This window comes from Rhinolophus sinicus, linkage group LG15, assembly GCF_036562045.2.
Source record: "Rhinolophus sinicus isolate RSC01 linkage group LG15, ASM3656204v1, whole genome shotgun sequence".
Classification (NCBI taxonomy): domain Eukaryota; kingdom Metazoa; phylum Chordata; class Mammalia; order Chiroptera; family Rhinolophidae; genus Rhinolophus; species Rhinolophus sinicus.
Window position 1 is genome coordinate 15,493,614 of NC_133764.1, and position 243,793 is coordinate 15,737,406.

General features: G+C 48.6%; 4 protein-coding genes across 14 annotated transcripts; 1 reads left to right on the forward strand and 3 right to left on the reverse strand.

Annotated features, from left to right (window-relative positions):
* Positions 1-15,712: 15,712 nt before the first annotated feature.
* Positions 15,713-48,232, reverse strand: DOC2B (double C2 domain beta). Its single transcript, XM_019755457.2, has 9 exons — positions 47,627-48,232; positions 39,200-39,279; positions 36,142-36,216; positions 33,958-34,067; positions 33,664-33,790; positions 30,734-30,891; positions 20,292-20,373; positions 19,406-19,502; positions 15,713-18,787 (listed from the first exon to the last, which is right to left on the reverse strand). The coding sequence occupies exons 1-9, from the start codon at positions 47,997-47,999 to the stop codon at positions 18,651-18,653; spliced, it is 1,239 nt and encodes a 412-aa protein (XP_019611016.2). The 5' UTR covers positions 48,000-48,232; the 3' UTR covers positions 15,713-18,650.
* Positions 48,233-74,694: 26,462 nt separating this feature from the next.
* Positions 74,695-213,394, reverse strand: RPH3AL (rabphilin 3A like (without C2 domains)). 9 transcript variants are annotated; one of them, XM_019739549.2, is made up of 9 exons: positions 189,920-190,056; positions 165,275-165,385; positions 161,361-161,504; positions 158,530-158,659; positions 127,989-128,075; positions 99,965-100,139; positions 79,557-79,670; positions 77,695-77,841; positions 74,695-75,854 (listed from the first exon to the last, which is right to left on the reverse strand). In XM_019739549.2, exons 2-9 carry the CDS (start codon positions 165,349-165,351, stop codon positions 75,820-75,822), a joined length of 909 nt encoding a protein of 302 aa, XP_019595108.2. In that variant the 5' UTR covers positions 165,352-165,385; positions 189,920-190,056; the 3' UTR covers positions 74,695-75,819. The 9 variants fall into 9 exon arrangements, with proteins under 9 accessions (XP_019595108.2, XP_074176171.1, XP_074176175.1 ...); XM_074320070.1 differs by lacking the exon at positions 189,920-190,056 and adding an exon at positions 177,721-177,921; XM_019739550.2 differs by lacking the exon at positions 189,920-190,056 and adding an exon at positions 213,337-213,394 and having other exon boundaries at positions 75,675-75,854.
* Positions 213,395-223,535: 10,141 nt separating this feature from the next.
* Positions 223,536-226,944, forward strand: LIAT1 (ligand of ATE1). 2 transcript variants are annotated; one of them, XM_019739436.2, is made up of 2 exons: positions 223,536-223,984; positions 226,207-226,944. In XM_019739436.2, exons 1-2 carry the CDS (start codon positions 223,792-223,794, stop codon positions 226,698-226,700), a joined length of 687 nt encoding a protein of 228 aa, XP_019594995.2. In that variant the 5' UTR covers positions 223,536-223,791; the 3' UTR covers positions 226,701-226,944. The 2 variants fall into 2 exon arrangements, with proteins under 2 accessions (XP_019594995.2, XP_019594996.2); XM_019739437.2 differs by having other exon boundaries at positions 223,569-223,984; positions 226,210-226,944.
* An 8,531-nt stretch (positions 226,945-235,475) lies between these two features.
* Positions 235,476-243,578, reverse strand: RFLNB (refilin B). 2 transcript variants are annotated; one of them, XM_019739548.2, is made up of 3 exons: positions 243,213-243,578; positions 240,352-240,461; positions 235,476-238,646 (listed from the first exon to the last, which is right to left on the reverse strand). In XM_019739548.2, the coding sequence occupies exons 1-3, from the start codon at positions 243,426-243,428 to the stop codon at positions 238,316-238,318; spliced, it is 657 nt and encodes a 218-aa protein (XP_019595107.2). In that variant the 5' UTR covers positions 243,429-243,578; the 3' UTR covers positions 235,476-238,315. The 2 variants fall into 2 exon arrangements, with proteins under 2 accessions (XP_019595107.2, XP_074175737.1); XM_074319636.1 differs by lacking the exon at positions 243,213-243,578 and adding an exon at positions 242,383-242,577.
* Positions 243,579-243,793: the final 215 nt, after the last annotated feature.

Here is a 243,793-nt window from a genome sequence, read left to right on the forward strand (position 1 = left end):
GCCCTTTTTCATTATCTTGATGTCTGATGAACAGGAATTCTTAATATAGTCCAGTTTATCGATAGTTTCCTTTAAGGTAAGTGCTTTGATATGTCCGATTTAAGAAATATTTGCCTACTCCAAGGTCATTAATCTTTTATGTTATCTTTCTAACATCACTGACCTATCATATTTAGATCTAGAATCATCTAGAATTTTTGTTCATGGTAATAGGGAGATGTTAAAAATAATATTTTTCCATATAAATGCCGATTGACCCAGTACAATTTATTGTTCCATCTGTGTTTGTCCTAGTGCCAGTGCAACAAAAACACTGGGTTTAAAATAATTCAATTCTGGTAGTATGAGTCCTCCAGTATTTTGTTGTTCTTCAAAATTGTATTCATTATTCTTGGCACTTTGCATTTCCATGTATATTTTAGAATCAGCTTGTCAATTTCAATACTAGAACAGCAACAACAAAAACCTGGGATTTTGGTTAGGATTTTATTGAATCTATAAATAAATTTGGAAGAATTAGCATGCTTGTGCCATTATGTCTAATTCATAAACATAGTATACTTACATAGATCTTTAATTTCAATATTTTTTGTAATTTTCTCTGTAGAAGTCTGGTACCTTATGTTGGACTTATTTCTAGGTATTTGAATTTTTGATGTTATTTTAAATAGTATTTAATTTAAAAAAATTTTTGAAATAGTTGCTACTTATGGTAATATTGATTATTGTGTATTGACCTTGTATTCTATGACCTTGCTAAATTATTAATTCCAACAGTTTGATGGAGGTTCTGAGACAGTTTTTGTAGAGGATTATTTGACAATAGAAATGAAAAATTTAAATGCATGTACCCTTTGCTTGTGTGTGTGTGCACACAAATATATGCAAAATATGTTCATTTCAGCATTGTAATAGCAAAGTAGAAATAAACTAAATGCTCATTAATCATGGTACATCCTTAATACTATGTATACTACGTTGCTGTTTTTAAAAAAAAGGTAAACCATTTTTGCTAATATAGAAAGATGTCTGTATTTGTTAAATGAGAAAAGTAAGATACATAACATGCATATTCTTAACGTGTGTAAAACAGGAAAAATTCTGTATGTGTACTTGTCTATCTTTAGAAATTTTGTGAAATATGTACGAAACTTTTTCCTTAAAAATTTATTGAAGATTGACATATAAAGTGCATGTATATAAATTATACAGTTAAGTTTTGGAATATGTATACACCTGTAAAACCATCATGACCAAGATAGGCAATGTAGCATTCACCCTCAAAAGTTTTCTCGTTGTACTTTGTAATTTCTTCCCTCGACCCCAAGCAACCACTAATTAGATTTCTGCTATTTTACCTTAGTTTGTATTTTCTGGAGTTTTATATAAATGGAATCATACAGTAGATACTTTTTTTTGGGGGGGTGGGGTGGGGTGCCTGGCTCCTTTCACTCAATATAATTGTTTGAGACATTTTGTGTGTATTAATACATTCCTTTCATTGCTGAGAAGTATTCCATTGTTATGATATACCACAATTTGTTCATCTGTCCACCTGTTAATGGACATTTGGGTTGTTTCCAGTTTTTGTCTGTTACAAATAAAGCTGCTATGAATGTTTGTGTACAAGTCTTTATGTGGGCTTTTTTTTTTTTTTTTTGGTGTGGTTAAGTAGGAGTGGAATGGTTCAGTAGTATGGTAGGTGTATATTTAGCTATTTAAGAAACTTTTAAATTGCTTTACAAAGTTGATCGTACCACTCTATATATTTCCACCAGCAGTGTCTGAAAGCTCCTGTTTTTCCACATCTTCTCCAGCACTTGGTATGGTCAGCCTTTTACAATTTTCCATTCTAATAGGTGTATAGAGGCATCTCATTGTGATTTTAATTTGTATTTTTCTAATGACTAATGATATTGAGTATCTTTTTATGGGCTTATTGCCATTTGTATATCTTATTTTGTGATGAATTTGTTCCAATATTGAGTCTTCTGATTCATGAACAAGGTATCTAATAGTTTAGGCCTCCTTTAATTTCAGCAATGTTTTGTACTGTCCATTGTACAGGTCTTTCACTTTTTGTCAGATTTATTCCTAATTTTTAAAAATTTATTTCTTAATCTTTGATGTTTGTGTAAGATGTCTGCTTTTTAAAATTCGATTTTTGATTGCTCATTGCTAGTATGTAAAAAGAAAAGTGATATTTGTGTATTGATCTTGTATCCTACAACCTCGCTAAACTCTTTCATTAGTTCTAGTGGTGGTGTTTTGTCTTATCAGATTTTTTTCATAGAAAATCATATTGTCTGTGAATATAAAGTTTTAATTTCTTTTTTTCTTCTGTCTGTTATCTTGTCTGACTGCACTGGCTGGAACCTCCAGTACAATATTGAAGTGGTAAGAGCAGATATTCTTGTATTGTTCCTGATCTTGTGAGGAAAGCATGCTGTCTTTTAACATTAAGTATAATGTTAGCTGTTAAGTTTTTCATAGATGCCTTTTATCAGGTTGAGGAGTTCACTGGTGTTTTTGTTTGTTTGTTTGTTTGTTTTTATTAGTTTCAGGTGCACAAGACAAAGTAATATTTAGACATTTATCTTTTATATCCCTCACATTGTGTGAACCCCCTTCCCCCTATCCAGTAACCCTCTGACATCGCACAGAGCCATTATATTTCCACTGTCTCTATTCCTAATGCTGTACTCCGCTTCTTGTAGTACATACTTCACTGGTGTTTTTAGTTTGCTGAGAGTTTTTGTCAGGAATGGAAGTTGGGTTTGTCAAATGACTTTTCTGCATCTATTGAGATCATCATACAGGATTTTCATTTTTAGTTAATACAATGAATTACATTGATTACCATTCGAATATTAAACCAATTCTGCATTCCTGAGATAAACTCCAGTTGTTATATATTATCCTTTAAAATATTTTTAGATTTGATTTGCTAAAATTCTGTTTATTTATTTATTTAGTATTTATGTTCATGAGCCCATGCCTGAAAGTTCTGGGGTGATGAAATGTTAACACCAAAAGTTTTTCTTCTGTGGCACTAAGGAGAAGATACAACAGTTGGCATTCATCATAGATCTTCAGGAAGGAATGGAAGAACTCTTGAATGGTAAATATGAAGGTAAATGTAAAAGACATTTCTCTAAAAATCTCATAAGTGTTAAAAGCAAAAATTAAAACTGTATTGTGGGTTTAGTAAAATATGTAGGCACATCATATATATGGTAACTATAGCATAAGAGGCAGCCAGGGAGTAGTAAATAGATCTATTTGATTGTAAGTTTCTTAGCTATTACTTGAAGTAAGTAATCAATATTAACTTTAAGAAAACCTTGAGAGATTAAAGATATATGTTAATACTTAGGGCAAGCAAATACATAAAAATAATGCAAAGCGTTATAACTAAAAACCTGTAGATAAACAAGTAGGATCCAAAAAATATTTAATCCAAAAGAAGGCAGGAGAGGACAAGAGCATTTGTGTTGCCAGGTCTTCCAAGAGGAGGTTGAAAACTCTATAAGACCTAATTTTGACAGTTGGGAACTCTTATGTTTTTGATGGCTGGAAACTTTTCTCAGCAGTTCTGACATTTGGAAATGAATCATGTGAGGAATTCACAGAATTGTTCTGCAGATTATACCATGTGCTTTGAAACGTTAAAGTCACCATTTAAAAATATGCCAAATAATTTCATCATTAAAAAATCTCTTTGCTGACTAGCATATTTCAACTGCCATCTATTGCTGATGAGACAGAATTTGCAGTTTGATTGCAGCCAAGTAACTGCCTGATATAAATTAATAGTCTTCAGAGGAACACAACAGAATCTAGAGTCTTATCATGTACAACAACCAGGATACAGTTCCAAACTAGTCATCTGAAGAAACAGTAAAACATGACCGATTCTCAAAAGACAATCAGTGGAGATTGTCCCTGAGATGACCCAGATACGTGAATTAGCAAGCAAAGAGTTTTATTGTTGTTCTCCCACAATAGCATACAAGGATTTTAAACCTGTTGTTATAACTGTGTTAAAGGATGAAAGAAAAATATGTTTATGACAAATGAAAAGAGGAAATTTTAGAGGAGATACTGAAACTATAGTAAAGAACTAATAGGACATTTTGGAACTGAAAAATACAATATCTGAAATGAGAATTCACTGGATGGGTGTAACTATAGAATAAGGAAAGTGATAGAGAATCAGTGAACTTGAAGTTAGCTCAATAGATTTCCAATCTGAAGGAGAGAGAAAAATATTCTTTAAAAAATGAGCACAGTCTCATGGGATCTGTGAGATAATATTAAAAAGTCTGGTATACTTGTAAATGTAGTTTCAGAAAGAGGGAAGAGAAAAACTGGGATGGAAAAAAAATCTGTGATGAATGACTAAAAATTGAACACTTTGGCACATTATAATCAAACTGCTGAAAATCAAAGGAAAAAACACATTCAAAGCAGCATAAGTATATATTGATAAGTTATATACAAGAAGATAACGGTTTAAATTACTGGCTTTTCATTAGAATAACAGAAGCCACAAGACAATGGAACAGCAATATTAAAGTTCTTAAAGGAAAAAAATGTGAACAGAATTCTATATCTAGTGGAAACATCATTCAAGAATGAAAGTGAAATGACATTTTCAGATAAAATAAAACTAAAAATTAGTTGTGAGCAGATTTCACAGTAGGGAATGCTGAAGAAAGTTCTTCAGGCTGAGAGGAAATGATACCTGATAGAAATACAGATACTTAGGAAGGAGTGAAGAGTATTTAAAATGTACTATGGAAGTAAATATTTTCCTTTTAATTTCTTTAAAAGACCATATGACTGTTTAAAGCAAAGATTATGACATAGGGTTAATGGTATGTGGATGTACTAATACACATGACAACTATAGAATAAGTAACTGAAACGCTAGAGGGGTTCAATAGAAGATTTGAGCAGGCAGAAGAAAGGATCAATCAACTTGAAGATAGGACAAATGATCCAGTCTGAGTTGCAGAAAGAAAAAAGAATGAAGAAAAATGAATAGTTCTTGAGGGACCTGTGGAACTATCAAATATACCAACATATGTGTTATTGAAATCTCAGGAGAGGAAAAGGGAAAGGAGCAGAAAAATTATTTGAAGAAATAATGGCCCCATGCTTTCCAAATCTGAGGAAAGATATGAATATACATGTCCAAGAAGCTCAATGAATTCCATGCAAGATAACCTTAGAGATCAATTTGCTGAAATCCAAAGACAATTTGAAACAGCAAGAAAGAACTGATTCATTAGTATAAGGGATCCTCAATAAGATTAACAACTGATTTCTCTTAAGAAACCATAGAGGCCAGAAGGCAGTGGGATGATGTATTTAAAGTTCTGAAAGAAAAAACTGTCAACCAAGAAATCTATCTGGCAAAACTGTCCTTCAAGAATGAAGTTAAGATTCCCAGATAAAAACAGGAGTTTATTACCAGTAGACATGGCCTACAAGAATGGTTAAAAGAAGATCTTCAAGCTGAAATGCAAGGACTGTAACTCAAAGCCACAGAGAAAAGGTAACTATTTTAGGTGAATGTAGAAACCAGTGTTAATTGTACTTTAGGTATGGTTTGTAAATTCTCTTCCTTCTATATGATTTAATAGGCAAATGCATAAAACAATAATTACAGATACACGCAAATGGGCATATAGTGTATAAAGATGTAATCTGTAACAAAAACAGTATAAAGGGGGAGGGACAGGTTTTGAGAGCAAATCTTTGTATATTATTGAAACTACATTGGTATTATTTAAAATTGGTTGTTATAGTTTTAGATGTTAGTTGTAACCCTGCAAGTAACCACTGTGAAAATAACTTTGAAATATACAGGAAAGGAAAGAAGGGAATCAAAAAGGTACACTACAAAAAAATATAAAAAAGTAGTAATTGTGGAATTGAGGAGAAAAAAACATATAAGAGAAAACAGATAGCAGAAGTAAATCCTTTATCAGTAGTCACATTAAAAGGAAATGGATTAAAGCTCCTATTAAAAGGCAGAGATTAGCAGATTGGATTAAAAACAAAAAACAACCCAAACCCCAATTTATATGCTGCCTACAAAATACTCTATTTAAGCGTGTATATTTTAATTTTAATTAATTGACATACAATATTATATTAGTTTCAGGTGTACAACATAGTGATTAGACATTTATACAACCTACAGTGATCGCCCCACTAAATCTAGTACTCATCTGATACCATACATAGTTATTTTAATAATATATATTAAAATATTATTGATTATATTCCCTATGCTGTACTTTACATCCCTGTGACTATTTTTATAACTGGCAATTTGTACATATTAATCCCTTTCACCTTTTCACCCATGCTCCTTACCCCCTTCCCATCTGGCAACCATCAAAATGTTCTCTGTATCTATGAGTTTGTTTCTGTTTTGTTTGTTTGTTTTTATTTCCACATATAAGTGAAATCATGTGATATTTGTCTTTCTCTGTCTGACTTATTACACCTAATGTAATACCCTCTAGGTCCATCTGTGTTGTTGCAGATGGAAAGATTTCATTTTTTTTTAATGGATGAGTAATAATCCATTGTAAATAGGTACCACATCTTCTTTATCCATTCATCTATTGATGGACACTTAGGTTGCTTCCATATCTTGGCTATTGTAAATAATGCTGCAATGAACATATGGATGCATGTGTCTTATCAAATTAGTGTTTTGGATTTCTTTGAATAAATACCAAGAAGTAGAATTACTGGGTCCCTATTTGTCTTTTGTTACAGCCTTTGTTTTAGTCTATTTTGTCTGGTATAAGTATTGCTACTCCTGCGTGTTGTTTTTTCCATTTCCATTTCATGAAATAGTTTTTTCCATCCCTTTACTTTCAGTCGGTGTGTTTTCTCATCTGAAGTGAGTCTCTCATAGGCAGCATATGTAAGGGTCTTGTTTTCTTATCTATTCAGCCACCATATGTCTTTTGATTGTATTTAATTTATATTTAAAATAATTGTTGATAGATATGTAGTTATTGCCATTTTTTTAAAAAAGATTTTATTGGGGAAGGGGAACAGGACTTTATTGGGGGAACAGTGTGTACTTCCAGAACTTTTTTCCAAGTCAAGTTGTTGTCCTTTCAATCTTAGTTGTGGAGGGTGCTGTTCAGCTTCAAGTTGCTGTCCTTTCAGTCTTAGTTGTGAAGGGCGCAGCTCAGCTCCAGGTCTAGTTGCTGTTTTCTAGTTGCAGGGGGCGCAGCCCACCATCCCTTGCTGGAGTCGAACCGGCAACCTTGTGGTTGAGAGGATGTGCTTCAACCAACTGAGCTATTAGGGAGCTCAGCGGCAGCTCAGCTCAAGGTGCTGTGTTTAACCTTAGTTGCAGGGGGCGCTGCCCACCATCCACTCGAGGAATTGAACTGACAACCTTTTGGTTGAGAGCCCACTGGCCCATGTGGGAATCGAACCAGCAGCCTTCAGAGTCAGGAGCATGGAGCTCTAACTGCCTGAGCCACCGGGCCGGCCCGTTATTGCCATTTTATTTTTTTTTATTTTATTTTTTTTAATTTTTATTTTTTTAGAGATTTTATTGGGGGAAGGGGAACAGGACTTTATTGGGGAACAATGGTCAAATTGTTGTCCTTTCAGTCTTAGTTGTGGGGGGTTCTGTTCAGCTTCAAGTTGTTGTTCTTTCAGTCTTAGTTGTGGAGGGCGCAGCTCAGCTCCAGGTCCAGCCGCCGCCGCCAGTTGCAGGGGGTGCAGCCCACCATCCCTTGCGGGAGTCGAACCGGCAACCTTGTGGTTGAGAGGACAGGCTCCAACCAACTGAGCCATCCGGGAGCTCAGCGGCAGCTCAGCTCAAGGTGCCGTGTTCAATTTTAGTTGCAGGGGGCGCTGCCCACCATCCCTTGCGGGAGTCGAGGAATTGAACTGGCAACCTTGTGGTTGAGAGCCCGCGCTCCAACCAACAACTGAGCCATCCGGGAGGCAGCTCAGCTCAAGGTGCCGTGTTCAATCTTAGTTGCAGGGGGCAGAGCCCACCATCCCTTGCGGGACTCAAGGAATTGAACTGGCAACCTTGTGGTTGAGAGCCCACTGGCCCATGTGGGAATTGAACCAGCAGCCTTCGGAGTTAGGAGCACGGAGCTCTAACCGCCTGAGCCACCGGGCCGGCCCCCCATTTTATTTTTTTATCTTTTTTTTTTCTTCTTAAAGAAGTCCCTTTAACATTTTTTTGTAATATTGGTTTGGTGGTGATGAACTCCTTTACTTTTTCTTGTCTGGGATGCTCTTTATCTGTTCTTCAATTCTAAATTACAGCTTTTCAGGGTGGAGTAGTCTTGGTTGTAGGTCCTTTCTTTTCATCACTTTGAATATTTCCTGCCAATCCTTTTTGGCCTGCAAAGTCTTTGTTGAGAAATTATCTGACAGTCCTATGGTAGCTCCCTTGTAGGTAACCAGTTTTTTCTTACTGCTTTTAAGATTCTCTCTGTCTTTAACCTTTGGCATTTTAATTATGATGTATCTTGGTGTGGGCCTGTTTGGGTTCATCTTGTTTGCGACTCTGTGCTTCCTGGACATGTGTATCTATTTCTTTCCAGGTTAGGGAAGTTTTCCATCATTATTTTTTCAAATAGATTTTCAATTCCTTGCTCTATGTCTTCTTCTGGTACCCCTATGATGTGAATGTTGGTATGCTTGATGATGTCCCAGAGGCCCCTTAAACTATCGTCATGTTTTTGGATTCTTTTTTTTGTTGTTCTGACTGGGTGTTATTTGCTACCTTCTCTTCCAAATTGTTGATTCAGTCCTCTGCTTCATCTAATCTACTGTTGATTCCTTCTAATGTATTCTTCTTCATTTCAGTTATTGTAGTCTTCATTTCTGATTGGTTCTTTTTTTTTTTTTTTTTAAGATTTTATTGGGGAAGGGGGACAGGACTTTATTGGGGAACAGTGTGTACTTCCAGGACTTTTTTCCAAGTCAAGTTGTTGTCCTTTCAATCTTAGTTGTGGAGGGTGCCGTTCAGCTTCAAGTTGTTGTCCTTTCAGTCTTAGTTGTGGAGGGCGCAGCTCAGCTCCAGGTCCAGTAGCCGTTGCTAGTTGCAGGGGGTGCTGCCCACCATCCCTTGCGGGACTCGAGGAATTGAACTGGCAACCTTGTGGTTGAGAGGATGCGCTCCAACCAACTGAGCCATCCGGGAGGCAGCTCAGCTCAAGATGCCATGTTCAATCTCAGTTGCAGGGGGCGGAGCCCACCATCCCTTGAGGAACTGAGCTGTCAACCTTGTGGTTGAGAGCCCACTGGCCCATGTGGGAATTGAACCGGCAGCCTTCTGAGTTAGGAGCATGGAGCTCTAACCGCCTGAGCCACCAGGCCAGCCCCCTGACTGGTTCTTTTTTTGTTTCCAGCTCTTTGTTGAAGTTCTTCCTGAGATCACTGAGCATCATTATAAGCAATGTTTTGAACTCTGCAGCTGGTAGATTTCTTGTCTATATTTTGTTTAGTTCTTTTTCTGGAGTTTTTTCTGTTCTTTTATTTGGGACATATTTCTTTGTCTCCCCATTTTGGCTGCCTCACTGTGTTTGTTTCTGTGTATTAGGTAGAGCTGCTATGTCTCCTGGTCTTGGTAGAGTGGCCTTATGTAGTAGGTGTCCTGTGGGATCGAGTGGTGCAGTCTCCCTGGTCACCTGAGCTGGATGCTGCAGGTGTGTCCCTTGTGTAGGTTGTTTGTGCCCTCCTGTTGTAGTTGAGCCTTGATTGCTGTTGGCATGTCAGTGGGAGGGATTGACCCTTAGGCTGATTGGTTGTGAGGACTGGCCGTGACGACAGTGGAGGAGCTGTGATGCAGGGGCTGACCCCATGAATCAGGAATTGCTTTAGTGGGGCTCTGGTGCCTGCCGAGTCTGCCCTTCGGGTGTGTTTTTTCTGGAGGTGGTTGAGTGGTGCTCTGGTGTTGTCTGAGGTTGGCCACTGGGTATGTTTGTTCCAGGGCCTCTTGGGAAGCGCTCTGATGTAGGCCAATATTCATAAGAGATACTCATCAGTAGTTTTTTTTTTAGTTTCTTTGACTGGATTTGGTATGAGTAATACTGTCCTCATAGAATGAGTTAGAAAGTATTCCCTCCTCTTCAATTTTTTGGAAGAGTTTGAAAAGGAGTGGTGTTAATTCTTCTTTAAATCTTTGGTAAAATTTACCAGTGGAGCCATGTGGTCCTGGGCTTTTCTTTATTGGGAAATTTTTGATTACTGATTCAATCTCCTTACTAGTTTTACAGGTCTATTCATGCATTGCTGGTCAGTATGTATAGTGCTGAAGCCGCTGCAGAAAACAGTTTGAAAAAAGTTAAACATAGACTCACTGTATGTCCCAGCAATTCCACTCCTAGTTATATACTCAAAAGAAAACAGGGACTCAGATTCTTATACAACAATGTTCTTAAAAAGCAGCATGATTTGCAGTAGTCAAAAGATGGAAACAACCCAAATGTTCATAAACAAATGAATGGGTCAACAAAATGAGGTATATCCATACAGTGGAATATTGTTCAGCCGTAAAAAGGAACAAAGTTCTGATACATGGGACAACATGAAGGGAACTGGAAAATACTATTCTAAGTGAGGCAAGCCAGACTTAAAGGGACAAATATTATATGATTCCAGTTATATGAGGTACCTGTAATAGGCAAATTCATAGAGACAGAAAATAAAATAGGGGGTATAGGGGCAGGGCTGAGGGGGAGTGGGGAGTTATTGTTTAATGGGTACAGAGTTTCTGTTTGGTATGATAAAGTTCTGGATGGTGGTGATGGTTGCACAACATTGTGAATGTACTTAATGCCACTGAATTGTAAACTTAAAAATGGTTAAGATGATACATTTTATGTATATTTTACCACGGTGAAAATATTGAAAATGAAAAGGATTGTACTCCACACTCAATTTTAATTCTTTTTTCCCTTCACTTTCTATTACCCTTTTCTAGTAGTACCTCGCCATGTTCATAATTAAAAATGGAAATGGCTGCATGCCTTTCTAATCTTCAGATGGATCATAATGGAATTTATTCACTCTTTGTTAACCATTTAGTTTGTTTCCTGATTATTTTAGTTTTTTGTTCTTGGCTGTTCTTTGTTTTTTGTGTTTTTTCCCCCCCCAATTTTTTATTGGGGAACAGTGTGTTTTTCTAGGGCCCATTGAAGTCTTTGTCCTTCAGTCTAATTGTGGAGGGCGCAGCTCAGCTCCAAGTCCAGTCGCCATTTTCAATCTTAGTTGCAGAGGGCACAGCCCACCATCCCATGCGGGAATTGAACTGGCAACCTTGTTAAGAGCCTGTGCTCTAACCAAATGAGCCATCCGGCCGCCCCTATCCTTTGCTTTTTGAATGGTTGCTGCCCTCGCCGACAGCTCTTTGGCCTCTGTCCCTTCTTTCCCTCCTTCCTCCTTTCCCACTGGCTCTGGGACTTCGAGAGACATACTTGTCCCTGTGTGCTTTGCCATCAGCCATGGTTTTACCATGTGACCTCATTCCTGGGCCTTTGACCCAAGGAGGTGAGTCGTAACCTGGAGTGAGCCATTTCTCTCTGGAGAAGCTAAACAAAGAGTCATAAAATGTTCCTAGGTAGCTGTGGGGAGCCAAGCTGAAAGGCACCCAGACTTGGGGCTGAGGCCACCATTTTGGATCATTTATGTTCTGACAGATCAGCTGAGAAAGCGAGTGTGCTGAGAGGCAGGCCGATGGAGGAGGATGCAGAATGGTGAGAGAGAAGAAGAAGAGAACCCAGGAGGCTCTGAGAGATCTTGATTTCTCAGTTTTCTGATTCCCACAATGCAGTAAATTCACACTGGCTCACATTTGGCTCCGGGGAAGCCACACAAATGCTCCCCAGTTCTACATCTTCTCCAGATAAGAGATCTTGCCTGGCCGTAGCCAGGGGACACACAGAAAGGAAATGGGGCTTGTGACAGATGGGAGCCCATTGGGCAAAGATGAGTGCTGCATTCAGTCAAGACTGACAGCTAGGACCCTGGGTGAGCCCTGGGAGATCTTTCCTGGCTAGTTCTGGGAGCTTGGAGGCAAGGGAGACGGAACCTGCAAGGGACCTGGGAGTCTTCTACGAGGCCTGGCAACATCATCTTCATTCAGCTGCATAGTGTAGAAATTAGAGTATGGATTCTGGAGCCATAAGGATTGGGTTTAAACCCCAGCTCAACCCCTTACTTATACTTGAGAATGCTCCTCTGTTCCTCAATTTTCCATCTGTAAAGTGGGAATTAAAACAGTATCTCATAATTATGAGGATTAAATTAGTACAACACGTAGAGCAGTCTGCATGTCTTACTGAGAGCTCTATATGGGTGTTATTGCTTCTAATATTGTAATTCTGGCACTATCTGGTCCCTGTTATTTTCTTAGTCTTTAAGGACTCCCTTCCCTGCTGAAATGGCACAGGAACTAAATAGCACAGGTCTGCTCCCAAATGGTCCTTTTCTTTTTACTCCCTCTGTTCAGGGCTTAGCGGGCAGACCTATGAAGTTGCTGCCTTATTGTGGTGGAATATTTAAGGGGAGAGTGGAGTCTCTGGAGGAGGCTGCCACACCATAGCCTCTGCCGGGACTGTAGCACCCTGGGGCATTGGGGACGGTTCTAGTGTGAACTTGTGAACAAGCAGTGTCCGGGTCAGGTCTTAGTGTCCACAGAGGGCAATGCAGCTCCCAGAAACCATGTATGCCCACGTCCCACCCCTCACTTGTCCCTCTGTCACGCAGCCCAGGCCTTTACAGCCTCAGGATTGAACTCTGAGCCTTCTGTCAGTCTTACCATTAGTGCTCTACCTCTTCACCCACCTTTAGACTCGTTCCATAGTTTTCCTGGCTGGGAGACGGTCCATTTAACTGTCTCATAAAAGAGCCTAGCACAATGCCTATTCATGCCCCAGTGAGTCTTAGCGATCAGGAGTAATACTACTACACTGGCTCCACTGGACAACACATCTGCTTCCTTGTCCCCATTGCTGCTGACCCTGGATGTGGGGACATGCCCCTCATGCTGTGATTTGTTCCTAGACCCCTCTTCAGCCCCTGCCTGGCGCCCTCCCCAGGGAGTGGACACTGTGAAGAGAGACAGCCATGCTGGGCTGCCACTTTCCCTGGTGCCCTGTGTGCAGTGGACCAGTGTGGCTGGCCTCCCTGACTCCTGCCTACCTTTTCAGCTCTTCCCGGGCCCATTCCTGCCACCCCTTTTCTTCCTTTCCTGCTCAGTTCCCCTCGGCCTTCCTTTTCTCTTTCTCCTCCTTTCTCCCCCTCCTGCTCTTATTCCCTCCCTTTCTCTATTCAGGATAACCTTGTGGTACCTGGAGTCCTTTCTTATCTGTACCCCAGGCGTCTTTGGAGCTAACAAGAGTCTTGTGCACACTGGGCTTAGAGCCAACATATAATCTCATGCTCCAGACACATGATTTAGCTCCTTTCAAACAATGTCCATGGTGGCAACTTTTAAGCCATTCATTCAACAAATACTTATTAGAAGCATGCTCTATGCTCAGTCGTAGTCTGGGGTTACTGAGGTAAATAAGACAGATGTGGCCCCAACTCTCATGAAGGTTACTGATGGGAGAAAGGAGTGAACAAAGACACAAGATGGTTTTGTTGATAAGTGCCATGAAGAAAAGAAAGCAGGGTGATGTGGGAGAAAGTGACTGAGGTTGTCAGGGCAGGCCTCACAAAGAGGTGACCTGAGTTGAGACCTAGACGATCAGATTGCATCAGAGCACCAGGCAGTGTTCTTTGTCAGAAATAACAGGATCTGACTCTGGTTAACGTAAGCAGACAAGGAATGCACTGGAAGGATATCAGGTAGTTCAGAGAACGGGCGGGAGGCCTGGAAAATCAGGCCGGTACAGAGGTGGTTGCTAAGGGAGATGGGTGGCCAGAACCTTGACCAAAGTCATGTCTCAGCAGGCTCTGGTTAGGACCCAGCCATCACTGCTCTGGATACTGGACAGAATTTGGACCTTGAACCCTGGACCCACTGGCATGCCACCACAAGAGGGACCTCTGCCCCAGACCACAGGTTTGTTCTCTACTGGGTGGCCTGTTAGAAACGAAGTCAGCTCCCATCTCACACAGAGTGAAAGCCAGTCTTTAACTATAAAGACTTGATCTGGTCTCTGGTATCTCTGTGCCCTCATCTATTGCTTGTCCCTTGCCTCACTCTGCTCCAGCCACATGGGCCTTCTTTTTTTCTTCTTTTTTAAAGATTTTATTGGGGAAGGGGAACAGGACTTTATTGGGGAACAGTGTATACTTCCAGAACTTTTTCCAGGTGAAGTTGCTGTCCTTTCAATCTTGGTTGTGGAGGGCGCAGCTCAGCTCCAGGTCCAGTTGCCGTTGCTAGTTGTAGGGGGTGCCGCGCCCACCATCATTGCGGGAGTTGAACCGGCAACCTTGTGGTTGAGAGGACACGCTCCAACCAACAGCCATTTGGGAGCTCAGTGGCAGCTCAGCTCAAGGTGCCGTGCTCAATCTTAGTTGCAGGGGGTGCAGCCCACCATCCCTTGCAGGAGTCGAGGAGTTGAACTGGCAACCTTGTGGTTGAGAGCCCACTGGCCCATGTGGGAATCGAACCGGCAGCCTTCGGCGTTAGGAGCATGGCGCTCCAACCACCTGAGCCACCGAGCCGGCCTCCACATGGGCCTTCTTGCTATTTGTTACACCAAGCCTGCCCCACCTACAGGGGCACTGGCTGTCTCCATTTGGAACACTCTTCCCCAAGTATCCTCAGAGCTCCTTCCCTCACCCCCTCCAAGTCTTAGCTAGAAGTTACCTTCTCTGGAGGCCCCCCTCATCTCCCTATTTAAGCCCAATCTTCCCGGTTCACATGATTCCTTTATGCCCATCCTTTTTTTTCTTGTCATCTTTTAACATATTATTATATTTACTTTTTACTGACTCTCTTGCTGATGAATCTGCCCTAGGTGCCTTGACTAGTGCCCGGTGTTAAATACCCCACAGGTGTTTGTTGAATGGGTAGTTGATAGCATGGAATGCTGATCCTGGTGTAAAAAGTCTTGGGAGGCATGAGTTGAATTCTGGTTCTATCACGTCCAACTGTGTGATTCTGCACAAATATTTTAACCTCTGTGAATCTCAGTTTCCCCATCTGTAATGGGAATCTACCTGAAATGGGTTCTTGGTGAAGAGTAAATGAGAAAATGTTCTGAGTAAGCCCCAGTTGCCATTCTCTCCTTTCCTGCCCACCCATTCAAATCTATTAAAAGGAGTCTTCCGGCCGGCCTGGTGGCTCAGGTGGTTGGAGTGCCGTGCTCCTAACGCCAAGGTCGCCGGTTCGATTCCCACATGGGCCAGTGAGCTGCGCTCTCTACAGCTAAGATTGTGAACAACAGCTCTCTCTGGAGCTGGGCTACCGTGTGCCGCTAACGAGCGGCCGCCAGCCAGCGTGAGTGGCCGGCAACCATCGTGAGCGGCCGTGAGCTGCTGTGAATGGCCAACTGACGACTAGCGGCCAACTGACGACTAGCGACCAACTGCCCCAGTGTGTGTGGGGTGGGGAGCACAAAGCTCATAACACCAGCATGGGCCAGGGACCTGTGTCCTACACAACTGGACTGAGAAACAACAGCTTGAACTGGAGGGGCCAGGGGAGGCAGAAGAAAGGGAAAAAAAGTCTCCCAAGCCAATATGATCGCAATGAACGTTTCCATTTACTTTGGATTATATGTCATTATAAATATTAACAAATAAGACTTAAAAAGGACACCTTCGGGTAGGTCAGACGAAAATACAAAAATTGTGTGTGGAGCTGCAGTTAAGGTTCGATTTCTGCAGCCATCACGTGGTAGCAAAACGGTATTAAGCAGTGCACGAGAGTCTGCATCGACGACAGCCAGAGTCCATGCATTGGGAGGTTCTCTCGGTTGAGAAGGAACAAAGGCTGGACATGCACGGGCCGGGAGGTGCAGTTCCTCGCTCTCGCCACTAGAGGTCAGGAGGTTACCGCTTCAGGGTTGGAAGACGGGCCCGTTGGGGATTGGCTAGTGGTGGTGATGGGTGGGGCGGGGACCAGGAAGGGAGGTGGGTGCAGCGCATCGGGCGACGCCCTTATTACTGACACCTGACTTTGAAATGACTCTTCTCAAGGAGCTTTTGCTTTTACAAAGATACCATCTGCAAGGGGTCTAAAACAGTGCCAGGGTTCTGGTGAAGGTCCTGTCGCTTCCTGGGAGCCCTCCTGTGCCCCATCCTCCACTTGAGCTGCCTGTCAGGAAGCCCTGCCTCCCTGCCATAGTCCCTGTGGTCAGCTGGGACCATCTTTCAGGGAAGTCTACACTTGCACAGCCTGAGACAGTAGAGGGCCCTGGACTGGGTGCCAGCAGTCCTGGGTTCTTGTCCCCGCTGGGTTTCAGTTTCCCTATGTATCTAATAAGGAAGTTGTACTAGGTGACCCACAGCCCCTTCCAGCTTTGCCATTCAGCATTTCCATGTCTTCACAGAGAGGCTGTGAGGCTTATCTCTGAACGAGGCCCTCGGAAAGGCAAATTTAAGAAGGTACCCAGAGCTCATCCAGCAGCAAGTGTGAAGATTCATTAAGACGACGCACGTAAAACTCTTAACATACACAAAGCCAGAATTCTTAAACATGGGAAAACCAAGGCTCCATGACCAGCGGAAGTTGCCAGGTACTGTGTGGGGCTGGAGTCCCAAGTTCCCTGCAAACGGGGACAGGGCTGATGGGCACTTGGTGGGATTCGAATCATCACCCCAGGCCTCAGATGGTGGTGTGCTTTGTGTTTGCAGCAGAAGGTCCAACTCCTGTGCCCTTGCTGCTAGTGTGGGTGTGGGTGGGCAGCAGGTAGGGGTGAGCCTTACGCAGGCGGCTAGCAGGACCTCTCATTGTGAGCCTGGCACCTTACCTTCCCCTGAAGTGTGGTGTCCAGACCTCTGGGTTGGGGGTGGGGCAGGGGCCATGAAGCCTGATTCACCCCCCTGTGGTAAGGCTGGAAGGCCTTGGGCAGGTCATTTTCCTTATGTGGGCTCTGTTTCCCATCAGTGCAGTGATAGGTTGAACACAGAAATTCCTTGGTTATGCATTTGTCCATCCAGCATTCCTGAAGGCCCTTTGGTAGGCAGAAAAGTTTGGGGCTTCAGACCTGGGCTCCAACCCTTCAACCCTTCCCTGACTCAGGGTGCTGACAAGCCCACCAGGAAGGGTGTCTCCCTCTCCGCTTTCCCCGAAACAAGGCCCTGGACTGCTGCCCAGTATTCCTGAGAGGGACATCGGTGGCCACAGTAGGGCCAGGATGCAGGGGCAACCACCTGGGATCCTGCCACCACCCAGCTCCGAATTGAGAAGGGCCCAAGAGGGAGGCAGGGGAAGGGAAGAGGAGGGCAAGGAGGACATTTGCTTCCTTTCATACAAAACAAAGGACCCTTTCTCTCCTCCTGACTACAGCTGACTTGATGCTTAAGCGGGAAGAATGAGAGGCAGGATCCAGCCTCCAGGTTCCTCCGGAGAAGAAAGACATCCAAGGTGGGGGAACTGGGTCTGAGGACTGAACTTGACCCTGCACCAACCTGTTTCACCATGGTTCTTCCAGTATGTCTGTCACTTCCCCCAAAGCTATGAGTCCAGGCTGGCCTGGCAGCCAGGGGTGGGGAGGGAGAAGGGCTGGGGGCCATTGCCCCTGGCCCCCAGATAAACCCTAGGTTGCTCACAGCACCCCCGGCCTAATCACCGTTCTCTACCCTCCAGGCCTATGCAGACCATTCCCACCGCGGGCACTGCCCTTCCCTTTGTCTGCCTAGAAACTCTACTATCCTTTAAGGCCTTGCTAAAGCATCACCTCCTCTGGGAAGCCCTCCCTGCTCTCCCAGCAGAAAGCACTCACTGTTGGGCCAGGCTGGCCTTGGCATTCCTCAGTCCCTGTTGTAATGGTTTGTTTTCAGTTCCCTGACTAGACGGGAACTCCACCAGGGCAGGCCCTGGAGCTCAGTCATCCCCAGGGGCTTGTGAAATCACCTAGTGAAGCGTTTGCCAATTGAAGCATGTTCACTGGGAGCTTCTGGAAACTTCACCAGACTCCTGGCTCTCAGGTCAACTTTTTTCCACCTGCCCAGTCATGCTAGAGATGAATGGATGTAGTCAGAGTCCTGTCCTGCCCACAGTCTCCTCCCGCCATGTGCCTCTTCCTAATGCTCCTCTCAGGAGTTCTCACTGGCCCTGTGAGGGCACCCCTGTACCGCTGTTCTCTCAGCCTGGGGCCCCCTGTGACCTTCTGCTGACTTTTAGAAGGGTCCTTGTTGTAGGGTCTTTGCCCCTGGACAGCCCCACCCCCTTCCCTGGGGTGGGTGCTAAGGCCAAGCTCCTCTCTTCCCACCTCTGGCCTCATCGGGCCCCAGGAGCTGAAAGAAGGCCCGCTCTGTCCTCGCTGTCCCTCGGAGTGGCTGGGTCCTCCATGGCCTCCAAGGGGGGGCTGCAGTGGTTCTGTGTCTGAGCAGTGTCCTGGATTTCCCCCAACATGGGGGCCAAGGCCCTTGGTGGCAGCTGAGGAAGCCCAGGGCCAGGCCTGGGCTGGGCCAGGTGACACGTAGGGGTGGGTGTGGCAGCAGGTGGGGGCCGGTCAGTCGCTGAGCACAGCCCCAGGGAGTTCATTGGTCAGCGTGTGCCAGCGCTCTATCCGCTTGTCCTTGTTCTTCAGGCAGTCAAACCAGTGCTTCAGGCGCTCGCCCTTGGCGTTGATGCCCAGAACCACACCACCTGCAGGAGGGGAGTTAAGGGGGCAGCCAGGGGCCGGGGGGCAGGTCCTCCCACAGGCCCATTCCCAGGGCGCCCACCACGCCTTCCTAGATTCCATGCTCTAAGGCCAGACCCTCCACCTTACCCACCGGGCTCTGAGGGTGGACAGTGTTCTGACCGCCATCCCACACTCGGTTCCCCAGATCAGGGCCTGGGGATCCTGCTCGTCCTCTACCCAGGACCAGAGCAGTACTGGGGCATGTGTTAGGGGACAAGGGATGGAGGCAAAAAAGAGCAAGAAAGGGCCAGGGCAGTTCTACTGTGCACAGCGCCCAAGTCTACCAGGGTTTCTGGGCCACAAGGGCTCAGAGTCCAGCCTGAGGTACTGACCATCACCACCTCTCACTCCTGCTCCACAGACTGCTGGGTGACCCTCCAGGCCTCTTTCCCTCTCTGGGCCTGTTTCTTCCTCTGTCGTATGGGGTCAGGCTGCTCTCAGGTGTGGGAGCAGGTGGTCTATGGCCCCAGATTTCCCCAGAGGCCAGGAAGGAGAGGCCCTGGCCTGATTTGGGGCTATTGCCGTTCACTGAAATCAGAATGGGCATGTGGCCAAACGACATTCTCGTCATGTCCTCTTACCAATGAAATCGTTGGATTTCCCAATGTCGTAATCCCAAACAGTGACCTCCAGGGTCTTCTTGGCCAGGTCCCCATGCTTAATCTCGTAACAGAACTCCTGGTGGCCAGAAGGGGACAGTCAGGGCCAATCCACATGGCCAGGAGGGCTCTGAGGTATGGTGAGGGCATGAACCAAGGGAGGGGTGGGTAAATGGGAGGGTGGTCAGTGCATGGTGGTGGACAATGGTGGTGTCTCACCCACCTTGTCCATGTCTGCCTGAGAGCCTGGCTGGGGTCCTCAGCGTCCCTTTCACTCTAACCGACCTGCTCCTTAATCACTGAAGCCTCTCTCTCAAGATCCCCCGAGAGCCTCCTTAGTGCCAAAGCAACTCACATTCGGCAACCTTGGCGTGCATGACCTCTCTCGGGTCTGGTTCTGCTGACCACTCCCTTCTTTGTGGAACCTTCTCTCCCTCTGATTTCCATGGTGCTCCAACACCTGGTACCCACCCTCAATCCCTGGAAGCATCTCTTCAGTCTCCTCTGTTTGTCCTTGCGTCACTCAGGCTCTGCCCAAGGCCTCTGTGCTCCTTGCCCTGAGCACGTCCCCCCCAGAGCTTCCCCCGTCTCCCTCACCCCTCCCACTCCTGCTGCTGGGTTCCCCCACTTTCAACTCCACATCCAGTGTGGCCACAATCATCACTTCCATCCATCCTCTGCTCTTTCCAGGCCAGCCTCTCCCCTCCATCTGCACCACCTGGCTCAGGTTGGCCTGTGCCTCTCCCCTGTCCCCATGGCTGGGGGCTCTCCTATCGGCCCCTCCCCACCCTCCAAACTCCCACAGTGACCCTTGAAAACCCAGCCCCGCCCAGGCGCCCTGTCTTGTGGCTTCACCAGCCCCTCGTACCTCATTGAACTCTGGGTTCAGGGTCTTCTTCTTTACTGCTGTCTTATGTTTGGATTTCTTGTCCACATCTGGCTTCAGGTATCTGGAATTATAACCGATGGATGGGCAGAGGGTGGGGAGACGCTGTGGGTACAGATGGAGCCAGCAGGGCTTGGAAGAGCTTTTTGTCCCTGGAGAGATATTCCTGGGTCCCCCCTAATCATCATATTCCCCAGCACTACTTTGTGGCAAAGGTGGATAGTCAGCTACAGAGGGAGAAACAAGCGGTTCCTTCATTACCTGGACAGACTTCCATTCACGTGCCCTTTCCTGAAATTAACCACGGAGCCCCCTCCTTCTCTCTAGGAAAGAGGATATTCCTCGTTTCTGCAAGTCTGATTTTCACAAAGCTCACATTTTTCACCAGAAAAACATTTTTAGCAGAGTTGGTCCCTTGTTAGAGCTTTTTTTTTTTTTTTTTTTTTTTTTTTTTTTTTTGTGGCAGACTTATTGAGATGTAATTCACATACTATAAACTTCTTTTCCTAAAGGGTGAAATACAGCAGTTTTTAGTATATCCCCAGGGTTATGCAGCCATTGCCACTACCTCACTGGAGCTTTGAGGAAGGACAGTGACAATGATGCTTCCCCAAGAGAGGGAAGCCCGGCTTGTGAGCCAGCTCCTTCACAGGCATTAGCTCCTTAGACATTGATGCAGGACAGCTGTCTTTATCGGAGGCTCAGAGAGGTAGAGGGATTGCCCAAGGTCACACGGCTGCTCAGCACAGGGCTGGTGTTCAGATGGCAGGACAGGAGGCCCAGACCCTCTCCTTGGCAGAACCCCTTTCCTCCTGTCCCTGCATAGATAATTGAGTGACCACTGCTCTGCCCCTGCTGAGAGATCTCTAGAGGTGAGGACCGCATCTGTCTCACCCATCACCAGCTTCCTGGGACCCAGCTCAGTGCCTGGCACTGCGTAGGTCAGTAAACATCTGTTGAAGGAATGACTAAATTCCTAGAAGTGAAATTACCCATCCAAAGTCACACACATGTCAAGCTTCTTGCTTCGTTTTGCCAAACCGCCCTCTGGAAAACGCCATACAGTTGATACACAGTGCCCTTGACAAAATTGAGTACCATCACCTTTAAAATCCTTGCTAGGGATGGCAGCATCATGGCAGAGTGAGAAGACTCCTTTGTTTCTCTCTGTACATTTACAAGTTAGGTGACTAGAACAACAAAGGATCCTCTGCTCAACACACAAACATACGGAATATCTGAAGGTGGGCATATTGGATTGAGTAGGGGAGGTGGGTGAGAGGAAGGACAGGGATGGTGGCTGCAGATGCAGTTTGGCACCCACCGCGGCTCCAGCGAGCCTGGCACTGATGTAGAAGTCGGGATGCAGCCCTCACATTACAGCCTCGAGTGTAAGAGGGGCAGAAACAGTGTTCCCCTGGGAAAAGGCCTCACTTCTCCCTATCATGGCAGACCTCCATAGGAGTGGCTGGGAAGTCTTACACAGCACAAGGGTGCCAATAGCCATTGCTGGCAGGGGGGCAAAACTGCGAGATCATGAACTTGCCTCCTTTGCCCTGCCCATCCTAACAGCCCAGGAAAGATAGTAGAGAAGACTCAAACAGCACAGTGGTGCCAACCGCCACTGTTGGCAGGGGCCAGAGCTGCGAAGCATCAATCTGCTCTCCCTACCACACCCATCCCAGCAGAGCCTGGTAGAGGCAGTAGAGATGCCTCCAGAAACACAGTGGGACCAGTGACCATTAGTAAAAAGGAGGGAGTGCTGGGAGCACCCAAAACCGGTTCTCCACACACCCACCCCAGTGGTGGTGCCGCATAACCAAGGTGAGCTGGTCACAGAGGGGACACCCACCATCCCAGTGGGTATGTGGCATTTTCCTTAACTGAAGTGACACTACTATACTGTGATCCCAGAAGCACAAATAGTACAGGTAAGAGAAAACAAAACTTGTGCTATAACACCATCTACTGGAAAACAAAAGAAAGTACCCTACCTATCAATGTGCTGAATTGAGAGCAAAACAGTATCTAAACAACAAATGAGTTCACTACCTCAAATGAGCAGGCAGAGAAACAATCCATCAAATACCATGAACAACCAAGGTAGCATGGCAGCACAAGAAAAAAATGAAAAGTTCCCAGAAACCAAACTCAAAGTCATGGAAGACTGTGACTTAAATGGCAGAGAATTTAAGATTGCAGTTATGAAGCAGCTTAACAAGATACAAGAGAACTCAGGCCGTTCAATGAGCTCAGGAATAAAATTAATGCACAGAAGGAGTACTTTACCAAAGAGATTGAAACTATAAAAAAGAACCAAATTCTGGAGCTGAAGAACTCAATAAATGAGATGAGGAATGCATTAGACAGCACTGGAAATAGAGCAGGCAAGATGGAAGAGAGAATTAGAGAGCTCAAAGATAGAAACTTAGAAATGACCCATGAGGAGGAGAGAGAACTGAGAGTTAAAAAATAATAATAAAAGAACTCTATGAAAACTATCTGACTCTATTAGAAAGAGCAACATAAGGATAATGGGTATACCAGGAAGCGAAGAGAGGGAGAAGGGAACAGAGAGCCAACTCAACGAAATAATTGATAAGAACTTTCCAAGCCTATGGAAAGAACTGGACTTTAGAACAGAAGAAAGTAACAGAGCACCTAATTATATCAATGCACAAAAGACCTCCAAGACACATTTTATTTAAACTGTCAAAAATTAATAAATAACTCTCCAGGCAGCCAGGGAAGAAAAGACTGTAACCTACAAAAGAAACCCTGTTAGATTATCATCAGATTTTTCAGTAGAAACATCATAAGACAGGAGAGAGTGGAAGGAAATATTCAAAATATTGAACGAGGGGCCGGCCCGGTGGCTCAGGCGGTTAGAACTCTGTACTCCGAAGGCTGCCGGTTCGATTCCCACATGGGCCAGTGGGCTCTCAACCACAAGGTTGCCAGTTCAATTCCTCGAGTCCCGCAAGGGATGGTGGGCTCTGCCCCCTGCAACTAAGATTGAACACAGCACCTTGAGCTGAGCTGCCGCTGAGCTCCTGGATGGCTCAGTTGGTTGGAGCGTGTCCTCTCAACCACAAGGTTGCCGGTTTGACTCCCGCAAGGGATGGTGGGCTGTGCCCCCTGCAACTAGCAACGGCAACTGGACTTGGAGCTGAGCTGCGCCCTCCACAACTAAGACTGAAAGAACAACAACTTGAAGCTGAACAGAACCCTCCACAACTAAGATTGAAAGGACAACAATTTGACCATTGTTCCCCAATAAAGTCCTGTTCCCCTTCCCCAATAAAATCTTAAAAAAAAAAAAAAATATTGAACGAGAGGAGCCATCAGCCGAGGATAATATATCCAGCAAATTGTCTTTTAGATACGGAGAAAGAAAGACTTTTCCTGACAAACAAAAGCTGAGAGAATTTACCATAAGACCTGAATTACAAGAAATGTTTAAAGGAGCTCTTCTATCAGAAACAAAAAGACAAAACTATATAGAACTTTGCGTATGATGACTAACAGACAGGAGCAGGAAAATGCAACTCTACTTCAGAATAGGATATTAAACAATTATAAAGGTTTAAGGGGGGAACGGGGGCATTAAAAATAACTATAACTGCGGTGGCCGACGGCTCAGTTGGTTAGAGAGTGAGCTCTTAATGGCAGGGTTGCTGGTTCGATTCCTACATGGGATGGTGGGCTGCGTCCCCTGCTACTGAAGATTGAGGGTGGCGACTGGACTTGGAGCTGAGCTGTGCCCTCTACAACTAGATTGAAGGACAATGATTTGGAGCTGATGGGCCCTGGAGAAACACACTGTTCCCCAATTAAAAACACACACACACACACACACAAAAACAACAAACTATAACTACTGCAATTAGGTAACCAGTGTACAACATAAAAAGATAATTTGTGACAGCAAAATCATAAAAGGGAAGGGAGAAAGGGACTGAATATGTACAGATGAATGAAGATAAGAGGCAGTAAGAATAAAAGGGCTATTGCATGTATGAGACATTGTACACAAACCTAATGGTAACTACAAAACAAAAATCCAGAGCTGAGACATGAAACATAAAAGAAAACAGAGACCAAAAAAATCATAGAAAACTGCCAAATGAAAGTAGCAGACAGAATCACAATGGAAAAGAAACAATGGAGATACAGAGAACTCAGAAAACAAAAGATAAGATGGCTGTAGTAAGTCTTCATATATCAATAATTACCCTAAATGTAAATAGACTGAACTCACCAATCAAAGGGCAAAGAGTAACGGGATGGATTAAAAAACAAAGACCCAGCTATACGTTACCTGCAGGAGACTCATCTCAGCTCCAAAGGTAAACATAAGCTCAAAGTGAAGGGGTGGAAAATGATACGCCAAGCAAATAACATCCAGAGAAAAGTCAGGGTGTAGCAGTACTTAAATCAGACAAAATAGATTTCAAGATAAAAAAGGTAACAAAAAACAAAAATGGACATTTTATAATGATAAAGGGGACAATTCATTAAGAAGACACAACACTTGTCAATATATATGCACTCAACCTGGGAACACCAAAAAATATAAAGCAATTTCTAACAGACCTAATGGGAGAAACTGACAAAAATACAATTATAGTAAGGGACCTGAATACCTCACTTACAGGAATGAATAGATCATCCAGACAGAAAGTCAATAAGGAAATACCAGCATTAAATGACACGAGACCAAATGGACTTAACTGATATTTATAGATCTTCCCATCCTGAAACAACAGAATACTCATTCTTTTCAAGTGCTCATGGAACAATTCTCAAGGATAAACCACACGTTGGGGCACAAAACTAGTCTCAATAAATTTAAGAATGAAATAACATCAACCATGTTTTCCAATCACAATACTGTGAAACTGGAAATTAACAAGGAGAAATCTGGAAAAACCATAAATGTGTGGAGATTAAACAACTTGCTACTGAACAACTATTGGATCAAAGAAGAAATAAATAAAAGAAGAGGTCAAAATACATAGAGAAAAATGAAAATAAAAATAAAACATACCAAAATTTTTGGGATGCAGCAAAAGTGGTACTAAGAGGGAATTTTATAGATTTATAGGCCTACCTCAAGAAACAAAAATCCTAAATAACCTAACATTACACCTTAAAAAATTAGAAAAAGAAGACTAAATGAAGGCCAGAGTCAGTAGAAGGAAGGAAATAATAAAAACCAGAGCGTGAATGAAATAGAGAACAAAAAGACAATAGAAGAAAATTAATGAAACAAAGAGTTGTTTCTTTAAAAAGATAAACAAAATTGACAAACCTCTGGCTAGACTCACTAAGGAGAAAAGACAGAAGAACTCAAATAGAAATGAAAGAGAAGTTACAACGGACACCACAGAAATACAAAGGATTATACAAGAATACTGTGAAAGGTTATCTACTTTTGATAACCTAGAAGAAATGGACAAATTCTTAGGATACAACCTTCCCAGATTTAATCATGAAGTAGAAAACCTAAATAGACTGATCACTAGTAAGGAAATTCAAACAATAATAAAAAAAAAACTCCTCAAAAACAAAAGTCCAGGACCAGAACGATAGGGTTGCCGGTTCAGTACCCGCATGGGATGGTGGGCTGTGTCCCCTGCAACTAAAGATTGAAAACAGCAACTGGACTTGGAGCTGAGCTGCGCCCTCCACAACTAGATTGAAGGACAATGACTTGGAGCTGATGGGCCCTTGAAAAACACACTGTTCCCCAATATTCCCTGATAAAAATTTTAAAAAAAAAGCAAAAATAAATAAATGGGACTATATCAAAGTAAAACGCTTCTGCACAGTAAAATCAACAAAACAAAAAGGCAACCAACTGCATGGAAGAAGATACTTTCAAAATGATACCTCTAATAAGGGGCTAATTTCCAAAATATATAAACAACTCACACGACTCAACAACAACAAAAAAATCAAACAATCCAATTAAAAAATGGCAGAGGACCTGAATAGACACTTTTTCCAAGGAAGACACACAGATATATGAAAAAATGTTCAACATCACTGGCTAAGGGAAATGCAAATCAAAACCACAATGAGCTACCACCTCAGACCCATTAGAATCGCTGTTATCAGTAAGACAAAAAGCAATGTTTTGGAGAGGATATGGAGAAAAGGGAACAATCTTGTACACTGCTGGTGGGAATGTAAATTGGTGCAGCCTTTATGGAGAACAACATGGAGGTTCCTCAAAAAATTAAGCACAGAGTTACCATTTGAGCCAGCAATTCCTTTTTGGGTATCTACCCCCAAAATTTGGAAATACTTATTTGTAAAGATGTTTGCAACACTATGTTATTGCAGCATTATTTGCAATAGCCAAGACATGGAAACAACCTAAGTGCCCTTTCAAAAGAGGAGAAAATCACTGTGAGTAAATTATACCTCAATAAACCTGATTTTTAAAACAAGTTGAGTGGTTCCCTTAAAAACCCTCCACCCAGATATGGTAAGTTTCTTTAGTTCCTTAAAGGTTCCATATGCTTGTTGACCATGTTGCTGTATTTTGTTTTCTGACTTGTCCTTTGCCTATTTTGCTTTGGTGTGAGAGAAGGGACAAGGGAGCCCCACACAGTGGGGACATCCCTCACGCTGCCTTTGGAAGCCTCTAGAAGGAAAGCTGTTCTAGGATCCCCATGCCCTGAGTGCTGCACGGCCGCTGTCTACCTAGTGACCCCAAACCCGGCCACCAGCCTCGGGGCCTTCAGCCACAGATGTTCCCCTAGGATCCTCCTTTGTGCTGCCTCTGGGCCAGCCCTTTGTGTGGTTTGCTCTGACTGGAGCCCCTTGCCTGCCTCACCTCACCACTCCGGTGAGCTCCCTCCCAAGTGTGACCTGGGTAGGCCAGGAGAGCACCCTGGCAGAGCCCGAGGCCTGCCCGGTGGCCTCTCTCCCTCCCTTGCTGTCAGGACCCCCTCTTGGACCCCCAGCAGGGCTCATGGAGCTCCCCCAACAATGTCACCTCTGGTCCCTTCTGTACAGTGACTACTGCTCGCCTAAGGCCCCTAGAAGAAACCAGAGGGCCAGAGAAGGAAGGAGCTGCCCAGGGTGGCACAGCAAGTTGCTTGGGTTTCCTCAGCTCCTCTAGGTGTAACATGGAGGTAGTAATAGGCGTAACTGTGTAGGGTTATGGGGGGCAGGGGGGCTGAAGAAGCCCAGCACAGCCCTTGACGCAGCGATTGCTCAGTACCCGTTAATGATTATTACCATCACGGTCACCTCTGGTTTCTTTCCATCATACTCTGAAGAGCTAGGTTTGGGGTCAACTTTCAGCCTGGGGAAACTGAGGCACATGTCACCTGGGGTGAGGTTTATAAAAAGAAAGGTGCTGACAAAAGGTCTTGGCTCATCTAGCTTTGGCCCTCAGCACCTACCATCTGGAACTTTCCTTGATGGATCTCTTTTTGGGGTCACACAGTTCAGAATCTAACCTGTGCCTTTATTTCTCCTGCTTTTAGTAAGAAGCCCATGGTCCACGAAGGGGCTTCTCAGAGATAGGGAACCATCAGGAGGCCTTGGCAGCAGCCCCGATGTCTCACCCAGGGAGTTTTAACCAAACGTGGGGTTTCCAGGTCGATGTGGGGCCCCCCAGTGGAGTGCCACGTGGCTCTGATACAGGGAGCCACCCACATATCTGTTTGTCTTTGAAAGGCACACTGACCTGCCCTGTGGCTGGGTGGTGGGGCGTGGTGGCCATGTCCTGCCAGCGCCACCTCTGCCTGACCGTGGACCATCTGTTGTACCAGTTGAGACCCTGCTTTCTGGGTGACTCAGCACAGGACCCTGGAGTTCCTGTCAACCTGGCAGGTAGCCGCGGAGCCTGATTTAAAAATTTCACACCATTTTGGCTTCAGACTATATTTCCTGCTGTAAGAGAACTCTAGTATCACAGGTACAGGTAGAGGTACCTTGTTCCCCTCTCCATTCGCTTCACCCTCCGCCCTCCCCAGAGACCACTACAGTGAGATGCTCTGCAGGGTTTAAGAAATGCCCAGAAACAGCATCACCCTGTGTGCAGCGTTTTGCAGTTTGCTTTTGGGCTTAGCGTGTTTTGGATAGCTGTCCATGTTAATTTGTTTAGTCCTAATTTATTAATTTTAATTGAATAGTATACCATTCGATGCATATGCCACATTTTACTAATCTATCCCTCTGCTGATGAATGCTTGGCTATTTTCAGTTTATCTCTATGACAAGCAATGCTGCAATGAACAGCTTTCCACCCAGGCACGGGTTTCTAGGATACAAACCTGGAAGGGAAACAATGCAGCAATGGGGCGCACAATTTCCTACTTACTGGATACTGCGGACTTCCCCTCCAGTGGTTATTAAGGGTCTCCTGATTGTTTTCTGAACTGTAACAGCACTTCCCCTCACAGTGGTCTCTAGCTCATTGAAAATCATTGTTTTGCTAATGGTTGGCATTGGGGCCCAATTCATTGTTTTTTATGTGGAAAATGAGTAGTCCCTGCGCCAATTGTGGGCAACTGCCTTCCCCCAAGGATGCTGGTCACCTTTCCATTACACAGGGGCACTGCTCCTGGGGTCTGGTGGCATTGGATTTAAAAAAAATAACAGCTTTACTGAGATGTAACTCACATGCTGTACAACGGACCCTTTGAAAGTATATAATTCGAGGGGTTTTAGTATTTCACAGAGTTGTAGAACCATCACCATGATCAATTTATAATTTTTTTTTTTTTTTTTAAGGAGGGCGCAGCTCACAGTAGCCCACGTGGGGATTGAACCGGCAACCTTGGTGTTATTAGCAGCACGCTCTAACCAACTGAGCTAACTGGCCACCCCAATGTATAACATTTTTATCACCCCAGAAAGGAATCTGGCACTCATTAGCAGTCACTCCCCATTCCCCCACTTTGCCCCCCCAAACTCCCCCCAGCCCCTGGTAAGTACTAATCTTTTTCTATTTCTATGGTTTTGCTTATTATGGACATTTCATATAAATGGAAGCATATAAGGTATGGCTTCTTTCACTTAGCATAATAGTTTCAAGGTTCATATTCATACATGTAGCATGAATCAGCATTTCACTTTTTATAATACTTCATTGTGTAGCTAGACTATATTTTGTTTCTCTGTTCATCTGTTGATGGGCATTTAGGATGTTTCTCCCTTTTGTTTATTGTGAATATTGCTAGTACCGTGTTTCCCCGAAAATAAGACCAGGTCTTATATGAATTGTTGCTCCAAAAGACGCATTAGGGCTTATGTTCAGGGGATGTCATCCTGAAAAATCATGCTAGGGCTTATTTTCCAGTTAGGTCTCATTTTCGGGGAAACACGGTATCAACATTCATGTACAAGTTTTTGTGTGGGCGTCTGTTTGCAGTTCTCTTGGGTTGTACACCTAGGAGTGGAATTGCTGGGTTATATGGTATCTCCATGCTTAACCTTTTGAGTAACCGCCAACCCGTTTTCCATAGTCTCTGCATCATTTTTGTCATCTGATTCTACAAGTGACAGAAATATGATAGTGGTCAGTGGGAATGGTGGCCCTAGAGTTGTGCCATGTGGCAGCACTGGCTTCCCTATGGTGTCAAGACTTCCCCATGGCCTCTGTCACCTGGGCCTCCCTGTCCCTCAGACCAGGCCCATTCCTGCTTCTGTATCTTAACTCCTCTGTCCTCTGAACAGCAACACTTCCTTTCTGCTGAGCCAAATTCCTCCCCAAGTACCCCCCTTCAAGAGAGTCTCACTGAATGCAGACTAATACCTATCTTTTGTTTGTGGAAGGCCCAAAGCAGTGATGGTTGTCACTGCGACAGCTGTTTCATCCCTATCCAGAGGGCCACCAGCTCCTGCCTGCCCCTCAAAGCTAGGATCACAGCCTATCCTGGCTGGGGTTCACGGCTTGGGGCCCAGGTTGCCTTGCATGGCCTCTGAGTTAGTGTCCCCCCCCCAGTGCCACCATGAGCCCCTGCTGGCAGGGCTGGGTGGACCCTTGTCTGCACCTGTGGCACCAGCACAGGGTTGGGCACGTAGAGAGCACTAAATCCTGGGGGAGTTATTTCACTGGATCTCTCAGCCTCTTGGCACCGGCCTTCCCCCTCCTGCCCCATCCTGCAACGTGCTCGTGGCCCCTCCTGGGCCCCCGTGAATGGGGTGTCAGGAGATATCCACTCTATCTGTGAGGCCTGGGAAGCCACTCTACTTCTATGGGCCTCAGCTTCCTTATCTGTGAAATGGGGCTGGCCAGGCTTAACCCACGGAGTTGCCAAAGGAGCACAGAAGGTAATGTGGCCCATGGGCACAGGTCTCTCTCAGTGCCCGCCACGTGAACTACTGAGCTTGTCACACAGAACTACCATCCCCTGAGGTGAGGGGGAAGCAGGTGGCTGGCCTGGCCGCATACTCACGTTTTCACGTAGGGGTCCGAGTAGCCATTGGCGTCCATGGCAGCCAGGTGTGCACAGCGCACGATGCCGACCAACAGGCCCTGCTTCTGTGAGCTGTACTTGAGGGAGATGAGGATGCGGCCCCGCTCCTCCAGGGACTTGTCTTCCGTCTTGTCTACCTGTGGGCGGGTGGTTACTAGGCTGACTTCACCTGCTCTCGTCCCCTCCACCCCCCGGCCATGGGTCACCCAGGCTGTCCATGGAGACCGTGGCTGGTGAGGAGTCACCCTGGCCCCCACCCCCACTAAAGGCACTTCCTGGAGCCTCTCGGGGTATAGAGGGCAGCCGCTTTGGGGGAAACATGGAACACAGAGCTTTGACACCCCCAAACCCAAGAGGCGCTGGGAGGCAGATAGGGGCTGCCCAGCTCTCTCCTGTGCCCACCTCTGGGATCAGACCTCAACTTTTGGCCTCCCTGTTTGGCTTCCCCACCCCAGCCAGCCTGACATTTCTCTTCCTCACCCTCTTGAGATCACCCATTTCCACATTCTGGCTGCTGCTCATGCGGACCCCTCTCCTTTACGCTCTGTCTACCCAGACTCACCCAGCTGGAGTCCCATCACCCAAGGCCTCTCTGCCACGTTTCTCTCACACAAAGTCTCCACCATGTCCCTTTGCCCATGACTACCCTTGACCTATCGCTAAAGTGATACCCCACATGGCCCCTGGTAGGCAGGGGCCACACCTATACATGGCCCCTGGTAGGCAGGGGCCCCTGGTAGGCAGGGGCCACACCTATACCTCCCTGGAGATGGCACTCCTGCAAAGAGAAGGAAGGACCATCTCCCTCAATCCCCCTGCCCAGAGCAGACATGGCTAATTGATCACAGCATCCACCTTGAGCTCAAATGCAGCCTCAGCACCTTTCTCAACACAGGGCTCAGGCAGCCATCACCAATGGACCAAACTAGGTGTGTGAAAGTTAAATGCCTGCCACTCTGGCCTAGGGCCTCACTAAACCATGGCTCTTGTGCTACTTCGTGTGATGTGTGAAAATTAAACAATATAAATGAGCAGGGATATTTTCAACTGTTTTTTAGAGGGTATAGTGTACTTTGGGCTGTTTCATATACAGACCATTAAACGGGGCATCATTCAGCATTTACTGAGAACGAGTAAGTTCTCAGACTATGTCAAGTCTAAAATGTACCATCAAAATATGTCTTTACTGCCAGAGCCGTCAATCCCAAACTGTACTCCTATGGTCACCCTGTGTCCCTGAAACCAGACCAATGAGCTCCTAGCAAATTCATGCAAAACTCAGCGACACTCCGATCATGCCCTGTGCACAGGCATGTACTCTCTCACCCATCCACGTGCACGAACACACGTGCACACATGCACTCCACACAGGCATACTCGTTCACACGCAGATACACGTCTACTCACGTGTGCAATGCTCTCATACACAATTCACACTCACACACACGCACGCAGGCTCACACCCCCACACAGTTGCTTATTTATGCCAGGGATCAAAACTCAGGAACACAACTACAGTAGGAGTGGATGTTGCCTTTTATAAGTGACATAGATCATTTGGAAAAACTGGGTTACCTGTGGTTAGTGACTAATAATAAAATAAAAGGGCTCATATCCATCACACAAATGTCTATGAGTGGGAGAGAACATGACAAAGGAATAAAATTTGATCAAGTTATGCAAGAAGACAGAGCGGGGATTCTGGCAGGGAGCTCTGGCCTCAGGCTGACTTGTTCCCAGGGCTTGACCAAGGCCAGGCTGCTCTGAGCTTTTGTCCCAGGGCCCAGGCCCTGCCAGGGGGTGGACACATGGGGGAACCTCTGTCCTCGAGCTTTCCCCTTGCCCAGGCCTCTTGGGGAGAAGCGTCCTGGGAAGGGGATTGTGCCCTGAACACTAGGCTGCCAGAGGGTCAAGGGTTCTCAGGACCCTGGGGCCTCCTGGTCAAACCTTCCCCGCCCTTCTGAACGGGGTGAAGGTGAGGCCTCTTTAACTGGATAAAGAACTGAGAGACAAATGGACTGAGATTCTGGGAGGACGCAGCTGCTGCAGAGGGCCAGGGGCAAAATCGGTTTTGACATCATTTTCAAACAATTGCAATTTCTAGGAAAGAATTATTTTCTGTCTCCTCTGGGTATCTCACAAACACCTCCTGCCTAACATGTTCCAGTTGAGCTCCTGCGTCCCCAGCTGCTCCCTCCACATCACAGCTAATGACCCTTTATCCTAAGTGCTCGCCCCCCACCCCCCAGTGCAGATCTGCCAGCACACTCATCCAGGACTCAGCACTTTCTCCGCTCTGCTGCTGCCCGGGCCCAGGCCTGGGTCATGCTCATCTCCTCACTGCTCTCCCCGCCCTCCCCCTCCTCTCTCTCCCATTCTGAGCCCAGAGAGACTGTTAAAATATAATCAGGTGCCCTAGGCCCTGCCTGGCACACTCCCGTGGCCCATCTCAGGGTGAAGGCCCGAGTCCTTCCCAGCTCCCCCATCTCCCAACTTCTGTTCTCAACTCCTAGGACTCCCTCCCCTCTTTCTCTCCACCCCACTCAGTGGGCTTCTTGCCTGTGCCTCCAACAGGCTGGGCGCTTTGCACACGGGGCTTTGCACCTGCTGTTCCCTCTGCCTGGAATATTCCTGCTTGCCTCGTGAGCCCTTCCCTGAGCACCTGTCTAAACCACCCACGCCTCTCATGCGTGGCCTTGATCACTATCTAGCATATGATCCGTTTGGGTGACTTATCCCATTTTTGGGTCTGTCTCCTACCCAAGCTCCATGTGGGCAGGGATTTTTGTCTGTCTCCTAGCACCTGCCACTGTGCCAGGCACACAGTAGGTGCTTAATAAATGCTGCTAGCCCTGCGCTCACAACAGGGAGGGCCCCCGACAGCCTGTAGAGTCCCTTGGCCCACCCACCGGCAGCTGCTTCTCCAGGCAGATGCTGAACGTCTTGGTGTGGTTGGGTTTCAGTTTCTTCAGGGGCACCCTCGTCTCCCCAATGAACTCGTTGTGGCGGAATTTGTCCTCATCACACACGGAGATCCTGGAGGGCAAGGCCAGTTCTTCAGACATACCTGGGTGCTTTCACTTTGCTTCCAAAGAGGCGTTGCAAACAGTGGGTGGGGAGTGGGTAGGCAGGGCCAGCCCGAGGGTAAGGCTGGGGTGGGGCTGGGTGGGGAGGGAGCCTGTGGCCCCGGGGCCCTCACCCACCGCAGGGTCTTTCGAATCATGTCTTCATCTGTGATCCCGTAGTAAGTGAGGGTCTCATTCCACGTGGGGTTCAGAGTATTTCGGAGAGTTTTTGTTCTGAGCTTATTTGCCTGGAGAGCGTAAAAAACAATCCTATGAGCATCAAGGAGTGCAGTGGGCAGGACAATGGCCCCCAAGACGGCCACGCCCTCATTGCCCTGAACCTGTGAATATGTTCTCTTCCTTGGCAAAGGGGAATTAAGGTTGTTAATCAGCTGACTTTAAAATAGAGAGATTATCTGGGTGATCTGAGCGGGCCCTATGTAATCACAGGGTCCTTAAAAGCAGAAGAGGGAGACAAGAGAGTCAGAGGGAGACGTGAGGAGGGAAGATGGGCAGACAGAAGCAACACTGCTGGCTCTGAAGACAGAGGAAGGGGCGGCCTCTAGCAGCTGGAAAGGGATGGGACATGGCTTCTCCCCTAGAGCCTCCAGACGGGGCCACAGCCCTGTGACACATGGTTTTTAGCCCAATGGGACCTATGTCGAACTTCTAACCTGCAGAATTGGAAGATAAGAAATTCGTGCTGTCTGGCCCCCTTCAGCCTCTGAGCCCTGTACTGAGTCCCTTAGATGTCTGCCACACTCGGCCTAGGCTGAGGTCAGATAGGCCTGGGTTCAAATCCCAGCTCCCCCACTTATATAAGCTCTGTGAAGCTCAGTGGGTTATTTACCTTCTGTGACTGTCAAGTTCCCCACTGTAAGAATGGTATAAATAATACCTCTTTTTCAGCATTGCTTCTGGGAACCTTCTTTATTGGGAGACTTCTTTTGCAAACGCTGCCCTGTATGGGGAATCCTATGGAGGGTACTGCTGGTTCTAGGTCCCAGGAGTCTAGGACTATGGTCACTGAGCTCCCAAGTTGAGCACATTCCCCTCAGCCCTGGGAGTCCCACCTGTAGCGTGAGGATGTAGAGGCCTGGAGTGGGGAACCCACTGCCCAGGTGGTGGGCACTGCGGTGTCTCCTGTAGCCCTGCCTTCCCAGAGAGGGAGTGATGGCCCCTCTGGATGGCTCTCCTGGAGGGTGGTGAGCCTCGGCCCTATACGCTGGTCCAGGGGGTGTGGCCTCAGAGTCGACTCAGGCCCCAGCAGCCTGTGGCTACTCAGCTGGGGGCAGGACTCTCTAGTGGGCCTGCAAGCGTCCCACCAGGTGTCAGCCCGGCCCTCTTCCCAGGAGGGCACTCCCATGACTGATTCTTCCTCCCTCTCAGGCCACTAGAGGGCCAGGAAGGGTTCTCCAAGTCTTGGCTTTGGAGAAAGAAGCCAGGACAAGGCCACCGGCCACTGAACTCTGCTGCTCACGCTCCCATGTCCCATGTTCCCCTGACTCCCCTCTGGTCTTCACTTGGAAGCAAAGCTGCTGGTCTCACGACGAGTCCCCCTGGCATGGGGTCTGCACAACCTGCCCCTTGAGACATCAGTGGGGGCCAGGGCAAGACCCAACTAAAAAACTGATGTGACCTTCCCTCCCATGAAATAAAAAAGAAAACAACACTGAACTGTAAGACACGTGTAAGGAAGTCTAACCAAGTTTTGATCTTTCAGTGCTGAGGGTCACCTTGATGCTTTTGTTTCATAGCAAATTTTTGCTAAAAAAATTTTTTTCCTCTTTCTTAGATGCACCACATGCTTGGTCTGCCTGTTGGGTCATCTGGCATGGGAACAAGAGTTCTGTGGTCAAAAAAATTGAGCAGATGTTGCCCCCTCCATCCCTCTTGTGGAGTATCACAGCGCAGCCCATCAACACATTAAAGGCTCTGATAAGTCCTGCAGTAAAGAAACCTGTTTAACAATGTTTCCAAATGTTATTTGAACACAAACTTTTTTCTTTTTCTTTTTTTTTTTGCACATTAATATTAACCTCCAACTAAGACTGCTTCTTATAAAATTCTGCCCTGGAAATTCTCTGGAAGGTTTCCTCTAGTCAGCAGGCAGGTAGTGCTGACTTGAGGTTCCTGGGAGGTCTGGAGGGTATGGGGCTGACCGGGTACTCTGGGTAGAGGTGCATGGCTGAGGTTCCCATTAGCCTATTGGGCTCCGAGAGGGTGTGAGAGCTATGGGCCTCCCCAGGTGCCCCACGCCCAGCCTGGGCCCCTGTCTCAGCATGCAGAGCTGGTAGGCAGGCCGAGGGCAGACCCCCTCACCTTACTGGCTCCTGGCAACAGGTGCAGCTTGACATAGGGGTCCGCCAGCCCATTGTGGTCCATCGGCTTCAGGCCCTGAGCAGAGAACAGCAAAGGGTGTGAATTGGGGGTTGGGAGCATAGAGTAGTCAGGGCCTCCAGGCGCCTGGGGCAGCCCTTGTCTCCTGGGCTTCCTGGCTGGGTCCACTCATAACCCTCTTCACAGAAGCACCGTGGCCCCACACTCCAAGAATGGGAGAGTGAGGAGGGCTCAGCGCTGGTGCCATCTCCCCTCCTCCAAATGCCTTGGCCCAGGGCAGGTGTGATGGGTGTCCTTATCCGAGCAGCCTTCCTCTTTCTATTCTCCTTATGGAGGCCAGGTGACTCACCTCTCTCTGCAGAGGCCCTCATCATCCTGCTTTGGTCAGGCCCTTCCTTCTTCCTGATTCCGCTCCCCTACTCTCCAAACATGGGACTTCCCTCTCTGACCCTAAATCCACATGACCGTCTGTCTATTCATCCAAAAGCTTTCCTCTGTGGCTGTGGAAAAATGTTCTACGACCTGCAGCCCAGGTTCAATTTCTCTCTGGATTTGCCACAGCTCCCAGGTTGGCTGCGTCCATGGAGGACACCCAGCTGGCCGGCCACGGAGGGTTCCTCCACAAGATGGCACCCCTCACTCATTCTGAACGATCGGTCAAGTGTGCACCGCCAGGGAAGCAGTGGAACTGTAAACAGACAGGGCTTAGCCGACCTCATGCCTGCAGCTATTTCTGAAAATAGTACGTTTTTCTTCTGGGATGGTGCACAGAGATGTAGACAGGCAGCTGTGGCATGTGTGGGCAGAGCTGGCAACCCCATGATATCATTCAGCGATGACTTAAGAGTCAGCTGCTCATGGCCACGCCCACCTCCAAGGGTTGCTGAGGCTCTTCTCCCACCCGATCCCCCACCTTGGTTTAAAGGACCTCCCAGGTGAAGGTTTCCAACTACCCACTGTTCTGCTTCTGGGAAGGGGCACACAGGTTTCAGAGCCAGGCTGGCCTGGGTTCAGATGTCAGCTCTTGCACTTATAGTCGGGGAAGAGGAGGACTTCCTTTGCTGCCTGAGCCTCAGCTTTGTCATCTGTAAAAGGGGTTAATAGTTCCCACTTCCCGGGGTTAATGCTGACAAGGATAATGCTGACCAAAGGCCTGGACAGCTGGGGGTTTGCTCCCCTTTCCCTACATGCTAGCCCCTTGGGCAGATGCCAGAGAAGTGGCTGAGGGCCAGAGTGGGCTATCTGAGCTCTGCCCTGCCCGTGAGGCCGGCTCTGGGACGAGGCCCAGCTCGGACGCCCTGTATGCGCCACGGCAATGAGACGGCCCTTCCGAATGCAAGTCCCTCATCCTGGCCTCTCATCTGTTCCCACAAAGCGCCCAGGACTGGTAGTCTGCCAGTTTTCTTAGTTCCTCTGTGAATGCGAGTGCCCGCGTGTCCATGTGCATGTAGGTAGGGGTGGGCACCTGCCACTGCCCTCCAGGATATATTAGGTACTGAGCACTTCATCATTTAATGCTCTGATTAACCCTATTTTCAGATGAGTAAACTGAGGCTGCTCTGCTAATGCAGGCGGAGGGTGGCCAAGCTAGGGTGCAGCATCGGGGCATCTGGCCTCCTCCTAAACTCCTCTGAGGGGCTCTGCTTATCAGCCCTGCCTCAGTCTCCTCACTCCCTGGACCTCCTCCCCACCCCCCAGCCCAGACCCCCAGCTGCTCCCATGCCTGTGCCACCTCCTCCTCTTAGAACTGGATCTAAGCAGAGAACAACCTAGAGAATCAGGGAGTTGCCATGGCTTGGGGTCCTCCCACCCCCCACCTCCAATGCGTTGAGTGACACTCCTAACTGAACACACACATGTGTTTGCACACAGGTGACCACAGAGACCTGTGCACGCACACACATGTACATACTCCAGTATACGCTTACAGCCTCTCTGGGGCCCAGGTAGGGCAAGTGGGGCACACAGTACAGGGGGGCCCGGTGTGCCATCGGGAGGAGAAGGGATGGCTCTGGCCAGAGTGCCCTGGCAGCCAGTGCCCAGTGCCAGTCCCCAAGCCTGGACAACCTCTATAAAGCTGGGTGGAGGGAGAGGGGAAGGGATCTAACTGGGATTTGCAGCCTGCCCTCCCCTTGGCATAGCTGGGGGGTCACAAGATTCTCAGCTTTGTACGTAGGGGTCGGTGTGAAGCCCCTGCTACGTGAGGTGGAGTGTGCCCGCATCACCACCGGAGCAGCTCCCAGCGGAAAGGGCAGGGCATGGAGGGCATGGGCTTCTAGGTGCCCAGCTAGGGCCCTGGGCTCAACCTGGATGTTATTCACCCCTGCCATGGCAGTCCAGGTATGGTGGCCCAAGTTGGGTGGGGCAGCAGCAGGTGGCCTGTCCCTCTGCGTGGGCAGAGCCACAGGCAGGGTAGGAGGAAGGGACAGGAAAGCTCACAGGTTGAGGGGCTGGAGAGGAGTCTGGGCCCAGGGAGCTCTGCTGGAAGCTCGTGGCCCTGAGCTGGGCCCAGGCCCTTCCACGACTCTACTGGGAGGTTCTATTAGGCTGCATTGCCGCCCTTACCTTCCGAGAGAACATCAACTTTGGCACCTTCCTCCCAGGGGGAGCGATGTGTGGGGAGACGAAGGGAACAACGTGGCTGAGAACACAGAGCTGACGTGTGCCAGCCCGAGGGCTCAGGCCGAGTCCAGGAGACGAATCCCCTGCCTAGAGTGGTCTCAGCGTCCAGAGTGGGACAGTGGTGCCTGCCCACCCTTCAGCCCCTCCCCAGCTCTGGGGGCCCTCTGTCCCCTGAAAGCCCCACCCAGACCTTCATCCTCCCATTCTCCTCCCCTTCCTTTGTTCTCCTCCTTCCCCAAATGCCTCTCTCTGCAGACATTTTAGGGCAGCTGAGATGACTGAGGCAAGAATCCTCTCCCTGCTCTGCACCCACACAGTACAGACACCGCCAAGGACAGGAAACAGGGAGACTGGCCTTCCGACCTCAGCGCCTGCTGCAGGACCCTGGGCCTGGGGCAGTGGGAGCCCGGGGGCCTACCTTGGCCTTGCTGATGGTGCAGTGGAGGGCATTGTTCTCTTGGTCATAGAGGAGGCTGAAGTCCAGCGTGCCCAGGGCGGCTGTGGACAAAGGACGGCTCAGGTCACTCAGCAGCCGCATGGTGAATTGTCACCCACCCCTGCGAGGTCATATGAGGAGCCAGTGCCCATGGTGACTGCCACCAACTGGGCACCTACTACACGTCAATCCCCCCAGCCAGTCTCCCAGCCCCACCAACCCTGGGAAGTGAGCAATATTCTCTCCACTTTCCAGCTGAGGCTCAGAGAGGCTGGGTCAGTTACCCCCAGTCACGGTAAGTGGAGGCCCAAGAGTTAAACCCAGGTGGTCCGCCCCACAGCCCAGGCCCCTAACCCCTGTGCTGTGGTGCCCAGCCCATAGCTGGTCCAGAATGGTGCCCATGTGTACTGGGCACTCAGCTAAAGGAGTTCCTGTTCTCCTGCCCTCCTTGTGCAATTGCCTGTCTGGGCTCTAGCCTCAGTCACCCATTAAATGCCACAAAGATTATGTGAGAAGGCAGTGGAGACAGAGCTTTGCAAGGCTGCAGGCCCTGGCTGGGCTGACTAGCTGATCCACTCACCCACCCCCCAGCAGTACTCAGGGTACAGCTCCCTGGTCTCTCTGGTCCGCTGGGGGCCTGGGCAGGCTTCAAGAGGCCAGCTGGCTCCGCAGGGTGCTACTCCCAAGCCTCTTAAAGGCAGTGGGCTATTCCCAAGGGCTGGGCAGAGAGTGCAGCAATAATTGGGTGCAGCTGCCACCCTGGGGGCAATCACATATGGCAGCTGTGGCCTCCCTTGTCAACGTGGCTCCTGGCATGAAGGCAGGAGTGGTAGTGGGGGCAGAGCTCAGGGAAAGTCTCCGGACAGCAAGGGGAACATTCACAGGATGTCTTTACCTCTAAAGACAGGCTGCGGGGCTGGTGCACTGGCATCTCCTTCATTTCTTACCAAGTGTTTACAATACGCCAGACTCTAGGGATGAAGACAAGGCAGGGTCCCTGCCCCAAGGAGAGCGCGGCTTAATGAGAGGAAGAGATGAAAAGAATTTGCCGCAACAGTGTGGTGGGGCAGGAGCAATGGGAGATGCCTGTTGTTGTTTTTTTTTTTAAGTGGTGAAAGAGTAGTTTATGAGGAGAAATAGTACACCTCAAAGACATAGAAGCGGACCTGAGCAGAAGAGAATGGCTCAAGGGCCCAAGGTGACATTATTAGGAGCAAAAAAGTACACTCCAAAGAGTTTGGAGAGGGCCGAGCAAAAGAAGAGGCTCAAACGGCAAAAAGGCCCAAAGGGCCAAGGGCCCGGGCTCAGAAAGGGCCTGAATGGAGAGGACTTGGAATTTTTACCTTTTTCTCTCAAAGGGGCTCTTCTTTTCCGGGTGTGAGACCACTTGATTGACACCTACGACTGACAAGAGGCTATTACCTCATCTTGTTAGACTGCGTAGTTGTGAGTGGCCGGTTTGAGCTAGTTGGGTATCTTGTACCCATTTGTTTATAATGAAAAGGGGAAGTTTTGGACAGAGAGGGGAAGTCTTTTGGACGGTAATGCAGAGATGCCAGGTCTTGATGTGAACTGGGGCCATCAGGGAAGCCTTCCTGGAGGTGATGCTTTACCTTAACCATGAAGGATGAGGAGTTGGCCAGTGCACAATGGGGCTGGGGAAGGGGCATTCCAACCACAGGCCAACCAGAGGGTGGGGGGCTGAGTGGCTGATGTTGTGGGAGGGCGGGGCTCTATTCTTCTGGCCAGGGGCACCCAACATGGGTCTAGATCAAACTATGGACTGCTGGCCAAGTCGGGCCACACCTATCCATTTGCACCTGAACCACAGATGCTTTTGCACTGTAACAATGGCAGAGCTGAGTCGATGCCACAGGGACCATGCAGCCTACAGATCCCTGGGCTCATACAAGGGCCCAGACCTGGCAAAGTTTTGGGGCTGCTGAGAATTGGGCAAATGAAGGCCTGTGCGTGTGGAGCTGACCTTTATTCTGAGGTGCTGGCGCTGAGTCAGGTGTGTCTTGCTCCCCAGCTCTTAACACAAGGTAAGGCACACAGGTCCTTGCCTGGAGGCACAACTGGGGAGTGAGACCAGCCCTCTGACATCTGACCCCAGGTTCAAATCCTAGCTCTGCACTTCCTCGCTGTGTGACCACAGGCAGCTTATCTAGCCTCTCTGTGCCTCAGTTTCCTCATCTGCAATATGGAGATGAAATAGTAAGCACCTCACAGCATCGTGCTTTAACACAGCACCTGGGATATAGAAAGTGCTCAATAGATAATTATAGAAGGAGCAGATCCATTTAGGTGACTTTTCTAGGTAATTGTACTGGCCCCTCTGAGACACTTTCTGGAATGAACTTGTTCCAAACTGGATCACTCCTCTCCTAGGCTTTGTGAGTAGAACATATAACTGGTCACTTATACTTTTCTGAATAACCTGAGTCATTGCTGTGATGACCATTACTGCTCTGTCACAGCCCAGACACGGAAGAGGGTGTGAGACAATTCCTCCACCAAGTGACCCCAGGTGGTGACTATTTTTGAGGTTTTCCTCATTTTTCTGCCTCCTGCTTTGCCATCAGCTTGAAACTCCTGTTAAAATACTTGCCTCAGCCGGGGGGAGCGCAAGGCTCATAACACCAGCATGGGCCAGGGAGCTGTGTCCTACACAATTAGACTGGGAAACAATGGCTTGAACCGGAGTGGGCGTGGGGCAGGCAGAAGAAGGGGAGAAATAAAAAACAAAACTTGCATCTGGTAGCAACAAACAACTCTCCCTTCTATTCAACAGTTGTTTCTTCTATGAAACCAGGTGGGAATTCTTGTTAGAATTGTGTCCAAACTACCACGTTTCCCCCAAAATAAGACCTAACCAGAAAATAAGCCCTAGCATGATTTTTCAGGATGACATCCCCTGAACATAAGCCCTAATGCATCTTTTGGAGCAAAAATTAATATGACCCGGTCTTATTTTCGGGGAAACACAGTACAAGTCAATAGGCGTTGCGTGGAACCGAAGGGACTTTTTCCTGAGTAGACTATGTGTGCTTTTGGGCTAACTGTATCTGGCCTTTTGCTGCCTGTATCCTAGGTAACTCCCATCTCTGCAGGTGGGCAGGGGAAGGTGACGTAAATGAGGTATACATCACCATGCTTCTAACTAACACAGCCGTGGGCCCAACATTCTCCGGGTCCATGCTTTTGTAATAATATTCTCCAAACCTGTTGACTTTACATAACAGTCAATCAGCCTGCTGCTCAGTTCAAGCCCACCTGTGGTTTGTTCCCCCCAGACATTAGCCTCCTGAAGGCAGAAACCATGCCTCGGCCACGCCTGGGGCACCAGCAAAGAACAGATGTTAAAGCCACATGGCTGTCCGTTCAAACCAGCTCGCTGTCCAGCTGCTCTGTGCTGTGAGGCCTGTGTGTTAAATGCACACTCCACGATCTCTGCCTGTTTCCCAGTCCCAAAGAAGGACCAGCCAGTGAGATGAAGGGGCCACCTGCTCTCCACTGGTAAACAGCAGCAGGAGGAGACAGGAGCCCCTTCCACTGGCTCTCCAGACATCCCAGTTTAAGGAGGACCCCATACTGCTCAATGGAACCGACACCTGTTATCATTTCCCAGGAAGGAAGTGCCGCCCCAGGATGAGATTGATCAATTTCTTTGAAATCCAAGGGAAGTTTTGTAAGAAATAACAGTTTATAAATAGAAGTTCAGTCACCATTTTTTGAGACTTGCCAGTGGTGGTGCTCTCTTAGGGGCTTATAGTCCAAAGTCTTCATTTCCCATTTGGAGAAATGAGGCACAGAGAGGGGAGGTGACCTGGTCAGGGTAGCACAGCAGAGCTGGACACAGAATCTAGGCCTCTTCACTTCCATCCTGATAGTTCCTGCTTTTAAGCCTAGTGGCTTCCCCACCCCCCACCCCCTTTTTTTTGTCTGCCACTTAGTTTAGCTGAAATCTCAGGAGAATGCAATGGAGGAAAAAGAGAAAAGCAGAGTTGCTCTTGGGGACCAGAAAGGGCTTGGCTGTGCCCTGGAGGGGCCTCTGAATTGGAAATGCACCCTGGGCATGAGGTGTAGGTGAGGAGGGCCCTCAGGGCAGGTGAGGGTGCTTGTTTGTGTAAACTACAGGGTCCTGCCCTTGAGCCACTCAAATCACATGTCCTGGCTAAAGTTTACATCCTTGGAAAAATAATGAGGGTTGGTCACTAATGGGCTTTTGAGAGTTGTCACCCGGTTGTTGATAATTATAGAGCTTTAATGGGGCTAATTCAGAGAAAATCAAGCTCAAGCCCCCGTTGGTTCCTCTAAGGCTGATGGGGACTGACGGCAGCATTTTGACCTTGGTTTGCACCTGGACTTTCCTCACCCGTGTACACCCTTGAGAATAGGAAATCTGCCCTGGTTTTTTTTCTTTTCTTTTAAAGAAAAATGACAAGTCTCTCAAATCATTTTTAAAAACTATGGCAAGAACCACAGAAAATGACCAAGGCTGAGTTGAAAGCATTTCATAGGTGGAGAAACTGAGGCACTGAGCTGGGTGCTGCAGAGGATACAAAGAGGAATGAGCCATACATCCCTGCTTCCCAGGAGCACAGAGGCAGAGAGTTAGGATTTTTATAAATCTATTCATCCCCCTGCTTTATATTGTTCAAAGGTCCTCCACTGCCTCCTGCACACAGTTCAACCTCCTTGGAATGGCATTCGGGGCCCTTTGTGATACGACCACTTGGGCCTTATCGTTGGTCTCTTCCCTTGCTTCAGCCCCTTGGCTGTATTGTTGTGCCTCCACTGGGCTGTGTTTCCTACACCTCTCTACCTGTGCACGTGGTAGTCCCTCTGCCAGGAGCACCTCCCTTCGTACTTCCACTTTACCAGCCTTCTTCCTTCCTCCCCACAAACCCCAAGCAGAGTCCTCTCTATGGGTGAACTCTGTGCAAACCAGTGCTTCCTGTTGGGCTCCTGCCTCCCTGTCATCACTCCCGGGCTCTGTGTGTTTTGATTTCCGTGAACTCTGTGACGTCAGAGTGTATGTCTCAGGCATTCTTGAATCTCCATGCCCAGCACAGAGCCTGATACAAAGTTGGTGTCGTAATGTGGAATGCATAAAAATATGGTCCGGGCAGACCATGACTGGGCTCAAGGAAAGGGGAATCACTGCCCGTGGGACCCAGGAAATGGCCCCAGCTGAGGGCCTTTGGGGCGGGCCTCACAGTGATTCCTCCACTCCGTCCTTGCTGCAGGTCTCCATGACATCAGCTACCCCTACCCAGGCTGAATCCTGCAGGGCAGGTGTAAGCGTGGGCATGTGATGCCATTCTGGCCAATGACGCAGGACAGGTCTCCTGGGAACTCTGCTGGAGAGGTTCCCTCGCTCTTAATCTGAGACATGGGAGAGGAAACTGATCTTTATCAAAGTTAGGATCTTATTGTTATATGTGACGCCCAGACCTGCCAGCAGCCACCTTGGACCATGAGAGAGGTCATCCTAGGAGGAAAAGAGCATGGCCAAGTAGAAAGACAAACAGAACCTCCATCACTGATGTTGCTGATGAGTTGAATGAATCGACCCCCATGCCACCGGCCTCAACAATCCTCAGTGTTTCAGGCACTTTGAATTTTCTGTTACTTGCAACCCAAAGCATTTCAGTCATTACAGCTTTGAAAAATGGATTGGGATTCCACAGGTGGAGAGTGAGTGGGCAGGGGAGTGGTACATGCAGAGGGTGGGCCATAGGGCCTGTCTGGAGGGCATGAGCCAGGCCGCACGGTGGACCATTGGGAGGAAAGACACAAGTGGGGGGGCACTTCTAACTTCGGCATTCACTGTGTTTCTCCCCACCATTACTCCTCTATTAGATCAGTCTGGAACATGTCGATTTTGTGTTTATGCCTTGAGGTGACTTAATAAGGATGAGCTTTAACGAGAAGGGAGAAAAGCCTGAATAAATAAACAGCACTTCACTCTCGGCTGTGGACAACAGAGCAACCGCCCTCATTTCTTTTTGTTAGAAGAGAGATAATCCAATAATTAGGGCAGCAAATAGTATAACCCTGGCTAAAGCCATAATGAACCATCTGGCTTGAATCATTTAGGCTTATTTTAGGGATCTGGTTTTGTCAGAGCTGAGAAGGGGGCGTGGCCTGGGGTACTGGATGGAGAGCAGTTCTGCCCCAGAACCTGGTCCCACTATGGGCAGGAGCCAAGATTTCTGTGCTCCCATGCCTGGGATGTTTGCTCAGCCACGGACGGGATCCAAGCCCAGGGTGGGCTGCCTCTTGAAGGGGGTGAGAGGGCCCAAGCTGGCCCTGGCTCAGCCACACTCTCTCCTCGTTAGCTCTTTTCACCAGAGTGCCCTGGTGACAGAGGTGTGGTGAGCCCACAGTTCAGGCTGGCAAGGCTGTGTCTAGGACTGCCTTGTACTGCTGACTCCAAGTGAGTCTGTCCCCTGCTAGGACATGTGAGCTCTCTGGGTCCAGAGCCCCCGCCCTGTTCCCTCTCTACTGCTAGGACAGTGCTCCATCAAGGACTGTGAGTTGATGCACTGGAGGTGTGGCAGCTGGCCTGAGTTTTGGACTTTCTGGACCCTTCCTTGCTGTGGGCTCAGGGATCGCCAAAAGAAACAACCAAGTTTCTCACCTCTGTGCTGTCATCCTGAGGGCCCTTGGAGGAACTTGGAGGACTGCCTGACACTCAGGCAGCGCCCAGCCCTTTTCCCTCACTCCCTTGCTGAAGCAGGGTAGGGGCTGGAAGTGGGGACGAGTTCCCCACTCTTTCTTCTGGAGGAGGCTTTGGATTCAGGGCATCCAAAGGGGTGACTTGGGTCCCAGGTAGGGCCTGCCCAGAGGTAGAGCAAGTGAGGGGGTGCACTTTGCCCAGGGTGCCAGGAACTGGGGGTAGGGAAGATCCAGGGAACAGCCCTGAGGCCAGTAAACTCTCCAGACCCAATTTCCCCAAGCAAGTGGAGGGAGAGGACTGCTCCCCACCTCTATGCCCAGGGGGTAGGGACTCAATATGCCAGCCTCTGGCCACCGGGCTGTGGGTCAGGCCCAGAGAAAGTGCATAGCAGGCATTTTCCCCACACAGGCGGGGCTCTGACCCCCGGCGCCTAAAGGGCCTCCTTCGGCTCATTCCTCCTGGGCTTCGAGGCGCTGAGAAGTCTGACCCCTCCTCCTTTCCCTCCACCCCAGCAGTGCTAATAACACCCACCGTCAGCTTCCAGAGGTACATTTTATGCTGGGGGGTACTCCAGACCCCCCGCCCGAGGTCCTTGTGAGTACCCAAGCCAGGTGCAGCCACCCTCGCGCGACGCGGGTATGGGGCCGGGCAGGCCTTGGCGTCACCGGTGAGTGACCCCTGCTCCAAAAGGTCCACATCCCGGGCAGGGTTGGCGTTTGAGTCTGGTTTTCCAGGTCTGGGAGTGACGTGGCTGGGGCCACAACTGGGCAGGGGACCTTGAAAGCAGCGCTTTCCTCTCCCCACTCCCATCCCGTGCAAACCCATTCCGCAATGGGTAGGGACCTCTTCAGCCTCGGTTTCCCCTCCAGTCCCAGGTCGGGCAGGGCAGGCACCCTCAGAGGCCGGAAAGGCACCAGGAGAGCCCACCGGCGGGGCCTCGGCCCTGGGCGACTCCAGCTCTCGCCTGCTCACTCCCTGGGGCTCGGGCTCAGCCCCGGGAGAAGGAGGCGCGGGCTGGGGGCGCTTCCTGGCGGAGGAAGCAGGCGTAACAGGTGGGCGAAGGTCGGCAGTCCGGGAGAGCGCAGTGGCGGGGTACACAGACGTGGTAGGAGGAACCGCCAAGGGTTTTTCAAAGGACAATCGGCCACACAGTCCGCTGATCTTCGGCCCGTGCGCCAGCAAAGCCGCAGCGCTCTGCGGGCAGCTGGGCCCATCCAGAAGGGCCGCCCGGCTCCCGGCCCCGCCCCTGGCGCGGGCCCACTGCCCGCCAGTCAGACCCTGGGCCGCGGAGCGGGCCCGCAGCGGGCTCCCGGGCAGGGTGAGACCTAGCGGCCGACAGCAACTGGTGTCTCCCCAGGGCGCAGCTCCGCCCTTCCCGGGAACAAAAGCCGCCGCCCGCGCTGGAGCTCCCGGTGGCGGGCCGAGAGGGGGCGCGGCGCGGTTTCTGGGAAGCCGGACCTCGGAAATGGGACACCCTCAGAGGGCGCCCCCAAACTTCCCACCTCCCACCTTCCCATCTCCCACCGGGTGGAGATGTCGGGGCTGGGTCTGCAGGGCAAACGCAGAGCGCACAGACCTGGCGAGGGGGCCGCGACCCAGCGAGGGTGTATTCCTAGGGTGGACGAGAGACCTCAGAGGGACCGAGGGGCCAGCGAGGTCAGGGAGCGCGCGAGAAGCCGAGCCAGGGGAGGGGGCGCAAAGTCGGCGAGTTGGAAACTTACTGCAGTCGTCGGACTCATAGCCGTCGGCGTCCGGCTCCTCTTCGGGTGGCTTGGCGGGCGGCCGCGCCGGGCTGGGGCCAGGGCTGGGGCCCGGGCTCGCACCGTAGGCTCCGAAGAGCTGGTCGACATCCTCGTCGTCGTCGCGGGCGCCGTCGGAGGGGCTGCGGCGGCCCGCGCTGGCCGCGGCCGGGGGCGCGGGGGCGTCCCGGGGAGCAGCCGCGCGGGGCCCCGCGGCCGGGGGTAGGCCCCGCGGGAAGCGAGGAAAGTAGTCGGAGATCTGCTTGATGGGCCGGATGGGGCCCGGGCACACGTCGATGGCCATATGCTCCTGGATGCTTATGGTCGCCTTCTCCCCGCGTCGCCGGAGGGTCATGCAGGCAGCGCTGCCCCGCTCGGGCGCGGCTCGGCCTGGCCCGGCGCGGCCCCGGCCCGGGGGCGTCTCGGCAGGCCGGGGAGCAGCGGGGGCTGCGGGCAGCGCCAGCGGCGCCCCCCCGGACGTCCCTGACGCGGCTGCTACCTGCTCGGCAGCGGCTGGCGCGAGTGAGTGCCAGGGGCGGGCAGGCAGGGGGCGGGCCCAGCCCGCGTCACCCGGTAGCAACCAAGCCGTGTGAGGGTGCGGGCTGCGCGGGCGGCGCGGAGCCGAGCGAGCTGAGCAGCGCCGCACTCACTCGCACTAACACCCGCGCGCACGCGGGCCTGGGACCCCGCACGCGCACACATGGGCGGGCAGGGCCACCCGGGCGCCCTCCACTCACGCACGCTTGCAGGACGTGCCGGGAGTTGAGAAGGGACCCGCAGGACGCACACTCCTCACTTTCCTGCGGGTGCCAGCTCTTTCTGGGTTCTGTTTACTCTCACAGGACACACGCATGTATGCAAGGACACTCCAACACACACAAACGTGTGTAGACACTTGGCAGAAGTGGCCTCTAGCTCATACCTGCAGGACACAAACACAAACATATGCATCCACACAGAGTTGGTTGAGGTTGCTGTGGCAGTACATCCCCGAACAGGACACACAAACACGCAGGCTTAGCGGTGGTCCGGGGACTCAGGGCACAGTCTTCCATGCCCCTAAACATGCCTCACAGGGCACACAAACACACCATAGAAGTGATCAGGGGATTTGGCCCAGACACACCCCCACACTCACACAGAGACACACTCCTAGGATTGCTACTCACACTAGCAGGAAATCTACATCCTGAGCTAGCCAAGGTCATTGCTGAGCACAGTCTGTTCACACTTCCTCTCAGGTCACATACACATATGCACTCCGTAAGCTCAACTTCGCCCCTCACTTGGCCAGTGAGTAGCTTGAAGGGACCCATGGGGACAGGGTGGGTGAGACTCTTGATCACAAGCTGTGGTCAGGAGGTGGGGGTGAGGGCAGGCAGGGCCTGGGCAGAGGAAACCTTCCCAAAGAGTGATGGATGAGGCACAGGTGGAAAGGCAAGGCGTGGTCTGCCCACCCACTCCGGCCTCCCACATGGTCAGATAAGGAAGCAAATCCCAGACAGCCCAACCCCAGCTGCTGTCTTGCTTTCCGGGAACAGAGCCCTGTCGGGAATTGCTGCTGCCTATACAGGTGTGTCTCTGGAAAGCCCTGGGCATGGACGTAATCCTGTTTACTGTCTGGTTTCTGTACTGACAGATCAGAAATGCTTATCTTCTTGGCTGGGTCCCTGCCGTAAGTCTGAATGATGGGCCCTAACCCTGTGCCCTTCCCTCCACCATAACCCCTGTGGAAGGGTAGGGAGCAGAGAGAAGGGAGAGGAGGCCTTGCCCTCATCACTTCCAGCTGCATTATTCTGGCACATCATTTATCTCTATGAACCTCAGTTTTCTTATCTGTGAAATGGGGCTAATTCAAACCTCACAGCCTTATGGTGAGGACCCATCAATCGTAGAGCATGACAGATAAAAGGTGCTCAGCAGGGTAGGCTTTCTCTCACTTCCTGTGAGAGATGAGAGTCACTGTGAGGAATGATGGAGATGCCTAGACCCCCAACAATCATTCTTCATGGTAAGTTCTGCATTGGGTGGTGATGGTCACCACCCATCGTTGAAAACTATGGTATATTGTGTCAAGAATGTTCAAAGCTATAATCTCATTGATTCCTTATACTACCCCATGATGTAGGCAGGGTTTACTGTTCCCATTTTGCAGTGAAGAAACTGAAGCTCAATGACTTGCCAAGGGCAACTGCTGGCTGGTAGCAGAGCTGGCATTAGAACTGACTTTTTTTTTTTAATTTTTATTGGGGAATAGCGTATTTCTCCAAGGCCCGTCAGCTCCAAGTCGTTGTCCTTCAATTTAGTTGTGGAGGGCGCAGTTCAGCTCCAAGTCCAGTCGCCATTTTCAATCTTTGGTTGGAGAGGGCATAGCCCACCATCCCATGCAGCAACCCTGTGTTGTTGAGAGCTCAGGCTCTAACCAATGGAGCCATCTGGCTGCTCCTCTGGAAGCTCAGCGGCAGCTCATTGCCTTCAGTCTAGTTGTGGATGGCGCAGCTCACTGACCCATGTGGGAATCGAACTGGCAACTCTGTTGGTCAGAGCTCACGCTCTAACCAACTGAGCCATCTGGCCACCCCAGAACTGACTTTTTGAGGCTTCCACTCTCCCCTCCCTGGGCTCCCCCTCCTCATCCCTACAGAAGTCCAGGGGTCAGAGCAGAGGTGGAAACATAAGCAAAACCTTGTTCCCTAAACCTTCTCTTGAGGCTTCTTGGATGGGGACGGCCCAAACTGAGGAGGAAGAGGGGAAGAGAGAGAGGGCCAAGAGCCCTCAGGGGTTACAGTAGGAATGAACTCACCTGGGGACTCCCTAAGGACAATCTGGGATCCTGATGGGAGAAAAAAATCAGCCTTCCAAGAGTCAAGGGCCAAGGGAAGGACAGGAGAGCCTGAAAGCCTAACGCAGTGGGTTTCTCATTTCCAGGAATGCTTACGGGGATTAATCCTTTAATAGGCACAGAATGACTTCTGTGCCAGAGGTGGCTGCATCACTAAGTGATTATGTAATGATACAGGGTATTAAAACATGGACACTGAACCATCATTTCATAATTCTTTCACTTGAAGAGCAAGGGAATGTTGTCATCATCCTACAGATGGGGAAACTGAGGCTTCAGGAGGTCAAGTGACTGGGAATGATTCCTGGATATCCTGACCCCTGACCCTGTGCCCTTTTGATATCAAAGTGTTCACTGGGGGTGAGGACAGAGGGGGGCTGATAGCTCCCTCCTGACCTCTGGAACTTCTGTGGGTCTGACATTTTAGAAGATCAGCTCACAGCTCTTGGCTCTGCAGGTGTTGGCTCTTGGGAGGCTCTAGAAGATATGGGGTAGAGGGCCAAGATTCCAAAGCACAGAACTGGGGGACCCTAGGATGCACGCTGGAGAAACACGGGGCATATATGGGGCCAACCTCTGGCAGGTGGTGGAGTGAAAGCCACTCTGAGGGGCCGGCCCAGTGGCTCAGGTGGTTAGAGCTCCATGCTCCTAACTCCGAAGGCTGCCGGTTCGATTCTCACATGGGCCAGTGGGCTCTCAACCACAAGGTTGCCAGTTCGATTCCTCGAGTCCCACAAGGGATGGTGGGCAGTGCCCCCTGCAACTAAGATTGAACATGGCACCTTGAGCTGAGCTGCCTCCCAGATGGCTCAGTTGGTTGGAGCGCATCCTCTCAACCTCAAGGTTGCCAGTTCGACTCCCGCAAGGGATGGTGGGCTGCGCCCCCTGCAACTAGCAACGGCAACTGGACCTGGAGCTGAGCTGCGCCCTCCACAACTAAGACTGAAAGGACAACAACTTAAAGCTGAACGGCATCCTCCACAACTAAGATGGAAAGGACAACTTGACTTGGAAAAAAGGCCTGGAAGTACACACTGTTCCCCAATAAAGTCCTGTTCTCCTCCCCAATAAAATCTTAAAAAAAAAAAAAAAAAAGCCACTCTGAGGTGTGAGTTCTTCCAGCCGAGATGGGGTAGGGACGCTGGGGGGTAGAATTGGTGTTCTCTGGGCAGGTGTGCAGTTTCTAGAAAGAGTATGGGCTGTGGAGTCAGGCAGAACTAGATTCAAAAGCCAGTGTCTCCCTCCTTCTAATTGCCTGACTCGGGCAAGTCGCTTAACGTAGACCCTCAGCCTCACCTGTGGAATGGGGGAGGCCAGCAACAACCTCGTGAGAACTGAAGGTGGGGACAGACAGTGCATAGCGCAGTGCCTGGCATGCAACAGGCACTCAGTGAATTGTAATTCTCTTGCTCCTGCCTTCCTGGTGCAAACCATCATCATATGCTCTGTGCCTGCCTCAGTTTCTCTACCAGTGAAGTGCAGTTGGCTGCCCTCTTTGTCTACTGCAAGGACCAGGCGAGAACACTGGGGGAAAGTGCAATGAAAAGTGAACGTACTTGCCAAGGTGGGGGCACCAGCTGGTATGTGTGGGGATCTTTAAGCAGCTGGACGTGTCCAGACCCCATCAATCATGTCACCTCTAGTCTCCATGCTGGGTGGGCAGCTCAGCAGCTGGACCAGCTCTTGGCAAAGTTCAATGGGTAGAATCTGCCCTTACAACCCCAGGAACCCTGTGCCCTCATTCCCCCCCCGACCCCCACATGCTTTTCCCAAAGGCTTCTGAGCTCCCACCCGCACTAACACACAAAGCCCCTTGCCCAATGAGGTAGAAGTGGGTTCTGGAAGGGTGGTCCTGGTATCTGTACCTCCGGGAAGCCTATTAATAATACAGATCCCAGCCCCTGCCTCACACGCGCTGACTAAGAGTGAAGAGTCTGGATGCATCAGATCAAGCACCCCTGGGTTATTTTTCTGCACAATTATTTTTACGAGACTTGCTGGGTTAGAAGGTGCTAATGGTTTAAGACAGTGATTCTCACCTGCTTGGCTGCCTCTGCAATGTTCAATGTGCAACACCTGGGGCTGTGCATCAGCCTCTCTAGAGCACTTTGGCGAAGTCCCAATGGGGAGTCTGATACATCCCGCTTTGCGCATTGTGACCTGCTTCCTGGCTGAGAATCACCAGTTACAGCCTCTCCTTCCACTGGGCCACAGGCATTTTACAGGAAATGACTTTTACCCTGCACTTGGCTGGATGTCCTCGGTTGGCACCTCTGGCTGGTGTCCATGTGCTCTGGGAGGAAAGGCTCTCCCTGACCCCACCCTAACGTGCACCCCTATTTTCCACACTTTCCTGATTACTGGAGGAGCTCTTGGCATACTGTGCTGATAGAACCTTCTCTATATTAATAGCAATTTTTAACGCAAAGGTGGGCAGCTGAGGGAGGAATTCCAAGCACTTGCTAGTTGATGGAGAAGGGGTCCCTCTCCATTCACCTATTTATGATCCACATTTTAACAAATACTGAGCACTTACCCTGTGACAGGCCCAGTGCTGCTTTCTGCAGGGGGCCCGGTGATGAATGAGGCCCCATTTTCCTTTAGATTCTGGATGACAAAGGGTATATCAGGACAGGACATGGAAGCCATCCGCTCTGGCTGATGGCTGCCTCTTCCTTGGCCCAGACCATGGCCTTGGCACGGAAAGCATGGTGGAGTGCCGACATAAGCAAGTCAATGTAAAACTTTGCAATATAGCTTGTGGCAGCTGAGAGGCAAACTTGATATATTAAGCAATATTAAAAATGCAGCTCTTTCTGGTAATTTATTATGCACACTCTCATAAACACATTACACTCGTCACAGTACATTTACTAGCACTAGTGCTACCAGTGGGAAAAAGTTAACACTTACCTAATGATGCTATTTTACAGATGGCAAATTCTCCGAGAGGGGCTGTGATGGGCTAAATGACTCTAAGAGAAGTTTGTCTTCTTTCCTCTCCAGGACACCTGTCCAGTGGTTTGCAGACCACAGGTCTATGAGCTCCTCACCTCACCCACTCCTCTCACTTTCCACGCGAGGAAACTGAGGTCTATGGGCCTGGCTCAAGGTCACATGAAGGACACCTGGCACTCACATGCAGGCGCTGAGTGGAAGGACTACAGCTCTCTCTCCCGCCACACAGGCCGTGGTCTGGGCTGCTGGATTGGAACAAGGTCAAGATGAGAGGCTCACCTGCCAGGAGGGGCTTAGCCCAGGATCAGGGTGCCTCTGGCTGGAGATCAGATGCCAGAGAGGGATAATGCTGAGTCCTTAGGAGAAGCTCCAGAAATAACCTGGTAGAGGACGGGGGTAGCCCGAGGCTTAGGTGACGGCACAGATGAGGCAGTGCCCATACTCCCTGCTCCATGAGACCCAGGGACCCCTGCAGCTCGGGGTCTTGTTCGAGTGTCTTCTGGACTGGGATGGACATCTCAGCCTAATGAACAGGTTAGAATGGGCAGGCGCTCTAGCTGCCAATTTTGAAACCCAGGGCCAACAGCCAAAAATGGTCCCTCAAATAGCTTTTAATTACTGACCCAATTCAGAAGGTATTAACAATGCAAATGGTGGCTTCCAATTTCAACTCTTTTTTAAAAACAAATTTTATTGGGGAATATTGGGAAACAGTGTGTTTCTCCAGGGCCCATCAGCTCCAAGTTGTTGTCCTTCAATCTAGTAGTGGAGGGCACAGCTCAGCTCCAAGTCCAGTTGCTGTTTTCAATCTTTGGTTGTAGGGGGCGCAGCCCACCATCCCATGTGGGAATTGAACCAGCAACCTTGTTGTTGAGAGCTCACACTCTAACCAACTGAGCCATCAGTTCGCCCCTCTGGAAGCTCAGCAGCAGCTCATTGTCTTCAATCTAGTTGTGGAGGGCGCAGCTCACTGGCCCATGTGGGGATCGAACCGGCAACCCTATAGTTCAGAGCTTGCGCTCTAACCAACTGAGCCATCCGGCCGCCCCCAATTTCAACTCTTTTCACTTTCTAAATTTACGAAATATTTCAGTCATACAAAAAAGGCCGAGGGTAAAATATAAAGACTGCCCAACCCACCAGCCAGCTTAAAAAGAAAACATTACAGGTTCCTCAAAAAGCTAAACACAGAATTAGCATGTTACTCAGCAATTCCACTCCCAAGAATATACCCAAAAGAATTGAAAGCAGGGACTCAGATACTAGTATACCCATGTTCATTGCAGCACTATTCACGACAACCCAAAGGGAAACGAAACAACCCAAGTGTCCATCAACAGATGACTGAAGAAACAAATGTGGCAGAGCCATACGATGGAATATTATTCAGCTCTAAAAAGGAATGATGCTCTGATCTATGCTACAATCTAGATGAATCTTGAAAACATGTTAAGTGAAATAAGACAGACACCAAAGCACAAATATTGAATGATTTCACTTATATGAAATATCCAGAATAGGCAAATTTATAGACACTGAAAATAGATGAGAGGTTACCAGGGGTTGGGGGGAGGAGAAAATGGGGAGTTATTGCTTAATGGGGACACAGTTTCTATTTGAGGTGATGAAGAAAAAGTTTTGGAAATAGTGGTTAGAGTTATAGTTGCACAATATTGTAAATATGATTCATGCCACTGAATTGTACACTTAAAAATGATTAAAATGGCAAATTTTGTATATATTTCACCACAATTAAAAAAAATTACAAATGCATTTGAAATCCCACATTCTTCTTCCATTCCTTACTCTCTCCAGAGTCAACCACTAGCTTGAATTTAATAACTATCACTCCATGCATTCATTTTTACACTTACTACATATGTATGCATCTACAAATGATACATGGTATTGTTTGGCATGTTTTTAAACTTCATATAAATGGTAACATACTGTACAGATTCTCACTCAACTGATTTTTTTCACTTGTCACTGTTTGTGAGAGTCATTCCTACTGGTGCATGTAACTATAGTTTGTTTTCATTACTGTATGATACCCCACTCTGAATACACCACAGTTTATTTCTTCTTTCTCCTGTTGTACATTTAGGCTGATTCCCACGTGTTGCTATTATAAACCTGTTGCAATGGGTATTCTTGTCTCCTGGCCCACATATGGGAGTGTTTCTTTATAGTTTCCTGGACAGAGAATTGCTGGATCGAAAGACATGTGTGTTTTCAGTTTGACCAGATCATGTCAAACTGCTCTTCGAAGTGGTTCTGACCATTTTCATTCCTCCTCGGCCATGTATGAGAGTTTCAGTTCCTCCATGTCCTCATCCACACTTGGTATCGCCAGACTTTGAATTTTTGCTGGTCTGATAGGTGTGAAACTGCATCTCATTGTGTTTAATTTGTTCTTGCTAACTAGGTGCTGTTGCATTTTTTTTCTACTAAGGGCAGGCATGCACTGTCAATAGATACATGTAGCAAATTGAAAATTGAAAAGTTTCTAGCAATAAAGGATAGGTTACATACAGCATGATTCACCTGTACAGTGGAATATTATTCAGCCATTAAAAAGGACAAGGCAGCTCTGTGTGTTATGGAAGACATATTGATATTCTGATGCACTAAAGATCTTTTCATCTCAGACGTACTGTTAAATAAAAAAGCAAGAGGCATAAGACATTGTGTTCTCTGTATATAAATAAAAAGATATATACATATGTATCTATGTATATATTTACATATGCATATATATATACACATATTTATATGAATAAGATACCTCTAAAAGAATAAACAGAAAACTGATGAAAAAAGAGTTCATCTGGGAAGGGAACTGAGCAACAGGGAAACTTTTCTACTCTGTTCATTTTTACCACAAACATGTATTACACATGAAAAAGAACTAAGCTGGGAATAGGCAAATTCATAAAGACAGGAAGTAGAATAGAGGTTACCAGAGGCTTGGGGTGGGGTTATTATTTAATGAGTACAGAGTTTCCCTTTGGGATGATGTTCTGGAAATGGGTAGCAGTGATGGTTGCACAGCGTTGTGAATGTACTTAACCCATTGAATCATACACTTAAAAATGGTTAAAATGGTAAATTTTATGTTATGTATATTTTACCACAATAAAAAAAGTAGGAAAAAACATAAGCCCCACAATGAAAATTTTTTTAAATTGCATTATTAAAAAAACAATAATTCAAAGAGAGTAGACCTTCAAGTTCTCATTATAAGACAAAAGTTTTTCGTAACTGTGCGGTGACAACGTTAACTAGACTTATCGTGGTGACCATCTCACAATATATACTAGTCTCGAATCATTATGTTGTACACCTAAAGCTAATACATGTCAGTTATACTTCAATAAACAAATTATAAATATTTAAAACGTCACTGTCTGAATCTCTGGCCTGAGACAACTCCTAATCCTGGCTCCACGGTGAGGATGGTGGGAGCTGGGAGGCAGGACCTGGGTCTACTACGCAGGACTCCCCACGGGAGGGGTGCTGTGATTTCCACAAGGCAGAGTCCTCCACTTGGCTGAGCACTGCCTAACTCCCTACAAGGACTTTCGTCCCCATTGAGCTGGTGGCCTGAGGGTCCCATGCAGCGCTGAGCTACCCAAGCTTCCTTTCCCAGCCCTCGCTCCCAGCCCTCTCCCTGTGCCTTGGAGATCCCTGCTTCTCTGTAAGCAAGGCCTCTGGTGACTTGGGCCTCTCCCACCATTTCACCCAGTCTGGCCCACTTCCGTCCCTTGGCAGTGGAGTCCCCCCACATCCTGTTAAGGCTCCTACCAACATGCTGTGCCCCAGCCCCCACAGACACACCCACCATCCCATCCCCATATTCTGGTGGCTACTGGTGCCTTTTCCAGTCAACACGATGGCCCCACCCCTGGACCCCTCAGCCACCAACCACCTCCCGATGGCTTCATTTCCACCACCATCTCCCACGGCTACCCCTGGGCCGCGCCATGTCCTGTGGCCATGTTACTTCTTAAGTCACAGCTGCAGCTCAGGCAAGGTGGGGGGATCAGATGCCAGAGAGGGGGCACCTAGTCCATGGGACAAAACATCCTTCACATTCCCCTGCTGCTGCTCCCCCCTCCTCACCCGCCATGGCATTTGTCTCCGCCTGCCTCAAACCCTCTGAGGAACCATTTGAAAACCTTTGATGCCCATTGAAAGCCCAAAGCACAGCCAAACAGGCCCCCAAACTGGCATTCCCTAAGCTTTGTCACTTATGAACCAGCTTCTCAGCTGGGACCTGCATTATTTATTTAATGTTTCTCTTTAAAAATCAACTCGCTTAAAAAATGCTTTAAATATTCAGGTTAGCTTTGTCCTAACAATAATATCTATGATGGAAATTGATGTGTTGGTAATATTTCTCCACTGCATGTTGAAAAAAAACCATAATTATTACAATAAAATATTTTTCTTTAAGTAAATGAGGTTAAGTCAATTGCCAATGGTCTCATAAGTAGAAAGAGGCAGAGCCAACACTTGAGCCCAGGTAGTTTGGCTCCAGAATCCACATCCTTGACAATCACCAGCCCTGATATGTTCAGCCCTGTCATGCCTGGGCTGTGAGAGTTACTGTCCCCCCAACTCCCATTGACAGACCACGTTTGCCATGCATAGTTAAGCTGAAGATGGCAGAGCACAACTCTTTGCAGGTGTGTGAGGGAGAGGGGTAATCGAGCCTGGCTGAGGTTTGCTTAACCTCGTCCATTGCATCTGTCAGCTCTGGGCCAATCATCCCCACCATAGGACAGGGCCCACACTCCTGCAGGATCAGGCCTTCACCTCACCTCCAGGCCTCCTCAGAGAGCCTAGGGTCAGGATAGCAGTGGCAGCCCCCCTCCCCTGCACCACCGCAGGGTTCCTGAGCTCCCAGCTCGAGGTCCTCAGTGGCCCGGACAGTGCCAACGCCTCAGTCCTGAAACCCAGAAGGCTCAGAAGGAGGCCAGTAAAGCGGGTGGAGAAAGGACGAATGTTTCCACACAGAGGGAACAGCATATGCTAAGACCCAGTGTGAGAGAATGTGGTGTGTTTGCAGAACTGCTTGTGGTTGAGCTGGCTGGAGCTTGGGTGGGAAGGGTGCGCCCTTCAGGGGTGGAGGGTGGAGGTCTGATGCCCCTGCTGAGCGGCACACTCCTTAGGATACTGTCCCCCCATCCCCATGGGGGCAGGCTCCTCCTGCCTTCTGGACAAGTGTGTGGAGGGCTTCACTGTGTCTGCATTTCAAGTCAAGGACTCCAGGACAATGAAGGGTCCTCACAGCTCAGGCAAATCCTCTCCCACTGTGCAGCCCGGTGCCCACACACGCCTGTTAGCTCGGCCCCATGCTCTGCCTGCTGCCCTCACCTGCCCTGCCCACCTGGCACTCCTGTGCTGCCCTGCTCAGGCGTTGTTCCTTTCTGAAGCCAACTCAGGCATTCTTCCCACAATGCCCCTCATGGCTGTGTCTGTCTGTGCTCTGTTAGAGGGCTTACCACATTTCTGTCTGTTTCCCTAGCAGTGCAAATTTCTGGAGGACCTGGAGGGGACTGCTCCATTCATGGCCCTAGAGCTGTGGGGTCAATCTCAATGAGCCTCCGAAGCCCCTGGGAAATTCCCAGAATGCATCCTCGGGGAGCCCAGGCTGCAGGCTCAGAGTAGGGCCTGGGAATCCATCATGCTTTCAGGGTTCTGAAACACAAGCACAGAATGTCTTTGTTAATATGGAAACCTAAGCCCAGAGAGGTGAGCTGACCAGTCCAAGGCCCACACTAACTTTGAGGCAGAGCCAGGAGCTCAGGCCCTGGGTGCAGGGAAGGTGACTCTACCATCTCCGGCCATCTGGGAGTCTTTGGGAACAGCCTTTGGCTCAGGGCTTGAAGTCCTGCCCAGTTAGGCCAGCGGGGTTTTCCTGGGATTGCTCCCTGGGCTCTGCCTGGGTTCTGGTGGCCTTGGTGGTGACTGCACCACAGCCCCCTCCCACAGGGCCTTGGCAGACGATACTTAGTCCTGAAGAAGAATGCATTTCCTTTCCTTCTTCTAACCCTCTCCTGCCCAGGCCCAGTGATGTAAGCCTGCGCCTGCCTCTGGGCCTTTGCACTGGCTAGCTCCTTCTCCAAAATATCCTTGCACCAAATCATCTCATGGGGGCTCATTCTCACTTTTTCAGCTCAGTTCAAAGTCATTTCCTAGAGAGCAGCTGTGTTCAGGTCAATGGTACCAAAGCAGCTGTGTTCAGGTCCTGTTTATTGTTTATGTCTATGAACTCTGTGGGGGTAGTGGTAGCACAGTGCCTGGCCCATAGCTGGCAGGCACTCAATTCGCAGTGGTTGAAGGGAGGAATCTGAGCACATAGGCAGCCCAGGCCAGCCAGGCCCAGCCGTAGCGGTGGGGGAGACCTTGGGGTTCCAGGCAGGGCAGCTGGGAAGAAGGAGGGAGGGAATGCCAGTGGAGGCCCCGCCAGCCAGCCGCTCTTCACTGCCTTTGGAGGCTCCCACTCCAGGCGGGTGGGTGGCCTTGGAGACAGCAGCCTTTAGAGGGAGGAGGGAGGGAGAAAGGAGGGTCATCTATCAGCCGGAGACGTGGAGAGCCTGGCAAATCAGGGCTGCTGTCTGAGGCTTCATTGCCAAGTGTCTGCCTGGTACCCCAGGTGTCTGGGAGCCTGGGGGGCAGGCTGAGGGGCTGCTTCAGCTCAGGGGCCCCCATGGGGACTGGGGACAGCCAAGGCAACTCCAGGGCCACTCTGATTGAGGAGGGAGGACCAAAGCGATCCCGCTGCCTTCCTTTACCCCAAGCATTTCAGTGTGTTATCCCAGAGGCAGCCAATTACTCTCTACAACCCTCATCCCATCCTGCAAGGAGGTCACCCTTTTGTTTTAATTATTTTAAATTTCAATATGCAAGAATAGAGAGATGAACATAAACCCCAAAACAGACCCATCAAAATGAACATTTTCATCTTTTTTTTAGAGGTGATTTAAACCTAAAAAAATGTGAATTATAACATAGAAAATTGCATAGAACGCAGATGCACAGTGTAATGGAGAGTTATAAAGCAAACACCAGAACAATCACCACCATATCCTCACAGAAGTCATGAAGTAGGAAGTTACCAACCCCCAACCCTGCGCTGCCTGTGATGTATCTCTCTCACTCACACTCTTCCCTTGCCCCTGCATATTCTGATTTTCATGACACCATTGCCTCAGTTTCCTGGTCTTTTAAAAATGCAAATATAATAAAACATTACAGATGAAAATTTCCCTTCCTGAATCCCGTATTCACCCCAAGCATAATTATGAAACTAAGGTCTATTATTCCAGGTTCTGTTTTATATTTTTACTATGCATATTGGTATCAGAGAAGAATTGTTTTATAGAGTATAAAACTTCTCCTAAATGGCATCAATACTGTACGTAATAATCTGCAACTTAGTTTTCACTTAACTCTAAATGCTTTATAAAGAAAAGCTTTACTGAGGTATAATTTATACACCATAAAATTCAACCATTTAAAGTGTATGATTTAATGATTTTTCAGTCAATCCATTTTATAGAGTTGTGCAACTATCAGCACAATCCAATTTTAGAACATTTCCATCCTTCCTACCTAAAACATCTAAATGCTTTTTTGTTTTCTCTCTTTTCCTCTAAATGCTTTTTGATACACATTTTAATAATTGCCCCTTATAAAGCTCTTACTTTGTGCCAAGCACTGTTCTGAGAGCATTCCATATATCACTCATTTAACCCACGTCTGTAAGGAGAGTTCTCTTAGAGACAGGGACTTGGGCACAGAGAGGGTGAGAAACCTCCCAAGGTCACAATGCTAGACACCGACAGAACAGGCTACGAACCCAGCCATGGACTCCAGGGCGTACAACCGAACAGCCCCACAGCTGCTCTGAATCCACGTGTTATTCCTTTCTATGGTATGTCAGGCAAACACTTTTATCCCCCAGATGAGAAACTGAGGCCCAGAGAGGCCAAGTGACTTGCTCCTTGTCCCTGGGATGGGAAACAGCAGAACTGAGATTTGGATCCGGTCTGAGCGACTCCCAGGCCTGCTGGCTCTTTCTAGTCCCCTCTGCTGCTTTCCTTTTGCATTACAGAAATAGGAAAAAGGGAGAGAAAGGAGGACGGGTGGAAAGGGACAGAGCAATGTCAGACCAACTTTTCAATCCTTTTCTCTTCATGCATGGATGCACAAACACATTGCTAGACCTGCACACGTGCATTCACTGGGCACACACATCTGCACGTACCTGTACAGGTACACACCACACAGGTGCACACGTTCACACACACACGCACAGTAACACACGCATAGCTGTACACACACTCAATTGAAACTCACCAGAGTCAGTGTACAGAGGTCCTTTGTGGCTCAGATTGAAGAGCTTGTGAGTGTGTGTGTGTGTGTGTGTGTGTGTGTGTGTGTGTGTGTTGGGAAGTCAGGGGCTCAGCTTGTGCGGTCCCCTGGTGGCCCTTGTGTCAGGGTCCAGGCCTGGGAAATACCCTGGCAGGGGCAGGGCTCCTCCCTGCTGCGAGAGCTTGGTCTCAGTATCCACAGCCTCTCTTCTGCTCAGGTGCCTACTGAGGGCCTTTGCTAAATAAAGTTTCGGCGCCAGGGAAACAGAGCTGGGCATGATCTCCAAGGACCTCACTGAGTTGCTGGGGCTCCAAGGCCAGCCCATCCCGGCATTGCCAGCCGGGGGTTGAATCCATCATGTCTCCGCTCACTGATCTGGATGCTTCCAGGCCCCAATGATCATTCCTGTACCTGCAGTCATGTGAACTCACATATGTAAACCTCTGAGCGGCTGTCGAAGCTTCATCGAAAAAGCAACAGCAAACAAGGAGCGAGCACGCACTGTATGCCAGGCACATGCCCTCACCACAGGTCCATGAGGTGTGGATGGCAACAACTGCCATTTTAAAGGTGGGGAAACTGAGGCACTGGGGCCTTCTGCAGGATCCGATAGCTAATAAGAGGTGGGTTCCAGATTCAAACCCAGGCTATGTGTCTGGCTACCTAGTGAGGAAAATACCCAGCTCTGGCCCATGCACCAGCACAGCAGCCGCCCTGAGCCTGCAACCCAGGAGTCTGGCATCCAGCCCCAAGATTTCGTCCTGCCCGGTGGTGGTTGGCAAAAGCTGGTGAACAGACAGGTTGGTGATGAATTTGTACCCAGCCGTGGCAAAATGGGAAAAGCAGAGGACAACGCTGAATGTTTTTCACAAAGTGAAATTCCCTTAATTTAAAAAAGATGACCTTTTTCTTGCTTCTTTTTCCTTTCTTTTCTGAAATGATGGTGATATTATATAATGGTTATGATTTTTCTATTCTTCCGGCAAGATAAAAACGTGAACAACTGCATACCAGCCCCCACAGCTGGGGGAGGCTTATGGATCCCCTAAAGTCCAGGCCTCTTTAGGGTGCCCACCAGTTGGCCCAGCTCAGCCTGGAACTGGGACTTCTTCTTTCGTACCTGTCCTTCCCAGTTTCATATTTGTATTTCCAAAACAATGTAGTTGAGGAAATCCTAGCCAGGATGTTTGAAATCTTTATGTCGCCAGCTCAAACGTTGGATTGAATTAACAAGGAGGAAGGGAACACTTTTTTTTTTTTTCAGCAGTCAAACTTCAAGACAACTCAACCCGGGAATTCAGCCAGTTCCTGGGAAGTGAAGGAATCAAAGGCCTTTGAACAGTATGAAAATGTCTTTAGAACAGAGTTCCAGCCTGAGATTGGGCCTCGCCGCAAATTAAGAACAGTGATTTGGTAAAGTTTATCTCCTTCCACCAGCAAACACAGTCTCCCCAGGGGCAGTGGGCAGCAGATGGGAAAGGAGGCTGAGAGCACTGTCTGAGGCTGGTTTGCTAACAAAAGCATTTAGGGGAGCAGGCAGCAGCTCCAACACCCCAAGGCTATTTAGTATGAATGCAGAGAGGTCTCCTCATTCCCAGAGCACCCTGAGTTGTCCCGCCAAGTTAACAAAGCACTTAGATGTTGATCTGGAAAAAAGGGGAGCTCCTACCACATCTCAGAAAGATTTTAATAAAACTGGCTAAAAGCCAATCATAAAACCCAAACAAAATCCAAGCAACCAAGGGAAAGGATACATTTCACAGATCTGGAAGTTTCAGAGAGTGGAGAGCAGCACAGGATGAGTACCTTGTCTGGGCGGGAGGCCTCTGCTTGGGCCCCCCCACCCCCACCCCAGGTACACAGGCAGGAGCTTACCTCTGGGAGCTGCCCCTTGGGATGGGCCTGTAACCCAGATGGTCCCAGGGTTATGTGTCCAATGGCAGTTTCCACTGTCCCCAGAGCCTGGTAGCTATTCCATGTCCCCTCTGATCGTGGGAGTGGGTACAGCCAGAGAGGGTGGATGAGTCAGGGAGTTTACCGTCGTAATCATGAAAGACGCACTGTTTGGAGCATAAGCCATAAATCATTTCATGTAATCATCACTATTGTTATCTCTAGGACATTGAGTCTCAGAGAGGTTAAGTTACTTGCTTAAGGTCACACAGCCAGCTGGTGCCAGAGCTGGGAAGAGAACACAATTTTATCTGACTGCAGAGCCTGGACTTTCTGCCCTTGACTCTCCAGCTTCTTTAGCCAGCTAGTGGCAGGTCCTGCTGCCTGGGCCTTCCAGGGAGGTCACGTCTGCTCTGGGCCAACTCTGTGTCCAGCCTGGGATTGACCTCACACTTTCTCACCGCCCCCCCCCGTCCCCCCCCCCCAACCCCAGACAGCAGCAAGAAGAATGCTTTCGTTTCTCTTTCCCCTGATAGCAGCTCCGACACCTCCAATTTCTACGGTGATCACAGTGTCTTCTGAGTCAAGCAAGGTATAAGGAAAATTGCTCTTTCCCTGGAATAATTTATCATCTTGTTACTTCCATTAGCTGACTCTGTTTGAGCCTATTTTGTGATGAGCTGTTTGAATTCCCAACTTGGAAATCCCTGGGCTGGGGGGGGCGGCGGGGTGGGGAATGCTCCGGATAAGGGAGGTGCTTCTAGCAGGTGGGGGGGAGGGGGCAGGCATGGAACACAGCGGGGAGGTGGCTGAGGATAAAAACAAGGGCAGAAAGCCGGGACATTTTTGTTTTTTCTGACTCCAGAGATGGGTGTATGGTGGAGTTCCACAGGGCTCTGCTGGGTTGATGGGTGGGGGTGGCAGAGGCCTGGTGGGACCCACAGCCAGGGATCCCAAGGAAGGCAGAGCCATTGGCAGGAATGAGGGAAGTTCCAGGAAACTAGAAGACTCCTAGGCCCTGGATTGGGGCACAGAGAACAACTGCTTGAGGATGCTGATTTCCACTTTGGACAAGTTGAGCATCCCCAGGAGAAGATGGGGATGAGCACACAGCTTAAGAGCAGGGGCCTTGGGTTCAAATCCTCACTGTGCCAGTTACTAGTTGTGTTATCTTGCACAAGTTGCTAAACCTCTCCCCGCCTCAGTTTTCTCATCTGCAAAGTGGGGAGAATAATGTCTACCTCCCAGTGCTGTGAGGACTGACTGAGGTGAAGTGTGTGAAAAGCCTCGTCCAGCATCCAACCGTGGCACATGTGACTCAGATGTCAACTCCGCCCAGTCTGACTGGAAACTTTCCTGGTGTGGACACTGAAAGTCCTGCTTCCTGGGAAACCCCTTAGTTGTGGGAAACTGGGATGGTTTGTCACCCTGGCTGCAGACTCCATGCTCCTCCATCTAGGAGAGGAGACTTCAACGTCCCCCCTCGGGAGGTGTCCCAGGGGAGGCCAAAGCCTTTGCTGAGGTTTCTGTGAAATCCTGGAGCGTTTGCATCACCTCTGGCTCTGAGGTCTTGCTTTGGTTGAGTTAACTCCATGTTGGGGGGTGGATCTAAGTTTCCAGATACAAGATTTGGAACCACAGAGATTCAGATGTGACATTGAGGCCCTTCTTTCCCCAGATTCCCCTCCACAAGGCATCTGTGTGTGCAGGTGACATCGGGGACAGTTGGGGGGGTGAGGAGTGGCTTATATCACTGCAGTGCAAACAGTACCACATGGCACGTGACACATTGGTCCTTGAGCCACCCCCACGTGGGCTGTGGCCATGTGGGGGGCCATCGGGGTTTCATTCAGGGATTCCTTGCCTCAATGGATCTCCCTGGCCTCACCCTCTGACCAGTCTTCCTTCCTCTAAATTCCTGTTAGTTTTTAATTCGTTTTTCGTGACCTTGGCCCCGGGTTGAAGGGTGTTCTCAGGATCATTCCCAGTCAGCTTTAAAAAGTGTTTTCCTAACAAAGACAGTTCCCTTCCCAAGAGGAATTGTAGGGCCAACCCTTCAGGTAATAGCTGGTATGTTTCACATGAACCTATGCTGAATGGTCTGTTTAGACCTGAAAGGCCCTAAGAGATGGGAAAGGTCCCATTTGGGATCGTTCCAGGTTGGGCAGACCACCCATCTCTCTGGCTGTGCTGGGGTTGAGTGATGGCCTCCTTCCCAGCTTACCCCTTTGAGAGGCCTGCTGCTCCAGGCCTGGTCTCACCTCACAGCCTTGAGGAGAGATGCTACAACGGCACAGAGCTTCAGGGCCAGGAGACCCCGAGCACAGCTGGTTCAACCTTTTAACAGGGAAACCAAGGCTCATGTGGCAAGGCAACTTGCCCATGCTCACACACTCAGGAGGCAGCAGAGTTGAGGAGAACAAGGAGAGAGGTGCCATCGTGTATTTGAATGATTTATTTAAAAATACTTCTGTGTGAATGAATTTAAATTCTGATCTGCATACATATTTAGGGCTGGCTAATTAACATGTGAAATAAACCAGTTAATCCTCATCTGCAAAACCTCTTCAGGGTTGCTTTATTAGCACAAGCAATGATGCAGTGGTTTTGATGGGTAGAATTTGTGAGCTTTAAGTTGGGGGGGTTGGGGGCAGGAGATGCTGTGCAAACTCTCGTGAGGGGGTTGCTGAGGCGGGCTGGAGGCCCTTGGAGCTAGGATCCTGACATGAACCCTCACACCTTCCACAGGAGGCTGAGCAAGGCTAGATAGGCTCTGGCACCCGGGAAGTGGGTGGGCAGCCAGAGGGCAGGCTGGACGGATTTGTTACTCTCTTCCCACAAGCAGCAGTTGCTTTGGGGCCTGTAGGCCTGGCCTGGTGCCCAGGCAGGGTACTGAGGCCCAAAAGACTGGGCCCTCAGCAACCAGGGCTTGCTGCAACATCCAGTCTTCCCAGGGGGAGGTTGGGGGGGCTATCAGCTGCTTTGAATAGAGTGAGTCCTAGGCAGGGGACCCCATAGCTTGTGGGAAGCGTGGGCGACAGATCTGCTGGCTTTTCCCTAGGGATGGAGAGCAGGTGGCTCCACCCAACCATCCATCCATTCATCCTCCCTTAGGACAGCAGTTCATCCTTTTGTCCATCCTCTCAGCTGTCTTTCAGTACACTGGTCCACACATGATATCCATCCACCTATCTCTCCATCCCTTCCTCCCTCCCTCTCACCCCCCCTCCCTCCAACTCTTCATCCACCCACGTCCCCACCCCATTCCCCAACTCATCCATCTACCCATCTACCCATCTATCCATCCAGCAATAGTTCTTTTTTTTAAAAAAGATTTTATTGGGGAAGGGGGCAGGACTTTATTGGGGAACAGTGTGTACTTCCAGGTCTTTTTCCAAGTCAAGTTGTTGTCCTTTCAATCTTAGTTGTGGAGGGCGCAGCTTAACTACAGGTCCAGTTGCCATTGTTAGTTGCAGGGGGTGCAGCCCACCATCCCTTGAGGGAGTCGAGGAATCAAACCTGCAACCTTGTGGTTGAGAGCCCACTGGCCCATGTGGGAATCGAACCGGCAGCCTTCGGAGTTAGGAGCATGGCGCTCCCACCGCCTGAGCCACCCACCGGGCCGGCCCACCCGCAATAGTTCTTGACAGTTAACCAGGGACACAAAGATGAATAAGACATGGCTCCTGCCTTTAAGGAGCCAGTGGGTACGGTGTACTCGAGGGAACCCAGCTCTGCCATACCTCAGCTAGAAGCAGAGCCAGGCAGTGGGTGCAGGGGACTAATCTGAACAGGCTCCTGCACTGGGGACAGGGATGATGCCGTCCAGCTTTAGGTTCCCTTTTCCCCATTAAAGAGCCTGGTAGAAAAGTGGTGTGGATGGCAGTGGCGAAGGAGGGAGGGAGAGGCTTCACTTGTCAGCTGCTCAGCAGGTACAGTCAGACTTAAAATGTCCCCCAAGAGCATCTGCTGAGAGGCAGGGGGTGAGCACGCTGAATTATTTCTCCAGTAATTGGCACTGAAGGCGCTGCAGACATCCTGTGGTCTGCATCAAAGCCCTCCAAGCCGCCGCTTGTCTCAGTGAAGACTCAGGGGCAGCTTGTCTGGGCTCCGGGTTTTCCAGCTCCCCCTTCCTCCTCTTCAGGGTACCGATGGGATGGCCAGGCTCTCCTTGGCTTTCTGCACGCGGCAGCTTGGGGGGTGGGGCTGGGCGTGTGCAGGTCAGAGCCCTGCCTGTTTGTAGCGCCTCGTGCCAGCTGCTGGGGAAGGGACAGGGATGCGGCAACTGGAGCCCTTCCCTGCAGGGGACAGACGTGGCAGAAGCTCTGCCACTGTTCTGAGTACAGGGTCCTTCTCCTCAAATGGTCTGGGCAAGGCCAGTGCCAGGTTTTCCTTTGGTCTCATCCTTTCCTGTGCCGAAGAGCCTTTTCTAGCACTTGGATGAACAATTTGAACTGACTGGTCACATACATTTTGTAAACAGTTGACTCTTTCTGCGTGTGCACTAGTGTGTGTGGGTCCATCTCCCCTTCCAGTGCATTTCTGGCTGGTACCTGGCACTTCTCCCATCGCTGGGCTACCACCTTGTGACCTTATGCTGGAGGCTTCTTCTCCTTTCCCAGAGGCAAAGTGTAGGGGTGGGGCAGCCAGGGGTGGGGGATGAAGACAGGTAGGGTTTCCAGGTGGTCTTGGCCTCCTTCCTGCTGTGGATCCCAGTAGAGAGAGAGAGAGAAAGGTTCAAAGGGGAGCCTCTATGTTGGCAGTGGGGGTGGGGATGGGTCCCAAACGACCGCCTGGGATTTTCCCCACACCCCAAGGAGTCCTGGGGAACACAACTGGAAAACTCTATTTCGTTTAGTTCTTCCATCTCATAGATGGGGAGTGACACATGCAGAGAGCTGACAGCAGGGCCAGGATGAGGACCTGTGTCCCCCGCTGCCCAGTCAGGGGCTCTGGCCTCCAGGCAGCCTTCCCATCAGCAGAGCGTTTGAGGGCTCTCTTCATCAGATTGAGGGTGGATCAGGCCATACTTACAGAGTCTGCACCCAGAAGGAACAGCCAGGCCAGCCAGAACCAGTTACATTGCACCATGTTCAGCGGCAGCTCCCAAAACCCGGGCTCCAAAGGCCCTGAGAGGCCATCTGAGTAATGGAAGCTCCTGGAAACCCTCTAAGCCAAATCCACTCCTGCACTTGCCTCTATGTGGCCTGAAAAGACAGCTGCTTCACTGAACCTACCCCGGTGTCCCGATGAAGGAAAATTCACGAGAGCATCTGGTCTTATCAGCCGCGCTGGGCCACAGGCACCAGACAGTGTCCAACTTGGGGGCAAAATCTCTGTGCAGCGACTGAGCTTTAATCTCATTTGTTACGTTAGCAGCAGGAAAATGTTCCAATGGGACAAGGGCTGACGTTACCCTATTCATCTAGAAGTTTCCAACTGTGCCGCCAACAAAGCCTGGCTGCCCTTCTTCTGTGTGCTCCTGGCTCCCTCCACCCTCAGAATCCTGACTCATTCTCACCAACTTCCAGCTTCCCCTCACCCTGCACTGAGCAATCTTTGGCATCTGACTGCCCTGCATTCAAATACGGGCTCTCTTGACCTCTCTGGGCCTCAGTTTCCTCTTCTGTAAAATGGGAACAACAGGAGTGTCTGCCTCGTAGGGGGATGAGGATCACTAAAGCTTGTAGCGGGTGATTTGCTCCACAAAACCTGGCCATGATGGTGATTACACAGCAAAATGCTGCATCTCTCCCTGACCGGCTCAGTGGCATTGAGGGCTCTGTTTGTTGTCAGCGAACAAAGGGGTGTGAGGAGGCGGGCAGCGAGGGAGGGTGTTGCTACAAGGACTCAGGAGGGTGTTGCTACGAGTCCTTGAGGGGACTTCCTCCAAGCAGCAGCGTCCCTCTCCATGGCCTGCTGCATCCTACACTTGAGAACGCTCTGTGACAGACAGTTCCCTGGGGAGGCAGAAACAGGGATTGCCAACTTCGGGAGACCTTGAGGTGCAAAGCCAGAGAGTGGGCATTTTCTCCTCTGGAAAAAAACGCCAGCCCCCACCTTTGTGGGAGGAAATGGCTCTCACGTGCTGGACACGTGGGAGCTCTTTGCTCCAGGACTACGGGACAGGTGGGGGCAGTGCGGCTGTCCAGGGGTGACTCACAGTAGCAGTGCTCCGTCAGAGGGTGGTCCCCTTGGCTTGTGGGGGCTGCGTTTCCTTTGCCAGCCTGGACCTCATCACCTGCCCATCGCTCCTCTGACTGGGGATGGCAGCCCGAGGAAATGCAGGTAGACTGCTTCCGCTGGATCAGTGGTTCTCAGAGTTTGGTCTCCCAACTGGGAACATCCACATTCACTGGGAGCTTAAAAATGTACATCCTCCGCCCCACCTCAGAATTCTGAGCCAGAAGCTCTGGGGTGGAGCCCCGTGACCTGTGTCTTAACACTGGGGGGAGGCAGAGGCCACGTCTGTTTGGTCCAGTACTGAACTTCAGCCTCTAACACTGCACTTGGCACCCGGCAGCTGCCCCATAAATACTGAATGGATTGAGCACCATTATTCCCCAAAGGGAAGACTGAGAACATCACCTCCGTGCAGCCACAGCACCCATGTCCTTACGTCATCTAACAACTCCTGAGATAGGCGTCACATCTGAATTCTGTGGGAGGAATAACTAATAGCAGTGGTAGGAGCATTTTTAGGTTTTTGGTTTCCACAATAAACCTGTGAAGGAAGTGTTATCCCCATTTTACAGATGAGGAGACTGAGGCACAGAGCAGTACCATAACTTCAGGTACTAAGTAGCAAAGCTGGGATTTAAAATCAGGTGTCCCAAGTTCATGAGCTTCCCACCTGCCACCTCTCTTAGGGACTACTTGGGTTATCTAGTATTTTGGACAAAACAAGTCATTTTTGTACTCCCCGATTTTCACAGATGACACAGAACACCCTCCACTCCACCCCCACCATGAAAGGCTCAGTTCCAAAAGTTAATTTATAAGTTGGTTGCTTGAGATTCAGCATTTTTGTAAAAAAAAAAAAAAAAAAAAAAAGATTTCTTGGTTCCCAGATCAGCCAGCCCACAAAGAGCTCTTGACTCCCAGCAGCTCCCAGACTCCATGGGACAATCTGTATTCCCTCTCCTTCCTGCAGCTGAGGGCTTCGGAGATTAACTCATGATGACACTGCTTCAGAACCCCATCGACCCTGTGACAAATCCCTAGGAAATGCATTTGGGATCCACCTTGGGGGCTTATGGGATTGGGCCCCTCTCCTGGACGGGGTCTGACCCAGGCACAGGGTTCTGGTGGGAGCTGAATATGGGGGCTTGTGCCACATCAGGTCTGAGAGGTCCAGAGGGGCTTTGATCCCAGCACAGAGGTAGCTTAGAGCTGGGAGGACACCAGCCCCTTCCAGGCTGCATATTTGGATACAGGGACCTCTGGGGCTATATTTCCTCTGCCAGGCAGGTCCTCATGGCCTCCCTTCCTCACTCACCTGCTATGGCCTCAGAGCTCTCACTCCCACCCTAGGGACTTATCCTGAGTTTGATATGTATTTTCTATTAAAAAATCTCATTGTTAGAAATGTGGTATAATATGTAGTTTAAAAAGGGCCACTGTCCTACAAAGTTTATAACCTAGGGCAGCAATCCCCTGTATCCCCCTCAAACCCCCCTTAGAACTCTTCGCCACTTCTGCTGGTGTTTACCTTCATTTCAAAATCTCATGCTGATTTTAGTTCTTGCTGTTTCAGTTTTATCTATTATATACCATGCCATAGTATAAAATACCGTGGTATCACGTACAATCTCCCCAATACACGTATGCTTCTTCTTATCCTTTTGTACATACTTATCTATCTCTGTCCAATCTGGGCTGGCTGGCCTCGGCCTCCAGCCCGGGCACACAGCCAGTGCCATCATCCTGGGGACTCTGTCCTCCTTTGACAGATCTCCAGGATCCTGTGTCCCTGCTATTCTCTTTCCTGGTTTTCACCCTTGTTTGGTTGGAGCATATCCTCTAGCAGCTGCCTGAGAAAGACTGTATGGGAGGTATATTAAAAAAAAAAAAAAGGTCTGAAAATATCTTCATTCTACTGTCATTGAGGTTTGGCTGCATATAAACCTGGATTAGAAATCATTTCCTATCAGAATTCAGAAGACGCTGCTTCATTGTGTTTTGGCTTCAAAATCTGTTTTGAGAATTTCAATGCCATTTTAATCTCTGATCCTTGGTATGGGACCTGTTTTTTTTGTGTGTTTTTTTTCTCTTTGGAAGGTTTTAGAATTTTTTTTTTCTTTAGGATTTTTATCCTGATGTCCCTGAAGTTCCATAATAAGAAGCCTTGTTACAGTTCCTTCAATTTTTTATTTTGAAAGATTTCAGACATATAAAAATAATACATAATGAGACATAAATATTACAAACCTATCTGTCACAGAGATTAATAAAACATTACCAATAAAGTTGAAACCCCTCCTTAATTTCATGCCTCCTCTTCTCAAGATGTATCTTGAAATCTGTTGTTTATCCTTCCTATGTGTTTCTTTATTCTTTCACTGCATAAAATATATGTTAATATATAACACTGTGCATGTCTTAAAATCTCTATATAGACAGCGTTCTAGTGCATTTGTTTTTGCCATCTGTTTCTTTGCTCAGAGTTGTTTGTGAGAGTAACCCATGCTGAGTGTGGCCCCTCATTTTCATCACTGCATGACAGTTCCATCGTCTGACTATATCACAGTTGTAAGTATCTATTCTCCTGTCCATGGTATTTAGTCTGTTTCCAATTTTTGCTAATAAATACGTACTGCTGTGCACGTCTCCTGGAGCCCACGGAGAAGAATTTCTATAGGGAAGTGGTTCTGGGTTCTGTGGGCACATTGGAGGCATCTAGGGAACTTTACAAAACACGGATGTCAAGGCTGTGCCCCAAGTTGATTAAACCAGACTCTCTGGGGGTGAGTCCAGCAGGAGGGCTTGTAAAGCTCCCCGAGTAATTCCAGTGAGCAGCCAGTGGTGACAACCTCTGCGCTAGACCAGTGCTACACAAAGTGTGGTCCTCCCGCTGGCAGCACAGGCGTCACCTGGGAGCTTGTTAGATGTACACTCTCAGCTCCTGGCCCAGACCTAGTGAGTGTGAGAATCTGCTTTATTAAGACCTCAGGTGATGGGTGTTACACTGCGGCTCAGGCCATGTGCGTCTTCATCTACAGGTATTGCCACATGGCTACTAGTGATGGCGGGTCATCCACATGGCGATGGCTTTACGGCACTGTGCTGGGTACTTGGTGGGTTCTTTCTCTATGGAAGCTTGTTTCCTTCAGTCCTAGCAAATATTCTTGTATTATTTCATCAACAATTTCCTCTATTTTCCGTTTTTGGTGTGAAGCTCCTGTTAGTTGGACATGGGGCCTTATGCATGGATCCTAACTTCTGGTTGTTCAGTTTTCTAGACTTTTTCCTCCTCCTTTCACATCTTTGTGTTTTTTTTTTATTTTTTTAATTTTATTGGGGAATATTAGGGCACAGTGTGTTTCTCCAGGACCCATCAGCTCCAAGTCAAGTCGTTGTCCTTCAATCTCGTTGTGGAAGGCACAGCTCAGCTCCAAGTCCAGTCGCCGTTTTCAATCTTTAGTTGCAGAGGGCGCAGCCCACCATCCCATGCGGGAATTGAACCAGCAACCTTAAGAGCTTGCGCTCTAACCAGCTGAGCCATCCGGCTGCCCTCACATCTTTGTTTTTGTGTTTTACTTTCTGGGAGATTTTCTCTCATTTTCCACCCCTTCTAATGCATTTTAAAATTTCTGCTATTATATTTTAATTTTGAAGAGCTTTAACACTTCCTTTTAAAAAATAACATTTCTTTCCTGTTTCGTGGGTGAATATCGTTAGACGGTTGTGCTCTGACCCCTTTCTTGTGTGTGTTGGAGTCTCTGTATTTCAGTTGTTGGTTTTGGTCAACTCTTGGTGCCCTTGGCTATTCCTGCTATGAGGGCAATACACCAAAGCTAACAGGAAGCTTTGTACATGTGGCCAGGGTTTGTGGACTGGGGGCCTCACGGTGGTGACTGGGCAGAGACAGGGGAATTACCAACGTTAGGATCTGTCGATTTTTTTCCTTTGGTCAGTTTCCCAGAGACATTCAATAATGTCCTGCTTTGGGGAGGAGGGTGGATGGAGAATAGGCCCAGCTGTTAGCAGGGGAAGAGGGCTGAGGGGCTCCCCATTAACCATTGCCTCACCCCAGCCTTTGGCTGGGCTTAGGGTCCTCAATCCAGAATTTTTCTAGTTCAACCCTGTCTTCTACCAGGGTCAGGGAAAGGCAGGGCAATCACAGGCGAACCAATACTATTTTCACACCCATCCTGAACGTCCCTCCAAGTTCTGAGCGTTCTGCAGAGCAAATGGGCGTGTTCACCGTTGGCTTTCTCTCTTACAGACATTTTGGGGAGTAGTGAAAGCTGGCACTACACAAGTTATATTCTTCCATTTTTCAAAGTTTTCAGACCTCTCTTATCTGCTGCCATCTCCTCTCCTATCTTGTTGTCTTTGTGGTTAATGCTATTTTCATTCCTTTATGTCATTTTAGCGAGGTTTTGGGGGCAGAGGAAATACAAATGTATTCAGTTCACCATATTTAATCAGAAGTCCTTGTTCATTTCATAAACATTTTTTACACATGTACAGATGTTTGTATCACTCATTTGGATTATTTGTATGTATACTTAATTTTTTTTTTTTTTTACATAGATGGCCTTGCTTTTTCCATTCAATGTTAGATTTGTGAGTTGTTTTTTTTTTTTTAGATTTGTGAGCTCTTAACACACACAGACCCAGCTCATTCCTTTCACTGCAGCTTAGGAAATGTTCCAGCAATCAGTGTATCACATTTGTTTCCATCCATTTCTTTACTGATCCATCTCAGAAACACAAGTGATTGTGGTCTTTTTATCAACACACTGGCTCAATGCAAATCCTAATCTTTATTTTTATTCTGAAACATAACTTGTCCTAGGGAAGCAGGGAGCTTTTTTTCACCGTCTGCCAGTAGCAAGGGCAAAAAAAGCTAATGGTGGGGGCCCGAGAGCCTGGAGAAAGGAAGGCCCTTTGAGGACAGGGTGGTGGGGGCAGTGGGAGAACAAGAAGGATGGGAGGGTGCAGACACAGACACACACACACACACACACAGACACACACACACACACACACACACGCGTGTTCTCTCTTCAGGGAAGGGTATTCCAGAAGCATTTGCCCATGCTTTGAATTAAGTATTTTTCATGCCAACAACGAACCTATTGAAGAGAAATGAATTAATGGCTTAGGGGAGCCTCGTGCCCCAGCTGGGGACTTGGCGGAAGGCTGATATTCAATGAGTGAATTTACAGTCTTCACCAGACCCCTTCTCAGCTCCACAAGCAGGGGAGAGGCTGAACAAAACCCCGGGAGGCCAATAGAGGGGTTTCAAGAAACAACAAAGAGCCAGGTTTCAACAGCAGCTCCTGGGCCAGCCCTGAGTGAGGGGAGGGTGCTGCCCCCACTCCCAGGAGTTGCAGGCAGAGGGTGAGGGAGTCAGTCTCTCACCCCACCTGCTCTGGGCTCCACCACGCTCTCTTGGGGCCAAGCTCGGCTTTGAAGAATAATGCTCCTGGTTGGATTTCTACTTCCATTAATACAAACATGGAGAACGCCTGCCTGGTGCTCTCTGAAACTTCAGTGCACATGGGTGGGGGGCCCACAGGGTGGGTCTGAAGGCCCTTCCTGCCCAACCTCAGACAAGAGCCAACTTACATACAGGGTAGGGGAGGACAATAAATAAAGGTCATGGCTGAGTGGAATGGCTGGGGACGGCGATGAGGATGGCTCCCAAGGGAGAAGGGGTTCAGAAAGGCACTGGGTGAGGGAATGCAGCCCTCCAAACACTGGTTTGTTGAATCAGAGGTCACATCTGTCAGGGTTGTATGTCAGGGCTCTGGCTCCAGCGCCTGCGTTCCCTCTCTCTCCCTCTAACTCTTCCACGGAGAAATCTGCTCCGCGCACCAAACGGGTCTCTGCTCAGGGCAGGCAGAGGGGATCCTCAGAGGCCACATCAGCAGTGGGGACTCCCCCAGCTGTGCCCTTTGCCTTTGGGGGAGAGAAAAAAAAGGTCATTATAGGGTGCACAGAGGCAGGGTCCCTCCCTGGCGACAGCTTGACCTCTGGGAGTGAAATGGAGGCGATGGCAGGGAAGGCAGTTTCGCTTTCTGAAACTAACCAGGGGATGCCGGGGAGAGCTGGGGGCTGGCGCCCTGGGCAGAGGGCTGCTCCCCTTTGCTGCGTCATCGTAGGTAAGTCATCTGCTCACCGTGCTTCAGGGTGTCCAGTGAAACCTGGGATAATCAACACAGCTGACCTTCGATGCCAGAAGGAAAACACGGACACGGGAATATAAAGCTTTCCTTTGGGCCAATCTTTTTAAAGTTATTTCTTAAGTGCTGGAATCCTTTCTATGTACTGGCCACACAGCCTCCCCCTTCATTACTGGACATTTCCTAAGACTTAGTACTCAGGTAGGCAGTCCACAGTGTGCTGCATCTTATTTTACCCTCCCTGCAATCCCGTGAGGGGCGTGATGGGGTCTACAGTTTAGCGACCATGGAACTGGGCGCAGAGAGATCAATTATTAGGTTGAATCATATTGAATGGCCAACGTTCGATTATTTTTGACCTATAAAAATGCAATTTCGTATTGAGTGAAATGGTGTGCCCCAGTTCGCATGGCTATGGGTGGCAGGGCTGGGACTAAAATTCAGGCCTGCTTGATTCTAAACTGTCCCCTGCGGAGGATTTCAGGAGGCTAGAGGGAGGGGAGAGGGACCCCCCTCTCCCTGAGACCTGCCCACTTGCTGTGTCTCTTTATGCCCTGCCCTGCAGCTTCTGAGGAACACTTAGATGGGGAAGGGGGAGGAGGTGAGGTGGAGGGGAAGGGAAAGGAGGGAGGGTGGGGAGTGGGGAGCGGGCCAGAGCTCCCGCGTGGATTTCTGGGGGGTGGCTGCCAGTGCACCCAGGCTCCTGCAACTAACGCACTGGAGACCAGCGGCTGTGCAGACCCACACGTGCACCAGGCGTGCTGTGGGTCCTATGGCCCTGGAGGCACCAATTCCAGCTGGGGCTTCTTTCTTGAAGGAGACCAGGGGCTGAACATCATTTGCACAATGTTCCCTGGTTTGACTGTGAAGAGGCCTCCGCATCCCCACCCCCACCCCCATTGTGACTCCCAAGCTGGCCGAGCACGGACAGTGGGCTTGGGGGGGCAATGGGAGCTTGGATTTTTGCCCTTGGTTTCCACAGCCATCAAATGGGGCTAATAAGCCTCCTGCCTACTCCTCCGATAGAATAAAAGTTGACCTTGGCAGTATAAGGGCAGGCTGGGCTCTAATGCCACGAGCTCCAGTGGTCTCGAATTCTCCCTCTGATTTGGGCCTGGCCTAGCCTGGGCTGTTTCGGGTATAGACTCAGCTTCCTCAGCCACATGGTAGGATTCTGGAGGTCAAGGACTGCTCTCCACCATCCCCAGCCCAAGTACGTGATGGGGCTTGGTGAGGACTGGATTGCCTCGCTCATTGTGGGTGCTCTTGAAACGGGAGTTACTGGGACTGTTATTGAGATGGGGAAAGGCTTTGAAAGATTACACATTTTATAAAGCTGAGGATGGTAACAAGCATTGTTACAATTACTGAGAAGGAATAGGGATGGTTTCCATTATTATTTTGGGTTCCCCTCTGTTCATTGCAGGCAGGGGTGGGGTCTGGCTCACCTCTGTTCCTTCACTGCCTGCACAGCACTCAGTTAACATAGAGAATTGAAAGCTTCATCTATCACTTTCCAGTTTGGGAGGGTCGAGTGAGAGAGAAGGGCCCTGGGAGAGGGGGAGCAGAAGAGGGAGAGGAGGTCAAGGGGTAGGAAGCAGCCGCTGGGTACTCACTGGGGCCCTTTGGGTCCGGCCAGGGTGGGGTACCTCTCTGTGGGTCTGTAGGGCCTGTCCCGATCTCACTGGCCAGGCTGCTCTGGCTCCCTGAGAGGTGGCTGGGTGGGCGAGTGAGTGCCATCTTGGGGGACTCCACACTGCCACCTGCAAGAGACCATGTGTAGGCCTGAATGATTCAATGCTGGGCCCTTAGGACCTTAAACTGAGACAGGATGATCTCAGCCTGTCAAGGAGCTGATGTAAAGCCTTCTCATTTGGATTTGTGATGGGTGTCTATGGGACTGTCTGCTCAGAGCCCCTTATCCTGGGAACCGCCACTTCCTGCCCCCAAGTGGCTGTCATGTTCTAGCATGACCCTACCCTCTGGCCACCGCTGACTGGTCCACGATATGTAAAGGCCACCAAGTGGGACTTCACGTCGTTTCACTAAGGAACAAGTAAAGTCACCAACATGAAAATCAGCAGTGAGGAGGAATTTTTCTTGCCCTCACAGAATGAGGGTGTGTGTCAGGGGAGGGTATATATTTTGGTAAACTCAATGGGATTATTCATTGATGCCTTTCCTAACTAAAGGATCCTCACTCAAATATGGCTGTTAGTCCTTGCCTGGCCAAGAGGGCGGACGTGGGGCCTGCACTCCATCTTTTCCTATCCTCTAGACCCACGTGGTCATAGCTGAGAGTTGGTGTGAAGGGAAGATTCAAGAGCTATGGTGATAACGGAAAGGAGGGGAATGTAGAACCTGCCCTGGAAACCAAAGCTGGCAGGTAAGTTTCCTTTACACTTTCTTAAGACAACCTCTTTAACCTGAGGGGCCTAAGAGATCATGTAGTCCAGGGACAGTTTTCATCTCTTACATCATCTTCACCTATTGATATTGACCACCTGGAAAACTGCACTGATGAACATTCATTCTGAGGCTGCATCAGGCTCTGTGGGAAAGCATATCATGATCAACTAGTAATGTCTGCCACGGACACAGGAGTGGGCGTGGAAGTACGTGTGCCAGGCATGTGCCATTTCTGATCCAGCCAAAACTGCCATCCCCTGCAGGAATTCCTTTCCTATCAGCTCTGGCAGGAGATTGCCCAGCCTTGGTCCCAGGACAGCACCCTGAGGCATTTCATTCCAGTTTGGGGCAGTTATTATAAAGCTTTCTATGTACTGAAATCAGCCTCCCTAAAATGTCTTTCAAATATCCCATTGCTAACCTCTGGAGTAACTCTGAAAGAAGCTGGTGTTTTCAATAACTGAATGGAGCTGGTCCTTTCATCTGGGAAGGCCCTTCATGTGTTTAAAGGAGAGGAACATATGCCGGTGCCTTCTCTGCACCAGCCTCAAGGCCCCAGTTAACTCTCTTTCAAACGACAGAGTCACAGAGCTGAGCTCAGAGATGTTAAATTCAGAAGGAGCTTTGGAGAACATCTGTTTCACCCCATTTGTGCTACATAGAAGGAAACCGAGGCCCAAGAGGTCACAGTATGTATTTGGGCTCCCACTGCAGTTTCATGGCAGAGCTGAGCTAGTCCGGAGAACTTTGTACCTGACTTTCCCAGTCTCATTATTCACGAAGCAAACATTTCATCCGGGCGCTCATAGTGAGCTGAGGAAGAAGCCCAGCTGTGCAGGCTGAGGGCCAGGGAGGCTGCTGGACCTCCCCTCCTCCCCGCCTGCGCACACACCACAGCCTCCTTTCCGCCTGCTCCTCAGCGGTGCTAAGACTTTAGCTTATAGTCATCCCAGCCCCAGGCCCACTTCTCCTCCCTGGTCTAGAACAACTCCGCAGACACTGGCCCAAGGAAGCAGCAAAGCCACCTGCACTGGGCTCTGGAAAGCAGCTGTGTGCTTCTCATGCTTACCTGATTCCCCCCAGATTTTGTCGCCTTTCAGGTCTCTGACCCCAGTGGGTGGGAGTCTATCCTCCAGGCTGCATGAGCTGAGATCTGAGTCGCTGTCACTATCGCTGGAAACCACTGGAAAGAACAGACACCAACACAGGAGGTCACTCCTACCAGCCACCAGCAGTAGGCATTTGGACAGAGAGGGCCAGGGCAGGCTTCCCCTCTTGCCAAGCCAAAGGGGCATAAACCTCAGCTGGCCCTGTGTCCGGGGCATGGGAACAATGGCCTCGGGGTGGGGACAGCAGGGTACTCCTCTCTGCCAGAAAGGTGAGTCCCAGTGTGAGAAGGCTGGGACTCGGGCCCAGGGTGATCAGCACCAGTAGGGAGGACTCACCCCTAGGCCAGTCATCTCCATATGTTACCCCCAACCTGTGGCAGAATGAGAAGCCTCTCATTGTGGTGAGAGTCCACCATCCCCATTGCTGCAGGTGCAAATGCTGAGGCTTGTAGGTGGCCACATGGAAAGGCACAGGTAATGCTCTGTAGTCATGGCAATTCCGGTCCTCACTGACCCTTATGGAATGCTCCAGGCAAACGTGCTAACTCACTGATGCTTCAGAACACCGTCAGATAGGAAACAGTATTGTCCCCATTTTATAGGCAAGGAAACTGAGGCACTTTTCCAAGGTAGCAAGTGGAGGAGCCAGGATTCTAACCGTGGCAGAAGCCAGGATGCTAATCCACCGCCTGTGTTCCTAACCACTCCAATTCCACTGGAAGAACTGAACTGGGGTCCAGCAGGCTTGGGCTATCATCCCAGCTCATCCAGTAGCTCACAGTGGGGTCTGGTGGATACAAAAGGGAGCCAGGCTGATGAGGTGGGAATCCCAGGAGACAGGAGAGGAGCGCAAGCCCTCACAGTAAACACCCACGATGATAGAAATCCTTTTTTCTGGACTAAATGGAACCATATTTGGCTGGTTCATCACCAGTGGGTGTCATAATACAGGATATATTCACATGTTGAACATTCTATTTTAATTTTAAGCACAGAAATGTACATCCATTCCCCAATCTTTTCATGCAGGGCTTGGGTGTTTCTTTGAGATTGGGCCCACACGGGCTTTCCTGCCTACACTGTATCACGTTGTGCTGTCTGTGATTCAGAGGTTCAGGGTCTTCACACTGGAGCAGAGTTCAAAGCCAAGGGCAAAGCGAGATGAGGGCGGAACTCTCTATTTTTCCATTTTTTCTCTCTCATTTTTTTTTTTTTTTACAGTTGCTCTGCCCATACCTAATTCAATAGCTTTTAAAGCAAATGGCTTCTATCAAGACTTTTAATGAGACAACTCTGTGTCTTTTCTGACTCTTTTCATCAATTGACATCACACTGAGTTACGTGATATAATTATAATAACAAGTGCAACTGCACAGAAAGGTTTCGAGTGACAGGTAAGCAGCTCTCACAGGTGACTAAGTCAGAGGATGGGATAAGCGTCAGTGCGTTTTGTCCAGGGAATGCAAAATGCTGACACGGAGGGAGATTAGAAGGCATTGAACACTTTCTGCCAGGTACTGTGCTAGGCAGCTACTGAGTATTATCTTATTCAGTCTGTCGAACGATGCTGTGCCATAGGGACCCATTTGGTGGGAGATGAGATAGGAAAGAAAATCAATCTCTACGTACCAAGGGTGTTAAGAGGTTTCATATGATCCCCTAGGCCCCTTCTGGAGCAGCATGCAGAGGAGAATCCAGAGATCGCATTAAGGCCCAGCAGGAAGAAGAGCCTGCTCAGGTAGGGAAATCCACTGTGGGTATTGGAGGGGAAATGGCAGGACCTATGCCATGTAGTTTCCACCCGAATCTAGAGCCTTCTGGAAAGCCTTCATGTATTCAGCCAGTGTCACCTTCCGGCTAAAGGAGTCAACAAGTCACAGACCAAGCAACCAGAGCTGGTTGCTATTTCAGTTCTAAGATATTCTCGACCCTGTACTTCCACAGCAGAGTGGCTGGCACACAGTAGGTGCTTCATGAAGCTCTGATGACTAACTGGCTCTACCCTCTCCTTTATCCCTATGTCCTGCCAGTTTCACCTCCTAAATGGTTCCTGAATCAATGCTGAGCTCTAGGCCTCATTATCTCCAGCCTGGATTCCTATGACAACCTCCCACTCGGCCCCACCTGCAGGCAACGCCCCCGCACCCCACTGCTGCCCTGCACAGGGGACGCTCCAGCTAACACATGAGTCCCAGTTACCTGTCTTCAAAGGCTCCCCGTAACCTACAGGATCAAACCCTTTGTCTACTTGTCCTACCTCATCTCACGCTACCTGCTCTCCTATTCCAGGCTCCTCTCGTCCCACCGGCTTGGAGCTGCTGCCAAACTAGCAGTCAGCACCTCCTGCAATGACTCACTTCCCTCTGCCCAGAATGCCCTACCCATCGCTCTTCTCCTGGCTCAGGCAAACACCACCTCCTCCAGGAAGCCCTCCCCATTGCCTGTGCTCGGCTGGCTGAATGCCCTGTGCGTTCTGCTATGACTGCACCACTTTGTGCTTCCTGGTCTATGTGTGTTTCCTCCAGCAGGACACAAAGCTCCTGGAGGGCAGGGGCCAAACTGCACCTGGAACGAGGCTGGTGTGCTTCTCCTTCTGCAGGGCCTGACCCCCGTGGGTGGGGCAAGAGTGATGTAATGTGATTGTTCCCAAGCTTTTCCTTCTCTGTCTCTCAAGGATTCTGCCTTTTCTGTTCTGTTGCCTTCCTTCTCCTGCCCTCAGGAAGAGTCCTGCCTTGGCTTCTTGGGCTTTTGTGATGTTGAATCAAAAGGAGACTGGGATGAAGACAGGTGGTCCATATGCCCCCTTCATAGTATTTCAGAAATGCAAGTAAAGGTCTGACTACTTTGCAATTGTTTTTCAGGTCCCTGACTGGATTTCTTTGATCATGATTCCACTGAGACAGGACCTCATTGGCGTCAGTTTTATAAGCATTTACATATTTTTTGACTCACTGACTAAACACCAACCCCGTGGGTCCCCAGACAGAGGGAGTGGGAGGTGGGCAGAAGGCAGCAAGTGGCTCCCCGTGTCTCCCTTGGGCAGCTAAAAAGGAATCAGGGAGGATTCTGCCCTCCCTGCCCACTCCCGGCAGTGGGGGCAGGTGTGTGTGTGTGTGTGTGTGTGTGTGTGTGTGTCCAGCAGCCTGTTAAACAGTGGAGAGTGGTGACTGATCTGCACACCGGTTTCCCCATCTCTTTGGCAGAGATGATTAAGGATAATCTATGCATCCTTCCTCACTTGGAATGTTCTATCTCCCCCATGCTTGATATGCAAGACCTTTGTGATTCTGGGGCTGGGGGGACATGAGGCCAGGGCAGCAGGGGGGACATGGGGCTCTATGGTTAAAATAATGCCTGGATCCTTTGGTGCTAATGGGCAGGTGCCACAGGGCACAAAATACCAAGAACTCAATAGGAGACAATGAGAAAGGATGTCCTAGGTCAGTTCTTCACCCTCGCCCTCTTCTTGTCATCTGTCATACCTGGTCACCGCATTAGGTTGGGAATGGGCGTGGGCTTAAAGTGAAAGGAGATTGTGTTGTGCTACATTGGGAGAGCACTTTCTGGTGTGAGAGGTATGTCTTGTCCAAAACACCAACCCTGGAGGCGGGCTCGGGTGCCACGTTGCTTAGATCCTATGTGGTACTTATGCTGTGCAAGGTTTAGAATAAAAACAAAATCTCCCAGTTATGGTCAATTGTCTTGTTCTTTGTCTCCTTTTATGGGCCCCAAAGGGCTACAGCTGTGAAAGGGGAGAGTAGCCCCGGATGACAATGAGCTCACAAAGGCATCAGAGAGCAGAGAACCAGCCAGCTGACAAGACCCATTCCTTTCGGATGCGTCCTCCTCGGCTCAAGCATCTTTGCTCATCGTGTCTGGGATTCTGAGCTAGGGCCAGGCCCTCAGCATAGAGGGCTTTGTGGGGGCAAACCCATTTCCATTTCTAATCTGCTCTAAGAAACCCCACTCAAAAGAAACAACCAAAGGAAGTCAGCCGCACACCAAGAAAACACTGCTGAGCATGTCCCTGGATACAGCGCAACACAAACGTTGTTTACCCAGATATTCCTCCCGCAGCAAAGGAAGAAGTTTATCTTCTTCCTCCCTCTCCAAATGTACAACCCAAACCTTGGCTAATTTGCCATTCGATTGCCGTCGCTACCTTTCTCCCTGCACAGCAGCTGTGATCATAAATCTTCCAGGTCTATTAACAAAGCTTTTAGGCTCATAAATCTTTTGGCCCTTGCTCTTCCATCCTCAAAAAAAAAAAAAACAACCACTCTGTGTATCTGAACGCTGATTCTACCCTCTCTCATTCCCCAACGGTTGAGGCTAGGATGGCTCGGTGATGAGTGCTTGTATTCTGCCCACGCCTAATTTTTCAGATTGAAGACGGGAAAACACCAGGGGAAGACTGGTCCCAAGAGCCTCCCCAAGAAGGCAGCATCATCAAATGAATTCACCTGAGCTTTGCCATGATGCAGGGAGGATGGAGAGCCTCCCCCTCCAGTGGCCTGAGCCCATGGACCATTTGCTTGAGGACCTGGCATCCCTGAGATTTTGCCATCAGGCCCCAGAAGGGCTGCCCGACTCTGTTCAGCTTTCATCCTCAGCAGTGGACAGCCCCAGTGCCAGCCATGCCCACTTCTCTGGGGATAGGCCAACTTTTTTTTCTTTTTTTCTTCCCCTGGCTCGCTCTTGGATGGATTTGCGATTTGACTGTCACCATGGAAACTCAGATTTTTGGCACATAAAGGTGGGGGGAAGTCATCCCTTTCAGAAAGTCTTTCCTGACTGCCTGAAAGGACAGGTGTGGCAGTTGCTGTCCTATGGAGACACCTTGCCTGGGCCGGCACCGGGGACTGGCATGATGCTGGCCACTTGACCTCACAGTCCTGCACTGGGATTTGGGGGATCTGCTTCCTGGCTCTGCTGTCACTACCTCTCTTTGTGGCTCTGGGCATCTCAGGGTTTTATCACACACAAAAAGAGGCCAACCTGGACAGCTACACTGGGTCTAAATTCTAGGATTCAACTTCAGGTCAGCTTCGTTCTGTCAGTGCAGAGACCCCAATGCCCCTCTCTGGTTGAAAGGTGGGGAGATGTGACTTCTGGGCCACACAACATCTGCCTGCCTGGCACAGGACAGCCGGCAGTCTGTGAACTTGGGAGGCACTTGTGAGCTGCTGCTGCTCTGCTTGGAGGCTCCCAAAGCCCCCAGAAATTATGGGAATTAGAGAGGAAGAGAGATATTTTCAGCAAACATTCTGCCAAAGCAAAGCAGATGGTGGAAAATTTTGCATACTAAAAACAATTTTTTTTAAATGTAAAGGAAAGAGGATAAGGCCCTGGGGAATGCATAGACATCCCCAATTAGCCTTACCCAGCCCACCAACCTGGCTCGGCTGCGCAGAAGAGTCACAGAGCTGTCCCCATTGGGACAGGTGAGGGGCGGGCCGGCAGACTGAAATCCTACTGAGATGCCTTGCTAGTCTGGGGCTCCATTTGGTGGCAGCAAAAGGGAAATGTGGGGTGGTGAAGAGGCACTGGCTCTGAGTCAGACAGCCTCAGGTTGTGTCCTGGCCCTGCTACTTTCCAGCTCTGTGACTCTAGGCCAGTTTCTTCACCTCTCTGTGCTCAGCAGGTCCACCCACGAAATGGGGGATGATGGGTGCTTTTCTGGGTTGTTGTGAACATTACAAGAGGTAACACAGGCAGTATCTGGAACATGGTAGGTGCTTGGTAAACAGGAGCTATTTTACTTGAGGGGGTGTCCTGAACTCATAGCCCACATTCTGGCCCAGGGCTGACCTCTGGGGTCACGGTGTTCGGTGCTTGGGCCAATCTCACAGGGTGGACTCACCTTTCCCAAGGGAGCTTAGATTCCCAAATTGTGCTTCATAGGATGTTGAGGGCACTAGATGCTTTCAGAGGCCGTTTGAAGGCCAAGCTGGGATCTGAACCCAGGCCTGTCCGTTCTTTCCTCCTCACCTGGTATGCAGGGGACCCATGGTCTAGGCTCACCCTAACAGCTCTGCTCCCTCAGAAGTCCTCCCGTCCAGGCAGACCAGTTCTTGCTGTGTCTCCCCTCCATACCCTTTCTGGGGTTCTCTCTGGGCCCTTTTTCCTGTCAGAAGCAGGGGTCTCAGTGTGGGAGAGAAAGATTTCTGTTCACTCCCAGTATCTAGGGTTGAGTTATGGCTCTGCCCTGGATGCTCCTTCATCTTTCTGAACCTCAATCTTCTCATGTGTAAAATGGGGACATTAGTAACTACCAATCCAGTAAGATCAGGCAGGACAAAACGCATTGCAAGTTTATAAAGCTATACAGCCTTTAAGTATTTTTAAAAATTCGAATCCAATTCCTCTTCCAGGAACCCATCTGAATTGTGCCTCTACTGAAAAGTCTCTCCCACCCCGGGAAGGATGGGAGACAGGTTGTCATTCAATCTCCCCACGACTGCCCGGGCAGCTCTTCTGGCACCTCTCAGACACATCTGGCATTGCATTTCTTTTCCTACAATTGCCTTCACTTCCCCAACTGTTTCCAGAACTACCTGAGGGCAGGGCCCCATCTTAACCAGCATCTGGCTCCTTCCCTCAGCCCCCAACTGGGCCTTGGGCCAAGCCGCCACTCAGTACATACATGTTGACTGCTTTCTGAAAACCTATCCCCAGGAGAGGACACAGCACTGTGCAGAGACAAGAAGCCTGGACGGTGGTCAGCCCGCTCCAGAAGCGTAGGGCTTTCCACCAAGCAGGCGCCTCCTCACAACCTCCCCCTGAAGGACACTCGAGTGGGAGGAGCCAGGCTGCCGGTGGCCTCAGCCTGAGCCAGGGACAGACTCATGGGGGGAGGGGTTGTCAGAGGCTGGTTGCCATGGACACAGGATGAGTGGGCCCTGGTGTGGGGAGCACTGTTCACACAGAACCTGCTCTTCTTCCAAACCCAAGCTGAGGCACGGCCAGAGGAACAGGTTCTTCCTTTGTTTTGGAAACTCTTCTGGGCCCTGGGGAGTCAGGGCCTGGACAAGTAGAAAAGTGGCCCCAAAGCCAGGGAGCCTGTCCTTATAGAGATGGGCCCAGTGGCGGCCAGAGAGGCTCAGAGCCTCCCTCCGTCCTGGGCCCTGGTGTTGGGAGAACTAGGTGACCTCTACTTGCCAGCTGCCTGACCACCCTGAGCCTCATCTCCTTATCTGTGAGGTAGGGACAGTCAGAGGACCACCTAAGAGGGCAGGGTGAGGGTGTGGCACCTGGGGAGCCCTCTTTCCTTGGTCCCCCTTCCAGGCTGCCACAGGGACATCAGCAGGGATAGCCCAGAGCAGGCTGGGAACTGAGAGCTGGGGAGTGGAGGGTTTCCTGTACTTGTTTTTTCATTCACCATTGATTTTAATTAACTCCCTGCTTTAGGCTCACAGACAGGAGGCACCGGATAATGAAGACAAATCCTCAAATCAATAGCGCTATGGTCACCAGCACCGAAATCCTGTGGTCCTGCCCTTGCTTGAGGAGCTCCAGAGAGAACAGGAAATAGATGGATGGAAGATAAGAATAGGTCCCCTCAGAGAGAACATGATACTCTGAAGGAGAGCCCACGAGTGTTCAGGGAGAGGGCAAGTCAGGGAGGGCTTCCTGGAAGAGATGGAATTTAAAGATGGGCAGGATTTATAGATAGAAATGCTGGGGTGGGCTTGGTATCCCTGACAGAGAACAGGAATAGCAAAAGCCAGGCAGCGGGCTTCTCTGGGCCCAGAACAGCCCTGCTGGCTCTGGAGAAAGGCTCCAGGCTCAGGCACTTAGTGGGGGACGAGAGGCTGGTGTGGCTTGGGTGTGCTCTGCACTGTTTCTCTCTGGCAGATTGTTGTTTCTGACTTATAGCAGAGATGAAACCAAGCGAGTGCATATCTCCTGCCCACCTCTTTGCTGGGATGCAAAATGTGCCCTCGTTAGTTCCTTGACTTTAGCTCTCTCTCTTTCCTTCTCTGTCTCTGTGTCCCAAGGTCCTTGTCTTTCGTCACTTTGTGCTTCTGTTGCTGATGTTTTTTTTTTTTTTTTTTTTTTTAAATCTCTGCCTTTGCTTCTCTATCGTTCCCTCTTTCGTGTGTGTGTGTATTTGTGTGTGTGTGTGTCTGTGTGTTCTGAGTCTTCTTGGGTTCATCTCTGGGTTCCTCTTTGTTTTTGTCAGTTTCTCTCATTTACCTGTCTTGTCTTTCTACATCTCTGTCTGTCTGTCTCTGGGCCTCTGTCTCCTTTCCTGTAGGCTTCTCTGTCACATGCCCTCAGGGTCCAGCTTTCTTGGCCTCTAGGTTTGTCCATCAGGTTCCCTCACTTGGGCTGGAATCTCAGCCCAGTTCAGGCAGGTGGGGTCTGTGCTCAGAGCTGGGGTGTGGGGATGGGCTGCTGGCTTTGCCTGGACCCCATACAGACGCGGGGGGGCAACCAAGGCAGGGGAAGCCTGGCCCCTCCCTCCTGTGTGGAAATCACCAAGCACACAGACCTTCCCAGCCTCTGCTGACGCTCCTGGACCAGCAGTGGGAAATCAATTTGCTCCCCCCCATCTGCACAGCTGGCCTTTACCCCATGATGGACAGGAGGCCCCTGGAGGGAGCGGCTGAGCTGAGTGGAGCACTGTTATCTCTGAGGGCTTTACTAGCATCAGACAGGGCAGGCAGGCCCAGATTTATTCACTGTACCCAGGTCCCCAAAGGCCGAAAAATCTAAAGTAGGGGAAATTAAGTTGTAGATTTACTTGCTGAGACACGTTAGCGGCCGGTGAGGGTGTACTTTTCTGTACAAGGCAGAGCCCAGTGCAGGCCTAGCACTTGGCAGGAGCTTTGCACACGTTGGCTAAACCAAAGCCAGAGGCTGGTTGGGCCCTGCTTTCTTATTTCAGCTCAGACCAGGGACAAGGAGCCCCCAGACCTCACCTTACAGCTAGAATCAACCAATCAGCTAAGGCTGTGAGCAGGTGTGGGCAAATTCGAAGCCACAGCCATGCCCCTGACTTCCGTGGTGTGGCTAATGAGGGCCTCCTGCTCAGGGGAAGTCAATCCCTGAGCAGCGAGGACAATCAGGACAGGCAGGAGGGCTCTGGGGCACGGACAGTTCCCTAAAGCTCAGATCTTCTGTTTTGGGGGTGGCCCCTCCATTCACACCCATTGGCATCAGGCTAGTGTTTGGCTTCACCAAGGACTCCGAAGGTCAAGACAAATTAGCATGCATGGGCTTCTCCTTCACAATGCAGCCACACAAGATGCTACTAGGCCTCTATTTCCCTGGGATTTAGGGGAAGGGCCGAGTGTCCCAAATGCCGCGAGGTTTCTCTTTCTGTCTGCACCAAGATTCCAGTATACGTTATTTGACCTCTTCATGCCTTAGTTTCCATTTCTATAAAATGGGACAAGAGTTGTGGACCCCCCATTACAGGTTGTTGGGAGATGACCCGAAATAACGGCGGCACAGCACCTGGCACAGCCTGCAACGAGCAACCATGCAGTCTACGGCAGCTACCTACCAATGTTGCTGTTTTTCCTTGCCCATTCAGCACTGAGGCCTGAGGCCGGCTTCTTTACCCGCGCAGACCAAAAGGCAAACAGTTGGCCCTCAGCTGCGCCAGGCAGAACGACGGCCACACAAGAAGACCAACAACTGACTGACAGTCGTTGGGGCTCAGGCATCTCCAACCCATTCTCCTGCCTCTGGCGGGATGGACAGCATTCAGTTTCTCAAATGGCGGGCAGGAGCCATGACAGGGCTGCCTGTCTATGACTTTTCTCTTCATTTATTTTCTGGACCCGAGCAGCGCTATGAAGACCTGAATCAATGGGTTTACCCATTGGTTCCACGCTGGACACATAGCCCCTTTTCACATGGTTCAGACAGCCTCTCCCTCCCCTCTAAACAGTCCTTTCTGACTCACATGTCTGTGTGTATATTTGGTAGTTCTCCTATCTTTACATATATATATATATATATCTCCCAGGTACTTCCAGCTCCCCAAGACTCTAGAACCCACACAGGGAGTAAAAGGATCGGAGACAAAGAAGGTGATAGTTAAACATAAGAGATAATCTCAGGGATAGGACTTTGAAAGCAATGTTCAGTTCATAAGCACTTAGTGTTCGCTAAGTAGCAAACACCACAAGCACAATGGGCAGGGGTGGGGGTGGAGGGTGTGCTGGGGGGGTTTGATGGGATTTCATTGGTAGCACGTACCAGGACTGAGTGTGTGTGTGTGTGTGTGTGTGTGTGTGTGTGTGCGCGCGTGTGTGTGCGCGGAGGGCGGGGCCAATGCTCAAATGCAGCTGCTTTTCCCAGTAGAGTCAGCCTCAGAGTATGATCTGGGAGCTGCTTTGCTGCCTGCCTGAAATTCCTCCCTCAAGTTTCATCCCCTTGGCTATGGGACTGTAAGATATGAAAGCCGCCAGGTAACAGACTCTCTGTCCCAGCCCCCTATCCCCATCCTACTCATGGGGGAAACCAAGGCCCAGAGAAGAAGAAGGACTTTCAAAAACTGAAGTTTTCCTGCCCGGGGCTTCTCTGTTAAAATACACGAGATCTCCAGGCCCTAGAGGTGATGGTGATGGGTCACCTCCACAGAAGGCACAGAGCCACTATGGGCAAGATTTGTGGGGTCAAAATCAGGAGTAGGGACACACAGATGGGACATGGTTAGGCTTCTGTCTTCCACTGGTCAGGTGGAAGGGTCAGCGAGTGAGGTGGGCGGGATATGGGCATCGTTTACTTTCACAGAGAAGTGTGCCCACTCTTTTTGCAACAAGTATCCCTGTTGGTCGAACTTTTATTCTCTCTCTTTTCAAGGGATGTGGAAACAAGAATTATTTTACTTTCTTCTTAATAGGCCTGGAAGGGTATGATCAATGAGTGTCACTGACACTAGGGAGGGGTGGGGACTGTGGCAAACCAGAGACCGCAAGCCCTGTGGGAAAGGGGGAAGCTGCTATTTAGTCAGTCTGATTTTTCCAGGGAGGGGTGGTATACTGGCAGACCTTCTGCTTTTCACAAAGGAAGCCAGAACCCCCATATTCTTTTAAATGCCAATTCTCCACATTTTAAAAAGTTGTCAATTAATTGAAAGCAGTGAGCAGATCAAGTCACTGCTCTCGCAGTTTGTGGCCTATAATACCGACAAATGTCCAACCCTCCAAGGACAGATGGCATCCCACCTCCCAACATGGAAGCCCTCCCGCTCTGCTCTGATTTCTCCAAGCCTCAGCCAGCCTGGCCACCCTGCACACAACACACACTCCCAGCTGCTCCTAAGGCTGCAGGAAGTTTGTGTACTCTCTGCAGGCTGATGTGACAGAAATGGCAAGTCCAGAGTCTGCTGGGGAAACACTGGGGGTGAGTGGGGGTGGGTGGGAGAGGGCAGCTGAGGGCTTTGCAGAGCTTCAGAAAGGCTAATTTCTCAGGAACAGGGAAAGAAGGAAGGCAGCACAGCAACAGCTGGCTCTGGGCAGTGAGCAATCCTGTCTGAAAATAAAACATTTTACAATCCACAACTGTGGCTCATTAAGAATGAATGGATCTACTGGTATAAATAGCATGCTGCGTTAAGAAGTCAGGAAACAGCATATGCGTTTGATGGAAAAACGGCTGCCACGGAACTGCTTATTAGCCCAGTCGGCTACAGCTCTGTGCTAACTAGACAGAGGTCTTGGCTTCAAAGCTTTCGTGGGCCATGTGGCTTTCTCCATCTTGGGCCACAGAATATATTCCCATCCCCCCAATCCTGGTTACAACATGGAGGCAGATACACACTAACAAGCCGATAGTGAGTTTCTCAGCCATAGTATCCCACTATAATATCTAGCCTCTGCTTAAATGCTCCCAGTGACAGGAAGCTCACTACCCTGCCAGATACAAAACACCCAATTCTGTGGTTCAGTGGCTATTGAGCAAGGGGCACAAATTTCCCCCTGCTCTGTCTGAGCTCTGCTTTGGGGGAAAGCAGCCCTAACTGGCCATGCCGCCTATTATGTCTGATGGGATACAGGCTAGATGCCAAAAGGGCAGCATAAGCAGGCACAAGTCAGGCCAATCACCTCCTTCCTGAGTGGGGTCCTCAGAGGGCAGGCAGATGCTCCGACTGAAGGGCAAGCAGACTTGCTGAGAACAAGTTGCTGAGCAGGCAGAGATTGGAGAATGGAGCTGATCCGAGAGTTCCCTAAGAAGCAGAAGAAACTGCTACCATACTCCTCCACCCCCAGAGGCCTCACAAACCTTCATCTCTGTCTCTGCTTCTGGGAGACCTTCCTCAGCAGCCTGGCAGCAACCCCCTTACTTGAGCCAGCCTCGGTGGCTCTGCTCCTGGCAACCAAAAACCTGCCCCCCAAGTCCGAAAGAAGAAAGCCAGCGTGTGTGGCGATTTGGGTGATAGCTTCACTGCACTACACTCAGAGGGGAGGGGTGTGGGCTGGGATTCAGAAGCCTGGGTACCAGGCCCTCTTGGCCCCAGCCTACGTGACCTTGGACAGACTTTCCCCTCCTCATCCATCACCAAGAGTCCATTTCGCTGTCTGCAGCTGCCCCACGGGCTGTTCTGAACATCAGAGGAGATAATGACCATGAGTCACGGAGCTCTGGCTGTAGCTCTGGCTGAGGCCAGCCCAGCACCCAGTCGCTCGACTTCTCCAGGGGGGACAGGAGATGGTCGCGTGGGTGATGGGCAGGTTGTGGGGGATGGGCAGGTTAGCTGAGGGGTCATTTGGAAGCGGAACCAGCCTGCTCAACCCAAACAACTCCAAAGCTTGCTTTCACTGGATGGCAAACAGAACCACAGTTTTTGATTAAAAAAAGAAAAATTGTTTAAAACCTAGTGAATCAACGAAGTGATAATGAAACTCCTATTTTTCTTAAAACTACTCAGCTGGAACAAATCTGAAACCTAAGTACTTTTTCAGAACAGCCCTTGAAGTAAACCAGTGTGTAATTCTGTTCAAATCCATCCAGGAAGCTGGTGCTCTCCTCAGGGGGATGGCCCAGGGCAGGAGCGGGGAGGCTCCCAGGAAGGGTCCTGGGGAAGGATTGTCACTCAGGCTTCAAAGGAGACCGGAAAGTGGATTTGCCTCATGATTACAGGGAGCTCAAAGCACCCCCTCAGCTGGGGGCTTTTGGGGGTGTAGGGTGGAGGGTAAAGTGGAAAGGCCTCCCTCATCAGGCCAGGCCACCGGGCAGGGCAGCAACAAATGCTTTAGACAATGCTCCCCCCGACCGCCTGGCCCCAGGCTCCCTGGGAGAGGTGAACACCCCAAAACCTCACTGATCCAGGGGTCAGCATCCTAGGAACCTCAGCTCTCTGTTCCCATCTGAGAAAAAAACACACATCCTAGAAAGCCCTCTGAACACTGTGGGCTCTAAGCTTCAGTTCCCTTCCTCCCGCCTTGGTTTAGGGGCTCAGCCACAGCTGGGAAAGCCAGGGCAGGCCAGCCACAGAGCAGACCCAGGCAGCGCTGCTTCCTGCGGCTGAAGAAAAGAAGAAGCCCCATCTTGTTAAGTATTCTCAGCCCTGGAGTGTCCTATCGGAGACTAATTTCCACATGTAACGATTACGGTCAGATAAATTCAGCTCTCCAGCTCTCATAGGAAATCAGGTTCTTCTAGTACTACCGTGTTCCCCCGAAAATAAGACCTAGCCAGACCATCAACTCTAATGCATCTTTTGGAGCAAACATTAATATAAGACCTGGTCTTATATTATGTTAGATAAGAACAGGTCTTATAGTAAAATAAGACACATTAGAGCTGATGGTCGGCTAGGTCTTATTTTGGGGAAACAGAGTAGTAGTACCAGCCCCACCTCTCTTGCCTGCTTCTATTACAAGGAAAGGCTGCAGAAGCTACAGGCTTGATTTTTCCAGCCTCCCCTTTGATCTTCCTTTCTTTATAGTGATGGCTGGAACTCCAGCAACCATGATGTGACCATGAGGGAAAGAGCAAGACATCTGTCCTGATGTCACTGAGCTGCTGAACCAAAGCTGCAGATACCTTCCTCTAAGCTTTCTAGTATATGAGAAAGAAAAGGTAATCTCTTATTACCCAAATATGCAAGGTCAATAGGTATCCCCCTACCCCTCCTCCTAGCAAATACCTCTGTACACAGCTCAAGGGTAGGAATCCAGCTCAAAGGAAAAGAAGACTGCAGAAGAGGTGGGCCCAGCTCTAACGGGATTAAGACCCAACACCCCGAAGTACTGGTTCCACCATTTACACCTTATATTTCATAGGGGAACAAAGAGACCTGGGAGTGCGCAAAAGCTGACTTTATTCATTGCTGCCATAAACTTGGAGCAATGATCTGCCATGGAAAAGTCGTGTGGAGCACACACTCCATTGGGATTGATTGGGTGGGAGGGTGGAGACCTCTCCCCAGAGGTAGCCAGGCCAGGCCTGGGGCCAGTCACCAGCAGAAACTCAGGTCATACTATTCTCCACCCCATCCTGAAGAAAGAACAAATGGTCTGCGATGAGCAAGCTTATAGGGGGCTCACCAAGGGGTCTGCAGGCAAATGCTTGGCCAAAATCAATATCCAGTGTCCAGAGGGAGTGAGTAGCAAATTCAGGTAGCCAGCCCACCTGCCCTGTAGGTGCCAGAGTGTCACCAGCTGTCGCTAAGATAACACAGAGGGAAAAAAAAACCCAACCACTTCTGATCTTTCTCTAATACATTCATTATGTTATTTTTAACATTTAGAAATTTAATCTATCTGCAATGTGTTTCTGGATACACACGGAATGGGATGGAAATCTAATTATGCTAGCTCCAGTTGTTAAATAAACCTGTTATTTTCCCATTCAATTGAAAAGCTACCAATGTTCAGCTTCCGTAGGTCTTAGGTCTATTATTTCTTGAGTCTGTTCCACTTATCTGTTTATTTATTCTATAAATAAACATTCTATTTATTTTGGGGCCAATATTATACTTTTTCTATTGATTACAGTAACTTTATAGTATGCTTTCATATTTGGTCAGGCAACTCCTCCCTTGCTATTGTTTTTAGAAAAACATTTTGTTAAAACATTCTTTAACTTCTTTATGAAGTTTTTTATTGAACTATAATTCATGCAGCAGAAAATCTACCCCTTGAAAGTACACAATTCAGTGGTTTTTAGTATATTTATAGTGCAACCATCGCCACTAATTCCAGAACATTTTCTCACTTTTAAAAACCCTGTACCCATTAGTAAATAGTTCCTATCCATCTTCCCACATCCTCCCTAGCCCCTGTCAATCACTAATCTACTTTCTGTCTCCATGGATTTTCCTGTTCTGGACATTTCACATAAATGGAATCATACATGACTTGGCCTTTTGTGTGTGGCTTCTTTCACTTAGTATAATGTTTTCAAGGTTCATCCATGTGGTAGCATGTGTCAGTACCTCATTCTTTTTAAGGTGGAATAATATTCTATTGCATGATTATTGCACCTTTTGTTTATCCAATGGATAATGAAAACATTTGAGTCCATTCCTCCCTAAAAACTCTACTGGGACTCAAAGGTTGTTACACTTATGAATTTGGAGGAACCACGATTCTTATCTGCCTCTGTTCATATCTTACTTTTTGTCCTGTGATAAGATCCTACAATTTTTTTCATGTTGGACCTATAATTCTCTACAAAAATTTGTTTGTAGAATTTCATAATTTTTGTTGCAATTATGAATGGATTTTCCTATTTCTATTTCTAATAGTTAGTATGGTTATAATAAAACTATTGATTTACTTTGTTCTGTCACTTCCCAAATTCTCTTATTAATCCTAGTGGGCTGTTTTAGTAAACTCTCTTGGATTTTCTTCGTCACATCATCTGCAAAGAAGAGAATTTCTTCTCTTTTCCAATAGTAACAGATTATTTTCTTGCCTTATTACATTAAATACTTTAAAGTACTGTTGAATGATGGTGACTTGTATTTTGACAGAACATGACTTCAGTGCTTTATCAGTTAATATGATATTTGGTGTTCGATTTTTCTAATTTTGGGTAATTTTATCATATTTAAGTAATTCCCTTTTTTCCTTATATTACTTAAACTTTTTCTTTAGCAGACTTTTTTTAACCTTGGAGAAGAAGACATTTCAAAGCAAGATAGGAAACCTAGATACCACAAGGCAAAAGAAAGACACACCCGACTTCACGAAAATTAAGAAAAATTTGTTTTTGAATGGCAAAATAGATTTTGAATGGCAAAATACTATAGGACTAAAGTCAAACAAGATGTAAAGTCAAGGAGAAAAATATTTGCAACCCATTTAATAACCCTAACATATATAAGGAGCACCTACAAATCAATAAGAGAAAATAACTTAATAAAATATGAGCAATGGACTTAAACAGGCAATTTTTAAAAGAGGAAACCTAAATTATCCATAAATAATAAAGATATGAAGATACTCAAATGTGCAAATTAAAATAATGAAATATCCTTTTCCATCTAGTATACTTGCCAAAATTATAAATATCAATAATATTCATGGCAGGCAAGGATGCGAGAATAAATGAGTATAAGAGACTGTAACATTTCTGGCATATAGTTTGGCAATGTCTATTAAAATTTAAAACACAGAACCCCATTTTTGGAAACCTACCCCATGGAAATAAAAGCATCATGTACATATAAGGACGTCTCACTATCGCTTGCAGTGACAAAAAGCTAGAGACAATTTGAATGTCCATCAATAGGTGAATAATTTAATAACAATAAACAATATGATGGGGATTTTATCCAGCCATTGAAAAGAATAAAGTAAAATCTATAGCTATTGACCTGGAGGGATGCCCATGATATTCTTTCAAGTGAAAAAAGCAACATGCAGAGTTATGGGAAAGAGCCTATTTTTGTTGTTAAAATCAGAGCAAAAAACAAACCAAACCAAAAATAACCCGATATCAACGTTTGTAGGAACAGGGAGAAAGGAGTTTGGAGATGACGGCAAGAGAAGAGATTTTAATTTTTCATAGACTTCTGAATTAATTTGTTAAAAATACGATGTATTCTTATGTAATTAAAAATTAACAAAGAAAATTTAAAGGAGGAAGAAAAGGAATCTGCCTCAGAAACATCAATACACTTCATTTGATGTCTCTGTGGACTGAAGAATTCAAGGCTTGTATCTATTGATTACCGTTCTTACAATAGGGCAGGAAAAAGAAAGCAGGGTGGGCTGGAATGGGGGGGAGAATCTGGGCCCCAAGTGTACCAGCCCCAAGCGCAGGAGGAGAGAAAGAGAGAGAGGAATGGGGGTGAGGAAGAGGGTCAGAGAGAATGCGCCGCTGTCAGGATCAGTTTCCACGCCAGGGACTGCAGGGCAGGTGGGGGATGATGGCCCTGGCGTCCCCGGAGGCAGGGGCCTGCGAACAGAGCCCCTCATGACAGTGGGTGGTTTTAACATCCTCTGAGAGTCTCCTGGGTCTGTCCAACAGACCTCTGGCCTATGGGAGCCTGCAGGCCCTAATGAAACACCTCCAGAGGCCTTTCAAATATCCTGGGGCAGGTGGGTGGTTCATTCATTCATCTAATAAGCATTTATCCCGTGCCTCTCCCATGCTCCATGCTGAGAAACCGACCTGTTTCGGCCATACACAGCCCTGCCAGCATGCAGCTTCCAGTGTGAGGGTGCTGGTCACTGTTTCCCCCTGGCCCGAAACTCAGTGTCAGCTGAATGGGGGCACTGTGAAGGCCAGGCTTACCAGGCAGGCACTGATCTAGACCACACACTGCAGCTCTGACCCAGTCAGCTGCATAGCACCTTGGGACCACAGATGGTGAGGCTGGGGGAGGAGGGGAGAAGCCACCCTCAAAGCTGGGAAAAGAGCAACTGGTTTCCCAGTCAGCAGGGGTTTGGAGAGGCCTGGGGATGTCCCTGGGCCAGACTCCCAGGGCTGCCTGCTGGGGTCTGTCTACTGCCAGGAGCCTGAGAGTCTCAATCCAGACGAAGGTAGCAGCCCCTGGCAGCTTGAGGGGCTTCCCAGAGGCAGGCATGGCCACGAGGCCATGTGGACCTCCAAGAAGCCACAGAAGGGCTAGCCTCCTTCCCTCCAGGCTCAGGACCAGCTGTAAGGATAGTTCCAGCTGGCCTGGGCTTCTGGTCTCTCACAGTATCTGGTTGCTACAAAGTGCCTCTGTGAGTGCATGGCCAGGTCTGGGTCAGGAACAGTTGGCCTATTGGTAGCTTTCCAGCACCCCTCCTTGCAAACCCCTCGCACTGTGGCTTCCATGGCATGGAATCTCTATGCTTTCGTCCTGCTTCTCCCGCAATGCCACTTCCACCAGCTCCTACCCCTCCCTCTCCCTCAGTGGTGGGTTTCCTCAAGTTCAGTCCTGCCCACCACATGCATCCCCCCAACATTCTCGGTGCACCCCTCTGGGTGGGCGCAGACACCAACCTGCGCAGGGTCATCAGCCCTCACCGTCTTGCTGCCCCTGGGCGAGACACGTAGGTCACTTGTCTGGGCCACCTCCTGCTCAGCACGACAATGGGGATTGTCACAGGGCTGCGAAGCATCTGGCACGGGGCCTGGAGTGGAGGAAGCACTGCCTGTGCCCTGGGAGCCTGGGGGGCTTCCAATCAGGTCTGCGCAGGGAGACCAAGTTCACACAAGGGGGCCTCCACATAGCCTGGCCTGGCTTTAGTACAAATTTGGTTAATAAACGGTGCCAACTCCAAGCGTGTGGACCGCTGGCCTCTTTGCCCACATAATTAAAAGGCCATCTGTGTCTGTGTGGCTGAGGAGGAGACAGAGGCTCTGCCCTTCCCCAGGGGTGCGCGCATGTGTGTGTGTGGTGGGGGCCTCGGGGCCTCCTCTCCCCAACCCACTCGAAGCAACATTCTAAACCTGACAGTGTCCACCAGCTTGTTTCCATGGCTGCAACTCTTTGTTTGGTCTGAGGGACATGGACGCACTGTGACAGGGCTGGGACAGGAGAAAGGCCCAGCTCTGAGGGCGGAAACCAGACAGAAGGGAAGAGAGACCCACTTCCCTAACAAATTCCCTCAGGCTCCCTCAGGGGGCTGGCAGGGCGGCACAGGGCTGGCGGTACAGGGCTAGCGCCCCCCTCAGGCCAGTCCCAGCTGGGCCACTCCCCTCTCTGCCTGCCCAGTTTCCACCTGCACTGGCCCGGTGATCCAAGCAAGGGCTTGTCTGTGGCAGTGATGGCAGGGAAGGTGAATTCATGGGAATTAGAAGTGCCAACAGCATCCAGGAGAATTAGCAAGAATTAGAAGGCCTGCTGCAGAAAGAGCCGAGTGATGCCGAAGGAAAGATATCTGGAGACTAGATGCCAGCTGGTAATGCCAGTTATGTCTGGAAGGGCCAACCTACAGGGCATTTTTAACTTCTAAATTATATCTTTTGACAACCTTCACAATTTTATAATAAGCACGCCTTGTTTTTGTAACAAGAAAAAAAAAAGCCCAAGTAATATAAAGATAATTGGATACCAGGTCATAACCCGGACAGGGAGCTGTCGCAGAGCCCCTCTGAAGCAGCTGCGTATCTATTATTTTGGGTCCATTGCCCCGGCATCGGGATGAGCCCATCCCTCTGGCTGCCTTCTCTCATTTAGGATCCTCAGACCTGAGTCTTGGGCTGAAACTCAGGGCAGAAGGAGCCAGAGGCTTTTGGTCCCAGCTTTGCCACACACCAGTTGGGTAAGTCCCTCTTTTTTTCTGGGCCTCAAGCTACTCATCTATAAGATGGGGCTGCTGAATACCTGCTCTGTCCACTTTTGGAGCCTGTTATGAGACCAGGAACTTTGAAAATAAAACCACGACCATTAAAGTCATGTAAGCTGTGGAGAGCTACGTGTATCAGCCATACCAGGTACTATTCTCAACAGTGGAGCGGAGCTCCCCTTCTGATGGGGGGGGGCCTGGGAAGCACCCACAACAGTGCAACCACCACAAATACCAAGAGCCCCTGGGCACAAAGTCACTTTGCTCATTAGGACCAGGGAAACCAGGAGATGCCCCCTTACTCAGACATAAGAAATGAGCTGAGAAGAGATGCTACAGGCCTGCTTTGGAAAGATGCATTTTTGTACTTTGCAAAAAGACCTCAATGACATCCCATTTCTGCAAAGACCCATAGCTCTATTCATGGCATCCCTGCCCCCAAATGTGTGCTTGTTTGTGAAACAGCCTCCTCAGTGCAGCTACAAGCAATCACTGCACTGAGGTCCAGCCACCCACAGGGGTGCAGGTGGGGACCGAGGGCACAGAGAGGGATGAAACACTAGTATGAACCATGTGGAGAAAGTGGCGGGCATCGCCCTGGTGCGCATGGCACAGGCTGCTGGCCTACAGCTTGAACATCACTATTGCAGGAAGAGGGGGCAACGGGGACTTACCTCTCCCTCGGGCCCACGTGTAGACTCGACTGGTCTCAGTGTTCCTGGGCTTTTGCTCAGCAGGCTCCACAGGCAAAGGTCGTAAGTGGGGGTCATCCGTCCGGCCTGGGGTCTTCAGGGGCAGGATGTACTTGGGGAGCCCTTTGAAGAACCAGGCCCCCGATCTTTTCCAGACCTGGGCGAGAGAGACACCTGCTTAGAGAACAGAATGCAGAGCAGCCCTCCCTGTATGGAGCTCCCATGGAAGCCCACCCTCCCCTCCTGGTGCAAAGTTGCATGCTCAAAAGATGCCACCTGCATCCTTCCAGTCCGACCATTCCCCTGGGGACTCGGGCAGTGACAAGAGGCTGGAAGAAGAGGTGGGGTGGGCCACGCAGCATACTGGCAGCTGTGTGGGGAGCTCTGGGGATGAGACAATCTGCAGTGGCCACTGAAAGGGCCCGAATCTCAGAGGAGAATTCAGAGCAGCAACTGAGATAAGGCCTCTGAACTCAACGCCTACTTCCAACACCACCCAGTGCTTTCTCTTCTCTTTTCTGATGAAGGAAATACATTCGAGGTATTTAGTAAGAGGAGTGAGAGTGTGTGAAGGAAGGATGTGACCTTTTCAAAAAAGAGGGAGGCTTGGCAGTTCAGAGCGGATGTGCTGGGTTTCAATCCTAAGTGTGTCACCCAGCAGCTGTGAGTTTGGACACATCTTGACCCTCAGCTTCATTACTAGTAGGTGGATGTAAGAACAGTGTCCGCCTCACAGGGTAGCCATGAGGAACAGACTTACAGATGCACGTAAGGCTCAGACTTATAAAAGAATGTAAGGCCCACGGCCCAGCGCTGGGCAGAGCAGCCACTCGACAGAGCAGGTGCTCACCATCATCATCGTCCTCCTCCTCTCCTCTGACAAATGTGGACAATCAGTGGACCAAGTCCCCTCCTCAAAAGGGAGACGATCAGAAGGCCAGAGTCTGCCCTGATTCTCTCCAGAACAGTGTTTCCCACTCCCCAAAGCTTCCTCTGCACAGTATCAGTTCTGTGGGATAGTAACAGGGGCTATGCCAAAAAATAATAATAAAAATAAAAATAAAAAGGAAAGAAAAAATAAAAGTAATGGCTCCTGATTATGTACACTGGGAAGTGCTAGGTTAAGCCACGCTCTGTGACTGCAGGACTTCTCAGAGCCTTTAATATGTCAATGTGCACAGGGTTTTCCAACAGGGCGAAAGAATACACAGTGCTTCCCACATAGACCCTACCCGGCAAGTTTTCCTAGAGGAACTCAACCCTGGTCGTGGGTCTGCATAAACTCAGCACTTAGCTGTACAGCACTGGCTGTTCACTTGTTGAGCGATGTGCGTGTATTTATCCACGTAGACAGCAGCTGTCTCTTTATGCGCCAGAGTGCCAGGACCACAGAGTCCAAACCCTGTTCCTGGCCCAAATCATTCATCCTTCCCTCCCAGGTACCCTGTGCGGAAGGGCCTGCTTTTGTGTGGCTCTTGCAAAACACAGAACCCTTCTGGTGGGATGAATGCTACGTGGAGTCCCCTTTGAAAATCCCTTTCTGATCCTCTCACAGCGCTCCTGCAATAAATAATTATTTATCTGAATTGGTAACACATGCACATGATCTAAAATTCACAAAGTGCACAATTAAAAAGTCTCCTCCCCCATTCCCAGAGGCATCTGGTGATAACAGTTCTTTGAGGAAGCTCTATTTTTATCCCCACTTTCCAGATGGGAGAACTGAGGCTCCGACAAGTTAAGTGACTTGCCCAAGGCCAGCCCACCACTCTAATGGCCTCTACCACACAATGGAGGCCGTAGAGTCTCGTCCCAGCAGTTTACAGATACAAAGTAGATGCTCACTAAATTGTGGTTGGGTGGTGAGTAACCCTCTGGTGGGATGAACTCTTCAGTGGGTCATCATCATGAACACTAAGTGTCCTACAGGCTGGACACCTAGAGGGCAAGGAAGTACCGTATAGGGAGAGGAAACTAGTACAAGCAGCAGTCGCCCAGGCCACCCTGGCACTGCAGAGCTGCTGCGTGGCTTCTGAGAACAGATACTCAAGCCTAAGAGGCCATGGGGAGCCAGCAAAGGGTTCCCTCAGCCTCCCTCTGCTAAGTGAAGGCCTGTGCTTAGTGCTGGCCTTGCCTGCCTCCCCTACGCACGCCAACTCCTGCCCCCCAACATGGGCTGGGCCTCTGGGGGACCACATGAAGCAAACCCTCAAGAGCCAAGTGTGAATGGTGGGGACTGGGTGGGCTTAGGACCTGCACCTCACTGCCTCCCCCCCCCCACCAAGGAAATTGCTTTGTCTTTTTTTTTTTTTTTTTTAACCTGAGAAGAGACAGACATATGAGATCTCACAATTAAGTTACTGAACTTGTTGCAATGATGTTGCTAACCTTTTTTGATATCAGAGGGATTATTCATTATGAATTTATACCAACTGGACAAACAGTAAACCAAGGTTACTATTTGGAAGGCCTGAAAGGCTGTGTGAAAAAGTTAGACGACCTGTACTTTTCGCCAACAATTCATGGCTCTTGCATCACGACTGTGGGGACAGAGTCCCACAGAGCAGTTTCCAGGCTCTCGGCCGCACGTGAAAAGGTGCTGGCTCACGTGGTAGATGGCTATCAGCTGTGGCTAATTGACCATCAGCTGTAACCAGTTAGACAATTAGCCACTGATATAACTGCTGTGGCTGCACTGGTTGGTCAGTTGGTTGGTTGGCAGGCAGAAAAGCAGACAGCAGGTTGCAGGTCGTGTGGATCCAGCCTCCAGTGAGACTATAGTGGTATATAATTCCATATCTATGGCCCCGTGGATGTTCCTTTTTGGCCTAGCCATATCCTGCATTCTTATGTGGGGAGCGGGACTAGAGGACCCGCAACCGCTCCGCATGACAAATGGCGCAGCAAGCAGGGTCTCTCTCCTTCACAACAACGACAATGCACCAGCTCACATGGCACTGTCGGTGAGGGAGTTTTTAGCCAGTAAACAAATAACTGTATTGGAACACCCTTCCTACTCACCTGATCTGGCCCCCAGTGATTTCTTTCTTTACCTGAAGATAAAGGAAATACTGAAAGGAAGACATTTTGATGACAGTCAGGACATCAAGGGTAATAGAACGATAGCTCTGATGGCCATTCCAGAAAAAGAGTTCCAAAATTGCTTTGCAGGGTGGACTAGGTGCTGGTGTTGGTGCATAGCTTCCCAAGGGGAATACTTCGAAGGTGACTGTAGTGATATTCAGCAGAGGTGCGTAGCATTTTTTTTTAAAAATTTTACTGGGGAACAGTGTGTATTTTCCAGGGCCTATCAGCTCCAAGTCAAGTCGTTGTCCTTCAATCTAGTTGTGGAGGGAGCAGCTCAGCTCCAAGTCCAATCTAGTTGCAGGGGGCACAGCCCACCATCCCATGCAGGAATTGAACTGGCAACCTTGTTGGTAAGAGCATGTGCTCTAACCAACTGAGCCATCTGGCCGCCCTGTAGCATTTTTCTTAGGGTGAGTCCCTGAACTTAACTGTCAGACCTCCTACATACTTAGCATACAAAATTAGGACAAAAACAAAAAAGTGACATAAAGAAATTTTGGGCCACTCATAACATTACCACAAAAAGGGAGCCCGGTTTAACACTGTGCTGTGAATTCTTCACACTTCTTTCTGGGTATATACACAATTTTTTTGTTTGTTTAAGAACAGGACCACGCAGATGCAACCTGTTTTTGCCCCCACTTAACTACATATTATAGCAGCTGTTCTGTGTTAATAAGTAATGGTCTTCTCCATCATGTTTTAATGGCTTGCTTGGATTTATTAAAGTTAATTAAAGCAGCCCACCACTGATGGACATGTAAATTGCTTACAGTTTTTCACTCCTATGAGCAGTGCTGTGACCGTCACCTTGCACACCTATCATCAGACAGGTGTCAGTGATTGCCTTAGGAAACATCCCGGGGAGCAGCAGATCAAGGGACGTGTGTTCACTTAGATGATGACATATGTTTTCTTCTCCAGGAAGAAAAGTCGAATTCCCAGTGGGGCACTAAGTGTCTTCCGGCGAGGACCCCATGCTACACTTCCTGGTGGGGTCTGGTCTAGGGACCCTGCTTAGGAGCAGTGACCATGGGGGGTGGTGGGCTTGAGGGAGGTCTTGTCATGTCCCGAGGTCACCAGAATTAAGTGCCACGGGAGGAAGGATGGGGACCTGCTGTGGGCCCGGGGCACACCGTCTGGGGTAGAGGGCACACTCCCCTCGTGCCCGGCCAGCTGAGGCCCTTTTTGAAGGGGGTTGGATGGGACAACGCTGAGGGTGGTTCGGAGATGTGGCTCACACTTCACTGTTGTGTGGCTTTGATCAGGACAGACCACGAAACACTGCAGAGCAGTGTTTGGGGACATCACAGGGCCAAGCCTATCCCTGACGCCCAGGGAGCCCTCATCTTACAGCCTCCATGTTTTTCCTGTGGAGCTGGGACCATGGTGCCAGCTCGTGAGTGTGCGTGTTCCTTTCTTTTTTTCTTTTTTAATTAAAAGTTTGTGTTAAAATACACATAACATAAAGTTACCATCTTAACCATTTCTAAATGTATACAGTTCAGTCATATTAAGTACATCTACATTATTGGGTAGCCAATTTCTAGAAGTCTTTTTACCTTATAAAACTTAAACTTGTACCCATTAAATTGCTCCCGTTCTCCTCTCCCCCCAACCCCCGGTAACCACTGTTCTACTTTCTGTATAAGAAGCTGACTAGTCTAGGTACGTCAATTAAGTAGAATCATACAGTATTGGACATACCTACAGTATTTGGCTTATTTCACTGAGCATAATGTCTTCAACGTTCATCCTTGCTGCAACATGTGTCAGAATTTCCCTCCTTTTTGAGAATGAATAAGATTCCATTGTAGGCAAACACCACATGTCCTTTATCCATTCAACCATCACTTGGATTGCTTCCACCTTTTGGCTGGTCCTTTCATTTTGATCTGTCTCTCCCTCTAGGTTCCACCATCAGGAGGAAGGGGCAGGGCGCTTTGCTTACCACTGTATCTGCAGGCTTCTAGCACCACTGACACATAGTAGGTGCTTGGTAAACACTGTAGAATGGCTGAATTGGCAGCTGTGGGTTGTTTTTTGGAATGTGTACCAATCCATAAAGTCTGAGCCTTCCTGGGGAAGTGGCTTGAGGGTTTCATCCAAGTTCTTATAATTAACCAAATGGATTTGCTGTTTCAGATTAAAAGAAGGATAAACAGGAAGTTCCCAGCAGGGCGTGCCGGTGCAGAGCAGGCTCCAGTGACCCTCCCGAACCATGAACTGCAGAGCACAAGGCAGCTGCATGCTCCCAGCCCTTCCTGGAGCACCAGTGAGACCCACAGCCCTGGCCGCCCGTGCCCAGCCTGACATATCACAGCCAGTGGGCCCCATGCCATCAGCCGCACCTCCCATTGCAATAATCCATTTCTACTCCTACCTCCCACTTAAAAAACACTGATCTGTCAAGTGCTTTTGGAAAACTGGATAAAGAGCACAGGATTTAAAGTATTAGGTTGAAATGCATGAACATGCTGATATTCGACATTTTTAAACAGTATTCAACCACTTGTGACCTATACACCCCCCTATCAGTTTCATACAATTCACCCCGATATTTATGCTCAGCAGAGGCAATGATCCATGGATCTGCCAGGCCTGCAGTACCTCCCCAGGGTCCACTGGGCAGGTCAGTCATTCCCTGTGGGTCCACTGGAAGGGGGCCTGGGTTCTGTCTGCTTCTTTCTGGTTAGCACTGTACTCCATGTGGAGGCTGATGCCATCACGGTGGGCAGAGACCAGACAGACTGGCCGGTGATCCTGGACCAGCCTGAGGAGCAGCACTTTCTGAGTCCTTCAGGCAGGGGACACAGGTGTATCACCCGATATGGAGGTGCATACGACACAATGTCAGTATTTTGGGAAATGCCTTCCACGTGGGAGAACAGGGCTGGCATGAGGGATCCCAGCTGGGCTGAGTCCTGACCAGCCACCCCTCCTGCCCGATGCCAATCCACGCACATCCCCAGACCTTCTCTCGCTTCCCTGCTCACCCCCACCCAGCAAAACCTACCACAGTAGCTTTTAATCACCTGATTTCTGCTCAGCGCCTCCAGGCCCATAACCCGTTGCCTGGCATTGCCTGGCCCCTGCCCCCAGTACGGTGGCACGAAAAACCCTCTGTGGGAATTAACCCCCATCCCACCCTGTCTAGGGCCACAAATCAGACAAGGTTCACTATCTGGAGCTGTGCGATTCTGCAAAACCCCACTCTGCTCCCCATGTGTGGTTTGCTGTGATAAGGCCAGCAAAGCAGCCAGCCTTGAAAATGCCATTTAATGAGACCCGCACAGCCGCCATGGCACTTGCCTGGGGTGGCCAACGGCATTAAATCATTAAATTCTCCCCATAGCACCGCTTTGTGCTCTGCTTCCAGGTTTTCATTACAATTTCAGCTCACAGACAACCTGACTGCAGATACTGATGGATATTAGCCAAGCTGTTCCCAGGGAATTTTAATTACTGTGATAACAATCGCTAATCACTGGCATTTCCTAAATAGCTGTGGCTGGAGAAGGTGGTAATTGCCAGGCCCTGTTGGCAGGAAGGGGAGGCCTAGGAGGACCAGCCCCTCGGGAGGATGGAGAGGGGGCAGTGAAGACCTCTGTCCCTGTCCAGTGCTCTGCCCCTTCCATGTGTTACTGCCTCTCTCCGCCTCCATGCAATCAGGAGTGCACCTGTGTGAACTCAGGTAAGGGGTCCAGGCTCTCCACCCCTCACCCCACAGGTCAGAGCAGGGGGATAGTCTGTGGCCTTTGCACATGCTGTTCCTTCTACCTGGAGTGCCCTCACCCTTGTCTCCAGCGATACTTCCCCCAGGAAGCCTTCTATGCCACCTTGAGCAGAATCAGAGCACCTCTGCTGGGCTCCCGGAGGCCATGTGGTACTGCTGGTACAGCACTTCACCCAGCTAGAAAGCTGTGAGCTCTTCAAGGGCAGGGCTGTGCCTGAGCCATTCCCGTATTCCCAGGACCCAGCAAGGAGCGTGTATATGGCAGGAATGCTACTGATTGACTGACTGACTGAATGAATTGAATGAACAAATGAAAAAGGCAAAGGAACTGTCCCCAGAGGACAGAACATGGGACTCTTGTCTTCAAAGAGACCATGTTCTGCCTGCTTAACAAGTTCCAGGCTGGCCCAGTGCTGAAAAGCCATGGGAAATGGCTTGTTATAGAGAGGTCTTCTTGCTTATACTTTGGTCACTTTAAAAAAGGGTCTCTTAAAGGGTCAACCCACCTTGGCAGAGAGGCAGCACAGCCCTTTATACCCTGTTACCTGAAAACTCTCTCTCTCCCTCTCTCTCTGCCTCCACCCCCGGCCTCCCAGGGACTCTAACAGGAAGCTAAACTCCACAGCATGGCCAACAAGACCCCAGAACTGCCTCCCACCCCAGCCTCTTCTCATGCCTCCTTCAGCCTCCACACTCTGGACCAGCCAGACACAGCCCCTTTCATTCCCTGAGCACGCGAGGCTGTCGCTTGCCTCCAGGCCTTTGCACATGCTGTTCTTTCTTCTCTGGTTGGGATAAGGAAATCCAGCCTTTAGGAAATTACTTTAATCCAGAAGCGTCCACAAAAACCATGCAGGTCTCCCACTGCAACACACACACACACACACACACACACACACACACACACACACAGAGATAGGATCGCCTATTTATTATGTATCTGTTTCCTGCACCAGATCAGAAGCTCTGTGACGGCAGGAGCCTCCCAGGGCACCCAGTACGTGTTAGCACTTGCTAGATACCTAACACATATCTGTCAGCTGAGACCACTGAATACATGTGCAAATTTCAAGGCTTCATGTAACTCAGGTTACTTAAGAGCAACACTGGCTCTTAGAGGGGGCTATGGACTGAGTTGTGCCCTACCCCCAAATTCATATGTTGATGTCCTAATCCCCAGTGTGATGGTACTTGGGAATAAGGCCTTTGGGAGGTAATTAGGGTTAGATGAGGTCATGAGGGTGGGGCCCCCACGATGGGATCAGTGTCTTTATGAGAAGAGGCACTAAAGAGCTTGCTTCTCTCCCCTCTGTGCGAGGACACAGCAAGAGGGCAGCCATCTGCGAGGCAGGAAGAGGGCTGTCACCAGGAATCAAATCTGCCAGCACCTTGATATTGGACGTCCAGCCTCCAGAACTGTGAGAAATAAACTCCTGTTATTCAAGCCCACCCGTCTATGGCATTTTGTTATGGCAGAGGGAGAAGCTGCCTGGGAGGTTGTAGTAGATTAAACATGGCCACCAATTATTTTCCTCTCCTCCCATCACGAGGTGGAGTCTTTTTCCCCATCCCTGTAATCTGGTCTAGGTTTGTGACTTGCTTTGACCCACAGAATGAGGCAGAAGTAACATGTGACTTCTGTGCAGGCCTCAAGAGTTCTCAGCAGCTTCCTTTTTCACCACTTAGAACACAGCTGCCATCATGTGAGAAAGCCTACCGCTAGTCCAGTGTGCCGGACGAGAGGCCAGAAAGAGGAGAACCGAGATACCCCAGCCAACAGCCAGCACCGACGGCAGAGTAGTGAACCTGCTTGGGCCTCCACCCCAGTCAAACTGTCAAATGACTACAGACCATGAAATGACCCCAGGAAAGATGAGCAAAAGAACCACCCTACTGAGCCCAGCCCAAACTGCAGAGTTGTGAGCAAATCAAAGATTGTTCTTTTAAGCCACTTAAGCCTCCACACTTAAATAATTAGATATGTTGCTAATTAATTGAATAAAATAGGCAAGTTAAATTCAGAGTCTTAAAATATATAGGCTCATTCCTCAAATAAGAGTAACATGCTATGAAAAAGGAATGACTGCAGAATAACAAAAGGCTCTGGGAAATTAAAAATACCAGGCAGAAATATAAAAATAGTGGTTGGAAGATAAAAATGAGGAAATCTGGAATGTGGGACACAAAGATGAAGAAACAGAAAATTATGAAAGAAATGATAAGGGACAAAACTGCTCAATTTGAGGGCTCAAACTCCTAATAATGGACTCCCCAGAAGGAGAGAGCAATAGAAAAAAAATTCCTGGAGCTGAAGAAAACATGAGTCTTCAGATTAAAAGATTTTTATTGACTATAAGGCAGGAAAAGCGAAAAGTAAAAAAGCAGGAGACATAGTCATAAAATCACTTAGTTACAAATATAAAAAGAAGATCCTAGAAGATTCCAGAAAGAAAAATATAGGTCTCCTATAAGGAGACCAGAATAAGAATGGCATCAGACTTACCATTGGCAACACTGGATGCTAAAAACTATGCATCTAGAATCTATCAGTTAAACTGTCAATCACACAGGGCAGAATAGAGACATTTTCAGGTTTGCAAGACTGCAAGTTTCCCTTGCACGTTCCCTTTTTTAAGAAGTTACTTAAGGATGCGCTCCAGCAAAACACAGGTAAAAAACAAGAAAGAAGAAGACAGAGGATCCTGGAAATAGTGTCTCCAACTCAGGAGGGGAGTTGAAGGAAAATCCCATGAAGACTGCTTTCAGGAACTCATGCAGGTTAGAGCTGGAAAAGGGTCTGACAGAAGAAGAGAAGGCTCTATGCAATAGAAGGCAAAATCAAGAAGCTACATAAAAAGACATAGGTTTCATTATTCTTTTGTTAGTGAGAAGAAAGGACAATAAGAAACTCCATGGAAAACTAAAAATCATGCCAGAAAGTCATGGTCCAAATATCAGGTAAATTAAAATGCGACATGCTTTTAAGAAATGAACATTTAAAAAGGAATCCATTTGATCATGATACTAGGTATATTTTCCTTTGCATGGTCCAGAGGTCAAGGTAATGATAAAAAATGTGATCCTCGTATACCATTTGACACTGAGGTGTCCAATGTTTACAAAATAATAAAAAATTAAATCCCTAATAATTATTGATTACTTTGTATGTGTCAGGCACCATTCCAAGAATTGTATACATAATAACTTACTTAACTCTCACAAAAATCCTATGAGGCAGGTATTATCATCATCTCTGTCTCACAGAGGAGGAAACAGCGCAGAGAGAACATGTGACACAAACAGGGAAGAACAGAACAAACATTGGAACCCAGGCTGCATGGCTCCAGAAACTGCCCTCTTAACCCTCTTACAAAATCATAGACAGGTTTGATAAATTAAATGCTATTTATTGATATTCAGCTCTTAGAACTGACCCAGACACAAAGTGCTGTAATTGTGTTTTCTGAGATTAGGTGTTTGCCTATTTGGCACCGATAAATCACTGGGCCGAACTAATGGCCAGAGTTGTTTACATCTCCCCAGCGATGCAGCTGTTTTGGGTATGGGAAAGTCATGTTACAAAGCCCCCAACCAATGGTGAGTCCACACCCCCAAACACCTTTTTATCACACACACAGACAAAGCCAATATTCCCCTTGCCCCAAATCAACCCAGGGCCAAGTACCAGACAACTAGGGATAGCTCCTATGCCCTCACATCTGCCAGAACTATTCAAACTAGCCAATCCTAAGATACTTACCCTGTCCCGCATTGCCTTTTCTGTAGAAACCCCAATAGAGGCTGTGCCCAAGCTTTCCCTTCCCTCCTTTCTGCCTCCTGACTGAATCTGGTGCTTCCCCACGTGACCCTGGGTGACATGGCATGCTCCCTTCTCTTGGGAACTATAATCAATAAATTCTTTCAGGGGCAGTAGCTTCTCTGTGTTGTCACCCAGTCACCTTTGTAAATTAAGATCCAGGCACAAATCGCAAAGCATGGAAGAATTAATTACGGCTACAGAACAATCTACATGTATAATTCTGACAATCTATTAGTAAAGGTATACTCTAGAAAAGGAGGGAGGTGAGAATAGGAGAGGGAAGAACAGGAGCATCCATACCCAAAACTCACAGAGAAGGAGCCAAGGTGTTACCGCTAACGTTGATGGAAGAAGAAAGAGGCACAGATTGTATAAAGTTACAAATTTAATCAGAGAGCTAAAAATAATAAAAGTACCAAAAATTAGGAGATGAGGGAAAGCGGAGTAGTCCAAGCTTGCCAGCTCCTCACCTTTCAGAGCATGGAGTCAATAGAGAGTATCTCAACTTGATAAATCATGAAGGTCATGGCAGGAACCAGCTTGTGAAATAAAACAAGTGGTCTGTGCATGATGGGCTGAGTGAGGAAAGGGCCGGGCAGGCAACTGCCAATCTCCAGCATAAGTTCTTCAGAACAACTGGATTTTTTCTATCCATGTGCGTGTTATTATTTTGGTTACAATGAAAGTATAACGGACTCATCATTGGATGTCAATATCATTAAATCCCTGGGCTTCATAACAGATTGACACGTAGGGAGTTGGGACAGTCTATGGCTGGTAGTATACTGAATCTGGATATGACTTAAGGGAGAAAAGCTGTGCCAACCAGAGAACGTCTAAACCTACAGAAAAGTTTTATAAGAGTTTATTGGAGCCGTTTTTTGAGGACATGCCCGGAAGCAAGATCTCAATGGATTGAGCAAATGGTCCAGAGAATGGCAGTTTTACAGTTCTTTTTGCAGTTAGAATCAAAGGAGGAGACGTAAGGAAGGTACTTCTCGTGAAGTCCATTGGTGGTAGATTAAAGAGGCGGGGAAAAAGCAAAGCGGGCAAATCTCTAGGATTAGATAAAAAGCAAAATGGAGAAACACATACTTCTTTTACTTTGGTGGGTACAGGACAGTTAATAATTAACATTTACAGTACATATAGATGATATTTAGGGAACAAGATAACAATGAGAGGTTCTGTGGTCTCATGCTAGGGTGCCTATGTTGTGCCTTCGTGGGGTCTAGAAAAGAAAATTACTCTGACATTTCAAAGGTGTGTTATATTAGATGTGTAAGAACTAGGTAAAGACTGACCTTTGCTAAGGAAGCTATAGGCTTGGGATGTGACTACCCACCATGACCTACCCAGTTAGGAATTTACGATCAGACCATCCTGTGGGGTTACTTTTGGTCACCCAGTTTGTAAGGACGGCCATGCAGGTGCCCCCCCTGAGCTTGTCAGGTTTAGTAGATGGCCCCTTTTTCGTTCACGGCTAGTAGCTCAGGAAAGGAAATCAGTAATTAAATTTTTTTGTAGTGGAGCAATATAGGAGATGACGTAGTCAAGTTATGGTTAATTTGAAAACACCCACACGAGTTCTGTCCCTGAAGAAAACATAGAAATTTCTGTCCCTGAAGAAAAACAAGCTCCCGCATGGATGTCACTGTACCCACCTAACCTCCAGAAGTCAGAATTTTGACAATGGGGGAAACCTGGACAGTTTCTCAAAGGGAACTGGGGCTCCCCAGCAATAAAGGCAGGCAGAAATGGATCCCTTGGAAAACAGGAAGGGTCCTTCCTGTCGTGCTGTTTGTTGGAAGGAATGTTGCTCTCAAAGACAGCTGGGAAGTAAGTACCGTCTGACCAGGTTTCCGTGGTGACAAGTATGAAAAGCCATGATTACAGCCAAGGGCGACAAGCTGATATTGAACAAGCCAAGTTGACATGACATGTGCTAACACGCCGTACACATCTGATTTTAGTATTATTTTATGCCAGAAATACTATCTGCTGTTCAAACCAGATTGGGACCATCCTACCTTAAAGTTCTGAGAAACAGCTAGGTTACCTGCTGTCCTAATCAAGTAGGATGGAGACTCAGAATTAATAGTGTGTGTGACTGACTGTGTATGTTTGTTCAGAGGGGCAGGAAGCAGGTGGCAAGGCCTGTTTCAGGCATCTGTAACCACACAGAGGCAACCCAAGAAAGACCCTGACATCTGCCATCCTGAATGCCTAAGAGGGCACCTCCAGCTGCCTCTGTAATCCGGGAAATGGTTGTGATTTTTGTCTCAAAAAAGTACTGCAGATCAGTAAAAACAGAAAACAGAGATGCAGCCAGTCTTCCTTCAAAAATGGTTAAAAAATATGTATCAGTTGACCAACAGATGAATCGAAATAAAAAGCTCTGGAATGGGGGACTCATAGTATCAGAAAATTCAGTGATCAATGAAGACAGAATTCAGTCTAAATAACTAATGTCAATGTAACTACAAAATAATAAAAATGTGAAAGAAATGATGCTTAAAAAGCAGATATAAAATAATCAGTTAACAGTAATCTGACCCCAAATTCCAGATTCTCTCAAGGAAAAGCAAGACGTGGCTGGGAAAAAAGCCCTGGGTTCCTCATTCTTCATGGCAAGAGGCTGGGCTGTCCCCTCGGTTACAGTTAATAGACTTTCTATTACGATGTAAACACTTAGACAAATATTGGTTTGAAAATGTAAAAAGTTATATATGCACATATATACCTTTCTAACACAACTAGCAGAATTAAAACTAGGGAAAAATGTCTGTCATACTGAAATACTTGATTTTCTGACAGTTTTCTTTTCCTTCCGCTTTCCCTCCCCCCTTCTTGTTTTGTTTTGTTTTAAAATATTTTCCATGTTCTTGCCATTTTCGTTTGTTTTGGTGGAACTGAGTTTAGAGCAGCCATCTTCCTCATTGCTTGCTTCTCCTCCCTCAGAAAGATGAAGGTTACAACTTCCGAAGAGGGAATTAGTAGATATTCATTCATTCAAATGACATTTATCCAGCACCTCCTACTGTGTTTCCTCAAAAATAAGACCGGGTCTTATTTGAATTTTTGCTCCAAAAGACACATTAGGGCTTCTGTTCAGGGGATATCATCCTGAAAATCATGCTAGGGCTTATTTTCCGGTTAGGTCTTATTTTGGGGGAAACATGGTATGTGTTAGGGAAAGGAAAGATCAAATGTTCTTGTAGTCGGGCGACCTTTGTAGCATAAATCCACAAAGGGCTGAAGTCCGGGGCTCTGTTTTTCTCTACCGCCTGAGAGCTCTGCCTTCAGGAGCTATTCTGGTCTGGGATGTTTTCCTGATCTGTGGTGTAGAGAGCACCAGTAAGCAATCGGGAGTCCACCAGGGGCTTTGAGAAGTGCTGGGAGAGCTCCCTCTCAGCCCATCGGTTCTGACTCTCCACTAATCCTTCTAAATGCCAACTCAGAATCCAGGTGTTATAGGATAGCTGAGTGAGACCTCTCCCAGATTTGCATTTTAATAGATATCACTTTAAAACCTGCGTGCACGCACGTGTGTGTGTGTGTGTGTGTGTGTGTGTGTGTGAGAGAGAGAGAGAGAGAGAGAGAGAGAGAGAGTCCGTCCTGCCTGACACCCCGCCCCTCCCCACCCTCCCCACACACACCAGGAGACAGGCTGGAAATGAAGCCCCAGCAAAGACAGTGCACGTCTGCCCCTTGCTCAGCCCAACAGCATGGGCCCTTGCTAGGGCTTGAACGAATTTCCTCTTCATTTCAAGTGGGTTTTGGAACAAGCAGGTCAGTCTGCAAGGCTGGCAATTGCCAGCACAGTGGAAAGGAAAAAATGCAGTCAGAAAAAAAATAATCTGAGGGTGCTGTTTTCTTGACAGATAATTTAAACACTTTGGCTAGATTGTTTCAGAACCAGAGAAAATGCTTGGCTTCCATTAACCCCTGTTGAGGGGCGGGATCGTATGAGGCTTCTGCACAATTACGGCTGAGCGGCGTTTACCAGCTTCCCAGAGAGGTGACGCCCAACCGTGGCTCTCCATGGCCGGGAGCTGTGTGCTCTGGGTCAGGGAGAACCTCTGGGGGTGGGCAGGCCAGCCTCCAACTCTGGCCTCACGCCCTCCTCACTGCCCACGCTCAAGGTCTGTGTCCAGAGGGGTACGCCCTCCCCCCACATGACCTATAAGCCACTGAGAACAGGGATCTCTATCTTTCTTCTCTATCTGGTCCCACATGCTGTCTTCTCCTTTTGTCCAGAATGGTCTTGCAAGTTCCACAAACCCATGCAGGCTAAGGACGCTTTCGCTACTGGTCTTAATTACTTGCTTTGTCTACATGGGATGTATGCCTCCTCTCACTCTGCATTTGCATGCAGCATGAAATCCCTTTGAATCCCAAATATTTAACGATCTTCCTTGTTCCAACACAGATCTAAGAGAGGGCAAATGCATTACAGCGGTGTTTGGTTGCAGAGCCAGCCTGTGTTCCCAGATGGAGTGGGCCGCCCACAGGAAATGAATAGGGCTGGATCAGAAAATTGGACAGGCCAATTATACCCAGCCAGGTCTTTTCAGAAGAGCTTTGTGATTTTGATTCAATTCCCAGAACAACAAACATCCTATGTTTGAACACAGTCTCAGAAATATATTCCAAAGCCAACGTGAAACCATTTCTGGGCTGACCCCTACCCTCAGGGCTCACGGGCCGAGCTGGGGAGAGTCTCAAATCGGGGACACTTTCTTCAGTTATGGATTTGATTATTGCTTCATTTCCAATTGGTCTTGTTCTTTCTTGGGGAAAACCTACTGTATTTCCCTGAAAATAAGACCAGGTCTCATATTAAGTTGTGCTCCAAAAGACGCATTAGGGCTTACATTCAGGGGATGTCATCCTGAAAAATCATGCTAGGGCTTATTTTCTGATTAGGTCTTATTTTCGGGGAAACACGTGTAATTCTGAGGTTTCATTGCCTTCTCTGTCTTCCACATTCATCACTGTCTCCCTTACTGTTTTCAGCTCTTTGGTTTTTTTATTTTTTTCCTGCATTCTGAGAGATGGTAAAGGTTTTTCTCCACTTCACTGATTTCAGCTTTTTTGGATCTGATTTTAGTGGTCTCCTGTTGTCTTTTGGGCGTGCACCTGTGAAATTTAGCATACACACAAAAGTATACGACAACACAGTACATTTCAAAGAACCATGTTCAAGTAAACATCTGTGAACTCATCAGGAAATTAAGTATTGGGGGCGGCTGGATAGCTCAGTTGGTTAGAGCGAGAACTCTCAACAAGGTTGTTGGTTCAATTCCCGCATGGGATGGTGGGCTGCGCCCCCTGCAACTAAAGATTGAAAACTGAGACTGGACTTGGAGCTGAGCTGTGCCCTCCACAACTAGATTGATGGACAACGACCGATGGGTTCTGGAAAAACACACTGTTCCCCAGTATTCCCCAATAAAAATTAAAAAAACAAAACAAAAGAAATTATTACCAGATCCGAGATATCCCTGTAAGCCCTTCTTGCCTTCCAGAAGTAGCCATCATCTGGAATTTTGTGTTAAGAAATCCCGTGGTTTTCTTTCTATTTTAGAAAACCATTTGTGTGTACATGTCTAAGTAAAATATTTACTATTAATATTACTGTTTTTGACCATCATATTTTTCAATCGTGTATTCTTTGGTGTTCTTTTGCTCACTGTATTTTTAATTTATCCTTTGATGAGTTTGGCTGAAGTTCTTTTTTCACTACTGTATATTATTTCCTAGCCACAATTTATCGATCCGTTCCATGATGAAAGGACATTTGGGTTGTTCCCAGTTTTTTGCTATAAGAAAAAAATACTGTTCTGTGCACTCCTGGTTTCCTGGGGAGCCCGTGTGCGAGTTTCTCTAGGTCGTACAGCCAGGAGGGGGGTGCAAGGTTGAGCAACATGCATAGGAGGTAACAGCGACATGCAGAGGTGAAACGCCAGGCGCAACGTGGAGATGAACCAGCCGGGAGCATCTGAACGAGTTGCTCCGATTTAATTTGCAAACAGCCTCAGGAGCTGGCCCCTGACTCTGACATGACCCTCATGTTGATGCAAGGTTGGGAGCAGCAGGTGAAGTTCAAGGGTCAAGGGGACAACCAGGTGCTGAGACCCAAAACCAGGTTCAGAGATGCAAGTAGGAAACGGTCGGGGCCAGGCTGGGCTTCAGTTGTGGGTGTGTTAACCCAGTCTGGGCTGTAACAACATACAAAGTCGGGGCAAGAAGAAGTGGGGCAGGGACCCAGGAGTCACCCAAAAAGTTGGGAATCACTGTTTTGGCAACTGAAGAGAGAGAGAGGCTGAAGGGCCATCTCCATTCATTCGTCCTGTCTTTCTGGAATAGGAAGGGCTGAGGGCTTATTCCTGAAGGCAGTGGTTGTTGGCTGGTAGAAATCAGGAGGAGGAAGCTGGTCTAATGGAACAGTCAGACAGCCCAGGTTCACATCCCGGCTCTGCATGTCCCTGCTGTACCACCTGGGATTTGTCGCTTCAGGTCCCATTTGGCTGGAAAATGGGGACACGGAGCCCCATGCCTAGCCCAGGGGAGGATCCCAACAAAGGCTGGTTCTCTTCTGCCTCCTTGTTTCACAGAAGGATTTGCTGGCACCCGAGTAGGACGGGCTTCTTATTTCCTTAGGAGAGGCGATGGGTGTGTTTTTCCCAGGCTGGACACCACTTAGGAGCATAACTACTTCCTGAAAGATGGAGCTACACTCTACTCCCCAGTCTCCATCTTTGAGACAGCTGGCTAGGGGGAGGGGCACAATCGTGCCAGCCAATGTCATTGGGCATCTGAAAAATGGGCAGGAAAGTCTGAGGATCCAAAACTTTATTCAAATTAATGCCAGTAAATGACCCAACTCAGATGTTTTCTCCCTAGATTTTTGCCCACCTCCCCAGGGTTACACACAGGAGGGTATCATAGCAGGGCATAACAGGTTGTGGAGGACTAATGAAGAGGGGTGGGGATGGGGGCGGTGAGCTGGGTTGTGGTGTCAGGATGCTGTCTCACCAGCACATCCACGGGGATAGTGAACCTGCTTCTCACCTTGTTATTCTCAATGTTGATCACACAGACCACAGGGTTCCCAACCCCATGACGGCCGAGCACCCCGGGATGGCTGAGTGAGTGATGGGGATGCCCGGGGCTGTGACAGAGCCAAACACTAGGAGCTATGGGCCATGCTCCTGATGGGCCAAGGGGCTTCCTATGGGACCACAGCAACCCACCTCCCTGCTCAGCCTGGCCAAAGAGCCTCCTGGGACCAACCCCTCCCACGCCCGCCTCAGGGGAACCCAGGACGCGACATGTGGAAGGCAGCAGCCTTGTTGGCTCCCTGCTGGCTCAGCATGGTGTGTCCCCATCGGGCCACTCCTTCCCCAGGGAGCTGCTGGCCTTTCTGCTACTCCTCCTTCAGCTCTTTGCTTACATTTCATCTTCTCACAGACGCCCACCCTGGCCGGTCTCCTGTTTTTTTGTGTGTGTGTTTTTTTTTTTTTTACTGTGATAATATATACATAACATAAAATTTACCATTCTAACCATTTTTAAGTGTACAGTCCAAGGGCATTAAGTATATCTGCACTGATGTGCTGCCATCTCCACAATTTTGAGACCTTTTTCATCTTCCCAAATGGAAACTTTGTGCCCATTAAACAAAAACTCCTCATTCCCCCTCCCCCCAGCCCCTGGCAACCACCACTCTACTTTCTGTCTCTATGAATCGGACTACTCTAGGGACCTCATATAAGTGGAATCCTACAACATTTGTCCCCTCGTGTCTGGCTTATTTCATTTGCCATAATGTCCTCAAGGTTCTTCCATGTTGTAATATGTGTCAGAATTCCATTCTTTAAGGCTGAATAATGTGGGCAATAATAGGTATAGACCACATTTTGTTTATCCAGTCGTCCGATGGTAGATTCTTCGGTAGCTTCCACCTTGGGGGTATTTTGAATAATGCTGTAATGAACATGGGTGTGCAAATATCTGTTTCATTCCATTTTCAATTCTTTAGGGTATATGCCCAGAAGTAGAATTGCTACATCATTCCTTTTTTGAGGAACTGCTGTACTGTTTTCTGTAGCAGCTGCATTATTTCATATTCCCACCAGCAACACACAAGGCTTCACATTTGTCCACATCCGCGCCAACACTTGTTATTGTCTGCTTTTTAAGTATTAGCCATCTTCATGGGTGGGACGTGGTGGCCGGTCTACTTTTAACACTGCAGTGCCCCTGCCCACCCTGCACCCACCACTCCTCATCCCTCTGCCCTGTTTTACTCTTTCTTCTTCCCATTGAACATCTAACATATTTGATATTTGGCTGTTTTGATCATTGCTGTTTTCCAAAGGTCTAAAACAGTACCCAGCACATAGTAAATATTCAATGACTATTATATGAACGCATGAACGAAGGAACAAATGAATAGAAAGTAAAGTTGTTAGAAGGAGTTTTGGAGGCAGACACACTTGGCTTCAGCCTCTGGCTCCATCAGTTACTACCTGGTGTCTTTGGACAGTGATCTCCTTTCTTTAATCCTCGGTTTCCCCATCTGTTGCATCCCTCACTGGGCTCCTGTGAGGATGAAGCTAGATATTTACTGTCTGGCCTGTAGTGGGTACTCAGTTAATGTCCACTCCCCAATGCCAGACTGGATCCCTTCGGCATGCACAGGTAGGACAGTTGGCTCGGGGACTGGAGCACAGCAGTGAGGAAGTTACTTCTCTCTTGGATTGGGCAGCATCTCAGAGAGGAAAGTTCTTTCTCCAGTACACAGGCTCAGGTGGGCATCCCAACCAAGGGGCAGGGACAGGGTGGGAGACAGCTCCATATCAAGGGAGGAAGGGGACTGGCGGGTGCCAGGAGCCTCCTCCTGCCACTTCCACATGTGTGGGAGGCCAGGAGCCTGCACTGATAGTGGGTCTGCTTGGCAGAGCTGTGGCGCGTGGGAGGTGACCAACACATTGAGGAAGTGTGACCATCTGGGTCCCCTGGGGACGTCCCGACAGCAGCCCAGAGTGACTTAGATGCAGATGGCAGAGAGCCCAGGCAGCCACCCAGCCGCCCACCCGAGCGCCAGCTACCCACTCCTGATTGCACTCACAGGCCTCTGGAGGGGCCCTTTGGCCAAGCTGTTTGCAGCAAAAATCCAAACTGCAAGTAATATAGCAGGAGCAGGAGAGAACCAGCGTGGGGAAACAGATGGCAGCCTGCAGTGAGCACAGGCTGCCTGCCCGAGAGGCAGGTGCCCCAAGGATGCTGGGCTCGGCCGGCGTGGCTGCTCCCCACGGGAGCTGCCTGGGAGCGAGGGAGCCTCGCTTCTCCCAGCCTTCTGCAGCCCTGAGTCAAGGTGGACTCTCCCCAGGGGTCCTACGTGGGTTACTGGTCACCTTGCAGGCTGGGCGGGTTGGAGATGATTTAAAGACCACCCTGTGAAACCACTTTCCTACTTCACAAATTCCTCTTTCAGTCAATCAACAAGCAAGAGGGGCCAGGGGGAGGAAATACAGACCAAGTATCCAAGGGCATTATAGGACCCCAGCCAGGGCCCTCTGTAATAACATTTCAGCAAACTCAAAAGCACCCTGCTGGGAAAAGGTTCTAAAGTAATCCGAACAACGAAACAGCTTTCCTTTTTTTTTGCAAATGTCTCTTTCAATCAACAAACATTTTCTGAGCACCTTTTATATGCAAAACACTGAGGGAAGCACAGTAGGTGTTGGTACTGCCCTGCCTCCCACTGAGCTATAACCAGGATGCCTGTGGACCTGGGAAGCACAGAGAATGCTGAACAGAGAAAAGCACTCTAATTGTATTAATCAGCTTTCAATTACTTAACAAATTGGCCTTCACCCCTTCCTAGCTCACCCCCTTCAGAGAATGCCTGCATCCTTAAAGAAGACTTCTTACTCCAAAGGGAACTTTCAGAAGCTGGAGGAATGCTTTCTAGAATCCTGGTGAATCCAGATTCCAATTAACTTTTCCACTGATTACAGTATAACTTTGAGTGAGTCACTTTGTTTTTTCAAATGAATGGGATTAAAGGCTATACAGTATATGAAATTAATTTCCGGCTTGCCACGTCATATGTTTAGAAGCCCCTGATGCAATCCGTCTCAACCTCACACTAACATACCTGTGAAAGCACGTGAGGAAAGGGCACGCAAACCCCAGCACAGGAGGGATGTGACGTCAACCCACAGCCAGTCTCCCCTTGGACAGCAGGCAAGTGGGCTGGATTGAAAGTGTGTTACTGCCCACCGGGGCCCTGCCTGCCTGGCAGGGTCAGGGTGCAGGGCTCAAGTCGTCTGGGCAGTGTTCCTGGCATGGCACGCCTGTGGGTTTTGGTGCCACACAGGGGCTTGTTGTTCCTCCTCCAACCCTATCTTTATCCTTGGGAGACACTGACAGAAAATAACCAGGCAGGCGTGGGAAGGAGCTGAACGGGGAGCTGCATCTGGGAAGGTGCGTTTCTTTTAGTAAAGCTCAGTAGTGGGAAAGCAGGGAGAGGAAGGAAGAGACAAGTAAACAGCATAAAGCAGCACCTGCAGATTTCCATGTCCTCCCTAGTTCCAATGGCCAGAGGGCCAGGTCACGGGAGGGTCACAGGTGCCTCCTCACAGGTGGAGAAGAGCATCACAGGTAAAATCCTGGACAAAGGAAGGAGCTGGGAGGGGTGTGTGTACTGCCTCTTGTAAACCCTGGGTCTGCGAAGATGGATAAAGGCACCATGCACCTGCACAAGGCACAGGTAACCACCAATATCAGGCCAAAAAAAAAAAAAAAGAGGAATTAGTGACATGGAAGAAAAGCTTTAAGATTTTTGAGAATGGAGGAAACAAATTAAAGGAGTTGAAACTGACTTGGTAGAAGATGATGAATACAGAAGACAGAAGGGAAATGCAACCTTCCAATTAAAAGTGCTCCTGAGACGAAGCAAGAATAGTTGCGAACAAAGTAATAAGCAAAAAGATAATTGAAAAGCTTCCCTGAACCAAAGACCCAAATATGTATGTTCTAGGCGAAAACCAATGAAAATGACATAGGCATATCCAGATGAAAATTATAATTTCCAAATGTACACACACACACACACACCACCACTACAGGTTATTTAAAGGAGAATAAAAGCGTAAGTCTGGCTTCAGACTTTCCCCCCATATCTCTGTTCTTGCCTTGAAAACTACTTTATGTTGTGTATTAGATCTTGTCACCCTGCTTCCTCTTCTCTCAACTTTGACATCAAAGGCATCACTTAACTGTCACCTATGCTGCATCCTTGGAACCGTCTTCTGGTTCCCAAGGTCCTTCTTGGGGCTCTTCCGGTGTGCCTGATGTGCTATATAACCAGGACACTGAGGATGGTTTCATTCCCTTTCCTGTTTCTTTATGTCTTGAACACATCAGGGTTTATTAATTTACCAGCATGGAAACCAGGAAAGTGACTGAAGAATGCACCTATTCACAGAGGGAATGAAAATAGGGTGCGGCAGGGAGTTGAGAAAACAAATATATTAGCAGCTAGTTTAAAAAGGCAAGCAGTAAATTAGATAGAGTACAGTTTGGTGTGGTAACAAAAATATCCTATTCATGATCGTTGGTTTAAGACTCGGTACTCCCGGTTGTTGGGAGTGCCAGCCAGGGAGCAAACATAACAAACCATCGCTAAGAGGCAAATGCTAAGAAAATATCTGTGGCTGTTAATGGGAATGACAAGATTTATTGCTCTAAAAAATTACTGAAGTATATAGTTCAATTGAGTTTTTAAATTCATTAATGCCATCCATTTTCAGAAGTGAAAATGGTTCATTTGATTCTGTTTTCAAATTTGCTCATTCTTTTTTTAAAGTTCCTCTTTATTCAGTTTGGTTCTATTCCTTCTCTTACCTCTTTTAGTTAATTCTAAAACCTTATTTATATCTTTTTCAAAGTTTCACTATGATCTCTAGGTCTCTGGGCACCAATTCTGCTAGCTGTTCTATTTGCTGCCTCTCCCTCATGGTGGCTCTTTTCGCATGTGGTTGGTAGACAACAGGGGAAAATCCGTAGAATTCTGAGTGGGAAAGATTCTGGTCAATTGTATTATCCGTCAAGTTGTCTTTTTTGTAGAAAGGCAATAGCTGTTATCAGATAGCAAAAGACTCAGCAAACACTCCATCCACATGTCCTTATTTTAAAAGATTACATAAAATTATACACCAGCTAATTATGAAATAAATCAACAGTAATAACTCAAAGGTCTATAAGAAAAGGAATATAGACACTGATGTTTATTTTTACCTTCTAAGAATGCATTCTGAGGATATAATCTAAAATGTAGTCCAAGACCTACGTACAGATATATATGGCAGTTATTAATAAGAAGGAAAAAAGGAAAATACTTAGATGTCCTGAATTAACAGAATATCTGTATGACAGAATGTTTACAGAGTTACTAATTACACTAAGAATTCCTTATGATATAACGTTAATTTGAAAACATGGGTTCAACAATATTAAAAAAAAAGACACACACACAAAAAGAGATCAGAAGTAAACATGCCAAAATGTTAATAGTGATTGAATAGAAAGAGTATGGATTTTTTGGGAGTGTGTATTACTTTGTTTTTTCTATACATCGTAAATGTCAATGATCCATATTATAATTTTATAATCAGAAAAGAGTAAAATGCATATTATATATATATTTAAAACTATTGCCTTTTTATTATTTTATTTATTTATTTAAGAAGGGCGCAGCTCACAGCGGCCCATGCACTGATCACACCGGCAACCTTGGTGCTACCAGCACCATGCTCTAACCAACGGAGCCAACCGGCCGCCCACAGAAAATATTTTTTAAAATGAAAACTTCTAAAGGTAACAACAGTCAAGAACTTGAATATATTGGGGCCATGATACTGATTCTGACATTGTAGTCTACAATTTATTCCCAACAAAGCAGCCAGAGTATCTTGTAAAAAGAGGGGGATGATTCAGATCATGTCTCTCCTCCACTCCAGACCCTTCCAAGGCCCCCCATTTCACTCAGAGTAAAAGCCAAAGTCCCTACAATGTTCTATAAGGACCAACATGATCTGACTCCCTGCTTGTCTCTGACCTCCTCTCCTGACCCTGACGGAAGCCAGTCTCACTGGTCTCCTTACTATTCCTTAAAACTACCAAGCACATGCCAGCCTCAGGGCCTTGGAATACTTTCTGTACACACAGTCACATAGTGTGCTTCAGAACTCTGCTCACTGTTATTTTATCAGGGAACCCTTTCCTGACCCCCATATAAAATACCATGTTTCCCCGAAAATAAGACCTAACTGGACAATCGGCTCTAATGCGTCTTTTGGAGCAAAAAGTAATATAAGACCCAGTCTTATTTTACTATAATATAAGACCAGGTCTTATCTAACGTAATATAAGACCAGGTCTTATATTAATTTTTGCTCCAAAAGACACATTAGAGCTGATTGTCCAGCTAGGTCTTATTTTCAGGGAAACACGGTAGCAGCTACCCCCACTGTTTGCAGCACCCCTCCCCCCTTTACCCTGAGCACTTTATCACCATCTGCAACATGGCAGCATTTATTTTGCTGTGGGTTTGTGGTCTCCCTCCCACGAGAAGAGCTATTTTGCTTGGCACATAGAAGATGCTCAATAAACACGTGCTGAGGGTCTGAATGAACTAGATTGTTAAGCCCTCAAGACAAGGGTTGAAACACACTGATCCGCTGAGAAGTGCACAAAACAGGCAGCAACACCAACCTGATATCCCACAGACCTTTAACCAGCGTTCATCCCACTCCAGAAAAAAATACTTAACAATTAATTACAGCAAGAGATGATGGATGTGAAGCATCCAAAGGAAAGAAAGATAAAAGTGTTTGGGCAGACTGGAGTAAGAGTTTCCATCAGAAAGTTCAAGTTCTATCAGCACATGGCTTCTTCCGCAGGGAAGAATTCCTAATTTTTATCACAGACTCAGAACCAGCTATATGCGGCGCTTAAAATGACATTTTAAATGCTCTTTCTATTTAGCTATCTCTTTGTTGTGATTAGACAGTTTTCTAATTGACAAAAAAGCCAATTAGGAAACCAATTACCCTGTCACTCTCCCACCCCAAAAGCAGGCAGGAAAATGCAACACCTGGGAATGGTACCCACAGGCACCCAGACTCACAGACACGCACACTTTCAGGCCCATCCCTGCCGACTGAATGTCCACAGTAGGCCTGGCGCTGCGGGGAGGGAATGCAGCACTCTTCGTCTTGCTACATTTTATCGGCCTCTAGGAAGTCAAGGACAAACCGATAGCATAATGTACAGCCTCAAATGCTTTGCCTTAGGAAAGATAAGAAAACGTATCCTAAGCTATTTTGGATTTTCTGGGCACCGCAGTGCTGTGGAGATGAGGAAGGGCTGGTGGTGGGCCCCGCACGTGGTAGCTCAGGACGATCAAGGATGTGACGGTAACTGGTGGTGGGGCTGCCTCTGCGGTGCTCCACTAAATTATTACGCTTGCTGCCTTCGTCTTTCCTTTCATCCATCTTCTTTTCTGTGACCGCTCTTCACCTCTGTCCTCCAACGGCTCAGCTCTGGCCGTCATTTTATCCTGCTCAGGTGTCTCCCACAAGATACTGTTTTAAGGAATTTCCTCTCTCGTGGATATCTGCATCTTAAGAGGGACCCCTTGAAGACCAGGAGGATCTCTAGATGGGTACTAGGCTTATTGGGGGGATAACTTCTTAAATGATATAAATGCCTAACCACTGTAATGTATACCTGAAACTAATATAAAATACTATTGACTGTCAACAATAATTAAATACACATATATATATATATATATATATGGTCACGTGATGTAAAGTACGGTCTAGGGAATATAACCAACGGTATTGTAATAGCTATATACGACGTCAGAGGGGTAGTAGACTTGTTGGGTTATCAGTCTGTGAGGAGTGTAAATGTCTAATCCTTACGTTGTTTTTGTACACCTGAAACTAATAATAAAAAAAGGTCTATTCTCTCTTCTGCATCTCAGTAATTTTCCCTTTTATTTGATTTCTTTAGTTTTTGTCCTCAATTTTCTGTATCTTTCTCTTACTGATTGTTAGCAAATCTTGATTTTTGCCCTGCTGTCTATTTCCATTAATTTTTCCTGTAGAAATTCTTCCAGGGACTGTATCTTCATTTTTTTATTGTAAGAAAGCAATTTTTTTTATCTTGGTTGTAATGGAAACATGAATGTGAATGAAAATAAGAGATTTTAATCTCCTTACCAAAAGGAAAAAAAAGACCAGAAAGATCTCAGGTTCAAAGGGGGAATTTCTGGCTGGGTGTAAGAGGGACGCCTCTAATATTTACAGAGTACTTAGCCTACACCAGACATGTTGTACACTTTGTACATTTTAATGATCTTGCTGAATTCTCACAGCATCTCTATGAAATGGAGATTATTTTGGGATGAGAAAACAGGGACCTCCGGGCAAGACAGAATGTTAGTTAGTTCATACTTTGAATACCTTCCTTGTTCCAAAGACACAGTGATGACAGATAAAAATATTCTAAAAACAACAAGTAAACTTATTTGTGTTCCAAAACAAGATACATATATATCAATGGATGAGAAACTCCAAATATTTACTATTTTGAGGGGCAGAAGGCCCTGCTGAGTTCTAGGTCAAAAGGCAGGTGGAGGCAGCTGGGAGCTTGGTTTTCCGGGGCACAGGGACTAAAAGTGCCCCATGGGAGGTGGGGGACCAGAGCCAGAATCACTGAAAATGGGGGCCAGTGAAGGGATTTCCCACCTGAGAAAAGAGGCTGAAAAAAGCCACAGCCTCCCACCCTACCCCAGGCTAGAGCTTATCTAAGAACTAGAGCTTATCTAATACCTAGAGGTTATCTAAGAACTGAAGGGAGCTAGAAGCAGCATGCACACAGCCAGAGCCTGGCTAGGCTGCCAGCAGCTTTGATGACTGGCTCTGGGAAAAAATCCCATTATCACCATGGACACACAGCTCATCACTAAGCCAAGACACCTGGCTCTGCACTGGGGCATCCAGGACCTGGGTGGAGGCTGCTGCAAAATCAGTCAGCAAGGAGAGCTGGGTGGGGGTGATGAGCGGGGAGAGAAAGAGGGAGAAACTGACTCCCACTCAAGATGAGAACGCAAGCCCCACTTCCAGAACACCCGAGGAAAGCTGACGCTAAGAAAGATAACCAACACCACCGACAGGAGGGACAAGGTCTTAAAGATTTAGTGTGAACTAGAAGGCAGTACTGAAGAATTTACCCCGAAAGATAAAGAAATAAACAAGAAAGAGCAGTTGGGACCTATGGAGGATGGGAAGTTCTACAACGTATCCAACAGGATTTCCAGAAGATGAGACATGGGATGGCAGGACAGCAATAATCAAGGAGAGCATGGCTGAGAATTTTCCACAACAGAAGACATTTTATGGCTCCTCAGAGTAAAAGCACATACCAAGTGCCAAGAAAAAAAAAAAAAGAAAAAAAAAAAATCCACATCTGGAAAACGAGGGGGACGCTCCCTTTGCCCAGCTCATTCTGTTCCCACGATCCCCAGCCCATGACCCTCCTCAGAAGCTGCCTGCCAATGTCCTGCTCGGGTTTGGCCCTACTTCCAATCCTGATACAGTGAGAAAAGCCCTGGATTTGGGGTTAAGAGATGCAGGTTCGAGTCCCTCATCTGTTTTTGCCTCACTGAGCCTTGATTTCTTCCCCTAAACTGGGGTCAGAACTAGAATTATAGAACCTTAGCACCAGAAGGGACTTCAGGGGTGGCACCATCACAGCAGACCATGGCTGCATGTATTTCCAGCACCTCCACTGACTAGCTCAGTGCTCAAGAGTTGCTTAACCTCCGGTGTCTCCATTTCCCCATCAGTAGAAGGGGATACTAATAGCACCCACCTAGGGGGTTGTGAAACGATGAAATGAATTCATACTTGTAAAGAATTTAGTGCAGTACCAGGCACATAGCAAACATTCCACCTGGGGTGGCCATTACTATTACTATAATAACAGCCCTCCACAAAATGCCACCTGCACCTACACTAGTGTGAGGGGCTTCCCACTGAAACCACGGACTCCAGGCACAGCAGAAGCAGGGCCTACTGCCACCTCTGCATGTGGAAACGGGCAAGCCAGCAGCCTGCCCCACCCCACCTTTCTCCCTGGCCACCCCTGGTTGGCCCTCCACCTCCAGAGAAACCCCTCCCAGTGACCCACCAAAAACTTCCCCAAATGCAACGTGCCCAGACCCTGCCCCAGCACCCCCCCTCCCTTCCCCCTCGTTGCGCTAGGTACCCTACCTCTCTCTGCTCACTGCAGATCTTACACAGCCACAGGGGCCGCTTCTGGCCAGGGGAGGCCTCGATCCCACATTTGGTGCAGACTTTCTACAAGAGAGAGGACATGGGAACGTAAACACTTCAGCTGCTTTGTCCTCAGCTGAGGGGCTGGGAGAACGGCAACCAAGGAACGCTTTGCCATCTTCCAAGGGGATGGCTTTTGCTTCAGGGCAGAGACGTAGGTAACCCAAAGGGCACAGATCATCGAAAACCTGTGGGTGGCTTTGGGGCACAATGGATGTGCGGTCCATGGATCTCTATGATACAGCTTCACCCCCACGATTACATTCTGTTAGGAACACATCAAAAATAAGCTTGCTGATATTCACAGCTGCATCATGTTCAATAGCAAAGAACTGGAAACAACCCAAACGCCTAACACCCGAGGAAGATCCAGGCACCGTAACAGAATATGACAAGGCCTGTACCAGCAAATTGTGTCCATCCCTGCAAATGAGGGCAGGGTGGGCAGGAAATGATCTTACTCAACAGAGAAAACATACTGGTGTATAACCACACAAAAAACTCACCAGTAACAGCTTGAGCACTTACTTTATGCCAAATCTCTTCACGGAACCATCCCAAGAACCCTATTGTGTAAGCATTAGGCCCATTTTACAGGTGAGGGATCTGAGGCTCGCGGTAGTTGGAGAATTTGCCAAGTTCACCCAGCAAGTAAGTAACAGGCTCGGGTCTCACTCTAGAGTCATATAATTTTCTCCAGACACGTAAGTAAGCAGAACCCAGTTTCTGCAGTGTTTTTCCTTCTAAAGTGTTGCTTAAGCTCATAACGTCTAAATACATATTTTGCTTTTCCTAAAAGCACAGTAACATGCAGGGGTGGGAAAGGCCAGATGAGACGTGCCGGGAGGCAGAGGGGTCTTGGTGGGGCTGAGACTTATTCCCGGCTAACCAGCCAAAGTCTGACTTGGTGGCAGCAGGTTCTCTGAAAACTGTCATACGGGGCTAATCAACCTAAGCTGCCACGTGGAAGCTGCCTGGTCCCTGCAGAGCTGAGGGTTCTCCTGCCCCCACTAAGTCCCCCCCACACACACACACTGAGGAAAGGCTGGATCTGTTGCTTGGCCTTTTCTGCAGATTACCAACTGAGCAAGAAGCACACCTCTCCACAGAGAGGAAAATGTCACCAACTTGGCTTCTCAGAGCATGTCGTCACTGCCTGATTGGGCAGCTGAGCCCAGCACTGCAGGAGGCGGGGAGCCAGCTCTCTGATACGTTCTTGGGGGGTATGCATTTGCTCTCATCCAATACTTATATATGAGAAATGTCACTTTTCTTTAATTGCTCCAAATAAAATGTCATGTGTTCCAAGCTCCCATCTCTCTGGGTTAGCAAGAAAGTCCATCCCACTCACAACTGGGGTCCCTCCCCAGCTCTCTTGAAGATCCTGGGCTTGGGGTCTTCCGAGGTGCGGCCCCTCTGGGGAGGGTACCCTGTATGCGGTGTTCACTGCTGTGCTGCTCTCTCTCTGAGTTCCCACAGTCCTTCGGAAGGGGAAGGGACCTGGCCACTTCTGTGCCAGCCTGGGTTTGGGATCTGTGCCCTGCCGGGGCCAGCAGCCTGTTCCCCTGAAGCTGCCATCCCTTCTCCCTTCTCCCTTCAAGGCTGCCTCTTGCTACCCCTCCCAATGCTTGCTCCAACCCTTCTACTTCTAGGACAGGGTCCCCCATAAGCCCACAAGGTGGGCCTCAAGAAACACACGCGGGCCTCTCCTCCTAGGATAGAGAGGAAGGAGATGCTGAGACTGTTTTCCTTGCTAATTCCCACTATCTGGTATAAATAAATGGTGCACATGTGAAAATAAGTGTGGCCCTCCCTGAGAGACGATATTTTCCTACTGAATTTCTATAGGCTTATAGGGTTCAACGTCAGCTTGCCGTCCAAACACACAGAGTGCTCTGTCCCCTCCCAGTTAGATGACGGTGCTGGGAATAAGGAAAGAATAGAAGACCAGCTTCTACCATTTACTGAGCAATTGTGTGTGCCAGGCAACAACGTATGAAGGAGGTGGGTGTTATGATGTCCATTATACAGATGAGGAGACTGAGGCTCAGAGATGTTAAAGACTGCTGGAGGTCCCGCAGCTAGTTAGGGACGATCAGGATTTGGGAGGCTCCCTTCTTCCAGACCTCAGGAGAGCTGGATAACACCCTCCCCTGCCCGGTGCCAGGGAGCTGGTTCATGTACCCGGCAGTGTGGCTGAGGACTTTCAAATGAATGGGCAGAGAAGCGACATGACATTGGTTCTTGAAGCAAAGACTCAGGCTGGGGCATCTGGCTTTGCCTCCTCAGTATCTCTCAGGACGGAGGGTGGCTGCTCTTCACAGGAGAGAGGTTTCCAGCCGCAGGCAGGGAGCCAAGGCCCAGCAACCTCCCCAGAGACACCCCTTGGGTTTCCCCACAGCCTCCCTCTCTTTGTGGCCGCTCTGCCCCACACATTCGGCAAAGGATGGGGGAGTGTGCCCTCTGCCCGTCTTAGTCAGCTCTGGCTGCTGTAACAAAAATACCATAGACAGTTTAAGTCACCGGACTTAAACAACAGACACTTATTTCAGTTCTGGAGGCTGCAAGTCCCAGATGGGGGTACCAGTATGGTTGGGTTCTTGATGAGGGACCCTTACATATGGCCACCTTTTTACTGTGTCCTCACATAGTAGAGAGAGAACTTTGGTCTCTTTCTCTTCTTAGAGGGGTACAAATCCCATCATGGGGGCCCCACCCTCACGGTCTCATCTAAACCCAATCACCTCCCAAAGGCCTCACCTCCAAATACCATCACACCGGAGTCAAGGCTTTAACATACGGATTTGGGGGGAACACAGCCCCCAACCAGGACTGGCCCCTTCCTTTGCTTCTGTACATTGGGAGCCCTAGAAATGGACTCACCATCTCTCTCAACTCTGGATCACGTAGAGCCCCCCATCCTCCTGGGCTCTCCACCTCACGCTAATCCTGTACTGTCACCAACTTCATGTTCCAGAAACACTGTCTGAGCCCATTCAGAGGCCTCTCAGCTTGCTGCTCTGGGTACAGACTTTGGATTGAGGCAGGCATGATTGGGTCCTTGGGCAAACTACTCAAAGCCTCTCTAAGCCTGAGATGTTCTCATCTGTAAAATGGGATCATATCTATCCCCTAGGCTTGTCTTGAGGGTTAACTGAGATACACGTCGAAATCGACCGTCACAGTATAAGCACTTAATAAATGCTGGGCGTTATTATTAGGGACACCCCCTCGTGCCCTGTTGTAAAACTTGCACGATTTCCTTTTAGACCTGCACCATCTAAGATGGTAGCCACCAGCCACGTGTGGCTAAATTGAAATGAATTAAAATTAAATAAAATGAAAAACCCAGTTCCTCAGTCATAGTAACCACATTTCAAGTGCTCAATAGTCACACGTGGTTGGTGGCTAGCATATCAGATGGCCCAGAAATGGAACATTTCCATCATTGCAGGAATTTCTATCGGGTAGTGCTGGGCCAGAGGGCCCAGCCTTTAGTCTTGGCATCTTAAGACTCACCATCGGCCCCAACGGCCTGTTTCCACTGCTCCCCCACAAGGCCTCACTTCCAATCAGACTACTGTGCTCGCGTGTTTGCCCTCGTCAGCTTGTCTTGTCTCCACCCCACCCCACCCCTGTCTCCTGACTCCTACCCACCCTCCAATTTACTGATTCCTGTAACCATCACCTGCTGAGCACTCATGTGGAGCATGGCCCTGTGTTGGGGGTGGGTGGGTGGGGCAGGGCCCTGGCCTCATGTGCTCCCGGGGAGTCACCCAACCCTTGGTCCCGGGTCAGCCTGCCAAGTACAAGGGGCGTGCCCAGCTGCATTGCAGGAGTGACATTTAAGCAGGTTTGAAGGATAGGGGTGCATATGCCCTCAGCAAATAGCATCTGATGGATTGAACAGCTATGCTGTTTGGGGGCAGGAAAAGAAACCATTAGAGAGTGCACAAAGCTGTGTCCTATTTTCTACCCAAAGACCATGGCACATGGAACCACTTGACCTGGGGGCAGGAGTGGCGTGGGCCAGTTGCCCTCCAGAGGCTGGATCAAAGGCTAATGGTCAGCTCCCATTCTGAGGGGTTTTGGTGGGGGGTGGATGGGTGGCATGTCCCAAATGTTCTGTCTTCTCCTTGCCCTGTGGGGTGCTGTGGGAGGGTGGGGGGTAGCATGACAAGGCACAGCCTCCCTGCCCATGCACAGTCCTGTTTTCAGGATACCAGCCATCACTGGTGGGACCCATGGTCAGATCCCGCCATCTCTTGGTTGTACAGTGCCTCTGGCTGGGGAATCCAGGCCAGCAAAAAAATAAATAAATAAATTGCTCCAGCTCAAATAATATAAAATTGCTGCTCTATTAAATCTTGGACCAATAAGAGAATAATAAGCCCTTTCCCCTATAGGCTTGGTCTTTATTCCCAGGTTCCAAGAAAGAAAATTAAGCAGGTAGTATTTTAAAAAGCGAGTGAGAAAGAGTGTGAGCCAGCTGTGACATTAAGTCAGTGCAAAGGAAACACTGCACAGCCATGTCAAGGACAGCCCTGGGGACCGGGGGTGGTCACTTGCTTCCCTGCCTGAGATGGGCTTCCATTGAGCAGAAGTGCCCTGGGCGAGCAAGCACTGGCTTCCCGGGCTTGGCTGCCTCGTGCTTCTTGTAGCCTGGAACTGTGTCTGAGTGTTAAACAAACCAAGTCCAGCTCAGAGCAGCAGTGACAGAAGCACAGGCCTTCAGCCTGCACATGCTCTCTCCTCAGGCCTGCCTTGGGCACTCCATGCATTCCTTTTGCAAATAAATATCCCAGTCGAGAACACCCATGGGGAAGGGGATGCTTCAGGGTACAGCCCACAGGACACAGCCTTTGGGGCAGGAGAGCACAGAGTCTGCCATTTAGACATAACCTTGGACTTGTTACTAACTTTCTCTGAGCCTCTTCTATAACATGGCGGCAACAGGCAGACTCATGACACAATTGGGAGGACCAAGGGAGATGATTCATAAAAGTGCTTAGCACAGTACACAGTAAAGAGAGGCAATAACCATGGTCCTTTCCCACGCGCATGAATCAATGAAGGATGGCAGCACCCAGCAGTCAGCACCCAGCAGTCACACAAGCCAAAGTCCAGAATCATCCCTGATCCTCACTCTCCCTTGCTCCCACCCAAATAATCCATCACCAAGAACTCTGAATCTTGCTCGCACTGTCAGTTTCCCTCTAGCACCCTCCCTGATCCACGCTGCCACCTCCAGTGCCTGGCCTACACCAGGGCCTCCCCGCACATCGCCTCACCCTCTTTGGCGGGGCTCCAGTTGGTTCCCAACACGGCAGCCGGAGTGATCTTTTCAAGATGCAAATCTAATCATGTTTTTTTTCTCCCATCCCTGCCAGCCTAAAAGCCTCCAAAGACTTCCTGTTGCTCTCCGGATGAAGACCACCCCTTTCACATGGTGTATGATGCCTGCTCAGGCTAGGCCCTACTTCCTTGCCCAGCCCTCCACCTGCTCCACCACCTCGCTCTTCACACTCCGAGCCCCAAGCCAGTCCCCTAGTCCTCGCCGTGCTTCTCCTGCCACAGGACCTTGGCATGCGCTGCTCCCTGTGTCTGGGATGCACTTGGTTACGCCCTTTCCTCATTACCCTATGCACCCTTTAGACCTCAGCAAAAGCACCACTTCTTCAAGGAAGCCTTCCCTGACTTCTTACCTGGTTCGAGCTTCCATAATATGCTCCTGCCTCTTCTCCTCCATTGTCAGGAATTTCACCCTCATTCATGTGGCTATGTGACTACCATCACTTCCCCTACCAGGCTGCCAGCTCCTGAGGGCAGAGGCCATGTCTGTTTCTGTTCACCTTTCTGTTTCCAGTGATTGGCACGATGAATATTTGTGGAATAAATGAATGAACAAACAGGAGCTACTTTTAGTGTTACAATTGAGAAGGTAAGAGATGGTCCCTCCTAGAATTGGGCCTGTTGCTTGGAAGAAAAGACACACAGAGATGTGAAACACTCACTGGGCAGCACAGGGCAGGGTGCTCTCCCAGCCACACTGAGTGACGCCCACCAGTACGGTGACGGGGTAGAGTGTCCAGGGGTAGGGGGGCTGCTGGCCAGGCAGGCCTCACTCTCAGGAGATGGGGTGTCAGTCCAGGCTGGCCCAACCACAGGGGAAATGATGCCAAGGGTCCTTTGTTAAAGGTGGGGGCAGGGATGTGTACCACCCCGGCCCCCCCTGACCCCCCCCCACCCGCTCTACACGACCGCTCCTGCCGACAAGAAGTGTACGTTCTCTGCAAGGTGCGTCAGAGCCCAGGCCCCTTGCTCCCAGGCTGCGGCTTGACATCCTCGCTCTGAGTTTCCCACCCATTTCATCCAGAACTCCCAGCTCCACGGCGGGGTTCCCGCACTGACACTGATCAGAAGAAGGGAGGGGGTGCCGTGCCAGTGCAGGGGGGACAACAAAACTGCTCAGCATGCAGACACCAACGCCTCTCTGAAACAGTGGTCTGAGAGCGTTCAGTCACCAGGACGCAGCCGTGCCCCTTTGACAGGCCCTGAGGGCTTTGAGGAATTATCATCTATCACACAGACAGCGAGGTTCATCATGCTCAGTCAACCAAAGAAAGATGAAATTGTGCTCCAATGTTCTGTACAAGGAGGCCAGGAAAATGTACGCTGCGCCGCAGACATGAATAATGAAAATGGTTAATTTGAAAATACTTGGTGCTTCAAGTTAACAAACATTTATTCGATGCCAGATGTAAGGCATTGTTCGAGGAGTGACGAGGCTGAACAGGGCACAACCCTTTGTCCTCAACGCGTGCCCCCTCAAACGGAGCAGCTGAAGAACTAGCAAGACTCATGGAAGAGGACTTCCCCAAGAGTGCCAACCAGCTGACGTTTGTAGTGAGACGGTGTCTCACGGGAACTAGGTTGCAAACGAGGCTCACAGCACAGCCGTCCCCCATCCCAATAACGTAGAGAAGAAACGGCTACGTACAAATGATGGCAGCAGTGTGAAGACGTGAACCCACAAATGTGCATTTCACATCACACGTGTTCCCAAGGCTAGACATCAACTCTTCAACAAGGAAAAATCCGATGTGTTTTAGGGAAAGCTATGCAGCAAAAAATATATATATATAATAATAATAAAATTAAAAAAATAAAAAGAATGATATAAATAGAAAAAGTGAAAACAATCACGACAAAGCTGTATAGGTACTGAAATGGAGCAATATTCACAATAAATGAAGTTTAAAAAAAAGCATGTTATAAACAGTATGCAGTGTGATTTTCTACCGTATAAATATGCATACATGCCTGTAGCTATTTAGACATCGATACATGCACAGAAAGATAACTGGAAGGGTACCGGCCAAAATGTAAATCAAATTGTGCTAAGTCAAAATCTATTTTAAATGGATAAGCAGAATTCCTATTTAAGGGAAGCTTATGTTAAATGTTTTGGGAAATCACTTGCCCCAACTCCTGTTTTTGACCAGATCTAGATACTTGTGTGTCAGGATGGATGAAGGAAGCTGAAACATATGCACGGGTAGGTGGGAGACAGAACTTCTTGGCTCAAAAGTAGAGCCAGCCCTGCCCCCCACACCCCCAAGGGTTTCTGGGCCACTGACCCCTCTGATCACAGGCTCAGTCCTGCTCATCATCCAGGCTTGGAGGTATCTCACCAGCCCTGGGGGACCCGGACTACAGGGGCCAGGAAACGGCCTTGTTTGCCATAGATTCAATATCTGGAACCCAGAGCAACGTATAGTTCACCAGGTACCAAGCAAGGTGTTTTATATAGAATCTCATTTCATTTTCATAACCACCCTAGGAGGTGGGTATTATTGTCCCTGTTTTATAAACGAGGGATCCGAGGCTTGAGGCTAAGTCACTGGACCACAGGAAGCTGGGATGTGAACGCTGTGCTGTTTGAGCCCCAGGCAGCTGCCCTGACAAGAGACTTCTCCACGTCCTCAATCTCCCCAGAGCCCCAAGTGAAGGCAGCACTGGCCCTTCCTCCAGAACTACAGACCAGATCAAGCGTCAGGTGGGAGAGGGCACAGGTAGCCCCTCCTCCATTCATTAGGACACAGCCTGGGGGCCAGCGGGGCTGAGGGCATGCTGACCTTAGCCTTGACCCCTTGGTCTGAGACAGAAGCCAGGAGGTGACCAGAGCAGAACTTCAGAAGGAAGACAAGTCTCTCTGTGCTTCCTACTCTAATGCCCCACCAGGGAAACACCAGCCTTCCTCCATCACGGCTGCAGGTGGCAGATGTAGTACCAAGTCTCGGCCGGGCCCTCTCCGTTCGCCCAGGCTTCCAGAAGGCTGCATCGCGCTTCCCCTCCATCAGATGAGCCACTGGTACTGCTTGGGGACCACCCACAACCCTCAGGCCTGTGCAGCCCCAGCTCCCAGCCCCCCAGCCACCTCTCCCAGGGGAAAGGAAGCACTGCAGGTTTCAGGACTAGCTTCCAAAATACCTCCTCCCTCCACCTGCCACGGACCAGTCAGTCAGCACCATGTCCTGGGTGGAGAAGAGGGTTAAAAAAGGATCACTCACGAGCACATAAGAAATCACGCGCTGCATGTGGCTTTGGAGCATGTCTGTACTCGTGCCCCACTGAGTGTGTCACGGGGGGAGGGGGACTTCGGGCAGGATGGAGCCACCAGGATGGCTGAGGTGAGGATAATGGCTGCCTGCCGGCCACCCACCTGCCCCTGCCACCCCCGCCGGCCACCCGTCCAGCCCTGTTAACGTTCCTGGTCCTGGCTCTCAGCATCACCTCTCAGACCACAGACTGTGTGCCTGGTTTTTGCCTCTTTTCCAGGAGAACATGGAAAACAAAGGAGGTTTGAGCTGTCTCAGTGAGGCCCAAGGGGCGTGTGGTGTGGGTGACAGAAACACAAGGAGAGGCCGTCGTAGTTTCAAACAAGAGCTGGGCAAAGGACTGGAGAGGGGTTATTCAATCTGAAACTAAGAGGAAGGTTTTAAAAAACCAGCCAATCCCTAATGTATTATACAATCAAAGGGGGACCACAAGAGCCATGGCTCTTCGTCTTGTGGAAGTCACTCATTCATTCAACAGGCACCTGCCGAGGACACGCTAGGCGCCGGGTATGCACTCAGCATGAGGTGTTAAGAAGTGCCCACAACTAAAACAAGGAAATAGTCATGGGGATGTGCAGGGCAGCGTGGGGCACATAGCCAATAATATTCTAATACCTATGCACAGTGTCGGGTGGGTAGTAGACTTCCGGGGCTATCGCTTTGTGAGTTTTATAAATGTTTGATTACTATGTTGTTCTGTATGTCTGAAACTAATTTAAAAAAACAGGGGGGGTCCATGACAGCGTCTAGGGGGCAAGAGACGTACCAACGCTGGCCTGCGTGCACAGAGCATTAAGTGTGACCCAAACTGAAGAGCGCTGACGCAGAACTGTGTACGCACAAGGGAATTATGCACATAAACATGGAAGGGACAAAGGACGGGAGGAGACAGCCAGGGACAGTTCCCAGATCCAACTCCACCTCAGGCAAGGACCAGATGTCCACCCCAGAGGCTGGGGTGAGCCCCTCACGTGTGTTTCCATGGACGTCCCACTGTGGCCAGCAATCTGCAACTCCATCTGGAGTCCCTCTCCTCTGAGGGGGGGGGTCAGAACCTCTGGGGCCTGAGGATGGGGCGTATGTAGCAGGAAAAAACCACAGTCAATATTATATTCACTTTTCTCAAACATAGGATATTATTTTGAATATAATGACAGTGTTAAATAGTGTTAAAAATAGTGGAAGGTTTCCCCGTTTATCAAAAGGCAGCCTTGGTTTTGAGTGGCTAAACGACGCTGCTCTAAAGTCTTGACAGAGAAGAAGGAACACCACGAGTTCCTGGTCAGAAGACCGTGTGGGGACGCCACACTTGTCCTCTCAAACACGTAAGGGGGCCTTTGGGGTGCCATGGGGCTTGTGTGGGGATGGGCAACGGCACTGACTCTTCCCAGGTTACGTGAGAACTAGAAAACAACGTGCATAAGATCTTGCCACTCCTCCGAGAGGGGTTCTATCAGGGGTTCTCGAACACAACCCTCCTAAAATCTCCCGAGCCTGGCGTGTACGTCAGGGCCCACCCCTGCCCCTGGGCCAGCCTCCTGAGAGGAACACTATACGGTAGATGGAGTTCCACCATATGCGAGGGCTCCCTGACCCTCATGAAGCTTTCCATAAGCTCTGAACACCGCCTGCTCCACCCTACTTGGCTCCCACAAGTCCTGGGACTATACACCTGGAGACTTCCTTAGCTCCTTCCAGCCCTCAAGGTGGAAGAAATCCCTTGCTTCTGCGCCCACCCGCCAGCCTGGGCTCCTGGAACTGACAGGACCTGAGCTCATCCTGTCCCCCAGACTCCCAGACGCAGGTCCACGTTGCTCTATCTGAATGACTGGGGGCTGACGGGAGGTGGTCTCCATAGGATGGCCCCATCACACAGTGACCTGCAGCTCTCCAGCTCCACTCTGGCTGGGAGGGAATCCGGGCAAGGGAAGGCCCAGGAGGTGGAGGACGCCAGTTTACATCCATCTTGCTCCTTGCTGCATGGTTACTTAGAGTCACAACTCAAAATAATGATAATAGCCACCATTTATTGAGCACCTATTCTCCGCCTGGCACCAAGCTCAGTGCTCAGCACACATAATCATTATCACATTTAATCTCGTTTATGTTCATAATGGCCCCTTGAAGAAGGTTTTATGATCTGAACGTCATGGATGAGGAATCGGAGGCCCAGAAATGTTCAGTAGCTTGGCTTAGCCCATGTAATGAGGAGGCGGCAGAGCCAGGATGGGGACCCAGTCCATAATAATAAAAGCAAGAGTTCATATAACACGTACCGTGTGCTGGGCACAGCATGAGTGCTTTACACAGATTATTCATTTAACAACAATGGGCCTGGGGCAGACAGGTTGGGTAATTTGTCCAGGGTCATACAAGGATAGTCAGCGGAGGGTGCACTGAGGTCCTATTCCCGATCTTGCCTCTCACCCATGTTCTCTATGACCCCCACACTTGCTGAGAAGGATGCTTATGGGGCTTAGGAAACGGTCGTCACTGGGAGAGAGCAAGTGGATGGAGGTATCCTATGGACAACGGCAACCCACTTTCTGAAACAGACATTAGCCATGCCGGGAAGGTGAATGCAGGGAATTGAAAGCTAGACAAAGCCAGCTCCAGTCTACCAGACCAGTCCTGGTTGCACAACCAACCTCTGTTTCCCGAAGCCCTGAGGCTGGGACTTCCACTATTTCTCACCCAGGGGCATGCCTGCCCCATCTGGCAGTAACCAGACCCAAGCCCTGATAAAGGAGCCTACTTCTCACAGCCACAGCCAAGGAAGAGGGTGGATCTTTTTTTTTTTTTTTTTTTTTGTCCTCATGTCCAGAGTCCTGAAATTGCCGAGTCCATCTCAGGAGCCCCTGAGTTAATGGCTACAAGTGAGCCTGGCTCCTTGGGGGCTATCAGAAAGCCACACCTTGGAGGGAGGCATTCACTGCAGTCAGCAGTGGCTATGCAAGGAACCTCTGGCCAGGTCTGCTGAGAAGATCCTCGCTCTGAATTTCTACAATTCTGGGGCATGTGACCAGTCTGGGGAGGGCTGACCTCAAAGACACAGACGTCACTGCCCTGCTTGTGGAAGCTTGAAATCTCTGTGGGAAGGTGAGGCAGGGGGCTCCGGTTAACCTTACACGATCCCTTCCCCTGGAATTTGGTGGGCAGCAACATTAGTTGCAAGACAGGGCCAGTGATAGCAGGAACATTCAGCCAACACTTCCCAAGGCCCTGCTGCTATCAGGCCCTGGACTAGGCCGAGAACATGTGAGGCTCACAGGCGGAGGGGCAGGGAGACAAGAAAACGGATGCACCTGTATACCAGAACCTTCCTCCCGGGCCCCCACCTAACTCTCCAGCCTCACCAAGCCCACCATGCACGTCCCCCGTGCTTTACTGTCTTCTCCTGACACTCAACGTATTTCCACCCCTCCATGCTTTTGCCTAGGCTGTGCCTCATGGCTAGTGACCTTCTACGTTTCCTTCAGATACAACTCACCTGTGACCTCCCACCCCACCCCACCCCAAGCACTCGTCACTCCCTCCTGTGTACTCCCACAGTGAAATGTCAGGAGAGGAGAGCTGATGCATCATATGGAAATTGTCTCTCCAGGGATGGAGCTGGTCTAGAAAAAGGACATTGTTACCGGTATCTAAATCCCCAAGTTTAGCAGGTGCCTGGCGTGTGATTGGCTAGGAATGAAGGGAGGGGCTGAGTGACAAGCACAATGTGCCAATGGGGTTGGGATTCTATAAAGATCTGGGGCCTAGGGTGGCTAGAGACAAAGTGCCTCTGCTGAGAATATGGATTCAATCACTCTCTCCGGATCAATTTGTCCTGTGTATTCTCAGCAGAAGCTCTTTTTCTGGAACATTCTGAGATGCCTGTGGAATTCCAGCTCCTAGCTGGGTATGGGAGGTGAGGAAAAGGAAGGACTCTGGGTTATTCTGAGGCTGCCAGCCAGACAACAGGATGAACGGTGGTGATGTTAACAGAGTGGGGACGAGCAGCAGGTGAAATATTCGGCTTTGGCCACACTGATATTTGCAGTGTGAGTGGACTCCCTTGGAAGAGCTACAGCAGCAGTTGTTACCCAGGCCAGAGCTTGGGGGGAGAGCCAGGTGACAGAGAAGAGGGAGGGCCAGCCTATGGTGCTGGCTGAAGCTTGGGAACTCAAGGGGAGGCACTGTAGATCAATGAACTTTTTACATTGATCTGTGGGCTGTCTGTTATCGATTCACCAGTGCCAGAACGGCACTTTAGAGGCCCAACACTTTGCCTACCCCTGAGGTAGCTCCAGACCTGAACTGGTCTTGGCGCACGGTAGGTGTTTAATAAATGTGTGTTTAAGCTGAAGGAGACTTGAGCATTTCGGTTCTTAGGGATGGAGCTGGTGGAGGGGGAGAACATAAGAAAGGAAAGGGGCCTGCACGGGGGCCAGGACCTGGGGGAGGCGGGAGGGGACCCAGCACATAACCACGGGCCTGAAGCTGGATGCAGCCAGCCAACCATCCAACTTGAACTGCCGGGCCAAAGAGAATGGAGTGACAAGTGGGAAAGTCTTGGGGAGACTGGAGAGGGCCAGTCAGGGTCCACCAAAAGCCAAGGTAGCATAGGTCCCCCACCCCACCCCGGCCAAAGTCAGGAGACCCTCTACACATCCCAGCTCACTCCCCCCACCAACTCAGAAAGGGACATTTCAGCCCTTTGGCAGCCCCACCCATTCCAGAGGTCAGCACTGTCCTCTCTGACTTTCCAGGATCATCAAAACTCTCAAAACGTCAGTTTATGTGAAAATATCCTCTCTCTTCTCTGTGCCCCCTCCAGTGCCTGGGACATAGTAAATATCCCTGAAGCCAGAAAATACCTGTCGTGGGCCTGATTTTTTTTTTTTTTTTTTTTGATTTTTTATTGAAAAATACAGTAGACTAGACAAACAGCCTCAGGTTTCTTAACATTCTAGTAGCAGCAGCACTAGTGATTAATTAGGGACCCCGGTGATGTGCAGGAACAGAACTCCAAGGAGAGCGGTGACAGGTCGGGGCCAGGTGCAGTCAGGCCAGACCCTCAGGCCTCAGAGCTCCCAGCCCGGGCTTTTCACTGATGCTGCTCAAGTCAGCAGCTTATACCTAGGGAACAGACTGAGGGCCCTGGACACCAGGTAGAGGCGATTAGACTTCATTATGTAGGCAGTAGGGAGCCACTGAAGACTTCAGGGGGAGGGCAGAGCACACTGGTCAGAGCTGCACCTGAGCAAGATGAACAAGCAGAGGAGCAGAGAATGAGCTGGAAAGCAAATGAGACTCCACCACAGGCAGCAAGCTGCCGGGTGGGGAGGCGCTGCAGGGGCATCCACGTGCTCAGGCCTCACTCCCTGGTGGGCGCAAACTACACTCCAGTCTGTGTCTGGAAACTCAGCATGGCAGATATGGTTCCTGAGCAGAGGGGTCTCTGGAAAGGCCTGATTTCTTTCCTGGTTGGGAGACCCGCGCTAAAGGGAGCCTCAGGAGAAAAGCTGGCTCCCTCTCCTCCCCCTCACTTCTAGCTGCCCCCACCAGCAGGACAGGGGCTCTGATGCCCTTCTGAGGGGGAACAGAAGGACTGGCTAAATCCACCTTCAGTTAAGGTCGCTGAACAGCAAACAGGCACGTGGGAAAGGCTGCAGCAGGAAGCACGGGTGATTGGAGAGCAAGGAAGATTCGCAGGCCTTCCCCAGCGTGGCAGCTTGCGGGGCGCAGCCGGTGAGGTGAGACCCGTGTGTGCGCGGCCCGGCCACACCACCAACTGGAAATGTCATTATCTGTTATTTACCACAACCGAGGACAAGAGGCTGCACAAAATTACCGTTCCTGGTAACAGCTGCTAAATAGATTTGCCAACACTGCTTCCTGCTGCCTGAGTTCTCTCAAATGTACATTGACCAGACGCAGGGGGAAAAGCCACTGAGCTCTGGTGGCAAGGAGCCTGAGGGGGTGCCAGACACGTGTCTCTGGGAAGAAGCCCGACTAGCGTCTCCAACCCCTAATCAAGCACACAGACAATTTAGCCATTCAACAAGGGGCTGGCCTCACAGTGTCTGTGGTTCACGACTCAACACCAAAACTCAATCCCCTGCAGACCCCCACATGTGTCCAGCTACTGCCCAGCCACTCCTGGAGATGTGACAAACCAGGGCAAGGCCCTGGGCCTGCTCTGTGGGGGGTCTGCCTTAGGGGGGCCTAGGATGCCACACCCTACTGTGGATGGCTATTGGCTCTAAGGGCTTTAATCCGCTCTATTGGGGGACAATTAGTCAAGGACCTTGGAACCCAACTGGCAAGCTGGCACTAGACATCATCTCCCTTTGGGGTCTCCTATGTATTTAGCTCTCTTTACTCCCCAAAGGGTATGTGGGCAAAGTTCTGAACTGAGCCATAGGCGTAATTACAAGGCCTTGGCTGTGCCACCAGGAGCAAGTCACGGTCTTGAGCCTCAGAGTCTCCTTCTGAAACATGCGTATAGTAGCTGCTTTTCACCTGCCTAGCTCTGGGGCAACAGGAGGGGCATGTGGTATCACAGAAACATCAGAGGCAGAGGGGTGGGGGGCGTCTCAGAAGCACATGCCAGCTTCAACACTGGCGTCCCTGCTAAGAGGGCACAGACTCCATCACAGCCTGAGCCAAGGAGATTTAGGAAGCAAACCTGCCACAGCCTTTAAAACAATAAACCAAGCTGTGTTCGGAAGCACAGAGAAAGGAGTTTTAGCTCACAGCTGCGGCTGCTGCCACTATACTCTGTGGGGGCCTGTGGGGGCCCCTGAGGAGCAGGTTCTGGGGCAGTAACGCTGCAAGGGCTGGACGGAGCCTGCCCTTCACGGGAGGACACTGATGGCAGGGCCTCTCCTCCCACTGTTCCCTTTTACAGGAGAGGACAAGAGCCGCGAGAGATAAAGGGATTTTTATCCAAGGTCACATGGGGAGTTCAGAACAGAGCTGCGACTGTGGCCAGGTGTGCTGACGCCTGGTCCACGCACTGCAACTGCAGGCACAGCAGGCAGGTCCAGCGGAGCTGCAGATGTTTCATTTAGGGATTTAGGCAGAACTGCCCCCCATCTCATTCCACCAGCTATGTCCCTCCTCTGATTTACACAGGGACCAAAAAGACTTTTAAGAAATAAGCTCAACCCACACCCTCATCTAGATTTCAGACACGGGTGGGGATGAGGGGCAGGGAAAGCACTGAGCAGAGGAAGGCAGCAGAAGCCAAATTGCAAAGAGGGCTATGACCCTGGGAGAGACTGGAACACTGGGAAGAGGCCAGACACAGCAGGGAGCAGGAGGAAGGGTGTTTGGAGTGAAAGAGGGTGGGCCTGGCCCAGCACCCCCATCCGGTCCTGCCCCCCACAGGGTGTGTGAGCAGCCTAGAAAAGAAGGGGCTTCAGTAAAATGCGAAAAACTCCCTTATATCATACAGCAACTAAAGACCGTGTTAGATTTCCATGTTTAGAGTTGGGGGGATGTCTTTAATATGCTATTAAATGCAAAAAGGAAATTACAGAGCAAGGGTAGTCTATGATGGTCCCATTCAAAAAATATATATGCATATATACCAGTGAATGTCTGTATGTGTGTGGAGAGAGAAAGACAAACGCCCAGGCTGCTAAGATTGGAGGTAAGGCAGGGCCGTGGTAACAGTTTATACATTCTGTATTGTTTGATTTTATAATTATTGAGTGGTTACTATGTGCCAGGCACTGTTTCTAAGAGCTTATCATGTACTTCACTCATTTCAATCCTCACACCACCTTAGGAGGGACGTACTATTATTAGTCCCAATTTCCAGGTGAGAAAACTGAGGCAGAGAGGCAAGGTTAACTGCCCAAGTCAAGAGGAGAACCCACGCAGTCCGAATTCAGGGCTCTTAACCTCTATGCAAGAGTGTCAATTACTCTTTTAAATTCCAGGAAAAGAAAACCAATCACAAAGTAAAGGGTCTACATCTCACTAAATCCTTCAGTACTTTGAAGCCCAAGCAACCAACCCTGGCACCATCCACCTGAACCCCACCAACACATGACAGGGAGGGAAAGGAAATCATACTCTTTCTCACTTCTGAGTGGCCTGGCACCCTGGGTGAGGGGCAAATGGGCTGGGACACGGGTCAGCACACTTTTTATGTAAAAGGCCAGAAAGTAAATATTCTAGGCTCTCTGTCACAGACTCCTAAACCTTGCCAATATAGCACTGAAGCAGCCATAGATGATATGTAAATGAATGGGTGTGGCCTGTTCTAACCGAATGTTATAGACATTGAAATTGAAATTTCATATAATTTTCACGTCACAGATATTCTTCTTCCTTTGATTTTTCCCCCCCAACCATTTACAAATGTAAAAACCATCTAGCTCATGGATTGTACAAAAGCAGGTGCTGACCCACCCAGCTCTTGGGTCCCTGGTGCAGCAGTGGAACGGGGGAAAGGGGCGGAGTCACCAGGATGGCTGGAGTGCGTTGGGGGGGGGCACAGCCCAGGACGGGGCAGGAGTTGTCAAATCTGGAAACATAGTCAGAAGTCAAGCTGGGGGTCTAGTAACTGGCAGTGGTGACTCAGGGTAAAGCCCAAGTTGGGGCTCGGTGGAGATGGACCACAGAAGCCCTGTGTTCTTGGTGGTCACACTGAAGACAGCCCCACCAGGGCCAATCTGGAGGACGGAGATGCCTCACAGCTGAGGGGCTAAGCGGGGAGAAGCACCCCTCCGCGGAGGCCCAGCTCTCACCAACCTCTCTGCCCCCCGCACCCCAGTGAGCAGCTTCCCCAGCATTTACAGGGGTTGTTCCTTCTCAATGTGATGCCCCTTGACCGCATACAGCAGGTGTCTAATGACCAGTCCTGGCTCATCTAGTAACAGAGAGGCTCTGACATGTCAACAGCATGACATCCATGTGGGGACAACAGGTCACAGAAATGTCTCCAGACAGGTCATTTAGGCAGGTTCAAAGGGAGAAGACAGCTGACCCCAAGCAATGCTTCCACCATGCTCTCCTGGTGGCCGTCTTCTCCTCGACCTGGACCTCTGTGCTCTCCTAGTGCTTCAGTCACCCCCACGTCTACCTCTGGGCTGCTGATCTCCCGCCAGGGCCCCTCTTCAGACCATCAGCCTGGGGTCCAGCCCACAGACTACATGACCACATGGCTTCCCCAGGACTCTCAGCCCTACCTGCACCCCCAGCCCCTCCCCACGCCTGCTCCTGCACCAGCCCAGCCTTGCACACTGGGCCCCAAGCATACGTGCGGCACACTGGACAAGGCCATTGAACCTTGCCACTGACCGTGCCCACAAACCCCCTGTGGCCAGGCAAGGGACTTAACCTCCACACTCTTGCTTCTTCAGGGCAAAGTGTGGATCAGGGTGGCTGATAATTAAGTGGGGGAGGGGCCTGGCCTGGAATGAGCTATCAATCACCGGTAGCTTTGGTTATTTCTAACTCTTAACTGTCTTTTGAGTCTCCATTCTAGTGGTTCCTGCCTGAATTCATGCCCGTGTTATTGCTAATTGGATAATTCAGCATCCAACAGGCTCTCTCCAATGTACCACATGGTCCCCACCCCAAATCTGCCTCTGGACTTAGCCTCCCCAGAGACCCACATGATTGTCATGCCTGCTTAGCGCCCTTTGACGGCCCTGCTGCCTGCAGGACACTTCTCAGCCTGGCACCCAGGGCCCTTCACGATCCTTACTTCATTCTCTCCCCTCCCCCTCAGCCTGCCTCCCTCCCCCCCGCTTCTTCATACCCCAAATTACTAGCTATGCCAAATGTCCACCAGTCCCTGCACTTCCTACTCACCCTGCCTCTACAGAGCTGTGCCTCCTCTTGAAATGCCCTCCCCTGGCACCCCAGTTTCCACCCTTTCAGGCCCTGCTCAAATATAAGCTCTACTCTGCAGCCTCTCACACCTCTTCAGGGGGCAGCCTTGCCACCCTTCTGCTCCGAGATCACTCCATGCCTTTTGCTCCTATAGCACTTCTCACACTGTGTTGCATTATACATCACCAGCGGTGGGCTCCTGGAGGGCAGGGCTTTCATGAAGGTGAGCTAAGTGGGCAGGGTCTCTAGAGGGCTGCAGGAACTGACTCAATGACCATAAGGCTCATCTCTCTCCAGGAAGCTCTGGGCCTTGCCACCAGGGGTCGAGCGGTTCCCTGAGCACACCCTGGTTCTTGGCAACGGCTTAGCTGCTTTTGACCTTGAGCTGAAGGTCAGTGCTCAATGGGGTGGACACAATGGTCACTGGCCTGCACAAAGCAGCAAGAAACAAGCTACTCTGGGGGGAAGAAAAGCCATGCCACAGGCACCAGAACAACAAGAAATAAGTGTGTCTTAATGGAGTTGTTCTGTCAGACTGGCGGGCTAATGTTCCAGGATGCTGCGTGGTGACTCCAGTCTGGCAACAGTGGCCAACTCAATTCCTGCCAAGCAGCCTGGGCGATGAAGCAGCAGCCAGAGCGAGCCCTCAGGGCAGGCGAATTAAGTGACTTTTTCTGGGAATTTAGGAAACATCAGTCGCTGAGTGAAAAAAAATCCATCTTTGTAATGAGACACAAACACATGTTCTTCTACATCTGAATTAAGTCGAGGAGGAGAAAGGGCAGTGCGAGGCCAATATGGAGGCAGCTCAGATGAAATGGCTAATGCTCCAGGAGGCTGATGCTTCTGTGGCTGCACCCGAGGGACAGAGGTGCTGAGGGCTGGGTTTGGAGAGGGAGTGGGGGACATGGATGAGTTTCATCACACCCCCATTCAGGAAGGAGGCTCTGCGGAAAAACTGCCCCTTCTTATCCTTGTGTACTGTTGGTGGGAAGGGAAAATAGTGCAGCTGTCATGGAAAGCTGGATGACAACTCCTCCAAAAATTAAAAAGAATTACTACATGAGCCAACAACTCCACTTCTGGGTATATGAGGTCTGACAATTAAGTTTGTGAACTAACCCTAGAAAAAGTGCTACATACCTCACTGCTGAATATCACTACAGTCACCTTCGACGTGCCCCCCTTGGGAAGCTATGCACTGACGGCAGGACCTCGTCCACCCTTCAAAGCAATTTTGGAACTTTCTGGAATGGCCATCAGAGCTGTCATCGTATTACCCTTGATGTCCTGAATGTCATCAAAATGTCTTCCTTTCAATATTTCCTTTATCTTCGAGTAAAGAAAGAAGTCACTGGGGGCCAGATCAGGTGAGTAGGGAGTATGTTCCAATACAGTTATTTGTTTACTGGCTAAAAACTCCCTCATGGACAGTGCCATGTGGGCTGGTGCATCGTCGTGATGCAAGAGCCATGAATTGGTGAAAAGTTCAGGCGGTTTTAGTCTAACTTTTTCATGCAGGCTTTGCAGCACTTCCAAATAGTAAACTTGGTTAACTGTTTGTGCAGTTGGTGCAAATTCATGATGAATAATCCCTCCAATATCAAAAAAGGTTAGCAACATTGTTTTGACTCTTGATTTGGACTGATGGAACTTTTTTGGTTGTGGAGAATTGGCTGACTTCCATTGTGCACTTGGATGCTTTGTTTCAGGGTTGTATTGGTACACACATGTTTCGTCACCAGTGATAACACGGCCCAAAACATCATCTTGCCTCTCCCAAAGGTCTTGGCAAACTTCGACTCTCCTTTGCTTTTATTCATCGGTGAGCTCCTTTGGGACCATTTTTACACACACCTTTCTCATGTTAAGATTTTCCTGTTTCTCTATCAATGTTTACTTGGTCTGCTATGCTTCTCACAGTCAGTCGACAATTTTGATGCACAATTTGATGAATTTTTGGAATGTTTTTATCAGTTCTGCTCATTATTGGCCACCTGCCTTCTCTTCATCACTGAGGCGTTCTCTCCCCTCAGAAAAAAGGTTTAATCCATTTGTACACTGCCGTTTTCTTCCTGGCATTATCCCCATAAACTTGGACTAACATGTCTCTGATTTCACTTCCACTCTTGCCAAGTTTAACAAGAAATTTAATGTTTGTTCGTTGCTCGAATTCAAACTCAGACATTCTCGCAATGGCACACAAAAACACGCAACAATAATATACTCCACTCAGCAAGACACCACCACACATCAAGAACACAGATGTGAGACCCTGATATACCAAGGTTATGAAACCTTATCGAGCTGTTTGTACAGGGCTGCCACTATAAGCGCACGGTGGCAAGTTTGCGAACTTAATTGTCATACCACATGCCCAAAAGAATTCAAAGGAAGGCCTCTGAGAAATATGTGCATTCCATATTCATAGGAATACTACTCACAATAGCTAAGCTGTGAAGCAACCCAAGTGTCAGTGGACAGATGAGTGGATCAACAAAATGTGATACCTTTATACAGTAAAATATTAGCTTTAAAAAGGAAGGAAATTCTGACACATGCTACAACATGAATGAACCCTGAAGACATTATGCTCAGTGAAATAAGCCAAACACAAAAGGACACATATTATATTATTCTGCTTACATGAGATAACTAGTCATCAAATTCACAAAAACAGAGCGGCCGGATTTCTCAGTTGGTTAGAGCGCGAGCTCTTAACAGCAGGGTTGCTGGTTCAATTCCCGCATGGGATGGTGGGCTGCACCCCCTGCAACTAAGATTGAAAATGGCGACTGGACTTGGAGCTGAGCTGCGCCCTCCACAACTAGATTGAAGGACAACAACTTGGAGCTGATGGGCCCTGGAGAAACACACTGTTCCCCAATTAAAAAAAAAATTTCACAAAAACAGAAAGTAGAATGGTGGACGCCAGGGGTTGGGGTGGGTGGGAATGGGTAGTTAATGTTTAATGGGTATAGAGTTTCAGTTTTGCAAGATGAGAAAGTTCTGGAGATGATGGTGGTGATGGAACACAACAACGTGAGGGAATTTAATGCCCTTGAACCATACACTTAAAATGGTAAATTTTATGTTATGTACATTTTACCATAAAGTTCAAAATATGTAATTTAAAAAACTGCCTCCTCCTATTTTGGGGGACTCAAGTTAATCCAAGGCATAGGGTGGAGCAGCCCCCAATCCGCAGGCCCAGCGAAGGCCAGGCCACAAAGCTTGAAAAGTCATTTGTGGGGTCCTCTCCCCACCATGCCTCCCTGGCTTTCTTTCTGTTCTTGTTTATGCCACATTCTTTCCCACCCAGTCCCTCATCCATGCTGCTCTCTCTGCCTGGGACACTTTCTGCCAGATCTGATTTTTTCTCGTCATGGTCTCAGCTCAAATCTCACCTCCTCATAGAGGCCCATGCTGTGCATCCAAAATAAAATAGCTGCCTTCTCACTCCCTCCCCACTGGCTCTTAGAGTGTCCTATACCCCTCCCCCACTTTTTATGTTTTTGTCACTTTCTGGAATTATTGTATTTACTTGTTCTTGTCCATCTTGCCTTTCTAGGTCATAAACTCTATGGGGTTGATGTAGCACAGTGGTTAATGGCAAGGACGCTCAGAACCAGACTGCTTGGGTTCAAATCCTGGCTCTACAACTAACTAGCGGAGAGACCTTGGGCAAGGTACTTATCCACTCTGTGCCTCAGTTTGCCCATCTGTAAAAGGGGATGATAATAGCGCCAATCCCATACGGTTTGTTAGGAGGACTGAATGAGTTAACATGTGACGAGCCCTTAGAACAATGTCTGGCAGAGTGAAAGAGGGAAGTACTAGCTCTTATTACTACCTACCAGTGGTTAGGAGGGTGAGGCTACCTCCTGCCTTGTTCATCACAGCACCTTCAGGGCCTGGCAGGTAGTCAGTACCCAATAAAACATTGTAGAAAGAATGAATGAAAAAAATTCTGCAGAGACAAGCCCTTCATAAAATTCAACTTCATTCACAAGGATGGGCCTAGGGTGCTGAGCTGGCTCCCAAGAAGGTCAAAGTCTCCCAAAGGGGCTGCCTGTCCTCCCACCCGCACAGACCGTGGCCCCATGAGCTCAGTCATCCCTATGTGTTGAGCTTTTGCAGTGGGAACATCCTGAGAACATTTGGCTGCTTCTGAAGGTTGGGAAAGGGGCTGGAAAAGCTGTTTTCCTTAGTGGTGGTGAGGGCAGCCAGCTGGCCACTGCTGGCTCCGGCTGGAATACAGGCAGAGGGCGGCCTCTAGACTGGGCCTTCTGGGTGCTCCCGGCGTCCCCAAAGGCATCGTCCATGCTGACACAGGCACCCACTCCTCCACCTTAGAGTGATGTCTCCTGTGTTCACTCGCTCTTTCTTTTTTTCCTTCTTTCTTTATTCTCCGAAATAGTGATTATTTTACCTTTCACATTTAAATCTAAAATCATTCTGGAATTGACTTTTGTGCCTAGTGTGAGGTAAAGGTCAAGATACATTTTTTTCCATATGAACACGCAAATGACCTCACATTATTTATCCAAAAGACCATTCTTTTCCCCACCACATACCAGGTGCCCTTTGTCATGAGTTATATTTTTCACTTTCTCTCATTTTTGTCTCAGGTATATAGAAATACCGATTTTCTTGTATGTATATGGAACTTGTATACAACCACCTTGCTCAATTCACCAACTGATGTTAGTTCAGCCATTTGTATTTAGATTCTTTCAGAGTTTCTAGTGACATAATCACGTTACTCACGCACAATGACAGTTTTAGCTATTGTTTTCCAACGCTTTGCCATACTTTCTTTTTTTTTGCCTGATTGTACTGGCAAGCCCTCCAGTACAACGCTGGATAGAAGTGGTGATAAGGATACAAATAACTTGTCTTGTTCCTGATTTTCTGAGAAAAGTTTTCAATATTTAACCACTGAGTATGTTTCTTCTCCTGTGCTCTTAAGAAAGCTATCCCTGCTTCTCCAAGGATGGGAAAGCACACGAGAGGGAATGCTTTGGTCTGAAGGAATAGAGGGTAGCATGACACAACAAACGCCCCTGGGGGACCTAGCTCCCCACTATCCAGCTGGGTGACCCGAGCAGGCCACACTGCCTCCACTGAGCCTCTGTCTTCTACCTGTGACTGGGGAACAGCCTCACTTCCCCTGTAGCCCTTACAGCTTTGTCCTGAGGACCAAATAGGATGACTGTTGTGAAAGCATTTTATAGACTCACAAGGTGAAAATAATGGTCTCAGTGTTCACTGTTGGCAAGAGCAAGGACGGCCTGAAGGAAGGCACTGGGGATCCTGAGTGAGTGAGTGTGTGTTTGTGTGTGTGTGTGTTTGTGTGCGTGTGCAATGTGGTGTGGGTATGAGGGGGTATGGGGGCATGTGGGAGTGTGGGGGTGTGGTGTGTGTGGGGTATGGGCTGGTGTGCTATATGAAGATGGAGGGGAGGTGTGAGGGGGGTGGGGGCTGTGTGGTTCGGGGGGAAGATATGGGGGGGAGGGCAAAGGGAGTAAGACAAGCAGAGGGAAGGCTAGCCACTGAGGTCCTTCACCACTGCCCTGAGCCAGGTCTGGGGCTGGGACCTTAGAGCAAGGTTTTCAAACATAAGGAGAATCAGAATCCGCTGGAGGGCTTCATAAATACAGATTGCACCTCCCCATCTGTTCAGTAGGTGTAATGGACCAAATGGTCGTGTCCCCTCAAATTCACATGGTGAAGCCCTAACTGCCAATGTGATGGTGTTTGAAGGTGGAGACTAAAGGAGGTGATTAGCGCCCCATGAGCTCATCAGGGTGGGCTCCTGTGATGGGATTAGTGGTCCCTGGGTTACTGCCAGCTCCCCTGCTGGGGGTCTGGAATGACCCCCCTCAAACAGCTCCTCAGAGCCTTGAGCAGGGTAGGGGGCAGGGATCAAGCTTGGGCTTGGCGCCTTCCCTCCAGTGCCCCCCATCCTGGATAGGGGATGCCTGACTCCCCCCATGGCCCCCCCCCACACACACACCTGGACTTCTCCGAAAGGCTTTGAGCAGAGCGCAGAGCACAGGGCTAGCGGGTTGCCTCATCCTCTTTCACAGGGACTTAGCACACATTCCTGAGACCATCGTTTTGAGACACGGGCAGGCTTATCTGCACCCACACATTTTGGCTGAGACCAGACAAATTCCTACTGCCTCCCTTGCGTGACGATAACGCCTCAGGTGGTTCTTCTCCTGCAGCCCCACCCAACCTCCCATCGCTGGTGAGGCCCGACTCTCAATTAAACTGAAAGCTGGCTGACTCAGACCTTAGGCAATTAGGAGTGCCAGGCCTCTCTAATTCACCAGCCAGCCCCTCTCCTTTCCTACCGCAGCCCTCCTGTAATGAGGGCAGGCAGGCTGGGCATGCCGGCCCAATTATGGAGGGGATGCTGCGGCAAGGGCTGGCATCATGGATTCCACCCGCACGCTTGTTAGCTTGTGGCTGCTGAACGCTGCCAGGGCTTTTGCAGGGGACAGCTCCATGGGGCGGGGAGCACCTGAAGCCTGGAGGTGGACATTTCCCACGTCAGAGTTCTCTCCAGCATCTCTTCTCAGCAGCCTGCCCAGGCCCACACTCCTCCCAGGACCCACTGAAGAAGGTGAAGAGGTGGAAAGCGGAGATAGAAATACACAGCGAGGTGCCCCAGAAATTGGTGAGCCTAGAGTGGAGGACTCCTGATGCCCCTAGTTAGGCCAGTACCCTGTTCGAGCTCTCTCAGGCTCCCAGGGCTGCCTCCATAACCCCAAACATAACTGTAATTAATTATCCACGGACATTTAACACCTCCCTCCTGAGCCGCAGGGATCTGTGTGTCTTTACACTGCATCCCTCTGTGCCGGTACCAGTTGACATACAATAAATACTTGCCGCTGAGTGAATAGGCTGAGTGAATAGATGACAATGTCCTCCCCTCCCAAACACCAGAGAGCCCCTGCAGGGACTAAAGCTTTTCAGAAGGATCTGAGGCTCAGTCTGGGCCTCCTGATTCTCCAGGGACTCTGCTCCAAAGTGACCACCACCCGACAGAGTGGCCCCAGGGTGTCTGTGATCATCTGTGATTATCTCCTGAGGACCCAGGGTTCTAAGGACCTGCCAACTCTGATCAAATGCAGCTTGGCCCTCAAGAGAACTCTTCCTTCTAACAAGCCCCATCTCCTACCCCAAGATCTCAGCTCTTCAGGTCCCCTTGATCTTGCCCCTTGACCCTCCTCCAAAGTCCCCTGTTTCTAAGTCAAATCTGACATCATCTCCTGTGTTCTTTCTTCTTTCAACACATTTCTCCCTGGCCTCGGGGCCTGCATGCTCACAGTCAGATGCTTGCCCAGCCCATTTCCAGCTATGTGCCTCTGCTGTGCTCTCCTCCCCTGCCTGGAATGCCCTGAGCTCTGCTATCGCCCGCCTCTGAGAAGACTTCAGGAGACAGCTCCTCCAGGCAGCCCTCCTGACTGCTCTCAGTCCTGGAAACCCTGGTCTCAGCCATGGTCATCATCACTCTAGAGGACACTGTCTTCCCACTTTGATCATCAGGATCCGAGGGAAGTGACTGTTTTGGACCCTTCTCCTTTTGGAGTCCCCTAACCCAGAATGAGTTCACAACAGGCTGAATAAATGATTGAGTGTTAGTTTCATACGAGGAACTTGCAAAGAACCTGAGCAGTTTGGTTTCCCTACTGGCTCAAGACATCCAATGTTGGAGTGCTACAAAGGCTTCCAGAGGCTTTTATATAAACTACAAAAAATATGGGACTAACTGTGGGAACTCCAATTTTAAGTTCAAGAACACATGCATTTTAATAAGGAGAATGTGGGGTGCTATGGACCGCACTGCAGCCCATCACAACTCCTATGCTGAAGACCTAACCCCCAATGTGACTACATTTGAGATAGAATCTTTAGTAGATACTTTAAGGTTAAACGAGGTCATAAGGGTGGGGCCCCACCTTCTTCCTAGTGTCCTTATTAGAAGTGGAAGAGAGACCAGGGTTTTCTCTCCACAAAGTGAGGACACAGGGAGAAGGTGGCATCTGCAAACCATGAAGAGGGCTGTCACCAGAAACTGAGTGGGCCAGCACATTGACCTTGGACTTCCCAGGACACAGGGAGAAGGTGGCATCTGCAAACCATGAAGAGGGCTGTCACCAGAAACTGAGTGGGCCAGCACATTGACCTTGGACTTCCCAGCCTCCAAAACTATGAGAAACAAACGTCTGTTGTTGAAGCTGCCCAGTCTATAGTAGTTTGTTATGGCAGCCTGAGTTGACCAAAGCATGGGACGCCACTAAACTTTTTTTGAGATATATGGGAGGTCAGTTCCATTCTTTGTAACACGTGGGCAGTCTGAGCAGCTAGCACCTTGCAGTGCAGTAATAATAATAGCAGTAACAACAGCAGGTATGTTTTACCGATTGTTCGAAATGGACCCGACACTCTGCTAAGGGCTTCACTGCATTATTAGCTCATTTACTCCTCACACCCAGCCAGGGATGACATAAGCTTTATTACCCCATTTACAGATGAACTAACAGAGGCTCAGACAGGTTAAATGACTTGTACAAGGTCACTGTGCTGTGGCAAACCTGGGACCACAATCCAAGTCCATCTGCATAGGAACAGCACTTACTGGCAAGGCCAGGAGGACCACCACCCATTCACCATGCAGGGCGGACCAAGTGGCCTCTTGCCCTGGCCCAACTTCATTCTAGAATCCTCTCTCTTTCCTAGGGCCCTCAGGTATGCTCTCTAACCCTTAGACCCATCTGCTTAGAATATACTCAAGAGACTGATTCGCTTAGCATATGGCCCCATCCCTATGCTGTCTGGTCCCCAACTCCATCCCTCCCAACGACAGCCATCACCACCTAACTCGTCTCCCACTTTCACTCTATGCCCCCTGCAATCCGCTCGCTAGATAGCAGCTAGGCTCATCTCTTAAAAACAAATCAGATCACACATCACGCCCCTGCTTAAAATGCTCCACTGGCATCCTATTGAACGTAGAATCAAATCTCAACTCCTGACCTTGACTTTCGAGGCTCTGTGTGATCAGCTGTGCCCAATTCTCACTCCCTCTGCCCCAGATGCCTTCACGGTTTCTGCTTCAGGGCCTTTGTGCTTGATGTTCCCTCTGCCTGAAACACTTGTGCACCCAGATCTTCTGGGGGCTGGCTCTTGTTCAGGTCTGAGCTCAGAGGCCCTCCCAGCCATACTCTTATCACATAGCCCTGTCGTAATTCACTTAGAGACCTCAGGCTACTAGACATTATGTTTGCTTGTTTATGTGTTTGTTGTTTCTCTCCTCCCACCCCTGGAAAATAATCTCTATGAGAGCAAGGATTTCATCTGTCTTGTTCATGGGATCACCAGCACCTAGAAGAGGGCCTACACACAGTGGGTCCTCTACTATTTGCAGAATGAATAAATGAACGAACAAATGAACGAATGAATGAACCACACAATCTTTTCAAAGACGGATGAAGAAACCCCCCCAAATGCCCATTAAGCTGTGGCCCTAATTAGCATGTTCTCCTCCCACTTTCGTGCAGGAACAAGTGCCCTCAGAAGCTCAAAGGGCTCCTCACCTTGCCACCCAAGACAGGACCAAGTCCTCAGCTTCCTGCAACTTAAGAACAATTTCAAATGGAACTGTCCTCTGGACTAGCCCAGTGCTCCAGGGTACCATGGGGTGGGGGTGGCAAAAGTGTCTGGAAGCGCATGTTTTCCCACCCCCGCATCCAGCTGAGGTCTTCTCCTGGGACTGCCACTGTGACCTAGGGAATGGCTCCATGGAGCGGCTGGCATTAACCCTTCAGCAGCAGGGGCAGCAGCCTGCCTCTGTGGCAGAAGCCCCAGACTTTTCCAGGGGAAGGAGATAAGGCTCTGTCCCTTCGTCACGGTCCTGCAAACCTGAACATTTATAGCAATTGTGGGGTTGAGAGGCAGAAGGAGGAAATAGGATGCTGGAGCCCTATTCTCCCAGGCAGAAATCACAACATATAACCCTGCCTGCCCAGGTGTTGGGAGCAAGACATTCCGGGTCCGTGTGCCCACTTCCTTTGTTGGTATCTAGCCCAGAACCTATGGAAGGATTAAGGAGGAGCTGGCACACGCATGCCCATCCTGACACCCAGGTTCCTGCCATACTGTTCTTGAGACCCTTTACCAGTTAATCTACATTCCTCAGCCCAGTTCACAACATGTGACAGAGCAGGGGGTAAAAGAAAGATCTTAGCTGAAATCCTGACTTTCCCACTTATTATTTGTTGTACATATTAACCTCTTTGCGCCTTTATCATCCAGCTTTTGAATGCCACTGACAATGCCCTTGGCAAGGTTGTCAAGTTCATGTTTCTGTTTTGACTTCATATTTTACAGTGCTTTCAACTCTTACCAACCCCACCCCACCCCACCCCGAGTCTCACATCCCCTATTACTTCTTCCCAGAATTTATTACTTATTGAAGCCTTCTTATTTATTTGATCATTTTTGATCAAAGTTTTTGGTTCCCGCACCCAGTGTAATCTCAAGAGAAGAAGGTTCTTTCTCTGTCTTGTTCACCAAAATAACTCCAGGCGTAAAATGCCAGACTGGCTCATGGAAGTTACTTGAGGATTGGTTCCAATAAAATGAGAGTGAAAAACTAAAAAAGTGGAAGACATGGCATCTTGGGAACAGTGAGGGCAGTAGGAGGGCAGTAAGTAACCTAGGAGGGCAGTAAAGGGTAGTCCCATGATTATAACTATGCAGAAAGTAGTCTAAGCTTGAGCAGGAATAAGAATCTAGAAGGGTTTCTGGAAGGAAAAAACGTAGGCTCCATGTAATAGAGAATAAACTAGAGATGCTAAATAGTCTTGAGGATCAGAAGGCACATTATTCTTTGGTCAATAAAAAAAAGAAAGGCAATTAGAAACTCCAGGGAAAACAAAAAAGTTATTATCAAACATATTAGACTCAATATGAAACAATTTAGTATGTGGTATAATTTAGAATGATTGGTAGAGTATAATAAGAACAGGAGGGGTGGCCGGTTAGCTCAGTTGGTTAGAGCACGGTGCTACTAACACCAAGTTTGCCGGTTTGATCCCTGCATGGGCCACTGTGAGCTGTGCTCTCCTTAAAAAAATAAATAAATAAATAAAATGGGGCACTTTAAAAAAAAAAAAAGAAAAGAAAAAAGAACAGGAGAAAATCCATTTGACCTTCGTGCAAAACTCATTCTCTCCCCCCCCCCCCCCGCCCTTCTTCCGCCTCTCCTTCCCCCATTCTGGTTCAAGCCGTTGTTCCTCAGTCTAGTTGTGTAGGACACAGCTCCCTGGCTTGTGCTGGTGTTATGAGCCTTGTGGTTCCCCCCACAGCTGAGGCAGTCGGTTGACTGCTCACAGCCGCTCACAGCAGCTCTCGCCGGCTGCCGGCCACAGCCGCTCAACTACCTGAGCCACCGGGCTGGCCCTGATTCTCATCTGAGAGAGGGCAAGGATCAAGAGAACAGACCAACAGAAGAAGAAATGCAACCCTAGCAGATTTTTTTGGCCCTGAGGAGGACTGTATTTACTTAACAACAACTAATAACATTAACTGAGTACGTAACGTGCCAGACAAGGTTTTAAGAGCTTTGCATCTAAGAGTTAATCCTCACAACTCTCTAAGGCACATGTTATCATTATCCCTATTTTACAGATGAGAATGATGAGGCATGAGCTATTAAGCAAGTTTTCTGAGGTTAGATGGTTAGTGGAAGAGCTGTATTCATAACTGGGCCTGTGAGACCCAGACGTCCACTCCCTCTAGGGCTGGCCCTAGAAGCCAGGCCGTTTGACTTTCAGGCTCCAATCCTTCTTGCCAAGAATCATAGGACACGATGTGATTATCCATGTATGCTCAGATACACACACACACACTCCTGGGAGCCTGGGTGCAAAGCCACAGAGCAGCGGGACAGCTGGTCTAGGCTGGATAGCCAGAGTGGCGGGGCCAGAGCAGGGCCTTACCTTCCTGCAGTCTTTGCAGAACACCGACGAGCTGCCCAGGAAGCCCAGCACCTCCCCACAGAGCAGACACTGGGAGAGGCCGTTCCCCATCACGTTGCGCCTCATGGTCTCCAGCCGCTCCACCAGCCGCCTGTAGCACAGGACACAGTGTCAGATGGGATGTGCTTCCTGTGTCCAACCCAACCACTGCCCAGACTCGGCTGCCACGAGGCCTCAACACTATATATTCCAAGCCCCATGCACTGTGTCCTTACCTGGGGTACTGTTCCCTGCCTCACCTCTTTCCCTGGCTAACTCCTCATCATTCATTTACTCACCGGTATTGATTGAGCACCTATGATGTGTCAGACATTGGGATTATTTACTGTCGCCAACAAGCCAGAGACCAGACATGGTCCCTGCTCTCATGGAACTTATGTTCAGTAAAGGGAGAAAGTCCAGAGATAAGTAAACCAGCAAACTGGCTTTAGAGGAGGAAGCACTAAAATAGCTAAAATAAGTGGGTGGGGGCAGGGGCATGTCAGGTGGTCATCAGTGGAAGCCTCTCTGAGCTGAGAGGTAAAGGATGACAAGAACCAGGCCACGTGAAGAGCTCGGGGAGGAAGCCTTCCAGGCCGGGGACCAGTCCGGGCTAAGGTTCGGGGTGGGAAAGGGCCCGGCACATTAGAAGGGTAAGGTCAGCGTGGCTACTGCCTGGTAAGCGAGCGGGAGCCTGGGATAAAAGGAGGCTGGAGGGGCGAGGAGGGCCCAGATTACGTGGGTTTAATAGGTCACAAAATGTGGTTTGGATTATTCCCTCAGTTCACCATGAAGCTACTGAGGAGTTTTAAGGAAAGGACTGATTGGATCTGCGTGACAGTTTTAAAGAGCTCACTCAAGATTACAAGGGGAGAGGAGGTGAGGAAGCCAGAGGGCGATGGTGGGGGGTCCAGGGAAGGGGGATGGAGACGGGGACAGGCTGTATTTCAGAAGCAACCTGGATGGATACAGGGTGCAGGGAGGTAAAAGGGATCCAGGACGATGCAGAAACTTTTTCATTTGAAGAAGCTGGAGAAAGAAAGAAAAAGAGCCCATCTTTGAAGCTCTGATGCTGAGTGTCCAGGAGCCTGGCCTGAACCCCACTAAGCCTGGCGTAGGCGCCTCTCCCCAGGGTCCCCCAGTCCCTTAGGCCAGGAGGACCCATTTCACGACAACTTGTAATGCCATACTACAATCTCCGCAAAACTGGCAGCCACTTCTGTGTTGTTGGCCGCTGAATCGCCAGTGCCCAGGGGACATTCAGTGAAAATGCCTGAATGAATGAAGGGCAGAGTGCGGATACATTATCTCCTCTAATTGTCACAACCCCCCAGTGAGGAGGATGCTACTTCCCCCCATTTGAAAGATGAGAAGATTGAGGCTCAGAAGATAGGAAGTCACTTGCCAGGGTCACACAATTCCTAAGAGGTGGACTCCAGGTCCATACCCAGGCCCCCCTCTCATGACAACCCCACGCTCTCCCCTGAGCTGATCAGGCCTTTCCTAGGGGGCAAGGGAGAGCAGATTGGGCACTGAGGCTGCCTCTCCCCACGTGCCCTCCTGACTTCCACACAGATCATCGTGCCCCACCCAGGGACCTGCAGGGACTCGGGAGCAAACCCTGCTTCCGTCCTGGCCTAACCCACTTGTTCTCAGGGATCCTCGGTCAGTTACATCCCTGAGCTCCTGGCTCATGAAACACACAGGTCACACGTCCTCCTTCTGAGATCATTAACCTGAGGCACTGCCTTTTGGGTCACTCTGTACCCTGCCAAACCCAGTGCTCCCAGAGAGGGCCAGACAATGTGAGCAGCACAGGGAAGTCTAAGACGGCAGCCCAGATGCATTCCCACTGCCTAGGAGAGCCCACGTGAAACACCCCCACCACTCCCCGGTCCCCTCGGGGGAGCCCGAGGGATGCAACACTGGCATGTCAATCAATCATCAGCACCAGGACTGCAGAGAACCTGGCAGGGCCCCGGGCAGCACAGGGCCAGAGCCCAGTGTGGGGGAAAAAGCAAAAGACAGACAACTAGTCTGGGCTAACCCCTGTGTGTAATACAATGACAGTAACAGGTCAGTAGTATTGAGGCGAGTACATTCAATGTTGGGATAGCAGTGATCTTTGTAGTGATGCTTTCACTTTCTAGGGCTGTGCATTCTTCCAGTGTCTGACTTTTTTACATGATCATATATTTACTAGAAAGATAAATAGGAGAACAAAGAGATCAGAATCAAATTAACTCCTGCCCAAGGCAACGCACTGCATTTGTGTTTTCCCACTTGTGCTTTTTTGTGTTTTTCAGATTTTAGAGGATGTATAAATTGCTTTTGTAATTACACAAACAAACAAAAAGACACAACAAAGCTGTCTGAAGACCGTTTAGTGGTCAGCTCTGGATGCCGAAGGCTGGGAGACGAGCTTAGAACAAGCTGGAGAGAGTCTCCTATTGGATGGAACAACCCAGATTCAGCCTCGACTTAAATCCCTCCGTGCTGGACTACTGCTGACCCTTGAGAGTGCAGAGTGGAACAATCCTAACGTGTTTCGCCATATTCACTCATCCCCCCACAGCCTGGGGCCCACACATCAGTCGCTATCCCCATCTTACAGAGGGGTATATTGAGGCTTTGATGGCTGAGTTATGTGTCTACACCCCAGGGGTGTTCAGGCAGAGCTGACTCACTCCCCGTGGTAAAGAGCCAGCTTTTGTGGCTAGGGCTCGCCTCCCAGTCCACTAATCTGGCACCAAGTGCCCTTGCTCTCCTCTCACTGATCTGCTCCTGCCCAGCGGGGGGCAGCCCTTACTCACCCAATCCTCTGCTGCTCCATGACATCGAGCTGCTCGGCCCTCTGGATGACCTGCAGGATGGCCTCCACCTCGGCTGTGCTGAGGCACTGGCTCTTCCTCTGCTTCTCTGTCTGGTAGGTGTGCACGGACCAGCCTGTCTGCAGCCTCGAGAGAGAACACAGAGGCCTTGAGACCACCTCAGTGCAAACCCCGACACCCCACCACATCCACAAAGCCCCCCTGAGAACAGTCTGGTGAGGGCCCAGCTGCTGTGTGTTGGGGGCAAGGGGTTCAGGAAACAGGGCAGATGTCAGGCTCCAAGTGCTGGCTCTGCTACCCTCCAGCTGCTGGGCCCCGTGGAGATGGTGGCACCACCTTAGCACCTTGGGGGCAGGAGCTTGGGAGGTGCCCGCTGCCCAAATGGAGAAGGCCACCGCCACGGTGCGTGAGGTTTTGAGGGCGGTAGCACAGAAGATTATCAAGAGAGGAATAAAAACCTAGATCTGAGTTATATAAGAAATGAGATGGAGTTTACTATGGAATAGGAAAGAACTGTAACTAGTTTAAAAATGAATCTTGAGGATAAAAGGAGATTCACAGCATTTTAAAAACTAGACGGTGCAAGAGCAGGAGGGTAACCGAGCTGCATGAGAGGAGAGGTGGCAAGATGGCGAGATGGGGCTGGGGCCTGGCCCAGGGGACTCAGCAGTCTCCACTCCACGGGGCTGCAGGAATGACACCTCCTGAGGCAGATACCAGGGGCTGAGGGGAAGAACTCAAACACTTTCTCTTTTTCTGGATGAGGAGGGAGCGGCAGCAGCAGACCAAGCCCCAAGCTCCTTGGCCTACGTCCTTGCTTCTCCGAGACATTCTCTGCCAGGTACTGAGAACAGAGATGGACAAGATGGCAAAGTCATTGCTTTGAAGAACTTCAGCATGCTGGGGGAGACAGATGCCCAATCAATTACATAAATATTTATTCGATGGAAAATTGTAAGAGCTATTCATTCGATGCATAGTTTATTGAACATCCACTGTGATGCCAGGCTTGGAGATATGCTGCTGGGTGGAACACGCAGGTCGGCCTTAGGAGGATGTATAAATAAGGGGAACTCACCTAGTCAATTAGAGGAGGAAGGCATAGCACCAGCACCACCACCAGCCCCAGCGGACACAGCTCCCTCCAACTCACTCTGGGCCCGCCCTCAGCCAAGGTTTCAGTAGATCTCCCCCCCACTCCCCGCCACACACTGAACCTCCTGTCATCCTGCAAGGCAGGCCTCCTCATTTCTCAGAAGAGGAAAGAGACAGAGCGCAGTTAGATGGCTTTCTAAAGGCAAGACAGGACTCAGCAGGCCTCCTGACCATGGGAGCTACCATCTCGCGGCTGCTGACAGCCCTGCCAGGCTCCCCCAGGCCATCCTCCGAGCCTCATTTCCTGCCTCCATCGGATCACCCACCAAGCCCCAACAAATTACTTTCTCTCATGTGACCTCCTCCCAGACTCACTACCCCTGTCCAGTCAGGCCCCAACTCCCACTTCAGGGCCTGGCTGCCACCGAGCATCTTACTCCCCTGCAGGGTGCAATGGCCCCTCACACAGCCACAGGAGGCCAGCTCAAGCTGTTAGCTACAGACAGGCTGCAACTCCTGAGGAAGAACCTTCGGTGGTGCCCAGCTCCCATCTGTACACCCCCCATAGGGTGCCCGTCTCAGCTCCTCCGGCCTCACACGGCATGCGTTACCAACAGCTGCTCCTAGTTCCCTGTGTGCTGGGCTGCGTGTGGTCTTCACACCATTGCTCACGCTGTTCCCTCTGCCTGGAGAGCCTGTCCCTCTCCCTAAATCCTCTTTCCCCCGGCTCATTCCTGTTCTTTTTTAAGACTTGAGACATGATCTTCACCAGGAAGCTTTTCTTCGATCCTGTCCAAAATGGGTTGAGTCCATTCTGAGTTTCCCTGAGACCTGGGCATAGCTCCATCATGGGGCTTACATTATGCTTAAACATTATTTTGAGGTAAGTTGGGACCCGCTGTCTCCTTTCCAGAATGTGAGTCTCTGGAGGACGAGGCTCTGATTCATCTCGGCCCTGCTCACCTCTCCATCTTCCTTTCACCCCATTCATCCCCTTGCTCCATCTCTCCATTCAAATCAACACTGGCTTTCTGTCCGGTTCTCTACATGCCATGGTCCTTCTACCTCAGGGCCTTTGCACATGCTGTTCCTGCTGCCCAGAAGCTCCTCCTCCATATTTCCATCTAACATTTACCCCTCCTCCAGGACTCAACATAAGCATCACACTCTCAGCTAAGCCTCTCCTAATCCACAGGTTAAGTTAGCAGCCCCTTCACCCCCACGGCCTGTTTCCACTATCAAAGCACATGGGTAATTACGTGTCTAATGCTCACTCCTTCCCACCAGTGCCTTAAGACGAGAGACCACGTTGGTCTCATTTGCTGTTGTGTAACCAGTATCCTGGCACATAGTAGGGGTTTGGAAAATATCTGATGGTGGCTGGAGGACAGACCTTGCTAGAGCCAGGGAAGGTAATTTCCCCAGGCTTCCCAGAGGAACCCTTGATGTAGTGTCTGGATATGGGGATCTATAGTGCTCTCCTTTACGAAACCTGGCATTACAAGGAGCCTGGCATTACAAGGCAGCGCACCCCGGGGAGGAGATAAAAGCATTTGCTCTTCTAAAAGGTGCTACAACAGCTTCTGGCTGCTGCTGCGCTCAAGACAAGGTCAGGGAGAACTGAAGGGAACACTAGAGGGGTGGCCAGGGGTCACACCAGGCCCTCCTATAAGCACAGCTCTCCCTGGCTCCTTGGATCCAACAGGGAGGACACATCACCTCTCCTGCCATCAGAGGAGAGAGGGCGAGGGGCTGGTTTCCTCCCTGATCTCTCCCGCTGCCAGGACTGAGCCATCCCAGTGACAGGGACAAATTAACTGGCGTACAAAGATTCCTGCAAATCCTGCAGGACTCCACTCTTCTTGGACATATCGGATTACTTTTTCTCTCCCCCTTTGATGTTTCAGCTCTGTGTCCCTGTAGGCTCATAACATCTAATTGCAAATTTTTTGAACTCACTCCCATTTGGAAAATGCGGGCTCCTGTAATTGGCACTGTCTGACAGATGAAGGGGACTCTTGGGCTTCTCTGACACCAGGGACCCCCAACTTCCTGGATAGATAGAGACAGGGAGACAGGAAGGCAGGAGAGGCATCTGGGAGCCCCTGGTTTCCAGCCACAGGGGGACCGTGTGGAGACGGCCTGACCAAACTGAAGCTGAAGGGTCACCCAGCTGAGGGATAACAAGAAAACCAGGACCCCAAGGGGAGAGGCTGAAACCGGAGACCCTGACAGGAGCGTGAAGGAACCCTGGGAACCCCGAGGCTGGCTGTGCATTTCAGTCAGGGGGCAGCCCTTCATGCATCTGACAAGCCTTCAGCCTTCACTCTGTCTTGTCTGGCAGTGCCAGGCACTCATCTATGAAGTGGGGCTCCAGAGATGAAAGGCTCCCGCCTCCAGGGGCTCAGGGACTGAAGGCTCAAAGACAGGGGAGGTTTATGCTCTTAAAAGAGAAGGCAAAGGCAGCAGTCTAGCCCCCACAGCAGACTGGTGATATCATAGAAAGAACATAGGTCAGAGGATCTGGGTGTGGGTACCGGCCCCGACAATTATAAGTAAGCGACTTGGGCAAGGAGCCCTCACTTTCCTCACTGAGATATGGGGATAAACTCCATATGATGGTTAAATAAGTGAATGGCTGCTCAGTGCCCAGCTCAGGGCATGGAGTATGGGGTTTATTAGACAGGCACTCGTCTCTAAATTTCTGTCTCTGGGTCCTTGGGACTGAATCTTGCCAATGAAAGGAGGGGAGCAGGGAAGGGAGGGAGGAGAAGATGTGGCTGGGCCTGGGAGGTACTCACTTGGCTCGCAGGGCAAGCTGCCTATCATTGGGGCAGACCCACTGGTCACTCCCACTGCCAAAGATGGTGTCAGCCATGCTTGGAGCCCCCAGCCAGGGTGAGGAGTCACATCTGAGGTGAGACAAAGAAAAAGAAAGAACACGTCATTAGATGGGGTGCAGCTGGCAGACAGGGTCCCTTGGGTTCCAAACACTGGTACTTCCAACCTATCCCCATACGATATCCCCACTGACGCCTGGAATCTCACCATCAGAATCACTCCTCCAGCGAAATACTGTTCCCTTTTTGAAGGTACTCTTTCAACATGCTCATAATACTGGGAGGGGTGGCTAGGTGGATCACGTAGCTAAGTGACAAGATTGGACGTGACTGGCGGGACATGAGAGGGTTAGAATCAGAAAGAGGAGGCAACCACAGTGATTTTCAACTTAGCTGGCAAATCCCGGAGGGCATTTGATCTACTCCCTCCACGTACAGCCTCTGCTGTGCTTAGCACATTGCCTAGCAGGAGGGGCCTGGGTGGGTGGTGGGGGGTGGCGACAGCTGGACAGCCTGGGAAAACCCTACACAGCTCCCAAACGTGAAGCGTTCGCAGCAGCAGCCAGAGGCATGTGGGGGTGGCTGACGCCAGCCACCCCCCTCAGCTCCACAAACAAGGTCTTCACAGACTCTGCTCCCGAAAGTTTCTGACATCACAGTACTCTCCAGAACAGGAAGGAGGGCAGGGAGCGACAACTGCACCAGGACCGCCACCCTGCATACCCGCAGCGGACACTGTCCACCAGGACGGCAATGAGACTGGCACCCTTGGAAATCCCGTGCGGAGGCGACCCTGCTCCAGAAGTTCCTCATGGTTTGACTCCTACAGTGTGGCTTAGCTGGCTTTCTCCTTGCCACCAAGGATTTGGGGTCGGGGGGATGAGGGGGAGAGAGAGAGATGAGTTTGAGTTTGAGCGGATCTCACCCCCAGGAGCAAAGACGAGGGACAGTCCTGACGTATCCACACTCCCCTGGTCTCATCCCATCTAGACCAGTGGGTCTCAAACACGACTCCTCTGTACTCTTAAAACTACTGAGGTTGGATATTAGTCTAGCAGTTCTTCAAATGTTACACAGTTACCACATGACCCAGAAACTACTAATAGGTACATACCCAAGAAAACTGAATACACCCACACAAAAACTTGTATATGAATGTTCATAGCAGCATTATTCATAATAGCCAAAAAGTGGAAACAATTCAACGATGGATAGAATACGGCATATCATACAACGGAATATTATTTGAACATAAAAGGGACTGAAGCACTGATTCCTGCTATAAGATGGATGAACCTTGAAAACATTATGGTACGTGAAAGAAGCCAGTCACAAAGGACCACATCCCGTAAGGTCCAGTTTATAGGAAATGTCCAGAATGGGCAAATCCATGGAGACAGAAAGTCGATTAGTCGTTGTCAGGGGCTGAGGTGGGAGGAAGGGAGGAATGGGGAGTGATTGCTAATGGGTTCAGGGTGTCTTTTGGGGATGATGGACGGTTCTGGAATTAGTGGTGATGGTTGCACAACTTTGTGAATACACTGAAACCACTGAATTGTACCCTTTAAAAGGGTGAATTTTATGGTATGGGAACTACATCTCATTAAACTGCTATAAAAATTCTTGAGGACTCCAAATGAAATGGGCTGTATCTATTGATATTTTTACCACAGTAGAAATTAAAACTGAGAAAAATTTTTTTATAATTAATTAAAAAATAATAAACCCATTAGATGCTCACATATTTAAAAAAAATAACTATATTTTCAAAACAAAAATGTTTAGTGAGAATAATAGCATTGTTTTACATTTTTACCAATCTATGTAATGTTTGGCTTAACGAAAGGCAGCTGGGTGTTCATGTCTGATTTTTTATTCAATTTTTTGTGATATGTGGTTTTGTTAAAGTGCATGAAGCACATCCAGACTCTCACAGATATATACAAAGGTTGGGAAAGGGAGGAACATTTTAATAGCCTTTTCAGATAATTGTGGCTATTCTTCTTTCATACTGCACCAAAACTCAATAGTAGTTGGTTGTTTCTTAAAGCTTAGTTACAATTACAATGTGGCATCTGAAACTGTATCAATGAACTTTTCATCTTATGTAAATATGTGAGAAAATGGGACCAAATATCTTATTATGATAAAAATAATTTTGAGGGGCGGCAGGATGGCGCAATTGGTTAGAGCGCGAGCTCTCAACAACAAGTTTGTTGGTTCAATTCCCGCATAGGATGGTGGGCTGCGCCCCCTACAACTAAAGATTGAAGGCGGCAACTGGACTTGGAGCTGAGCTTCACCCTCTACAACTAAATTGAAGGACGACTTGGAACTGATGGGCCCTGGAGAAACACACTGTTCCTCAATATTCCCCAATGAAATTGATTAAAAAAAATAGTTTTGACATTGTAGACCCCCTAACCTGTCTGGTCCCCCCCGCCCACCGTTTGAGAAAGGCTGTTCCAGGCCAATGTCACACATTGCTGTGACCAGCAGGGGTCAGTGTACATGCTGCAGCTAACTGACCCACAGAGGGACCAAGCCTACCACCCTGACTATCGGGGTCTCTCTGTCCCACTCGGCACATCCGGGCAACTGTCCTCCACTGTGGGCTGCCTAGGGAAAGAAACACGTGTGGAGACCCCATTGCCAGGCCCAGCACTGGGGGGTCCCCATCATCAAAGCCTCCTCAGATTGAAAGTCTTGACCTTCTCCCAAAGGAAGCCAACATACAATCCAGGAAAACACAGATGGGATTAAAAAATGATACTTATCAAACAACTTTAAATGTATGTTCCACTTCTATGCATTATGGTTTGTTTTGTTTTGTTTTTTAATTTCTATTATCTTGTGAATAGCACAGTTACACGGCTGGGTGGGTGTGAAAAGCGTTACTCTATTCCAAGCAAACATTAAAACACACTACAGCCCTGTTTCTTTACTATTATTTTAAAAATACAGTAGCCCCCCCCATCTGTGGGGGATATGTTCCAAGACCCCCCATGGATGCCTGAAACCGCAGGGAGCACCAAACCCTATATATACAATGTTATTTTCTAAACATATATACTTATGATAAGGTTAAATTTATAGACAGTGAGAGAGTAACAACAATAATTAAACAATTATAACAATATACTAAATCCACATTATAAAAATTATGTCAATCTAGTTAATCTCTCTCTCTCAAAATATCTTATTGCACTATACTCAACTTTTCACTTAAAGGAAGCACGTTATGGCTTCTCTTTGGCATATGTGAATTGCCAGCACCCCTACTCTGGTGCCTGAGGGTCATTATTAAGTAAAATAAGGGTGACGAACACAAGCACCGCAATCCTGGGGACAGTCAGTCCGAAAACCGAGACATCTACTAAGAGACTAACGGGTGGGTAGCCTACACAACGTGGATACATTGAACAAATGACTCATATCCTAGGCAGGATGGAGCGGGACAGCACTAGATTTCATCATGCTGCTCAGAACAGCAAATAATTTAAAACTTATGAATTGTTTATTTCTGGAATTTTCCATGTAATATTTTTTGACCGAGGCGACTGTAAGTAACTGAAACCACAGAAAGCGAAACCATGGAAAGTGATAGGGGAAACTACTATATTCTGGGAGCTTCAAGAAATGGAAGTGATGGTCTCTCTGACTGGGAGAGGCTGTGCCCTGGGTAAACTGGGTGCCCCTGCAGCCACCTGTCTTTGCCTCACAGATGCTGCCACTCCTGCTTTGGCCTGCAGGGGGCGCCATGTCTCAGGCCACTGCTCCCAGGACTGGAAGGCCCTTAGCCTCCCAGCCAATCCTGGGGCAGCTGGGCACTGTGAGCATGGAGTGGCCCCTCTTCTCTGCCAGGCACCCCCACAGAAGCAAAGAGCACCACTGGTGACCCCAGAGGACAGGGGCAAGCCAGGGAACCTCAGGGTGTGAAGTCCATCTTCTGCCGAAGCTTCTGAACCAAAATGATGAGGAGTTGGGCAGTGGAAGGAGGCAGGGAGAAAGCAGGGGTCCTGTGCTCTCATAATTAGACCTTTACCTCCTTTATGGTGGGACAAGTGGGGACATCCAGAAGACAGCAGCACACATAGCTGGAGACGCAGCAACTCCTGACAGCCCCAAACGAATCACTCCCAAACAAATCTCTAAGCGATATACCTCATTTCCCCCTTCAGGTCTCTTCCTAGTGTAACCAGAGTTTTGGGATCACTGGCAAGGGAGCCCCTAACATTTATCTGTTTTCTGACTGATTTGAGGGCTATTCCTTGTCTTTTCTTTGTTTTTTTAACTTCCGCCAAAACGACTCTCTGACCATCCACTCTGTTCTGTTCTTCCTAAATCTAATTGTTTTTCTATGCAACAGAAAACAGAGAAGTTAAGAAACCGAGAAAAGGTCATACAGCTAACTATGCCAGTCTACTAGCCCTTAACCAATATTACTGGCTCAGCATCTGGTCACTGGGCCGTAAGTTCGGAGGGAAGGGTTTTGAAGCAGTGAGGAAGGCGGAGATAAAACTCAACTAGGAGAGGAAAAATAACCCCGTGAAAATCTGGCTTTCATGCAAACTTACTGGAAGACCAGGGACACATCAGTTATCTTCCCTGGGCCTCAGTTTCCTCATCGGTACCCAAGGGAGCTTAGACGGACAGGCTGGAAGGACTGCCTGGTGCAATTCCACCGATGGTTTCCACCCGGCCAAGTTGCAGGAGGGAGACATAGGTGGCAGGCAGGGGACTAGAGAAGTGTCCTGGGGCGGGTGGCTGGTGACTGTTCTAACCTGGGAAGTGGGATCCGTTGCCAGGGCCAGGAGGAGGAGCGTTTCCCCACGTCTCCCACCCCTCCTGCTCCTGGAGCTTCATGGAAGCTGAGCCCATAGAGTCAAGTGCTACAGAGCGATCTAGGAAGATGGGAGGATGTCACCTCCCGAGGCCTGGGGACATGCTCACTGGCTGCCAGGGTCTTCAACGATGCTGTCTGTGGTTGAGCACGTTCACAGGGTTGGCTCCAAGTGATAACCCAGCCCCTCCCCCCAGGAGCTGCTGTACATGCCCTGCGCTGCAACTGGCACCTCAGAAGACCCAGCTGGCTTTTGCCCACAGAGAGCAACCTCAGGACAAATGGTGGGAAAGGAGCCATATTTTAAGAAACTGCCAACAAAGCCAGCTTAGGTTCTTCAAACCATGTCAGTCTGAGCCATCTGCCAGCTCCCTGACTCACCAGCCAACCCCTGGCCTTGGCTTCTCACACCCCCTTGACCAGGTGGCTCTTCTGCCAAACTGTGTGCTCACCACCACTCCACATACCCCTCCTGGGCTCTGCTCCCCATCTAGCGAGGGTCTCGAGGAGGCAGGCCCCTTCCCAAGGCCCTGCTGTATTGTGACTCATCCCCTCCTAAGAGCAGTGTCATGTGAGCTGAATATGGATGTGCCCTTGGATTAATAAATGTCAATCTGTCCTGGACAGAAATCAAATGATGAGGGAACAAAACAGAGGCTTAAAGGAGGTAAGTAAAAAGCAGGGAAGGAGAACCCACACATTCACAAGGGGAAGGACGGGACCGGCCAAGGGCGTACAGGGGAGCAGAGGTAGCAGGGTTTGTGGAAAGAGGGCTGCATGGAGCTTGAACTTCTGTAAGCCCTGAGAGAGGCACACGGTCCAGCCCTGTCTCTGAGGTCCTTCCAGCTGTGACAGAAAGAGGCTGAAGGAGAGGGTATGTGTGTGTACTGTGTGTGTGTGGCATATGGGGTGTGTGGTGTGTGGTGGGTGTGCTGTGTATGTGAGTATGTGTGTTCTGCTGGGGAAGCAAGCCGGTCCGGGGGGAGGTGGCCATTCTACCTGAGAACTGGCCCCAGAGATCTTCCTTCTTTAACATGTTTCCATCTCTCCTTCCCTGTTAGACAGTGGGCTCCCTGGGGGGCTTGTGCCCTCCTTTTCTCTCCATCCCCGCACAGAGCCAGCTACAAAGTAGTTGTTCAGTGAATATCTGTTCAATTGAACTGATTTAATCAGAGATGGCCTTTCCCGAACAAGAATTCAGACAAGCCAGACGTGCTCAGAACAGAGATGGGCTCTAACAACCTCTGTGACTTGTTCACTCACAGGCAGTTTGTTCCTCAGATTCCCCAAGGGGGTAGTCTTGCCCAGGGGCTCCGTCTGACAGCTGAGCCACCTCCCCAGGGGCCAGTGTGCCCACGAGGCCCCCAGGTGCCGCCTGTACCCGCTGGGTGAGACAAACCCAATGGAGGCTGCACCCTCCTGAATGCTTCTAAACCCTGCAGCACAGGGGCTCAGGGGACCCTATGAGGGTGGTGGGGACAGAAACAGGAGCTGCCTGGTGATGATTTCCTGAGAAAATTCCTGGGGAATGGAGCCCCAGGCAACATTCTGAGGCAGATGTGAGAAAAACAAACACATTTTTACAGGGAGATCCAATTCTCATCTCCCTGAAGTCAAAAGCTCCTCACTGAGAGCATTAGTCACTGCAGGCTGATGCTGTGGCCACAGCTGATTCTGGGGCAACAGTCATAGTGAACCTCTCATGGTCATCTCCTGGGCACGGAAAAATACTGGAACGAAATAACACCCAAAACTCACTCATCACCCACCCCCAGATGAAGACCCAACGTCTTAATATAAGATCTTAGATTTTTTCTCGGTATTTGTATCTAGATTTTAAATAAAATTGGGTTCTTAGTACATACACTGTTCTGTTTTCTTATCACATTGTACTTGCTCACATTATTAAAATTTCTCAAAAACATGATTCTTAACTGTAACTCAGTGTTCTGCATATAGTTTATAAGTTTCCTGTTTGGGGACACATCAATTGTTTCCAGTTTTGTTCTATTATATTCAACACTCAAATGGGCATCCTAGAAGATAAATCTTTGTGCCCATCTCAGAGCATTTCCTTAGGATCAATTCCCAAAAGGGAAAGGACGTGTATTTTTTTTGTCATGTATTGTTGAGACAACTTTTACTACAGAAACATTTACAACCACTCAAAGCTCTCAGTTGCAGGCCCCATGCCTGCTCTCTCCAAAGTGCCTCTGGGATTGTTCATGACAAGACATCCTGCAGAAGGCAGTTGTGCCCTGTGGGCCTAATGTAGATTTTTGTATTTTCGAAGTCAGAACTCGAAGACGGAAGAACTTACCTGTAAATCTTCAATAAGTGGTTTTAACAATGCGTACAGTCCTCTAATCACTAAAACAAAGGTCTGCTCTCCGCAAACATTCGAGTCTGCTTAAAAGAAGGCTTCTCCCCCTTTAATGAATTTGCAGGCGCACAATCTGGTAACGGGGAGTGCTGGTCTTAGAACCCCGACCAACCTTGGTGGTCACCTAACACCTCTGCAGCCTGGTGTTCCCTGAAAAGGGCGGGCTCTGCCTCCACCACAGGCTCACCATGGGGATGAAATGAGTGCAAATGCCTGTGGGTCTGTGAACTCCATCCACATCGCTGCTAATCCAGGAAAACTCGGCTATTTGACACCCCGTCCTCCAAAACTCACAACCACTTTAACGTGTGAAAACATCGCCAGCCTGCAGCAGTCTCTAAGATGTAGCAGACTGTGGAAACGATACCCGAGGGCAAAACCACCTCCCCTTAGGGAAGGACCGTAGGGTCTCTACCCCACCTAAGCGGGACCAGGATGGGGACAAAGGTAGTGACCAAGCAAGGACAGCTCCTTTTCACACAAACCTTTCCCTAGGTGTGGTTATTGCTCCCACCTTTAGATCCTCGCATTTTCTGCCTCCTTGATTTTATGTCAGAGGAACTTTCACTGATACAACTGGGTGTGGTGTGAATGGACGACGTGGGAAGAGAAGAAATGATATAAGACACGGTGGGAGAGGTGGGGAGAGTGTAAGAGCTGAAGGAAACCATGAGGTCTAGGAGGGGACACCAAGGAAAAGGAAAACAGGAGTTACCAGCAAGTGAGGACGTGCAGGGCACTGAGAGAGAACCAAAGTGCATCCTCCCTCCACGCGAGGCGTGAGAGGTTTTCTCTCAGCGGCCGGTGTTCTCTCAGCTGCCGAGCCCTGATGAGTGAAATGTGCGGCCCAGCTCACCTATAGACTCAGGAGCAATAAATACATGTTGTAGACCAGTTTAGGGGTGGATGTCATGCAGCATTATCACGGCAATATATAACGGACGCACATGGCATAAAATCCCAACCCTGACCTCCATAGCTGGCTAAACCCCCTCCCAGAGCTGTTCGGAGTTTGATTTTCAAACTTGTGAGCAGTGGAAAGGCCAAAAGACCAGATGAGGAGGCAAACAGGAGACAAAGAGGCGAGCAAACCCCACGCTGCTCCCCACCCACATGCAAGAGCCCTGTGGAGAGGGGGTTGGGGAAGGGCCCGGAGCCTTCTCAGGTGGCCTGTGCAAGGCTGGAAAAGGGGCTTCATCCCAGTGCCAAATAGGAGCTAAGGCCTAGAGAGCTGCCCTGGAAAGAATGCAGAGTCTGCATGCGGCCTCTGTAGCAAAGAACACAGTGACGCTTTAGTCACGCCTGCCCTGGGCATGGGGAAGGGACAGAGGCTGCATATTCTCTATTGCCAAGCGTGCCACCCCCAAGACAGCTAGCTGTGCATGGACTGGATGGCAGGGGAGGAGATGAGGTCTACAGGAGAGAGAAAAAGCAGGGACAAATATAAAAGAATACTTGCCACCAAGCCGATGCTTCCTGAGGCCTTGTAAAAGCCCTTCGTTCTACACCCAGGTATTAATATTCCAGGGAACCCTTAGCAACAGCCCTGACACATCTCCTGTGTTACTATGATACGAGAAACATGATAATAGCAGCAAGATAAGGTGCGCGGAAACATCAACATTTCCTCTACCTGTCATGCTGCTCTGGGAGGATGAAAGATCCAGACAGAAAGCTTCAAAGGCCTGTCTGAAACCTGAAGGAACCTCTCTGCGTGTCTGGGGCTGATTATGCATGAGACAGGCCTCAAAGGGAGTCAGGAGATGAGACAGGAGCCCCAGGGAAGCGACTGCTTGACAAACGTCCCTAGAACTCACTCTGTCAGCAGCTGTCCTGCCATATCTGTCTGCTTCTACAGGTGACTCTTCCTCCGCTCCCCTGGTTTGATTCTCCTCCACGCCAGCCCAGGCTGTGACAAGAGCTTCCCAATTGGCCTTTGGACCTCCTGGGGCTTACGTCACACCCTTCCCTTGCAGCCAGAGAGGTCATCCTTAAAGCCTAGGTCAGGCCATGCAATTTCCTGCTCAAAAACCTTCAATGGCTCCCCACTCCAAAGGAAAACACCCAAGTCGCACTCTAGGTCACCCATGATCTGGCCCCAACTACCCTTCCTGTTTCACCTGCCCACACCTCCTTCCACAAACTCACGCTCCAGTCAACAGGAACTCAGACGCACTCTGGCTGCTCAGCCTTGTCCCGAGAACTTACGTGCACTGCCTTTCCTGCACATCATCTACCTACAGAGGCCCAGCACCCCACTTTTGAGAACTCTCCAGTTCCTCCCCCCTCAGCTCCCATTCAAAATTGGCCCCATTGCCTCCCCTCAGTATTTCATTCTACTTTGTATCACAGGTGGCCTTTACCTCCATTACCCCTATGCAGACTGCAGCTCACAGGATGCATCTTGGTTTCCCTGGGCTAGCACTGTCCCCAGGACATGGCAGGGGTCCACTACACATTTACTAACCTTTAAGAGTTCACTGCAGCCCATGGAATCATGCTCAGCCTCCCTGACCTGGAATTTAAGGCCTTGTAGTGTGACCCCCACGCTTTAACCTGCCTCCCTCCCAGCCACACACAAGCCTCTGCACTGAACAGGTCTCACCTGGGACACCTGCCTCTGCAAAGTGGTTTACACCAACTGAAACTATGGGAAATCTAGAAAAGACTCCAACTCTTGAGGAACGGTCAACAATGGCCCATCCAGCCACAGTCAACGTCAAAATGACAAACGACCTGGAAAGGGTGACAGCAAGGTTAGGTGTAAGAAGTGGAACAAAAAGGTAGATACTTTGATGGCACAATATAATGTTAGAGGAGCACGGTTTGGGATTACGCGTGAATTTATTCCAGTAATCCTTTTATAAGGAGGATTTAGTACGAGTCAGACAAACTGGTCCTCCCTGCCTGGTCCTCATGGACCCGCTCAGATTCCTCCCCTTCGGTGGGGCTCTCTAAAACCCTACAGCCCCTGCTCAGATTCCTGTAGCCTTTCTTGTCTGTGTCCTTCAAGCGGCAGTCAACCCCGGATGCCCCATGGCTCCTCCCGTGGCACATCCTGCTGAGCCACAGAGCGGAGCATCTGCTGTCGTCCTCAAAAGGACAAGCAGCCACTTTTGGCTGCGTTGCCCTCATTCATTCAACAAACATGCACTGAGTGTCGATTATGCATCAGGCAGGTGCCCAGCATCTCAGTGTGCTGCAGGGTGAGCAAGAGTTGTTTGCTGTACCCCCAGACGGTGTCACATGATGCACAGATGGGAGGCCTCACTTACTGCGGTGGGGTCTTCTCCCCAGGAAAGTAAACCCTCCTCTAAAACGCCCATTCCAGTGGACCCAAATACCTGCCTGTCTCTTTGCTGCACGGAAACCGTTATCTCATTGCCAGGCTGAAAGGCATGCAAAGCCTCCAACCGAGGTGAGACGCAAAGCATCCTACTCTTCCACCTCTCACGTCAAGCGCCAGTCCTTAGAGGCACAGCTCGCTTTTGTCATTTCTGACAGGCCTGAAACAGAGCAGGGAAAAGTCCCGGATCAAGGCGATCACCGAGTTGAGGTTGCAAGGTAACCAAACTCCTCAGGCGAGACTCAACCCGGGAACACCCGGGAAGGAGGGAAGCCTCACAGGCTGGTTGCCAGGCCCAGGTGTTCCCATCAGGTACACGGTATTAGTCTCCTAGGGCCACAAATTACCACAAGCTGGGAGGCTTAAGACAGTTCTAGAGACTAGAAGTCCAAAACAAAGATGTCAGTGGGGCGGAATTCTCACTGAAGGATCTAGGGGAAAATCTGTCGTTGCCTCTCTCTCAGCTTCTTATGTTTGCTGGCAATCCTTGGCACGCCTCGGCGTGCAGCCGTATCACTTCAATTTCTGTCTCCATCTTCATAGGCATTCTTCCCTCTGCATCTCCACATGGCTGTCTCCCTGTGTCTCTTGTCTTCAAATGGCCATCTTCCCTCTGCGTCTCTCTTCTTATAAGGACACTCGTCATATTGGATTAAGATTAAGGGAGATTCCAATATGACCTCATCTTAACTAATTATATCTGCAATACAGCTTTCTCCAAATGAGGTCACATTCTGAGGTTCCAGGGGTTAGGACTTCAATATACCCTTTTGGGGGACACGATTCAACCCATAACACATGGGGAAAACAGAACCCGGAGACTTACCCTGGGGGTGGGGGTCAGTAGGCAGGGTGAACCCTCTAGTATGTGTGCATGGATATTTAAGCAGTTCTAAAGGGCCTTCTGGACTCCTGGGGAGCCAAGGACCAGGAGAGGGGTCTAAACCTGAGACAGGAGTTATCACGGTTGATGCAAAAAAGAGGATTAAGAAAAGCGATCTCCTTTGGTCCCTGCTTGTCTTGGGAGCTGTTAACAGGGGAGCTGTGACTCTGGGTGGGAACAAATTATGTCTTTATTTTCATTAACCTACACCTGAAATTTTCTATTTCCTTTATTTATGAGTATCAGCAACGCACCACAGTATTACTAGTACCTGTGCCTTAGTCAGCAATAGCATTGCACAATGCAGAGTTGCAGATCTGCTGAAATATTATTTATGCTCATCGCTACTTTTAAATTATAATAGTTATTAGACCTACTGTAATGCGTCAGTAAAGAAGCACACAGATTACTATATCAAAAGTTTGGCTTTTAAAAATATTCTGATAACTATAACTCAATATAATTGGTTTCCTCTGTGCATTTAAAACCATTATTTTGAGAAATGTTCCATAGACTTGTCAAAAAAGGGGTCGATGGCGTGCGTGCCCACACACACACACACACACACACACACACACACACAATAAGAAAGACCAGGAGATGGAATTGCAGCTGGACACAAAAGTTATCAGACTGTAATCAAGCCTTCGGGGTAAGCAGCCCAGGGGCCCCTCTGCTCAGAAAATGTCCAAGTCCTCCTGGGGGCTGCAGGCACCTGGCTTGGGGCATGCAGTGAGGGGTGCTAATGCCGCTTGTCTTTTAGTGCAGAAATACAAGCCTGCTTCCATGTATGCAATCTGTATGTGCCTGAACAATCCTGGGCAAACAGAATTTCTGCAAAAGAAACATGGTTTTAGCTTATACCTGGGAGCTGCTTGTTGGAGGAGCCCTAGAGAAACCTCTTTATGAAGCAGAGAAACCTATGGAAGGAAAACAGACCCACCCTTCTCACCGGCTTGGTAAAGTCCCAATCCTCAGGTGTGCGGACAGGGGCAGTCCTCCAGGTCCCCAGGGGGCACCTTCCCACACGGCTGCCTCCCCCAGGCGCCTCTGCACAGCCTCACCAGGACACCAGCTCTCTGGAGGTTCTTGTCAGGCTTTGCCGGGGACTTCATCCTTTTTCCACCCACTTCAGTGAAGCTGGGGCAGGGACCAAAGCCCTGGCTGTTTGCTTAAAGCCAATAGCCAAGGCAATCAATCCCCAGCTGACCTAGCCTGCTATCTGTGGGCCAGCTGTCCCCACTTGTTCATGGAAACGCAAACAGACATTTCTCTGTTCCAACTCCAAGGTTAAGTACCGTGCTGCCTGAGGGCCAGCTGTCAACTTCTCTGCACCCTCCCCGTTCGGCTGGCAAAGGCTAAGACCTCACACAAGTGGAGATGCCGTCACAAATGACCACAGTGAGGACCACCGAGGACTCAGGCAACTGGAGGCAGGGGGAGCAGTCACCTGAGAGTGAGAGAGGGGACCACCCCAGAATGGGGCTTGGTACAGAGAAGATGAGCAGAGAAAAGGCCAAGCAGAACCACCAGCATTTTGCCAATAGTTGTCAAGGCTTTTAGGAGGAGCACACAAATAAAAACACTCCTGCATATGCTCAGCCTGACCCTGAGCCACCAAATCGGGAAGGGACAGCAGCCGACTTGATGGGTACTTGTCCCGGGCTGATCACCTGAAGTTCATCGTAACCTCCAGGGAACGGCATGACCATCCTCTCTCCCAAAGAAAGGGCTCAGACCCAAGGCTTAGGAGGCAAAGCCACTCTCAAGGCCACACAACTGGCCCCCAGCACGCAGTTTGGCCCAACTGACTGAGCAGAGCCCAGGCATTATTACCCTCCCTGTCCCCAAGGAGTCCTGGCTTTAGCATGTAGCACCAATGAAAGCAATAGACCGGGAATATTCTCCAAACATCTACCACACTCCTAGCACTCAAGAGTATGCCAGGAGTTCACAGAAACTGAGATATGCAGGAGTTCGCCACACAGGAGCTCTGAGAAGGCTCGGAGTTACCAGGGCTGGAGCAGCCTGGAGGTGTTGCAGAGGAGGCAGGCTGGAATGGGTTTCCCAGAGCAGGCTGCAGCTGTCATGAGAGGCGCAAGGCCCATATGAGCAGTACAGGCCTCCGCTATCCTGCCTCAACTGCTGCTATTGACCCATCCTATGCCCACAGAGCAGAGAGGCATGAAGGTACAGATCTCTGACAGCCCCTGCTCCCCACCTTTCCTACTGCCTGACCCAGGTGCTCCCTCAGACCTCAGTCACCCAAAGGATCTGAAGTGGTTCCCCTGCTTCCAGGCTCCCCCGTCCAGACCCAGCCAATCCCGCCAACAGATGGGCTCTCTAAAAGTCTAGCTCTGCTTAGACACTTCCAAATCAGGCCCCCGTCCTCAGCTGGAAGTTCATGGCCATCCATAGGCTCTATCTCACCTTGGCAAATCTGTCTCCAGACAAATGGAAAACACTTGGCATCACCCACCACGTGCAAGTCCACGCCTCTTCCAAGGCAGCCCCCAGCCACCTCCTACTCCACACCAATGGCCCCAGCCTGAAGCACTGCTCCTTCCTAGACAGCTTCATAAATGCTGACTCTTTACCTTTTCCCAGCGCTTCCCAGTTCCTGGTGGCTTATGTCAGACCTATCCTACTGGACCAAATGCTCCCTGAGAGCAAGACAAACCTTGTGCCCAGATGATATTATGATGTGTGCACTGGAATAGAATTGAGAGTCCAGAAATAAACCTAAACATCTATGATCAACTGATTTTCAACCAGCTATCAAGACTATTCAATGGGAAAAGGTCTTTTCAACAAATGGTGCTGGGACAACTGGGTAGCCACATGCAAAAGAATGAAGTTGGACCCTTACATTATACCATGTGAAAAATTTAATTCTTTGTTTTTTGCACCTGAAACTAATAATAAAAAAAGTTATTTAAAAAAAAAACACACACAAAAAAAAACAAATAAAAAAAAGAAACAAAAAATTTAATTCTAAATTTAAAGACCTAAATGTAAGAGCTAAAACTATAAAATGCTTAGAATATAGGAGTAAATCTTCATGAACTCAGATTTGGCAGTGGTTTCTTAGATCTAACACCAAAAGCATAAGCAACAACAGAAAAAAAAAGTAGATAAACTGGACTTCATCAACATTAAAAACTTTTGTGCCCCAAAGGATACTGTCAGTCAAGAAGGTAAAAAGACAACCCACAGAATGGGGAAAAATATTTGCAAATCCTGTGTCTGATAAGGGTCTAGAACCTAGAATATATATATGAAACTCTTACAACTCAATTAAAAAATAGGCAAAGGACTGGAGTAGACATTTCTCCAAAGAAGATATACACATGCCCAAAAGCACATGAAAAGATGCTCAACATCGCTAGTCATCAGGGAAATGCAAATCAAAACCACAGGTACCACTTCACACCCACTAGGATGGCTATAATTTAAAAAATGGAAACTAACAAGCATCGGTGAGAACATGGAGACGTTGGAACCCTTGTATATTGCTGGTATGAATGTAAAATGGTGTAGCCTCTGTGGAAAACAGTTAGCAGTTCTTCAAAAAGTTACATGTAGAATTACCACATGACCCAACCATTCTGCTCCTGGGTATATATCCAAAAGAACTGAAAACAGGTGTTCAAACAAAAATTTATACACAAATGTTTATAGCAGCACTATTCACAATAGCCAAAAGGTGGAAATAACCCAAATGTCCATCAACTGAAGAATGGATAGACAAAATATGGTAAAACCATACAACGGAATATTATTCAGCCATAAAAAGGAATGAAGTATTGATTAATGCTACAACATGGGAGAACCTCGAAAACATTCTGCTAAAAGAAGCCAGTAACGAAAGACCACGCAGCATTTTATTCCATTTATATGAAATGTCCAGAAGAGGCAAATCTAGAGAGACAAAAAGTAAATTAGTGGTTGTGTAGGACTTACCGGGGAGGAGGGCAGATCACAGTTAAAGGACATGGGGTTTCTCTTTGTGGTGATGAAAATGTTCTAAAACCGGCTGTGGTGATGGTTGTACCCATCTGTAAAAATACGAAAAACCACGGAATCGTATACTTTAAATGGGGGATCTGTATGGTATGTGAATGATAGCGCAATGAAGCTGTTAAAAAATCATGGGGCACAGTGAAGAATGAAGCTGGGGTCTGAGTAGGGCAGCCAGGTACACAGTCTCCACGGGACAAAGAGCTGGCCACTTACATTTTACCATCAACCTCTGATGACAGGGACAGATTAACTGCAAATTAACCTCAATAAAAAGAAAACAACAGATGGTGCATTTATGAAAACACTGTAGGGGAGGGGCAGGGGAAAGATTGAGAGAGAGAAAGCAAATATGATTAAATGCTAAGAATTACTGAATCTGGGTGAAGGGCCGACAGGTTTCCTTTGTACTATCTGTTCAGCTTTTCTGTAATGGTTGAAGACTTGCACAACAAAAACTTTTATAATGAGCTCTCAATGTCTAAAGCTTGAACAATTTGAGCAACAAAAGAAGTAACAATAGTATTGGATGATAACCCACAATAAGATAAAAATGAGTCCTTTTTATAAATAATTGAATGAATAAATAAATAACTAGGGGAGAGGGGCAGCTCTCTCCCAGAAGAGCTCTAATTAGTAAATGTAAACGGAATGAAGAAAACAGAAGCATCACCCTTAAAACACCGCTGTGATAACTCTCATAGGCAAGATGCATGGATGGACACTACAATTAGTCGGCAAAAGTTTGAGGAGAAATGGGATATTTGCACAGTCTCAAAGTATCTCTCCCAAGATATTTATTTATTCATTACAAAGGAAAAAATAGTAACGTGACAGCGGAGAAACCGGGCAGACACTACCTTAACCAAGTGATGAAGACTAGTATCCCCAGTGACCAGACATACGGACGTCGTGTACCTCCTCAGATGATGCCCTAAGAAGGACATATCACTTCTGTGAGATTCTTGCCAGCAATGCATAACTGCAATCTAATCATGAGAAAATATCAGGCAAACCCAAACTGAGGGGCATTCTATAAAATAACGGACCAGCGGTCTTCAAAAATTTTGAAGGTCATGAAAGATAAGGAAAGAAAATTAGCAGCAGTTATATTGCTTTATAAGATGTTAACAGGGCAAGCGGGGGAAGGGTATACAGGAGCGCTCTGTAACCTTTTTCCCAACATTTATGTAAGTCTAAAATTCTTTCAAAATAAAAATTTAAGGGCCAGCCCAGAGGCTCATGTGGTTGGAGCTCCATGCTCCTAGCTCCAAAGGCTGCTGGTTCGATTCCCACATGGGCCAGTGAGCTCTCAACCACAAGGTTGCAGGTTCAACTTCTCGACTCTCAAGGGGATGGTGGGCTGCGCCCCCTGGAGTTAGCAATGGCAACTGGAGCTGAGCTGCACCCTCCACAACTAAGATTGAAAGGACAACAACTTGACTTGGAAAATAGTCCTGGAATCACACACTGTTCCCCAATAAAAGTTGTTCCCCTTCCCCAATAAAATCTTAAAAAAAATAAAAATTAAAATTAAAAATTTTTTCATAATAAAAAGAACACACAACTTTGTATTAAAGGTGTCCATTGTTTGGAGTCACTTATACCAAAGGGGATGCGATGTGATGTGGTTTGATGGCATGGCGCTTGGCAGGGGAACATCCTCTCCCTGCCCGAAGCGGCAGCTAAGTCCCACCTGGGAAACGTGAAGGGGGGGCTCAAGATGTGACCGTGGGTTCCCCCACCCATGGCACCTGGGGTGGAGGGAGCAAGAGTACTGAGGGAGAGGTGAGAGTGTCTGCCAGGGTCTTTACCTATTTCTGAGACAAAGGAGGGCTCCATAAGAGGAAAAGGAAGGACGATAATTTAGAATTTCACAAATGTGGCCTTCTTTGTGTCGAGCAATTTACTATATGACTGGTATTGCTTGAAACTATTGCACCTGTATTATTTCTATACTTTAAGGTGATATGGATTAACTACTGGACGCCATTTTAAACGTAGTAACTTGATTTAATTCATTTTGCTTGAAAAGTGAGTAGGATCACCCATGATCCTTACCTCCCCCACCACCCTGGTGAACGCCTCATTAGCACTGTCTATGTTACTAATTTCTTCTCTCGTGGGGAATTTACCCCACCAGCCACTGACCCACCAGCCAGAAACGATGCTGACCTAGGTTCCAGAAAACGGAAACAGAAATAGTACAAAGTTAATAACAGAATCTAAGTGGTAGCCATGTAGGTGTTTACTGTAAAGTTCTTTCAACTTTGCTTTGTATATTTTAAATTTTTCATAAGTTATTGTTTTTTTAAAAAAGTGAAATTACGAATGGGTATTTTGAGCATTCATCCTGTAAATCCAGACTCACAGCCTGAGCTGGAGAAAACAGGCAAGGAGCCTAGAGGGCCCCATTTGCAGAAAAACACACCCACGCCTGTTCCTTCTCCCACAGGTGTCTGCAGGCGACAGGGCTGCCTGAAGGAAGGAGAAGCAGTGGGACTTCCCTGTCATGTCACAGGCCTGAGGCCTTGGAGACAGACAGTCTCCACGTAAATACATTCAGCTCTCCCGGTTCAAACCGTCAGAAAACGGGCAACAGCCACTGTTTTTAGTAGCTCCAAATGAATTCGGCAATGGATGGCAGGGCTGACCACGCAGGCCCCAACCCTGTCATGTACCCCAGGTGGCCCTGCCCAGGGCTGACAAATACTGTTCTTCTGCCAAGTAATAAAGGCAATGGTTACAAGTCAGGTATCTGGGGGTTACACTCTGGTTCTGTGAATTAGTAAGCTCAGTGACCTTAAGCAACTTTGTATTTCTCTAAGCCTCAGTTGCCTCCTCTGTAAAAGGATTGGCAGCCTCCTGGAGCTACTGGGAAGGAAAAATGAGATCAGTGGTTCTGAGTCAGAGTGATTTTGTTCCCCAAGGGACAGTTGGACATGTCTGGAGACATTTGGGGCTGGGGGTGTGACTGGCTACAACCCAGTAGGCAGAGGCCAGGACGCTGCTAAATATCCTACAATGCACAGGGCAGGGCCCTACAACATAAAATTATCCAGCTGACAATTTCAAAGTGCCAAGTTCGCAAACCCTGATTTAGATGGTTCAGGTAATACAGGTAACACGTCAAGTGCAGGACCTGTAACACTGTGCACTCTCAGCACAGGCCTGCCATCACCACCACCATCACCATCGTCATCGTCACCATGGTTACCGTCACTGTCACTGTCATCACCATCACCACCACCATCGTCCTCGGCATCATTAGCCTTGGAATTCCCCGTGCCCAGAAGAGCACAGCTGGGGGACACCAATGAATGTTGCTGTACTAAATTGAACTCACAGGTCATTGCTTTGGGTTAAGGACTGCCCTCTTGCAAAACGCACCTTCAAGCCCCCAAGCTCACCTGAGGGAATCGAAGCAGCCTGGGATGGGGAGGTGGGACTTGGGCTGGGGTGGGGGGTAAGGAGAGTGGGAGTGGGGGTGCCCTAGGCGAAAGGGTCTGAGCTGATTATGATAATACCAGCTGACGTCCTTCTTAAACACCGAATGTGTGTGTTCTGCTCTCAGCATTTTACGTGGACTCATTCGCTTGAGTCAATGACCTAGGAGGTCAGTTCATAACAGAATAATGTATCTCCATTCCCAGCCACGATCATAACCAGTGACCTGCTGCTTCCCTGGAGAGAGGAACAGTGGCTTTGCAGAATTTGCCCTTTGTCTGTGGCTGGCTAGTCCTGTTGCTTGCCTGACCACTCTATAAGGAACCTCAGAAGGCACGGCTTTGTCTCCAAGCAACCCATGGTGGATGTGGATAGTTTCTGAGCCTTTCATTCTGTATTGTGGGACATGCTCAACGGGCGTCATTTCTGGGCAGGGCAGAGGATTGTTGGTGAGGCCATAGCAAGAACTAACCCCAAGGCCCATGTCTAAAGCAGCCAGGAGCTGGCCAGTCTAGAGCCACTGCTGGGAGGATTTTGCCAACCTAGTCACGTTCCTGCCTGTCTGACTTTTCCTCACTGCCATCAGCAGGAACTCTCAACACAGGCCTGAGGTTTGTCCTCAGAGGAGTGAGAATGGGGAATAGCTGGGGTGTTTATATTTGTAGCCAGGCACGAAGAAACAGCAGCCCAGAGCACATGGCCTGCGGAAGGAGTAATCAGAAAAAGGCAAGAAGAACGAATCCTGGTCTTGCAACAAGGGAAGTGAGAGGAGGCGGCGAGGGGTTGAGACGGGGAAGCGGGTGCCTGCTGGGGCACAGCACGCTCCCCATATGCACGCACACCCCAACTTTGCACTATAAGGAAAAATGGGATTCCAGAGAGCTCTGGAGTCTTAAAGACTAGGACACAAGGGAAACATACAATGTCACATAGGAGAAGAAAAAGGTATGTCTGTTAATTATCTGTGAGAACCACCATTTGTCAAACGTTACTATTTGTTAAACTTGGTGCCAAGCACTTAATAGAATCATCTCCTTTATTTTTCACAGCAGGTTTTAACACCCTCATTTTATAGGTGAGCAAACTGAGGCTCAGAGAGGTGAATGATTTACCCAAAGTCACACAGTAACTGGAAAGCCCAGGATTTGAACTCTAAGCCCAAGCTCTGAATCTCAAGGGTATCCCAAGGGTATCCCAACTCTCAACACTAAACATAACTCTGTGTGTTCTGGGGTCTTTTCCCAGGCCAATCACCCCTATATACACATACAATCTTTCCTCCTTATCCTTTCAGGTAAGTCTAAGACAATGAACAAGATTATAAATGGGGGGAACACTAGTTTTTCAAAAATAAGAAAACAAACAACTAGTTAAAAAATGGACAAGAGATACGAACAGATCTCACCAAAGAAGATGTACAGATAGCAAATAAGCATGTGAAAAGATGCTCCACATTACATGTCATTAAGGAAAAGCAACTGATATATAACAATGAAATAAATACCACCTATTAGAATGGCCAAAATCCAGAACACTGACAACAGCAAATGCTGGCGAAGAAGTGGAGCAACAGGAACTCTCACTCACTGCAAAATGGTACCGCCACTTTGGCATGCAGTAGCTTACAAAACCAAACATACCCTCAGCCTATGATCCAGCAATTACGCTCCTCGGCATTTACCCAACAAACTGAAAATTTATGTCCACACAATGGCACGCTAATGTGTATACCAATTTTACTCACGATTGCCGAAACTTGGAAGTAGCCGAGACGTCCTTCAGAAGGCACGGCTCAGTGCCTGAATGGATAGCTGAATGGGTAAACACACTGTGGTACATCCATATAATGGAATAAAATTCAACCGCAAACATGAGCTCTCAAACCGTGAAAAGACATGGACGAGCCTGAAATGCGTATTGCTAAGTGAATCTGAAAGGCTATATACTGTATGATTCCAGCTATAGGACATTTTGGAAACGGCAAAACGATACACAGTGAAAAGATCAGAGGTTCGGGAGAAGAGAAGGAAGGACGACGTGGACCGCAGGAGATTTTCAGGGCAGTAAATCTATTATTCTGTATGATACTATAACAGTAGATACATATCATTATATATTTGTCAAAATCCATAGAATGTACAATACCGGGGTGAACCCTAAGGTAAACTGTGGACTTTAGTTAATAATAATGTATCAATATTGGCTCATCAATTGTAACAAAGGTACCCCATCAATGGAAGATGTTAATAATGGGAAATTGGGAGAGGTAAGGGGATAGCTAGGAAGTCTGTACTTTTCACTCAGTTTTTTTATGTAAACCTAAAACAGTTTTGCTTCTTTTTTTTAAGTCAAACACTATCAATGCAACGGAAAAAATTTTTCTTTTTATTTTCTTCTACAGAGAAAAAAGACAACTACCCTAATCTTTAACAGTGAGAAAGAATCTTGTGATACCACTACTATTACATGTGTCATGTGTCCTGTCCTTCCCAATGTTTTTGTGTTGACTGATGATTTGCTCTCATCCTCCCTGTTTGCACGTGAGGAAAGCATGCCTTTATTCCCAGGAACATTTGTTCCAGGGAGATACAGCCCAGGGCAGAAGGCTGAAAAGTCAACAAACACTAGCTCCCGGTTCTTTTTCTGCAGCGCACACATCACGATTTGAATGTGTGCACTTATTTCTTTATTTCCTTGTTAATCTCTGTGAGGGCCATGGGGAGAGGGCCGGCCTCTGCTTCCTTCCCTGCGGATACCCAGTGTGGGCTGCACACGATCGGGATGGATCCCGAATGAATCAGACAATGACTCTAATAAATGCTGGAACTGTACAAAGCAGAGTGGGAGCAAAGTGAGGTGCAGTCAGGATTTCTCTCTGCCGCAATCCCAGACGGCTTCAAAGGAGAAGCATCTGGTGGAGGGCTAAAAGGAAAAAGTAGGGACTTGGCAGGCATTCCAGGAAGAGAGACATCCTGGTAGAATTGCCAGAAAGGAAGAGGCGGCCTCTCTGAATTTTAGAGCTGGAAAGTAACTCAGAACAGCTCATTAAGGGCACAGGGACCAACTTAGGGTGGGTGAGATCAGAGACCTGGGTCCTCCTGGGTTCCCATGAAAACAGCAAAGTACATCTCAATTCTCCAGCTTTCACCTAAGTAAGGCTAATGATAGAGGAAAGAGAACACAGATTACACACACACACACACACACACACACACACATCCCCGACATCCAGGGACCACAAGAGTGGCCACAAACAGCCAGCCCAAAGGCAAAATGTCTCTGATGTCATTCTATGACATACATATTATTTTAAAATTATAACAATGCTTCTCCCCCACGCTAAGTGACACCCTCCCAAGTGCCTTCCAGTAAAAGCAATGTTCAGAATTATGCAAACTCTACTTTTGTGTAATAATAGCAGTAACAGCAGCTAACACACAGCAACTTGCCTGTATCATATATAACTCATGTAATCCCTACCAGCATGCTTTCGGGTGCTGTCAGTACCCCCATTTGACAGAGGCAACCCAGCACGCTGCGGGGTGCAGCCCCACACCCAGAGAGGAGAAAACAGACAGTGAGCTATTTCTCCCACGTTACGTATCTTGTCCATAGCCTCCCTCCTACAGGCACCACCAGTATATGAGTTTGGAGTCAGGCTATGAAAAGTCCAACTGTAAAGTTTGGGGACCAGTTCTATTTCCCCACGCCGTTTCCTCTGTACAGTGGAGGTAACAATACCTTCCTCAACAGGTTCTGTCCAGGGTGAACTCTGATGAATAAAAGTTCCCAGCATAGTGCCTGACACACAGTAGGCCCTCAAAAGAGAAAAACAACAAAACAAAAAAACCTGTTTTTTTAAAATCAAGCTGATCTCTGAACTCTTGGTGAACTTTTTTTCATTAGAAGGAAGAACAGGGAGGGTTAAACAACAAAAAAATCTGTGACTCAGATGACCGCAGGCCCTGCTAGTGAATGAAATCTCGGCCTGGGGCGGACGGCCAGGCGGCCTGGGCCAAACGGCAGGGTAGGAAACTGAGCCCTTCCTCCTCCCACAGGAACTCGGTGCTCCAGCCCAAGGAGGAACTTCCTTCAGCTGACCCCACCCGTTTCCCCCAGAACATTCCACATGTGGCCAGGAGACACCAGGAAGAGGCCACTGCGCCCCCTGGGAGAGATGGGCACCTCCCTCCCATGCGTTCCCGCACAACCTCTGACCTGCACCCCTGCCTGGCTCTCACTGCCTTCTCAGAGACACCAAGGCTTGGCTCGTCCACCCCAGACCTGCCTCTTTCCAATGTCTCTAGGCTGCCTGCCAGAGCCAGTGGGAGACAGGCTGGATGGCCAGGGTGCTGGTTCTCAGCCACAGCCCTTGTTTTCCTTCTTATCCTCTCTTTCCATAGTCCCCAGACCAGCCATCCTGCCTCTAGTCTGGATTCCCACTATAACCAATAAAGGAGCCTTTCCAAGGACAGCCATGTACCACTCCCCTCCTCAGGCACCGTCCATGGTTCCCACTGCCCCCTGAATTAAGTTCCGAGCCCATACCCTGGGATTCACGGCCTTCCACTATATAGTCCAGACCCACCCTCATTACACTGGAACCGAAATGGATTATACCAAGATTTGCAGACACATTTCTGGATCTGTAAGTACGGATTCACCTCTCCCACCTCCCTGTAGCTGGATCCTATTCCTCCTGCATCCCACCTGGTTCTTCCCTGAGCCCTTTCCTTTCCTCGCCTCTGAATTCCTCTAGCATGCTGTCCCCAAACTTCAGGCATTCCCATGCCACCTGCCATCTCCACATGGCCTCTGTACTGTTCTTTACCTAGTATTTTCCTTTCAATGAACTCCCTCTTTTACTTAAATTTATTTTCAAAGGAAAACTTGATATCTCTACCATAAATAGAAAACCATATTATCTGCCCTAAACAGAAGGCAAATGAAGACAACAATTTTGTTTTAATACACATGAAAATAAATATATAATCATTAAAATGTTTTAAAGGCTTGTCTGTACAATATACTTAATACGAATGTATAATAGACTTCAAATCCTCTCACACTCTAAGAACTGCTGCCTTGGCACTTTATTTTTGCCTCCTTCTGGCCCTGTCTCCCAGATTTCTGGGAATTCACCATTGTCTTGTCCTGGTTTATCTCAAATAGCACTTGGGGGGCACAGATCCTGCAGCCCCTCTTCCAGTGCCCACACACAGCATGGCATGCAAGAAAAATATTTATGGAACAGAAGGTTCCAATGTGTTCAGGTGCATTCACATGGTCCCATTCATCACCTGGCCCTAAACCCATCTGTTGCCCAACTTTCTAGCAAAACACACATGCTGGCCTCGCACCACCCTCTAATGAATCCCCGTCCACTGGGGTGTCTGAGAGCATGGCACAGAGAGCCGAGCGTCTGTCAAGGAGGTGCCGGGAAGGCTCCCGGTTCTTCTCCCACCCTTGCTGCCTCTTCCTCTGAAGCAGCAAGACCTGTGGCAACCCGGAAAAAATAAGTCTCCAGTCAACCATTAACCGACAGTCTCCCAGTGCAGACACACACCCTTCCCCAGGAGTTAGCAAAGTTCTGGGAAAACCCTGTATGAACTGGGCCCCTGGCTCCAGGAAATACAAAAGTCATCTTCCTGTCTCCTCACAGCCAGAGACCCCAAAACACCTACCAGGAACCGAGGGGGGCTCTCTCCAGAGCCTGAGTCTGCTGGCGCCACAGGCGGCAGGAGGAGGTCACGCTCCCTCCCACATACACACACGTTGTCAGGGGCGACCCTGATGAAGACCTGAATCACCGAGACTTAAGTCAATAAGTGGCAGCCACTGGGAAGGCCCAGCTGGAGCCAAATCAAGGCCTGGATTCTCCTCGGTGGAAGGAAGTCTGGCCAAAGCCAGCCCAAGGCCAATTTGCTAGTGACAAATTCTCCTGACAACGCAGCCTTCTAAAAGTGAACACAGGACACTTCTTGTTTGAGAGAGGCCTCCTTTGGGAGCATTTGCATTCTTTTCGGTGTTATTTTTTTTTCAGCCTGGCCACTTTTATGACTTTCAAGGAATTTTTTGTTAGAAAGAGTACATCTCATGGAAAGGTATCCAAACTATTCATTCCAAGCAGCAGTCATGCATGGGACATCAGCATGCATGATTGCTGAGCTGCTGAGGGTGGGACACCCACCCATTTGGATATGGCTCCCCAGGAAGAAGGTAAACTGAGGCACAGGTAAGGTGACCAATGCTGTAAATAGAACAACCTCCCAAATGCAGCTTGAAGAGGACAGGGTAATGAAGTGAGCCTCTGTGTACCTGGGGAATGCTTACACCCTGACACCTGCTTATAGTGAGAAGGAAGATGACAGAACTCTGCATGTTGACCTTTCCACAGTGCAAACAAGCTACTGACAGAAAACAATGTTGTGGTGATAAGAAAAACACGACATCCAGCAACCTGTCCCCCAGGGGAACAAAAGCAGATGCTACTGAGAAGGACAAATGGACATAATCACAAAGAGGTTCTCAAACTGTGTTCCAAGGAGTGCAAGGGGTGTCATGCATCCCTTTGGGTCCGCTGACATGGAATAAGGGGAAATCAAGGGGGGGGGTGTATTCCAACCCAGCCCACAGCAACTTGGCTCTTGGCTGCTTCACACATTGGACTTTCAGAGACTTCATTTGAAGAAAAGATTCTGCAGCTACAAGTACTGAGATGGACTGATGTGTGCTACTGGTTGTATCAAATAGGAGAATGTGATGTAAGTTTGTGTCTGCGTTTGTGGAAAGCAGCTGCCACAGACCCAGGTGCGCTGGGAACTAGCCGGTCGTGGGTCCTGAGCGTGCGCTCTGAGTTCAGGAGAAGCAGCGGGAGAGAGGAGATCCTTTGCCGGTCTAGCCTGGCCACTCTGCCCTTCCCAGGCAGGACCACAGGTTACAAAGTGCAGGTAATAACAACATCAAGCAGAGCTTTGAGCCAAGTCAAAAATCCAGAAGGAAGACCCGAACCTCAGTAGGGATGGAGCCACGCGCAGGCACCAGAGCCAGATGGATGGATCCAGGGACCAGGGGCCAAAGAGACGTGAGAAATGAGGTCAATGACTCCAGGCGACCTTGGACAAACACCTGGGACAAACACAGTGGCAAGAGGCTGGTTTCCATGCGATTCCAGCGGCTTGCTGCCCAGAAAGGCTGTCTCGGTTTGGAGGTCCAGGATGGACCAGACCTGAGATGTGGAGAGGCTTGAGTGCGCCTACTCCACACAACGCAGAATGACGCGCCCTTACAACCGCCTCCAGACTCCAGACAGCTGTGCGCCCATGTGCCAAGGCCAGGGCCTCTGCCGGTCGTCTGTAATGGACATACATGTGTCTGCCCAGCTGTGCTCGCTTTGAGCAGGATTCCTCTTCCAGGCCAAGCGAGTCTTGCCTGGTCCTTCTGGGTGGGAGAAACCGGCCCCTCCTTCTCCTTCCTCAGAGTGAATGTGACTGGGGCCAACCGATTAGAATATTCTCACCCCCTGGGCACAGTGGCTGGCTCAGGGCTGGGTATGTGACCCAGGCCCAGCCGTACAGAGTTCTCCTTGGGCTCTCACCAGAGTTACTGGAAAATACACTCTTTCCTTATGAAAGCAAGCTGTGAGAACAACGTTGAGCTGGGATGGCCAATGCCCATCTTGCCGCCCCTGGGAAGCAGCCTGAGAATGAAGCCAAGCGGAGCTGAGAGGCAGAGGTACATAATCCTGCTGCACTGCCGACTGCTGGATCCAGCCATACCTGAGCCGCTATTTTGATTCCCAAGTTGCCAGGTCCATGGAGTCACCTTTTTGAGCTGGGTCTTTGTCATTTGCAATCAACGGTTCTGAGTAAAACACCTATCCAGAAATGGGAAGGAGTGGAAATGCACCACACATACTAACATAAGTGAGCCTGACATCTTAACAGAAACACTATGAGCCCTGGAAGTGAGCTTCCTGCTCCCGTGCGTGACCGACTCTTGGGACGTCTGTGCCAGCAGCAGTCTGGTCCGGAGATGCCAGAACGGTGGCTGTTTTCCTTTGAGGCACTCAATGTTCATTCCCAGGCCAACGTTGGCTCCCCTGCAGCAGCCACAGGCCCAGGGGAGCCCTTCCTCTGTGGGTTTCTTCCACGGCCCTTGGATAGTGTGGCAGGTTCCTCTTTCCGTCACCACGTGTAGGTCTTTCCCTCAATAGACACCTGGATTACTAAAGAAGTTCACCCACTTGTTCATGGCCCCAAGGATGGCTGAGCTGTCACACGGCATCCCAGACCCAGACCCACGGCTCCATTGTGCACCTCTGACCACCCCGGGGTCTTCCCGCCTACGCAACCGGAACGCCCATGGCAAGGAAGCCTCACATGCTGACTAGAGAACCTTGGGCACTAATATGTGGGGAGTGTGTGCATCCGTTAGTGTCTCTGGATTCAGCAACACCCTGTGGTCCAGGACTCACCAGCAACACGGCCCCATCGCTGCTGGATCTCCTGGCTCTCCAGTCAAAACCTTCCCAGATGGGTTTGAACATGAAAGTAGGTGCCAAATAGCTTAATAAATCCGTATGTAAGATTGCAACAAGGAGGCCAAAAGGGATAAACTGAATGACTCATACATAAAATAGGGTAATTTGATAACTAATATAAATAGGAAATAAGAGTTCCCTAGATAAAGGGACTGAAAAAAACGCCTCAAAAAGCTCAAGAGGAGGGAAATGAGGAAAACAAATCTGTATCTGGAAAATAAAAGAAGCTCAAGATAACATGCTACAAATGTTACAAATCAATACATAGTCTATTTTAAAATTAGAAATATGTTGGCAACAATGTTCTTTGGTGAACTAGCTACATAAAGCCCCTCTGCAGAACTGGGCCAGGCCATGGCGGGTGAGGGGGTGGCTGGCATGGCTGGGACTAGTCTGGGGTCCTGGGGCCAGAGCCCACCACAGGGCGGTCCCCAAGGATTAACAGGCACAGGAGAGACAGGCTATCAGTCTGAGTTCTCACAGGACTGTGAGTTCTCCCTGGGGACCGCCTCTTCCACTCTCGGCCCAAACTCAGGCTTACCTGATTTTCCCAGCTTCCCTGCAGCCTGCCCCTGACTGCCTGACGTCCCTCTCACCCACCCCTGCTCCACTCACAAATCTGTTGCCTCCCCCTCTGCTGCCCAAATCAAGCCTGTGGGCCAAGGTCCAGCAGCTGGCTCAGACCCACCTTTCCTGGTGTAGCTGCCCCTGCTTCCCGCTACTGCCGCAACAGCACCCCAAAGTAATTCTGGCTCCTCTCTCCTCCAGCCTTGCCTCTCAGCCTGTGCTTTTGCTGCCCCCAGGGCTCCAGATGTCCCTCCCCTCCCCCTCATCCTTCCAGACCCATCAAAGCATGCTACACGCCTGAAGCCTTCCCTGGTCTTGCCAGCCTCTTCTCCCCTTAAGTCCCTTAGCTCCTCCTCTGTCCCCTCCCATCAGCAGTGAGCACTTGCCACCTTATGTCATAGTTATGTCTTTATCTACTACTGGGCAGTCTGCACTTCCTTCATCTTTGTGCCCTCTTTAATTTTTCATTCATTCATTCATTCATTCATTCCATAAACATGCATTAAGCACCTACTATGTGCTGGCCTAGGACTGGGGATACAATGATGAACAAGTCAGATGCTGTCCCTGCCACCTGGGGACTCACATCTTAGAGAGAGGAGAAAAACACTGAATAAACATAAATAAATATATCAGTACAAGTGGTGATGCGGGTTCTGAGAGAAAGGTGCAGGGTGACACGATCTGTGAGCTCTGACGTAGGGGAAGCGTCGAGGAGGCATCTCTGAGGAAGTGACGTTAAACCCAGACCCTAGCGGTGAGGAGACTGGGTCAGGCCCATTTTCTAGGCACATAATAGGTGTGTGTTAAATACTTGTGGAACGAGTGAGTGACTGTAATGAGTCAGAAATTCCTAGTGTGTCTCCTGTGTCCCTCCAAACACACTAACCCCCTCTCATCACCCTGACAGGTTACTCCAACAGGCACTTAGAGGGGTTTGACAGCAAACACACCTCCAATGGTCAACAGAACACATCCACCCATGTCACCCCTGCAGAGGTGCTTGCCGCAACTTAATGTGGCTCTGCTCATGACCCGTGATAGAGCCATCACCCTCAGTGCTGGAATAGCAAGTGGGTTTCATCCTGCATGCTGATTCCAAATCATTGGTAATGGCTGCCTGGAACCCCATGCTGGAAGGACTGGGAAGCTCTCTCTGGCCTCCAGAGCAAAGGGCTGTGATTGATTAGTGATGTCTACCCCGGGAGCAGCACCAGGGAGCAGAGGCATATGTGCCACATATTTTCTTTGCCACTCAGGGCCCCGCAGATGACCACCCAGGCAAGAAACTTCCTTCAGATCTAATTGCCTGGAAAAGCACTCAGCGTCTGGTATCCTTTTCATTATGGGCCACATGAACCGTGTACATATTTTTTTTCCTGCTTTGATTGCTAATCAACTCAGAGCTAAATCTGTGGTTCAAATATAGTAAACTGTGTACAGCTCTATGGCCTGAATATGTATTCTAACTCTCTCTGTCTCTGGTTTTGACCTTCTAGTTGATCTGTATTTTTCCTAATTTTATTTTTATGGGTTTCTATTCAATTACGTACACATATATACAGATATATATATATAAATATGATAGCTACCTATAGCTCTGGCATATAGTATCTACATTATCCTTTTATTATAAATACATATTTTTCTATTTCTTATATATTCAAGACATATATATTCTTGTAGGCATCTTGATTCCTTTATGGAACAAGATGGAAGAATTAATGAAGAGATGGATGGATGACAGGAAAAAACATGAAAAATAAGATAGCCTTTGCCTGAAAGAATTCAGAATATCGTGGCACTCAGTCATGAATAGAGTCTGGGACTAGAGATCAAAAGCCAGGCTTGGAGTCCCAGTTCTGACCGGCTACATGACTGTGAAGGGGAAAAAATTACATCCACACATCCCTCCCCACACAGAAGCAACCTGAGGTTTTATCATCTATTCAATGCATATAAAACAATCTGCCCCACATACTGCATTTGGCTGTAAACATAATTAAAGAGAGAGGTTCACGACTGCTACCCAGCAGTAGGGCACCAGCGACATGCCCACCACCCACTGGTATCGTCGTCAGTATTGGGAACAACGTCCTAGGCAACGAGCACACAGCTGTAAATAAGAAGACACCAAACCGCATGGCCTCCTATAAATGCTGCAGGAGTGCACACAGAAATGAGCCTTCCGAGGCCACGTGTGCATGCAGTTTTTCTCTGTCCCCCCTTCCTGATGTCGGAGAGCGCTGTGACTGATGGACTTCAATTCCCTGCTTCTCACAGCCAGAGAAGTGGCCCCATCCAGGATCCATCATACTCAGCACTGGATGTGGCTGCCTCTGCCATGAGGGCCTGGGGCTCCTGGCCCACCACCTTTCCCCGGCGATCTCCTGACCACAGCATCCCCTGAACAAAGAAAGGGCACGCAGCATGCATTACGTGCAGGCCAGTGGAAAGAAAATGAGCAGAGGTGGAAATGGTGGGGCGGTGTGAGGTCACTGGCAGCTGACTCTCATCCGTGCACCCCACCGGACTTCACAGACATCTCCCGGCTCCTCCTGTCCCCAATCAGAGGCCCATCTATTTCACAATCACCAGGGTTTCCCGGTTCCTAAACCAGCACCACTGAGTTTCAAACAGCAGGTGAAAATGTGACAATAACAATAACTGGCGTCCTTTTCAACAAGTTTTTCAGCAGGGCATGGGCAAAGCCTCTCTTTTCTGGGAAAACTGCCAGAATTCACAATTGTAACAAGACTAATTCTAAATTCTGGACTCTTCCCTGCCCAGGCAAAGGCTGAAAGCGAAGGCAAAAAGGGGAGGGAGGACAGACAGTCAGAGGGCTGTTTGCACACCAGTTCAAGTGACAAAATAAGGTCTCATGTAGTTTATCCTTAGGGACAGACTGATCTCAGGCAGTGAGTTATCTGAAGTGGGGAAGACTGTGACAGAAGCTCCCCTGACATGCTATCTGATGCCCCTTCTTCTCTGTGGCCTTAACATAGCTGCCCAGAAGCCCCTGTTTACACTGTGACCAGCCCCCTCAGACCCAGCTGACTCTTCCAGGTGTGCACCCAGTTGAGCTGGTAGGTTGAGGTCCCTCCCTTGGGAATCCGGGAAATGGGCTAAGAGACTGAAGTTGAGACTTCAACTCAATTGATCTCTGGAATAGTGAGATGCAAACAGGAGCTGATGGAGGGGCGATTGTCCTCATGCAGAAATGCCCAGAAAACAGCAAGATGGTCTTCTGTGACAGAAAGAAGAGGGCGAGCTGAAACAGAGACTGAAGCAAACACAAGGCAGAGAGAGGGCGCCTGTGTTTCCCTTTGGTCTATGTGCTCCATTCGGCCCTTCCAGGGGCCTGGGCTTCTGTGAGTTACTCCCGCGTCCCAGCAATAAATTCTTGTTTTTCTTCCATCTCTGCTGTTTGCAAGGAGGCCGTAGATACCACAGGTCTTGGGCAGCCTGATTAATGTTTTCACTTCCCTCCGACCTTCCTGTGAAGCAAGGAGACCTCAGCCACTCTCTGGGATGATTTACGAATACCTGGGGGGATTCCAAACAGTGGTCGGTGGACAGCACAGGTTTCCGTGCCACAGGGACCCAGGTCTGGCTCCATCTAGTGGGGTGACCTTGAAAGATAACCTTGAAATGCACATTCCTCCCACCTCAGCTGCTGCAGATGTCTCCCCAAATCTACTCCTGACCTTCTCCAATCTGTCCTCCTCACATAGGCACAGTAAGCTGTTCAAACTGGAAATCCCCCAGTGGCTTCTTATTGCTCCGGTGCTAAAACCAAAATCTGCCCCTCACCCCACCCCCCACCCGGCTCACCTGGGGCCTCTGTATTTCCCTTAAGACATCACACTTTTTCCCCTAGGGGCCTGCAGGAACCTTGACACTGCTGCACGGTGAATGCTTCCCCGAACCCTGCTCCCCAAACTCTTCGACCCAATTAACTCTGTTTTTAAAATCTTATAATTAACACCAGCTGTTAATCTTATTACGGCTCAGTGGCCTAATTAAGTCTTAACCTTCGATTCTGAGCTCAACCAGTTCTTACTCCCTGAACTAGTTCTGGCCCTTTTGTACAAGCCCCCCAGTATTCTGTACTTCTCCTTTGTAGCGATGGTCACAACTACAAGTAAATAACTAATGACAGTAGCAGCTCTTTAGTGTGTGTTCCCATCACTAGACTGTAAGTTCCATGAGGCAAGAATGGGGTCTATCCCCAGAGGTAGCACAACGCCTGGCACATGGCAGCCTTTCAAAAAAATATTCACTGAGTAAATGAATGAAACTTATGCTAAAGTAGGCCGAATTATCGGTGTCAATTCTTCACTCCTTGTAAAAGTATGAGATAGTCACACCCTGCCATGGCCAAACTGTGGGCTGTGGACTTCCCTGCCCCTTGGCTTGCGATGGCCAATGGGATATCAGTGGATATGATGTGAGCAAAGGCTTAAAATGTGATTGTGCCACTGAGCTTGCTCTCATGCACTCCTGCCTGTCACCATGACACAAACATGCCTTGGTAGCCGTTGGCCCAAGTGGGATGAGACACGTGGACCAAACCTAAACCTAACTCACAGCTTGAAACCAACCAAGTTCCACCAAGAGCAGCTTAGGTCAGCCAGACTTCACCCAACCCACAGATACGAAGCCTTGACAATTAAGATTGTGAACTCACCTAGAAAAAGTGCTACAGGCCTCACTGCTGAATATCACTACGGTCACCTTCGAAGTACCCCCCTTGGGAAGCTATGCACTGATGGCAGGGCCTAGTCCACCCTTCAAAGCAATTTTGGAACTCTTTTTTCTGGAATGGCCGTTAGAGTTGTCATCATATTACCCTTGATGTCCTGAATGTCATCAAAATGTCTCTCTTTCAATATTTCCATTATCTTTGGGTAAAGAAAGAAGTCATTGGGGGCCAGATCAGGTGAGTAGGGAGGGTGTTCCAATGCACTTATTTGTTTACTGGCTAAAAACTCCCTCACAGGCTAGTGCTGTGTGAGCTGGTGCATTGTTGTGATGCAAGAGCCATGAATTGTTGGGGAAAAGTTCAGGTCGTCTAACTTTTTCATGCAGCCTTTTCAGCACTTCCAAATACTAAACTTGGTTGACTGTCCAGTTGGTACAAATTCATAACGAATAATCCCTCTGAGAGCAAAAAAGGTTGGCAACATCGGTGCAACAAGTTCGTGAACTTAACTGTCACACCTCGTATGTGTGGGAGGAATTAATACTTATTGCCACATGCCAGTGGGTTTGGGGGTGGTTTGTTACACAGCAATATTGTGGCAATAGATGACAGACACATATGCCCTGGCAAGACTGAAGACTGGAAGAAGTCCTGGGGAAGGTCTTAACTCTTGTCCTCCATATGGCCCACAAATGGGTCCAGGTTGATTCTATGGGCAGATCTATATCCTTCCACCAGAACACAGGATAAACTTCCCAGAATTCCACAGTCCCACAGCTGGGATACTTACCTCTAGTAGCAGCCTCCTGGAGCAGCCCAAAGTGTATTAAGCACCTACACAGTGCCAGGCGCACAGTAGGAACTTGATAAGAATTAATCTTTGTCCTCCTCTACCCACCCTCAGCAATTCCACCACTAAGCCTGAGAGTACATGTTCACAGGCAGAAAAATCTGCAGTTTTTTCTCGCTGTGGGGCTGGGGAGGGAGATGCACCCTAACCCGTCCCGGGGGCTGACCCTTCTTACTGCCTCAACCGATCGCCCAGACTCAGGTAAGAGGAAGGGACAGGGACGCAGGCAGACAGAGCATCCCTCCTTACCCTACAACTGATTCGATGGATGACCTACAATTACATTTATTCATTCAAAATTTATAACTGCCTATTTCAAGGAGAGCTTGAGGCAGCCTGGGGGCTGCATGCAATAAAAAACAAACAACTTAAGGATCAAAGAGAACGGAGGCCAAGCAGAAAGCAGAAGGATGAGATGTCACCAACAATCTGATGATTAAACTCAGCAACACATCTGACTCAGCTTACTGGCACCCGCAGAAACAAGATAAGCACGTGGGATACAGACGTCAATATAAAATCAGAGCAGCAGTACTTGAGTCTGAGTGTGAACCCCCCTCCAGGCGGCTCCAAGGCCCAAAGGACATGGATCGGGTCAAACTAGGCAGACCTCAATACTCACAGTAATAACCACCAGCCACATGGCAAGCGCTGTTCTCAATGCTTTGTCCAAGACTTCTCATTGAATCCTCATGATAGTGAGTCAGATACTATTATTACTTCCATTTTACAGATGAGAAAACTGAGGCCCACAGAAGCAAAGCAACTTCTCAGGGCCATAGAGTGAGGGAATGGTGGAGCCAGGATGAGAGCCTACAAGTCTGAAGCCAGAGCCCAAGCCCAGCTTCTGCTTTGTTCATGCTGGACCCGCTCACATCCTGCAGACCCCGAACACTGGGCCTCTGGCGCGGGGCTGGCTACAGGCCAACCCGCTTCCCTGGTGAAGTCTCATCCCCTACACTTCTGATGTCCCATCCTGAGACTGCTCATCACTGGCCTAGCCTGCTTGTCAGGACCCCGTTACCTCCTGGTGAGTCCTCTGCAGACAGCCTGCCTGGATTCCCACCTGCCAAGCTCTAGAGACACAGCTTACCTTCCTACCCCCACTAAACCTGCGCTCCCGGTATATTACCCTTGCCACCCAGCCCTCTTCCAGTGTGTCCACTTCCCGCTCCTCCCAGTCTGCCATCCCCCCTGTCTGTCCCAGATTCCAAAACTAATGCTCTCAGACTCCATGTTCTACATCAGTCAGCAAAGTCCACCATTGAAAGTGATGTACAATGAATGTCCTCTAAGGCAATGACCCCTGGAGTGCAAACCTTCAACCCCTAACTAGCTGCTTTGTGAGCCGGCTCTCTGGACGTCAGGTCCATACTAGGCGAGGTTAGCCTACAGTTGAATCCTGGCTGCCCCCTTGGCCTTTCCTCACTGTCCTGCCCTCAGATAGTGCCCAGATGCAAAATTTCAATTCTATAAAGGCAATTCAGATTCCACATAGGACCTTCTCTCTCCCAAGTTCCCCCTTTGCTAAATAAATTATCCCCATCGCTCTGTCAAGGATGACCCAGTTCATCACATGACACGCAAATGGGAAAATGGGTGTGTGGGAAGTCTGAGGTCATCCCAGCCCACAAGACATGTTTGTGGAAATGAGAAGAGGCACCCACCCTTTCATGGAGGTGTTTCTCTTCTATTTATTTGAAAATCGTTGTAATAAACTGATAATGCTACAAGATGTTTCGCGTCCATTTGTTAGAAAATCGCCGTCATAAACTACACAAATTGAAGCCCTCTTCCATACAGTGTCCTTATGTGGCATTCAACCTGCAAACATGACTTTGTCAGACCCAACATGTCTACAGCCACCTGCAGCTCTGGCCAAGCAGGACACCCAGAGCAATTAGTTACCTGCCCTGCGGCACTCTTGAGATGGGGAGACTTCATGGTAAAGAACCATGTCCGGTTTCTGTTTAGCTCAAGTCAGAAGTGTAAGGTCCTTGAACAGACACTTCTCCCAAGAAGAGATACCAACGGCCAACTGAAATATGAAAAAATGTTCAACTTCACTAGCTATTAGGGAAATGCAAATCAAAAACACAATGAAATACTACCTCATACCTGTTAGGTTATCATCAACAGACACTTATAATAACAAGTGTTGGAAGGGCTGTGGAGAAAAAGGAACCCTCATACACTGCTGGTGGGAATGTAAATTGGTACAGCCATGATGGAAAACAATATGGAGGTTCCTCAAAAAATTACAAATAGAATTACCATATGACCCAGCAATCGCTATTCTGGATATCTACCCCCCAAATCAGAACATGTTTATCTGTAAATATATATGTACCCCTGTGTTCATTGCAGCATTACACACAGTGGCCAAGACATGGAAACATCCAAAGTGTCCTGTGATAGATGATTGGATAAAAAAGATGTGGTCCATATACACAATGGAATATTATTCAGCCATAAGAAAAGATGAAATACGGCCATTTGTGACAACATAGATGGATCTTGAGATTATCCTGCTAAGTAAAATAAGTCAAAGAGAAAAAAATCAAGAACCATATGGCTTCACTCATATGTGGGATATGAAACTGAAAGCAACAAAGGAACAAAACAAAGAAACAAAAACTCATAGACAGACAACAGGTAAGTGGTTACCGGAGGGTATGGGGCGGTCGTGGTAGAAGAGGATAAAGGGGATGAAATACAAGGTGATGGAAGGAGAACTGACCCTGGGTAGTGAACACACAATGCAATATATAGATGATGTATTATAGAAATGTACACTTGAAACGTATATAATTTTACTAACCAATGTCCCCCTTAATAAATATAGTACAATTAAAAAACAAAAGCACAAGGTCCTGAAACCCAGAGAGTGGGGGAAAGGTCATCATGTCTAGGCTGGGGTCATCAGACCCCAAGCAGTGGCTTCTGCAAAGGAGGAGAACCGCCAGCCAGCAGGATTGGAACTGGCGGGCAGAGAAAATGACTGCAGGAACCGGCTCTCAAGCGAGGCCAACGAACGACAACGGGGGAAACACGGCAACATGGCGGCTGCTCTGAGTCATGGCCTGGACTGCTTTTGCCTGTTTGGGGTTAGAATGTCACATTCATCCCTGACCTTTTTTTGGGCAAACTTCATCCATGGCACCTTCCCTTTGATCAAATACTTTCCCAGACACTGACATTAACAAGGACCGCATTGGACAACTCAGACCAGTTGAAATGGGGGTCCTTTCCTGTCACTAATCCATGTGTTTTGATGATGTTAAAAAAGAAACAAGAGAATTCATTTTCTTTTTTACTTTTAAATGAGGCCCCACTTAGAGAAGAACAGTTTCAATGTTGAGACTTCTTAAGCAAATGGTCCCTGAGGGATGGCAGGAAGGAACTCTGGGTCTAGCCCATTGTTTTCTGATCACCGCACCCAACATCCCTTCATCCAACCCCCTGTGTTCTCCATTGAGGAGCGAGACAAATACACCTGATTTCCAAAAATGAAGTCCAGAAAAATAATATGCACTCCTACCTTTCACCTTATAAATTAAGTCAGTGTTCTCCATTCATGTTCCACTGGGGACTGAGAAAACTTTTTCCAAAAGGGAAACAAACAAACAAACAACAATCCCTCATCAAGCCCAAATGTTTGAAGTAGCTTTGCTGCAAACTTTTTAAGTTAGATGTAAAGTGACTACCTGTTTGAGAAGTCACCTTGTCGGCCCGGGAATCCAAGTGTTCAAGTGGGGTCATCGAAAAACTCGGGGATTGGTTAAAGGCAGCTTCTGCCCTGAGTTGTAGCAATAAGGGGAACATACTCCACTAAATTTATGGTGCCAGTGGTGGGGCACACTGTATCCACCTGGATTCCTCAGTTGCAAGCAACAGAAACCAGGTCTGGCTGATAGAAGCAGAAAGGAATTTACTGGAGGGATACCTGGTAGTTTAGAATCGATGGGAAGCCTGAAGATTCTTACGTGGAAGAAAACAGGAACCCTGGTAGCTGCACGAGTCTCATCAGCTGCCACTATGGATATAAGTGGCTCCAATATCCTTTCCCTTCTTGCTTCACTCTGCTCAAGTTTCAGGTCCCAGCATGGACAGCCCCCCTGACCTGGGTGATGGCCCCCCGGCTGTGTTCACTTTGTATAAGTTATTCAAGCAGTACACTTAGGGTCCGCGCAGTTTGCTGAATGAATCTTATGCTTCAATTTAAAAAGTCACACCTAACCTATGACCCAGCAATTCCACTCTTCACAGAAGTAAAACAGAAGAGAAATAACATATATAAGAGAATTGAAAACATATCAACAAAAAGACTTATGGCCACTGCATTTATAACAGCCAAGAACGAAAAACAGAAGCAAATTGCACATATTCCCACAATGGAATACTACTCAGCAATAAAAAGGAAGCAGCTACTGATACACACACAACAGGGAAGAATCTCAAAACATGATGTCAAGTGAGAGTGAAAGAAGCCATGACAAAAGAGTCCATGCATGTGTGGTTCCATTTACATTGAGTGAGAGCACAGGCAAAACTGATCTATGGGGGGAAAAATCAGAATAGTGATTGATTCTAGGAGAGTAGGGCAGGGATTGCCTGGGAAAGGCAGGAGGGACCTTCCTGGGGTGACGGTCACGTTCTCTATCTTAATGGGGTTCGGGCTGCACAGGCACAGGCATTTATCTGAGCTCACTGAATGGGAAACAAAATTTGTGCACTTCACTGCATACACATTTTGCCACAGAAGAAAAGAAACACACAGAATTCTGAACTTCAGGTAATGATAAGCTTGCTGGCTTCAGCGTTGACTGTTTTGTTCATCAAAAGATGCTATTAAGAGAGTGAGAAAGCAAGCCACAAACTGAGAGTATTTGCAACACATAAGAAACAAAGGATTAGTACCAGAACGTGAAGATGAGATGATCTCATAGGAATCAGTAACAGTCTAATAGGGGGGGAAAAAAGGGTAAAGTACAGGTGTGCAAATGAGCAAACACAAACATGTTCAACCTTAGTAGTAATCACTGAAACACCAATTTAAGCCCCCAGTGAGATACCAGTTCACACTCACCAGATCGGCAAAAACCCAAAGCGAGGACGATTCTAAGTCCTAGTGAGGAAGTAAAGCCACCAACCCTCTGACCCAGGGCTGGAGGGAATACACACTGCCTCACAAAGCCTGTGACCCTCACATGCTGCTCCCAAGTATACCTCCTGGGGAAACTTACACATCGAAGGGAGGCTGGTTATAGTCAAGAAAAGCAGAAACAACCCCAACGCCCATCAACAAGGAAAAGGAATAGATAAATATGGTATCTTTACACATAGCAGTAAAAAAGGAAGGAACCACAGCTGCATCAGAAGCATCAGGAACTATGCAACATCAGAATAGAAATAACAGACACACACACACACACACATCTAGTAAAAATGTGGAATAAGTGTGATCCCACTTATAAAAGTTCAAAAGCATGCAATGCATTGTCTGAGGATATAAATCTATATGGGAAAGCTATAAAGAACAGCAGGTGAATGATTATAACAGAATTCAGGTTCGCATTTTCTATGGGGAGAGAGAGGAATATCCATTTGAGAGCTATAACGGCAATTTCTAAAGGGCTACTGGTGCTCTATTTCTTAAGTTAGCTGGGCATATGACTGCTTTATTCCTCTTTAAACTGAACATATATGTTTTATATGTTCGTTTGTATACATATTTCACAATATTTTTTTAAAAAATCAATAACTGTCTTATATTCCAACAATCTCTAGTTAAAAATAAAATGTAAAAAGAAAAAAAAAAAAACCCCACCATATTCCCTAGCAACAAAAACATAAAACACCTAGGAACAAACCTAAGAAGAAATGTTCACAACCTCCATAAAGAATTCTATGAAAATGTACTGGGTGCTAGAAAAGATGACAGAAAAGAAGAAATAAATAAGTACAGGACAGACCATACTTCTAGATAGGAAAACTCAATATAAGGAGTGTTTTATACATTTAATGGAATTCCATATTTGATTCTAACGATATTTGTAGGGAAACAATGAAATGATTATGAATTTCATATAAAAGAATGAATACATAGGCAAGCATAACCAAGGAAATTCTGAGAAAGAATTTGCACTGCCAGGGGTTCCAATATGTAAAGTCACAATAAAAAGTGTGATAGTGGAGGAAAAATGAAAAAAGAAGGGAGAAGGACACCTGGGGTCCAAGACCAAAATCCATAACCTAGTAACACCTAGTTACTACTACACCAGTTACTGGACCTGGGAGGCTAAGGGGTAAGAGAGAAGGGGGATGCTCATTGTTTTCCTTTTGAACCTTTTGAATTTTAAACAACATGACTGTGATGTATATTCAAAAAAAATAAATTTAAATTTAAAATGTAGTTGTTGGAGAAAGAAACTGAACTGAAAGAATGGTCAATAATTTGGGAAGAAAGAAAATCAGGGCCTTACCTCACATCATGAACCAAAATAAATTTCGATTGAATTAGAGTGGAACATAAAAGAGAGTGCTGAATGAAAAGCTGAAACCAGATAAAGAATCAGAAGAAAACAGAGGAGAATATGTATCTGATCTTGGGGTGGGAAGGCCCTTTCAAACCCAAAAGCAAAGGAAGAAACAAAATGAAAGGACAGATGGACTTAACTACATGTATTAGTCTGCTCAGGCTGCCATAACAAAATCCTGTAGAGACTGGGTATCTTCAACAACATTTATTTCCCACAGTTCTGCAGGCTGGAAGTTCAACACCAAGGTGCCAGCCGATCTGGTCCCTGGTGTGGACTCTTTCTGGATTGCAGACAGTGAGTGGCCGTAGTGTGCAGACAGGGCCTCTCCTCAGTGCATGCTGAGGAGAGAGCGAGCCAGCTCTCTGGCGTCTCTTCTCATAAGGGCACTAATCCCATCATGAGGGCCCTACCCTCATGGCCTCATGGAACCCTAATTACCTCCCCAACACCCCATCTCCAAATACCATCACACTAGGGGTTAAAGCTTCAACATAGGACTTTTGGAAGAACACATTCAGTACACCATACCACAGAAGCATTAGAAACTTCTCTGTGTTTAAAAATAGTAATAGGAAAACAAACACTGAACTGAGAAAAAAATGTCTTACGTATGTCAGCCAATATTCTCATGGATAGGTAAATATGTTACATATAGAACAGTCTCAATTTTTAAAGATTAAACAGTGGTTATCTCTGGAAGTTGGGAATCGTAGATTTTTATTTGCTTCTTTGTTTTTGTGTATTTTCTAAAATTTCCACAATGAACATGAATTGCTTTTATAATAATAATAATAATAAATAACCAATAGTTATTTATTATTGTAAGAAGTGTTATGTCAATGGTCAAGCAACATCGGGGGCAAAGGGCTCAATTCTGCAAAACTTTGACAATGGTTGACGAGCCAGGTGCCCAGCCCAGGTCTGGAATGCATGACTCATATCACCCTATAAAGGAACCCCTGTAAGAGGCCAGAGGAGGCAGGGGTGACAGCGATCTTGACCCAGTGAAAATCCTGCCCCGGGGAAAAGGGATGACTTATTTGAGATGGCTCCAAAGGGATAGACTCAGAGACAGAGCAATAAAGAGGCAGATCTCAGCTCAGGAGAGGAAACACATCCAGTGAGCCTCGGTGACTCAGACAGAGTTGAACGAAGGTTTCTTCTATCAGGAAGGGGGTTAGACGAGACATTAATTTTTAATTATACAACTACTCTTCCCTTTAAGAATTTAAAACAGATTGCACACATAAATGAGTGAATTATTTCAGGTATATATTATACCTACACAACACTATTTTTTTAAATTAAAATATCCCAGAGAAGGCTAAATTTCTCTTTGATCATCCCGCCCACCCCACATATATACACACTTCTAGTCTCCGTCACCCTTCCCTGGAGATAATAGCTAATATAAGTTTGGAATGCATTTTTCTAGACCTTTCTATATGCTTTTACATGTAGGTGTGTGTTACATATATCTGTACTCATATGAAGTATGAAGAAGGACAACGTGTATCCATTTCTACAAAGGGCGTTATAATATATTTATCACTTTGAAACTTTTCTTCACCTTACCATCTTAGAGATTCATCTATATTGTTATCTAATGATCTAACGAATTTTTTCAAAGCTGCATAGTATTCCCAGGCATGAAAATCCGAATTTATGTAACTATTCCCCCACCAGCGAACATTCAAACCGTGTGCAGTTTTTCACCATAGCAAACTGCCACAAAGACTGTCCCAGAATTTTCCACCTGTGCACACACGCCAGGGTTTCTTTAGGGCAGGTCCTGCCTGTGCCACAGAGCAGATGCATTTTTTAACGGGTCCTGCCAAATTGATGTCCATTGTGATATTCCTTTCCAAGCCTCGGCTCCGACGGCCTTATAAACCTGATCCCTGTGAAATTTCCTCTTGTCAGTGACAGCCTGGCATTCTGGCCTACCTGGCATCTTCTGTGCCTTGGTTTTGTTCCATCGCTCTTCCTTACTAGTCAAATCATCATCTAACAATGAGATGGGCTGCCCCGCTCCCTGGCAGCATCTGGGCATGAGCCACATGGCTGCCCACCCTGGCTACTCACTGAGGGGACTCTTGAATGGGGAGAAGGCCCTTCTAACCCCAAGGCGCTGCATCTCTGTCAATCAGAGGATGCACTAGCAGTGAATGAGAAGGGGGCGGGGGCTGGGCAAGAGGACACTACAAACCCTGGCATCACTCAACTGCTTGGATGGGCCAGACCCAAAGATGCAAACGCACAAATACCTAACTTAGGCATGAACGCAGGTGAGTGAGTCAGGGAGGGCTGGAGACTGACAATCATTCACCCTCCTCCCCAGGCAAACCCACCACCAACTTCATCTCCATGCCTTCAGTGGTCACTGCAACACCCAACTGGATAACTGTCCAGGATTTACAAAGTAAGTGCTTTTACATAGCTGCTAACTATGGAACTGCGGTCTGACATCAGGTTACGCTGGTATTTTTAGCAGCATGTAACTGCCATGTGAAAGGAGGGGCTGCTCTCCCAATGAAGGCTGCTTACATTACAGGCTGGCGCAGTCCTTGAAATGTGATGTTCTGCAGGCAGCTCGCTGCTGTCGGGGAATGTCTGTGCAGAGGGCTGCAGCATCCGCCGTATTCTGCTTCTCCAGGCCAGCCTGACACCCCACAACCAGCAGCCGGTGATATACATCAGCTCCTTTACCCCCCCTGCCCCCAGGCCTCAAGGCAGCAAGAAATGGGCTCCTTCACGGACTCAGCAGAAACCACCCGGTCACCTCTTAGCTTAGCAAGCTCTCCCCAAACACAACAGAGTGGGGGGGACAGGAAGAAACCAGGGCTGCCCCTGGCTCTGCTCCCACATCCCCAGAGCTGTGTCCCCCAGAACCTAGGTTCCCACCCTCATGTCAGCCCCCACCTCTCACAAGAAACCCAAGATTCCAGGGACAGTGAAGTCAGGGTGTGGCCCCGATAAGAGAATGGAGTATCTGTATCCAGTGCCGGGTGTAGAGTCACTGCTGCCGTCTTCCTGGTCGCAGTACATTTTATGGAAGTATGACACATACACACAGCGAAGGACACATATCAAAACTGATGGATTTTGATAATATGAACGCACCTATGTGACCAACACCCAGATAGAGAAACCAAACATTGCCAGCCTCCCGAAGCCTTTCTGGCGCCTCCAGAAACCCACGACCCTGACTTCCAACAACTTCTATTCATTTTGTCTTAGGTGCACTTTATAGAAATAGAATTACACAGCGCGTGCTCTTTTTCACTTGGCTCCTCTGTTTAACAGTATTTGTGTGATTCATCCATGTTGTTCCACGTAGCTGTACATGAGGCATTCTCACGGTGTTCTAGCGCTCTATTGTGTGCATTCAGCCCAATTTATTTGTCCCTTCTACTGCTGATTGACATTGGGTGACTTCCAGTTTGGGGCTGTTACAAGCAGTACTGCTATGAACATTCTAATACGTGCCTTTTCATGGCTGCCTTTTGTCCATCGTAAGATATAAAAAGTTGAAAACTACTGCTTTAAGCCTCACATCTTGAAAAAGTCAATCTGTCCCACCTCTCCAATTTACCCTTTCTTTTTTCCAACACTGTTTACGTGGTGGCAAGTAAAGAGCGTTATTGGCCATAGGAATCAGACTTCCTAAGACTAAAGCCCGATTCTACCACCTACTTGCGGTGTGTCCTTTGTCAAGCCCTTAACCTCTCTGTGCATCAGTTTCCTTACCTGTGAAATGGGGATAATAAAAGTTCATTTGGTTGAGGATTAAATATAGGAACAGTGCCTGCACATTGTAAGCGCTCATCAGTGTTGGGAGGGTAGGGTTGCTACCAGAGGCAGCCTGTCTTTCTCAGCACCCAAGGAACCCTGCTCTGGGTAGCTCCTGCCAAAATAGTCGAGCAAGACCCTCACACAGGAGGAGACAGCAACTGAAGACAATTTCACTGCCCAACTGGAGCAGAGTTGCCCCAAAAAGCCCTCCCCACCACTCCAACCCACTGTCTCTCCCTCTGCCTCCACCGTCATCACGGATGCCTGGTGGCCTCAGCTACTGTCTTTTCACACACAGGGCACTGAATTTCACTCAAAATGGGACTTCAACCATGGGTACCATTCAGGGTCATTATTAATGGTGTGCCAGCAGCCCGGAGACAAGCTGCTGGGGCACCGACAGTGCCCAGAAATTGCTGCCTGAAAAGAAAACAACTGTTTTACATGTCCATGTAAAAGGAGAGTAAGTGGATTATTTCATTTTTTTAGGTGACAAAGACGGAAAAAACCTTTCAAAGCATACAGTGCAGGGACCTAAGAGCAACAGACTGGGGTCTCTCACTAGTGGTTGCCATGGCAACTGTATTTCACAGCAGGAACTCATTTTCATATGACAGTGACCTGTGGAGGGAAGGGAAGGACAGCTCCTAAAGAAACTTAGTTGAAGGGGGTACTATTGGGGGTGGGGTGGGGAAGAGGATTGATTCTGTTTATCAAAAGAAGCAGTTAAAAGCGTCTTAAGGGACAAAAATGACCTGAGGGCCCCTAGGGGTTCTCTGTTCCATAACTCTTACTTAAAACACACACACACACACACACACACCACACACACACACATACACACACACACACACACACACACACACACACACAGCCTGTTTTGAAGGCCCCTTGGGCAGATGTCACAGCCTTCCTGAGTCACTGGTCCCACTATTAACCATCTGTGGATGTCACAGCGCCCCTGAGTCACTGGTCCCAGCATTAACCATCTGCTCTGTGACAAAGTCCTTTTCTGGAGTCCCGAGCAATCCATTGACAGACACCAGGACGCTGTGTATGAGGCAGGTGTTGAGAGGACCTATAACACACTCCCTGGACTGAGGCATACACTTTCCTGGACAAACAGCAAATTCTAGTATCGAAAAGCAGCCTCAGAGTTAGACAGACTTGAATTCCAACCTTTGCTCTGCCCACAAGCTGTGTGGTTTAGGCAGGTGTGTGGAGCTCACGGGGTTTGTGTCCTCAGGAGCAGAATAAAGACAATAATCATAGCATCCACCGTTCTAGGCGCTGGAGGGTAACACACATGAGGGAACACCTGGAAAATCAGCAGATGCTCAACACATAATGACCACTCAAACACAGCTGCTATGATTAAGAGCTGGATAAGCATCTCTCACACCCATGATATAATTGGAAGCTAATACCATGTTTCCCCGAAAATAAGCCCTAACCAGAAAATAAGCCCTAGCATGATTTTTCAGGATGACATCCCTGAACATAAGCCCTAATGCGTCTTTTGGAGCAAAAATTAATATAAGACTCAGTCTTATTTTCCGGGAAACATGGCAGCAGAGAACCAAGTATTAACTTGGGTGGCACACACGTAATGAATTCATCAATAAGCTCAGCAGGAGTGCAGATCAATGGGAATAAGGAAGACTGGAACAGTCTAGGAGGGAGGTAGAGTTTGAGGGATGATGAGAGGTATTTTTGGAAGTTTGGGGGAGGGAATTCCTTCATTGAGCATCCTGGGGATCCAAGAGGAAGGGAAGAGGATTCATTAACACAAAGGAACCTGCCATCAGTAGACAGACAGCAGTAATGGCGGCCCCAGGGCAGAGTGGTGTGGGAAGGCCCCGCCAGTGCAGTGCAGCGGGGACAGGCAAAGCTTTCCCAGGGAAATGGCTTCTGAGCTGGGTCCCAAAGGGAAAGGGCAAAAGGGAGGGAAGAAGTTGCAGGACAGGAAATTGGTTCTAGAGACTGAAGCAACATGACTAAGGAGCCCCATGGGGTAGACAGAGGAGCCAGCGTTGTGTGGGAGGAAACCCAAAGCCTCTCAAGATTTCTTAGGGAAGAAGATTCAGCGACAGGGTAAACACAGTAGTCAGGGAACAGCAGGCTGGCGGCAACATGCCAAATGGAATGTGGGGGCTGAAGGAGATTCTGGCATCAGAGAGACCAGCTAAGGGGCCTCTGAACTCTGGCCTGAGGTGTTCAAGGCCTGGTCTCAAAGGGACAGGGAGAGGCAGGGATACTTCAGAGAAAAGTGAGTGTGACCGCGGAGGAAACCCACTGTTAAGGAGAACTAGGTGAGGGCAGCTGCCCAGGAGAAGGAGCAGGCCAGCCTTGGACACGCTGAGTTGGGGGTGTCACTGGGCACCCAAAGAGCCAAGACTGGAGCTGGACTCTAGAGGGGGAGTTCCCCGAGGGCTCCCCGTGCGAGCTCCCTGAGAAGCTAAACATGAGGCCTCACAAAACGCCCCAGACAAGAGGGAAGAGGGGTCAGAAGAGAAAAACAATGGAGAAACAAGAACAAAGCCAGGACGGAGGGGTGCCCCAGAAATCACAGCAGAGAAGGCTGCAAAGAGGGCGCATGCACATGGGGGTCCGCTTCCTGGGCAGATGGACGGCGTACAAAAGCGCAGTGTTTGGAAACAAGATTATTTTCAAGGAAGCAGTTTCAGCAAAGTGGGGGGGCCAGCAGCCAGGCTGCGGAGGATTAGGAAGGGAGGCAGGCAGGCAGCAGGTGCAGAGCACTTGTCGGGAAAATGTGACAGCGAGAGAAAAGACGAAACGAAGCTAATGGCTCCCACGTATGTTTTTTCTCCCCAAGAGATGGGAGGTCAAGTGGATGTAAGAGGCAGGAGGATGGAGGGACATGGCATAGTCTCGCAAGGTGTGGGGGCGGGGAGAGGCAGAGATTGGACTGCAGCCCTGGCGCTGCCAAGGCTCTAACCAGGGTGGCCGGGGCGGAGGCGCCCAGCCCTGACTGCTGGGAGGAACTAAGGTCCCCACCCAGCTGCACAGATGGAGCCAGGAATCCTCCCGGCCCGGCCCTCACTGAGGAGGGGTTTCCCCCTTCCACATCACATCTCTCCCCAGGACAACCGCTGGGGTGGGGGTGGGGCAGGGCTACAGACCACCCAGGTGGGAAAACCAGGTCCTCAGCCTCTGAGCAACCAGGCATGGGACAAAATTCCCCGACTTCCCAGCGGAGCCCTCACTGCAGCCCAAGGAGGCTTCCGCCACCCCCCCCACCCCGCGCAGGTGTCATAGGCCAGAGCCCTCAACCTGAAGGCAGTGAAGGCGGTGAGGCGCCCTGGATGGATTTCAACACTCCCTCCAAATCTTTCTGCGGGAGGGGTGTGGGGAACAGAGGTGTGCCTGACGTCTGGGAGTGGGTTTCGGGAGGACTGGAAAACCGCCGGGGCAAGATTCTCAGGCTGCAGGTGGGCAGGGAGAACCGGAAAAATCTTGTTTGGCCAGTGAGAAACCCTTCCATCCTGCACTCAAACACACACCTGCACACCTAATGATGGGTGAAAGTTCAAATGTCCAGGGTCGGAGCCCACCACGGCGCCCCACGCCAATCGCCTGGAATGTGGGATCCTCACCCAAGGCTAGACCGAGGGCACCCAGGTCCCTACCACCACACGTGCGCGCCTCGGCGGGCGCTCGGTAAACACCGCACTTGTTGACTCGCTCGCCGGGCTTGCTCAGCCCAGCGCCGCCTGGTGTCCGCGGCCGCCCTCGCCCGCGCTCTCGCCACCCACTCCCTCCCCCACTCAGCCGCCCCCGCCTTGCCCGTGCGGCCCACCAGCTCCCGGAGCTGGACAGGTTCCCCAGAGAGCCCCCGGCCGGGCTGCAGACCATACTTAGAGCGCCAACTGCTCAGGAGGCCCAGCCCAGGCGCTGCCCGCGCCCCACCCGCCCAGGGCTCGCCCCCTCCTCGGGCGCAAAGGGTTCCCAGTTCCCACCCACAGGGACAGGGCCATCCAGCGCGACCCCATGGGCTCCCACCACGAAGCCAAACGCACTCCCTAGCTCTCGGAGACTGTGCCCGGAAAGGGGGCCGGCCCCACTTTAACCGGACTTACCTGCGAGTTCGACCCTGCAGCCTGGCGCGCTCCCTGGCTGCCCTCTGGCGGCCGCAGGGACTCAGGCGCCCGCCCTGCCACGCCACGCCCTCTCCCACCTGGGACCTGTTGCGGCGGGGGGGGGGGGGGGGGGGGGGGGGCAGAACCCAAGCCTGAGGTCACCTGGTAGGCAGACAGGGGGAGCCCTCTGGATGGCTATCCTTGGCATGGGACGGGTCTCAGCTGGCCCCTTCTTGTTACTGGATAGCAAACATCACTGTCTTCCCAAAGCAGCTTCAAATCCTTACTTTCTTGCACTACAAGATTCTCAAGGCTTGTTTTGTAAATTCCCTACACCCGTCCTACAATCAGCCACTTCTCTGAGAAGTCCTGCTTCCTTTTGTTGGGGAATAGTATTAGAAACCAAGATCTGGGAGCTAGGTATGTTCTTTGCTACTGGACCCATTGCATTTTATCATTAATAAACTATAGCAGGCCAAGGGAAGTGAGACCTCCCTATCCCATTAAGTGTTCTTATCTGCTTATTCCCTGAGGGTTTGGGACCATGGGTTCAAAGAGAGACCCTGGAAAGAAGGTGGACAGTGAGGAGGCAGTTTCCGTCCCTGGGCACCCTGGGAAGGCTTCCGAGGGACTGCAGGCTGAGGTGAAGGTCTGGGTGCTGCAGCGTAGGTTGGGTAATGAACATCCAGCCAGTGAAGGTTGTGAGATTGCAACCTAGAGATAAGTGGGCCCATGACAAATAAATAGCACTAGGAGGTAGGAGCCAGTAGGCAGGGTGACCCCGGAGTTTCTAGGGCAAGAGATGGTTACTGTGGGTGCTTGGCTGAAGAAGGCTTCTGGTTGCGTGTATCTATTTGAGAGACGGTGTTTACACTTTAAACCAGTTTCTCAAACTTGGCCTTGGGCCTCTCGTGTAAGAAGCACCTGAGGGCTTGTTAAATACTAGGTCTGACAATTAAATTCGTGAACTTGTTGCAACGCTGTTGCTAACCTTTTTTGACATCAGAGGGATGATTCATTATGAATTTGTACCAACTGGACAGACAATTTACCAAGCTGACTATTTGGAAGGGCTGAAAGGCTGCTTGAAAAAGTTAGACGACCTGAACTTTTTGCCAACAATTTATGGCCCTTGCATCACGGCAATGCACCAACTGACATGGCACTGTCTGTGAGGGAGTTTTTAGCCAGTAAACAAATAACTGTATTGAAACACCCTCCCTACTCACCTGATCTGGCCCCCAATGACTTCTTTCTTTACCTGAAGATAAAGGAAATATTGAAAGAAAGATGTTTTGATGACATTAAGGACATCAAGGGTAATACGCCAACAGCTCTGATGACCATTCCAGAAAAAGAGTTCCAAAATTGCTTTGGTGGACTAGGCCCTGGCGTCGGTGCATAGATTCCCAAGGGGAGAACTTCAAAGGTGACCATAGTGATATTCAGCAAGGAGGTAGGTAGCACTTTTCCTAGGGTGAGTTCACGAACTTACTTGTCTGACCTCATAAGACATTCTGGGCTAGGGATGAGGTAAGGTGCCTTGGGGTCTTCAAAGAGCCATTAGAAGGTGATAAGAAGAGCAGATGTTCAGTAAATAGAAGTTTGCCCTGCCCCATAGATAGCTCAAAAGAGGTTATCTCTGATAATGTCTTATTATGGGCAAGGTTTCTAATTCAAGCTCTTCTAGGTAGTAAAGGGAGGGGCAGAAGTTTCTCTTGAGCCCACAGCTAAAGTTGCTTTTAGCTCAAACAGTCTGCATACCACAGAGGTATGCTTTGGGGTAACTTTTTCTGAACCCCCACAAAAATAACCAGGACAGGACACATCCTGCCAGAGTGGGGTGGGTGGGCAGTCAAGTCCCACTGGGTTTCCTCCCGTGGAGGCCTTCAGTCAGCTAAAGTCATTCTCTAAGCCCCTGGCATCTTCACTGTCAGTTTCTTCCTTCTGGAGACCCAGCTCCCGCATGGTCCCAGCCCAGGGTTGAAAGATGGGTTTTTTCAAATGCTGAACGTGGGAGATGAGGGGATGAGTCCTTCAGCCAGTGGCAGATGACTGGGCCCTCCCACCCTTTTCTGTGCTATATATTTATCTGCTCTGGTGGCTAAACACCCAAGGAAGTCACATAATGAAAGGTGGAGAAGAGGAAGTGTGGAAGTAAAGCTGTGGCCTGTGGCAACTTGAGGGAAAGGGAGAGGACCCTGGATCCGTATGAGTTTGCTCAGGCCGCCGCAACAAGTACCACAGAGTGGTGGCTTAAACAACAGAAATTTATTTCTCACAGTTCCGAGACCAGAAGTCTGTGATCAAGGTGCCAGCAGGGTTGGTTTCTTCTGAGGCGTCTCTCTTTGGCTTGTAGACAGTCGTCTTCTTGCTATGTTTTCACATGGTTGTCTGTGCGTGTCTGTGGCCTAATCTAGAGGTAACCTTATCTAGAATTTAGCATTTCTCGGTTCCCTACATTCCTTTATACTTTTACTATATGCCCATATGTCCTCAAATAATATATAATACTGCTGTGTGTGTGTTTTAAACTGTTTTAAGCCTTATGTAAATGGGAACATTCTCTGTGCTTTTTTTAATTAAGGTGAAAGTACATAACATACAATTAACTGTTTTAAAGTGTATGATACAGCGGCATTTAGTGCAGTCACAAGGTTGTGCAACCACCATCTCTTTTTACTTTCAAAATTGTTTTCATCACCCCATAAGAAAAACCCATATCTATGAAATACTTCCTCCCCATTCCTCTCTCCTCCCTCCCCTGGCAGCCACAAATCTGTTTTTGTCTATGGATTTGCTTGTTTGTATTCTTCTGCAACTTTTTTGCTCAGACTTTGAGAGATTCATCCATATGGTCACATTTGACCACAGTTTTTTTTTGTGTTTTTTTTTAATTCCCATATAATACTCCATCATGAGACTCAATCACAATTGTTTTATTCTTACTCCTGTTGATGATTTATGGGACTTTAAAAAATCATTTTTTAAATCAATATTATATGTTTGTAGTAACAAAGTGAAATATCACAAAAGAAGAGAGAGTGAAAACTCATTGTCTTCTCCCTCCTTCCAGTGAGACAACCACTTTACCTGTTTCTTATCCTTTTAGCATTATGCCAGGCGTATACATATACATGGCATATACTTTTTTTTACACACATGTGTTATTTAATAAGTATTTAGGGAGTGATTTTTGCATGCCATCACTGCTTTAGATGTTAGAGATACAGCAGTGAACAAAACAAAGTTTCCAGCTTATGTTTTAATAGAGACAGACAGATGATACATAAACAAGCAACTAAATGTGTAAGTCAAGTGGTGATAAATGCTATGGAGGAAAGTAAAGGCCAGTAAGGAACATGGGGAAGTGGTCAGGGAAAGCTTCTCTGATAAGATGACCTTTGAACTGTAGGGGAGGAGAAATCTTTATCCTTCTACGCTCCTAGGGGCCCCTGAATCAAACTGATAGAAGACAGGTTAACAAAAGAAACACGTTTTAATTATATACACAGCAGAATTCACAAAGTAGAAAATGTGGCTCAAGGAGGTGGCCAATGGAAACAATCTAAGAGTCCATTGATGAAAGATGAGCTAAAGAAAACGTGGTGCGTACACACACACACACACACACACACACACACACACACACGTTGGAATACTACTCAGCCATAAAAAAGATGAAATATTGCCATTTGCCACAACGTGGGTGGGTCTTGAGAGTATCATGCCAAGTGAAATAAATCAGCCAGAAAAGGACAAGAAAGATATGATTTTACCCATATGTGGGATATAAAACAAAAAGTAAAGAACTAACAAAACAAACAAAAACAAACTGATAGATACAGACAACAGAATGGTGGTAACCACAGGGGACAGAGGGTAAAGGGGGTCAAATATACGGTAACAGAAAGACTACGCTTCAGGGGAGGGACACGCAATAAAGTACACATACATCGAATTATAATCTTGTACACTTGAAGATTATATAATGTTATTAACTAATTTTACTACAAAATTTTTTTAAAAGGAGGGGTCTTATATACCATCTTAGGCTAAACAAAGGAAAAGTGGTTTTGGGAGGCAAGGGAGGAAAGTTATGGGAAGCTGACCAGGAAAAGCACGGTAAACGAGGGATGTTTAGTAAGGTAGGTTATACAGTTTGAAGCCAGTGCCTTCTCTGAATTCAGAGCTTTCCTCTTCCAGGTATGAGAGCAGAAGACACGTCTACAAATGGAAATCACCTTTATAAATCTAAATTTCCTTTACAGGCGGAAAACATGTGCCCTGGTTTTAGAGCGTTTCCTGTGTCTGCTGGTTCTCAATGGCCTTTAGCTCAAAATAATCCATAGACCAAAGAGGCATATTCTGGGGTGGCATGTTCTGGTATTCCTCAGAGTGAAGGCAGGACATCTAGAGCAGGAGTGTTTCATGGGGAAGGGAGCAGCAAGTACAAAACCGGGACTGAGGTGTCCTCGCTGGTATGTTGGAGATACAGCAAGGAAGTCCGTGGGCTGGAGGGAAGTGAGGGAGGGGTAGCAGGTGTTAGCAAACCATCCACACTGCTCTGCACTTCTGCTGCCTCATCATGAACCCACTCAGCCTCGGTCTGGAATCAGCCTACATCAAGCTGCCTCATTGTGTTTTAGAAGCTCCCAGGTAGTCCATCATATGGATATAGTGAAATGTATTGAATTGATTGTAGGGTTTTTCCTTTCCTTTTTTTTCTTTTTTCTTTTTCCCCTAAGGTACCATCAAGTATGACATGAAAATCAGGAGGTGGTTGGAGTGGGTGATAAAAGGAGGAAAAACGAAAAGCAGGGCTTGCTCTTAACAGTTGCAAAGACCAGGGAAAGACCATATGTCTAAAAGTAATAAATTAAATTGACATACTGTTAAATAAAATATGTACTATCTTCCTACCATGACAAAAAGACCTTCATAACAATATGGAAGGCCAGATTTAAATTTTGAATTTCAGGTTCTTTGGGGTTCTGCCCACAGCCTGCTCCCTCCTCTTCCCACTCCCAGCTCCTTTCTGCACTGATATAACAAGGTGAAATGCTTTTGCTTCTCTCCAGCCTGATTCCTACCATAAATTCTAGCCTGCATTTCTTCCAGAGCCTTCAGGCAAATAGTTTCTATTGTAGATATGCTAATAGTGTAGAAGAATTCCATAAAAACAGCCTCTGGAACAGATGGGAAAAAATATGCTAGCGAATCTTGGGACCCCTCCTAGGGGTTAAAGAACATCAAGAACCAACTGGGAACAAAGAGATTTGGAGATTTCCCTCTTCCTTGGGTCCTACCCCTTGTCCTGCCCATTCTCCCTTCCCTTGACAGAAAAAACCCCCTAAATTCTGGGCTCCTAAAATGGATTTGGCCGGTTCGATTCCTCGACTCCCACAAGGGATGGTGGGCTGCGCCTCTTGCAACTAACAATGGCAACTGGACCTGGAGCTGAGCTGCGTCCTCCACAACTAAGATTGAAAGGACAACAACTTGACTTGGAAAAAGTCCTGGAAGTACACACTGTTCCCCAATAAAGTCCTGTTCACCTTCCCCAATTAAAAAAAAAAAAAAGATGGATTTGAGGCACTAATGGGTCTCCCATCTTCTAGGTTGGTGCCACCTTCTTGACCAATAAACCTTTCCTTATTCCAAACCCCGATGTTTTGACTTTTGGCTTTTCAAAGCGTTGGGTTACAGAGGCCTTGAACCTATAACACTGAGAAGGCCTTTGAATCCATAGGTCTGAACTCCTCAGCCTGCCTGGTGAGTTTCCATATGTGCTGCTCTTGGCCTAAAGCTACTGAGGAAGACGGACTCAGGAAACAGGCCCAGAAAGGCCCTACAAGCAAGCGGAGGCCATTTGAGCAAGAAATTCCAAGGTGCCAGGTACTCAGATTGTGGGCAGGGGAGTGGGGAGGGGTAAGATAGTTATTGGGTGGGCAGGACCCCTTGATTCCACAGACTTCCTGTCCCTTAACGTGGGCTATGGCTAGGGGAGAGTCAGAGCAGGGCTCTGTGAAGAACAATGTCAAGGGCAGGGTTCCCGCTTGCCCAAATATAAGGCTGGTGTTACTGAAGAGTGGACACCGCCTGTCTGCCTTGGAGAAGAAACTGACAGCATGGAGGAAGTGGGCAGGACACAGCAGAGAACTGGAACCAGCAGAACAACCAGTTGGATGGACCCAGGCTGAGTAGACAGCAGGAAGAGACAAAGCCGTAAGTTCTACCCCAGGTGAGCTCATGTCAGCACCGGCCAAAGGGGAAAACTTAATCCGTATAGAGAAAGAAACTTCAGCTCTTACCTGCTCATAACAAGAACGTCCACTGAGACCACAAAGAGAACGTTTAAACAAGGAAGCTGCAACACATAGTGAAGATGCGATCATCTCGTCACTGTAAAGCCAACTGCTCTTCGGAAAGATTTGTGGGACTGGGGATGAGGATTCCAGACCCAACTTGGTGGCTAATTAGCATTAAGAAGGTGAGCAAGTCACTTTGCCTCTCTGTCTGTGTTCTCATCTATCAAACAGGGATATTCTCGCCCAATCTCTTTCTGCTTGCAAGAGATTGTATTCCTTTGCTGGATATGAATTTTCTCTTTTAAAGTTGACTGGCTAGTTCGACATAACCTTGATGCGACCTTTACTAAAATCGAGAAGAGACATGGTCAAGCTGCCTCTTGCCGGATGAGTATCCCGGCCAGGAGTACCGGCTGAGAGGGAAGCCAGGCCAGGCTTTCTTGGAGAGTGAGGGCAGCCTGCACCCATCTGTAAGCACCTGGGTGAGGACAGCAGGGGGCTTGGAAAGCAAATCCCAGACATCACCATTAGCAGTTGGTCATTCGCACAAAGGACTTCTGTCATTTCCATTTCAGTTAGTTTCTAGAAACAAAGGCTATATGCAGGCATGCTGGACACGTTAGGGGGGCTTCCCAGTGGACAAGAGGACTGAGGACACACAGAGCAACAGGAGGGTCCACACATGCCTGTGTGTGGATCAGTACTAATGACTGTCATTACTGAGTAGGAGTGCAAAACTTTATAGATTTGATGCAACCCCTATCAAAATCCCAGCAGGCTATTTTGAAGAAATAGACAAGATGATTTGAAAATGTATATGGAAAAGCAAAGGCTCTAGAATATTCAAAATAATCTTCAAAATGAATAAAGTTGGAGGACTTATAGTACCTGATATAAAAACTTACTATAAAGCTACAATAATCAGGACAGTATGGCACTGGCTTAAAGAGAGACGAATAGATCAATGGAACAAAATAGAATCCAGAAATAGATTCATATATATCCAGTTAATTGATTTTCTACAAAAATGCCAAGTGAAGGTAATGGGGGAAAGAAACGCTTTTTTCCATGAAAATTGCTGGAACAACTGGAAATCCATTTGGAAAAAAATGAATCTTAACCCCTGTCTTTATTCACAAAATTAATTTGAGATGGATCCCTGAAACCCTAGAACCATAAAGCTTTTGGAAGAAAGCAGGTTATCTCTGTGATGCAGGAGAAGGAAAAGATTTCCCTGGGCAGGATACAAAGAGAAAAAATTGATCAGATGGCTTCATCAGAATTTAAAATTTCTGCTTATCAAAAGATACCATTAAGAAAATGAATCAATCCCCTATGTTCATTGCACTATTATTTACAATAGCCAACATATGGAAGCAACCTAAGTGTCGACTGATAGACAACTAGCTAAGGAAGATGTGATACATACATACAATGGACTATTACACAGTCATAAAAAGAATGAAATCTTATCACTTGCAACCACATGGATGGGCTTAGAGGATATTACGTTAAGTAGAATAAGTCAGATAGAGAAGACAAATAAATACCATATCATTTCTCTTATATGTGGAATCTAAAAACAAAAGAAATGAACACATGAAACAAAAACTCATAGATACAAAGAACAAATTGCTGGAGGCCAGATGGGAGGGGAGGTGGGGGGAAGGGTGAAAAAGGTGAAAGGGCTTAAGATGCACAAATTGCCAGTTACAAAACAGTCATGGGATGTAAAGTACAGCATAGGGAATACAGTCGATAATATTTTAATGACCATGTATAGTGCCAGGTGCGTACTTTCAGGGTGATCACTCCATAAGGTATACAAACATCTAGTCACTATGCTGTACACCTAAAACTAATATACTATTATATGTCAACTGTAATTGGAAAATTGAATTTAAAAAAAATGTAAGAGAATTCTGACCCGTGCTACAACATGGATGAACCTTGAGGACGTTATGCTCAGGAAAATAAGCCAAATAGTATAATCAACAAGCTACAGACCTGGAAAACAATCTTCGCAGTCACATATCTGAGAAAGGAGTTTATATCCAAGACATGTAAAAAGCTCTTACAAATCAACAATCAAAATATAAACATTCCAATCACAAAATGGGAAAAGACTTTAACAGACAATCTACAAAGTAAGATATGAGGTCTGACAATTAAGTTCGTGAACTTGTTGCACCGATGTTGCTAACCCTTTTTGATATCAGAGGGATTATTCATTATGAATTTGTACCAACTGGACAAACAGTTAACCAAGATTACCATTTGGAAGTGCTGAAAAGGCTGCGTGAAAGTTAGACGACCTGAACTTTTCACCAACAATTCATGGCTCTTGCATCACGACAATGCACCAGCTCACATGGCACTATTTGTGAGGGAGTTTTTAGCCAGTAAACAAATAACTGTATTGGAACACCCTCCCTACTCACCTGATCTGGCTCCCAATGACTTCTTTCTTTACCCAAAGATAAAGCAAATATTGAAAGGAAGACATTTTGATGACATTCAGGACATCAAGGGTAATACGAAGACAGCTCTGATGGTCATTCCAGAAAAAGAGTTCCAAAATTGCTTTGAAGGGTGGACTAGGCACTGGCGTCGGTGCATAGCTTCCCAAGGGGAGTACTTCACAGATGACCATAGTGATATTCAGCAGTGAAGTATGTAGCACTTTTTCTAGGATGAGTTCACGAACTTAATTGTCCAACCTCGTATATAAATGTCTAATAAGCAGTTTTAAAAGTGCTCAACATCATTAGTCATCAGGCAAATGGTACTTAACACCACAGAGAAATACAACCTCATACGCACTAGAATGGTGAAAATCAAAGACTGATGTGCTGGTTATCTATTGTTGCATAACTTTTCACCCCCAAAACTTAGTAACTTAAACAATTGCAACCATTTGAGTATCTCTCACCATTTCTTTGAATCAGGAAGTCAGGAAGGGCTTGGGTGTGCTGGCCTGAGGGTCTCTCCTGCTGTTGCAGTCGGGCAATGGCTGGATGTGGAAAAGTAGGGGCTGGAGCCCCTGGAGCATCTCCCTCTCTCGCTCCCTTCACATAATCTTAGGGTCTCTCCATGTGGTCTAGTTTGGGCTTCCTTATAGCTTAGTGGCCTCAGAATACTCAGACTTCTTAGCAGGAGGCTCAGGTCTCCAGGAGCAAGTCTTCAGCTAACAAAATAGATGCTGCATTACCTTTCACGACTTAGTCTAAGAAGTCACCATGTCACTTTCACTACATACAATTGGTTACAAGTGAGTCAACCAATCCACCCAGATTGAAGGGGAGTGGAATTAAACTCTGTCTCTTGATGTGGGAATGGCAGGATTCTAGAAGAATGTGTGGGATAAGATATGTTATTGCAGTTATTTTTTGGAAATACAATTTGTGGTGGATAAACCTGGAAAGAAAAGCAGGTGATAGATCATACCAGACTTTGTAAGTCAAACTACAGTTCAAACCTGATCATGAATTGCGATGGAGATTCACTGGAGGGTTTTAAACAAGAGAGTGACATTATCCAATTGTCTTAAAAAGTTCATTTTAGCCGCTGTATGGATAGCGAACTTGTGGGGAGGATTTGAAAGCAGAGACCATTTAGGAGGGGAACCACAAGTTCAAGGGCCAGACGTGGCGGTCAGTCCTCGCTTAGGTGAGGGCGCAGGGAGAGAACAGGGACAAGGAAGGCTGCCAGGTGTCTGGCCTGTCCAGCTGTTTCGTTCACTGAGATGGAGAAGGGAGAAGTAAGTTTTTTTGGACATGTTGGGCTTGAAAGGGCAGGGTACGTGTACGAGGCTAGAACTCGGGAGATAAAATTTTGGAGAGAACAAACAGCGTGCCATACAGCACAAGAGTACACGAGATGTGTGTCAGCCTAAGCATTTAGAGTCTCTCTATTCACGCTTCCCCTACGCGCGCCAACTACCAGTCTCAAACAGACTGAAATACGCATGTGCACACCTAGTGCACCGGCGGCACCGAGGCGGAGGCTTCCGGATTGAGCACGCGCGGTGCACAGCGGTTGCTATGGAGACGCGTGGCCCTGGCCAGGCACTACGCACCCGGGGCCACGGGATCCGCAGTGGGTCTAGGGCTGCCCCTGGCACAGGTAGGGGCCCTGCGGGCGGATGGACCCCCGCAGTGAGGCCGCAGCGTCGGGGTACGGCGACGGCTACGAGGACGACGAGGAAGACCGGGAGGGCGGCACTGCAAGCTCCAAGGGGTCCAGACTGCCGCCCATCGCCGGCAGCACCTCCGAGCCGCCCAAACGGAAGGTGAAAAAAAAGAAGAAAAAGACCAAGGGGTCGGGCAAGAGGGACGGTAAGAGGAACAGCTAGTGTGGCAGCCTCAGCTCCCGTACCTGAGATTCTCCTCCTAGGCCACCCACCGCCATCCCTCATAGAGACCCCCATCTATCTACCTGGGGACCAGTTCAGGCCGGAAACAGAAACTCTTCAGTCCAAAACAGAGGTCCTCCGCTCCCCACACATACCACTTATTGCTGCTGCGCAGTGATGCCCCACCCCTGCTCATCAAGACCATCCATGTCCACAGAAACCCTCCCCAAAGAGCAGAGATCCCAAACCCTGCATCGAGAATTCTCAACATCCCTGAGTCCACACAGAAACACCCCACTCTCAGATACCCAGCATTATTCCCACAGAGCCTCCCAGCCCCACGCAGCAACTCAGCTTTACACAGACACCCCTCTCAACTTGCCAATCCCTCAGCCGAAACTCGCAAGCCTACACATCCATACCTTCCCACGGAAATCTCAAGCAGTCCTACAGCGGTGCCCTCGTCTTCACACACAGACTTTCCTGAAGCCAAAGTTATCGACACTAGTGGTAGACACTCCTCCCACACGGAAACGCAGACTCCTGCCTTCTGCCCAGAGCTGCTCCCGGTTCCCTTATTGGTTAGGGGCACCTGGCCTCTAGTCATTATGTAGACACCCAGTAAATGTATATAAAGTAATATTACCCCTGCACAGCCTGTCCTCTCCCACCCCCATGTGCTAAGGCCAGCCTTCGACAGCACACACACCCTCACACCAGTCACTGCTACATACTTGTATAACCCCAAACACCCTCAACAACACCCCTTATTTCAATATAACCACCAAATAAAACTAAAGCACAGGCACACACATTCACATGCATAGACCCCCTTTCAGACAGTTCCTGTACACACACAACCATATGCATGCAGGTTCTCCAGTCTCTTTTGAGGACACGTCACAGATATATACACATACCAACACCTGCCACAAACCCACCGAGTCCCTACATCTCACTGAACTCCTCTCATAGAATCCCTTGATTTCCTGACAAAGGCACCAAACAGCCACTTTCCGAAGAGAGAGTAACAGTGACACAGGATATACCTGCCTGTGAGTGCTAACTCTCCCCTGTCACCTGTGTGGTCCCCCTCCAGGGTTTTCGCTCTCATTGGTCCTGGCACAGCAGCCCTGACCTCCAGGGTGGCTAGTCCTGGGTTCAAGTTTCCGAACCCTGGCCCTTTGTGTGCAGAGCTGGTACCCCTGGCAAACTGGAAGTGGAAGGAGTGGCTACCTTCTCCATGTCAAACTTGTAGTTTGGGGAAGGAAACAAGGGGAAGATTATAATTACCTCTTCAGGTGGGATCGTGATAAAAAGGCATAAAACAATTCTGGAGTGCCGGTCAAAAAGCCCGATGTGTGTCTGCAAAACCAAATTAGGAAATTTATTGTCTTTTTGGCTTAGCTTCTGACTCTAGAAATTACAGTGGCATGTACCTCATACTGTCAGCAGGGGACACCAAATAGTTTTTGGGCAATAGGAATTATAAAATGTCAAAGAAGATTTTTTTTTCTTATTTTCTTTTCTCTTTTTTTTTGGGGGGGGGGGGGAAATTTCTCTCTCGCCAAAAATAGGATAAGCAGATGAAAGAACCATAACTTATAGTGTTTTATATGTGTGTTATATAATTCAGGAATGTTATTAATGTAAAAAAAAATCAGTACAAGCCACACAGCAGAAGTATTTCCTGGCTTGGCATAATATTGCTTTCCACAGTCAGATGTAGGAAGCTTTTCTGTTGTTCTCCATTTCTTCCATCATGAAGAAGTCTAGACTGGAGGTAGTCACAGACTCCTAGAACTGAAAAGCACCTCTGTGAGCCTGTGGAGAGGTGAAGTGGAGGAACAGGGATCTGGGAGTCAGGTCTACATTCAATTCCTGGCCCCACCACTTGCTATGTGACATTGGCAAGTTACTGAGACTTTTGGAGTCTCAGTTTTCTCACCTGGAAAATAGGGCTCATAGCCTTTATCCAGAGTACCTAGCTCATAGTATGTGCTCAATAAATGGTTCCTCCCTCCCCAAACTGACTTGACCAAAGCATATAGCCAGTGGGTGTGTACGAGGCTGGTGGGCTTGGCCACCTGAGCCCTAGGTAAGGAGGGGCTGCCACTGCCTCACATCTTGGGTGATTTGGGCATCATCATCAGGCAGAATGAGAGCAGGCATCACCCCAAATGCTAACACTGCTCATCTGCTCAGCAGATAAACATCCGAGTCACGGCCTAAAGAATCAGCAGCTGTCTTCATGTGTTCATGGCGTCTTGAGTCCCAGCAAAGATCACAGCCCGGGGCAAGAGTGCAGACAGGGCAAAGAGGAAAACAAGCTCACCCCTTCTTTCTCCTCCAATGTAAGTCTTCCCCACTTTGCTGAAATAGAAGAGCACCTTTCGAACCAGGTCAATGAGAGTCTGCGTTGGGATGGAATGCTCGACGACCCAGAGGCAGAAAAAGAAAGGATTCGCCAATATAAACTAAACCGGAGGAAGCGGTACCGGATTTTGGCCCTCAAGGGCTTCCACTCTGACCCCTGTGCCAAGGAGACCCCTGAGAACTTTGCCTATGTCTCAGAGAAAGACTGCGGCACCAACAGCAGGCAGCCGTCAGGCAAGGCTGACCGCCCTCAGCACGGCTGTGAAGGAAACCTCCCTCCAAAGTTCCTGCACTGTGATTTGGCTACTACTCTGCCGGAGTGAAAATCCACCCATGATACTGAGAAGCTTATAATGTATCCTTACCTCAAGTGTATGCGTTAAAAAAGAAGAAGAATAAAAGGAAATCAGACCTACATCTGAAGGAAGCAGATGTCTGGTGTGTTGATGAGGTCAACCTGTCCTTTCCCCAAGATGCCCTTCACTGCCCAGGACAGCCGTGCTTCCTGAACATAAGCAATTTAATGAACTGAACTGAAGCAGTTCTTATCAGAATTTCCTTTTTCTCAAATAAGCTGGCCTCTATTATTTAATTTTTCATCAGAGTTAGATGTCTAACCCCCTGCCCCCCCAAAAAGAGAAAGTGTGTAGGTTATGTCAATTCTAAATCTTAAACTAATTTCATGGGTAAAACTCCACACACAGCCTGTTTCTGTGGACTCAAGGAAAATGCCCCAAATATCCTGGAGACTTTTTCCTTTAATTAAATACACTCCCTGCCCTTAGGTGGTCTTCAACCCAGGGGTGTTGATATCCTGGTGTTTCTAGCCTGCCACACCTGTGGGCCTAGACACCTACCTCAGTTGTGGGGGCAAACAGGCAGCCTGAATGGTCCCAGGGACCATGGTGGTCTCGGGTAGCACTGGCCACCTGTGTGCAACACTGCACAGGGCCCGAGAGGCACAGAGTGGAGATGTAAGATGAGATCCCTGCCTTCCAAGGAGTTAAAGACATGCAGTGTACTCAGGAGAAGTTGAAGGTCAATACAAAACATCACAGAAAGCTTATGTGAAACTTAACCAAAGCGGTTGTCTTGGTCCCTACTCTCCCCAGCTGACAGAGCAGCCCTCTTCTCACCCTTCCTAAAAAGGGCAGTTACAGAGGTTTCCCATTTTGGCCACCCCACCCTGGCAAAATACAGCAAAGGGGCTTTTGGAAGAGTCCTGCCCTCCCCTGGAAAGGAGGTTAGCAGGCGTGCCCACCAGGGGCCCTGATGCCGACGGGAATGGCCCTCCCTGTGCCGAGGCCTGTCACCCACTGTCTAGGCTGAGCAGCACCCACGGAATCAAGTGAAGGAGCACGGGGCTTTGGTGTGGCTCCATGGGAGGAGGACGGGAAATGTGCCACGGGACTTCGCCCATGCCCCAGGGCTCACGGTAAAGGCGGCAGAGGGTGGAGCAGCTGAGTGGGCATGTCCTCTGTGCTCTGGATCACTGTAGAGGCTGGGGGTGGGGTGCATGGAGGAGTGTGGGGGCACAACAACCTCAGGATGCCTTGGTTGCTCTGCATTGTCTCCCACGGGGGCGGGGGGCAGGGGAGGCCTGTGGTCGCCCTTCTGCCATGAGATAGTCTGAGAAAGTGGTGAAACTTATGGGCTTTGACACCAGAGCTGAACTGATCTCTTTCCCACCATATTGCTATGCTGTGTGACCTCAGGCAAATTGCTTAACCTCTCTGAGGCTTCGTTACTACGTCTGGAAACCGATGCAAATATATACCTTCATGTTGTGAGAATCAAATGCAGTAATTACATAAAGCATTTAGCATAGTGCCTAGCCCCCAGGAAGCACTCAGTCTAGTATAAGTTTCAGCAATGATATTTTAGGTTGTGCTAGCTACACGGCCCCTGGAAAGACTGTCCTGGGTGATGGTGTAGCGTCACCTCATCGAAGGGTCAGCTTCACAAAGAAACATGGCTTCAGTGGCTGGCTGATAGATACAACTCAAATAAACCACAAACAAGTTACAGGGGTCTGGAGCAAGAGAGAATGTAGGAGGAATGAAGCAAGGGTCTCAGAGTCCAGTGTTCTGGGGAGGGGGCTTTGGGCCAAACGAGAAAGGGCCTACTTGTAGCCTGGAGCCAAATGGGAGCCTGCACTTAAGATATAAATAGAGGAAGCAGGTAGGGGTTAAACTTCTATTAGGTTGGTGCAAACGTAATTGCGGTTTAAAAGAAAAATAATTGCAAAAAACCGCAATTACTTTTGCACCAACCTAATACAAGCACAGAAGTGGCTCCAACTCAAACCATGCTGGGTTCGAAGTTTTAAGTATATTTCTCACACCCAGGGTGTACCAGTGAGGACATTTCCAATGACAAGGAATAGAAAACCCAGTGAAAACTGGCTTACCGACAAAAGGGAGTGATTGACTTATAAAGCCAACAGTCCAGGGTTGGCTTGTGGCTTCAGGCATGGCTGGATCCAGGAGGTCACACGTTTTCATCAGAATTTGTCTCCATATCTTGCCTCTGCCTCCCTTGTATTAGCTTCATGTTCAGGCAGGTTCTCATAACAGGATTGCCAAGATGGTTACTGACATCCTCATAGTTCTTAAAAAAAAAAAGAGTTACTCCTGTGTCACTATCTAGTGCCCATATCAATCCCAGAGAAGGTCTCTGGCCTGGCACAGGTCATAAGCCCATCACAAGACTAATCACACTGGCCACGGAAATGGAGCATTTGCTGCACAGACCTAGGGAGATAGGAGCAACCCCACTGAACACAGGTACTAAACAGATTGACATAGAATCTATGTAGAACCTACACAGAATACAGAGCAATTCCCTAAAGAGATGCCAAGTAGACAGACATTTGTCCATCAGCCTCCAGATGAAGAATGACTCATTTTTAAAAGAACCCGATCAAGGGTCATGGGGGTGGATTGCACAGCATGAATTATCTCAACTGGTGTGGATTGACTGGACGCTTATATCTCCAGAACTACTGACCTTTGGCCAACACTATGGAATCTGAACTAAAGATGAACCATGTTCTGGAACCATGGATCCATGGATTGTTTTGGCACAGAATGTATCAGCCGGGGAGCACTGTTTACGAACGATAACTGGGTTTATGATTTGCACCTGGTATGGGTGGAGCCTAGAGGGTGGGTTTCAACCTTTGGGGATGGTCACATAGTTAGAATGTGTCTACGTGACTAGCTCAATAAGACACTCCCGGGGCGGCCGGATGGCTCAGTTGGTTAGAACGTGAGCTGGTTCAATTCCTGCATGGGATGGTGGGCTGCGCCCTCTGCAACTAAAGATTGAAAACGGCAACTGAACTTGGAGCTGAGCTTCACCCTCCACAACTAGATTGAAGGACAGTGACTTGACTTGGAGCTGATAGGCCCCGGAAAAACACACTGTTCCCCAATATTCCCCAATTAAAAAAAAAAAAAAATCCCTTCCCCTTTAAAAAAAAAAAAAGACACTCCCACCATGAGTAGACTTTGGGTTTCCAACCAGCAGTGGTTGGCGACTTGGGAACAGTGTAAGCCTCGTGAATATCCACTGGACTCTGCAGGAAGACGAATCCAGGGATGGAACAAGTTCTGTGTAGATTGGTGTGGTACATGTGTCCCTCGCCCTTCTCCCCATGATCTCTGCCCCCTGGAGTTCACACCCTCCCCTTGAGTCCTGGTGGAACCTCTTGACTCTAATGAATAGAATACGGCAAAGGTGATGGAATGTCACTTCCAGATGAAGTTACGAAAAGAGACTGTGTTTGAGGGAAGGATGATTGTGGAATACAGGTGGTGGGAAACGGACGGAACTATTCTATGTGGTGCCTCATGGTGGATACAGCGTATTACACATTCGTCCAAACCCACAGAATGTACAATGCTAAGAGTGACTCCTAAACTGTGGACTTTAATTCATAATAATGTGTCAGTATTGGCTCATCAATTATAACAAACATGCCACATTAATGCAATAATAATGGGAAACCGGTGGGTTTGGGGGAGTGTATGGGAAATTGCACTTCTTTCTGCTCAATTTTTCTGTAAACCTGAAACTGCCCTCAAAATAACATTTATTAATGAGGGAGGGAGGGAGGGAGAGAGGGAAGAAGGGGGAGAGAGAGAGAGAGAGAGAGAGAGAGAGAGAGAGAGAGAGAGAGAGAGAGACACACTGTGGCTTCCATCCGGCACACATTCTTTCTCTCCCTTTCTCAGGACTCTTGTCCTGGGGGAAGCCAGCTGCCATATTGTGGGCCACCTAAGGAAAGGCCCATGTGGCAAGGAATGGATGTCTCCTGCCCAAAGCCACATGAATGGGCTTGGGAGCAGGTCTACCCCAGTTAAGCCTTAAGATGTCCACACCCGCCAAGTGACACCTTGATTACAGCCTGTGAGAGATCCTAAACCAGAAGTGTCCACCTAAGCTGCCCCCAGATTCCTGACCCACAGAAATTTGTTCATGGTCATTTCTAGCCTCTGAAATGGTTGACACGTCCACGTCTGATCATCCTGGGAAGGGTTTAGGAAGGTTCCACCTCACTCACTCATCCCCACGTAATCACAGCGCCCCAGGCCAGCACTGTGGCCGGCAACTACTGCCCATGGTATTGAGTGTGGTGCCTAAAGCCCTGCTCAAAATGTGGGCCTGGGGCCAGCAGCGCCAACATGGCTGGGAGCTTGTTAGAAACGCTCTTGTTAGCTGACTCTCCGTCCCTACCCCAGACTTCCTGAATCCGATCCTGTAGTTTAACAAGATCTCTGGGTGACTCATATGCCCATTAACATCTGAGAAGCTCTGGTTGTTGGGAAATATTCCCCCCATGTCTCTCATATGTCTGCACATCTTGTAAGGAAAGTCACCTTTGTTCCAGACTCTTCTGAAGGATGTTGGTATGACGAACAGCTTTGGAAGGTAGGGAGTGTCTCCCTGCAGAGCATGGGGCAGATGTGCTCACTACTTATTATGGAAGATTCCAGTTTTTAAGTTCAGAGTTCCTCCCCTGTAACACGACCTCTTATGTTCCAGTGCCACCTGGCCTGCTTCACATTCCTCTGTGGGAATGAATTAAGGCTTGAAACCTGCACCAATGCTGATGCCCTAGCGATTGCAGTGACAGATAAACTGTCCTTTGTCTCTGACCCAAGAGTCTCACGTCTTTAGCCAACATCCATGAAAATGTGGCAGGCCAACTGGTTAGCTTGCAAATAGGGTAAAATCTGACTCGTTACAGCAGTGCTTCAACCTAAGGTCTAAGGGACAGACTAACCATTTAACTCCCTGGTTTCTCCACACGTAAATCATCAGAAAGCTGTACAAAGTTCGATGCTCAGGTTTTACTTTGCAAACTATACAGGAAATGCATGTGTATTACAGACAAATTACACAACACAGATATGCAAAAAAGAGTTTTTGAAACACATAGTCCCTCTCATCTGTTTGGTATCCATCCTGCCAGTCTTTTTCTATTCATGTATCTACATACAGGAAAACAAAGTTAATGTGGTAAAAATACACATATTGTTTGTTAATGGATCTCTTAAAGATATAGACAGATATCTTTCCAAATCACTAAACTGACATCCACATCATACTTTGTAATGTTGCCTAGTATTTCATTGTACACACAATTTATTCAATCCCAATTTGTGGACATTTACTTGGTTTCCTTTTTTTTTTTTTTTTTTTTTTTTGGCTATTCTAAACAACTTTGCAAGGAACATCCTTATATGCACATTTTAGTTCAATTTTCCAGTGCTTTGGGTACATTCTTGGAAGTGAAATTACAAGCCAAAAGATAACTAAAACAATAAACACTTGTATAGCTTTTCACGCATGCCAGGTACTGTTCTAAGCACTTCATGTATATTAACTCATATAATCCTCACAACATCTCTATGAGAAAATAACCAGGGGCCAGCCTGGTGGCTCAAGTGGTTGGAGCGCTGTGCTCCTAATGCCACGGTCACCAGTTCGATTCCCACATGGGCCAGTGAGCTGCGCCCTCCACAGCTAGGATTGTGAACAACTGCTCTCCTTGGAGCTGGGCTGCCGTGGGCAGCCGGAGGTCGGAGTGAGCTGCTGAATGCTGCCGTGAGTTACCGTTTGCTGCCATGGGTTACCGTGTGCTGCCGTGGGCTGCTGTGTGCTGCCATGAGCGGCAGGCAGCCAGTGAGAGCTGCCGTGAGCTGCTGTGAGTGGCCGACCAACAACCAGCGACTGACTGCTTCAGCCGAGGGGAGCACAAGGCTCATAATACCAGCACGGGCCAGGGAGCTGTGTCCTACACAACTAGACTGAGAAACAACAGCTTGAACCGGAGTAGGGGGTGGAGGTGGAAGAAGGGGAAAAAAAGACAAGAACGTGTTATCCCCATTTTACAGAGAACTTAGGGGACTTGCTCATGGTCACACAGCTAATAAAAGATGGAGCTAGGATTTGAACCCAGGTGGTCTTGTGAAGGGGTCCAGAATATTTCACTCCAAAATACTCCACTTTGGTATATTTGGAGCTGAAGGCAACTAGAGAATCAACAGATGTCGGAAAAGTTCTTTGCTTAAAGAACTTAAAAGCGGGGCATACATTCCCTTTGTGAATGAGGAGAGCAACTCTTATCAGCCGAGACAGAGAGCCAGCACTAAGAGGAGTCTGCATAAACAGATCTTACTAAAATCATCCTTATCTTCCATTAGTTGCCCCAATATATTTCCTAGTCACTTTCCCACAATTTATTGGCCCCCCTTTCCTTTGTCTAGTCAGGTCTCCTCAATTTATCACCGTTTGTTAAAATGGTATGTAAGCTCCCAAGTCTAACTGCTTCTTTGAGTTTTCAGTTCTTTTCTGTGAAGCACTCAGGAACGCAAAAATATTAACATCAATAAAATAAGTATGCCTTTTCTCCCAGTAATCTGTCTTTTGTCAGTTTAATTAGTCCTATGAAATGCTCTTGGGTTCTCTGGCTCAATGAGTTTGGAAAATGCTACGTACCAGATTTTCCCTTTTGAAACTTCTCAATGCACATTAAATATTAAAAGCTTTGGTAGCATTTAATATGTGACAGCAAATATGGTAGCTTTGAATATGGACAGCAAATACTCACTTCTTCTCCCCACATCCATGGGGCAAGTACGGTTCCCTGATTCGCTGATGTTGGGTTTGATCATGTACTGCCTTTGACCAACAGATCATGGGCAATGGAAGTAGCAGGGTGCCAGTGCTGAACTTAAGGGGTATTGTATGTATTTACTCGCTCCTCTGGGATCTTTTGATCTCTTCCATGAGAAGAACTCGCCCCAGGTAACTTCCCTAGCCTGCTTCGGAGACAAGAGGAACAAACCTAAACTCCACACCCAGCCTTGGGCAGAACTATCCTATGAGAACTGTAAACTTGTAAGTGAAAAATAAATGCTGACTTCCAGGTGCCACTGTGATTTTTTTGTGGTGGTGGTTATGCAGCAAAAGCCGATAAATGCAAGGATCCAAGAAGCCGTGCAATAAACACATTTAGCATCGGTCAGCTTTTCATGTCCCCAAACTTATCCGATCATGGAACCTTATTTAACTCCATAGAAAGCACGCTGAGAAACAGCAACAGCAACAAACCACCTGATAGTGATTTTACTCTAAAATCAAATTATTAGAATTTCATTTTGAAAAGAGGCATTCCTCGCAAAAGGATTCATTACCTAATCAATAGGGTCATTCACTTCTTAAATGTCTGAGAAGTATACCCAAAAGCCTTCCTAAGATTTATCATATTATTATTAAGTATACCTACTACGTTTTCTCCGGAGGGCACCAGCTTAATCTGATATACTCAGAAAGGTATTTTTCAGGGGAAGATTGAAACATTATTAGTTTCAACACACTTTTGCCTCTCTCTACACACACACAATTATTATAACTTTAATCTTACACAATTTAAATATTTTTCCAACAAAACCTTGGAACTGCTGGTTAGCCCATTCATTTTACGGAAAATTTATAACCTATAACTTTATCGGCAGTGTTAGCCCTCATTGTCATCCCAATCGACCAATTTAGACTTAATTTCTGTTAAAAAGAGACTGGCTTTTAAAAAATATATAGAAATGATAATATGCTTTCCTGGGACTTACTTATTTCTGAGTCGCAACTCAGAAAGACTAACAGATAAGGCACAGAGCCTTACCAGGGATTTGATGCTTGAGTGAACTAAAATGCCTCCACTTTCAGTATCTCTTATCCACCCTCTCTTTGCTTCCCTCAGGGAAGACAATAGTCTGAGATTGAAGAGATGTCGTGGGTATTAAATGAAAAATGTCATCATTCCAACTGCCTTGTGAGAACTTCCCCACACAGGCCAACCTCGCTTCCGCCACCATACTTCATCCTTGACAAAATTATGTGTAAGACGCTGATAGACACAAAGCCCTATAGTAGGGTCCTAGCGCCCAGGCACTGACGCCTCTAAGTGTTCCTTTGTCTAGTTCCTACAGATTTTTCCAGCCCAGAGCAATGCCCCACAATAAAATTAAGGATGGGTTAGACTGAGGCAGAGGTGTCCAAACTTTTTTCAACGTTTTTCACCAAGGGCCATATGTGGTAAAATACACAAACAGCCGGGCCACTCACTCGAGGTGAAGTACGTATTGCCTCACCTGGTTTATTTAAGTAAACTAAATATATTTTTGGAATTTGCTGCGGGCCAATTAACAATGGATTGCGGGCCGCAGTTTGGACACCCCTGGACTAAGGCATGTGTGTCTTCTGCAAAGTGAGAGAAAGGAAATTTGTAAGAGGAGATTGGGAAAGGAGGACAGGTCTGAAATCATCACTTACAACTACTTTGTCAGGGCAGGTGGGTTTGAGGAAAGAGTACACAGTGAATCTGGGAACCAATTCCCTAAAACTATCTGTGCCCAGGAACCCCTTGGAAATCTCGTACCCCCAGGGGAAGGCATATTCTAAACAGAAGTGCTATACAATTAAAATACAATCACATTTTAAAATTTGTCCAGATGAGGAGCTGTTTTTCTCATTTTTCTTAACCAAAACACTTACAATTTTACTTTAAAAAGAGAGGCATCTCTAAGTCGTTGTTGTTTAGATAATTTATTGTTAAATGAAGAAGTCACAAAGCAAAATGGAGTGGGACAGTTGTCAAAGATAAATTTAAAAAATAGTTTTTGTTAAATACTATTCTGAATTTCCTAAGGTTAGAAACAGGAAGTGTCAAGTGAAAAAGTAATCATTCTTTTCTAAAAGGTCTGGATTTGAAAAGAAAACAGTTTTTCTCTGAAAATACAATCATCCTTATTACATGAAAGCCATAATTTAACAGACTGAAAAAAGACTTTTTAATTGATAAGCAAACTGCATCTCCCAGATACACGTAGGAATGTTTGGTTTTAATGAGCGAGTTTTAAAAAACCATTGTTTCCACCTTACAAACAAACATGAATCCACCACTGATCGATGTCATTTTTCTACCCTGAAGTGTCCCAATGTATCTTCACGTGCTTCCTTTCCTGCAACTTGCAGCCAAGCAGGTTTGAAGAAAAAGGACTAGAAAGAACTAAAGTTGGTTCCCTAGTGAATAACTTAAAATAAAACCTGCTTTTCCATTAGCATTACACATTCACAATCACTCACTTCTACTTACTTTACTGATATAGTTCAGATTTTCTCCACACCTAGAATGATTTGCCTGGACTTGACCCAATCCCCCTAAATTAACAAAATCTCATACGGACATCTCAGAACCTTGCTGTGATCAAAGGTTGGTGTTGTTCTCCCGCACTTGTCTCTTGTGTCTTGCTGCCCACGATAGTGTTCTGGGCTCATTCAAGTGTCCCCATGGGGCCAGACCAAAGCCTTGGGAATTCTCTTAACATAATTAAAAAATTATATTTACCAATTAGTTGTCTTAAATGACAAGATTATGGAATCAGAGAGAAAAATCCATTTTTATCGACAAATGCCGTGACATGTACTCTTCCAAACACAGGAAGTATTTGTTGCTCTGTTTGACTAAGGAGACGACAGGGTCCCCACTGCCCCTCTGAGGGGTCTCGGCTGAGCCTCAGCGCCGGCAAACTCGGGACTGTCCAGCCCACTGCAGGCTCCACTGAGGAGATGCTCCAATCAGTTAGGAGCACGACAGACTAAACATTGTTAAATTGGAAGACAATTTGGCTCTACAGGCCTCCAATGACTTTCAATGAGCGTGATTATCATCACACCTGCTTTCATCGGAACAAAAGTCCCTGCTGTGGCTCCAGGGTAACCAGAGAGCCATCAATTCTGCTTTCGGGACAGATGGAAGCCGTCAAAAGAAACCCAGAAATATAGCAGGAGTCTGAACTTACAGTACTCAGTAACCCCTAAGCCCTTGACATAATTTGGATGTATGCAGAGGAAATATTCACAATTTGTTCTTTCCAGTATTGGAAGAGAAAAAGCCATCTGCCACTTTCTTCACTCAAAAACCTCAAGGATTGGCAGGAGGAAGAAGGGTTGGGATGAGGCAGGGTGGGTAGTGGGTGGAGCCAGAGACAGCATGTCCCACCACAGCTTCCTGGCCCAGGCCCCGTCCTTGCTTTGGAGGCCAGTTCAGCTGAATTCACAAAGTTGCTTCATTTCACACCTAACGCCATGAGTGTCACTTACATGAGACTGAAAACTTAAACGTGTGCCGTGACAACAGCACACAGGCTTGGGGTTGGACTTGTGACATCATTCCCTATTTTGAGTTTACCTTTGCTTCCCCTGGGGGAGGAGGGGAGGCAATTTCCTTGCTTTGGGCTTAGACCTAAGGCACTGGCAGACTCCCCTGCAATGGTGACACGATCAAAGTCCTAAGAGTAGCTGACCCAGGGTCCCTGGACAGGACCCCCATCCTGATGAAGCACATCACCTGAAACACAGACAGACTTTGTCAGGTCCTAGGTGTGGCCAGTCACCTGTTCCCATCGTGAGTGACACCCGCCTCGTGGAGTCCCCAAAAGCATCGTTCCTCAGCATTCTTTTAAAGTGCCATTTCTCTCAAAAGAAAATGCCGTGTGTCTCTGCTATGTTTTGCCTTATGAAAAAATAGGAAAGTATTTGGAAACCCCAAAACACATATCAGGAGAGTTACACAAGCCTGTAGAGACATAACCAGATGCCAAGGGTGCGAGGCGCTTTGCCAGTGCCTGAGCTCAGAAGCAACCAGTGGAAGGAACCGGAACGGAAGCCATTGCTCCCAAACTCAGCCACCAGTTGACCTGAGCCTCCCAAAGAGGTGAAAACAGGATGAACCGTTTCTTTCTTTTTTAAAAAGGCATCTTATATATTGCAGTTTGGGGTTTTTCGATGTCATGAAAAAGATTTAGAGAATTCCAAGTGTTTTGGTTAACAGGAAATAGAAATGGAAATGGAAATAAAAAATGGAATGGAACTCAACTCTCCACAGATTGAACCCATATGGGTGTCACAGCTTACTGAATTAGCACTACTTTCACAGCAGTGAAGACACCCGGCGCTGAAATTTCTCAAAGCTCACTTTTTCCATTCCAGAGACTTTTTCCACGCTCTTCCTCAGACAAACTGACCAATGGAAGAGAAGGTCTCCCCTCCCTCCCTATTTCAAATTGTGGCCGTTTTCCTTTTGCTCTAGTTGTCTTTTTTATTTTCTCATCCAATTGAGACTTTGGGGGAAACGAGGCAGCAGCAAACTAGAAATACACTCCTTTTACAAACAATTGGAACATTTTTTAAGAACCAAATTCTCTTAATTATTGTAAGATGCCGTGACTTTTTTTTTTCTTCCCCATACTGGGCTTAGAGGTATCTCTAGATTAGACTCCTGGGGGCATGAGTGACACTCAAGGGCAGTGTGGCCCAACTTGGCCAGGGCAGCGGAAGAGCTGGTCCAGCCCCACCCAGCCTGCTTGAGTCAGCACTCGTCTGAGAGGTAATCGCTGCCCAGGAACTCTGTGGCTTCGAGCTCCACACTGGACAGGAACCTCCTCAGCGTCTTGCGGCAGTTGTAATCCAGGGTGGTGGTGTAGACGGTCTTGGGGAACTTGGGGTAGACGATGGTGGTGCTGAGGAAGCGGGTGGCCTTGTGACGGGGCTCGAAGCGCAGCTCGGCTTTGTAGTTGCGCCAGGTGCAATTGGGGATGCAGGTGACCGTCTGGCTGCAGGAGGCCATGGCCAGGCCCAAGGGCAGGTGGACGTCGTCAATGAAGTGCCGCTCTGAGTCATACTTGACCGAGGAAGTGTACCTGGGCAGGAGATGGAAGGCAGCATGATGCCGTTCCTCTGAGCTAGGGGCCTAGGGGTCCCTACTGTGACCTTGAACCTCTCGTGGGGTACAAACTCTGAGATGTGTCCACTCTAGTCAGAAGCAGCATAGAGTGGATGAAGCACCTACTGTGTGGTACTATTCAAAGCACTTTACTTCCAGGATCTAATGTAATGGTCCTAACAACGCTGGGAGAGGAAATCGAGGTGCAGCGGTTAAGGTCACAGTGGGAGTGAGTAGTGGGGCTGGGATTTAGATACAAGAGTCTAGAGTTTACCTTGCACTCACTGCCTCTCACTGCAGGCAGCAGTGCCTGGAGTCTATGCCCATCACTTACGCTATGGGAGCTCAATCAAGTTACTTAACTAACTTAACTTCTAACATCTCCAAGTCTCAGTTTCCTCTTTCTGTAAAAGGTGCCCAATAATAACTGGGCAGAGTGTTAACACAGCAAGTGCTGTTGATGATAATTATTGTATAACAAGGTGGATTCTTCTGCCACACTGAGGGTGAACTGTTTCTTTGTTCCCCTAAAGTGATCACTCAACTCTTCAGTGAGAGGATGAAGGAACCCAGAAATCCTAGATGCTGGTTCTGAATGCTCGGCCATACCAAGTACTAGTACTTGGTCCACCTGCGCCTTCTGTTTGGAGACCCCTCAAACCCAGAGACTCTTAGACCTGACCTTATCAATCAAAGCCAATTACAGTCTTCTTGATTTCCATAAAATAACCCAACATCCAGCAGCTACTTTATTTTTTTAAAGTCCTTTCGTAATTTGGGGGTTACATTTTTTTTTTTTTTTATGTAAGAAGACCATTCATTCATCTTACTGTATCATTATTACCGGTTCATAGATACTAAAACATATACAAGCATCACACATAAACACGTCTGACAACACTGCCCTCATCAGCCCCTACCCACGGTCAGGAAGTACGAAGCAGCATTCTTTTCAGTGAGTTGAACAGAAACGCCTATTCTCCTTGGGCAAGTAGGTAAGAGGCTAGTGAAAGCTAATGTCATGAGGTCACGTCCTCATTTTGTTCAAAATACAAGCTCTGCAGGAATAAAGGGCTGAACTGCTCACCTTCAAAATGGTGAGCCTCCTTTGTTCCATGTCAAAGGGCCCTTTGTGCTAAGGCAACTGAAACTCCAGCTATAAAACCACCAGGTCCCAAAAGTAAAATTCCTTTCTCTAAAAAGGCACATCTTGAACAGAGCCTCTCAGTAAATCTCTGCTCCCAGATAATCCTGGATACGATAATTCCCAAAGGAAGAATGGTACTTGCCCAGTGAAATTATAACAGAAAACCAGGTGACAGCACCTTGAAGCAGGGGTGGGAGGTCGGGTGGGGGTGGGGAAATGGGGGAGCCGCTTTTGGAAAGAGGAATTACTTTATAAGAAAATTTAAGATCTGGTGGCCATGACATACGAGGTGCAAAAAAGGCAAGTTGTAGGACTTTATGGTAACATGATCTCGTTTTTACTTTTAAAATGTGTCTATAATATTTAATTGGTTAGGATGTAGAAAAAAATCTAAGAGAGTACCCACGACATTATGACTAGTCTTTGGTACACTTCTGTGATGAACTGATTTGTTTAAAAATAACAAGCATTAATTTCTGGGATAAAAAAATTAAATTTTAAAAAATAAAATACAATCAGAGCTTGTTATATTTACCTTACTTCCGTCGGTGGTAAAGGGTCGAACTCCACTCCTTCGCCGAAGGACAGGGGGCATAACCTTGGTGTGCAGGCAGACGCCGGGGGCGTGGGGAGAGAGGCTGGATTCTGTAAGGATGGGGAATACAGATCACAGGTCAAGCCGATGTATCCCCCACAGATGATCCTGGCCCTGTGCTTCCAGGTGAAGGGCCAACCATGACTTGTGTCCCCCGCCCCAGCCCGGGATTGATGCCAGAGAAGGGCTGACCCACAGCATGGAAAGGGCACTGCATAGGGACCCAAAAGGTCTGCGTTTGAATCCCAGGTCTCTCATGAACGTGCCGTGTGCCCTCACAAGGGCCACATTTACACGTGTTCTGAGACTTTATCTGCACACTTAAGGGGTGCCCGTTCCACACTGAGGTTCTGTGAAAGGTAGAAAAGAGGAAACTCAGGCTCAGTGTCATCACTGTGGCCAGACCTGGGGGCTGTTGCGTCATCTCGCGGCAAGGCAGTCAGAAAACCTCGCTGAACTGGGGCGCCACTAACCAGAACCCTCAATTATGTACCCCCAACCCTATCATTGTCTCAGCAACACTTTAGAAAAGGCCAAAACAAAATAATTCTACCAGGGATTTTTTTTTTACACTGCAGATTCAGTTCCACTTCCCCCACCTCCTCTGTCTCTGGGGAAGACAGACAAACACCCAACCAAGATGGAGGAATCCATAACCTCACTAGTAAGATGACACACCACAACATTCCCCACGTCATCACATGCCTAGAGGTTAACCGGCTTCCAGCCTGGTCCAAGCTTCTGACTTTCTGATTCATCAAGCAGCCTGCGAAAGAGACAGTGCCATCCTAGACACAGGTGCTAGTTTCCACCTGATTTGACTGGAATCAGGGCTTCTGTGGTAAGTGAGCAATAGAGAGCAGCCCTTTGGATTCCCAGGTTTCCTGAGGATCCATCATTTTTTTTTTTTTTTCCTAATTGAGAGAAGGATCTACACATGGGCCGGGTATGGAGCTGGCAGCCCCACCCCCACATCTGCCAGGACAGAGAAGGAAGCAGACACTTCTAGAAAGTTGACTCTGAAACTCTTATCATGTTACCAGGACAAGGTGTCAAGTGGAGGTATAGGGTGAAAATGCAAAAGCCAAAGGGGACCGGGGTAGGTCTGGGAGAGGGAGAGGGCCCCGGTGAATTGTTTCATAAGCCCTGGTAGGGTGAGGGGCTGTGGTTGAGAACAAAAGTCAGCGGATGGGAGAAGGGTAAAGTGTGGGCACTGGCTACTGCAGAGCTTTCAGAAACAGCCCCCAAGTTTGGACAGTGCACCCTGCTCTGCCCTCAGCTCTCTGGCTGCTGGACACTCCCCAACCTAGAGGGCACCTTCTAGACAGTCCTGGGGACTGAAGATGACACAGTCACCATGAGCAGGAAGCAACTCTCCAACATTCACTCTACAGCCTTCTTCCAGGTACTCACAGAAGCAGTCGGTCCTCTTGACCCTGCTTTCTCTGCTCCCTCAGCCCTGCCCACCCAACACACACTCACTGAGCACACACCTTGTTCCAGGTGCAGGCTGGGGGTGGCAGGAGTTATAACAGATGCATGAAAAAGGGTACCACTAGGGAGTGGGGATGAGGCCACAGACTCCCTCATGGCTCTGGGAAACATCAAGGAAGACTTCTCAGAGGAGGTGGTAAGTTGGGCACTGACGGGCCAGCAGGGCCTTGGGAGAGGTAGGAGGGATGGGCTTAGAGGGAAAAGGCATGCCAGGTGGAAAGAGCAGCATCAGAAGCGCCAGCCTGTGGTCAGGGGGTGCAGAAGATGAAGCGAGAAAGGGCCAGATGGACAGGGTTCTGAAGGCCAAGATGCAGTGAGCGCTGCCTTCTGATGGAAATGAGAGAATGCACTGGTGGCCACTGAGAGACAGGGTCAGTGGGTCAAGAATTCCCCGCACTACCAAAGTGCATGGGTCCTTAAGGAGTGGCAGCTGCCACTGACTACTTCACCCCAGGGGAGAGGGCTGTAAACACCCACCCCAAGGGGGAAGGTGTGGGCTGAGAGCCCTGCTCTGAGCTTTGACTGCAGACAGGATGTGGCCTCCCTTGAGCTCGAGGTAAAGGCAATAAACACCACCACCTGAGTGATTCCTAAGACAAAAAGAGACTTGGTGTTTTTCTTTAAATAAAACTTTTTTAAAAAAATAAAAGAATTCATTCTTTAAAGTTTCCACCCACCTAACGTCTCCCACCCATCATGTGCCAGACACGGGTTAGGTGACAGGACAAAGGGGGCCCTCAGGAGGCTCATAGGGTGACCCTTCTCAAAACACCCCTCTAAGACCACTAACATAGTCCCCAAAGGCTGGCCCGGTTTGCTCTCTGAATTGGGGAGCTGGGCAGTTGGGGCACACCTCTCTCCCCAAGACCATCCCGTAGGGGTAAGGCCCCTGGGAGCCGCCATCGGCGGGGGGCAAAGCCCGGGAGGGCCGGCTCTCAGTCCAAGAAAGGCTGAGGATTCCCTCCGGAGTCCCGGGACCCCCTCCCGCCAGACCCGGGCCGGAATGTGGCCGAGCCACAGCCTGCCAGCCCCGGGGGCCGCCACCCCGAAGGGAGGAGGCGGCGGCTCGCCTCTCCCGGGGCACCCGCGCCTCCCAGGCGATGACAATTTTCCAGCCACCGGCTCCAGCTGGCCAGGCTCTCGCAGCGCTCCCGCCCTGGTCTCCCGCCGATGGCCACGACGTCCCGACCGACCGGTGGCGATGCGGACAGCGCGCCTCGAGCGGGACCGCACGACCGGCTGGTGGTCTCCCGGGGCCCGGCTGCGGGTGGGGTAGGGAGGGAAGGGGCCAGTGCGAGGCCACTCACCGGGGCCGCGGGGGTCGCCGCCGCGTCGGGTTCCAGCGCCCCGGGTGGCGGCGCGCGCTCCCCACCGCCGCCACCACCCCCGGCCGCCGCGAGCCCCCAGTGGCTGGGGCTGGGGCTGGGGGGCAGCCCCGAGTCCGGACTGTCCAGGACGCCGTCGCCCTTCTTCTTCGTGTCCACGAGTTCGGGCACATCCTGCAGGCTCAGCCGGCCTACCATGGCTGTGCGCGTGGCGGGGCTGGAGTAGGGTCCGCGGGCGAGCGAGGGACGCGAGGGGCGCAGACGCGGGCCAGGGCCGCTGCCCGCCCGGCCGGCCTGCCTGCCCGCCGCCCGCGCGCCGTCCGGGTCTCGCCGGCTGCCGCACCCCGGGCCCGCCCTCCGTCCTCCGCCCCGCCCGCCGGGCCGCCCCGAACAGGCAGAGCCGTGAGGCCGGGCGCCAGGGGCCGCTGCGCTCCCGCTGTGCGCCGCCGGCGCTGCTCTCCGCCCGGCCGCCCAGCCCACCCCGAGCGGTGGATCGCAGCTCGCCGGGGGCGCCGGGTGGGCCTAGCTGAGAGCCCCGTCGGGCTCCGGGTCCAGTGCCGTCC

Coding starts and splice junctions, on each gene's coding strand:
- RFLNB (XM_019739548.2), bottom strand. CDS start 243,428: ATGGTAGGCCGGCTGAGCCTGCAGGATGTGCCCGAACTCGTGGACACG. Junction 240,462..243,212: donor CGGCGACCCCCGCGGCCCCG/GTGAGTGGCCTC, acceptor CCATCCTTACAG/AATCCAGCCTCTCTCCCCAC. Junction 238,647..240,351: donor TTACCACCGACGGAAGTAAG/GTAAATATAACA, acceptor TCTCCTGCCCAG/GTACACTTCCTCGGTCAAGT.
- LIAT1 (XM_019739436.2), top strand. CDS start 223,792: ATGGACCCCCGCAGTGAGGCCGCAGCGTCGGGGTACGGCGACGGCTAC. Junction 223,985..226,206: donor GGGGTCGGGCAAGAGGGACG/GTAAGAGGAACA, acceptor TCATCTGCTCAG/CAGATAAACATCCGAGTCAC.
- DOC2B (XM_019755457.2), bottom strand. CDS start 47,999: ATGACCCTCCGGCGACGCGGGGAGAAGGCGACCATAAGCATCCAGGAG. Junction 33,791..33,957: donor ATGATTCGAAAGACCCTGCG/GTGGGTGAGGGC, acceptor CTTGCCCTCCAG/GATCTCCGTGTGTGATGAGG. Junction 20,374..30,733: donor TCGGACCCCTACGTGAAAAC/GTGAGTATGCGG, acceptor TTATAATTCCAG/ATACCTGAAGCCAGATGTGG.
- RPH3AL (XM_019739549.2), bottom strand. CDS start 165,351: ATGGCTGACACCATCTTTGGCAGTGGGAGTGACCAGTGGGTCTGCCCC. Junction 161,505..165,274: donor CAGCTTGCCCTGCGAGCCAA/GTGAGTACCTCC, acceptor TTCTCTCTCGAG/GCTGCAGACAGGCTGGTCCG. Junction 75,855..77,694: donor GCCGGACCCAAAGGGCCCCA/GTGAGTACCCAG, acceptor TCTCCCCCAAAG/GCAAAGGGCACAGCTGGGGG.